Source organism: Bufo bufo, chromosome 3, assembly GCF_905171765.1.
Source record: "Bufo bufo chromosome 3, aBufBuf1.1, whole genome shotgun sequence".
NCBI lineage: Eukaryota > Metazoa > Chordata > Amphibia > Anura > Bufonidae > Bufo > Bufo bufo.
In genome coordinates, this window is record NC_053391.1 from 96058751 (window position 1) to 96288393 (window position 229643).

The 229643-nt window shown below is 44.7% G+C and overlaps 2 protein-coding genes across 3 annotated transcripts; one reads left to right on the forward strand and one right to left on the reverse strand.

Moving 5' to 3' along the window:
- Positions 1-1252: 1252 nt before the first annotated feature.
- Positions 1253-33859, reverse strand: TTC19 (tetratricopeptide repeat domain 19). Its single transcript, XM_040423373.1, has 10 exons — positions 33626-33859; positions 30435-30526; positions 28661-28771; positions 26425-26463; positions 25529-25585; positions 21093-21154; positions 13684-13778; positions 8241-8395; positions 3104-3266; positions 1253-1563 (listed from the first exon to the last, which is right to left on the reverse strand). The coding sequence occupies exons 1-10, from the start codon at positions 33852-33854 to the stop codon at positions 1421-1423; spliced, it is 1146 nt and encodes a 381-aa protein (XP_040279307.1). The 5' UTR covers positions 33855-33859; the 3' UTR covers positions 1253-1420.
- A 64-nt stretch (positions 33860-33923) lies between these two features.
- Positions 33924-215243, forward strand: ZSWIM7 (zinc finger SWIM-type containing 7). Of its 2 annotated transcripts, none has more exons than XM_040423374.1 (6): positions 33924-34027; positions 58638-58777; positions 87656-87677; positions 94432-94534; positions 166831-166935; positions 214802-215243. In XM_040423374.1, exons 2-6 carry the CDS (start codon positions 58672-58674, stop codon positions 214907-214909), a joined length of 444 nt encoding a protein of 147 aa, XP_040279308.1. In that variant the 5' UTR covers positions 33924-34027; positions 58638-58671; the 3' UTR covers positions 214910-215243. The 2 variants fall into 2 exon arrangements, with proteins under 2 accessions (XP_040279308.1, XP_040279309.1); XM_040423375.1 differs by having other exon boundaries at positions 33956-34079.
- The last annotated feature ends 14400 nt before the right edge of the window (positions 215244-229643 follow it).

A 229643-nucleotide genomic window follows, 5' to 3' on the forward strand; every position in this document is an offset into this window, starting at 1 on the left:
AGCTCCATTGGGGACAGCGAGTGATATTAATGTCTGGAAAGCGTTGCGGGATGTTTCAGCGCTATATAAGTGCATGAAATAAATACATTTATGGACCTCACTTTATGCACTAAGGCACATCATGTTGGAACAAGAAAATGCCTTCCCTAAACTGTTCTGATAATTGTCCAAAATGTCTTTGTACCCTGTAGCATTAACATTAGTCTTCACTGAAAAGAAGGAGCCTACTCGAAACCCTGAAAAACAGCCCCATGCCATTATCCTGCCTGGATAGGCCATCAATATTGAACACCTGAAAAACCTTTAATAAATATATAGGGGGTCATTTATTAAACAGAAATATGGCTAAAGTAGGCGTATTTCTGTTGCAGATTGTGGTGCAAAGGTCCTTTGCGCCACAATCTGTGACGTCTCCCTGATCACACCAGGTCTAAAAAAGTGGATGGGGAAGGGGACAGGCCCGTATTATTCATAATTTTCTACCCATGGTTTAGGTGGAGAAAATGGTCTACATGTAAGACAGCAAGGAAGCAGTCTTATATTTATCAGCGGCGGTGGATCCGACAAAGTTATGAAGAGGCCAGAGCCTCTTCATAACTCCGGCAGATCCACCGCCAGTGCAGGGCCTTATTATTTTAGACGCTGGTCTTAATAAATGTGCCCCATATTGTATACACAGAAGTAAAATTTATTGTTGTGAATTATTTTTATCAAACAATATATATTAAAAAAAATCAATAAATACCGTATTTTTCACTTTATAAGACGCATTATTTTCTCCCAAAAGTGGGAGGGAAATGGCCGTGCGTCTTATAAAGCGAATACTAGTGAGCTCTTTCATTATGGAAGCGCTCACTAGTATGCATTAGGTGCCAGGAGTTGGGAGCGAAGCGCCGCAAGCGCTTGTAGTACTCACCCTCCCCAGTCTTTCTTGCTGGGGCCGGTGCTGCACTGTCCTGACCGCGTACAGCGTCAGGACCTAGTGCACGCAGTATGACCTGACGCTGCACGCAGTCAGGTGACAGAGCAGTGCAAGCCGGGAAGACAGGGGAGCGCGACTTCTGCCTGAGGTGTAGAGGAGCCGCGGTGCAGGACAGTTAAGAGATGGTTTTAATTTTAATCTGATCTGAGGTCTGATGGGGTCTTACTATGTGGGCTGATATAAGGTCTGACATTGTGGGCTGATCGGAGGTCTGATGGGGTTCTGACATGAAGGGCTGATGTGATGTCCTGATAAGGGGGTCAGATGTGATGTCCTGATATTTATGGGGGTCTGATCTGAGGAAAAATATTTTTTATATTCTTATAAAGCAAAAAATACGGTAAATATATTTATTATATATATATTACATAAATCTCATATTTCCAAACATTGTGAACAGATAAAATAATGGAAGAATAATTTATAATTGTGTCCAAGTCACAGGTTCTGTTCCTGATTCTTCTTCCTCCTAGTTAGTTCTGAGAGCCCTTCCCGGATGTAGTAAATGGACCCCAGATCCTTCTTTTCTTCTGCTTTTGCTAATGCCTCATTAAAGAGCTTCTCTGCATCCACCAAGTTCTCTGTAGTGGGAGAACGTTACTTCTTTAGATGTACAATTAACAACAAAAGGTATAAATGGTGCAATATAGCAGAAAGGGTATGGCACAATAGGCTTGGCGCCACTTATGGGAGATACAAAGCAGTTTTTTCTCTGGATGTACTTTACATCTGCTCCTTACGGGCATAGCTATGACGAATGACCCAAGCTAGTCTGAAATCCACATTGTGTCTCATTATGAGCCTAAGGTGGCATATATCTTTCTGCAGTACCAGCTGACCATCTATTATGTGTATAGCAGTGTCCTGACGTCACCCATAAGAGAACCGCAGTTACAGGGGGACACAGTCTCACTGGCAGAACTGATCTAGGTCCACTATCACGCAGCAGCCCACCCATGCCAGCAGGGCACCTAATGATTAAGTCATCTCTGGGCCCAACAGAGGCAATGACATTGCTGCTGCCTTTATTCCCTATATAGTGCTCACTGAGCGCTATTTAGGCTGGAAAAGAGAAGACAGAAGTGGTTATAAGCTCTGATAGCTGGGCACCCTCCCTGCTCCTGCTAGGTTGCAGTAGCAGGGACATTAAACCCAAGCCGAATATTTACAATTGTGCAGATTTAGAGCCCAGGAAGACACACTCCCCTTTACTGGCGCATGGTTGCATGCTTCATCATACAAACGGATAACATATTAAGGGACATTTATCAAGACTGGTGTTCTCTTACCCCAGTCTTGATCTCCCTGTGTTGGTGCGAGATGCGCCTAATTTATTAAGAAGCAGATGCCCTGCTGTGCGCCAGAAACTGAAGACTTCAGCTATAACTTATGCCAGTTTGGCCACACAAGGCCTCAACCTCCCACTAAGAAGCCGCCCCCCCTCAACACTTTTTATTGCCACTTTGAAAAAAGCTGCAAATTATTTTACAAATACGGAGTGTGCCATAATTTGCGACTATTTTACACCACAGTAGTGCAGTAAACATTGTAGTAAATGTCCCTCATTGAGCAGTCAAATGATTATGGTTTGGCATGCGTGCGCCAACTAAACTAGTCAGTTTAAAAAGTTATTACCAACTCAAACATTTATGACATATCCACATATGGCTTAAAGGAGTTGTCCGAGATAAATCTTGGATAAGCTCCAGATTGGTCTTAAATAAAAAATCATGTTATACTTACCTCTTTCTTCAGCACCATTCTTGGCGCCACTGGTCCGATCCTGCAGCAGTGATGTAGGCAGACCACTGAGAACACTGATTGGCTGCAGCGGTCACTGGCCATATATACCGGCACAGTACCGCTGCTGTTTGCTAACAAGCAGAGGAAGGAGAACGGACTGGTGGCGTAGAGAACAACGTTGGGAGTAAGAGGTAAATACAAGATATTTTATTTTAGAGCATTAGGGCTTGTTCAAGATTTTTAATGACCTCGGACAGATAGATATGGACAGATATGCTATAAATGTCTCAACTGGGAATACCCCTTTAATCTGTGCATTAGAAGTGTTTTCACCAGCATCCAGTCTATACTATGAATACATTGTATAGTAACATATACCTTGATGTAACAGGATCGTTGCCATATTACCAAGTATCACATGCTGATTTGGGTGCTCAGTCTTTTCTGCTATTTCATGCGCTTGCTTTATATACGTATAAGCTTCATCAAAGCGGCCCTGAGCTTCCAGCACTGTAGCCAGGTCACTGAGTAAATTCACAGTCTGCATGAGACAGAACACATGATGAGAAGAACAGACTAGAAATAAATCATCATATTCATATGTTCCAGACAAGGATAGTTTTTTTTTTTACCCTATAGAAATTACAGTACTTGTGTTAATGTCTTAGGGCTCATGCACACGAGCGCGCCATGTTTTGCGGTCCGCAAACACGGATGCCAGCCGTTTGCGCTCCGCATTTTGCGGAACAGAACAGGCGGCCCATGATATTAATGCCTATTCTTGTCCGTTTTTAGGACATGTTCTATTTATTAATTTTTTTTGCAGGGACACGGAAAGGAGCAACGGATGCGGACAGCATCCTTTGCAGCCCCACTGAAGTGAATGGGTCCGCATTCAAACCGCAAAAATTGCGGCTCGGATACGGACCCAAACAACAGTCCCTTAGGCTATATTCACATCTGCGTTGTGCTGTCCGGTTTTCAGATCTGGCACAGGATCTCAAAACTGCAGTACAACGCTTCATCATGCATTCCGTTCCGGTTTGTTGCGTTCCCATGCCAGACACAAAATCACTGCAAGCAGCGTTTTTGTGTGCGGCATTGGAAATTGAACCAAAAACCATATAAGTCAATGGTGTGAGATGCTGTTTTTTAAAGACATGAAAAAACGAATCTGGCACTAAAACCAAAATGATTTGTCCGGTTTATTAATTTTCAATACAATACAACCGGATCAGTTCTGAACGGATGCAGACGGTTGTATTATTAAAATGGAAGCGTTTTACTGTGGTTTTCAGATCCCATGCCAGATCTCAAAACTGGACAGCAACATCGCAGATCTTAAATTGGCCTTAAACCAATACAGGAAAATAATTACAAGCTCATATAATGGGTTGTTAGGAGATAAAACACACTAGCTCATATTTATTAATGTGGTCTTAAAACTAGACAAGGTAAGCAGAAGATGTGCCAAATTTATCACAGTGATTCACGCAAGATCTGCTGCATCTTGCAAGACATGTTAGATACTGTTTTTCTTACACCATCTCTTGGTTATATCTCCCCTACAAAGTTCACAGTGACCCAGGCACCCGTTTTAAAAGAGTCTATGTAGGTCTCCACTATTCTCTTGAAGTTCCACTCATAAGATTCTATACCTTGCTTGCATTAAACTGGGGAGGAGCGTTACAAGGAAAGCCCTGTCCAATCCCAATGAAGCTGACCAGTTCAGGGACTGACAGACAGGGATAACCTTGTTATGCCCCTACCAAAAGTCCTTTAGGTCTCATGCACATGGCCTTGTCCCTATTGCAGTCCGCAAACCACAGATGCGTAAAATATGGACACCTTCCCTGTGCAATCTGCATTTTTCTCACTCCCATTACTAGAAATTACTATTCTTGTCCACAATATGGACAACCAATATTAGTTGGTTGCAGGATGTTATACAGCCCCTTATGCCAGTGGTACTTTATAATCAACATTATCTGATCTCTGGAGGCAATATTAATACATGCTTTAACAGAAAAGAATTCACAGACTAATACAGTCTCAAGTAAGTGATGAGGGTAAAGCCCCCTATTCCAGTAGGGAATGGTGTATTATCTGCCTCATCTCCCACTCTCTAATTATGAGATGACTCTGCTGACCCTGCCACAGTCTACAGCAGAGCTAAAAAGTAAACTACAAAACAAAAAGGCAAGGAATGTGGGCCTGATGTGTGCTCCAGTGGCCACTGTTAAGGCGTAAATATTTCATTTATTTTATACTAGCTGAAGTATATTTAATCTATTTCATTTAATGTTTGTGTGTCATTAAGGCCCCTTTTACACGGGCGAGTATTCCGCGCGGATGCGATGCGTGAGTTGAACGCATTGCACCCGCACTGAATACCGACCCATTCATTTCTATGGGGCTGTTCACATGAGCGGTGATTTTCACGCATCACTTGTGCGTTGCGTGAAAATCGCAGCATGTTCTATATTCTGCGTTTTTCACGCAACGCAGGCCCCATAGAAGTGAATGGGGTTGCGTGAAAATCGCAAGCATCCACAAGCAAGTGCGGATGTGGTGCGATTTTCACGCACGGTTGCTAGGAGACGATCGGGATGGAGACCCGATCATTATTATTTTCCCTTATAACATGGTTATAAGGGAAAATAATAGCATTCTGAATACAGAATGCATAGTAAAACATCGCTGGAGGGGTTAAAAAAAATAATAATAATAATTTAACTCACCTTAGTCCACTTGATCGCATAGCCCGGCATCTCCTTCTGTCTTCATCTGATCTCTGTGCAGCAATAGGACCTGTGGTGACGTCACTTCGGTCATCACATGATCTTTTACCATGGTGATGGATCATGTGATGACCGGAATGACGTCACCACAGGTCCTGTTGCTGCACAGAGATCAGATGAAGACAGAAGGAGATGCCGGGCTACGTGATCAAGTGGAGTAAGGTGAGTTAAATTATTTATATTTTTTTTTTTAACCCCTCCAGCGATGTTTTACTATGCATTCTGTATTCAGAATGCTATTATTTTCCTTTACAACCATGTTATAAGGGAAAATAATTCAATCTACAGAACATCGATCCCAAGCCCGAACTTCTGTGAAGAAGTTCGGGTTTGGGTACCAAACATGCGCGATTTTTCTCACGCGAGTGCAAAACGCATTACAATGTTTTGCACTCGCGCAGAAAAATCGCGGGTGTTCCCGTAACGCACCCGCACATTTTCCTGCAACGCCCGTGTGAAAGAGGCCTAAAAGATATCAACACTATCCACTATTACACTATCCACTAGTGACATCTACAGCACCCCACCCCCTTAACAGTGACCTCCACAGCCCCCACCCCTTAACACTGACCCCCCCCCAAAGTGCCCCGTCCCTTAAAATTGGACCTCCACAGCAGCCCACCCCCTTAACTTTGACCTTTAAAGCAGCCTTCCTCTTTAGCAGCGAGTTTCACAGCACGCCACCCCCTTGACAGTGACCTCCACAGGGGCCCGCCCCCTTAACAGTGGCCTTTACACTGACCTCCATAGCAGACCATCCCCTTAACTGTGACCTCCACAGCAGCCTGCCCCTAGGGTGGCCAGAGGTCCAGTTTTAGGCCGGACAGTCCAGCTTTCAGACTCCCTGTCCTCCGTCTGGCGCAGGGCCTGAACGGACACAAGGATGTCCTTTTAAACAGCTCACTTTCAGACAGCAGCACTGTGCTGTCTGAGTGTGAGCTGCAGGAAGAAAGTCACGCTCCCTCCCACCTCTGCAGCTGACAGAAGTAGATTTTTAACTTCATTTTTTCAAGGCGTGGGATGGGCGAGGCCTAACTGGATCAGGGGCGTGACTTAGCTGGACCTGGGGGCGGGGTTTCAAGTTCATCTTTTGAGGGTGGACACATTGTGGCAGGGGGCGTGTCTGGGCTCCTTCCTGCAAGAGTGACGCCCCTCTGGGCACCTTACTGGCTCATTTGCATACCAAATAAACTGGATTTTCAGAGGATAAAAACATCTATTGCTGGAACAAAGGCACATCTTGAAATAAGGTACTAAGTGCTATTAGGCCATGGCTTTACTTCAATAGCAATTACCCTGGTGACAGATTTCCTTTAAAGCTCTCCTACAGCAGTGAAGAAAAATGGCTGGGTTGTTATGGAAACCTGGAGTAAAACTGTGTATAAGCAGGCTAACGGCCTGTGAGCTTCTATTGGCTGATAAGGGTCATGTGACCAAGCTTCTATTGGCTAATGCATTTTTTGGGAATATCTGAGACCTGGTCAAAAACCTTCCCGGACACCTGATGTACCTGTGTGCCAAATTTAGTGATTGTAAATGCGACGGTGCGGATTCCTTTAGCGGACATACACACACATACACTCAGCTTTATATATTAGATAGATATTCACATTAAGAAAAATCACTGAAATTAGAAAGAAACAAACCCATAGTAGCTAAAGCCCCCAGGTTACTTCTCAAGATCTTCTCTTGTAATGTACCGTATACAGATACAAAAAGCTATGTATGCATAGTTCACATTCAGTTTAGCCATATTCACACTCACATATCGAAATACGGCTGAAATACAGGGATAACTATAGACACACAATATGGCATATTTGTCTTTATCTGGCTTCATATGTTAGAATTAATATCAACATAAAGATACATACAGAGTAAATAACTGAATTAACTAAAATTAGATCTCTAAGGGCTCAGTCATGTGGCGGATTTTGAGCATGAATTTTCGTAAAGAAAATCTGCACAGATTCCAACTCCCAGTGTTGTCAATGAGATCCACACTGCTGTTCATACGGCTGCGGATAATTTTGCATGGATTTCCAAACTGCACCAAGAAAGGAAACTGGCGGGCATCCACACACGGATTAATGCCACTGAATTGGGCTAAAACCTTGGGTGGATACACAGCATGCAAAAAGAAAAACTGCAGCAGTCACCCGAGGATCAGCCCCTGATTTTTGCTGCAGTTTTGGTTGAATTTTTTTCTGGTAGTAAAATCCACCATGTGAACATACTTAAAGGGGTTGAACCCGGACATCCCTCCATTTTCACCCCGGCAGCCCCCCTGGCATGAGCATCGGAGCAGTTGATGCTCCGATGCACTCCTTTGCCCTGCGCTAAATCGCACAGGGCAAAGCCATTTTTTGGAGATCCGGTGATGTACCGGGGCTCTCCATGGGGCTGCCAGGAACCCCGGTGATGTCACCGGCACTGATGGGCGGGATTTAGCACTGCCCTAGACAGTAAAACGGCTAGGGCAGCGCTAAAGCCCACCCATCAGAGCCGGTGACGTCACCGAACACACTGCTAGGCGGAAGTTTCCACCCGGCAGTGTGTTATTGAACACAAAAGAGCCCATGTCCTGTGCGATTTAGCGCAGGGCAAGGGAGCGCATCAGAGCATGAGATGCTACGATGCTAGCCTCAGGGGGGCTGCCTGGGTGAAAAGAAGGGTAGGTCCGGGTTCAGCTCTGACAGTGATTTTGTATTCACCTGTGGGTGCAGCTCTCCTTGTTCCTCTTTGCAGATCTGTAGGGCTCTCTCATACATGGTCTGGGCATGCAAGATCTGTGAGTTGGCTACTAGGTAACGTGCATAAGAATCCAGACTCAAGCCCAGAAGAAGCCGCGTGTTTGTCTTTTCTTCTGCTGTACAAGGAAATAAGATTATAATTTAATCAATTCTGGATTTATTAGAAAACCTAAAAGGGTAATGGAAAACCAAAGGGATAACACAAGTACTACATACTTCATACTATTCCTAGTAAATGGTCAATAAGCCGGTCATGGGCCTAACGATATTATAAGAGCTGCCTCAATGCATGGGCAGGTTGGGTCATGCAAACAGTAACGTATGCCTATGGTATGAAAGTAATGCGTTCTGGGAGATGCACCTGAGGGGTTGTACTGATTTAAAAAAAACAACATGAAGCACACCAGTCCACAAGTTCTGTGTGGTATTGCAGATCTGCCCTATTCACTTCAACGGAGGCTGAACGGAGGCAAACTGATGCATTCTGAACGGATCCTTATCCATTCAGAATGCATTGGGGCTGAACTGATCCGTTTTGGGCCGCTTGTGAGATCCTTGAAACGGATCTCGCAAGCGGACCCAGAAACGCCAGTGTGAAAGTAGCCTAATACTGTATAACCCCAATATAGCAAAAGTAGTATGATCAACTACTGCCCCAAGTAAACATATGTTCATCGGGGCAGTTATGATCTCTGGAGCGATGCCACTGTACCAACAGGGGAAAATACTAAAATGTTCATTTGACCTGGGGCCAGTCCTACTGCTAGCAGTCAACTTAAAGTGAGTGTCCACCCTTGCATTTAAATAGGATCAACCTCAGTGATAATTAATTTCTTAATATAGCTTTATAGCTGGAGATCCATTCTGGTACAGAGATCCAAGTCTTCATTAAAGACATACATTTAAGGCTGGGTTCACATCAAGTTTTTCCCATCCGTTTAACATATACAAAAAAAGTTATATGTTAAACGTCAGCCTCAGATAGATGCCAGAGAGTGGCATCCGTTCACTATAGAGTTCCATTGTAAAAAAAAGAACACGGTGTGCTGCGTTTTTGTATCCTTTTTTCTAGTGCATACATCAAACAGAGGCTTAAAACGTGATGTGAACCCACCCTAAAACATGATATGTTGGCTGTCTGCAGCCACCACTAGAGGGATCTCTGGAGCTAACTGCATACTGTTGGAGTGGAGGTCCCCAACCGGTTGTACTTTGTGAGCTACATTCAACTTTTAGTGATGGCCGGGGGCAGACATAATTCAAAAATAGAGGAGAGAATGTGGAGAAACAAAAATACCACAACATTGGAAACATTTGCTGCTAAGTATATTAGTGTGGAATGTGACAGTATCGAGACTGGTACTATTTGCTTTAGGATAGGTCTGCAATAATGTCAATTGCAATTAAATATGGTCATAACCCAGGACTCCCATGGCGAGCCACACAGTAGGGACTTGAGCCATAAGTAGTTCCAAAGTCACTTTTTGGGAACCATTACGTTGATATGCGTCGGATTTGCATATTGCAAATTGGACACATTTTACGGTAAGATTCATGGCACAAAACCAAGGCTTGCACCCTGATTTCTGCCACATATGGGCAGTTTGAAGTGAGAGGGCATTCAGCATCGTACCTGACGAGTAGAAGAGCACAGCGGCTGACATCACTGCATCAGGCCTGCTGGGTTGAGCCGAATGTGCTCTGTTCATAGGGAGAATGGGCAAGATGAATATTTATTTACACCTCAGGGCCTTCCTCACAGGTGGGCATGGAGAGAACTACTGTGTGGGGCACTAAGAGGGTATTCTACTACATAGGGACACTAAGGGGGCAATCTACTGTGAAGGGGCACTAAGGGGGGAGCATAACTATTGTTTGGAGACACTAAAGGGGCAATCTACTGTGTGTGGGCACTAAAGGGGCATAAGTACTGAGTGGGTGGGGGGTTCGATGGCAAGTGTGGGCAGTCTTGACTAGTTGTGGGTGAAGGAGGGGGGGGGGGGGGGAATGTTGGGGGGAAGTTGCTTGGAGGTGCCAGTCCCATTCTAGTTACGCCCCTGCTTAGCCTTATACATTTAACTCAATACTAAACTGAATGCAGTAAGCTGCTTAGCTCCCCTCTACTGGTGAGCTACTAGTATCCAGCATGTTTTTTTGTGTCTATGAAGCTCTGCATCAGAAAAACGAAGCTTGCAAGACTATAAAGATATATCAATCAACCAGCAAAGAATTTTCGATCTAAGAAAAGATGATAAAAGGTGGAGATTTACATGCCAGCTACTAAAATACATATAATTATAGATAGAGGTAAAAAACTAGATTTTTGTACTTACTGTCAAATCTGTTTCTCTTCCGTTCATTGGGGGGGGGGGGGGGGGGGGTATAGCTACTGCCACTAGGAGGCGACACTAAGCAAAAAAAAGTGTTAGCTCCTCCTCTCAGCTATATCCCTCCTGCAGAAACTGAGCTAATCAGTTTGTACAAAAGCAGTAGGAGCAGTCAGGAGAAGCCAACAGCAAATTAAAAAAAAGGAAGAAAACCGGGGATGGGTCATCCTGAAGAACCAGAAGGAACCATCTAGGAGAACCAGTAATGTACATACAGGGTGGGAGCTGTGTCCCCCAATGAACGGGAGAGAAACAGATTTTACGGTAAGTACAAAAATCTAGCTTTCTGATCCATATAATTGGGGAAAACGGTCTTGACCTTGGGACGTTCCAGAGCAGTCCCCAGAGTGAGTCATAAACGAAGAAGCCATCCTGCCAATCCAAGGACCGCTTTCTGCAAAACACTACGCCCCAGAGAAGTGTCAGAAGATGCAAAGGTGTACACTCTGTAAAACTTGGAAAAGTGTGCCCAGACGACCAGGCAGCCGCCCTGCATCCCTGAAGGGCCGAAGCCCCATGATGTACTGCCCAACCATTGCCCGAACAAAATGAGCAGTAACACGGAAGGGTGGAGCCCGTCCACTGATACGGTACGCGTCCATAATAACCAAACAAATCCATCGGAAATGGAAACTTTGGAGACAGCCAGCCTTCGTCTCGGTCCCTCCGGAATGACGAATAATGAATCCGTCCGTCGGAAAGAGGAACGTCTGAAATAGATAGATGCGAATCCAAACCAGATGCCCGCTGATGATGTAGGGCGACCGACAGGCAAGAGCCTCTAGATCCGACACCCTACGGATGGAAAAGACTGCCACCAAAAAGGCCACCTTGCAGGACAGGAAGCGAAGGGATACCTGCTGCAAAGGCTCAAACTGAGAGGACTGCAGAGCGCTGAGTACCAGATTAAGGTCCCAAGGATTCAATGGAAACCGGTAAGGGGGTGCAGCGTGCACCTTTCCCCCCTGCAGAAAGGTCCGAACCGCAGAAAGGAAAGCCAAATTCCGCTCAAAAAGAATGATGTCTAGATATCAAGGGCCAAAGAACTGCAGATGTGACAAAACTTGCCCCCTGTAACGGCATACAAGGGAATGCTCCAAACTCTGAACGGAACCTCACAAATAGCTGCTAGCAGAATAGGAAACGCACCCAAGCGGCTTACACTCCTAGCAATCAGTCTCTAACAGCATACAGTGAATCCCCCCAAGAACGAGACGAGGCTCTGTGTTGAGGGTCAAGCAGTGGTCACCCAGAGCTGTGTGTTTATTGTTCTTATATAACATTGTTACACACTAGTACCACCCACAGGGTTTTGTAAAAACAACCAATAAACAAGTACAATACAGTAAAACACTCCCACACAAAATCCTCCCCTCTGCCTGTGATACAATTACCTTACACAATGGGTTGATGTAATTATCACAGGCAGGAGAATACACAATGTCTTCTGTCCTGGAGACAACCGAGGAGTAATTCAATTATCTCTCAGGACAAAGGGAAATCGCCAATACCACGTGGAGACAATAGGACAGACATCACTACTCAAATATACAATGTCCCAACCATTACAGTAAACATAGACATTTAACATATCCCCAGATGGCTTGGATCTGAGCGCTCAATATATCCAAACAGCGCTCAGATGCCACAAACACAGTCAAATCGCCATGGGGTTTAAGTTTAGCATGGGCTGATGAGAGGGCCCATAATCCTGGGGCAAGAGGCAGGCAACCAGGCTTCTCCACCACCCAGTGGCGAGGTTGGTTTCGCCACACCCCCCATGGGGAAGGAAGTAGGGATAAGAAATTCTGCCTACAGAATGGCATGGGAACTATGTTCAGACAGACCAAATAGCTCCAAGGGTTAATAATATATAAACTTTTTTTTATTTTTATATACAGCTCAATTCTAACCAAGCAGACCTAAGGGAACTGCACCCACATCCATCTGTACTAATGACCAGCACTGTAAGCCTCAGCAGAGAGCCCAGAAGCACTTTCCTCAGCACAGTAGTACTGAGGCAAGAAAGGGATTAAGCAGAAGGCAGGGGCAGAGCTTATTGGCAGCTGGCGGGGCTAGAGAAAATACTACACCAGGTTGGACTCTCGACAACACATCCTGCTTAGCTTCCAAATGCACATGCAGGTTAATCACCAGATTACTAGGGCATTTCTCTTAGGAAACAACCTAATAACACACTGAGCCATTATAGAAAGTCTGGGAATAAGCAGAAGTCTCCCCCCCTTCCTGGGGAAGAGACACCTGCCAAAACTGAGGCCTCAGGTGGAGGTAAGTAGGCCTCAATGGGGGATATTCACATGAAAAAACCTGGAGCTGGAAGGAGGGAGGAGGAATGGGGGCCTTGGGGACTGAGAGAATACTCAGCTTGGTCGCCATCTTCGGTATGTTACCCCTTGGTGAGGGTAGCTACACCGGTAACAGAGGAGACTTTGGCGGAGACCAGACCTGGTGACCCGAAAGCTGGCGGGAGACAGAGGTTTTTACAGGAACCTCTGGTCCTCCTTGCCTTCTAGAGACTGGGAACGTGCAGCAGGCTTAGGGACCCCATGGACTCCTGTCTCGCGGGAACGCAGGCCGCTTGGAGACTGCCCTCAGCCCAGCTAAAGGAAAGAAAAAGAGAAAAATGTTAAAGAATGAAAATAAAAAATTCAGCAGACCTGCAAAGAAGGGAGGTCTACCTCCTACGGACACTAAGCTAAAACTGATCAGCTCAGTGTCTGCAGGAGGGATATAGCTGAGAGGAGGAGCCAACACTTTTTTTTGCTTAGTGTCCCCTCCTAGTGGCAGCATCTATATTCAAGGTCAGGACTGTGTCCCCCAATGAACGGAAGAGAAACAGATGATACGGATGAGAAAGGAACTTTCTTTCCTGGTGATACCAAAATAAATAAATAAATAAATAAATAATTTAGTCTATTCTCTATAACTACTGCTTGCAGCACTGAACACAATCTTGTAATACAAGCAGGTTCATATGTAAAATAAATTCCTCTCACCTGTCAGGATCTCCTCAGGCAAATCTTTTTCCTTCTCAATCTTTTCATTCAGGCTTATGATGCAGAACTGGAATCCTTCTAGCGCCAAATCTTTCCTATGGGAGATAATGCAATCTGTGAGATTTAATGTAAAGTGGACCTGTCAGAGAGGTCATCTGGGGTAGAGGAGTCTACTGTTCATCATACAGTCCGTGTCTGCACCTAGAGACATCACAGACATCAGGGAACAGTGGGTTCTGCTGTGTGATTTCCATGGATGGGGATGCTGCTGCTGTTGGGTCCACCCTCTTTTACCTTTATCATTGTTGTTCAGACACACAATAAATCATTTTTAATTTGACTTCTGGTACCCACATCAATTCTGAGAATGAGGAGGCTGCAGAGCTGGTTCAGTGCTGCATCCACTTCTGAGTTTAACCTGCACAAGGTGCCCCTGACCACCCAGCTGTTTTGGGAATTGCGGCCAGCTCATTTACTTGCCGCCATTTTCAGTTATAAATTTCATCATTCCTTCAGTTTACTTAAAGTCGGACAACCATTTACATTTGGAGGTTTATTTCAGTGCCAGAAAAAAAAAAAAAAGCTGTAAAAAAAAATATAACTGAATTTATACTCACCTGACCAATCCAATGCCGCTGTCTTTCTGATGGTGGCGGGGTCTCCGCTGCGCTCCACTTCCTGCTCCTGTTCTCAACATGGCAGGAAATGGCTGTGCATGCTGTTCAGTTAGTTACTGGCGGGCGGGTTATCACTGCAGACAGTGACTGGCTGAGGACAGTGGGGACCCTGACACTGTCAGAATGCAGCGGCAGGGGATCGGTGAAGTGAATATAAAATGTATTGCTTTACACAGCTTGTACAGCCCGTGGGACAGCTTTTTTATTGCGCTGAAATAAACTTTTTAAATGTAAATGGTTGTCCAACTTGAAGTAGACTATAGGCATGATGAAACTGCTGAAAATGACAGCAAGTAAAAGATTGGGCTGCAATTCCCGAAACAGCTGGGTGACCTGGAGCGCTGTTGTGCAGGGGAAACTTGGAAATGAACGCAGCACTGAACCAGCTCTGCAGCCTGCTCATTCTCAGGATTGATATAGGTACCCGAGGTCAGACCCCCCACAGATAACAGGTGGCATATCCTATCAATATAACATTATGAGATAGAAAAGCCCTTTAAAAGGGGCAGTCCCATAATCAACACTTATTCACAGTATCATTTTGTTATCTATGTGTGCAAAGGATTCCCGTTCTTGTGATCAGTGGTGTGATGTTGTGCTTTTTCATAAGAACACAGTATTATCTAATGATATTATAGCCAAAATGAATGCTCATTGCCTTTAAGAGGAAATCAGCTTGAACCAAAGTTCTGTTATGTGGCTGAAAAGACCAAGATGAGTTCATGGCAAGTTCAGTTTGTATAAGAGTTATAGTGAATATAAAGTAGGGCTGCACGATATGGGAATTTTGTGCGATTGCGATAACGATGTGCGATGCAATATTTTAAGGGAATTGTGCTAGAGGTCTATTTGCTTGGATTTTCCCATAAGAGCCGCTGACGCGGCTGGGTATGACATAGTTATGGGGGATCTGTGGATGGCGCTGTTATGTGGGGGATCTGTGGATGACGCTGTTATGTGGGGGATCTGTGGATGACGCTGTTATGTGGGGGATCTGTGGATGACGCTGTTATGTGGGGGATCTGTGGAGGACGCTGTTATGTGGGGGATCTGTGGATGACGCTGTTATGTGGGGGATCTGTGGAGGACGCTGTTATGTGGGAGACCTGTGGAGGACGCTGTTATGTGGGAGATCTGTGGAGGACGCTGTTATGTGGGAGATCTGCGGAGGACGCTGTTATGTGGGAGATCTGCGGAGGACGCTGTTATGTGGGAGATCTGCGGAGGACGCTGTTATGTGGGGGATCTGTGGAGGACGCTGTTATGTGGGGGACCTGCGGAGGACACTGTTATGGGGGACCTGCGGAGGACACTGTTATGGGGGACCTGCGGAGGACACTGTTATGGGGGACCTGCGGAGGACACTGTTATGGGGGACCTGCGGAGGACACTGTTATGGGGGACCTGCGGAGGACACTGTTATGGGGGACCTGCGGAGGACACTGTTATGGGGGACCTGCGGAGGACACTGTTATGGGGGACCTGCGGAGGACACTGTTATGGGGGACCTGCGGAGGACACTGTTATGGGGGACCTGCGGAGGACACTGTTATGGGGGACCTGCGGAGGACACTGTTATGGGGGACCTGCGGAGGACACTGTTATGGGGGACCTGCGGAGGGCACTGTTATGGGGGACCTGCGGAGGGCACTGTTATGGGGGACCTGCGGAGGGCACTGTTATGGGGGACCTGCGGAGGGCACTGTTATGGGGGACCTGCGGAGGGCACTGTTATGGGGGACCTGCGGAGGGCACTGTTATGGGGGGACCTGCGGAGGGCACTGTTATGGGGGGGACCTGCGGAGGGCACTGTTATGGGGGGGACCTGCGGAGGGCACTGTTATGGGGGACCTGCGGAGGGCACTGTTATGGGGGACCTGTGGAGGGCACTGTTATGGGGGACCTGTGGAGGGCACTGTTATAGGGGATGTGTGCTATGACACATGGGGCCACGAGGGGGGCCAGCATAAGACACACATATAGCATCTTATGCTGGTCCCCCTCATGGCCCCATGTGTCCCTTCATGTGTTAACTCTCCTATTCATAAAATGGCCAGCCTCTGTACTTTCACTATGAATGCACTCACACTGCAGAGAGCGGCAGAGAGCGAGCCGGCCGGCGCATGACTGACGTCACTGGCACGCTCCTCCCACTTAATTCAGGAAGCAGGAGCGTGACTAAGTGACGTCAGTCCCGCGCCGGCCGGCTGCCTCGCTCGCTCCCGCTCGTCGCTGCAGTGCATGCATTCATTGTGAAAGTAAGTACAGAGGCTGTAATAGGACAGAGGACTTTTTTTTATCAATAGGGGCCCCTTCATATATAATAATCGCGGCATTTTCGGCTCGGCCGAATCGCCAAACCGCATTTGCCGATTATCGCGATTCGATTACTTTTGCGATATATCGTGCAGCCCTAATATAAAGGACATTGTATTTTAAAAGTTATTGCTAAAAGATATGGGTTTATCTATGGGGAGTATACTAACTTCTCCAGACATGTCTGTCTGAAGGGAACAATGTTTGTTTCATGGCTGAGCCATGACAAGATAAGAATTTATATCCTTAAGACACATCTGGTGTGTGATGTCTATTCATATATTCATAAGTATTCATGTGTGCATTTATTTACCGTGTTTCTCCGAAAATAAGACATCCTCCGAAAATAAGACCTACTTCCAGTTTTGCCTCTCGCTGTAATATAAGGCATCCCCCCGAAAATAAGACCTCCCCGATAATAAGGCCCCCCCGGAATATAAGGCCCCCGGAGCTACTGTAAGGTGCCTGACTCCTCTGGACCGTAGCGGCGGCGCACAGTTCACTGATTGGCCGCAGCGCAGCCAGAGCTGTTCAGGCAGTGCGAGGGCTCTTTAAATCAGAGAGCCCGCGCCGCCGCCAGGACAAGCTGCCGCCTGCTGCTCGCTCTGCCCTGACGGAGTCTGGCTGACTCACAATTAGACAGTGAGTGAGTCGCTCAGGGCAGGAGTCGGGCACATTGTGTGGAATCTGGCCGGCACGGACAAACAGGGGTGATTGAGGGGGGGGGGGGGGAATGTCTGATAAAGTGGTGGGGGATGTCTGGTGAAGGTGGGAGGGGGGGAGAGACGAAATAATCCACTGTCCGCTGGCACAGGGGAGGGGGATCACTTAAAATGACACAGGGGAATCAAAATGACACAGGAGGATCAGAAGGGGGTACTAAAATGGTAATCCCCCCCTCTGATTCTCCTGTGCCATTTTGATTCCCCCCTCTGATCCCCCTGTGTCATGGAAAAATAAGACATCCCTGAAAATAAGACCTAGCGCATCTTTGGGAGCAACAATTAATATAAGACACGGTCTTATTTTTGGGGAAACAGGGTAGCTTTTTAGTATGAACATATCAATAATTCATGTATAATATGAAATATTGATATATATTATAACCAAGTATTAAAGGTATACTTTATGCTATCTATGGTTTTCTACAAATAGAAGTTTCTCAGAAGAAATAATGTTATTCCAGGCGTCGTTACTCAATAGCTTGGACAGTTAGATATACAAACCCACGGTGCAAGTGTAAGGCCCATTGTATTTCTTATCAAGCCCATAAATTCAGGAGTCTGGGAGAATCATGATGGTCCCAGTAAGTCTGGAAAGATTACTTTAGAGTGTCAAAGAAGCATCCCTCCTCTTTGAAATAGGTTGAGAAAGGTTATGTTACAACAGTGCCATCTGGAGGCAGATGGACAATTTTATATTATTTTACCATTTGTTTTATACCATGTCAAGGGTTAATATGACATCATTATGTTATTAGCATACGAATACACCCACCTTACCTGACTGGAAATCCCTAATCCAGAAGTGGATGATTCTTAGATAAGGTGGGGGATAATTACTCGTGATCAGGGCTCACAATCAAAACCAAAATAAACTCAAAAAGAAAACTCCCCACAAGAAAAATATACCAAAAGAAACTTGGATTATTTTTTTGACTACTAGGAAAGTTCTTGAGAACTGGTCCCATCTGAAACTCTGTCTACCTTTGACCCGGTAACGTATATTGTACTTATTGCTCGTGATATTAATAAGATATTTCTCTCGGTATATAGCCAAAAGTCCCCATACTCTGGGAATATATAGTGTTAGGCGCCTCCATAATGCTGATTATTCCCTTAGCAAAGATGCATATTGCTAATGGAAGATCTGATATTATTTGAAAAGAGGACTAATAAACCCTTGGAAGTTATTTTCCGTAGTCTGATTGCCGAGCTGAATATTTTATATTAATATCATATATTTTTGATTGGTCATAGGGAAACAGAGTCAAGGGATAACATTTATTCCTACTGTATAATCCGTGTTTTGTTATAGCCTGTCTGATAAACAGAAGATCCTAAGTTTCTCCTGGTATATAAATTATTGGACTGTTTGTTAAAAGTATAACATAAGCATGTTGTCATAAGTAACTTAAAGGGTTGTCTGAGTTATTTTTTTGTTCTATGTTCCTAACTGGGCAGGGGCGTAACTAGAAGTGACTGGGCCCCACAGCAATTTTTTGTATGGGGCCCCCCACCCCGCGCACTTTGCAACTCAGGTGCCAGGGGGGACTGTACACTGAGGTTGGGGGGGGGGGGGGGGGGGGGGGGGAGAGACCAACTCACTGTGAACTGGCTATATACTATTTCAGTTACATGTCCTACCTCAGGAGATGCGAGCAAAAGGACCTTTCATGATGTCAGGAGCACGTCATCAGCCACATGAGTGGGCGGAGTCAGGCTTCGGGCTGTGCTGGAGATTGTGTTGCTGCTCACATTTGGTCACACAGGGGGCGGTGTTTGGTGATGGACAGGCCAGGCCCCCAATAGTAGCTGCACTGTATATGAAGGGGCCTGGCCTGAAAAACTCACACTGCTGGGCGCCGGGCCCTTTGTCAGCCCGGGCCCCGAAGCAGCTGCTTCCCCTGTAGTTACGCCACTGTAACTGGGCAAATATAACAGCTTTCCAATTAACTCACTTTATCTCCAGTGGCTGGTTTCTCAGATTTCACTGAGGGTCACATGACCTGTGATGTCAGCTTCTCTCCCTGCTCTGATAAACTTTGTTTACAACTGTGCTGGGAAGAAGTCACTGTGCTGGCCACACCCCCTTCACTGCCGTCTTCTCTGTCCTAGGATTCTTAACCCCTTCGGCTGCACACACTGGGTATCTGCTGCAGCAGTGACAATTCTGGGCACAGGAGCTGAAGGACTAGAGAGAGCATTGCACAAGAAGGTAGGGGGAAGATCCTGTGTGTATTAGCAGTGTCATTATACAGCTGGGACTTGTAGTCCTACACATACAACATGCTGCAGAGTCTCCCAGCAGGCAGACATGTCACTCAGGGCAGCTCTTGTATTTACTCCCTTAGCAGTGCAGGGGGAGGGGCAGAGATCGTTTTTATTGCATGTAAAATAAGGGCCAGAAAAGAACCAGGGAAATGAGGAAATATATATATTTTTTTTGCATAAAACTTGCTTAGCTAAGGGCTCTTTCACACTTGCGTTGTCCGGATCCGGCGTGCACTCCATTTGCCGGAGGTGCCCGCCGGATCCGGAAAAACGCAAGTGAACTGAAAGCATTTGAAGACGGATCCGTCTTCAAAATGCGTTCAGTGTTACTATGGCAGCCAGGACGCTATTAAAGTCCTGGTTGCCATAGTAGTAGTGGGGAGCGGGGGAGCAGTATACTTACAGTCCGTGCGGCTCCCGGGGCGCTCCAGAATGACGTCAGAGCGCCCCATGCGCATGGATGACGTGTCTATGTGATCACGTGATCCATGCGCCTGGGGCGCCCTGACGTCACTCTGGAGCGCCCGGGGAGCCGCACGGACGGTAAGTATACTGCTCCCCCGCTCCCCACTACACTTTACCATGGCTAGTGTCTTTAGTGTCCCGGCAGCCCTGGTAACCACTCTGAAAAAGCTAAACGTCGGATCCGGCAATGCGCCGAAACGACGTTTAGCTTAAGGCCGGATCCGGATCAATGCCTTTCAATGGGCATTAATTCCGGATCCGGCCTTGCGGCAAGTGTTCAGGATTTTTGGCCGGAGCAAAAAGCGCAGCATGCTGCGGTATTTTCTCCGGCCAAAAAACGTTCCGTTCCGGAACTGAAGACATCCTGATGCATCCTGAACGGATTTCTCTCCATTCAGAATGCATTAGGATAAAACTGATCAGGATTCTTCCGGCATAGAGCCCCGACGACGGAACTCTATGCCGGAAGAAAAGAACGCAGGTGTGAAAGAGCCCTTAGTTATATATTGCTCCCCATCAGATTTTCAGTGCTATATTTGTTTTTTTCATAACTCGGACAACCCCTTTAAAGCATATATTGGGTATTATTTTACAGCTTCATTGTCTTTGCAATTGTATTGATTTTATATTCCTGTTTTTTATTGTGTATAATAAATTACATATATACTTTTGCATAGACAATTGTCCCTTTGTTTCACTGCTTGCACAAATCAAATTAAGATACTCGATAAAAGAACTTAGAGGCGATTATGTCCGCCTGAAGGATCATATCATTTTTTATATATATATATATATATATATTTTTTTTTATCCTCTCTTTTATATGAAGATTCTTTTTATATAGAAGATATTCGACAGTGAATAAGTGATAAGTGTTGATTATGGGCCAACCCCTACCCCATGTAAATGGTTACATTTTCCCCCCTGGCTGAAAATAAGTAAGCAAAGAGAGACTTACTGGTTGAGGGCAGCGTAGATACTGGCCAGTTTCAGTGAAATCTCAATAAATGAATTTTCATCCTGTGAGAACAACAAAAATGCTTCAATAATAATCTTTGGAACACTACAAGAAAAAAAAAAAACATTTGATTTAAGATCTGTACTGAAAAGTTTCAGTTTTAAACAAAAGTAACTAAAAGCCATCAGGGGAACATTCAGCAAAATCATACAACTCTTCAGGGAAGAATACTGGACGAGAGGGCAGGTACAAGAGGAAAAGAAAAGAAGTCGACAGTAGAAAATGGTGCACATGGGAGCACGCCTAGTCATAAATAATTAAAGGGGTTGTCTCACTTCAGCATGTGGCATTTATGTAGAGAAGGGAAAAACCCCTGTCAGGCGGATGTCAATTACACCCTATAAGAGGAAAAACTCCTTCCCGACTCCAAATAATTCCCTGGATCCGCTCCCTTTCCCCAGAAATGTAGTTACCAACAACCTGTGCTATTTTTTTACATTCAAGAAAGGCATCCAGGCTCCCCTTGAACTTGTGCTATGTGTCATCCATCATAATATCTTGTGGCAGAGAGGACCATTGTCTCACTGCTCGTGCCGTAAAGAATCCTGTCTTTGCTGATGGTGAAACTTTCATTAGAAAGACATCTGTACTGCCCATTCATATATTGTAATCAGATCTCCTAAGCTGTCTTTTTTTCAAACTGAATACCAGAAGACATTTAGTAACCTGTCTTGGTATTGCAGTCTACCCGTTCCCTTAAAGGGGTTGTGTCACTTCAGAAAATAGCATTTGCAGCGTTTTGGTGTCCGCCTGACGATGCGGAGGCAAACGGATCCGTTTTGACTGACACAATGCAAAACGGATCCGCCCCCCATTGACTTTCAATGGTGTTCAAGACGGATCCGTTTGGCCAATGTTAAAGATAATACAAACGAATCCATTCTGAATGGATGCATGCGGTTGTATTATCGGTGCAGATCTGTATCTGCAGATACACGACGGATCCGTACCAAATGCAAGTGTGAAAGTAGCCTTATTGTTTCCATTCTGATTTTTTTTTTACACTAGGAATTTGTTCAGATTCTTTAGATTTAAAATAACCCTGTATGTTCCATCCAGCTTTTTTTTTTACCAAAAACAAAGGGCAATAGAACCCCTTGCCTCTCTCTGCTATGGGAAACTGGACAAACTACTTCCTTGAGTAAGAGGGAAAATACATCCGACTGTAAAATCTACCTTCTTTCCCTATTTTTGGGGCAGACTGGATGAAAAAATCTTTTGGACGAGAAAGGAACTCCAGTCAGAATTCGTCTTTTATTACACTTAAAATCTATTTGTTCTGGGAAACAGATTCCCAGGCTGGAAGGAAGCGAGGCAATCTTCCTCCCACTTGACTTCTAGCGTCATTGGGGTTTGTCTTTTGGTCTGTTGTCCTGAGTCTTAAACAGAAAACCCCCAGGCTTCTTAGAGAATCTGTCTCTTTCGCTTCTAGTACTTTGCCTACTTCTCTGCCTTTTAAAAGTGGCCTGACGTTTACGAAAAAAGGATTCTTCTGGGGAACCGGAAACTTCTTGTTGCCCAAAGCTCTCTCTAAAGATGTCATCAATAGAGGAGCCAAACAGTCTAGAACCTTCACATGGGAGAGAGCAAAGTGTAGACTTTGAGCCCTGATCCCCTTTCCAAGACCTGAGCCAGACAGCCCGCATAGCTGCATTTGACATGCCCGCAGCTCTGGCGGAAAAACGCACTACGTCAGTGGAGGCGTCTGCCAAAAATCTGCCGCCTTGTGGAAGGTTCGGAGGGAGGCAAGTAAATCTTCTCTTGGTGTCTTATCTCTAACATGAGATTCTTACTGACCCAGCCATAACCTTAATGGCCTAGAGACCCACGAGGCTGCAATGGCAGGCCCGAGACTTGTCGTGGCACATTCCCAAGACCGTCTAAGGTAAACGTCCGCCTTTTTGTCTAAAGGATCTGCTAAACAGCCTAAGTTATCGAAGGGAAGATCTGCTCTTTTGGCAATCTTGGCTACTGGAGCGTCTACGGAAGGATCTCTGTCCCATACGCTAGATACTGATTCCTCAAACGGGTATTTTCTCTTGACAGAATTTGGAATAAAAAAAATTCTGTCCAGATTTTTCCATTCTTTCTTAATTAATGCTTCAATGTTCTTATAAATAGAAAAAAAACTCTGACGTTTTGGGCCCAGACCCTCAAAGGCCTGGTCAGCGATAGTTTTGGGCTCTTTAACGTCTTCCAATTGCATAGTAGTGTTTACGGCTTTTAGCAAGGGTTCAACATCCTCAGGTGGAAATAGAGACTTCCCTGCTGTATCCTCATCAGAAGACATATAATCAGAGGACAAATCCTGGCCTGATTCTAGATCTTCCTCTACTCCAGAAGGCTCAGCATCAGAGTCCTAGTAATAGGCCTGTCTCTCTGGCGATTTTGTCCTGCCCCACCGGAAGGATTTTATGGAAGACTTGACTTCCGAACGTACTATGGCAGGGATGGCCAACCAGTGGCTCTCCAGCTGTTGCAAAACTACAACTCCCAGCATGCCCAGTCTGCCTACAGCATAGCATGGTGGGAGTTGTAGTTTTACAACAGCTGGAGAGCCGCAGGTTGGCCAGCCCTGTACTATGGCCTTAATGGATTTAGATAAGCTATGGGATTCCTCTATAACTAACTTATCAATAAACGCTTGACATAGCGATTTAACATATGTAGAAGACAGAGACACTCTACATCCTCCACATTCTTTATGTTTGGTTTTGCCAGAAGCTTTTTTAGGTACTTTAGCAACCTACAAAAAAGCAAAAAAAAACACCCCAAAACAATAAAAAGGATTAGTAGAGGATCAATCTCACCAAAGTGTAGCGTCAAGATTTCCCACTCCTCAGGTCCAATACCAGGCTTGTGGGCCTCGAGGGTTCCACGGGATCGGCGCGTCCGGTGTCACCTGGCTCCGACATGATACGCGGCGGCTCCAGCTCCTGCACAGCAGTGTGTGAGTCCATGGCTGGCTGCCTTCTCCTGCTGCCGAATTTATAACGTGCCTCGGCTCCTTTTAACACAGGGCCCAAAAGAGTGGCTAATCCACGGCAGATGAAACCCAGGCCTCAGGTCCAAGCCACCGGAAATGACATCTGTGCACCGGATGAAGCCGCCCCGAGTTCGCGCATGCGCCGAGCGTCCTGAAGCCCGATCCGCCATCTTGGAAATGGGACGCTGGCGCAGCAACTATCGTGGACGGGATCTGCCTGAACACGGCCACAGCGGCTCCCCGGAGAGGATTGGGAGGATGCAGGATGAAGGACAGACTTGGGCAACCGCTCCAATGGAAGACTTATGCCGCCAGGGATGGGTCCTGTTACGGTATAGTAGACCCGGCCCTTCCCCAGCCATCGAGGTGAGAACCATAATCAGGTACTCCTGAGGTATCTCCTATCCGGAGGACAGGAAACCTGAACTGAGGTGTGGTCAGGGTGTGAACCTTTTTATCTCGTCAGGTTTCCTGTCCTGGATGGGAGGTCCTGGTCGCATGGGTGAGGGGAAAATTAATAAAGCCAGCAAAGAAGGCAACATGGACAATCACAATACATTAGTAAGTGCCTTGTATTAACTTTCTCTACATGATAAATGCTATTTTCTGAAGTGAGACAACCTCTTTAAGGGAACGGGTAGACTGCAATACCAAGACAGGTTACTAAATGTCTTCTGGTATTCAGTTTGAAAAAAAGACAGCTTAGGAGATCTGATTACAATATATGAATGGGCAGTACAGATGTCTTTCTAATGAAAGTTTCACCATCAGCAAAGACAGGATTCTTTACGGCACGAGCAGTGAGACAATGGACCTCTCTGCCACAAGATATTATGATGGATGACACATAGCACAAGTTCAAGGGGAGCCTGGATGCCTTTCTTGAATGTAAAAAAATAGTACAGGTTGTTGGTACTACATTTCTGGGGAAAGGTAGTGGATCCAGGGAATTATTTGGAGTCGGGAAGGAGTTTTTCCTCTTATAGGGTGTAATTGACATCCGCCTCACAGCGGTTTTTCCCTTCCTTTGGATGAACACAGTAGGATTACAGGTTGGGCTAGATGGACCTGTGTCTTTTCTTCAACCTTATTGACTATGTAACTATGTAAAGGTGTTTTCCCACTATAGGAAGTGATGGTATTAGAGAGGAGCCTCTGTTCACTACTCAGATCATCAGGGCTGGGTGACATGTTCAGCCATGTTGATCAAGCGGCAGGGGCAGCCTCTTGAGCAGCAGGGGCAGCTGCTTTTTGATGAACTAATCGATTCGCGCATTTCTAGATGACATATCACTAGAAATCAGTGGATATCATATTAAAGTGGCAAATTCTTCCATTTGTATTGCAAATAATAAAATCATGAAGCGACAATAAATTAAAGAGCATTTACCTGTTTCGCTCCTCCATCCATCATGTAAACCAAGGTGGTCTTAAATAACTTTTCTGCCTGTTTTTAAAAAAAAATATGTTACTCAGTAGCTTTAAAGTGGATTTGTCTCAAGACTATAGCGTCCTCTCTAAGAGCAGCATATTATAATGAGATATTGTGCAGATTGGTTAAAGAGCTTATTCCCTACCCCCGCCAATCACAAGAATTTAGGCCCTGTCCCCTCTTATCCAGTATGAATGGAGCAGTGGGCTGAGACTGCTGGACATACCTGAGGGCAGCCTCTTTAGTTGCATTTAAGCAAGAAAATAGCAGATGCTTAGTTATGATTCTAACACCGGAGCTAAAATCTGTCATTTTAGCCTAAACCAACACTCCTACACCAACACTATTTTTCTTACTTTTTTAAAATTAATCAGTATGTGAGCTGTTAAAGGGCCTGTTAAGGCCATACATATTGATAACCTATCGTCAGGATAGGTAATCAATAACTGATCCACGGGGGTCTGACACCCTGCACCCCCGCCGATCAGCTGTTTGAAGAGGCGGCGGCCCTCCATGCGAGCACTGCATGTTATCTCCCTTGTAGCGGTGGCGCTGTGTAATGGAGCGAGTACTTGTATTACACTGCACTTCAGAGACACTGTAGTATAATGAACAGGAAGCAGAGCTCGCATGGAGCGCCTCCGCCTCTTCAAACAGCTGATCGGCAGGGGTGCTGGGAATCAGACCCCCGTGGGTCAGATATTGATTACCTATCCTGGCGATATGTATGACCTGCGCAACCCCTTTAACATAATGTCAACTAACAAGCCACAGTGACTATTGTTAGTCATACAGAAATAAAAGTAATGTAAAGTATGTATATGTCAAAAAAGGATGATGGAGGTTATACTCACATTGTCATACTGTCCTCTCAGGAACGCCAGGTTTGCCATCTAAAAAGAAAGGCAAAACAAGTCATTGATTCATACAGCAGGGCTGGCAAATCCCAATAGCAATTTTATGTTTCTCCTATTGATGCGTATAGGAGTTCTTACTGTCAAACTGGTTCATAAATCTACATCCATTTGCTCATCCTTGTACTATAGATATGACCATCTTTAACGAGTTGTCCACTCCATTTATTCTGATGGTCTATCCTCAGGGTAGGTCATCAATATTGCCTATCAGTTCTTCCTCAGCGCTGGAATTCCACATTGAAGTGAATGGGAGCAGTGCCACAGTAACCAGCTCTGTCCACTACGCAAAGTCTCAATGCCTTATCCATTCCTGAACAGCTGATCAGCCGGTGTGCAGGGCACTTGACCCCCGTTGAACAGATATCGATGGCCTATCCTGAGAAAGAAAGTCAATATAAAAGAACTTGACAGCCCCTTCAACGGTTTTTGCACAATTTATAATGAAGCCATATCACTAGGATATTCTATCATTGTCTTATCAGTGAACGTCTGACTGCTAGGACCCTCACTAATCCCAAGGAAGTAAGGAGCTGGACACATCCAGGTTCTGGGTCTTCAGTCTAAGTATCATACGGGTTCCAGCAGTCAGACACCCTGCTCATCAGACAATGATGGAAGATCTTTGTAATCGTCTAAGACTGGAAAGCCTTTGTAAGGCAACTTAACCTCTCAATACCTGGAGATGTAATAGCCAGAAAACAAGAACATTTTAGTGAGCGAGACGTATATTAGGGAACTGCTGAAAGGGGTTTTCTGGGTTGCATCAACATCCTTTAAAATAATGATTTATGAAGGTAGATGTAATTTTGCAATGTATTTCTTGTACTTGTATTGCTCCTATCTCCCTCCCGTTCTGGGTTGTGGTCACATGACCATGTCCATGCAGCTCTCTCTTACTTCCTGTGATGTAATGTCCATACAGGACAGTGATAGGGGAGTGTCTATGTAACTAGCTGGGTGGGAGGAGCTATAAACTAGCTGGGCGGTGTTAGGGGCAGGGTTGGAGGTGTGGTAGAGAAAGGAGAAGTGCATCATGGGTTTGGTTGGATACAACAACAGGAAGTGGCACATACAGGATCAGAAGAGTCCAAATTGTAAAGAAAAAAAAGGAATGGGGAATATGTATATGAGGTAAGCAACTACATGAACATATCTGTTAAAAAAAAAAAAAAACAGTAATCCCAGAAAGCTCTTTTAACAGAAATGCTTAAAGCGTGTATTCCCATCATGTCAAGTGGCTTTCAAGTTGTTCTGCTCTGCATAATATTTAACTTCCCCTATAGCTTCCTTCTCTCAATATGGCGGATTCCTCCTTTTTATTGTTTAGGGCTTGTTGTCAGGGGTTATAGCCACCACTGTAGCGGTAGCCGTGCTTTCGCAGTCTTTTCTCTTCCAGGGGTCTGGTGGCCAGGGATCCTGGAAGCGTGCATACATGAACATGCGCAGTAGCCCAGGTGCTGTTAAGTACAGTGACGCTGAGATTGAGCAGGGCTTTGGCAGTGCTCCTGCACAGACACGCTTGTCTATACCCGTAAATGTAGAGAGAACAGTTTTGAGATCCTGCTTTGCCGATGCAGTTAATGGAAAGATCTACTGGCTACATCGGGAGCACACAAGTGGCGCGATGATGTCGCCAGAGCTCCGCCTGCACCCCTGGCAGATACAGGAAATGGGGACCTGCAACGGTGGAAGGTTAGTGAAGGGTAGTGTCTAAACTCCATGCGCCGTATGGACCTTCCGACATCACAGAGTCATGTGGCATCGGAAGCCTCAATCCCAAAGGGACCACAAGCCTCACGGTTAACACCATTGTTAGGGTTAGTTATTATTTTATATTACTAATCTTTATTACCAGCACACGGGATGTAGATATTTCCCTGCTGACGCATCCCACGGGACTTTAGTATGTCATGTGGCCCTGTGACACGTATGGAGTTTAGACACAATCATTAAGAGCGCAGATGGGATAAACCCTTTAATGTCATTGTAAGAATGCATTTTTTTTAGCAACAGAAGAATTCTGATAATGACACAATATCGGAAAATTGCTATAAATGCAAACGACAAACCTCTATTAAAAACCTCCATTCATCCGCGAAGACAGCAGGATGTTAATCTACAAGACCAGAATGTGCTTTCTGCAAACAGAAGTAGAAACAAAGAGGTCACCTACCAGATCATAAGTGTAAATTATGGCCCGTTTGCTTTTACATTCATGTGCCAGACGAAGAGTCTTGTGTAAAATCTCCTCCGCTTCTTCCATTTCACCTTTCATAATATTAAGCTAAGGTAGAAGCAGTAATAACAACCATGTTAAAGTGAGGCCAAAAACCAATGATCTCTCTCTGGATGTAAAGAAACTGCAAACAATAAAGTGCATCATTTTTTTTTTTTTATGTTTAAAAAAAATGCAGTAAAATAAATTTTTAAAAAAATCAACGAGACCATATGATTCTGAATTATGAGATTTCTGGAAACAGGTGTTTAAAATGTTGACAATTATTGAACCTAATATGTTATCCTTCATTAAAGGGGTGTTCACAATGTAAAATGTTATGGGGTAATACTAGGGTAAGCCATAACATAATGACTGGTGGGGGTTCAACCAATGGAGCCCTTGCTAATCTCAAAACCCAAGGGACAGAGGTGCATTCTGCATTTACCCTGCACCCCTCTGGCACCTGCTGTGCAGAGGACTCCAAAACAGCCCCATTCAAGAGGTTCTCTGTGTGGAGAAAAACTTCATGTAGGTATGTTTGCGTTCCTCCTAAGGGCTCATGCACACGACCGTATGTATTTTGCAGTCCGCAAAATGCAGATCCCCGAAAATGACGGTGTCGCATCCATCTTTTTTGTGGACCCATTGTAACAATGCATATTCGTGTCCGCAAAACGGATCTTCTTTGCAGGACTGTGGAACGGACATACATCTTGTCCGCATTATTTGCAGCCCCATTGAAATGAATGGGTCCCCATCCAATGTGCAAAGAAATGCTTGTCGGATGCAGACCAAAAATACGGCTGTGTGAATGGGGTCTTAGTAGCACATAATACTTTGCTAGTAATGTCAGAGAGATAATGGTGAACACGGTGTCCTCGCATGTAACTAAAAAACTTGAATCATCCATACAATTTAGTGGGGCAGCCCTGGAGCCAAGAAAATATTGAGGATCTGTTTCTAAAACAGAAAGCGCTGGGGAATGGTTTTCCCTTTGGTGGTCCCCCCCCAGTGGTGGGGTGGAGGGCAACACATGAGAATCTGATTGCTTCTAATGTCATTTTTTAATATAATCTTTAAGGCTTCTCCTAGGATAAAGCTTTATTTATGGCGCTGCACGAAGAAATCCATAAGTATCGATAGAAAACATAACCACTTCAGTACCGGAGGGTTCATCCCTGCTTTATTTGCGAGCCTATTTGGGTAGAATCTTTCCGTTTTTTACCTTGCTGCATTCAGAGAGCCATACATTTTTCCATCGAAGTAGCTATATTGGGGTTGTTTCTTGCATAGCTAGTAATATATTTTAAAATAAAAACTATTTGGGGTGCATATAAGTAATTTATTGACTTAACATTTTTTTTTTTTAATAAACAAGGAGAAGTCGTATCCGCTCTTTATACTTTCTCTCCTTTTATGATCCACTCCTGATTTGGGCTTTCAAAACTGTATCAGGAAACCTGACCGCGTGTCCGTACCCTTACAGCCCCACTGATCAGCTGTTTCGGGCAGCCACCGGTGCCAGAAACTATACAGTGAATGGAACAGAAGCACAAGGCTGTGCCGGGTACTACAGCTCTGCTCCCATTATAGTGCACGGTGGACAAAGACTCTCATCCCCTGTATAGTTTCTGGCGCCGGCGGTTCTCCGAAATAGCTGATCCCCAGAAAATAAATCATTAAGATAAATAAATAAGACAATGTGAAAGGCATTTTGCTTACATCTCACCTTGGCTTTCTTCAAATGATAAATGATATTTTCCTCTGCTGGTGTCAGTCCTTCATCATTGTCCTCCACGAGTTTAGAGAAGAGAGAAAATGCTGAAAAGCAATGCAAATGGTAAAGCTGCTGCAATGCTAAAAGTACACAACAACTTGGTCATAGAAACTGGAACTTGGAAACACCAGATCGGCCTGATATAGACTGGACATGCTCTGTCAGAGGCAGTAGCAGATGTTCATTTAGGTGTAATTCTAAATGCGAGGGAAATTATTTTTGTCCTTTTTTATTTTATTTATTTTTTTACTTTTCCTAGGGAAATAGGCATCTGAAGTTCAGGTGTTTATCGCACTTTTTAATCCATGCTACAGCGCTGTGTACTGGAGTATGGATTGCCCTGTTGCCGCACTGAGCGCTGTACAGACCAGAGCATCGCCGCCCCTGCCTGTACCAGCACTGCCTCTACTCAAGACTGGCATAGATGTGTCTGGCATCTGAACCCATCTGTGCCTCCGCCAGAAAAAAAACAAGGCAGAGACTGGGAGCTCATGGAACAGAGCCAGTGAGCATGGCCAGAGTGGTGGAAAACAAAGCCAGGGTGCAAGGCCAAAGTGGAGGAGAACAGAGCAAGGGTGCAGGACCAAAGCGGCAGAGAACAGAGCAAGGGTGCAGGACCAAAGCGGCAGAGAACAGAGCAAGGGTGCAGGACCAAAGCGGCAGAGAACAGAGCAAGGGTGCAGGACCAAAGCGGCAGAGAACAGAGCAAGGGTGCAGGACCAAAGTGGCAGAGAACAAAGCCAGGGTGCAGGACCACAGTGGCATAGAACAAAGCCAGGGTGCAGGACCACAGTGGCATAGAACAGAGTCAAAGTGCAGAACCAGAGTGACAGTACAGAGCCAGGGTGCAGAACCAGAGTGGTGGAGAACAGAGCCAGGGTGCAGGACCAGAGTGGAGGAGAACAGAGCCATGGTGCAGGACCAGAGTGGAGGAGAACAGAGCCAGGGTGCAGGAGAACAGAGGCTGGGTGCAGGACCAGAGTGGAGGAGAACAGAGGCTGGGTGCAGGACCAGAGTGGAGGAGAACAGAGGCTGGGTGCAGGACCAGAGTGGAGGAGAACAGAGCCAGGGTGCAGGACCAGAGTGGAGGAGAACAGAGCCAGGGTGCAGGACCAGAGTGGAGGAGAACAGAGCCAGGGTGCAGGACCAGAGTGGAGGAGAACAGAGCCAGGGTGCAGGACCAGAGTGGAGGAGAACAGAGCCAGGGTGCAGGACCAGAGTGGAGGAGAACAGAGCCAGGGTGCAGGACCAGAGTGGAGGAGAACAGAGCCAGGGTGCAGGACCAGAGTGGAGGAGAACAGAGCCAGGGTGCAGGACCAGAGTGGAGGAGAACAGAGCCAGGGTGCAGGACCAGAGTGGAGGAGAACAGAGCCAGGGTGCAGGACCAGAGTGGAGGAGAACAGAGCCAGGGTGCAGGACCAGAGTGGAGGAGAACAGAGCCAGGGTGCAGGATCAGAGTGGAGGAGAACAGAGCCAGGGTGCAGGACCAGAGTGGAGGAGAACAGAGCCAGGGTGCAGGATCAGAGTGGAGGAGAACAGAGCCAGGGTGCAGGACCAGAGTGGAGGAGAACAGAGCCAGGGTGCAGGACCAGAGTGGAGGAGAACAGAGCCAGGGTGCAGGACCAGAGTGGAGGAGAACAGAGCCAGGGTGCAGGACCAGAGTGGAGGAGAACAGAGGCAGGGTGCAGGACCAGAGTGGAGGAGAACAGAGCCAGGGTGCAGTACCAGAGTGGAGGAGAACAGAGCCAGGGTGCAGGACCAGAGTGGAGGAGAACAGAGCCAGGGTGCAGGACCAGAGTGGAGGAGAACAGAGCCAGGGTGCAGGACCAGAGTGGAGGAGAACAAAGCCAGGGTGCAGGACCAGAGTGGAGGAGAACAGAGCCAGAGTGGAGGAGAACAGAGGCAGGACCAGAGTGGAGGAGAACAGAGCCAGGGTGCAGGACCAGAGTGGAGAACAGAGCCAGGGTGCAGGACCAGAGTGGAGGAGAACAAAGCCAGGGTGCAGGACCAGAGTGGAGGAGAACAAAGCCAGGGTGCAGGACCAGAGTGGAGGAGAAGAGAGGCAGGGTGCAGGACCAGAGTGGAGGAGAACAGAGCCAGGGTGCAGGACCAGAGTGGAGGAGAACAGAGCCAGGGTGCAGGACCAGAGTGGAGGAGAACAGAGCCAGGGTGCAGGACCAAAGCAGCGGAGAACAGAGCAAGGGTGCAGGACCAGAGTGGCGGAGAACAGAGCAAGGGTGCAGGACCAAAGTGGCAGAGAACAGAGCAAGGGTGCAGGACCAGAGTGGAGAAGAACAGAGGCAGGGTGCAGGACCAGAATGAAGAACATAGGCAGGGTGCAGGACCAGAGTCCCAGAGATCAGAGTCAGTGTACAGAACCAGAGTGGAGAAGAACAGAGCAGCTGAGGACAGAGGCAGGGTGCAGGACCAGAGTGGAGAAGAAGAGAGCCTGGGTGCAGGACCAGAGTGGCCTAGAACAGAGCCAGGGTGTAGGATCAAAGCAGCAGAGAACAGAGACAGGGTGCAGGACCAGAGTGGAGAAGAACAGAGGCAGGGTGCAGGACCAGAGTGGAGAAGAACAGAGGCAGGGTGCAGGACCAGAGTGGAGAAGAACAGAGGCAGGGTGCAGGACCAAAGTGGAGAAGAAGAGAGCCAGGGTGCAGGACCTGGGAGGTGGAGAGCAGGAGAGTATGAATTTTTACCTTGCTATGGGAGCCTAAGTTTATTTCAAAAAAAAAAAAAAAGGCAAATCCTGAAAAACTCTTTTAAAGGTTTTTCATGAATGTTTACCGCCCCCCTTTCTCCACCAGTGATGTCATGTACATTATTCACGTGACCCCACAGCCAATCACTAACCTCACTGCTCCCGTGCCACTGCTGAGGCCAATGTGAACACGTACATAATATCAGGGCTGGGGCGAGGACGATCCATGTTATACTGTGTCCTCCTCTTAGGCAGCCTTCTGAAAGCCGCGGACAACCCCTGTACCTGTGTCCTATGTCAGAGGTAGGTACTGCTGGGGGTCACCCTCTAAAGCTGCTGGACAGTGAGAGGACTTGGAGCAGCCATGTATAACATGCACATGAAGTGGCCCTCAGCTCGGGGCCCCGTCACCTACATGCACATATTAGGGTGGGCTCACCTGCTGCGCTCAGGACCAGGAAGGGAGGACGTGCGCTGCTCTTATAGGACCCATCCCTCCACCCTGAGGTCAGCACACATACATGGCACATACCAGGGGGGCCCAGCCTTCGATGAGCAGGGACCCCCCTGTCGGCAGCCTGATATGCCGCCCCTCGGGCGCCCAGCCGGTACACACCACCCGCACATGCCCGCTGCACGGCCCTCAGAAACATCGTCCTGTGTGTCATGTGACCGCCACTATCAGTCATGTGATCGGCAGTCGCCACTACCAGTCATGTGACAACACACAGCCAATGAAAGATTCATGACGGGATTCCAGAGCGCCCATGTACAATGAGGGAAGTACTGGAAGAACCAGGGTACGTCTCTTCCTTTGAATGGACTCTAATGCCCCCTGCAGGTGAGATCACGAAGTGGGTTAGTCACCTTGTTTTTGCCTGGTTCTTGACATGGTGAGTCTGTGCTACCACCCTACATGGGTTATATTGTAGCATTTAGGCTTGAACCATCGATCTGTGCCTCACATGACAACCTGTGCCCTCCATGCAGGGGTAGACTGACCATGATTTGGGAATGACGGAACTAGTGGGCTCCTGACTGAGGGCGCTCACGGCCCAAGAAATAAACGCAGCTCGGCTACCCCTTGCACAGTTTCTGCCCTACATGTTACCCCCGTCCTCTCCATGTCTGTACTGCCCCCATGCCTCTGTACCCCGCTCTCCATACAGATGCCAGCCTGCTATTCCATCTCCTGGTATCTGCTGCCACCTAGTGGAGACATATGAGAATACACACCACTTCTTTCTCCACGTAGTACAGTAGCAAGATGCGTGTATAATACAGTATAACCCGGCGGTCACGTCACATATTACATATGTATTTGTTGCGATCATTACTACACATCATAAACTTCTTCTAGCACATTCCATAGCGATGATTCGGCCGTTCTGCAGCCACCTAGCTTGTCCTTGCAGTCAGCATGCTGGGATTTGTAGTCACACAACAGTATACTGGGAGATAATGGTCCTCCGGACTACAAATAACAAGATTCCTTGCGGTGCAACAGGTCACAGGACACAGCTGTCTATAGAGTCAAGGATGCATGTGAGTGCCCTGAGCTCAGTCACTGCGGGCCAGTGAACTACAACTCCCAGAGGTCACTGCGCAGGCTGATTAGTGGGAAAGGAAGTACCTACCTGATGTGTATGTAAGATCTGCTCATCAGAGGGGGAGGCGGCTCCCAATATGTAGGACCCTGCCCTGCAACCTGTTGTGGGACTAAAACTCCCAGCATTTCTTGGTAGGCAAAGAATGTTGGGAGCTGTAGCTTCAGGATTCTTGAAGTGGGTGTATGGAGTCACAGCTAGTTACAAGGGGCATTCAGAAACTGTAAAATGGCCTTGTGAGGATGGGCCCAAGGGGAATATCCTGTATTTGGTGATCCACAGGAGTTTTATTTCAGGCTGTGACGGTAGTTGACGGCTTTTGCAGCAGAGCCATACTGAACCGGTGCATAACCGTCCCCTACAAAATCAATCTCAGGACTGCAGGACAGACACCACTACTCCAACCAGGGATTGAGGGTGGTGATTGATATGTTCAGGAAAAAAATTGATATTATAACGGTTCCTGCCCGTCTGTGTGCAACCAACAAGTTTTGTGCCTTTACATGAGTGTAACCAACAAGAGTGTGCCTCCTAAGAGAAAATAAAGACTGGTGTTAAAGGCTATGTACACCTATGGGGGGGATTTTTATTATTATTATTATTATTGCATTATTCCTTTTTTGAGCTAAAAACAATTTTTTTAATTGGTCTTTATTAACAACATGGAGTCCTTTTTTGTGTACAGAGCTGAGATGCTCTACTAGCTGCCTGTGGATTTTCTGTCTTTTCCATCATCTGGGGAGCAGACAGACTCCATATCTCTGCTCTCTCACATTATAAACACTCATTATAGCTGAGTAATTATCTTACTGATAAGAATGTGGCTTAAATAAGTGTTTATGACCTCTCAGTAGTTTAGAGGCACAAAGTGAAAGTACCAGTCACACGGCAAAAAAAACAACAGAAGTAGTAAGAGGGTATATGTTTCGTCAAACTAAAAGTAACAGGTACCACGCCCCCTTTTATACAGATAACCCCGCCCCTTTTATATTGATTGATATTGTTTGATATAAAATTTATAGTGTTTGATATAAAGTTCATATCGCTTGATATTAATTTTATATCGCTTGATATTGCTTGATATAAAGTTTATATCGCTTGATATTAATTTTATATCGCTTGATATTGCTTGATATTAAGTTTTTATCGTTTGATATTGTTTGATATATAGAGTATTCGTCCATTAAGGTCTTACCACTTCTGACAGCTTCTTACTACAGAGGGCAACATCCTCCAAGACATTCTTCTCAGATTACTGTTAGTGATAAAACAGGATGTTGAGCTTTTTGAGAGATGCATGACAGCTTACTACAGATGGTGAAAGCTAATGTCCTGCAGTTACAAATTAAAAAATAAATTTGATGTTAAATTTATATTGATTCTTATCTATCTATCTATCTATCTATCTGTCTAACAATGTAACCATTTATATGTCTTTCTATCTATAGTCTATCTTTCTATCAATTTTTCTATCTATCCAGCTATCTAACAATTTATCCATTTATCTATCTATGATCAATTTATCCATATATCTGTAGCTTTCCAGCTATCTATATTTATAGTGTTTGATATTAAATGTTATATTGCTTGATATTAAATTTATATTGCTTGATATAAAATGTATATACTGTTGTGCACTGTCACAGATGTCCTAAGACATATCCTACACAACCAACCCCCCCAACACTCTGTGTCAATACACACCTTAGCAGGGCTTTTTTTCTGGCGGAACGCACCGGAACGGCGTTCCGCCACCTTTTGACATCGCAGCCTGCCATGCTCCAGCATCGCAGGCTGCAATGTATCAGCGGGGAGGGACTGGGAGGAGGAGCTGGGCGGTGCGTTCACTGTGCTCCGGCCCCCAGCTCCAGTACAGTTATAGAATGTGTAAAATTAATAATGATTCTATTCATGAGGCCCCCTCTGTAGTAGAACATTCAATATATCCATCCTACTCACAGGGCTGTTATCGTAATCCAGGCCGGCCGGGCAGACGAGCGGCAGCGTCACTGACTGACGTCACGTGCCTGCCCGGCCTACTTTATGAATGAAGCAGGCGGCGCAGGCACGTGACATCAGTCAGTGACGCTGCCACTCGTCTGCCCGGCCGGCCTGGATTACGATAACGGCCCTGTGAGTAGGATGGATATATTGAATGTTCTACTACAGAGGGGGCCTCATGAATAGAATCATTATTAATTTTACACATTTTATAACTGTACTGGAGCGGCAATGGGGGGGTCTGTGGATGGCAGTGTTATGGGGGGGTCTGTGGATGGCACTGTTATGGGGTGGGGGGGCTGTGGATGGCACTGTTAAGGGGGGGTCTGTGGATGGCACTGTTATGGGGTAGAAGGGTGTCTGTGGATGGCACTGTTATGGGGTGGGGGGGTGTCTGTGGATGGCACTGTTATGGGGTGGGGGGGTGTCTGTGGATGGCACTGTTAAGGGGTGGGGGGGGTCTGTGGATGGCACTGTTATGGGGTGGGGGGTCTGTGAATGGCACTGTTGTGGGGGGGGGGTCTGTGGATAGCACTGTTAAGGGGGGGTCTGTGAATGGCACTGTTAAGCGGGGGTCTGTGGATGGCACTGTTATGGGGTGGGGGGGTCTGTGGATGGCACTGTTATGGGGTGGGGGGGTCTGTGGATGGCACTGTTATGGAGTGGGGGGGGTCTGTGGATGGCACTGTTATGGGGTGGGGGGGTCTGTGGATAGCACTGTTAAGGGGGGGTCTGTGGATGGCACTGTTAAGGGGGGGTCTGTGGATGGCACTGTTATGGGGTGGGGGGGTCTGTGGATGGCACTGTTATGGGGTGGGGGGGCTGTGGATGGCACTGTTAAGGGGGGGGTCTGTGGATGGCACTGTTATGGGGTGGGGGGGTCTGTGGAGGGCACTGTTAAGCGGGGGTCTGTGGATGGCACTGTTATGGGGTGGGGGGTCTGTGGATGGCACTGTTATGGGGTGGGGGGGTGTATGTGGATGGCACTGTTATGGGGTGGGGGGGGTCTGTGGATGGCACTGTTATGGTGTGGGGGGGGTCTGTGGATAGCACTGTTAAGGGGGGGGTCTGTGGATGGCACTGTTAAGGGGGGGGTCTGTGGATGGCACTGTTATGGGGTGGGGGGGTCTGTGGATGGCACTGTTATGGGGTGGGGGGTCTGTGGATTGCACTGTTATATGATGGGGGGGTCTGTGGATGGCACTGTTATGGGGTGGGGGGGGTCTGTGGATTGCACTGTTATAGGATGGGGGGGTCTGTGGATGGCACTGTTATAGGATGGGGGATCTGCGGATGCCATCCCCAGATCCCCCATTAACAGTGCCATCCCCAGATCCCCCATTAACAGGGCCATCCCCAGATCCCCCATTAACAGTGCCATCCCCATCTGGGGGGTTTCTTTGCTGGGCTGGACTTTTATAGCCCCCCCAAATTTTACTTGCATCCCTGTTCTCTATAGGGGCGGTTTTAGGGGGTGGGTAGGGGCGTGGCCAGGGGAGGGGGGCTGAGTTCCACCACCTTTTCTCTGAGAAAAAAAGCCCTGCACCTTAGTATTTCTCTGTGCCAACCATCCCCAACACTCTGGTGCAATACACAACGCAATGTTGCAAAGTTGTATTCATTTCATCTATCCTTCTAGCTATCTATGAACTATCTCTATCTCTATCTATCTATCTACCTATCTATAGTCTATCTATCCTTCTATCTGTTATCTATCTATCTTTCCATTTATCTAGCTATCTATGTATCTATACAGACATATACCCCATCTATCTAAATTCTATCTAACCTTCTATCTATCTATCTATCTATCAACTACCTATCTATCTATCTATCTTTCTATCTACCTATCTTTCTATCTACCTATCTATAGTCTATCTATCCATCTACCTGTTTTCTAGCTATCAATTATCTATCTATCTACTTATCTGTAGTCTAGCTTTCCAGCTATCTATATTTATAGTGCTTGATATTAAATGTTATATTGCTTGATATTAAATTTATATTGCTTGATATTAAATTGATATACTGTTGTGCACTGTCGCAGATGTCCTAAGACATATCCTACACAACCAACCCCCAACACTCTGTGTCAATACAAACCTTAGTATTTCTCTGGGCCAACCATCACCACCACTCTGTGGCAATACACACCACAATGTTGCAAAGTTGTATTCATTTAAAATGTTTACACAATACAAAATTTCAAAAATGTTGTACAATATGCTGTAAAATGATCAATTTATCCGTATATCTATCTATCACAATCTAACGTTTCAATAGATAAATATTTTATCTATTTATCTATCAATCTATCTAACAATTTTATCCATTTATCTATCTATCTTTCTATCTATTTCTAACCATCTAGCTACTATAACATGGCTATCTATCAAACATCTATTTACCTTTCTATCAAACATCTATTTATATTAAATTCTATCTATCCTTCTATCCAGGGCTTTTTTTCTCAGAGAAAAGGTGGTGGAACTCAGCCCCCCGCCCCTTAAAACCGCCCCTTTAGAGAACAGGGATGCAAGTAAAATTTGGGGGGGGGCTATAAAAGTCCAGCCCGGCAAAGAAACCCCCCAGATGGGGATGGCACTGTTAATGGGGGATCTGGGGATGACACTGTTAATGGGGGATCTGGGGATGGCATCCGCAGATCCCCCATCCTATAACAGTGCCATCCACAGACCCCGCCATCCTATAACAGTGCAATCCACAGACCCCCCCACCCCATAACAGTGCCATCCACAGACCCCCCCCCATCCTATAACAGTGCAATCCACAGACCCCCCACCCCATAACAGTGCCATCCACAGACCCCCCCACCCCATAACAGTGCCATCCACAGACCCCCCCTTAACAGTGCCATCCACAGACCCCCCCTTAACAGTGCCATCCACAGACCCCCCCTTAACAGTGCTATCCACAGACCCCCCCACCCCATAACAGTGCCATCCACAGACCCCCCCACCCCATAACAGTGCCATCCACAGACACCCCCCACCCCATAACAGTGCCATCCACAGACCCCCCACCCAATAACAGTGCCATCCACAGACCCCCCCACCCCATAACAGTGCCATCCACAGACCCCCCCACCCCATAACAGTGCCATCCACAGACTCCCCCCACCCCTTAACAGTGCCATCCACAGACCCCCCTTAACAGTGCCATCCACAGACCCCCCCACCCCATAACAGTGCCATCCACAGTCCCCCCCACCCCATAACAGTGCCATCCACAGACCCCACCACCCCATAACAGTGCCATCCACAGACCCCCCCCCTTAATAGTGCCATCCACAGCCCCCCCACCCCATAACAGTGCAATCCACAGACCCCCCCACCCCATAACAGTGCCATCCACAGACCCCCCCTTAACAGTGCCATCCACAGACCCCCCCTTAACAGTGCTATCCACAGAGCCCCCCACCCCATAACAGTGCCATCCACAGACCCCCCCCCCCACCCCATAACAGTGCCATCCACAGACCCCCCACCCCATAACAGTGCCATCCACAGACCCCCCACCCCATAACAGTGCCATCCACAGACCCCCCCCTTAACAGTGCCATCCACAGACCCCCCCTTAACAGTGCCATCCACAGACCCCCCACCCCATAACAGTGCCATCCACAGACCCCCCCCCCCCCTTAACAGTGCCATCCACAGACCCCCCCCCTTAACAGTGCCATCCACAGCCCCCCCACCCCATAACAGTGCCATCCACAGACCCCCCACCCCATAACAGTGCCATCCACTGACCCCCTCTTAACAGTGCCATCCACAGACCCCCCCACCCCATAACAGTGCCATCCACAGACCCCCCACCCAATAACAGTGCCATCCACAGACCCCCCCTTAACAGTGCCATCCACAGACCCCCCACCCCATAAGAGTGCCATCCACAGACCCCCCCTTAATAGTGCCATCCACAGACCCCCCCTTAACAGTGCTATCCACAGACCCCCCCACCCCATAACAGTGCCATCCACAGTCCCCCCCACCCCATAACAGTGCCATCCACAGACCCCCCCACCCCATAACAGTGCCATCCACAGACCCCCCCCCTTAATAGTGCCATCCACAGCCCCCCCACCCCATAACAGTGCAATCCACAGACCCCCCCACCCCATAACAGTGCCATCCACAGACCCCCCCTTAACAGTGCCATCCACAGACCCCCCCTTAACAGTGCTATCCACAGAGCCCCCCCTTAACAGTGCCATCCACAGACCCCCCCACCCCATAACAGTGCCATCCACAGACCCCCCCACCCCATAACAGTGCCATCCACAGCCCCCCCCCACCCCATAACAGTGCCATCCACAGACCCCCCACCCCATAACAGTGCCATCCACAGACCCCCCCTTAACAGTGCTATCCACAGACCCCCCCCACCCCATAACAGTGCCATCCACAGACCCCCCCCCCCACCGGATAACAGTGCCATCCACAGACCCCCCCACCCCATAACAGTGCCATCCACAGACCCCCCCACCCCATAACAGTGCCATCCGAAGACACCCACCCACACCATAACAGTGCCATCCACAGACACCCCCCACCCCATAACAGTGCCATCCACAGACACCCCCCACCCCATAACAGTGTCATCCACAGACCCCCCCTTAACAGTGCCATCCACAACCCCCCCACCCCATAACAGTGCCATCCACAGACCCCCCCACCCCATAACAGTGCCATCCACAGACCCCCCACCATAACACTGCCATCCACAGACCCCCCCCCATAACACTGCCATCCACAGACCCCCCCCATTGCCGCTCCAGTACAGTTATAAAATGTGTAAAATTAATAATGATTCTATTCATGAGGCCCCCTCTGTAGTAGAACATTCAATATATCCATCCTACTCACAGGGCTGTTATCGTAATCCAGGCCGGCCGGGCAGACGAGCGGCAGCGTCACTGACTGACGTCACGTGCCTGCGCCGTCTGCTTCATTCATAAAGTAGGCCGGGCAGGCACGTGACGTCAGTCAGTGCCGCTGCCGCTCGTCTGCCCGGCCGGCCTGGATTACGATAACAGCCCTGTGAGTAGGATGGATATATTGAATGTTCTACTACAGAGGGGGCCTCATGAATAGAATCATTATTAATTTTACACATTCTATAACTGTACTGGAGCTGGGGGCCGGAGCACAGTGAACGCACCGCCCAGCTCCTCCTCCCAGTCCCTCCCCGCTGATACATCGCAGCCTGCGATGCTGGAGCATGGCAGGCTGCGATGTCAAAAGGTGGCGGAACGCCGTTCCGGTGCGTTCCGCCAGAAAAAAAGCCCTGCTTCTATCTATCTATCAACTATCTATCTAGCTATCTATCTTTCTAGCTACCTATCTATAGTCTAGCTGTCCATCTACCTGTTTTCTAGCTATCAATTATCTATCTATCTACTTATCTGTAGTCTAGCTTTCCAGCTATCTATATTTATAGTGCTTGATATTAAATGTTACTATCTATAGTCTATCTATCAAGCTATCTGTTATCTATCTATCTTTCCATTTATCTATCTATCTATCTATGTATCTATACAGCCATATACCCCATCTATCTAAATGCTATCTAGCCATCTATCTATCTATCTATCTATCTTTCTAGCTACCTATCTATAGTCTATCTATCCATTTATCTATCCAACTATCAATCTATCCATCTATCTGTTATCTATCTATGTATCTAGGCATCCATATACCCCATCTATCTAAATTCTATCTATCCTTCTATCTATCTATCTATCTATCTATCTATCAAATATCTATCTATCTTTCTATCTACCTATCTATAGTCTATTTATCCATCTAAATGTTTTCTAGCTACCAATTATCTATCTATCTACTTAACTGTAGTCTAGCTTTCCAGCTATCTATATTTATAGTGTTTGATATTAAATGTTATATTGCTTGATATAAATTTATATACTGTTGTGCACTGTCACAGATGTCCTAAGACATATCCTACACAACCAACCCCCCCAACACTCTGTGTCAATACAAACCTTAGTATTTCTCTGGGCCAACCATCACCACCACTCTGTGGCAATACACACCGCAATGTTGCAAAGTTGTATTCATTTAAAATGTTTACACAATACAAAATTTCAAAAATGTTGTACAATATGCTGTAAAAATGTCAAAATGATCAATTTATCCGTATATCTATCTATCACAATCTAACGTTTCAATAGATAAATATTTTATCTATTTATCTATCAATCTATCTAACAATTTATCCATTTATCTATCTATCTTTCTATCTATTTCTAACCATCTAGCTACTATAACATGAATAGCTATCAAACATCTATTTTACCTTTCTATCAAACATCTATTTACCTTTCTACCTATCTAACTGGCTGTCTATCTATTTTCCTATCAATCTATCCATTTATCTAACAATGTAACCATTTATATGTCTTTCTATCTTTCTATCTATCTTTCTATCAATTTTTCTATCTATCCAGCTATCTAACAATTTATCCATTTATCTATCTATGATCAATTTATCCGTATATCTGCGCCAATATAGACAGACAAACCCCACCACTCTGTCAATACACACAGCAATGTTGCAAAGTTGTATTCATTTGAAATGTATACACAATTCAAAATTTCAAAGTGTGGTACAATATGCTGTAAAAAATGTCAAAATGATCAATTTATCCATATAGCTAGCTATCTTTCTATCCTTTTATCAATCTATCTATTTATCTTTCTATCTAACCGTCTATCTTGCCACGATCTTTCTAGCTATCACATATCTATTTATCTATCAATTTATATATCAATTTATCTATCTATTCATTTATTTGCCTATTTATCTAACAATTTATCTAGACATCTATCTATCTATCTATCAATTTATCTAGGAACAATCTAACTATCTACCAATCTATCTATTTTATCTATCTATCCATTCTGTCTTTCTATCTATCTTTCTAGCTATTATCTATCTTTCCATTATCTTTACATCTATAACATATCTATTTATCTATCTATCAATTTATCAATCAACAACCTATCTATCTATACAACTATTTATCTAGCTTCCAACAGCTAGCAATTTATCTATCTATCTATTTATGCATATATCTATGTATACGTATATCTATTTATAAAGCTTCTAATATCTTTCTAACAACATATCTTTCTATCTAGCGATCTATCTATAACACGGCTATCTATCAAACATCTATTTATCTTTCTATCTATCAAACATCTATTTATCTTTCTATCTATCAAACATCTATTTATCTTTCTATCTAACTGTCTAGCTTTCCACTATCTTTCTATCTATCACATATCTATTTATCTAAGGCTACTTTCACACTAGCGTTCGGAGCGGATCCGTCTGATGTTTCATCAGACGGATCCGCTCCGATAATGCAGACGTTTGCATCCGTTCAGAACGGATCCGTCTGCATTATTACTTAGAAAATTTTCTAAGTCTGAAAGTAGCCTGAGCGGATCCATTCAGACTTTACATTGAAAGTCAATGGGGAACGGATCCGCTTGAAGATTGAGCCATATAGTGTCATCTTCAAGCGGATCCGTCCCCATTGACTTACATTGTAAGTGTGGACGGATCCGCTCGCCTCCGCACGGCCAGGCGGACACCCGAACGCTGCAAGCAGCGTTCAGGTGTCCGCTCACTGAGCGGAACGGAGGCTGAACGCTTTCTATCAAGCTATCTATATATCGACCTATCTATTTTAGCTGTCTTTCTATCTATCTTTCTATTATCTATCTTTCCATTATTTTTCTATCACATATCTATTTATCTATCTATCAATTTATCTATCCATTTATCTTTATATCTATATTGCCATTAAGCTGTCTATATATCTACCTATCTTGCCACTTTCTATCTATCCATAGATAAGATTTTACGGGACGCCGATCCGGGTGATTTCATACACTTGCGTTTGAACGGTCTTACAAAGTCTCATATTTCACTAACTTGTGACAAAAAATAAAAAATTCTAGGAACTCGCTATGCCCATCACGAAATACCTTGGGGTGTCTTCTTTCCAAAATGGGGTCACTTGTGGGGTAGTTATACTGTTCTGGCATTTTAGGGGCCATAATGCGTGAGAAGTAGTTTGAAATCAAAATGTGTAAAAAATGCCCTGTGAAATCCTAAAGAGCAGCGACACCGCCCAAACGTGTTCTGGCCCCACCACGGCGACACCTGACAATGATGACAACTAGTTTAAGTGTATTACCGGCTATGCACTCTGTGTTATTCTGTAAAGCGTTAGCGATATTGTCCAAAAATGTTTCGGCTCTAAATCGATCTCTAGAATACCTATTAGAAAAAATCGAATCAAACGTTTCGCCGCCGTCTAAACGCAAGTGTATGAAATCACCTTATCTATGGATAGATAGAAAGTGGCAAGATAGGTAGATATATAGACAGCTTAATGGCAATATAGATATAAAAATAAATGGATAGATAAATTGATAGATAGATAAATAGATATGTGATAGAAAAATAATGGAAAGATAGATAATAGAAAGATAGATAGAAAGACAGCTAAAATAGATAGGTCGATATATAGATAGCTTGATAGATAGAAAGATAGCTAGAAAGATAGGCTGTTAGATAGCTATTAGAAGCTAGATAAATAAATTGGCAGATATTTAGATAGATTGTTGATAGATAAATTGTTAGATAAATAGATATGTGATAGATAGAAAGATAGTGGAAAGCTAGACAGTTAGATAGAAAGATAAATAGATGTTTGATAGATAGAAAGATAAATAGATGTTTGATAGATAGCCGTGTTATAGATAGATCGCTAGATAGAAAGATATGTTGTTAGAAAGATATTATAAGCTTTATAAATAGATATACGTATACATAGATATATGCATAAATAGATAGATAGATAAATTGCTAGCTGTTGGAAGCTAGATAAATAGTTGTATAGATAGATAGGTTGTTGAATTGATAGATAGATAAATAGATATGTTATAGATGTAAAGATAATGGAAACTTAGATAATAGCTAGAAAGATAGATAGAAAGACAGAATGGATAGATAGATAGATAAAATAGATAGATTGGTAGATAGTTAGATTGTTCCTAGATAAATTGATAGATAGATAGATGTCTAGATAAATTGTTAGATAAATAGGCAAATAGATGAATAGATAGATAAATTGATAGATAAATAGATATGTGATAGCTAGAAAGATCGTGGCAAGATAGACGGTTAGATAGAAAGATAAATAGATGTTTGATAGAAAGATAAATAGATAGAAGGATAGAAAGATAGCTAGCTATATGGATAAATTGATCATTTTGACATTTTTTACAGCATATTGTACCACACTTTGAAATTTTGAATTGTGTATACATTTCAAATGAATACAACTTTGCAACATTGCTGTGTGTATTGACAGAGTGGTGGGGTTTGTCTGTCTATATTGGCGCAGATATACGGATAAATTGATCATAGATAGATAAATGGATAAATTGTTAGATAGCTGGATAGATAGAAAAATTGATAGAAAGATAGATAGAAAGACATATAAATGGTTACATTGTTAGATAAATGGATAGATTGATAGAAAAATAGATAGAAAGAAAGAAAGATAGAAAGACAGCCAGTTAGATAGGTAGAAAGATAAATAGATGTTTGATAGAAAGGTAAAATAGATGTTTCCTAGCTATCCATGTTATAGTAGCTAGATGGTTAGAAAAAGATAGAAAGATAGATAGATAAATGGATAAATTGTTAGATAGATTGATAGATAAATAGATAAAATATTTATCTATTGAAACGTTAGATTGTGATAGATATACGGATAAATTGATCATTTTGACATTTTTACAGCATATTGTACAACATTTTTGAAATTTTGTATTGTGTAAACATTTTAAATGAATACAACTTTGCAACATTGCGGTGTGTATTGCCTCAGAGTGGTGGGGATGGTTGGCACAGAGAAATACTAAGGTGTGTATTGACCCAGAGTGTTGGGGGTTGGTTGTGTAGGATATGTCTTAGGACATCTGTGACAGTGCACAACAGTATATAAATTTATATCAAGCAATATAAATTTAATATCAAGCAATATAACATTTAATATCAAACACTATAAATATAGATAGCTGGAAAGCTAGACTACAGATAAGTAGATAGATAGATAATTGATAGCTAGAAAACAGGTAGATGGATAGATAGACTATAGATAGGTAGATAGAAAGATAGATAGATATTTGATAGATAGATAGATAGATAGATAGAAGGATAGATAGAATTTAGATAGATGGGGTATATGGATGTCTAGATACATAGATAGATAACAGATAGATTGATAGTTGGATAGATAAATGGATAGATAGACTATAGATAGGTAGATAGAAAGATAGATAGATAGTTGATAGATAGACGGCTAGATAGCATTTAGATAGATGGGGTATATGGCTGTATAGATACATAGATAGATAAATGGAAAGATAGATAGATAACAGATAGCTTGATAGATAGACTATAGATAGTAACATTTAATATCAAGCACTATAAATATAGATAGCTGGAAAGCTAGACTACAGATAAGTAGATAGATAGATAATTGATAGCTAGAAAACAGGTAGATGAACAGATAGACTATAGATAGGTAGCTAGAAAGATAGATAGCTAGATAGATAGAAGGATAGATAGAATTTAATATCAAAGAATCGAATGAGTCACTAACTGATCGGATCTTTAGATTCTTTTAACCTGAGACTCATTCGATTCTTTCTTACTTAGACTCCCTCCTGTACTTGTGTCAGTCACTCAGAGCTGCTAGTGCTTGCCTTGCCTCAGCTCTGATTGGTTGGTGGGCGAGGAGAGGAGGGGCTGGCAGAAGCAGCTTCCACTCTAGGATCAGATTACACTCCTCCCGAGTCCCTCCCCTCCCTGCTGCCAGCGTCTCTGCTATTGTGTGCTGTGACGGAGCTGTTTCAAACGGTGCTGCCTCCGGACAGAACGGCAGCTCCGCACCCATCGCCCGGGCACCTTTGAAAACGGGCTGACAAATACCCAAGTGCCAGGACTAAATTCCTGGTCGCCATGGCGACCTGGCGCCTGGGATTTGTCGAGCCCTGAGATAGTAGATAGATAGAAGGTTAGATAGAATTTAGATAGATGGGGTATATGGATGTCTAGATACATAGATAGCTAACAGATGGATAGATTGATAGTTGGATAGATAAATGGATAGATAGACTATAGATAGGTAGATAGATAGTTGATAGATAGATAGATAGATAGATAGAATTTAGATAGATGGGGTATATGTCTGTATAGATACATAGATAGCTAGATAAATGGAAAGATAGATAGATAACAGATAGATGGATAGATAGACTATAGATAGATAGATAGAGCTATAGATAGATAGATAGATATGAGATAGATAGATAGATAATTGATAGATAGATAGATAAATTGACAGATACATTTTAGATAGATTCGGTGTCACGGAACCATGAACCAGACGTACAACAAGAGATAAGTGAAAATAAGAAGGCTTTATTGAAAATAAAGCTGTAAAGCAAAAGTCCAAACGGATGGTGAAACCGAGCAGAGTCTTTGCGAAGCCAGAGGTCAGGAACCAGAAGGGTAGTCAGACGAAGCCAGGATCAGGAACCAGCAGGGTAGTCAGACGAAGCCAGGATCAGGAACCAGCAGGGTAGTCAGACGAAGCCAGGATCAGGAACCAGAAGCAGCAGCAGTCTTAGAAGCATGTGAACACAAGAGGACCAAGCAAGGAACTGAAGCCACAGACCTCCTATATATATGAGCTAGGCATCCAGCTCCTCCCAGTGGGAAGGAGGAGCCGCAGGGTGGAAGGCTACAAGAAACCCAGAAACCAAGATGGCCGCCAGCACATGTCAAACGAAGGAGAACAGCAGGAAGGTAAGACCATGACATTCGGGGTATATGGTTGTTTAGCTACATAGATAGATAACAGATAGATGGATAGATAGACTATAGATAGGTAGGTAGATAGATAGATATAGATAGTTGATAGATAGCTAGAAGGATATCTAGAATTTAGATAGATGGGGTATATGGATGTCTAGATACATAGATAGCTAACAGATAGATGGATAGATATATGTATAGACTTTATATTAGGCCATGTCCTGATAGTTGGATAGATAAATGGATAGATAGCCTATAGAGATAGGTAGAAAGAAAGATAGATAGATAGTTGATAGATAGATAGAAGGATAGATAGAATTTAGATAGATAGGGTATATGGTTGTTTAGCTACATAGATAGATAACAGATAGATGGATAGATAGACTATAGATAGGTAGGTAGATAGATAGATAGATAGACTATAGATAGGTAGGTAGATAGATTGATAGAGATATAGATAGATAGATAGATAGATAGATAGATATATGTATAGACTTTATATTAGGCCATGTCCTGACATGTCTGTAGATAGATAGACAGAATAGATAGCTAGATAGGTAATTGATACATAGATATGTAGATAGAAATATAGATAGATAAATTGATAGAATTTAGATAGATGAGGTATATGGATGTATAAAAACATAGATAGATATATAGATAACGGGATAGATATTTTGAAATGTGTATTGACACAGAGTGTTGGCGGGGTTGGTTGTGTAGGATATGTCTTAGGACATCTGTGACAGTGCACAACAGTATATAAATTTTCAAGCAATATAAATTTAATATCAAGCAATATAACATTTAATATCAAGCACTATAAATATAGATAGCTGGAAAGCTACAGATATACGGATAAATTGATCATAGATAGATAAATGGATAAATTGTTAGATAGCTGGATAGATAGAAAAATTGATAGAAAGATAGACTATAGATAGAAAGACATATAAATGGTTACACTGTTAGATAGATAGATAAGAATCAATATAAATTTAACATCAAATTTATTTTTTAATTTGTAACTGCAGGACATTAGCTTTCACCATCTGTAGTAAGCTGTCATGCGTCTCAAAAAGCTCAACATCCTGTTTTATCACTAATAGTAATCTGAGAAGAATGTCTTGGAGGATGTTGCCCTCTGTAGTAAGAAGCTGTCAGAAGTGGTAAGACCTTAATGGACGAATACTCTATATATCAAGCAATATCAAGCGATATAAACTTTATATCAAGCAATATCAAGCGATATAAAATTAATATCATAAATCATAAACAAAAATTGCCTCCGAAGGTGTACATAGCCTTTAACTCATCAGAAAATAGTGTTTTGACATTCCTGTCACCCCTGCACCCCACACCCGTCTCTGTCCCCTCACCCCACATTCGTCATTTACCCCCTGCTTTTTAATTATCTCCTGTTTATTTCAGTGGATAATGGCTATGAATGAGGAGGACAGGATCATGATTGTACTGGGACTGATGAGGGTCCCAGCACCAGTCACAATAGACATGTCCTAAAGGTGAACATACCTCGGTGTGGTGTGACAGTCTCAATACCCCCACTGCTGAGAAGTATTTCCAGACATTTACATTTTCTTTTTCTCAAAAGGACCATTTTTCCCCTCCCCCACGACAGCACCTTAGAGAGAGATGGCTCCGCCCCAGGACAGGAAACCTGCAGCATAAAAAGGTGGAGCCGCTCTCCCACCTCAGTGAGGTTTCCTGTCCTGGTACGGGAGCCTGCAGTTGTCGTCCTGACCTGGAAGTCCCGGTAGATGCCGGAGGGTTGGAGGCGGCTTGTTTACCTGTCCGATCATCCCCACAGGCGTCGGGGGCAGGATACCGGTGAGAAGATCCCGGGTCACAAGGGCAGAAGGTGCTGGTCCCTCAGACGAGGAGGACCGCACCAACGGATCTAGGGTGGCCAGAAGGCCCCAGTATTGCTGCAAACCAGCCAGGACGCCACCGGATGTAGACGCTGGTGGGTGGCGTCTGGACAGGAAGTGCCATGCGTTCCACGGCCGTGCGCTTCCGGTCAGGTGACCGGAAGTTCGGCTGCCCGGCAGTTTTAAAACCAACTACATACAGGTATGAGGGTGCTGGAGTTATTGGACGCCGTTGTCTGTTTTCGGTGTGCCTGAAGTGGACCAAGTTCCTGGGCTATCTTGGCGTGGAGAGGTTTGCAGTAACTATGTATCTCTCAGGTGAGAGGAATTCTTGGTGGCAGTAGATAACCTGGGCAATATTTTTGCAGGTTACCTTTCATTATGGATGAAGAAGGGAGATCTGAATGTGCAGATATTGAAATCTTGCCGCCGGTATTGTGAGTCCTATTCTCGCTCCTTTCAGGGTCTAGGCTGTTACTTAGATTGGGTATATTCCATTTTTCTTAGACGGTGCCTAAGAAGGTGGCGACAAAGAAAAAGAACAAGGAATGCCCTATCTGCAAGTGCTCGCTGTCTTCTACTTATGCTAAGAAGCTCTGTCAGCAGTGCATTGAGAAGACAGTGGCCGAGGAGACTCCGAGTCTTCTGAAAGACATTAAGTCTATTATGTCCGAAGTCAAAAATTCCTTGAAAGCCGGTAGGAAGAGAAGAAGAGAAGTGAGACAGGAGTCCGACGTGGAATCGGAAGATAGTGGCTCTCTCTCCGGGGATGAGGACTCTAATGATTCCTTCTCTTCGGAGGATGACACCAAAGAAGGAAAGTTCCTTTTTCCGGCAGAAGATACGGACAAATTGTTAAAGGTTATCCGATCTACCCTGGAATTGGAAGATACCAGAGAAAATAGATCTGTAGAGGATGTTGTGTTTGGGGGACTTAGGGAAAAGAAGCGTAGGTGTTTCCCTGTCCATAAATCGGTCTCAGCTGTGATAGAAAAAGAATGGAAAAAACCGGATAAAAAACCGTTTATTTCTAAAACCTTTAAGCGGAAGTACCCCTTTGAGGAAGAGGCATCTACATCTTGGGACAGGGCCCCGAAGCTGGATGTAGCCATTTCCAAGATTTCTAAAAAATCCTCTCTGCCCTTTGAGGACATGGGTTTCTTGAGGGATCCCTTAGATAAAAGAATAGATTCTGCCCTTAAGAATTCATGGGAATCTTCTGCGGCGGCTTTCAGGCCTAGTATAGCCGCCACAGTGGTTGCGAGATCTATGTCACTGTGGTTGGATAGGCTACAGGGGCAGATTAGGGATAAATGCCCTAGAGAGCAATTGTTGGCATCTATGCCCACTTTCCAGAAGGCCGCGGACTTTATTGCAGATGCCGCAGTGGACTCGGTGAGGCTGGAAGCGAGAGCCGCATCCCTTTCCAATTCCGCGCGACGTGCTTTGTGGCTTAAGAATTGGAAAGGGGGGGATATGCCGTCCAAGCTGAGATTGTGTAGCATTCCCTGTGATGGCCAGTTCCTTTTTGGGTCTGAACTTGACTCCTTACTCGAAAAAGCGGCAGATAGAAAGAAAAAGTTTCCCCAAGAATCTTTCACTCAATTTAAGCAATATAGACGGCCCTTTCGGAACCCGAGTGGATTTCAGAATAAAAAGCAGACGGGGGACAGAGAGCAGGGAGCAAGGCCTAGATCAGGAAGTAAGGGCTTTTTGTTTAGATCAGCCGCAGCTCGTGGGGGAAAACAAGGAAAGCAATGACGCCATGATCCCAGTAGGAGGAAGATTAAGATTCTTTCTTCCTGCTTGGGAAAAGATGGCGGGCAGATGGTTGATAGGTCTTCTGCGGGAAGGTCTAAGGTTAGAATTTTTGAGATACCCCGCGGAAAAATTTGTGATTTCAAAGTTTTCTATCATTATGCTGCAAGAAATAAAAAAACTAATAAACAAAAAAGTGTTACTTCCTGTCCCAGAGTCAGAGATAGGGAGAGGTTTTTATTCCACCCTGTTTCTAGTGAAGAAACCAGATGGGTCATACCGGACTATAATAAACCTCAAATACCTGAACAAATTCCTGAAAGCCAGGAAATTCAAGATGGAAACCATCAGGTCAGCAATATTTCTTTTATCTCCGGGTTGTCATATGGCGGTTCTGGATTTAAAAGATGCGTACCATCATATTCCGATTCATCCAGATCACCAGAGATTCCTCCGGGTGGCTGTAAGAACCGAGACTGGGCTTCTTCATTACCAGTTCCAGGCACTCCCCTTTGGCCTTTCCATGGCACCTCGAATCTTTACGAAGGTAGTGGCGGAGATGGCCTCCTTCATCAGGAAGGAGAACATCACATTTCTGCCTTACTTGGACGACTTTCTGGTGGTGGCCCAAACTCAAGCGGAGTGTGTCTGGGCTCTGAATCGGGTGATGGAGGTACTTCAGTCCCTGGGGTGGCTTTTGAATACCCAGAAGTCCAGGATGGAGCCATCATCAAGCCAGGTTTTCTTGGGTCTGGTTTTAAATTCCAGGCTGGAGAAAACTTTCCTCACAGAGGAGAAGGTAGCCAGGATTCAGGGAGTAGTTCGGCGGGTTCAGTCAGGAGGAACCCTGTCTATAAGGAAAGCTATGTCCCTGTTAGGAGTCTTAACATCCTGCATGCCAGCAGTCCAGTGGGCGCAGCGACACTCTCGCCAGTTACAGGGAGAGATTTTGGCTGCCGCAAGGCGAGCAGGGACGTCTCTGGAGTCAGTTATAAGTTTGTCCGACGTAACTCTTTCATCCCTAAATTGGTGGAAAGAAGAAGAGAATCTGACTCAGGGACTTCCCTGGTCCTTTCCGGTACCGGTAGTTGTGACTACGGACGCCAGCCCCTGGGGATGGGGGGCTCACGTGGAGGATCAGATCTTTCAGGGAGAGTGGTCCCAGGGTCAGAAGCTGTTCTCGTCAAATCGAAAGGAGCTGAGAGCTGTTTTGTTGGCCTTGAGGGCAGTTCTTCCTATGATACAGAACAGACATGTGAGGGTGATGTCCGACAATCGGACAGTGGTCTCATATCTCAATCGTCAGGGAGGAACCAGGTCAGATTCCTTACAGAAGGAGACAAGATGGATTTTCGAGGAAATAGAGGAGAAAGTGCTTCATCTCTCGGCCATTCATATTCGAGGGGTCGAGAATTTTCAGGCAGACTTCCTGAGTCGCCACAGGCTACGTCAGGGGGAGTGGTCACTAAGTCCAAAGATATTCTCCCAGATAGTAGATTTATGGGGTCTGCCTTCGGTAGACATGTTTGCCACAAGGGAGAACAGAAAGGTGCCGGAGTTCTTCTGCCTCAGTCCAAAAGAGTGCCCATCTGGGGTGGACGCCTTCCTCCAGAGATGGGACTTCCCGCTAGGTTATGCCTTTCCCCCGCTACAAATGATTCCGTTAGTGATAAGGAAGATCAGATACGAAAGGGCGAGAGTGATTCTGATAGCTCCCTTCTGGCCGAAAAGGGCGTGGTTTTCCCTGTTGAGGGCCATGTCGGTTTCGGATCCATGGATCCTGCCGGGAATTCCGGACCTATTGTCACAGGGTCCAGTATTCCACCCGGAGGTAGAGTCTCTGCATCTTTCGGCGTGGAATTTGAGAGGTCATTTTTAGCCAGTCAGGGATTCTCTAAGGAGGTCATTTCCACTCTGATGAAAAGTAGAATGGAGGTGACGAATATTATTTATGCACGGGTATGGAGGAAGTTCCTATCCTTTATAGGCACAGAAAGTGTTTCCTGGCCATTAGAATTTTCAGTGGTTCAGGTGTTGGATTTTCTACAGAGGGGATTGTCCCTAGGGTTGGCAAAAAGTACATTAAAAGTGCAGGTGTCAGCTTTATCGGTCTTAGGGAGAAGGAGTTTAGCCATGGACCCTTGGATTGTTAGGTTTTTTAAGGCAGTAGATAGGATTACGCCAGTAGCAGGCCCTAGATTTCCTCCTTGGGACCTTAACTTGGTGTTAAATGCCCTAACTAAACATCCCTTTGAACCTCTAGTCTCTTGCTCAATTAAAGTGCTTTCCCTTAAACTAGTTTTGCTGGTAGCCTTAACGTCAGCCAGAAGGGTTGGGGAGATTCAGGCCCTCTCCATTAACCCCCCTTTCATGTCCATCAGAGAAGACAGGGTAGTTCTCAGACCAGATCCCGCCTTTATGCCGAAGGTTCCTTCTAGGACTAATAGGGCTCAGGAGGTAGCTCTTCCAGCTTTCTTTTCAGAACCAAAAGATGACAGAGAGAAGGAGATGCATTCCCTCGATGTCAGGAGGTGTATTTTGCAGTACCTGGAGGTGACTAATGACTGGAGGAAGTCTTCTGCCTTATTTGTTCTGTTCGGCGGGGCTAGGAAAGGTAATACTGCCTCTAAGGCATCTATTGCCCGCTGGATCAGAGAAGCTATATCCTTGGCGTATTCAGTATCCGGTGTGTCTCCCCCTATTTCTGTGAGGGCTCACTCCACGAGGGCGGTATCCACTTCTTGGGCTGAGAGGGCCAGCGTATCCATTGAACAGATCTGTCGGGCTGCCACCTGGTCTTCTCCGTCCACTTTCTATAAACACTATAGGCTTCAACTTGACTCTATTTCTGACCTTCTCTTTGGTACAAAAGTCTTGAGTACTGTTTCCCACCCTGAGGCTGATCTCTGAAATCTCTCTCTAAGGTGCTGTCGTGGGGGAGGGGAAAAATGATGATTACACTTACCGGTAATCGGATTTTCCTGACCCCACGACAGCACCTCTTTATTCCCTCCCTGTTGGTGTAAGTCTGTGTGTTCACGGGTGTTGCAAAAAAAAAAAAAAAAAAAAGAAGAATGTTAAACTGAACTAACGTAAGGGGGAGTCCCTCTCATGCTCTGGAAACTCACTGAGGTGGGAGAGCGGCTCCACCTTTTTATGCTGCAGGTTTCCTGTCCTGGGGCGGAGCCATCTCTCTCTAAGGTGCTGTCGTGGGGTCAGGAAAATCCGATTACCGGTAAGTGTAATCATCATTTTTTGACCCGCACGCCTGGTTGTTCACCACCAGGAGACCTCCCAGAATCAGCTTTTAAAAATGTGGGACATGAAAAAAAAAAAAAATTATCTATTGCATTGCAGGTTGTTAACAAAAATTTTGGTCCAAAGCCACACCTGGTGATGTCCCGGCCTAATAAGCAGATATCTGGAGAAGGACGGAATTAGATCGGCATACTGCACAGAATTCTCTTTTTCCCAGTCAGGAGGGGTACCAGTAGTTAGAACCCTAGGTGCCATTTTAGGACAAAATTTGCAACTTTTTAGCCTTTTCTTGCCCCTTTTCTGAGGCGGTGGACCGTGGGTGGAAGCTCGACTCATTCAGCAACGTGCACCATTTACTTCAGTAGGACTTCCAGTGCACTTGGCTATTATCAGAAGTACTGTGGAGGAGCTGTACGTGCTTGGCCACCTCTCCTTTCCTGGCCTTACGTGAAGGGGGCCCATTCTTGAGATAGTAGTAGAGAGGTGGGACTCGCATTGAACGACACTTATGGAATATCCTGTGGATATGCCATAAATGCCTCAAATGGGACAACCCCTATAAAGGGATTTTCCACTAATTACCTTTATCACCTATATTTGCCCCACTTAAAGACCCTTACATCCACTAGAACGGGGTATCCTAGGTTGCCTGTTCTGCCTGGCTTCACTCCTGCAGTGGGGTAGTGGCCCCCAGCAATCATATATTTATCAAATGTCATCTATGGGAACATTTAAAAGAGAGCGTCCCCTGACATGGCGGATTTGGTAAATATCTGACTTCCCCATTTGATAACAATTCAAAAGCAGTTTTTCATATAACTCTACATTATGCTGTTCCTCTGTTATTCCTCCAGAATAAACTGACAACTGGGAGTTACCATTTTCCTTGTCAGATCGATGTGTCTGGGGCTTTCAGCAGTGATAGGACAATGTTAGGCTCTGTAGGGACACGACTCCAAATAGTAAGTACCAAAATGTATTACATAGTTTCTAGGAGGAATAACAGAGGAACATTACATTACACAAAATAAAACATGCTCCAGAATTGGTACCTAACGGAGAATACACGTATTTACTAAAATAGACATGTCAGGACAGCAGACTGATCCTCTTTAAAGCAACCCTCCAGTCCAAAGTAAATTTGCTTTTATCACCAAATGGTCGCCACAGCCTTAGGCCCCTTTCACACGGGTGAGTATTCCGCGCGGGTGCAATGCGTAAGGTGAACGCATGGCACCCGCACTGAATACCGACCAATTCATTTCTATGGGGCTGTGCACATGAGCGGTGATTTTCACGCATCACTTCTGCGTTGCGTGTAAATCGCAGCATGCTCTATATTGTGCGATTTCCACGCAACGCAGGCCCCATAGAAGTGAATGGGGTTGCGTGAAAATCGCAAGCAAGTGCGGATGCGGTGCGATTTTCACGCACGGTTGCTAGGAGACGATCGGGATGGAGACCCGATCATTTTATTTTTTTCCCTTGTAACATGGTTATAAGGGAAAATAATAGCATTCTGAATACAGACTGCATAGTACAATAGGGCTGGAGGGGTTAATTTTTTTTTTTTTTAACTCGCCTTAATCCACTTGATCGCGCAGCCCGGCTTCTCTTCTGTCTCCTTCTTTGCTGATTGCAGGAAAAGGACCTGTGGTGACGTCACTCCGGTCATCACATGATCTGTCACATGATCCATCACCATGGTAAAAGATCATGTGATGGACCATGTGATGACCGGAGTGACGTCACCACAGGTCCTTTTCCTGCAATCAGCAAAAAAGAAGACAGAAGAGATGCCGGGCTGCGCGATCAAGTGGACTAAGGTGAGTTAATTTTTTATTTTTATTTTTTAACCCCTCCAGCGCTGTTTTACTATGCATTCTGTATTCAGAATGCTATTATTTTCCCTTATAACCATGTTATAAGGGAAAATAATACAATCTACAGAACACCGATCCCAAACCTGAACTTCTGTGAAGAAGTTCGGGTTTGGGTACCAAACATGCGCGATTTTTCTCACGCGAGTGCAAAACGCATTACAATGTTTTGCACTCGCTTGGAAAAATCGCGCATGTTCCCGCAACGCCCGTGTGAAAGAGGCCTTAGACTGTGCTGTCGGAGAGTATCCATGCACTTTGATGGAACAGTACTGGTAGATGCTGTAATTTGGCACTGGGACATCCGAAGGTGAGGGAGGGTGTGGTGTGTATGTGTGGGAAAGGGGGGGGTGGAGGTGGCGATTTTGTTCCAGAGAGTTGTTCGCATAGTCAGACAGCGGCGGCCATGTTGAGATGATGGCAACAGGGGAGTAGAACTGAGAAGCGAAGACAGAATGAATGTGTCATGCGGAGGGCAGGAGGTATGTTGACTGTTCATGGGCAATGTATAGTCACATTTTCAGTTCGCTTTAAAGAGGTTGTCACGTAAAGACAACTTATTCCCTGTTCACAGGCTATGATGGGTGATGAGAATTTGGGGGCGTTCTCCCCAGTTTGTATGGAACAGCAGTCATGCACGTACACTGCTGCACTATTCAGTTCTATGGGGCTGCTGGAGGAAGCCGAGCGCTTGTGCTTGATATCTCTGTCAGCCCCAGAGAGTTGTCTGCTACCCCATTCAATGGAGGGAAATGGGTACTTGTGATCAGCGGACCACTGATCATACACATATACCCTATCCTGTTGTCAGGGGATGTGTTGCCTTCATGGGACAACCCCTTTAAGTAACGCCTCATTCACACGTCAGTGTTCGGTCAGTGATTTCCATCAGTGATTTTGAGCCAAAACCAGGTGCGGATCTTTCCCTTATACCTTATGTCTGTGGAGGCTCCTGGTTTTGGCTTAGAATCGCTGATGGAAAACACTGACGTGTGAATGAGGCTTTACTTTTTTGTGGTGCTTGTGCAGTTTTTCAGGAAGATTTTTAATTTTCAATTTTTTTCAGCCAAAGTTTTTCTGCAGTCATTTTTAAATGTTTTGTTTTCTAGGACCACCGTGTGCCACCATAATCTGTGAGCTCTGATGGTCCTTGGGACCCCAAGTTCCAAAAACATGGACCTTACATTGCCATCAGTAGCAGAAGAGCTTCTGCGAGAAATAAAGTGCAGTTACTGCGAGACCTCACAAAGTAAGTAGAGACTTCACCTTTAGTTCTCATTCAGACGGCCGTATGCTGTCCGCAAAAATGCGGATCCGTTTTTTTGCGGACAGTTCAGCATGTCCGCAAAAAAAAATGGATTGCATTCCATTTTTTTTGCTGATCCATAGACTTCAATAGGGCCATGTCCTGATTTTCATTGACAAGTATAGGACATGTTTCATTTTTTTGCTGAGCCGTGCAATGGAAGAAAAGGGCCCCATAGAAGTGAATGGGACAGCATCTAATCCGCAAAAAAACGGATCTACATTTTTGCGGACAGCATACGGCCGTCTGACTGAGCCCTTATACTGAGGAGATGATTTGGTTTTCTACCAGGGGGTAGCATGCCCTGGAGGAGATTTATAAAAACTGGTGTAAAGTAGAACTGGCTTAGTTGCCCATAGCAACCAATCAGATTCCACCTTTAATTTTTCCCAGCTCCTTTGGAAATTGAAAGGTGGAATATGATTGGTTCCTAGGGGCAACTAAGCCAGTTCTACTTTACAAATCTGACACATTGGGCCAGATTTATCATTACTCTGACGGCTCACTCCACTTTCACATATGGCTAAAGTCAGTTTTAGCCAAGTCAGATTTATGATCGGCCCTTTAAGACTGTAATAAATGTGGTTTGACGGTAGCAGTTTATCCCTCAGTAAGCAGCTTTACAAAAGTCGCACGTCTTTACGAAAAAGTCGCATGTTCTATTAAAAAGTCTCATAAGATAAGCATGGTCCTCACTGGAGTGAAATTGCGCATTTTTTTGCGACTTTTTTTGCGACTTTTTAAATAGTTCCGCAAACCCCCCAAAAAACAACAACAAAAAACAGATGCAGCACAGAAGTCATCAGTATTTAGCGGATCCGCGTTTTTTGCGGATTTCAAAATACATACGGTCATGTGCATGAGTCCTAACGCAGAGGACTCCTGAGCATGAGTTCATGAGTCCTCTCAATGTAATCCAGAAGGAAGGAGAATGAGAGTAAAAAGTAGTGGATCTAGACCTCATGTAGTACTGCAGTTCTTAGGGCTGAATGTCTTCCTGTACTTTTGCAAAACTTTGGATTTGTCATCGTAACTTATCAAAGGTTTGATCGGTGGGGGTCTGAATGCTGATACCCCCACCACTTTCTAAAAGGAGGGGAAAGAACACTCAGACACAGAGCTGTCTCGTTCTAGATGTAAACCTCACTATGACATAGCAATAGCTTAGTAAAAGTACAGGGACACTTAAAGGGGTTGTCTCATCTCAGACAATGGGGGCATATATCGCTAGGGTGTGCCCCCATTGTCTTATAGGTGCAGGTCCCACCGCTGGGACTTGCACCTGCTCCTAAACAGAGCCCCGCAAAGTGCTGGCTGGAGGACTCCGGTCCGGGCACCACCAAGCGATCTCCCCAAAGAAGTGAATGAGAGCGCTCCCATAACCAGTGCTCGGCTATTTTCGGCGGTCACATATGTGCATACGCAGTTCGCCCTCGGCCACTTTCAGGGCTCCGTTCCTGATATGTTTGGGGGTCCCAGCGATATGTCCCCATTGTTTGAAATGAGACAACCCCTTTAATACAGACAACAGACTCTCTTTAGCCCCTTTCTGTAATGACGCCGGCTTGCTGACCAGCTGATTGCCGCTGGATCTGCTTCATATGCTATGAATGTTGGGGTTAGTTGGCCATAGATATGTAGTACTGCATGAGGACCATTCAGATGAATGGCCGGCCATACAACGTGCCAGTGTCTGAGCTGCTCTTTGTTAGTAGTTTTTCAAGTTTGCTAATACTGGGGGGTCCCAAGGGAGGGAGGCCCTGTGTGAAGGGGTGTCTCAGCGAGTCAACCATTTTAGAAGATTTGGGAGCCTTGTGAGGAAATGGCTGGCATACTTCTGTCTTGGGTAAATATTTCACGTGGCTGATCTCCTTATTTCCCCGTGTGCTCCTCCAGCAGTCTGCTGCTCTCATTCTCTTCATTGGCGGATTGCCGGCAGCCTTTTTTATTTCCTGCCAAAATGAAGATTTCCATGTGAAAAGTTGCCAAATCGTCATCGACAGAAGAAAACATATTTTTTAAAAGTATAGTATAAAGTATAAAGATTTTTTTTTTTTTTTACCGTACATGAGACGAATGCTGCTTGACGTCAGTTTGCTGTGACATTCAGTGGAAATTGGAGTATTTTTGTCTTCCTGACCATTTTACGGGACAGATCGTGTCTGTTTCCTCGTGTCTGCTGTGATGTGACATGTTCTGATCTCGGTACATGTTGATATGGAGATAAGAGCAGCAGATGTTAACTTATTTAATGAACGTAATCCAAAAGATCTACGGAGTGGCGCTCTTTAGATGTTGATACAACTGGCCTTCTACTAGACGACATGACGCCTTGCTCTAAGAAAAGATTTTAAAGGGGTTGGCTCATTTCAGACATTAAAATTGCTGGCATATCCTAGTGATGTGCAATCGGATAAGTGCGGGTCCCACCTCTGGGACCCGCTCCTATCACCAGAACTGGGCCCCAAACTGAATAGAGGGCAGCAGTGCATGCTTGGCCACCCTGCATTTACCGCCGTGTGAGTTCTGAACATAGCCAAGCGTCGGCTCTGATATTTCTAGCAGTCTCTTAGTGGTGAATGGAAAGGTGGCCATACTTGTGCGGTGCGCTCTCCATTGACTGTCAAACACTCGGCTATTTTCAGAACGCTCATAGCAATGAATGCGCGGTGCGCTCTACTTCTTCCATTGTGGAGATAGCAGTGGGTCCCATAGGTGGGACCCTGCACCTACCTGACATTGATGGCATATCCTAGCCCCCCATTCATTGCCCCGATTACCCTGCTCGATTTATTTCAGTCTGGCAGTTCAGTGGACGTGTTCTTTTTTAAGGGAGCCTGTCCTTTCTGCTTCCATTCATCACCCTGTAACTGTCATAGCTCCCAAGAGTAGATACAGCTGGTGGTAGTTGAAGGATGGAACGGAGCATGTGCGACCACCTCAGTAGGGGGACATGCATATTACTATACAGATTGAACAACAGGTGGCACCATTATGATGAAGTTATCTCATAACTGGAACATGTTTGTAAATGAAAGTAAATTACCAAAGTAAATAGTTTTTCATTTTGAATCATATTCAAATAACATTTGATGGTGGCACGACTTTCAATTCAGGAGCGTCCTCTAATGGTTCTAAAGAATTTTGCGCCTAGTTTAGGTTCCTTTTTAGAACATGGGGGGGGGGGAACTAACTTAAAGGGTTTTCTCACTTCAGCAAGTGACATTTATCATGTAGATGCAGTTAATACAAAGCACTTACTAATGCATTGTGATTGTCCATATTGCCTCCTTTGCTGGCTGGATTCATTTTTCATCACATTATACGCTGCTTGTTTCCATGGTTACGACCACCCTGCAATCCGTCAGCAGTGGCCGTGCTTGCACAATTTAGGCTGGTGATTTTTCCTACCACCACTGCTAGATACCCTTTTAATCAAGCATATAGAGATTCTGCAAAAACACATAAATGTGATGGCAGTAGCATAGTGTGGCACATTGACCCGGTGTGACACCGAGCCTTAGTCATGATGGCCAACGTGCATGTAGCCATCACCCACAATGAGCACTGAACCAGCAATTTGAAAATCACTCCATAGTCTAACTTTGTCCATTTTTCCCTCAAGGCTCATTCATTCAAATTAATGGTTCTGCCAGAATGAACATGCTTAAAGGGACACTGACAGGCCCTATAAACATATTTTTTTAATTTATTTTTTTATGTATTTTTTTTTTAATTTATATTTATTTTTATTTTAGAAATCATAATATTAATACATAAACCAATATTGATCACATCGGTGTACATAGTATGACAATCATAAACATCATTATAAACAAATTATACAAATCATCCTACGTTCACACCTAAGATAGTAGAAAGTCTAAGTATATCCCCCCCCCTCCTCCATTGGCTGTCATCCACTCCATTCAATTAAATATAAAATAGTATCATTAGGTATAGCTACGTAGTTCTGCGTGCAACTCTCCGTTTCCTTTCAATATCCTCATATATTCTAATTTGTTGAAGGTATAAACCCCACTCCCTTGTCGAGGGCGGGGAGACAGAACCCCAATACTTGATCAATATAGCTTTAGCCACCATCAATCCCCTCATCCAAATCCGTCTGACCTGGTGCGGGACTTCCATTTCTGAGCCATAATCAACAAAGATCACTATCAAGATCCCCGGATTATAGTTCATTGAAGACTCCTTTTGTAGGGTAGAGAAGACCTCATCCCAATATTTTCTTATTTTACTGCAGCTCCAAAGCAAATGGACATAGTTCGCATTAACATATCCACATTTAGGGCAGCAACAATCCCGGTCTTTATTTTGGGGAAATTTTCCAGAAAGTGGCCAACCCCTTTAACCACCTCCCGACCGCCTAACGCACGGATGCGTCCGGAAGGTGGTTGATTCATTCCTCCTGGACGCATCCGTGCGTCATCTCGCGAGACGCGAGATTTCCTGTGAACGCGCGCTCACAGGAACGGAAGGTAAGAGAGTGGATCTCCGGCCTGCCAGCGGAGATCGTTCGAGGCAGGCTGGAGATGTGATTTTTTTTAACCCCTAACAGGTATATTAGACGCTGTTATGATAACAGCGTCTAATATACCTGCTACCTGGTCCTCTGGTGGTCCCCTTTGTTTGGATCGACCACCAGAGGACACAGGTAGCTCAGTAAAGTAGCACCAACCACCACTACACTACACTACACCCCCCCCCGTCACTTATTAACCCCTTATTCACCCCAGATCACCCCATATAGACTCCCTGATCACCCCCCTGTCATTGATAACCCCCTGTAGGGCTCCATTCAGAGGTCCGTATGAATTTTACGGATCCACTGATAGATGGATCGGATCCGCAAAACACATACGGACATCTGAATGGAGCCTTACAGAGGAGTGATCAATGACGGAGGTGATCACCCCATATAGACTCCCTGATCACCCCCCTGTCATTGATCACCCCCCTGTCATTGATCACCCCCCTGTAAGGCTGCATTCAGATGTCCGTATGATTTTTACGGATCCACTGATACATGGATCGGATCCGCAAAACACATACGGACATCTGAATGGAGCCTTACAGGGGGGTGATCACCCCATATAGACTCCCTGATCACCCCCCTGTCATTGATCACCCCCCTGTAAGGCTGCATTCAGATGTCCGTATGATTTTTACGGATCCACTGATACATGGATCGGATCCGCAAAACACATACGGACATCTGAATGGAGCCTTACAGGGGGGTGATCACCCCATATAGACTCCTTGATCACCCCCCTGTCATTGATCACCCCCCTGTCAGGCTGCATTCAGATGTCCGTATGATTTTTACGGATCCACTGATACATGGATCGGATCCGCAAAACACATACGGACATCTGAATGGAGCCTTATAGGGGGGTGATCAATGACAGTGAGGTGATCACCCCAAATAGACTCCCTGATCACCCCCCTGTCATTGATCACCCCCCTGTCATTGATCACCCCCCTGTCAGGCTGCATTCAGATGTCCGTATGATTTTTACGGATCCACTGATACATGGATCGGATCCGCAAAACACATACGGACATCTGAATGGAGCCTTATAGGGGGGTGATCAATGACAGGGGGGTGATCACCCCATATAGACTCCCTGATCACCCCCCTGTCATTGATCACCCCCCTGTCATTGATCACCCCCCTGTCAGGCTGCATTCAGATGTCCGTATGATTTTTACGGATCCACTGATACATGGATCGGATCCGCAAAACACATACGGACATCTGAATGGAGCCTTATAGGGGGGTGATCAATGACAGGGGGGTGATCAATGACAGGGGGGTGATCACCCCATATAGACTCCCTGTTCACCCCCCTGTCATTGATCACCCCCCTGTCATTGATCACCCCCCTGTAAGGCTCCATTCAGACATTTTTTTTGGCCCAAGTTAGCGGAAATTATTATTTTCTTTCTTACAAAATCTCATATTCCACTAAGGCTACTTTCACACTAGCGTTCTGCTGTCCGCTCGTGAGCTCCGTTTGAAGGGGCTCACGAGCGGAGCAGAACGCTTCCGTCCAGCCCTGATGCAGTCTGAATGGATGCGGATCCGCTCAGACTGCATCAGTCTGGCGGCGTTCAGCCTCCGCTCCGCTCGCCTCCGCACGGCCAGGCGGACAGTTGAACGCTGCTTGCAGCGTTCGGGTGTCCGCCTGGCCGTGCGGAGGCGTGCGGATCCGTCCAGACTTACAATGTAAGTCAATAGGAACGGATCCGCTTGAAGATGACACCATATGGCTCAATCTTCAAGCGGATCCGTCCCCCATTGACTTTACATTGAAAGTCTGAACGGATCCGCTCAGGCTACTTTCGCACTTAGAAATTTTTCTAAGTTATTAATGCAGACGGATCCGTACTGAACAGAGCCTCCGTCTGCATTAATATGATCGGATCCGTTCAGAACGGATCCGATCAAGCGCAAGTGTGAAAGTAGCCTTACTTGTGTCAAAAAATAAAATCTCACATGAACTCACCATACCCCTCACGGAATCCAAATGCGTAAAATATTTTAGACATTTATATTCCAGACTTCTTCTCACGCTTTAGGGCCCCTAGAATGCCAGGGCAGTATAAATACCCCACATGTGACCCCATTTCGGAAAGAAGACACCCCCAGGTATTCCGTGAGGGGCATATTGAGTCCATGAAAGATTGAAATTTTTGTCCCAAGTTAGCGGAAAGGGAGACTTTGTGAGAAAAAATATATATATATCAATTTCCGCTAACTTGTGCCCAAAAAAATAAATTTCTATGATTTCGCCATGCCCCTCATTGAATACCTTGGGGTGTCTTCTTTCCAAAATGGGGTCACATGTGGGGTATTTATACTGCCCTGGCATTTTAGGGGCCCCAAAGCGTGAGAAGAAGTCTGGTATCCAAATGTCTAAAAATGCCCTCCTAAAAGGAATTTGGGCACCTTTGCGCATCTAGGCTGCAAAAAAGTGTCACACATCTGGTATCGCCGTACTGTCATTTTACATATACCCATGCTGGGTGAGAGAAATATCTTGGTCAAATGCCAACTTTGTATAAAAAAATGGGAAAAGTTGTCTTTTGCCAAGATATTTCTCTCACCCAGCATGGGTATATGTAAAATGACACCCCAAAACACATTCCCCAACTTCTCCTGAATACGGAGATACCACATGTGTGACACTTTTTTGCAGCCTAGGTGGGCAAAGGGGCCCACATTCCAAAGAGCACCTTTAGGATTTCACAGGTCATTTACCTACTTACCACACATTAGGGCCCCTGGAAAATGCCAGGGCAGTATAACTACCCCACAAGTGACCCCATTTTGGAAAGAAGACACCCCAAGGTATTCCGTGAGGGGCATAGCGAGTTCATAGAATTTTATATTTTTTGTCACAAGTTAGTGGAAAATGATGATGATTTTATTTTATTTTTTTCTTACAAAGTCTCATATTCCACTAACTTGTGACAAAAAATAAAAACTTCCATGAACTCACTATGCCCATCAGCGAATACCTTGGGGTGTCGTCTTTCCAAAATGGGGTCACTTGTGGGGTAGTTATACTGCCCTGGCATTCTAGGGGCCCAAATGTGTGGTAAGGAGTTTGAAATCAAATTCTGTAAAAAATGGCCGGTGAAATCCGAAAGGTGCTCTTTGGAATGTGGGCCCCTTTGCCCACCTAGGCTGCAAAAAAGTGTCACACATCTGGTATCCCCGTATTCAGGAGAAGTTGGGGAATGTGTTTTGGGGTGTCATTTTACATATACCCATGCTGGGTGAGAGAAATATCTTGGCAAAAGACAACTTTGTATAAAAAAATGGGAAAAGTTGTCTTTTGCCAAGATATTTCTCTCACCCAGCATGGGTATATGTAAAATGACACCCCAAAACACATTCCCCAACTTCTCCTGAATACGGAGATACCACATGTGTGACACTTTTTTGCAGCCTAGGTGGGCAAAGGGGCCCATATTCCAAAGAGCACCTTTCGGATTTCACCAGCCATTTTTTACAGAATTTGATTTCAAACTCCTTACCACACATTTGGGCCCCTAGAATGCCAGGGCAGTATAACTACCCCACAAGTGACCCCATTTTGGAAAGAAGACACCCCAAGGTATTCGCTGATGGGCATAGTGAGTTCATGGAAGTTTTTATTTTTTGTCACAAGTTAGTGGAATATGAGACTTTGTAAGAAAAAAAAATAAAAAATCATCATTTTCCGCTAACTTGTGACAAAAAATAAAAAGTTCTATGAACTCACTATGCCCATCAGCAAATACCTTAGGGTGTCTACTTTCCGAAATGGGGTCATTTGTGGGGTGTTTGTACTGTCTGGGCATTGTAGAACCTCAGGAAACATGACAGGTGCTCAGAAAGTCAGAGCTGCTTCAGAAAGCGGAAATTCACATTTTCGTACCATAGTTTGTAAACGCTATAACTTTTACCCAAACCATTTTTTTTTTTTACCCAAACATTTTTTTTTTATCAAAGACATGTAGAACAATAAATTTAGAGCAAAATTTATATATGGATGTCGTTTTTTTTTGCTAAATTTTACAACTGAAAGTGAAAAATGTCATTTTTTTGCCAAAAAATCGTTAAATTTCGATTAATAACAAAAAAAGTTAAAATGTCAGCAGCAATGAAATACCACCAAATGAAAGCTCTATTAGTGAGAAGAAAAGGAGGTAAAATTCATTTGGGTGGTAAGTTGCATGATCGAGCAATAAACGGTGAAAGTAGTGTAGGTCAGAAGTGTAAAAAGTGGCCTGGTCTTTCAGGGTGTTTAAGCTATGGGGGCTGAGGTGGTTAAAGGGACACTGACAGGCCCTATAAACATATTTAGTTATTCCTATGCAGTCATAGATCTATTTAAGTGTATTCCAATGATATAAGAGTACCCCCTGTCCGCATTGTAAACCATGTAAAAACAACTTTATATTGATCTGTCAATCACATTACTTTATGCCCAAGGGGCGTTCTTTCTCCTACCTTCGTGCCCAGCCGCGCCTCAATTGTCGATTCCTAGCGCCGCCCAGCTCATTATTATTCACTGCGCTGGGCGGCTCTCACATTCCCCGATCCTGTCAGTTCCTGCGCATGCCCGATAGATACTTATGGGCATTGGCCTCAATCGGACCATCTGCGCATGCGCCGGCACCCTCCCAACCTTGTAATTGAATCCAGCGCTCTTCTCTCGGGTGACAGGATCGGGGAATGTAAGAGCCGCCCAGCGCAGTGAATAATAATGAGTTGGGCGGCGCTAGGAATCGACAGTTGAGGCGCGGCTGGGCACGAAGGTAGGAGAAAAAACGCCCCTTGGGCATAAAGAAATGTGATTGACAGATCAATATAAAGTTGTTTTTACATGGTTTACAATGCGGACAGGGGGTACTCTTATATCATTGGAATACACTTTAATAGATCTATGACTGCATAGGAATAACTAAATATGTTTATAGGGCCTGTCAGTGTCCCTTTAAAGGGGTTGGCCACTTTCTGGCTAAGGCTACTTTCACATTAGCGTTTTTTGCGGATCCGTCATGGATCTGCAAAAACGCTTCTGTTGCAATAATACAACCGCATGCATCCGTCATGAACGGATCCGGTTGTATTATGTCCCAAAATTATCCTAACATGAAGTAGACATATGGGAAATGTAAAGTAATAACTATTTTTGTAGGTATTAATATGTATTATAGAAGTAGAGAAATTGAAATTTGGAAATTTTTCAGAATTTTTGGCAAATTTGGTATTTTTTTAATAAATAAAATGAAATTTTTTTACTCTATTTTACCAGTGTCATAAAGTACAATATGTGACGAAAAAACATTCTCAGAATGGCCTGGATAAGTCAAAGCGTTTTAAAGTTATCACCACATAAAGTGACACTGTTCAGATTTGCAAAAAATGGCCTGGTCCTGAAGGTGAAAATGAGCCCGGTCCTTAAGGAGTTAAACCATCCTTTGGCATACGATAAGGAGCATTCAGATGACAACCAGTTTTTATCACCCCATTATTATTTTAGTATAGCTGGGATATACAGCTGCTGGACACCTTGTGCTACTTATCTGCATATTAAAGTCAGTCATCTGCCTCGCTAGATCTGCGCTTGTCACCAGTTTCTAATGCTGTTTGTTGCTTATCAATACGTGCTCCCAGTTCAGAGAAATAAGAATTTTTATGTCATTTTGATGTTTTAAATTAGCCTCTTGGTGCAGCAACGGTGTTGCCGTTGCACCCTGAGGGTTTGCCGTGGCGGCAGAAGACGACCACGGAGCGATGAGTACAGCCACCATAAGGAGCACTGTATTCACCGCTCCCTGATCCTACTGTGGGCTTGGAGAAGACCAGGGAGGGGTTAATACAGGCAGCACTAGCAGCGCTTCACTCGCCGCGACTCCTACATACTACTGGTATTCGCTACATAAGACACCCTGCCATTTCCCCCCACTTATGGTGGAAAAAAGTACATCTTATGGTGCGGGAAATACAGTAAGTGGTGCATGTGAATTGACTTTTTGTTATAGATACTAATAGAAGGTAACCCACATAGTTATGTACCGGCTATACATGTATTTTCCAATGAACTTCTCTTGCATGACATGATTTCTGGAATTTCTTTTCCCAGGATAAATTTCCTGTTTACTTAAAATATTCAGCCAGGATTTAATTTAAAAAAAATCGGATCCACTCTTTTTCTTTTTCTTTTTTTTTTGTTTCTTTAAAGAGGTCAGACACAATAATGAAGTGAATAATGACGTAAATTAACTTAATAATATGCAAAATTAAATGGTACATAAATGATGAGAGGAATTTATTAAAGGGCTTAGGCCAAGACTGATGTAATAAATGAAAATCAGACATCATACGTACATGACAATCTTCTCCAGCTTCATTATCCAGCTCCTCTCTTTCCTTCTTGATTGACAGGGCCGGGCAAGATGACTATGCAGGAACCTGGTCATGCCATTCAGGAAGATGAGGGAGGGGCTGGCAGAGGAAGCAGGAGGAGCAAGGGTGCACAGCAGGGTGCACTTAGCTGTTAATTTGCATATGAATGAATGCATATGTCAGTCATGTGATTGACCACACACATGTGGTGTGACCCCTGGTCTTCAGTTAACACTGTCCAGGTACCTAGCAGGTGGTTAGAAAGGCACTGATGAGCAGAACCTAGCATCTCATTATGTCTGTCAGTGTCTGTGTAGAAGCAGCTCTTACCTTCTCTCTATTTCCTCTGTTTGCTTGAGTGTTTGAAGGTGGGACTTCCATGGATTGGATGTGTTTTTCCAGTACATCCCACGTGATTGTATTGAGAGCTGGAGAATATGGAGGCCAATCCATCCTGTGAACTCATTATCATGTTCCTCATTCCTGAACAATGTTTGCAGTGTGGCCGTGTGAATTGTCCTGCAGAAAGAGGCCACTGCCTTTAGGGCAGACCGCTGCCATGAAGGGATGTTCTTGGCCTGTGCAATGTTTAGGGGGAGGTTGTATGTGTCACAGTAAGGCCTCATGCACACGACCGTATTTTTTCACAGTCCGCAAAACGGGGTTCCGTTGGTCCGTTATCCGTGATCGTTTTTCGTCCGTGGGTCTTCCTTGATTTTTGGAGGATCCACGGACATGAAAAAAAAGTAGTTTTGGTGTCCGCCTGGCCGTGCGGAGCCAAACGGATCCGTCATGAATTACAATGCAAGTCAATGGGGACGGATCCGTTTGACGTTGACACAATATGGTGCAATTTCAAACGGATCCGTTCCCCATTGACTTTCAATGTAAAGTCAGGAGTTAATATACCATAGGATCTGAGTTTTCTCCAATCCGATGGTATATTTTAACTTGAAGCGTCCCCATCACCATGGGAACGCCTCTATGTTAGAATATACTGTCGGATATGAGTTAGATCGTGAAACTCATATCCGACAGTATATTCTAACACAGAGGCGTTCCCATAGTGATGGGGACGCTTCTAGTTAGAATATACTACGAACTGTGTACATGACTGCCCCCTGCTGCCTGGCAGCACCCGATCTCTTACAGGGGGCTGTTATCCGCACAATTAACCCCTCAGGTGCTGCACCTGAGGGGTTAATTGTGCATATCATAGCCCCCTTTAAGAGATCAGGGGCTGCCAGGCAGCAGGAGGCAGACCCCCCTCCCTCCCCAGTTTTAATTTCATTGGTGGCCAGTCCGGCCCCCCCTCCCTCTATTGTAATATCAATGGTGGCCAGTGTGCGGCCTCCCCCGCCCCCCCCTCCCTCCCTCCCTTTATTGTATTATCATTGGTGGCCAGTGTGCGGCCCCCCTCCCTCCCTCTATTGTATTATCATTGGTGGCCAGTGTGCGGCCTCCCCCGGCCCCCCCCTCCCTCCCTCTATTGTATTATCATTGGTGGCCAGTGTGCGGCCTCCCCCGGCCCCCCCTCCCTCCCTCTATTGTATTATCATTGGTGGCCAATGTGCGGCCTCCCCCCCCCCCCGATCATTGGTGGCAGCGGAGAGTTCCGATCGGAGTCCCAGTTTAATCGCTCTGGGGCTCCGATCGGTAACCATGGCAACCAGGACGCTACTGCAGGCCTGGTTGTCATGGTTACTTAGCAATATTACAATATTAGAAGCATCATAAAGAAATAGAAGTGGGGCACTCTCTAAAAGTAAAGAGATCTTTAATAAACGTAAAATACAATAAATTGACAATATAATATACAATAAAATTCAATAATGTTTAAAACAGCAGAGGATAAATCGTTAATAACAGTGGTGAGAGTTCAGCGAGGAATAAAACTTAAAATGATAAGATCAACATAAATATAGTTCCCAATAGATAAATATTTTAAAACAATAAATTTGAATATATAAAAATAATCGGAAAAATATTCGAATAAATAATCGTAAGAATTTTATTTTCCACTGGTGGTAAGTAAATGCGTTTTCCACATACGAAATATAAATGGATAAATAAATAATCGTTTGTATCCGATGATGATGAACTTATGACCAGTCTCTTGTACACATAAATAAATAGTCAGTGCGAAATTTTCGTGATATAAATGGTCGCTGACTGCCGAATATTATAATCGATTTGCGGCCAGTCTTTTAATACATGTGCATAGTAGTGGCCAAAGTTCCAAGCATATATGGCTTTCGATAATTTAGGCAGACAATATTACAGCTGCTTGCTAGCACAGCGGCGTCCCGCTATATTTAGTTGAAAAGCGATCGCTTATATCGGATATGCGTAGTCTTACCAGAAGGTCTTTACACTGGACAATAAGCCCTCGACTCGGAGTACTTTTTCTTTAGGGTTCCGGTCTCAAGGGCTGTTTGTTCAGATTCGAATTTTCGCGCCAATCGAATTGTTTGCTGCACGTGGTTTTGGTCTCTTCCATATAGTAGTGCTTTCTTTGGCAATTCGTTATTCTTATGATAAAGTCCAGGCCTCCTGAATGTCGCAATATCCTTACTTTCCTTAGTGGGGGGATTAACACCAGACGCGTTTCGGGGATTTAAGGCAATGACCCCTTCCTCAGTGGTTGACATCCCCTTGCTAATGTTCCACTTTTATAGTGAATAAAGAGTGTAAGAAAGACTGGTCTGGAATACGGACTTTTTAGGGATTGGGATCTATAAATGTTATTTCTACCTAAAAATACATATTAATAATATTACTATTACATGCATTAGTTGTCTTATATTGTTAAACAAAGGAAAATATTGTATATAAATAAAATAAAAATTAAAAGATGTATATTTAAAAAACATTAAAAAGTCATGATGGCAATGAGTTACATAGGAAATCTTTCATACAATTGTTCACCATCTCCTTTGGGGTCACATGGTAGAAAAAACGCATCGGTATCGCATGCGGTTTTAATGCGTTACCGGTTCGTTTTTTCTGGAAATTTGATATTTCCAAAAGGTTTCTCAAAGGAATTCATTTTCAAGCCTCTTACAGTGATTAAGAGAAATGAGAACATTAAGAACATTGTAAAAACATTGTGTGGATATTTCTCTAGATGGCAATAAGTTACATAAAAAGTCTTTCATACAGTTATTTACCATCCCCTTTGGAATCACATAATGTAAAAAACGCACCGGTATCGCATGCGGTTTTAATGCGTTTCCGGTGCGTTTTTCTAGAAATTTAGTATTTCAAAAAGAGGATTCATTTTCAAGCTTCTTTACAATAATTTGGAAACATAGAAACATTGTGGGTATTTCTTCATAACTAGTGTATTTCTTCATAACTAGTGTATTTCTTCATAACTAGGGTATTTCTTCATAATGTTTCTATGTTTCCAAATTATTGTAAGAAGCTTGAAAATGAATCCTCTTTTTGAAATACAAAATTTCTAGAAAAAACGCACTGGAAACGCATTAAAACCGCATGCGATACCAGTGCGTTTTTTACATTATGTGATTCCAAAGGGGATGGTGAATAACTGTATGAAAGACTTTTTATGTAACTTATTGCCATCTAGAGAAATATCCACACAATGTTTTTACAATGTTCTTAATGTTCTCATTTCTCTTAATCACTGTAAGAGGCTTGAAAATGAATTCCTTTGAGAAACCTTTTGGAAATATCAAATTTCCAGAAAAAACGCACCGGTAACGCATTAAAACCGCATGCGATACCGGTGCGTTTTTTCTACCATGTGACCCCAAAGGAGATGGTGAACAATTGTATGAAAGATTTCCTATGTAACTCATTGCCATCATGACTTTTTAATGTTTTTTAAATATATATCTTTTAATTTTTATTTTATTTATATACAATAATTTCTTTTGTTTAACAATATAAGACAACTAATGCATGTAATAGTAATATTATTAATATGTATTTTTAGGTAGAAATAACATTTATAGATCCCAATCCCTAAAAAGTCCGTATTCCAGACCAGTCTTTCTTACACTCTTTATTCACTATAAAAGTGGAACATTAGCAAGGGGATGTCAACCACTGAGGAAGGGGTCATTGCCTTAAATCCCCGAAATGCGTCTGGTGTTAATCCCCCCACTAAGGAAAGTAAGGATATTGCGACATTCAGGAGGCCTGGACTTTATCATAAGAATAACGAATTGCCAAAGAAAGCACTACTATATGGAAGAGACCAAAACCACGTGCAGCAAACAATTCGATTGGCGCGAAAATTCGAATCTGAACAAACAGCCCTTGAGACCGGAACCCTAAAGAAAAAGTACGCCGAGTCGAGGGCTTATTGTCCAGTGTAAAGACCTTCTGGTAAGACTACGCATATCCGATATAAGCGATCGCCTTTCAACTAAATACAGCGGGACGCCGCTGTGCTAGCAAGCAGCTGTAATATTGTCTGCCCAAATTATCGAAAGCCATATATGCTTGGAACTTTGGCCACTAACTATGCACATGTATTAAAAGACTGGCCGCAAATCGATTATAATATTCGGCAGTCAGCGACCATTTATATCACGAAAATTTTGCACTGACTATTTATTTATGTGTACAAGAGACTGGTCATAAGTTCATCATCATCGGATACAAACGATTATTTATTTATCCATTTATATTTCGTATGTGGAAAACGCATTTACTTACCACCAGTGGAAAATAATATTCTTACGATTATTTATTCGAATATTTTTCCGATTATTTTTATATATTCAAATTTATAGTTTTAAAATATTTATCTATTGGGATCTATATTTATGTTGATCTTATCATTTTAGGTTTTATTCATCGCTGAACTCTCACCACTGTTATTAACGATTTATCCTCTGCTGTTTTAAACATTATTGAATTTTATTGTATATTATATTGTAAATTTATTGTATTTTACGTTTATTAAAGATCCCTTTACTTTTAGAGTGCCCCACTTCTATTTCTTTATTATACTTACTCTTATCCGACTGGGTGCTGTCTGTTAGTGGGAGCACTTCTGTTGGATCTCCCCCTCATTCGAGTGCGACATTACTTTATATTCATCTATTAGAAGCATCATACTTACCTGCTGCGCTGTCTGTGACCGGCCGGGAGCTCCTCCTACTGGTAAGTGACAGATCATTAAGCAATGCGCCGCACAGACCTGTCACTTACCAGTAGGAGGAGCTCCCGGCCGATCACAGACAGCGCAGCAGGTAAGTATGATGCTTCTAATATTGTAATATTGCTAAGTAACCATGGCAACCGGGCCTGCAGTAGCGTCCTGGTTGCCATGGTTACCGATCGGAGCCCCAGCGATTAAACTGGGACTACCTTCTTCCATTGCTCTATGGTGGTCCAGTTCTGATTCCCATTGTAGGCGCTTTTTACCAGTGGACAAGGTCAGAATTGGCACTCTGACCAGTATACAACTTCCCAACCACATGAACACACCTATTAGAAAGGCCGGGCAATTATATACATGTGTAATAATGTCGGGAGGACAAAATACTTAGTCACTAAACCAAACAGACATTGGACACCTCCACACATAGATATTTTACAAAATTTGTAATTTATTGAAGATGATATCATAAAAAATAACTGCAACAGCAGACTGTGGTACACAGAGCAAATATCTAAGCAAAATTATTATTAAAGAATTATATCATACATATAGAGCAGCATAATTAAATACTAGAGTACTAGCAGCAGATAAAAACAAACAGTAAAGGACTGATGGACCCAGGGGAGGGCCGAGGGGTCGGCCACAGCAAAGATTCTGGCTGAAAAAAAAGTGAAAATAATAATAGTAATGAACAAGACTGCCAGCAAGAGGCAAGAAAACCAAGTTTAAGTAAACCTGTTTAAAAGAAACTAGGTACAAGGATCCACAAGCTGGCAGTCAAAAGTAAACTGACAAAAGAGAATAAAAGTGTATTACCAGATGTGGGCCCCTCGGTCAAACCCTGCCCAACGCCTTTTTGCCTGTGAAGGCTTCTTCCAGGGACAGAAAGCTGCATTTTGTATTTTGATACCTTTCTCTCATGACCAGTATCATTTTTCCATAAAGTTGTGCTACAGTCATTCTCCTGGGGAATCATACCCAACAGGCTAGCCTGCACATCCTACATCACACATCCTGGTCGAAACGCGTCAACTTGGAGGAGCAAGTGTGCTGTGGGGTCCACTATATGTTATCTTGAATTTAACCAATAAAGATGGAGCTTTTATATTCCTCTCTGAAGTGCTGGACTATCTTTCCTACTGTTACTGATTGAAGAACTTACCTGGTTCGGTCCGTGCACAGGAGATTTGACATGCAGGGTGAGCTGGATTTGTTTTCTACTGCACATCCTACATGCATCCCTGATCCTTGAACACCAATAAACCTCCGTCAGTTCATCAGTTGTTGTTCCTTGGACCACTTTTGGTAGGTACTAACCATGGGAGTAGCTATAGGGGGTGCAGAGGTAGCAGTCACTACTGGGCCCAGGAGCCTGAGGGGGCCCAAAGACCCTTGTGCCACATAAGTACTGAGGGAAGGGGGGCCCAAGCTGAACTCTTGTACCAGGGCCCATGAGCCTTTATCTATGCCCCTGGTACTAACCCCACAGGACCTGATGTTTTGGAGATGCTCTGACCCAGTCATCCAGCCATCACGATTTGTCCTTTGGCAAAGTCACTCAGATCCTTACACTTCCCAATTTTTGCCGTTTTTAACTTCAAGAATTGACAGATCACTTTCTGCCTAATATCTCTCACCCCTTAGCAGGTGCTGTTGTAACAATTTAAAGGATGACTGTCATTTTTTCATCAAAAAAATCTATTTTAGCATATACAGTATGTTACTGCTGCAGCAGCATTATGCATAATCAATCTTTAGTTTCTTCACTTACCACTCTTTTCCTTGAGTTTTCCCCTTAGTTACGGCTGTTTTGAATCCTACATTATGAGGATTTTCTCAAGATGGCTCCTCTGCCAGGTCTCTGAGGCCAAAACTGCATTCCCTCAGGTCACATACAAACTTGCTGTAGCCAGTAGAGTTGAGCGAACACCTGGATGTTCGGGTTCGAGAAGTTCGGCCGAACTTCCCGGAAATGTTCGGGTTCGGGATCCGAACCCGAACCGAACTTCGTCCCGAACCCCATTGAAGTCAATGGGGACCCGAACTTTTGGGCACTAAAAAGGCTGTAAAACAGCCCAGGAAAGAGCTAGAGGGCTGCAAAAGGCAGCAACGTGTAGGTAAATCCCCTGCAAACAAATGTGGATAGGGAAATGAATTAAAATAAAAATAAAAAAAATAAAAATGAACCAATATCAATTGGACAGAGGTCCCATAGCAGAGAATCTGGCTTCACGTCAGCAGAGAATCAGTCTCTTCATGCCATAGCAAAGAATCTGGCTTCATGTCAGCAGAGAATCAGTCTCTTCATGCCATAGCAGAGAATCTGGCTTCATGTCACCCACCACTGGAACAGGCCACTGTCACATATTTAGGCCCCGGCACCCAGACAGAGGAGAGAGGTCCCGTAACAGAGAATCTGGCCTTATGTCAGCACAGAATCTGTCTTCATGTCATAGCAGAGAATCAGGCTTCACGTCACCCACCACTGGAACAGGCCACTGTCACACATTTAGGCCCCGGCACCCAGACAGAGGAGAGGTTCATTCAACTTTGGGTTGCCCCTCTATATAATGGTAAAATGAAATTAAAAATAGTATTGAATGAGGAAGTGCCCTGGAGTAGAATAATATATTGTTAAGGGGAGGTAGTTAATATCTAATCTGCACAAGGGATGGACAGGTCCTGTGGGATCCATGCCTGGTTCATTTTTATGAACGTCAGCTTGTCCACATTGGCTGTAGACAGGCGGCTGCGTTTGTCTGTAATGACGCCCCCTGCCGTGCTGAATACACGTTCAGACAAAACGCTGGCCGCCGGGCAGGCCAGCACCTCCAAGGCATAAAAGGCTAGCTCTGGCCACGTGGACAATTTGGAGACCCAGAAGTTGAATGGGGCCGAACCATCAGTCAGTACGTGGAGGGGTGTGCACAGGTACTGTTCCACCATGTTAGTGAAATGTTGCCTCCTGCTAACACGTTCCGTATCAGGTGGTGGTGCAGTTAGCTGTGGCGTGGTGACAAAACTTTTCCACATCTCTGCCATGCTAACCCTGCCCTCAGAGGAGCTGGCCGTGACACAGCTGCGTTGGCGACCTCTTGCTCCTCCTCTGCCTTCGCCTTGGGCTTCCACTGGTTCCCCTGTGACATTTGGGAATGCTCTCAGTAGCGCGTCTACCAACGTGCGCTTGTACTCGCGCATCTTCCTATCACGCTCCAGTGTAGGAAGTAAGGTGGGCACATTGTCTTTGTACCGGGGATCCAGCAGGGTGTCAACCCAGTAGTCCTCACACGTTACAATGTGGGCAACTCTGCTGTCGTTGCGCAGGCACTGCAGCATGTAGTCGCTCATGTGTGCCAGGCTGCCCAGAGGTAAGGACAAGCTGTCCTCTGTGGGAGGCGTATCGTCATCGTCCTGTGTTTCCCCCCAGCCACGCACCAGTGATGGGCCCGAGCTGCTTTGGGTGCCACCCCGCTGTGAACATGCTTCATCCTCATCCTCCTCCATTTCCTCCTCATCCTCGTCCTCCAGTAGTGGGCCCTGTCTGGCCACATTTGTACCTGGCCTCTGCTGTTGCAAAAAACCTCCCTCTGAGTCACTTCGAAGAGACTGGCCTGAAAGTGCTAAAAATGACCCCTCTTCCTCCTCGGCCACCTCCTCTTCCATCATCGCCCTAAGTGTTTTCTCAAGGAGACATAGAAGTGGTATTGTAACGCTGATAACGGCGTCATCGCCACTGGCCATGTTGGTGGAGTACTCGAAACAACGCAACAGGGCACACAGGTCTCGCATGGAGGCCCAGTCATTGGTGGTGAAGTGTGTCTGATCCGCAGTGCGACTGACCCGTGCGTGCTGCAGCTGAAACTCCACTATGGCCTGCTGCTGCTCGCACAGTCTGTCCAGCATATGCAAGGTGGAGTTCCACCTGGTGGGTACGTCGCATATGAGGCGGTGAGCGGGAAGGCCAAAGTTACGCTGTAGCGCAGACAGGCGAGCAGCGGCAGGGTGTGAACGCCGGAAGCGCAAACAGACGGCCTGCACTTTATGCAGCAGCTCTGACATGTCGGGGTAGTTGCGAATGAACTTCTGCACCACCAAATTCAGCACATGCGCCAGGCAAGGGATGTGCGTCAAACCGGCTAGTCCCAGAGCTGCAACGAGATTTCACCCATTATCGCACACCACCAGGCCGGGCTTGAGGCTCACCGGCAGCAACCACTCGTCGGTCTGTTGTTCTATACCCCGCCACAACTCCTGTGCGGTGTGGGGCCTGTCCCCCAAACATATGAGTTTCAGAATGGCCTGCTGATGTTTACCCCGGGCTGTGCTGAAGTTGGTGGTGAAGGTGTGTGGCTGACTGGATGAGCAGGTGGAAGAAGAGGAGGAGGAAGCTGAGTAGGAGGAGGAGGAGACAGGAGGCAAAGAATGTTGCCCTGCGATCCTTGGCGGCGGAAGGACGTGCGCCAAACAGCTCTCTGCCTGGGGCCCAGCCGCCACTACATTTACCCAGTGTGCAGTTAGGGAGATATAGCGTCCCTGGCCGTGCTTACTGGTCCACGTATCTGTGGTTAGGTGGACCTTGCCACAGATGGCGTTGCGCAGTGCACACTTGATTTTATCGGACACTTGTTTGTGCAGGGAAGGCACGGCTCTCTTGGAGAAGTAGTGGCAGCTGGGAACAACATACTGTGGGACAGCAAGTGACATGAGCTGTTTGAAGCTGTGTGTGTCCACCAGCCTAAATGACAGCATTTCATAGGCCAGTAGTTTAGAAATGCTGGCATTCAGGGCCAGGGATCGAGGGTGGCTAGGTGGGAATTTACGCTTTCTCTCAAATGTTTGTGAGATGGAGAGCTGAACGCTGCCGTGTGACATAGTTGAGATGCTTGGTGACGCAGGTGGTGGTGTTGGTGGTACATCCCATGTTTGCTGGGCGGCAGGTGCCAACGTTCCTCCAGAGGCAGAGGAAGAGGCCGAGGCGGCGGCAGCAGCAGCAGAAGAGGCCGAGGCGGCAGCAGCAAAAGAGGTAGCAGGGGGAGCCTGAGTGACTTCCTTGTTTTTAAGGTGTTTACTCCACTGCAGTTCATGCTTTGCATGCAGGTGCCTGGTCATGCAGGTTGTGCTAAGGTTCAGAACGTTAATGCCTCGCTTCAGGCTCTGATGGCACAGCGTGCAAACCACTCGGGTCTTGTCGTCAGCACATTGTTTGAAGAAGTGCCATGCCAGGGAACTCCTTGAAGCTGCCTTTGGGGTGCTCGGTCCCAGATGGCGGCGGTCAGTAGCAGGCGGAGTCTCTTGGCGGCGGGTGTTCTGATTTTGCCCACTGCTCCCTCTTTTGCTACGCTGTTGGCTCGGTCTCACCACTGCCTCTTCCTCCGAACTGTGAAAGTCAGTGGCACGACCTTCATTCCATGTGGGGTCTAGGACCTCATCGTCCCCTGCATCGTCTTCCACCCAGTCTTGATCCCTGACCTCCTGTTCAGTCTGCACACTGCAGAAAGACGCAGCAGTTGGCACCTGTGTTTCGTCATCATCAGAGACGTGCTGAGGTGGTATTCCCATGTCCTCATCATCAGGAAACATAAGTGGTTGTGCGTTAGTGCATTCTATCTCTTCCACCCCTGGGGAAGAGCTAGGTGGATGCCCTTGGGAAACCCTGGCAGCAGAGTCTTCAAACAGCATAAGAGACTGCTGCATAACTTGAGGCTCAGACAGTTTCCCTGATATGCATGGGGGTGATGTGACAGACTGATGGGCTTGGTTTTCATGCGCCATCTGTGCGCTTTCTGCAGAAGACTGGGTGGGAGATAATGTGAATGTGCTGGATGCACTGTCGGCCACCCAATTGACTAATGCCTGTACCTGCTCAGGCCTTACCATCCTTAGAACGGCATTGGGCCCCACCAAATATGGCTGTAAATTCTGGCGGCTACTGGGACCTGAGGTAGTTGGTACACTAGGACGTGTGGCTGTGGCAGAACGGCCACGTCCTCTCCCAGCACCAGAGGGTCCACTAACACCACCACGACCATGTCCACGTCCGCGTCCGCGTCCCTTATTAGATGTTTTCCTCATTGTTCCCGTTCACCACAATTTTGAGAATGGCAAATTTGGGAATAGTTTTTCAACCCAGAACAAAAAATGTGCTTTTACGGTCACTACAAATAACTTGACCAGCTAAAACAGTACAGATTTGGTTGAATAGAAATGTGAGGCCTTTTTTTTTTTGCGCTGTGTGACAGGTATAGGTTTAATCACAGAATTAGACTTCTATCTGCACGGTAGCGTGTCTTAGGTTTTTCTGAATGACACTATCAGCACCTTTAATGTAAGATATCCTTTTTGGGATAGATTTCAAGTAGGCCTCATATAGCAGAAACTAGTTATTTTGAGAATGGCAAATTTGGGAATAGTTTTTCAACCCAGAACAAAAACTGTGCTTTTACGGTCACTACAAATAACTTGACCAGCTAAAACAGTACAAATTTGGTTGAATAGAAATGTCAGGTCTATTTTTTAGGTGCTGGGTGACAGGCTCAACTTGCCCCTGATGTAGTATATGGCCAAAAAATAACCACACTATTGATGGTTAAATGCACTTGGGTGACACAGGCTCAGCCTGCACCAGATGTATATGGCCAAAAAATAACCACACTATCGATGGTTAAATACACTTGGGTGACACAGGCTCAGCCTGCAGCTGATGTAGTATATGGCCAAAAAATAATCAGACTGTTGATGGTTAAATGCACTTCGGTGACACAGGCTCAGCCTGCAGCTGATGTAGGATATAGCACAAAATAACCACTCTATTGATGGTTAAATACACTTGGTGATAGCTTGTGCTGGCGCACCACAAGTCACAAAATGGCCGCCGATCACCCCAGAAAAAAGTGATCTAAAAACGCTCTGGGCAGCCTCAAAAAAGTGAGCAAGTCGATATTAGCACTTCAATGATCCACAGCTGCAGATCGATCACAGAATGAAGTCTTTTGGAGGAGTTAATCTGCCTAATCTCGCCCTAACGTCGCAGCTGCAACCTCTCCCTATGCTTGTATCAGCAGAGTGATGTGCAGCGCTACGTGACCCACGCTTATATAGAGGCTGGGTCACATGCTGCACTGGCCAATCACAGCCATGCCAATAGTAGGCAAGGCTGTGATGGCCTCTTGGGGCAAGTAGTATGACGCTTGTTGATTGGCTGCTTTGCAGCCTTTCAAAGAGCGCCAAGAAAGCGCCGAACACCGAACCCGGACTTTTACGAAAATGTTCGGGTTCGGGTCCGTGTCACGGACACCCCAAAATTCGGTACGAACCCGAACTATACAGTTCGGGTTCGCTCATCCCTAGTAGCCAGCAGCTTCCTGCCAGCCAATCAGATTGGATTACTGAGAGACACGCCTCCTCACTCTGAAGCCTAATGCAGGCATGCAGTGTGAAGGACCGCCCCCTGTCTTCCTAGCCGGAGACAGATGAGCCATAGCAACAGTCTTTTAAGGAAGCAGTGGAAAGGGACAGGAGACATTAATAAAAGCTGTTATTATAAGGTAATTACCGATCTTTTGACAATCATTGACAGACTAACTCAGGTATGCATGCCTAGCTCTAATAAACTAGCAAATAAATAAAAATATGACAGTTATCCTTTAAACAGTGTTATTCTCTTTGCCGCAACAACTAAGGTTGTCCATACACATTAGATATATTGTATGTCAGACAAACCTGCCAATTTTGGCGTTAGCGGTCAACCATCTAATGTCAAACACGCAGCTCCTGAGGCAGTTACCTGTGCTCCTTGAGTGTTCCCCTAAACTGCGCTGTTGTGCAGCTTCTATAGCGCGCTGTTAACTAATGAGCTCTTCTATTGTGGAAGCGCTTACTAGTACAGGACAGGAGGTGCAGGGAGTGGTGAGTGGGTCACTGCTCCCTGGTCCTCTTCACCCAGCAACAGCGCTGCACTAGGTCCTGATAGTGTACAGCTGCAGGACATAATGCACATAGGCACGCTCTATGACCTGATGCTGTGCAACATCAGGAGGCAGTGCAGTTCTGGCACCAGGGCACAATGCTGTGCTGAAGAGTCAGAGTGGTGGCAGCGCCACTAGGAGGAGGAGAGGAAAAGTATATATTTTTTTGTCTGCTCTGAGCTCTGCATTTAGGGGATGGAACAGTTGGGTGGGGGGTTATAGTGGATGACAGCGGTCTGATCTGGGTTCTGTATACACTTGGGGTTTAGGGGTCTGTAAACATTGGGGTCTGATCTGGTGTCTGCATAAATTTACCATCTGATCTGGAGTCTGTGTAAATTTGGCATCTGATCTGGGTTCTGTGTAAATTTGGGGTCTGATCTGGGGTCTTATCTGAGGTGTGTGTAAATTTGGGGGCTGATTTGGGGTTTCTACGAATTTGGGGGCTGATCTAGGGTCTTTATGAATTGGGGGGCTGATCTAGGGTCTTTATGAATTGGGGGGCTGATATGGGGTCTGTATGAATTGGTCGTATTTAAACTGTCAAGTGAAAATCTTTTCTATGTAGATAAAGATTGAGCATGTTGGATTTCAACTGCCCATTTGTTTTGTTCTGAGGGAGGTAAGTCGCTGCCAGACACCTTCCTCTCCCTCTTCATGCTAATAACACGTTTTCGCTTGGCCAAGCTGAACAGACATGCATTGGTGGATACGAGCTTGAGATCTTTAAAAATGTTCATATCGCAAGAATTGCCGAGAGCAGTTAAATATTTGTAATATATATATATATTTTTTTTTTTTTAAAGGGGGTTCAGTCTTTTATTTTGATGGCCAAGCCTCAGGATCAGCTGTTTCATAGAAGCTCTGCACAGCTCCATCCACGGTTGGAGGATTGCCGCTCTGCTCTCTTTCGCTTCAATGGGAGCAGTGCTGCAGTAACCATCTTCATACACTGCACACAATGGACGAAGATGTGCGTTTTCGGAGCTGGATCTACTGCAGAGCAGCTGAATGGTGGGGGTGGTGGGTGTCGGACCCCTGCTTAACAGATATTGACGGGATAGGCCATCAGTATTAATGGATCAGAAAACCCCTTTAGGTGTTTTTTAAATTTTTTTTCAATGTTTGAGTCATTAAAGTTTATCCCATAAAAATGATGGCGATCCCGAGAATGAGGATTCCCTGAGACCCCTTTCTGAATGTGCGCACGTTGGTCCAATGCTCCATTCATTTCTATGGGAGTGTCACATTGCTGCCTACTTAAGTACCATAGAAATAAATGTAGAGTGGGACCAAAATGCGCACATTGCTTAGTTCCACCTAGTTGTTCCATTAATCTTCGTATTTGTAACACCACTCTCAGCTTAGCAGTGCACTTTTGGTACTTCTACTTCTGCTCTACGGCTTGGAAGAGCATTTGCTTGGTTTGCTTGCTAGTAAAGTAGGTTATTGGTCCTAGTGGCCAGACCCCTCACAATCCTTAGATGTTCCTTGGCTTTTGTCAGCAGACACCTTTATTTTTGCTTTTAGGGCACTCAAATTATACTAGAGAAAATAGTGTAATAGCTCCAATAATAATACTAATGTTACGCTGCAAAATGTAATCCAGTCCTTTCTAATATCTGAAGGGCCTTGGATGACTTTCTGGTGAACATTCAGTATAATATTTTGTAATGTTGGAGAATGCCTCCGTAATTATCGTTCGCTTTATTTCTGTTAGTATTGCTGCCATGAAGAACATCAGATATTACGAGCTTCATCCACTTCAGACTACAGCGACACATCCCAATTTCATAATGGAAAATAATACTTTCACGCTTAGCAAAGCATATGTTTAACTTCTCACGTTTCGTGTTCATCCTCGAGCATCTCATCATTTCACAGCTCGGTATGGAGCCACGCTATTTCAAGAAGATTAGCACAATAATAATTTCTGTGTATCTGTTCCATAGTCTATGTCATAGTTATTTGTTTTCTAGCTGAATCAATGTTCCCTTTGTCTTTCTCCTGTGGAAATCACTTTTGTTAGACTGTACATGTGGACACTGTATTCCTTGTCTTTAGTTTTCAAGACCATATATTTATTTTCTTACAGAAGCATAGCGATGGCTTAATATCGACTTTCCCTGTCCATGTTCAATAGGGTGTTATGTCTGGAGTGAAGTATCGCACAACATGGGGTGACAAAGGCAGGAAAGTTACCTGTGATCACCATTGTGCTGGAGAACATCCCTGGAGTTAAAGGGGAAGTCTCATCTGTGCAGAATTATTCTCAGTAGTCTTCCAGGAATTCACGTTCTTGGGGCAAGAAAACCCCTGGGTCTAAGTACAATGACGCCAAGACCTTTGAAAGTCCCTTTTTTTAATTTTTTATTTCCTATACATTCGAGTGTTTATGAGGACACTGCATACATAGCAATTCTCTAATATATAGAAAACCACACTTGTATTATTATATTTCAATTTGAGTGATGTAACTCAATCATACTATGATTTATTTTGATATTGTTTGCATATATTATTATAAATAAACAAAATTTGCAAGAAAACCACGGGTGTAACTACCAGGGTAGCAGCTGCTCTGGTGATCAACAACTAAGGGGGCCCATCTCCACTCAAAAGGTGCAGTTAGAGTTAAAATGCCTGTAAGGTGGCATAGAAAATGTGATGTGTCCCTATTCTAAATGTTACCATCAATTCCCATGATTAACATGGCTGTGTGCACTATTCCTGTGCTGACATGACTGTGTGCATTTCTCAAAGCATACATCAAAAGTTGAAATATTATACCAAGCAAAAAGTAAAACAAGGTCAAAGTGATCTATAAAACATGGCATGCTTGTTAACATCCTGTTTGAAGTAGGTCACCTAGCCACTGCAGCCAGGGGCATGCATAGAAATCATTGGGCCCCATAGCAAGAATCTGAATTGGGCCCCCTACCTCTGCCCACTAACCACCCTGGCTCATCCCACCACCTCCCCTGGCTCCTCCCCTGCCGTTGTATTCCTACTGACCCAGAGAATGAAGGGGACAGGTCAGTTTTACCACAAAGGGAACACCGTAGGAACAAAACCCGTAAAAGTTATGGCTCAAGGAAAATAGGGAAGAAAAATGAAAAAACCTCTGGTATCTTAATGGTTAAAAGGTTTATCCAACCCCTATTATGCCCCCCAAAATGCAACAGTTCTTCACCCTTATAGCCCCAGAATACGCCACATGCCCCCTCCCCTCACAGCAATGAGTTCCCCTCACTCACAGCATCTGAGAGTGTTAAAAACCGAAAGTGTGGAATTCCTATTCAGGCGCGCTTTCCCCCAGCAGAGACCGGGAAAAGCACCCTTTTCTATAAATAAGCCACAGCCTGTACTAGGCTTCCAGGCTCATTGTTAGTATATCCCAGTTTAGGCCACTAGGTGGCAGCACTGAATTCTGATTGTGATATAGTGATTTCTATACAGACTAACGGAGCAATTTACATCTGATGATTATAAGTTGTGGTCCACTTGGGGGACCTAACAAAAAGTTTAAAAAAAGTTTTGAAAAAAAAAATTCAAATTTTATTCCCCAAAATAAAAAGAAACAAAAAAAATAGCATTATGGGCATCATCGCATGAGAAAACGCCCATACTATTAAAATATTTTAAAAAGTTAGCCCATATGGTGAATGGCGTTACAGAAAAATATTTTAAAAAATCGCCAAAGAAAATTGAATGAAAAGTGATCAAGTCATACACACCCCAAAATGGTATTGTCAAAAATGACAGATCGTCCCACAAAAAATGAGCCCCCATAACTCTCCGTAAACATAACTATAAAAAAGTTATGAGGGTCCTGTGTATTTAAGTTTTATTTAGACTCTATTTTTAAAATGTTTTTTTTTTGTGGGGATTTGAACTCACAACCATCTACATTAACATATACATTAAGAACCTTAACCATTGGGCTATAGAACTTACCGTAATGCTAAGTCATTGCTGAAAAATCTCATAGAAGTTTCTCTTGTATTAAAAACCTCATAGAAGTTTCTCTTCTATACCACAAGAGAAACTTCTAATGAGGTTTTTCAGTAATGACTTCGCACTGAGCTCTATACCCCAGTGGTTAAAGGGATTCTGTCACCAGAATTAACGATATGGAGATATTTATATGTGCCCACTAGTCTTCATGCAGTGTTTACAATGATCCCTCTTTTTATGCTCTGTGTGCCTTATATTCTTATAAAAATCGATCTTATTCATATGTCAGTCACCTCTGTCAGGAGCCCAAGAGGTTGTCCCACGATCTCCTGGAGCCCGGCCGCTCCCATCGATCCGGCGCCCAGCACCGCCTACTACTTTATATTCACTGCTCTATCCTGACGTCATGTTATCTCTGCGCCGTAGTCTCGCGCAGGCGCAGTGGACACTGTAGTCTGCGCCCGTGCGGACTACTGGCATCAGCTTCCACTCTTCCACTGCGCATGTAAGAAAGGCCACCTGAAGATAAACAACAATTTGAAACTTTTTTTCTGGACCTGCATTTTCTGCATACTGTGATTTTATTCATTTATTGGTTTAATAATAAATTCAATGTTGGTTCCAGTATTTGAGAGTGCCCAGTTCTCTTTGTATTTACTGTAACCCTTTTGAGTAGACTGGGTGAGCTTACTCTACTGTGTGCACCCCATTTGGTCCTCCGTTGCTCCAGTGCGCCACATTTGCATTATTGTTATTTATAAGTTTTTAAATTTGGGATATAATGTATGTATGTCGCTTTGGTGATTTTAATACTTTTTTATTTTTATTTTCAGTTTCTGATGAACATTTACTGGGGTGAGTATTTTACCTAATGTGTTAGGCAAATTAGAATTTTAGGAAATTAGACAGAGCACGCCTGTTAAAGGGGCTGTCTGCTGATGAACTAAGGCTACTTTAACATTAGCGTTTTTTGCGGATCCGTCCTGGATCTGCAAAAACGCTTCCGTTACAATAATACAACTGAATGCATCCGTCATGAACGAAACCGGTTGTATTATGTCTTATATACATCTACCTGTGGGAGCCGCACCTATCAGACATTGGGGCATATCCTAGCGATATGCCCCAATGTACAAGATGGGCCAGCCCCTTTATAAGGATGTTTAGAGAGGGTTTCAATAGAACACCAGGCGCACCATATCAAGTGTGTAACAGTGATATCTACACGAAGGAACATTTTTTTCAAATAATAAAAACTGAAAATTGGATCTCATAGGATCTCAATAATGGAAGAAAATGCTTAAATTTTGTCCCCATTCATTGTCAATGGGGACAGAACTGAACTGAACGAAACGGAGTGCACCAAAATGCATTCTGTTCAGTTTGGTTGCGTCCCCATCGCGGACAGAAAAACACTGCAAAAAAAGTTTTTCTGTCCGCGATGCGGTGCGGAGCAAGACGGATCCATCCTGACACACAATGTAAGTCAATGGGGACGCATCCATTTTCTCTGACACAATAGAAAACGGATCTGTCCTGAACACCATTGAAAGTCAAGGGGGACGGATCCGTTTTCTATTGTGTCAGAGAAAATGGATCCGTCCCCATTGACTTACAGTGTTTTTCTGTCCACGATGGGGATGCAACCAAACTGAACAGAATGCATTTTGGTGCACTCCGTTTCGTTCAGTTCAGTTCTGTTCCCATTGACAATGAATGGGGACAAAATTTAAGCATTTTCTTCCATTATTGAGATCCTATGAGATCCATTTTTCAGTTTTTATTATTTGAAAAAAATGTTCCTTCGTGTAGATATCACTGTTACACACTTGATATGGTGCCCCTGGTGTTCTATTGAAACCCTCTCTAAACATCCTTATAAAGGGGCTGGCCCATCTTGTACATTGGGGCATATCGCTAAGATATGTCCCAATGTCTGATAGGTGCGGCTCCCACAGGTAGATCTTTAGAACTGAGCCCGCAAAGTGAAGGAGGGTGCACCACACATGCGTTGCTGCCCTCCATTCATTTCTATGGGAGTCGCGATAATAGCCGAGCAGTGGGCTCACAAGCGCGGCCTCTGCTCCTTTCACTTCTATGGGGCTGATAGAAATAGCTGAGCCAGCTCTATTTTCGGCAGTTCCATAGACATAAATGGAGGGAGGCCGTGCGTACCTGGTGCGCCCTCCTTCACTTTGCAGGCTCTGTTCTAAAGATAGATGTAGGTCCCACCTCTGGGACCTGCAACTATCAGACATTAGGGACATATGCCCCCAATGTACAAGAAGGGCCAACCCCTTTTTAATGTTTCTAGTTCTGGTCACACATTCTCATTGGCACTATCCCTATCAGATCCTATTATATGCACTGGTGGAGTGATTCCTGTTATTGTGCAGGCTCTGCACTAGAAGAAGCTGCTTCTCACCAGTGCTGAATACATTCAGTAGAAGTTAAAGGGGTTTTCTGGACTCCTAATATTGATGAAATCTAGCTCATCAGCATCTGAATGCTGGGGTCCCCCACTGATCAGCTGTTTCCTACGGCCCCTAGTGCTGGAACTACCACTTTGAAGGGAACCGGTCACCTGGATTTTGGGTATAGAGCTGAGGACATGGGCTGCTAGATGGCCACTAGCACATCCGCAATACCCAGTCCCCATAGCTCTGTGTGCTTTTATTGTGTCCAAAAAACGATTTTATATATATATATATATGTAAATGAACCTTAGATGAGTCCTGTGTCACGGATGATATAGCAGATAGCTGGAAGTTATGGATAAATATCCGACTGGCTTGATCCCAAACTAAGGAGCATAAAGGTGACCCCTGTAAAACCCTAAGAGCTCACCCTGACTGCTAAGCACATACAAAAGGTCTAAGAGGTAGACGATTGCATGCCCTCGTACCTAGGCTGTATGACACTTGAAAACCCTATAATAGTGAGGGGACACGACCACCGACTCCCTGCACTTAATACGGAGGGAGTCAGGGTCACCTAGAATCAAGCCAGCAAAGAAACACAATACAAGAAAGGACTTATCTGAACAAGCAGTAACAGAAGTCTCCAGCAGTGATCACTTCAATCCAGGAAGTAGTATAAACCGCAAAGTGAGGCAGTATAGGAGGGAATATAAAGGGAGGCAATTAGTGTGAATAGGTGACAGCTGGGAGAAGGAAAAGAGATGACAAAGTGAAACCAAAACAAAGAACATCATGCAAGAGATATAGAGGAACGTCTACCAGACCTTCTCAGAGTGCTGGTGGTGACATCCTGTCTCCTCCATGCTTCAGAGATGAGTCCAGCGTTCTCTGACTGAGCCCAGCCACGCCCACTGTGAAGGAGCCAAGCACCGCCCGCATCCTCCGATTCTCCTCCTTACTCCCCGACGTCACAAAGCTAGAGCGCCGTAATCTCGCAATGCGCGAGCTAGCGCATGCGCAGTTCGTTCTCTGATGCTGATGCCAGCACAGGGAAGGAACACTATGCAGATACTGCGCATGCGCTAGCTCGTGCATCCCGAGATTACGGCGCTCTAGCTTTGTGATGTCAGGGAGCAAGGAGGAGATTCAGAGTATGCGGGGCGGTGCTGGGCTCCTTCACAGTGGCCGTGGCTGGGCTCCGGAAACGTTAGTAACAGCTCCTTGGGCTCCTTACTTGCCTCATTTACATATCTATAAAATCGTTATTGACACAATAAAAGCACACAGAGCTATGGGGACTGGGTATTGCGGATGTGCTAGCGGCCATCTAGCAGCCCATGTCCTTAGCTCTATACCCAAAGTCCAGGTGACAGGTTCCCTTTAAAAGGAGTTGGAAGCACGACTCTATTCAAACTGTAGTGGCCCGTCAGGTTACTGCAGCTCAGCTCCCATTCACTTAAATTAAGTCACTGAGTAAAGTTGGCTGTCCTCTTCTAAAGCTCTTAAAAATTGTGTTCAGACATTTCTGGAAACGCTTGGCGTCAACGAATATGGATGCTATTACAGCTCCCAAATGGAAGCGGTACCCAGCTTTCCTGAAAGTCTGTTTAGTAGAAGAGACAAATACTCTGGGGATACATCTCCACTCCCATATTGCTTCATTACTAGACTGATCTGAAGCTTGGCACTTTATACCAGTCCTGCGGAAGCACTAATGCTGGCCATACTAGTTGTCAAACTAATTTCCCAGGCTGAAGGGAATTTTTACCAAGTTGTCAGAAGAGGTCAACACAAGGGCTTAGATTAACAGCATGCAGTTATATGTTAGGAAATAGCTTTCAGTAATGTATTTGGTGGGCTTTGATCTTGGAATTTATGTACCATATGTAAAATTATGTACTCTTACAAAATGTCATATTTTGGAACAAAAATGAACTTTTCGGGCCCCGTTCACATTTATGTTGGAGGCTGTGTTGCAAATTCTGTCAGTTGCAACTAGGGCTGAAACGATCACTCGATTCAACACAAAAAAATCCTCTGCAAATTTTTTGTATCAAGGATTTGTTTGTGCCATGTGACCACGGAGCGTGAGTGAAGCGCCTGCTTTACTCCATGGTCTCCCGAGGGCTGGCATCGCGCTGCACTGTATCCTGACGAACACACATGGGCCGGATGTAGTGCATGTAAGGGCGCTCGTTGACCTGACGCTGGGTGACATCATGAGAACAGTGCAGCGCGTGAAGGAGAGGCTAGAAGAGCAGTGGAGTGTCGGTGGCACCCCTAACAGGACAGGTAAGTATTTCACTGGCGCTGGGGACTGATGGCTAGGAGAGGGAGTAACTGATGGCACTGGGGGGAACCTGATGGCACTGGAGGGAACCTGATCGCACTGGAGGGATGCTGATGGCATGGGGGGGACCTGATGGCACTGGGGGGAACCTGATGGCATGGGGGGGACTGATGATTTGGAGGGGGCTGATGTAGCTGAGGACTGATGGCAGGGGAGGCTGATGAGTTTTTATAAAACGTTCTTTTAATAAATTTTATTCTGATTAGAGTGCTCGATTAATCGTTGGATTAATCGGTAGAAAACTTGATTACTAAAATAATTCATATCAGCAACCCTACTTGTAACCAGACTGGTTGCGCTGCATGCAGCACTGTTCTTCCTGTCAAAATACAAGACAACACAACAGAACCCCAAAAGACCCCCATTCTAAGTCGATGTAACTAGCATATGATGGATTGGGGACTGTGTTAGAACTTCCATTATAAACATGCCTAATACACAAATGAATCGTTCCACTTACTGCAAAACTTTTTGGGTCTGCATAGGTTAGGGGTTGTCTGAATGAGGCTAAAAGACTGCAATTTTCATGTGGGAACCACTTCAGGATGTGATGTGTTGCTTTTGATGCACATTCCAAATCATTGATGCATTGCTGTCCATATGGCTGTGCATTTCCATTGGAAACAATGGTGTGCGGTTTCAGTGTGGAATATGCCATGAAATGTGCATGAAATTTCCTCTGTGTCTACTCTGGATTTGGAACTGTCTTGGAACAAGTTTTCTGTGATTCCTTTACAATATGCAGTGCTATGAAACAAACCAAAAAATGAAAATGTTATCTATTTATGTAAAGTTGCTGAATCGGTAGTTGGGTAACATCCAACTCTACAGCTCCCACAGTGTCACCTTTTTTTTGGAGACTTCAGATTGATCTACCAGGCAGGATTCTTGGAAACATGTCACCCAGCTTTCCATGTTTTAGGCAGGTGTGGGAAAAATGATGCAAACTAAAAAGGCTTTAAAAATAGTAGACTAAGAAATACAGGCAGATACTTTTCCATCATGCAATAGCATCAGGGTGGTGTCTGTTTGGCTTCACATTGATTTTGCAGCAGAACAACAACCCCAAACATATAGCCAATGTCATTAAGAACTATCTTCTGTGTAAAGAAGAACAAGGTGTCGTGGAAGTGAGGATGTCGCACCACTGATCCTTGATCTCAACATCATCAAGTCTGTCTGGGATTCGGGGGCAGGTTGGCCATAGACTTTACGGGGAAACTTCCTGGTGGGCCGATGCCCAGGGGGCCACCAGCCGGATAAGTAATGTTCTGACGCTTCCCTCCTGACTCCTGAATTCAACTGTATTGCCATCCTGAGGTAACTGGAGTAGAAGGACAGAACATGGCAGCTGGTGCTGGCCACCACAAAGGGGCAGATACTGGGGAGGTATATTGTGTTGCTCAGGCATTATATTGTGCTGCGCCGTGGTATTTGGCTCTACTGAGGTGGTATTATGTCCCGCAATTTAGTAATGTTGGCTCCGTCTACTTGTATGGGTCCTGCCTTCTGTCAGTTTGGACCTGCCTACAACATGGGGCCACTTTTAGTTCCCAGTCCACCCCTGCTGGGATTACATGAATAGATACAAAGATTGGAGCAAGCTTACATCCACAGAAGATCTGTGCTTAGTTTTCCAAGGTGTTGGAACAACATCCCTTCCAAGTTCCCCCAGAAACTATGTGTGCAAGTGTACCTAGAAGAACTGATGCTGTTGTTAACTGATAAACCATTATTAACACTTCTATTTTCAAAGCATTCTTAGTTTGAAGCATTTTTTCTACAACTGCCTAAAACTTTTGCACAATAATATGGAACAGACATACGGATGTGGAAAACACAAAAAGAACATGGCCTATACTTGGCTGCAAGTATGCATGGACCATGGGCCCATTGAAGTCATGCAACACAGACGGTGTCCATATTTTGTGGATCTGCAAAATACATATGGCCATCTCCATGAGGCCTAATGAAGAGGCTGGATTTTAGCTCTACTGGGAACAGGGTCTTTTGTGAGTTGTAATGTACAGTGCTGCAAAGTAGATGGTGCCAGGTAATGGACCCTGAGTCCAAAAGCTTGTAGACTTTGCTTAGGGAAGATTGAGGAGCAGCCTCCTTAAGGTAAGCCAACAGTGGGTGGGGGTTCAAACCCTTGGACCCTCACTGATCATGGAGATAAAGGGAATGGGGCTAAGCTGCAGTGCCAGACACAGCCTCATGTATTGATGCCCCACTGTGACCAGATAAACATTGGACAATGTGAGCACCACAGCTCTTTCATTCTCCTGATCAATGCGGGTCCCGAGAATAGGCCTGAAAAAAATTTCGAATGTTGATTTTCAGAGATATTTATAAGATTGGTATCCCAGGACAGGCCATGTATCCAAAATTATGGTACAGAATTTTGAAGCAAAATTGGCAGGCTGAGAAGACTTAGTCAAAGAACAAGGCTGAAGTCAAGGCCAGTGAAAACCAAGCTAGGTTGTAATGTGAGACCAAGTGTAAGGAGGCATCAGAATATTGTAATTGGAGACAAAATCAAACAAAACATTTCAGCTTTAAGCACTGTCTAAATGCTATGAAAATACGAGGTAGCTTGGGCACTGCAGAACTGCATGGACATGTGGTCATGAGAACATCAATCATAGTTTGTGGAGAAGCAGCCAGGCTTCTGATATCTCACACTGAGGGATTCCATATGCCACACATACAGGTGCCAGTTACTGTGACCCTGCGATGGTGATATTATAATGTTCTTAAGAACCTAACGTAATTACAGACTTTGTAGAATGCTATACGCTGGGTTATATTTTATATTTTTTCTGTACATTTTTTTTAGATTGAAGTTTATTTTTGGGCCCACAGCTCTTTATGCCTTGGATTTAGTTGATCAGCGTTCCGTAACACATGTCACAAGTCCCAGTGGGAGAAGCACTTTCCAGGTAATTTTTTGTGATGTTCTAATACAGATCCTTTTTAATTTTTTTGGTTTGTTTGTTTAATGCCATTTATTGGGATTGTTCTTGTACATTTTAATTCATGATTTACTCATACATTAATTTAAGTACAGACTATCCTTACGGAAAACCAGCTGGAAGGTAATGAGACGTTGCCATTTCTTTTTAGGAAAAATCTTCAGCTGACATTGCTATTGTAAAGGGAGTCTATCAACAGTTTTAGGGCAGTTTCACACGAGTGTGTGCAGTCCGGAAATCAGGCTCTGTGTGTGAGATTGATCCTCCATTCTGAACACTGCTCACCTTGCAGGAGCGCACAGCATTATACTGATTTATAATGCTATGTGCGTCTGCATGACCTTATTGCTACAGAATCATAGTGACAGCTTTAGGTCAGTGTAATTCTGTAGCAGTAAGTTCATGCACAGGAACACCGCATTATAAATCAGTATAATGCCACGCGCTCCTGCAAGTCCAGAACGGAGGATCACGCTCACACACGGAGCATGATTTCTGCACTGCACACACTCGTGTGAAATAGCCCTTAATCGTGAAAAATTGGTAACAACACTAAGTAAGGGCCAGGGAGAGAAGTACAAACATACCTTTTGTCAAGCTTTTCTCACCAGGAGTCATGTGAATTTGAAGTTTTATTCTGTCAGGTTCTGATCCTGCAAGTACTCAAGAGGCGGGGCCTCACTGTGAAGCTCTTTCTGCATTAAGCCGTTTCACAGCCCCTCCCTCTGAGTGGCAGCTGTAGTGATCTCCTGGTTTGATGCTACAGCTGTAATTCAATGCAGAGAGAGCTTTTCATAGTGAAGTTCCGCATCCTTGTTAAAAGTATTGACATTTTGTTAGTAGCCTTTTTTTAATTCATAGTGTGGATTGACACCACCAGCTTGTGGCTCTTAAAAGGAATCTCCAACCATGACAGAACCCTTTCTTATAAGGTATCTAATAAACCCCACCCCTTAAAAAGAGTCTGCCAGTTCCTTTTTGACCATTTAATTACGGTAGTTTCAGCACTGGAAAGTGGGATGAAACAGATACCTTTTTTTTTTTTGGGGCTACAGAGAGGACTATTTGCTAAGAAAATAAACTATCACATATGCAAATGAGATTGCAAGTTCTCATTGGGCAGTCCTGAGTCCTCCAAGTGGTCAGGATCTCCTCAGTAAACCCTGTCACATGTCTCCCCCTTTGTCTTAATTGGCAGTTCCAGTGTTCTCTGTGCAGAAGACAGTGACATAGGACAACTCTGGAGCCATCAATCAAGACCAAAGGGGAGGCACAGGGCACAATGTACTTGACAGTTGCCAGCAGCCTGCCTCCCATACTGAAAGGATCATACTTACCTGCTCCCCACCGCTCCAGTCCTCTGCTCTGGCTCTCGTGTCTCCATCTTCCGGTGGAGAGTTTGAGGGTCATTTACTATACTGAAATGCACTTAAATTAGGCATATTTGAGGCGCAGATGGCGCAATGGTTAGTTGCACCACTATCTGCAACTTCGCCCCGCTCACGCCAGGTCTAAAATTGTGGGCAGGGAAAGGGGCGGGCCGGCAGGCCCTTTTCATTCCTTATTTTCTATGCCTGTTTTAGGCGTAGAAAATGGTCTTAATGTAAGGCAAGTCGGAAGCATTTAGAACTGGCACTGGATGCGCCAAAGTTATAGAGAGGCTGGCGCCTCTACATAAAGCAGTGTTTCTCAAATAGTGGGGCGCGCCCCCCAGGGTGGGCGCCAGGCTCCGTAAAGGGGGGCTCGTTCAGGGCCGGCCTTTGGGGTGTGCGAATTTCTTCTGTATAATGCCGGCAGGCAGGCCGGGCGGCCGGCACATCCCTCAGTGATGTCACATGTCTGCGCCGCCTGCTTTATGAATGAAGCAGGCGACGCAGACAAGTGACGTCACTGAGGGATGCGCCGGCCGCCCGGCCCGCCTGCCGGCATTATACAGAAGATATACGGTACTATTAGGAGTGAGGGGGGCATGTTTAATAACTTTAAACGGCGGCGGGCACACGGAATCGGTGGATGGCACAGTTAAGGGGTGGGGGTCTGTGGATGGGCGAGTGATCTTTGTTGCTTAGATGATGTCCAATTTGCGCAGAGAGACCACTGAAGAGCACTTCCCCTTGGAAAATGAGTGTTGGGGGCCACCCCCTTAGCTAACCGCTGCCTTCTTAGCATATAGAGCACCTGAAAGGAGGGAAGTGAGGGCTACAAAGAAAATAGCCACAGAGGAATGAGGGGAGTGACACCAATTGTTGGAGGTATGTGGATTTAAACGTTTCCATGGGTGACAGGCCCTTTTTAATCATCTTTTTGTATCTAAGGGGGATGGCTGCTTTTATGAACTGGCCTGCAGGGTCAACAAACAAGATACATGAAGTCTTTCCACCAATGAGTGGGACTATCATTGTATTGTCAAGGTGGACTATATTTCATCAATACCAAGCGGCCAGCTGAATAGAGTGCATATATCCAGGGTACAGTTGACATTGTGAAAGCTCAAATGTCAGGTGTCCTACATCCCATGGTTTCCATTCATTTAGTGTCCTCCAAGGTTGGTACCACATAGCATTTCAGGATGAATTGAAAGGAAAATCCTTTCCTAAAAAATCCCTTGAAGCACTGGTAGTGCCTGTGGTTTGGAAATCTTTACTCTACCGGTTAACCTTCTTCTCTGTCATGGATATACTTGACCGTATTGCACTCGACAAATCAACACCCTCATTTTTTAGACCTTAAACTTACTGTGCACAAATTCATAGTGGAGCTCTTCTGTCATCTGGTAATAGAAGGCAGACTATAAAGTGCACAGCGTCAGTCACTTTGTATCTGGGGAATGTGCTTATGTGGTGACTTTCACATTTCCACATCGTTCAGCTCAAGTGTTCATCCTCTTCACCAGCCTAGACGTATTGCTGTGCATAATACCATTAATTGGCAATGTCTCCCCCGCTTTGTCGTCTGTCTGGATGTGCATCCCTATATTAGCATTACCATCTGTTCTCCGTTTAAGAAACGGTCGTTAATATATAGGAATGTTGTCAGTGCCTACATGTATGTCATTATAAGGTTTCTAGCCATTCATCGTGACACTTCGGATACAGACATGAAAGACAATGTTTGCCAATACATGAGCAAAATGATAATAATCTAATCTGAACTATCATGAGACAGGCTTGATAGGCCAAAGGGTCCTCTACAAGTGATTGATTCTGGTGATAGTCATACATAATTAGTATATTAGCATTCATAGAATATATCTACAAAACTTCCTCCTGCTGTAGCCCTCTGTCATTGGCATTGACATGTGTGGCCATATATTGACTCTGATAAACGCAGTTGATATAGATGTCTGCTCTCCCCCTTACTAAAAGCCCAGTTCTAATATAGCTGCATGGTTGTCTTCGACAGAACAGTTTTGACTGACCTCTTAAAGGGGTTGTCCGGGTTCAGAGCTGAACCCGGAAATACCTCCATTTTCACCCAGGCAGCCCCCCTGACTTGAGCAGGGCAAAGGCATTTTCAAGAGTTCCGGTGACGTACTGGGCTCTCCATGGGGCTGCCAGGAAGCCCGGTGACATCACCGGCACTGATGGACGGGCTTTAGCCCTGCCCTAGCCAGTAAAATGGCTAGGGCAGCGCTAAAGCACGCCCATCTGAGCCAGTGATGTCACCGAACACACTGTTGGGCGGAAGTTATTGTAAACTGTTGGGCAGTGTTATTGTAAACAAAAGAGCCCGTGCCCTGCGCGATCTAGCGCAGGGCAAGGGAGCGCATCGGAGCATGAGGTGCTCTGTTTCCAACATCAGGGGTGCTGCCTGGGTGAAAATGTGGGTATGTCCGGGTTCACTGTGTGCTGTCCGCATCCATTGTTCTGTTCCACAGCACCGCAAAAAAATATAGAGCATGTCCTATTCTTGTCCGCATTTGCGGACAAGAATAGGCATTTTCTATGAGAGTGATGTCCATGTGCGGTCCACAAATTTCGGAAGGCACACTGGCCGGTATCCGTGTTTTGCGGATTTGCAATTTGCGGACCGCAAAACACATACGGCCGTCTGAATGAGCCCTAACTGTGTTCATTCCTTTATCCACACCACATTACTCAATTTCTGGAATATACTTACTGATAATATCAGAACGTAGAGAAATCAGGGTATTCAAGTATGCAAATATTTCACCTCTATGACCCAGTATTGAGCACCTGATAAGCAGCTCTGTAACGCATAAATTGTGGACCCACTGTGTCACTGAACGGATTTGACTTAGGGCTACTCCCAAGGGTGCCATTTAAGTGGCCCACCCTGAATTTTATCCTTCAACCCCCTATACAGGGATATGAACTCTGCTGCTGGGGAACCACCAGGTCACTACCTCTTGAAGCAGTTTGTGTTCACTGACAGCTGACCCAGGCAGGTCAAAACACACTGGTGTGTGGCACCAAGGGGACAGGCGAGAGTATGGTCAGTGAACAAGCCGACGTCAGGGCAGGGAGAGTTTGTTCTATTCAATAAACAGGTTGTAGGTCAGGGCAGGTGGCTCATGGTCAAAACAGACATCAGGCAGGAGTCAGGACAGGCAGCACTGGGTCCATCTGGTAAACAGGCAGAGATCAAGACAGTACTGTAGCACACCTTCGCTGACATCTAAGAACCTGTTGCTCAGGCACGTTCCCGTAGGTGAACCTGTTGCTCAGGCACCTTCTTGTAGGGGAAGGTGCCTTAGGGTACTTTCACACTAGCGTTTTTGCTGGATCCAGCAGGGTTCAGCAAAAAAGTTTCCGTTACTGATAATACAACCATCTGCATCCTTTATGAACGGATCCGGTTGTATTATCTTTAACATAGCCAAGACGGATCCGTTTTCTATTGTGTCAGATCCGCATCCCATGACAGAAAGAAAACCGCAGTATGCTGTGTTTTGCTCTCTGGTATAAGAACGCAACCAAATGAAACGGAATGCATTTTGAAGCATTCCATTCTGTTCAGTTACGTTTTGTCCTTATTGACAATGAATGGGGACAAAACGGAAGCGTTTTTGTCCGGTATTCAGACCCTATGAGGGATCTCAATACTGGAAAATAAAAATGCTAGTGTGAAAGTAGCCTAAAGGGGTATTCCCATCTTAGACAATAGGGGCATATTGCTAGGATATGCCCCCATTGTCTGATAGGTGCGGGTCCCACCGCTGGGACCCGCACCTATTTCGAGAACGGAGCGGGGAGCGCTGTGGCTGGAGGACCCCAGATTTCCCGGGGTCCGTCCACCACCAAGCGCTAATCCCCGTCTCTCCCATAGAAGTGAATGGGAGTGTGCCGCGCATGCTGGCCCCCTGTATATCACAATCTTATGGTGGTGGATCACTAAGTATTTGGGCCTCATTATCAACAAAGACCCTGCAATGTCCCACCAGCTTAACATTGTTCCCATTGAATCTTATGCTGTAGACAAATTTAAAACTTGGACCACCTTGCCTTTATCCATAATGGGCAGATTGAATCTTGTCAAGATGGTCCTCCTACCGAAGGCAGTATACTTACTGGAACACGCCTGTGCCCCAGTTCTGAGATGTTTTTTTGAGCGCCTGCACTCTACAATTGCAAATTTTGTGTGGGGGAAAGAAAGGAGGAAGCTGTCTTTGGCTAATTTGCACTGTTATTCTCAATAAAACGAGTAAAAAAAAAAAAAGGGGTTTTCTAATCTCAGACAATGGGGGCATATCACTAGGATATGCCCCCATTGTCTTATAGGTGCGGGTCCCACCGCTGGGACCCGCAACTATATCGATAACGGAGCCCCGAAAGTGAAGGAGAGTGCACTGCGCATACGCAGCCGCCCTCCATTCATTTCTATGGGGCCGCTGAAAAATAGCCGAGTGCTGGCTCGGCTATTGCCCTCTGCCCCATAGAAATGAATGGGAGCATGGGCCGCGCATGTGCGGCACGCTCCCATTCACTTCTATGGGAGAGACGGGGATTAGCGCTTGGTGGTGGACGGACCCCGGGAAATCTGGGGTCCTCCAGCCACAGCGCTCCCCGCTCCGTTCTCGATATAGGTGCGGGTCCCAGCGGTGGGACCCGCACCTATAAGACAATGGGGGCATATCCTAGTGATATGCCCCCATTGTCTGAGATTAGAAAACCCTCTTTTTTTTTTTTTACTCGTTTTATTGAGAATAACAGTGCAAATTGGTGCATGATCACATATTTCAACATTCCAGTACATAAAATTACACACTTGTACATTGCAATAGCATCTTCCAGTACTGGCAAAATAAAGCTAGTTTTTCAGTAATATCAGTATATAACTTCACCTAGTAGTATACAAAGCTCTACATAACCCAGTATTACATACATCATCACAACAGAAAGGGTACAATGACATGTATATTAAGCAGAGTGCATATGAGATGGAAGCGCCGTGATCGGAGAGGAGCACCAGGATCCCCATATCTTCTCAAATTTTTGAGGGCATTTCCTATTGCCATACATTATTTTTTCAAAAGGTAGTATCTGATTGACCAACGCCTTCCACTGACCTATGGTCGGTGGCCTGTCCCCATCCATCGAAGTGCTATTGCCTTTCTGGCCAGGAATAAGGTCTCTCTCAGGAAGGTGCATACGTACAGAGTGCGGTTATCACTTTCCACTATACCCAAAAGACACAACTTGGGACAACAGGATATCACCTCTGCAACCAAAGAAGACAAAATGTCCACTACCCCTTTCTAAAAGGACTGTACATACTGACAATCCCACAGAAGATGCCAGAAATCCACATTGATTTGAGCGCATCTGTGACATCTAGTGTGATCTATTCTGCCCATCTTGTACAACCTGGTGGGTGTTAAATAGCTCCTATGAAGTATAAAAAGCTGAATCAGCCTATTATTAAGGAAGGGCGAAACATTAGACGGGGCACTCAGAGCCTCTGACCATTCCTCATCAGTGAGTTGCGGTATCCGCTCCTTCCACCTGGTTTCCACTAGCAGGGGCTTGGATCGTATTTTAAGATCAAGGAGGTGTGTATATAAGGTCGAAATCATACCTTCCGGCCCTTGGGTCTTGAGTACACCAATCAAAGGGTATTTGAAGATGGCTCGTGTGTCTTTATGAAATTGCGCATTTAGGGCATGTCGCAACTGTAGGAATCTGTAAAAATGAGAGCGTACGACCCCTGCCTTCTCCTGAAGCTGAGTGAAAGAGAATAGGACACCTTTCTCGTATAACTCCCCCAGGGTGAGTATGCAATACCGCACCTCTACCATTTGCCTGAGTAGTGGAGCCGTCTATTCTACTTGTCTCCCGGTGAGTGTGCCATAGTTTTCCCATACAGCTCTACCCTCACAATGTAACAAGTGTGGGAACATAGGGTTATCCCACAGTACAACAGCATCAGGGAGGTCATGATATTGTTGGGAGTTTTGCAGCCCTCCAAACCTGATGAGCCAGCCTGTGTACTGGCAGTGTTCGGCCGCTGATAGCCTGTAGATTTTCCAGAACCGGCCACAGGGTGGAGAGTCGCAAATGGTGTCTTAAATAGAATTCTGAATTCGGGAGAGGTGATTGTGAGACCCAAGTGGTCAGATATCTCAGCTGACCTGCTAAAAAGTATAAGAATAGATCGGGCAGAGCTGCCCCTCCCTGCTGCCAACCTCTCTGTAAATAAGCCAAAGCCAGCTTCCTCCTTTTTTTTTCCCCACACAAAATTTGCAATTGTAGAGTGCAGGCGCTCAAAAAAACATCTCGGACCTGGGGTACAGGCGTGTTCCAGTAAGTATACTGCCTTGGGTAGGAGGACCATCTTGACAAGATTCAATCTGCCCATTATGGATAAAGCAAGGTGGTCCAAGTTTTAAATTTGTCTACAGCATAAGATTCAATGGGAACAATGTTAAGCCGGTGGGACATTGCAGGGTCTTTGGTGATAATGAGGCCCAAATACTTAAAGTGATCCACCACCATAAGATTGTGATATACAGGGGGCCAACTCGGGGACCATAAGGGCATGAGGGCAGATTTGGACCAATTGATGCGCAGGCCCGAAAAATGACCAAAGAGATTAATGAGTTCAATTGCCCTTGGCAGAGATGTCTCCACTGCATCCATAAACAAGATGAGGTCGTCCGCATACAGCCCCAATCTATCCTCCCTATTCCCAAGGATATCCCCTTAAAGATGGCATCTTGGCATACCCTAATGGCTAGATATTCTTTTGCCACTGCAAATAACAGGGGGGATAAAGGACACCCCTGCCGGGTTCCCCGATTTAATGGGAAGGTAGTAGATAGGGAGCCATTGGTCAAAATATTAGCTGTGGGCCGACGATATAATACCCGGATCCAATTGACAAAGGTTGGACCGAAGCCAAAGCATTCTAGGACCTGCAACAAGAATGGCCATTCAACTGAATCAAATGCCTTGGCCGTATCCAGTGCGGCCAAGGCCCATTGACTGCCAGCCGCGCAGCCCACCTGTGCGATTACCTGGGTCCTCCTGATGTTACTAGAGGTAGAGTGACCCGGTATGAAGCCGGATTGGTCCTCGTGTACAATGGAGGTGATCACCTTGTTCAACCTGTTTGCTAAAATCTTGGTTAATATTTTATAGTCGAGGTTTAAAAGTGATATTGTACGGTAAGATCCACATTCTAAGGGGTTTTTATCAGGCTTCAAACAGGGCCGGACTGGCCTGCTGGGATACCGCGGTCCTGGTGACAAGTGGGGGCGGCCGGCGGCAGGGCACTGCAGGAGATGAGCGCTTCCATTGTGGAAGCACTCATCTCCATAGTCATCTGTATCACCGTCCTCAGGACGGCGATACAGATGTCTATGCTGCGGCAGGGGAGGGAGAGGTGTGTCCCCTCCTTTTCCTCTGATAGGCTGCCGGCCTAGTGCTGGCAGCCTATCAGAGGCCGATGCAGGCGGCGCGATGACGTCATCGCGCCACCTGACTGAGCCGTATAGCGAGGGACACAGACCGGAAGAGGCCTGCATCGCATCGCTGGAGGTAAGTCTAAGTTTTTTTTTTTTTTTTTGTATAGGTACAATACTGGATCATGATGGGGGGGCTACTGGAACATGATAAGGGGGGGCTACTGGCACATAAGGAGGGCTACTGGCACATGATGGGGGGGCTACTGGCACATGATAAGGGGGGCTGCTACACATAGGGGGCTATTGGCACATGATAAGGGGGCTACTGGCACATAAGGGGGGCTACTGACACATAAGGGGGGCTACTGGCACATGATAAGGGGGGGCTACTGGCACATGATAAGGGGGGCTACTGGCACATAAGGGGGGCTACTGGCACATGAGGGGGGCTACTGGCACATGATAGGGGGGCTACTGGCACGTGATAGGAGGGCACTCTGGCTACTGGCACATGATATGGGGGGGCTCTGGCTGCTGGCACATGATGGTGGGGGGGCTCTTATTACTGGCACATGATTGGGGGGCATCTATGGGGGCACATCTTACTGGCACATGATTGGGGGCATCTATGGGGGCACATCTTACTGGCACATGATTGGGGGCATCTATTGGGGCACTTGTTACTGGCAGATTATTGGGTGGCACTATAGGGGCATCTACTGAGGCTAAAAAGAGGTATTTTATATGGGGGGCTCTGTATAGGGGCATTTTATACTGGGACACATTATGGTGGGTACTATGGGGAAGGTTGGGGGAGCACTATGGGTCATCTACAGGGGGCACTGAGAAGGGGTATTTTATATTGGCACATTATGGGAACATTAGCTCAACTGGGGGCATTACAAAGGGGTATGTTTTGCACATTATAAGGAGAATTATTACTACTGGGGGGGGGGGGGGGCATTATGGTGGGCTTTATTACTCCCCCATGGTATGACCCCCTAGTAGCAGCACCAGCCTCTCCCTGCTCTGCTATCCCTCTGCCCCTTCTCCAAATCCTTATTATGAAATCTCTCATTAGGATAAAACACAACATCAGCTCCTCCGAGCCCCCGGCCAAAGTGTTGAAGTGGTGTCCGAGATCCCCAAGGGCCAAGTAATTGTAAGTTTATGTGAAATATGTTTGTTTGTAGTTGATCTTTATTATCGATTTTACATTTTTTTTTGCAGCATATGGGTGAGATTTTATAAATATTTTTATTATTTGGTCGAAAGGCTCATTGGGAGGGAGGGGGGATTGTAACAGGACTGCCGTAGAATATCTAAAATAGCTGGTCAAGTAAAATGTTGCATGCAACAATCATTAAATAGGTGGCCACACGTGTTTTAAAATGAATGCTTTCTCCTATTATAAACAAGTAAATAATGACGCAATGCTGTGGGGCTGGTATGCAACTTTTTCCAGGGCTGGTTTTTATCCCCAGTCTGGCCCTGGCTTCAAAAGTATCACAATAGAAGCGTCATATAATGAATCAGGGAGATGACCTCTTTCTAAGGAAGCAGCATACATCAGGAGCAGCTGAGGTCCCAGGACACCCTCATATTTAGAATATACTTCAAGAGGTATGCTGTCTGGGCCCGGGGACTTCCCTAGATTCAGACCTTTGATGGCTGCAGTTACCTCTTCCATCGTAATCTCTTCGTCAAGAAGCCCCCTGTTCAAGGGGGATAATTGAGGATGAGACACCTCCCCAAGATATGTTCGGAGTTCAAATGGGGTATAATGGGAGCGCGAGGTGTACAGTTCGCTGTAAAATTCTTTAAATCTATTCAAAATCCCACTAAGGTCCTCAACCACAGCACCCCCTGCATCCTGTATGCGGATAATAGGGGTGGCCATAGTATTACGTCTTACAACCTGGGCCAGGACCTTCCCTGTTTTGTTACCATGCTCAAATGCCTGTTGTCTGAGGAAAAAGAGCTTACGGTCACTATTTTCCTGTAAACATAACAAATATTGTCTACCTTTTATCATCCAATCTAATCTGTTCTCCTCAGTGGGGTCAGAGACATATTTATAATGCAGCCTCGTAAAAAAGCTTTGAAGGTATCACACAGGGTAAGGACATCACTATCCCCTTCTTTGTTCAGGTCCGGAAACATTTGCAATTGATCCGGTATACGGTCATTCATGGTCATCAGGGAGAGCCAGAACGAATGAATGTGGAGACTGTGGCCTCGCGTCCCCCCGCCAGGCGGAGTTAGCGTCCCCACAATAGGCGCATGATCAGACGGTCCCTGAGGCCCTTACTTTACATCAGAGATAATTGAATAGGCCTGCACATCACATAGCAAATAGTCAATGCGGGACAGCACCCCCCTGGAAGGCGTGAAGCAAGAGAACTCCCCACTGGAGGGATTCCTCTCCCTCCACAAGTCTAACCACCCCTGCTCCGAGTTTAAGCCGCGAATCACTCGTGCGAATAGTGTCGTCGCGGGGAGTGGCCTGGAACCTATCCATTGACTTATCCACCACTAAATTAAAGTCTCCCATACATAATACCTTAGGCTAGATAACGGAAATTGAGCTGCAAAACCCGCCGCAGCTTGTAGGACAGAGAGGTTGGCAGGAGGAGGTATATATAAGTTTAGTATAACATAGGGAATACCGTTCAAATGTGCAAACACAAAAATGTATTTGCCCTCAGGATCGATCATTTCCTGATGTAGCTCCCACCTAACCGAGCGGTGAACAAGTATAGACACCCCTCTGGAATAAGAATTACCATATGCACTAACTGCCCACTGCACCCACAGTTTATGTAGTCTACTCTCCGTTTCAGCTGTGAGATGGGTTTCCTGGAGACATAGTATATGCGGATTATATCTGCAGACTTGTGCGAACACTGCCATACGCTTCCTGGGACCTCCCAGACCGTGTACGTTCCAGGACATAATTGTTACAGACATCATGAGTACCGGAGGTATATAAATGAAAGGAAGTGTCCAGGAAACTTATAATCACATAATTTAAAACTACCACAGCGATGTATACCACTGTAATAAATGATACACCAATTAACAAAAACATAGTTAGACCGGTAACTCAACATGAAAGCCCAGTGTAGTGGGTAGTGAACATAGGTGGAACACGTAACTTCAGTGGCCATGAAGGTGGGGGACCTGCACAGTGTAGAGGTAGAACAAACTAGTGCAAGTGAGAGAACTGGCTCCCCAGATAAGTGAGCAGCAAGGCCAGTAACCTATTTCGGCTGAGACAGTACCTGTAATATGGTCCAGTGGAATCCACGGGCCTCTCACACCCGCTGGTTCACAGGGATATCATACACATGGAAGTCCAGTATAACACACATAGCCCTTAATGGAAATAAAGAGAGGTAGGCATGTCCGGTCCCGGACAACAAAATAGAACTTCCCTTGGATAGGTATTGCCTCATGTCTGGGGCGAATTCCGGGGTCTCACCGAGAGCCAGTCCTCGGCCTCCCTGGGATTATTGAAGAAATGTGACTTCCCTCCACCTAGGACTCTCAGGCGGGCAGGGTAGGCCATAGAGTGATGCAAGTCGAGGTCTCGCAGGCGCTTCTTAATAGATGTAAATGTGGCTCTCTTCTTCTGTAACTCCTCTGAGAAATCCGGGTACAGGGATATGTTAGCTGATCCAAGGGTGATGGTTTGCTTCACTCTCGCCTTAGACAGAATGAGGTCGCGATCCCGCCAATTGAGCATACGGGCGAGAAGCGGTCTTGAAGGGGCCCCAGGTGGGGGCATCCGAGCAGGAACACGATGAGCCCTCTCTACTGCGAAGGCCGTGGAAAAGGACGCGTCTGGGAACGTCGATTTGAACCATCCTTCCAAAAATGTAGAAGGATCGGATCCCTCGGTTCTCTCAGGTATGCTAAGTATGCGAATATTGTTTCTCCTCGCACGGTTTTCAAGGTCATCGCATTTCTGGCGCCACATTTGAACCGCACTTTCTACAGCAAATATTCTAGCCGTTAGAGGTCTGGTTGAATCTTCCAGCTCAGACACTCTTTCCTCGGTGAGCCGGACCCGCTCCCGTAGCTGCTGAACATCATGGCGCAGGAGGCCTAGGTCTACTCTGACCTCCTCTATCTTGCCTGTCAGAGACGACTGGCATCCCATGATAGCTGCCATTAACTGGCTGTGGGAGGATTGCAAGGTTAGTTCTGGTTCCCCCTCCGTCGATGGAAGTTGCACGGATTGCCCTCTGGTTTGTGGCACACGAGGGGAAGAGGTGGCGGCGGCGCCATGTTGTGCCTCCTGATGGGTGAACTCTTTTAGGCGGTCCGCCGCTTGTTGCGCCTTGCTAGGATCCATATTCAGAATGTTCGGCCTCTTGGGGCTCCTGGGCACCGGTTCTGGGTGAAAGGTCTGGGTTACAAGCAACAGGATTAGTCAGGATCAATGATGGGAGCCGGAGCATGTTGGCAGTTGGCGACGCCCCCTGAAAAAACCCCTTTAAAGGAGTTCTTTAAGCTTTTATTAAAATTCTGGGAGCTGTGTATTCAGCTGAATAGGAAAGCTTGGGACCTGAGAGAAAGAGCCTGCAGCCAGCTTGAACACTGCATCAGCGGTGCTGTTGCTGGTTAGTACTGAGCAAACTGGCTTTTCTACACCGGACCGGAGATGCCAGGATTTTATGAAAGCTCGAAGAACATCTTTCAATAACCTAGGGACTGGCTGGGGACCAATTAGGCCATGTGTGATGGTCCCTTAAAAGCTGGGGAGAGCGTGTATCTTTTGGGAGCAGAAAATAAGTGTCCAAAAGAGGTCTACAGCATTAAGCAGGCAGAACTACAGACACTTCAACAGCTGAGCCCATCGGACGACAGCAGAGAGATGCTGGTGGTCCGTGACCACCTGCAACACAATACTGCAGGATAGGAGAGTATTCTGGAGCGGACTGCTGGCATTGCAGCTTCCTCTCAAAATAGCCAATAATTGTGTCTTAAGTCAATTTTCCTAAGATGAGGACTATTAGTTGCTGTGGTTGTTCTGGGGAAGAATATAGTCGTAATTTGACATCCAGTAAAAATAAAAAAAAAGGCACAAAGTTGAAATCAGAGGCATATAGGTAAAGTATGGCCACATACACGTCTACGAGTGCTCCAATATGGTCTACAACTTAGAATTTGTACAGAGCCATAGTAATGCCACATTCATGAGCCCTTGTGCTTTCGTGGTATTTTACCTTTCATCTGAGATTAAAATCCCTAAACATATACATTTTTCGTGTTTAGTGCAATTGCCTAAAACCTGGTCTGGAGCTATACACTTGTACATTATCTTGGCTTTAGTGTAAAACCTCCCCACATCCTTGTAAGACTCCGCTTATTATCTTTGACACATCCACTTTCCATGTGCATTTCCCTATACCAGTGACACAGAGGCACTTGTGTTGTGTCATTTAGCAGTATCTGAATAAACACATGTTTTCATTTGGTGCATTCAGCTGGCGGGCAACATTTGTGACCTTTCTCATGTACATTTGCGCGACTGTGCAGAAGAACGCTTTGTAGTGTAGTGACGGACAGGCTATAATTGTAGCGCTTCTCCATCCAGCTGTTCGCTTCCACATCTGATTATTATACCGCAATGAAGGCAGCTTTGTCTCTTTACAATTAGCTTTGCTTTTTACTACTGCAATCCATATCATATTCTTGGAAATAAAACCAGAGCATTTTCAGCCTCCCAGCTGCATTCTTTTCTCCATGTATTCTGTAAATAGAAGCGACTTGGGCTACTGTTCCAGTATCTTAACAATTTCTTGGATGGGTCCATGAAATTAATCTCTGCATACAGTGTAAGTAATACTGTATGTTTTTCACTGACATGTCAAGAATATTGTGATTTAATTTTTTTTAAGGGATCTGACCATTATCAACCCACCCAAGTAGCTGGGATCGGCATTGCAGGTGTTGGTGATGGATCCGATGATTCACTCCTTTGTTGCTGTGGGCCTGAACATATTTGGGCTGCACAATAGAATACATTCCAGCAGAAAAACAATTGTGGGAAACACTGGGGCAGATTTACTAAGTCTGTAGATGGTGTATTTATTACAGGGGCTCAGGCTGAATGATACAACTGGTGACTGGATAGACATTTTTGTCTAATTGTGTCCTAATTATTGACTGTCTTGCACCAAAAATTCTGATGCAGTTTTGCTCAAAGTGATACATCTTGGGCCATCTTGGGCATGCCCCTTCCCGCTAATCCCTGTCCTATTTTTGAGCAAGTTGATAAAATTGGAGACAACTTACTTGGGCAAAATTGCACCAATTTACATCACATTTAACACAGATTCTAGCCTCACTATAGTTGGATGGTTCTCCCAGCATAAGAGGGCAGATCTTCTATAACAATGAACAAAGATGAAGATTAGTTGAGAAGAGAGGAGAAGAGAAAATTAAAAAATTAAAAAATGCTGAAAAATTGGGATGTATGAGGGATGGTTCCTGTGTGGTGGTGAAGACTTCAACCAAACTTCATAAGATTACTATATTTAAAGAGATTTTCTCATCAGAATTTTGATCAGAGAGACCAAGAAAAGGGGTTATCCCATGATTAATGTAAAACGTGAAAATCAGACATCATATAATATGTGACAATCTCTTCCTAACAAAGCTAGAACCAGCCCTGTACCTCACATGGATCCAGAGATCTCCCCATTCATTGCTCTGCTAGATTTATATCAAGCTGACCGCTCAAGGGGAGTGTCTTTTCTGCTGCAACTCAGGGGGCGTTTCCCTGCTCTCCCTATCACAGCTCAGGGGGCGTGTCTCAGCTCTCCCTATCACAGCTCAGGGGGCAGTTGAAAGATGAAAATGAGCATGTGCGGCCATCTCAGTGAGCAGGACAAAGAAATAAGAAAAAGAACAAACAGCAGGTGGCGCTATACAGATACATTTTATTGAATAACTTGCTTTCTATACTAAATTTTTAATTACAAAAGTATTCAGATCCAGGTGCTGGTTTGAAAACTGTAGAATATTTTTCGTGGGACAATTCATATAAGAATATCTAGGATACATAATCCATTCCAGAAACACTCATAGATAACAATTACAATGCTTTATGTACAGTCGTGGCCAAAAGTTTTGAGAATTACATAAATATTGGAAATTGGAAATTGGAAAAGTTGCTGCTTAAGTTTTTATAATAGCAATCTGCATATACTCCAGAATGTTATGAAGAGTGATCAGATGAATTGCATAGTCCTTCTTTGCCATGAAAATTAACTTAATTCCAAAAAAAACTTTCCACTGCATTTCATTGCTGTCATTAAAGGACCTGCTGAGATCATTTCAGTAATCGTCTTGTTAACTCAGGTGAGAATGTTGACGAGCACAAGGCTGGAGATCATTATGTCAGGCTGATTGGGTTAAAATGGCAGACTTGACATGTTACAAGGAGGGTGATGCTTGAAATCATTGTTCTTCCATTGTTAACCATGGTGACCTGCAAAGAAACGCGTGAAGCCATCATTGCGTTGCATGAAAATGGCTTCACAGGCAAGGATATTGTGGCTACTAAGATTGTACCTCAATCAACAATTTATAGGATAATCAAGAACTTCAAGGAAAGAGGTTCAATTCTTGTTAAGAAGGCTTCAGGGCGTCCAAGAAAGTCCCGCAAGCGCCAGGATCGTCTCCTAAAGAGGATTCAGCTGCGGGATCGGAGTGACACCAGTGCAGAGCTTGCTCAGGAATGGCAGCAGGCAGGTGTGAGCGCATCTGCACGCACAGTGAGGCGAAGACTTTTGGAAGATGGCCTGGTGTCAAGAAGGGCAGCAAAGAAGCCACTTCTCTCCAAAAAAAACATCAGGGACAGATTATCTTCTGCAGAAAGTATGGTGAATGGACTGCTGAGGACTGGGGCAAAGTCATATTCTCCGATGAAGCCTCGTTCCGATTGTTTGGGGCATCTGGAAAAAGGCTTGTCCGGAGAAGAAAAGGTGAGCGCTACCATCAGTCCTGTGTCATGCCAACAGTAAAGCATCCTCAGACCATTCATGTGTGGGGTTGCTTCTCATCCAAGGGAGTGGGCTCACTCACAATTTTGCCCAAAAACACAGCCATGAATAAAGAATGGTACCAAAACACCCTCCAACAGCAACTTCTTCCAACAATCCAACAACAGTTTGGTGAAGAACAATGCGTTTTCCAGCACGATGGAGCACCGTGCCATAAGGCAAAAGTGATAACTAAGTAGCTCGGGGACCAAAACGTTGACATTTTGGTTCCGTGGCCTGGAAACTCCCCAGATCTTAATCCCATTGAGAACTTGTGGTCAATCCTCAAGAGGCGGGTGGACAAACAAAAACTCACTAATTCTGACAAACTCCAAGAAGTGATTATGAAAGAATGGGTTGCTATCAGTCAAGAATTGGCCCAGAAGTTGATTGAGAGCATGCCCAGTAGAATTGCAGAGGTCCTGAAAAAGAAGGACCAACACTGCAAATACTGACTCTTTGCATAAATGTCATGTAATTGTCGATAAAAGCCTTTGAAACGTATGAAGTGCGTGTAATTATATTTCACTACATCACAGAAACAACTGAAACAAAGATCTAAAAGCAGTTTAGCAGCAAACTTTGTGAAAACAAATATTTGTCTCATTCTCAAAACTTTTGGCCACGACTGTACTAGTGTGATATTGCAAGTGTTCTCCATAGTGAACTTGCCCTCATTAACTGTTTTACTTTGGAGAAGCTTTTTTGCCTGTAGAGTCGTGAGATTTTTGCTCTCTTGAAACTTTTGCCCGGCCATTTCAATAGATTTATACTAAGTGAGGTTCAAAACAACTAGAGTCCATCACAAGATGATTTTAAAGGGGTTCTCCGGACTTTACCGAAATTCTGTGTATCAGCTAACCTGTGGAGAAGAGAAGGTTTCAGCTGTACTTATCCTTCCTGTACACCGCCTGTTCAACGGCATAATATACATTCAGCTGAACAAGAAGAAACAGGGCAAACTTAGGAAACATTTGTTGAAAGATCGTTACGGTCTGTGCTATTTTCCTGTGATTATGGTAGGGTTGAGACAAGCTCTCTTGATATCCAAGGCAGAATCTTCTTCACCATTGATTTCTTGATTTTATTTTTTTTCTGTGCCTAGGGTTTTTTATTTATAATGCATGCTTCCAATTGCCTTCTAGATCCAGCATTTCCATATATGTGGTGCTCTCCATGCTTTCTATCCACCCTACCAGACATCTATATTATTGTCCTCTTATTCCTTCATCCTCATCTTCAGATGTACATACATTGCCTTCCAAAACACACTCTACTCTTACTTTACAGGGGGAGCCTGAAGTGTTAATTTCAACTGCTCTCCTATTAGGGGGTATGGATGTCATAGAAGGAGGTCCTCTACTCAGCACCCCTCTATGTTCATGAGCTACAAGTCTGGTGGACTTGAGCCATGCATGTATTATACCATGTATTACCGTGTAATTCTACATTATGCTGCCGGCAGAATGTCTGACCAGAAAGGATCCCCCCTCCTTTCTGTCTGTTTTTGATGAGAAAGATCCTCTTCCTTGAATTTACAGTTCATTGCATCCCCTCTCCTTCATTGGTGCCCTGGGAGGCTGCCTATATGTTGGTCCTGGACCAAAGCTATGAATACTTTTTCTGTCCCTCATCACTCAAGGATATAGGTCACAAACCAAAATTTAGCTTGCTTTGTTTCCCCCCTGGAGCATGCTTTTTCACAGGCCGTGTGAAGTAACCATTTTTATGAACAGCTTCAGCATCATTAATCCCTGTAGGCGCATGTTTCCTTCCATGCTGACCACTTGACCTTCTGCTCGGCCACCCATGTCTCATATAGAATGATGAGTCGTGCATGACTGATGGCTGCCGGTTTGATGTGGAACTTTGGCTGCCTTCCTTACATGATCTTCTATATAATGTAACATCTGAACTTTTTGTTGGTCTGTCCTGTTCATAAGAGACTCTCTGTCCAAGATACACACATCTGGTACATGCAACTTGAAATCTGAAGACTTGGACAATATTATCTTTGGATGAGGGTCAGAAGACTTTCAGTTTTTTTTTTTCAGCGCTTAACATTTTTCTCATGGTCTCTTAACCTAAAATAAAATGTATATTTCAGCTTAACATATACAGTATAAACATACATTTGAAGATGCTTCAAAATATATTCGAATAAATCATAAAATCTTACAACTAATGCAGGAAAGTTTATCTGTAATGCTCATAAGACATGGTTTATTGTAACAATTCAGAATATATGTTAATCATCCTTGTAATCAATTAAAGGGGTTCCCTCACTTCAGCAAATAGCAGTTATCATGTAGACAAAGTTAATACAAGGCACTTACTAATGTATTGTGATTGTCCATATTGCCTCCTTTTCTGCCTTGATTCATTTTTCCATCACATGGCCGTGCTTGCACATTATGTAAAAAGGCGGTGGCACAACTCACGCTTTTTACTATAATGTGCAAGCACAACCACTGCTGCTGGATTGCAGGGTGGTCCTAACCATGGAAAACGAGCAGTGTATAACGTGTCGAAAAAATGAATTCAGCTAAGGCTACTTTCACACTACCGTTCAGAGCGGATCCGTCTGGGGTCTCCCTAGACGGATCCGCTCATATAATGCAGACTTTGGATCCGTTCACAACGGATCCGTCTGCATTATATTGTCTGAATAAGTCTGAAAGTAGCTTCAAACGGATCCGTCCAGACTTTACATTGAAAGTCAATGGGGGACGGATCCGTTTGAAAATTGAGCCATACTGTGTCAACTTCAAACGGATCCGTCCCCATTGACTTACATTGTAAGTCTGGACGGATCCGTTTGCCTCCGCACGGCCAGGCGGACACCCGAACGCTGCAAGCAGCGTTCAGGTGTCCGCTTGCTGAGCGGAGCGGAGGCTGAACGCTGCCAGACTGATGCATTCTGAGCGGATCCGCCTCCACTGAGAATGCATTAGGGCAGTACGGATGTGTTCGGGGCCGCTTCTGAGCCCCTTCAAACGGAGCTCACAAGCGGAACCCCGAACGCTAGTGTGAAAGTAGCCTAACAAAGGAAGCAATATAGAAAATCACAATACATTAGTTTTAACTTCCTCTACATAATATATGCAATTTGCTAAAGTGAGATGACCCCTTTAATAACTTTTTTAGGATGATGGTCATTTCACACATAGCATTTTTTATGTATTTCACAGCATTTAGTGCTTTTTAAGGGTAGATTTACACTGAGTTGTTTTTTTTTTTTTAAGGAAGTTTTGGGGCAGATTTTCCTGAAAGCTAGAAGTGGATTCAAAAGAAATTGCAAATATAAGGGAAAGACTTGTATTTCTCCTTGCTGGATCTACTTCTGGATTTGGCTGAAAACCCTACCTAAAAACCTCCTCTAAAAAACTCTGTGTGAACCTACCCTAAGGATTCTTTCACACATAGGTTTTTGATGGCTTTTTTAGGGCTTTTTTTTTTTTTTTTTTACATTTTCTTTGCAGCGATTTTTGTTCCAGATGTTAGGTGATTTCTGGTGTTTTGACAACCCCTTCTCTATAGGTGAAAACACCATGAGGAAAGTGCTAGTGGTAAAACACACTGCTTGCAAAAACCACGACAAAATATGCATTAAAAACAGGAGGCCAAACACCATGCTGGTCGTTCTTAAGGTTTCTAGTGCTAAATTCAAATGGGTAGTGTGAGGATTTTCTCTGGTAGGCAGGATAAGCGGACGCAGTACAGAGGCAAAACAAGTTCGTAAATCAAAATGTCAGTGTTTATTCACACAAAAGGCAAAATAAAAATGACTTACTACAGTCTTGGTGTTAATTCACACAATAAAAAGTCCATAGAACAGACACGTCACCTTTCTAGCCGTTTTATCTCCGGCAGTCCACAGCAGGCTTTAGGGGCCTGTTTCCCAGCGTGCAGCCCTCATGCGGCTCTGAACCTTCCAGCAGACCACCATGCTTCAGATCCCAAAACAGAGATTCAAATTCTGAGCCCAACTGCCTATTTAAAGGACAGCCAGGTGCTGCCAAAACCCGAACCGGCACTTAAACTCTGGTCTAGTATTTGATCTCACCTGGCTGGAAATCAGCCCAGCCGCCCATGTTGGAAGGAAAATACCTGCCTTCCCAAACAAATCCCCTTGCTATGTCACAGTAGGGAATCTTTGTGTGTTTTGAGCGATTTTATGCGCCCAGATGTTTTTTTTTAAAGATTTAAATGCAAAAAAAAAATTCAAAGTGTAGCATATTGTAGATATGGTATTTTTCAGGTGTTTTTTTCCATAGACTTCTCTATAGAACTTAAAAAACTCCATTACGAATGCATGGTTTAAAAAATAATTAAAAACCAATAGAAACCCTTGTCAATTTTTACAAGCATTAAAAAATGTGACGAAAAGGTGTATGAAGGAAGACAGAGTCAACTTTTCATTTTCTTTTTGTAGATAAAAAAATATTAAAGTGTACCTGTTGCTATAACTATATTTTTTTTTTAAATCAGCAGCCCATGTAAATCAATAAAACTTTTTAATATGTTTTGAAGGGAATACATTGCGAAGCCGCATCAGCTGCATGTTCTCTTTACCTTTTGAAGGCTCATAAATGTTCAGAAACCACAATATAAAAACAATAATTCAAAGTAAACGTCAATTAGTCTTAAAAAAAAAAAAAGATTAAAGTGTACCTGAGTTTTCAAAAAAGTTTGCATAATGGCTGCACTTCTTTGTTCATTTATATCTGTGAAGGAATAGTTCTTTTTTTGAGCTTCCCTAATGTCTCTTTTAGCCATATTATTCCCTATTTCAGCTGCACAGCTAGATGCATTTCAGTCAGAAGCAGGGGGTGTATCCCTTCTGTGAAATCTGCCAGCACTGTACGATTAGTGACGTTCTTTCCCTTAATTTCCACTATGTTTGTTTTCAGTTCTGGAGCTTACAGAACAGATAAGGAGGGACAAATCACACTTACAGACACACAGGAGGCTCATATAATCTTCAGAAGCTGTGTAGAAGCAGTTCTTTTATGAGGCTCAAGATCTCAGCTATCTCTGATATGCCCCCACTCCCTCTCAACCATCTTCTGAGTCTCTGTTACCAAGTATAGAGCTTTCCTGACAACAGGCAGTAGACTGCACATCAGGTGGAAGTTTAGACCCCTAGTGGCCATGACTTTACAGGCTTTTTTAAGAGTGATGCAGACATATTTTTTAAATGAAGTGATTTAGAAACTTGCTAGTTACATCATTCTCTATTAAATTAAATGAAATTGTATGGAAGTACAGTGACTCTGTAATAGTTGCAAAATTCAGTAAAAGTTTTTTAAAAAGTAACAAAGCCCAAAAAACATTCATTCTGCTAAACAAAATAACATACATGAATCTTCCCTTTATGCACTCCAAAATAATGTTGCCTCTTGGAAAAATAAAAAAAAGCCAACATACATTTACATATAGAGTGGTTCAGAACAGTAAATGGGATCCAAGAAGGCAGACTGTCTGAACTTTGTGAACAGTATGGACTCTGTGCTCATATTCTGTATGGACTGGATATCATTAGATACAGTGCACGTGAAGTAATTGCTGTAATGTGGATGCTCCAGTATAAATTTAGCATTCCGGCTGAAAACATTCAATCTACGCTTTTGGCCAGGGGGCATTGACACCGGCGATTCCTGCAGTCAGGGATTTCCCATGCCATGCTCTGGTCGGGAATTAGTATTCCTCGCACTTTTTATGTTTTTACATGTGACATATTAGTAAATATATTAATATTCTCACACAGGATATGCGCTCTGAGGTTACCCTGGAGCGGATGTTAGCGACAGTTTAAAAATGCATTAGTTTATATTAATCTTAATGGATGGCAATGCTCCATCGGTTGTGTTGCCTCACGTCTCTTCCTGGTTTTGCAATCTTTGAAGTAATGTGTGATCTTTCATACAGCGTCACTGGATATCCGTCCAGTCCATTCGCGTCTTGTCGTGTTGCCATGAATTACTTTACAGAGCATGTAGGGCACTTATTAATGATAGAGGTTATTCACTGACTGCCGTCCATGAACTGTGAATCAGTGCATGTTTCCTGCTTGTTATGTAATCTGCTTCCCATACTTGCCACGGTTAGAGGAGAGGAGTGGAATGAGTACAGCATTAGGGCTCATGCACACAAACGTATTTTCTTTCCGTGTCCGTTACGTTTTTATTGCGAACTGTACGCCGAACCATTCATTTCAATGGGTCAGCAAAAAAAAAAAAACGGAAGTTACTCCGTGTCCATTCCGTGTCCGTATGTCCATTCTGCATATATGGAATGCACACGGACGTCATCTGTAATTTTTTGCGGACCGCAAAATACATACAGTTGTGTGCATGAGCCCTAAGGAATACTGGCTTTGATTTCTGATTTTCAGAACGGTAGGACCAGGGATGGGATTCAAATTTTTAACAACAGGTTCCCCACTCAACGGCCGACACGCAGCATCACGACACATGTTAACATATACATACACCATATACACTCACCTTAAGAATTATTAGGAACACCTGTTCTATTTCTCATTAATGCAATTATCTAGTCAACCAATCACATGGCAGTTGCTTCGATGCATTTAGGGGGGTGGTCCTGGTCAAGACAATCTCCTGAACTCCAAACTGAATGTCAGAATGGGAAAGAAAGGTGATTTAAGCAATTTTGAGCGTGACATGGTTGTTGGTGCCAGATGGGCCGGTCTGAGTATTTCACAATCTGCTCAGTTACTGGGATTTTCACGCACAACCATTTCTAGGGTTTACAAAGAATGGTGTGAAAAGGGAAAAACATCCAGTATGCGGCAGTCCTGTGGGCAAAAATGCCTTGTGGATGCTAGAGGTCAGAGGACAATGGGCCGACTGATTCAAGCTGATAGAAGAGCAACGTTGACTGAAATAACCACTCGTTATAACCGAGGTATGCAGCAAAGCATTTGTGAAGCCACAACACGCACAACCTTGAGGCGGATGGGCTACAACAGCAGAAGACCCCACCGGGTACCACTCATCTCCACTACAAATAGGAAAAAGAGGCTACAATTTGCACGAGCTCACCAAAATTGGACTGTTGAAGACTGGAAAAATGTTGCCTGGTCTGATGAGTCTCGATTTCTGTTGAGACATGAGTCCGAATTTGGCGTAAACAGAATGAGAACATGTATCCATCCTCTGATGGCTACTTCCAGCAGGATAATGCACCATGTCACAAAGCTCGAATCATTTCAAATTGGTTTCTTGAACATGACAATGAGTTCACTGTACTAGAATGGCCCCCACAGTCACCAGATCTCAACCCAATAGAGCATCTTTGGGATGTGGTGGAACGGGAGCTTTGTGCCCTGGATGTGCATCCCTCAAATCTCCATCAACTGCAAGATGCTATCCTATCAATATGGGCCAACATTTCTAAAGAATGCTATCAGCACCTTGTTGAATCAATGCCACGTAGAATTAAGGCAGTTTTGAAGGCAAAAGGGGGTCCAACACCGTATTAGTATAGTGTTCCTAATAATTCTTTAGGTGAGTGTATATGCAACACACATACAAATAAATACACCATATATACACTGCACACACATACCACCCAACTTTTAAAATGCCTAAGGAGCTAAACTATGGAATGAAAGCGCTCATCTCCAGCTGCCGCTGCCAGAGCACCGGATCGGGATTCAGGCTGAAACACGGTTCTCCGATTCGGCTGTAATTCGGCTGAACCTGATTCCCATGCCTGGGTAGGACACAGTGGCAAGGCTGGTTTTAGACCAAAATGTGGCCCATGTCAAAATTAAAAGCGGGGCCCCAAATTCTGAAGTACTGTATCAACAGTCGCGTTTATTCACTTGACGCAAGGGGAGAAGTCACCACCATGGCTCACGATTCGTTGCAGGCAGTTTCAAAATGGATGATGACATCCAGGCACCTGAGCAGAGGTTGGAGAGCACTGGAGCCGAGAGCCAGTGTCAGGAAGCAGGTAAGGCCTAGTTCACACTTCAGTTGTTTGGTCAGTTATTTCCATCAGTTATTGTGAGCCCAAACCAGTAGTGAAGGCTACTCAGAGATAAGGTATAATGGAAAGATTTCCTCCTGTTCTGTGTTTTTGACCTGCATCTGGTTCTGGCTTACAATCATTGATGGAAATAACTAAGGGCCTAAGGGTCCATTCCTACGTCCGTACTGTTTTGCGGATCCGCAAAACACCGGGCCGGCACCTATGCCTATTCTTGTCCGGAGCCATGGACCGGAAATGCAGATGCGGACAGCACACTGTGTGCTGTCCGCATCTTTTCCGTTCCCATTGAAAATGAATGGGTCCGCACCCGTTCCGCATAATTGCGGAACGGATCCGGACCATTCATAAGGACGTGCGAATGGACCCTTAGGGCTCATGCAGACGACCATTACTCGTCTGCAATATGCGGGCACCGACTGTGTGCCCCCCCCATCACAGATACGGATCCATTCACTTGAATGGGTCTGTAATCCAAAAGGAGCAGTGTGGAATGGAGGCAAGGGGTTTCTCTTTGTGCCTCTGCACCACAAAAGAAAGAACACCTTCAAGTTGAATGGGTCTGTTTCCGTCTGCGGCCATCACACGGGTGGTGCCCGTGCATTGGGGATTGTGTGCATGAGCCCTAAGTGTGCTTCCTTTAGCAAGTTTGCCAGGAGACTTGCTTAACTCTCTTAAAGATTCAGAAAACGCCTGAAAATAGTCACTGTTACCAGTGCTCTGTATGTAGAGACACCAGGGACATGCAGATAATGTGTTCTCAGCATTCAAAGTAAAAAAGTAAATAAATAGAAAGAAATGTGAAAAAAATGGATTTCTTTATTTAATGGATTTCTTTATTTACCGGAACACTCAATGGCATTGAGGGTTGGGTGAATAAAGGAATCCACTTGTTTTACTGTATGCTGCCTTTCTTCCATAATTATAGATAGACAGATAGGGGATAGTTAGATAGATATACAGTAGATATGAGATAGATAAATATTAGATAGATATGTAATAGATAGAAAGATAGATTATAGATAGATATGAGATAGATCACATAATTTTTTAGACAACTGTGTTCCAAATAGTAAAAAAAAACAGCTACAGTAGGGAGGGGGGTGTCCTGTATATTCTCTGCAGGCTGCCTCCCCTCCTGTTAGTCCGGGGTCTGGACTGTCCAGCTACACCTATCAGGTTATGTCTGCCAACAAGCAGCCCTTGTCATTTACTGCAGCAAATATGTCAGGTCATTAGAGGGTGACATTGTAAACCCCAGGAGCAGAGGAGGCCATTACATTCACAGTGCAGGGCCTCCGGTGAGTGAGAGGAAGGGGGCGGGGCCAAGGTCTGTGGAGCCGGGAGACCAGCGCTCCCTGCTGTGCTGTCTGTGCTCTTCTCAGGTGCAGCCACCAGCTCTCTTCCACATCTGTCTGGGAAGCTCAGCAGGGGGCCCTATTTAGGGATGGGGGCCCTGGGCAATTGCCCTGTTTGCCCCCCCTAATGCCGGCCCTGCACGGTGGGGAGTGTATGAAGAAGCACAGGTTCCCTGCCACTATTCCATGCAGGCCGTGGCATCCAACCTGTGGCTCTCCAGTCATTTGGAAACTTCAGCTCCCACAAAGCCACAATATGCTGTTGCATGCTGGGAGTTGTGGTTTTCAACATCCACAGGCCAGTGACCAAGGCTTTATGGCATTGTTTCATGAAGGCTTCATACTGTTTTCTGTAAGAGAAGGATACATTTTTGCTTTATTATCAGATAACTTTAGCGTTCCACTTGAAATGTAATGGCTGTTAAAATTCTCACCAGTACGACAGAAGGAAGTACGATATATGGCCAGTACAGGTGCTTCCTGCCATGTGGTTTGTGTAGTCCCAGGCCACTTGCTGAGAATAGATCGGTCTCTTCCTTTTCACAACGCTTTCTTCTTTACAATGTGTGGGGTGTTATATAATATTACTATGTATTTGTCTTATGTTAATTATAGCAAGCATTGAAAAGTGTGTTTTGTTTTTTTAGTTTTTGTATTGTGGTTTTACATGTTTCTTGGTTCCCAGCCTATTTCATGTTACGTAGCAAAGTATCTCAACTTTCATTTTAATATATCTGAGTTCTGGGGAATTCCTCACAGTTTGTGAGCTGCCGGTCACCTGCTACCAAAAACATGACTGTGTTGGACCATATCATGTTCATACATGCAAAAACAATTTCTATTGTTCCATATTTCTGTATTTATTATGAAATACATTCATTACTGTTTCCGGTGTATTATTTTCATTGTCCTACACCACATTGTAAAAACCGTCAAATATATTGTCATTTTCTAGAATGTTTTTGTTGTTTTAACTAGTTGAAAAATAAACATATTGGGGCATATTTACTAAAAGACTGGCGACACTTTTGGAAGTAAAAAGTGACGAAAGTCCCCTTTTCTGTCCGGCCGTGCAACAATATTGTGTCGCACGGTTGGTTTTGCATTGCGTATGCCCATTGGGCACGTCAGGGGCCATTCCAGGGCTGGGACTCCAGCCCCAGCAAATTGACTTAACATTTGCGGCTGTTTCTAGGTGAAAATGTATCTAAAAACTTCGCCAGTCACACAAACTGCCACAGATGCCCCTAATTTATGATGAGGCACATGCCTTGTAATAAATTAGACATATCTAACGGCAGCGCAGGGGGGGGAACTAAGATGAGCCTAAAAAGATCATCTTCGTAAATGTACCCTATTGGCTCACAGTTACTAATCCTAGACAAAGAAACATTGACAGACAGCCTGAAAATGCACCAAATTTATCATAGTGGCTGATGCTGGGTGATAAACCTGGTACATCTTTAGACTGCCTAGTCTAGTTTCTAACACCTATTTGTCGGCTTAACTTACTCCAAAAAATTTGTCTGAATGCCCTAAAACTTCTGTCTCAAAGTCAAAAATGTCTTATTGTGCCAAAATCTATCTCCCTGAGTCAAAAATCTGTCCCAATGAACTGAAATTTCATCTCTGCATTAAAAACTGTGTCCCAGTGTGCCAAAATTCTGTCTCCATAGTCAGAATCCTTTTTTAATGCTCCAAATTTCTGTCTCAGACAAAAATGTGTCCCAATGCACCAAAATTCTGTCCACATGCACCAGAATCTCAGATTTTGTAGCTTCGGGAATGTATCTAAAAGGTAGACAAAAGTTGGCCACAACACTGTACTAGTTTTCCTCTGGCAGGGATTGTAGGCACCAGGCGATCTGGGTGATCGGGCAAAAAAGCCTCCATACCCCAAATCTCTTGGTGCCTGCAATCGCTGACAAAGGAAAACGGATTATTTTCTGAACCGCATTGGATTTTCGGTCCTTACAGCCCTCTGTAGCCTGCAGTGATGTCACTCAAAGCTCTGAGCAGAGCGCCGGGTTTTGATTTACGGACTGGTTCCATTTGCCAGGGCACACTGCGATTAGCTGTATCAGTCACTGACCACCCCATCCTTTCCATTAATTGGACCAAGAAGATCAACCGAGAACAAGACACCAAGAGAGTAAGTGGAACCAAGGTGCATGTGGAAAATAAGTGAGTGGATGATTTGTGTATTTTTATGGTATCCACTGTTGACACTCGGGAGCTTATGTTCTACCCTGTAGGTGCAGTTGAGAGTTGTACACTGCGTGCAGAATTATTAGGCAAATGAGTATTTTGACCACATCATCCTCTTTATGCATGTTGTCTTACTCCAAGCTGTATAGGCTCGAAAGCCTACTACCAATTAAGCATATTAGGTGATGTGCATCTCTGTAATGAGAAGGGGTGTGGTCTAATGACATCAACACCCTATATTAGGTGTGCATAATTATTAGGCAACTTCCTTTCCTTTGGAAAAATGGGTCAAAAGAAGGACTTGACAGGCTCCGAAAAGTCAAAAATAGTGAGATATCTTGCAGAGGGATGCAGCACTCTTAAAATTGCAAAGCTTCTGAAGCGTGATCATCGAACAATCAAGCGTTTCATTCAAAATAGTCAACAGGGTCGCAAGAAGCGTGTGGAAAAACCAAGGCGCAAAATAACTGCCCATGAACTGAGAAAAGTCAAGCGTGCAGCTGCCAAGATGCCACTTGCCACCAGTTTGGCCATATTTCAGAGCTGCAAGGTGTGCAATACTCAGAGACATGGCCAAGGTAAGAAAGGCTGAAAGACGACCACCACTGAACAAGACACACAAGCTGAAACGTCAAGACTGGGCCAAGAAATATCTCAATTTCTAAGGTTTTATGGACTGATGAAATGAGAGTGAGTCTTGATGGGCCAGATGGATGGGCCCGTGGCTGGATTGGTAAAGGGCAGAGAGCTCCAGTCCGACTAAGACACCAGCAAGGTGGAGGTGGAGTACTGGTTTGGGCTGGTATCATCAAAGATGAGCTTGTGGGGCCTTTTCGGGTTGAGGATGGAGTCAAGCTCAACTCCCAGTCCTACTGCCAGTTTCTGGAAGACACCTTCTTCAAGCAGTGGTACAGGAAGAAGTCTGCATCCTTCAAGAAAAACATGATTTTCATGCAGGACAATGCTCCATCACACGCGTCCAAGTACTCCACAGCGTGGCTGGCAAGAAAGGGTATAAAAGAAGAAAATCTAATGACATGGCCTCCTTGTTCACCTGATCTGAACCCCATTGAGAACCTGTGGTCCATCATCAAATGTGAGATTTACAAGGAGGGAAAACAGTACACCTCTCTGAACAGTGTCTGGGAGGCTGTGGTTGCTGCTGCACGCAATGTTGATGGTGAACAGATCAAAACACTGACAGAATCCATGGATGGCAGGCTTTTGAGTGTCCTTGCAAAGAAAGGTGGCTATATTGGTCACTGATTTGTTTTTGTTTTGTTTTTGAATGTCAGAAATGTATATTTGTGAATGTTGAGATGTTATATTGGTTTCACTGGTAAAAATAAATAATTGAAATGGGTATATATCTGTTTTTTGTTAAGTTGCCTAATAATTATGCACAGTAATAGTCACCTGCACACACAGATATCCCCCTAAAATAGCTAAAACTAAAAACAAACTAAAAACTACTTCCAAAAATATTCAGCTTTAATATTAATGAGTTTTTTGGGTTCATTGAGAACATGGTTGTTGTTCAATAATAAAATTAATCCTCAAAAATACAACTTGCCTAATAATTCTGCACTCCCTGTATATTGCACCAGGTTTGGGACTTTTTGCAATAGCAGTTCAAGAGCTGTTGGGCTGTGTTGGTCGGAACTAGTGTTGAGCGAAGTTGTGTTTTAAGTTCGGCGTCTAAAGTTCGGGTTTGGGTTATCGAAGTATCCCATTATGGATTCGGCTACCACGGACCATAACGGAATTTAGAATCCATAACGGAGTACTTCGATAACCCGAACTTTAAACGCCGAACTTAAAACACAAGTTCGCTCAACACTAGTCAGAACCAGTTTTTTTTTTGTATTGTCATTTTGTATCTTAAATATTGAATAAATTGTGTCTGGCAGTCTAGGTATATAACTACTGTAGTGTCATCAAGAAATCGTGTTGCCGGAGGACAACTCCCCCCAATCACCACAGTGTATTTTTTAAAATTTTGTCTATCCTTACTCAAAAAGTTTTCTAAATATGTATGGTTTTGTCTTCTAATGATGAGACACCACTTCTACTCCACCAAACTGCCTAACTAGGCAGAATGGAAGCACTCCCTCATCTAGATTTGTGTTGAATACAAACTGATTTAGCACTACTGCTTTGCTTTTTGTGGAAATGCTATGTGCTATGAGCATAAGTGGACTGATCCTCCCAATTATATAATTTTCAAGCTAGGCCCATTTGTTTTGACAAGAATGTACTTCAACTCTGTTTCTCTTTTACCTATGTGTAACATGGAATACTTGTTAGGTGCCTATGCACATTAGATGCACAGTGGCCAAACCTGCTGATTGTTGTGGGTCTTCAACGTGTCCAACCCTTTGTTCACCATTTCTTGGAGTGCTAGTGTTCCCGTGAACCAAGGGTTTAAAGGGCATTTGTACCTATGAAACTGGCTACCCTGTTCCGTGTGCGCTTCAGAGCTGAAGGCATCTGTGTTGGTCTCATGTTCATATATGGTTTCATCCTCCCTGTCTGCCCACTCTTTTTCCAAGACACCTCGTCTCATGTAGTCCTTATAATTAACTTTTGGTTTAACATTCATGTACTATGAGTGAAGGCCATGCTTCAGGCCAGAAACGCTTAAGGATTTTTGTTTGTCATTTTTACAGAGTTGCGAACATCCTGTTTTTAATATGATGAAATAGAATGGACTCCTTTTTTCTACCTTTACATGGATGCTGGAGTTAGGCTACTTTCACACTAGCGTTAATGTTTTCTGGTATTGAGATCCGTTATAGGGTCTCAATACCGGAAAAAAAACACTTCCATTTTGTCACCATTCATTATCAATGTGGACAAAACTGAACTTTTATTCCTTGTGGGTAATACGCCATGACCAGAGGTGTCTGGGAGTGACTTTTTCCATCCAAGTGCTGAAATACAATACAACACAGACATAAATGTATAGAAGACAATTGTCCTAACTACACAACCATATGTCAAAGAAATAAGTATGCAGTTTAGGATGGAAGCCAACACTTGTACAGTTCTGAAGACCCAAGGGGTGAGCTGTCCTCCTTTATATCTGGCTTCACAGTGGCTAAGCATGCAGTGACGGACATTAACAGCTCTGTTTGTTTTCACTGAGAAAACGAAGCATCTTAAACAGCGGAAATCTATCACGAGAGAGACTCTGTCCCTGAAATCTCATGGCATACAACCAGCCCATCTGCTGACCCCGTGTCCTTCATTTTCTGCAAGTCTAAACACAAATCAATGGTTTCCCTTTTATCCATAACTGCTTTGTGGAAGTAAGCGCTCCACACATTAGCTGGATTTTCACGTGCTGTGCCTAAGAAGGACACATATGTATCGTGATCAGAAGGATGAGGCAGAATTTTTTTGCATGTGATTATGGTATACATCTAGAGGCTTTCTTGCTAGCAATGGGTAGACAGATTGTTTTGGGTCAAATTCATGGTGCTGGAGTCTATACTTTAGAAGTAGATAATAAAGATAACCAAAATCAAATAAATGAGTCAAATATTAGACTTTATCATTTATTTATTGAGGAATATAATGCAATATTGCATGTCTGTAAGTGGCAAAAGTATGTGAACCCTTAGGATTAGCAGATAATTGAAGTTACAATCAGGTATTTTAAATCAATTGGATGACAATTAGGTGTGAGTGGGCGACCTGTTTTATTTAAAGAACATGGATCTATCAAAGTCTAATCTTCACAACACATTTGTGGAAGTGTATCATGGCACGAACAAAGATTTCTGATGACCTTAGAAGAAGAGTTGTTGATGCTCATCCGGCTGGATAAGGTTTCAAAACCATCACTAAAGAATTTGGACTCTACCAATAAGTTAATCTCTATGCAACTAAAGGCCTTTCGTACATTAGCTAATGTTAATGTTCATGGGTCCGTCAACAGTATACTGAACAACAATGCTGTTCATGCCAAGATTGCAAGGAGAAAGCTGTTGCTCTGCAGAAATAACATTGCTGCCCATCTGCAGTTTGTTAAAGATCATCTAGACTAGCCAGAAGACTACTGGAACAATATTTTGAATACAGATGAGACCAAAATAGAACTTAAATAAGAAGCGTTATATTTAGAGACAGGAAAATACTGCATTCCAGCATAAAAACCTAATCCTATCTGTGAAACATGGTGGTATCATTATTTGGGCCTGTTTTGCTACATCTGGGCCAGGACAGCTTGCCATCATTGAAGAAACAATACATTCTGAATTATACCAGCAAATTCTACAGGAAAATGGCAGGACATCTGTGAGCTGAATCTCAAGAAAACCAGGGTACACAAGTCGTTCTACCAAAGAATGGTTAAAAAATAATAAAGTTTTGGATTGGCCAAGTCAAAGTCCTGATTTGAATCCAATACAAATATTGTGGAAGGACCTGAAGTGAGCAGTTCATGGGAGAAAACTCACATGTGATATTGGAACATTTTCCCTCAATAAATTAATGACGAAGTCTGATATCTTCCACCCATTGTTAAGATTTTGTTATCTTTATCTTTTAGGATTTATGTAAAAATCTGATGTAGTTTTAGGTGAATCTTATGCAGAAATATAGAAAATTCTACATTACATTGTTTCAATAAACTATACTATATATAACTTTTATATACTGTATTTTTCGCCCCATAAGACGCACTTTTTCCCCCCAAAAGTGGGGGGGAAATGCCCCTGCGTCTTATGGGGAGAATGCTTCCATTTTACATTGCAGACTGCGATGTATGAGCCGGGAGAGAGGAGGGACTGGAGTCCGGAACTAGGGGCGGGGCCCGATGCAGTCACTGTACTCTTACACCGGGCCCCGCCGCTCATCGAAGTATTTATAAACATGAATCCTTATCCTGTTATTAAGTTTAACTAACGCTGCGCTCTCCCATGTTCCCCTGTATCCCCACAGCACTTACGAACAAGCTTCAATAGCAGGCAGAGCGAACGGCAGCAGTAACGTCACTCACTGACGTCGCGCGTCTGCTCCGCCTGCTTCATTCATAAAGTGGGCGGAGCAGGCGCTCAACGTCAGTGAGTGACGTTACTGCTGCCGTCCGCTCTGCCTGCTATTGAAGCTTGTTTGTAAGTTCTGTGGGGATACAGGGGAACTAGGAACATGGGAGAGCGCAGCGTTAGTTCAACTTAATAACAGGATAAGGATTCATATTTATAAATACTTCGGTGAGCAGAGGGCCGGTGTATTGGGGACACTGTTATGAGGGGGATCTGTGGATGACATATAGCAGTGTCATCCACAGATCCCCCCATAACAGCTCCATCCAAAGATCCCCCACCCCATAACAATGCCATCCACAGATCCCCCACCCCATAACAATGCCATCCACAGATCTCCCACCCCATAGCAGTACCATCCACAGATCCCCCATAACAGTGCCATCCACAGATCCCCCATAACAGTGCCATCCACAGATCCCCCATAACAGTGCCATCCACAGATCCCCCATAACAGTGCCATCCACAGGTCCCCCATAACAGTGCCATCCACAGACCCCCCACATCACAGTGCGTCATCCACAAATCCCCCATAATAGTGTCATGCACAGACCACCATTAATTCAAAACCCACCAAAAGCACACCTTTTGGTTAAAAATATATTTTTTCTTATTTTCTATTTTCCTCCTCAAAAACCTAGGTGCGTCTTATAGGCCAGTGCGTCTTATATGGCGAAAAATACGGTAACTATAAATAAAAATGTAAGGGTGTTCACGCAGATTCTCAACCTTTTAATTTTCTACATACATTTCGATTTTTTTTTATATGTATTCATATTTATTTTTCATCTCCCTTTAACTTTAATGCGTTGAAAAGTGGCATGTCTCTTTTCACACTATGGGGGACATTTACTAAGACCAGTGATTTGAACGCTGGTCTTAGTACATGCCCACTACCGCTTGATGTGCCGTACGACTTGCTTAAATCTATGCCATCTCCCTTCCTAGCGTAGATTTTAGTCATTTTCTATGCCAAAACAGGCGTAGAAAATGATGAATCAGACAGGCATGCCCCCTTCCCAGCCCACACCACACCCCCTTTTTCCGCTACCTCAGAAAAGTGTGAGCTTGGAAAAGTTGCAGATTTGGATGTCAGTATGTCAAAAAGTGACGTACTTCCCATAATAAATGACCCCCTATGTATATTTGAAACCAGCAAATGGTATGCTGCTTGTGGCCTCATTTCATGTGTATGAAAGTTGTATAACATTTTATGTATAGAGTAAGGGTCCATTCACAAGTCCGCAAAATGGGTCCGCATCCGTTCCGCAATTTTGCGGAACAGGTGCGGACCCATTCATTTTCCTTGGGGCCGGAATGTGCTGTCCGCATCCGCATTTGCGGATCTGCACTTCCGTTCCGCATAAAAATAGAACATGTCCTATTGCGGACAAGAAAAGGCATTTTCTATGAGAGTGTCGGCGATGTGCGGTCCGCAAGATGCGGAACGCACATTGCCGGTGTCTGTGTTTTGCGGATCCGCAAATACGGATGTGTGAATGGACCCTAAGTAAACTTTAGGGCTCATGCACACAAACGTATTTTTCCGTTCCGTTTTTTTGTGTCCCGTATGCGGAACCATTCACTTCAATGAGCCACAAAAAAACGGAAATTACTCCATGTGCATTCCCTTTTCGTATGTCCATATGTCCTTTCCGCAAAAAAAATAGAACATGTCTTATTATTGTACACATTACGGACAAGGATAGGACTGTTCTATTAGGGGCCAGCTGTTCCGTTCCGAAAAATATGGCACACACACGGCTGGTATCTGTGTTTTGTGGATCCGCAATTTACGGACTGCAATACATCCAACGGTCGTGTGCATGAGCCCTTATTTGCATGAAGTTTAAAACTTTGAGAACTACTTTTGTATCTGAAGATGAAGTCTACTGAACCTGAACCTTGTTTTCCTATTTCTTCTGTTTTCTGTATCTCTTGCCTGAGCTCATGTTCTCTGTACAGTTTGAGGTGCATTTCACATCCTGATTTTATTCTGCAAAGGGTAAATGCTGTTTTGTTAGCCGATCCCACCGAAAAAGACAGGTTCAGCTGACAGTCTAATGTTTATGGGGAGCTCACAACTCTCACCTAACAGATGATTCTGGGGAGAGAAGGATCAGGAGAAATGGATAATATTTTGACCTCTTCTGACTATTTTCCGACACCCCCAACTACTTGGTTCGGCTGAGCATACGTATATTGGCAGTGGTGGAGAGGAGAAGACTGCTGGCAGAAACCTTGCAGTGGGTTATCTCTGGGAAGAATAAAAGGATCAGTTAAAAAAATAATTCAGTTCTCGGCATGTTCGGCCAACAGTACACTAACTTGTATGGGGCCTGTATACACGTGTGCAGATAAGGCTACTTTCACACTAGCGTTTTCAATTCTGCTATTAAGATCCGTCATAGGATCTCAATAGCGGAAGAAAACTCTTCCGTTTTGTCCCAATTCATTGTCAATGGGGACGAAACTGAACTTAAGAAACGGAATGCACCAAAACTCATTCCGTTCCGTTTGGTTCCGTCCCCATTGCGGACAGAAAAACGCTGCAAGCAGTGTTTTTTAGTCCGCGATGTGGTGCGGAGCAAGACGCACAATGACTGGCACACAATGTAAGTCAATAGGGACGGATCAGTTTTCTCTGACACAATAGAAAACTGATCCGTCCCTTATTGACTTTCAAAGGTGCTTTAAAGGCATGATACAATTGGATCCGTTCATGACGGATGCATGCGGTTGTATTATTGTAACGGAAGCGTTTTTGCAGATCCATGATGTAACATAGTAACATAGTACATAAGGCCGAAAAAAGACATTTGTCCATCCAGTTCGGCCTGTCATCCTGCAAGTTGATCCAGAGGAAGGCAAAAAAAAAACCTGTGAGGTAGAAGCCAATTTTCCCCACTTTAGGGGAATAAAAAATTCCTTCCCGACTCCAATCAGGCAATCAGAATAACTCCCTGGATCAACAACCCCTCTCTAGTAGCTATAGCCTGTAATATTATTACACTCCAGAAATACATCCAGGCCCCTCTTGAATTCCTTTATTGTACTCACCATCACCACCTCCTCAGGCAGAGAGTTCCATAGTCTCACTGCTCTTACCGTAAAGAATCCTTTTCTATGTTTGTGTACAAACCTTCTTTCCTCCAGACGCAGAGGATGTCCCCTCGTCACAGTCCTGGGGATAAATAGATGATGGGAGAGATCTCTGTACTGACCCCTGATATATTTATACATAGTAATTAGATCTCCCCTCAGTCGTCTTTTTTCTAAAGTGAATAACCCTAATTTTGATAATCTTTCAGGGTACTGTAGTTGCCCCATTCCAGTTATTACTTTAGTTGCCCTCCTCTGGACCCTCTCCAGCTCTGCTATGTCTGCCTTGTTCACAGGAGCCCAGAACTATACATAGTACTCCATGTGTGGTCTGACTAGCGATTTGTAAAGTGGTAGGACTATGTTCTCATCACGGGCATCTATGCCCCTTTTGATGCAACCCATTATCTTATTGGCCTTGGCAGCAGCTGCCTGACTCTGTTTTTTTAGCTTAGTTTGCTGTTTATTAAAATTCCTAGATCCTTTTCCATGTCAGTGTTACCGAGTGTTTTACCATTTAGTATGTACGGATGACTTGCATTATTCCTTCCCATGTGCATAACTTTACATTTGTCAGTGTTAAACCTCATCTGCCACTTATCTGCCCAAGCCTCCAATCTATCCAGATCCCTCTGTAGTAGTATACTGTCCTCTTCAGTGTTAATTACTTTACACAGTTTAGTGTCACCTGCGAAAATTTATACTTTACTATGCAAGCCTTCTACAAGATCATTAATAAATATATTGAAGAAAATAGGGCCCAATACTGACCCCTGAGGTACTCCACTGGTGACAGTGACCCAATCTGAGTGTGTGCCGTTAATAACCACCCTCTGTTTTCTATCCCTCAGCCAGTTACTTACCCACATACAGACGTTTTCTCCCAGTCCGAGCATTCTCATTTTATATACTAACCTTTTATGTGGTACAGTGTCAAATGCTTTGGAGAAGTCCAGATATACGACATCCATTGATTCGCCGCTGTCAAGTCTAGAACTTACCTCCTCATAGAAACTGATTAAATTAGTTTGACATGACCGATCCCTCATGAAGCCATGCTGATATGGCGTTATTTGCTTATTTCCGTTAAGATGCTCTAACATAGCATCTCTCAGAAAACCTTCAAACAGTTTACCCACAACAGATGTTAAACTTACCGGCCTATAGTTTCCAGGCTCTGTTTTTGGACCCTTTTTGAATATATGCACCACATTTGCCATGCGCCAATCCTGTGGGACATTCCCTGTCAGTATAGAGTCCGCAAATATCAGAAATAAGGGTCTGGCTATGACATTACTTAATTCCCTTAGACAATTGCCTTCAGATGACCCCAAAGATAAAAGTCTAACGGGGTCAGATCAGGAGACCTTGGGGGCCATTTAACTGGCCCACGACGACCAATCCACTTTCCAGGAAACTGTTCATCTAGGAATGCTCGGACCTGACACCCATAATGTAGTGGTGGGTGCACCATCTTGCTGGAAAAACTCAGGGAACGTCCCAGCTTCAGTGCATAAAGAGGGAAACACATCATCATGTAGCAATTTTGCATATCCAGTGACCCCCTTAGACTTTTATCTTTGGGGTCATCTGAAGGCAAATCGTCTATGCTGTGAAGATACGAGATGTGCAGCACCTGAAACTACGGATACTGGAAGCCTGTGCTAGCATTTCTCCTGAGGTGTTGCTATCAGTGTGTGAAGAGTGGGAGAAGAGGGTTTCATTGACAATCCAACACAATGGGCAGCACATTGAACACATTTTATAAGTGGTCAGAAACTTGTAAATAACTCATGAAAGAATATAGTTACGTTAAAACCAAGCACACCATTGTTTTTCTTGTGAAATTCCCAATAAGTTTGATGTGTCACATGACCCTCTTCCTATTGAAAAAACTAAAGTTGGATTCAAAATGGCCGACTTCAAAATGGCTGCCATGGTCACCACCCATCTTGAAAAGTTTCCCCCCTCACATATACTAATGTGCCACAAACAGGAAGTTAATATCACCAACCATTCCCATTTTATTAAGGTGTATCCATATAAATGGCCCACCCTGTATTTTTTTCCTTATAGTTTTTCAGTGCTACCCTCCTGTTTTAGTGTTTTATATGCTTTCTTTTTGTCATTTATTGCTTTCTTTACAGTTCTGTTTATCCACATTGGTTTCTTTTTGTTCCTTAAACTTTTATTCCCATACGGTATGTACCTCTCACAATGAGATTTTAGGATGTTTTTGAAGATATCCCATTTTGTGGCTGTATTTTTATTTTTGAGGACTTTGTCCCAGTTAGTTAGGCCTATGGCCTCTCTTAGTTAGCTAAATTTAGCTTTTTTGAAGTTTGGTATTTTTGTTCCTCCGTGTAGAAACGCTCTTTTGAATGTTAATTGGAAGGTTATTACTTTATGGTCACTATTTCCCAGGTGTCCACCAACCTGCACATCTAGTATGGCCGTCCCTCTAGTCGGGTCCTGAACCAGTTGGGAGAGGTAATTGTCTTTGGTTATTGCCAAGAACCTGTTTCCTTTATGAGATATACAAGTTTCAGTTTCCCAGTCTATATCTGGGTAGTTGAAGTCCCCCATAATAACCACCTCATTATGATTTGCCGCCTCGTCTATCTCGTTTAGTAGTAGATTTTCTGTGGACTCTGGTATATTAGGTGCTTTATAGTAAACTCCTATTAGTAATTTATTGTTGTTTTTAGCTCCATGTATCTCTACCCACAGTGACTCCACATGTTCATGTCCCTCACTTATATCTTCACGGAATGTGGGCTTTAGACAGGACTTTACATAAAGGCAGACCCCTCCCCCTCTCTGGTTTTGACGATCCTTTCTAAACAGACTGTAACCCTGTACATTAACCCCCCAGTCATAGCTATCATCCAGCCATGTCTCAGTTATTCCCACTATGTCATAGTCCTCCTCACACATCACTAATTCCAGTTCACCAGTTTTATTTGTCAGGCTTCGGGCATTAGTATACATACATTTGAGAGGTTTAATGTATCCGCAAAAAAACTCTAGTGTGAAAGTACCCTTAGGCATTGATGACAATTTTGTCATGGCTTAAATTTAACAGGATCCAGGATCAGTTATTGGCGGTTCTTTATGATCCACCGACAAGTTTTTCTCAGATGTCTGCACTTTTCTTTTATTACTGGCTAAAAAAGTTATGCTATTTTGAGTCCAAAAGAATAAAAAAATAAATTTGATTGAAAATTAAAGGGCTTCTGTCACCCCACTAAAGTCATTTATTTTTGGCTACTTAAATTCCTTATACTGCGATATATCAATCTATAATGCTCTTACTGATTTTCGTTCAGTAGTTTAATAAAAAAAACGGACTTTTATAATATGTAAATTACCTCTCTACCAGCAAGTAGGGCGGCTACTTGCTGGTAGCAGCCGCATCCTCCTCTCATAAAGACGCCCCCTCCTCATGTTGATTGACAGGGCCAGTGAACGCGCTCGTCCTCTGACTTGCCCTGTCTGCAATTCAAATCCCGCGCCTGTCTTCATTCGGCGCAGGCGCTCTGAGAGAAGGACGCTCGCCTCCTCAGTGCGCCTGCGCCGATGACGTCTTCTCTTTCGGTGACGTCATCGGCACAGGCGCACTGAGGGAGTGCTGAGGAGGCGAGCGTCCTTCTCTCAGAGCGCCTGCGCCGAATGAAGACAGGCGCGGGATTTGAATTGCAGACAGGGCCAGTCAGAGGACGAGCACGTTCGCTGGCCCTGTCAATCAACATGAGGAGGGGGCGTCTTTATGAGAGGAGGATTTACGTATTATAAAAGTATTTTTTTTTTATTAAACTACTGAACGAAAATCAGTAAGAGCATTATAGATTGATATATCGCAGTATAAGGAATTTAAGTAGCCCAAAAAAAAATAATGACTTTAGTGGGGTGACAGAAGCCCTTTAAATAGCTTTTGTGAACAATGATTAAAGGGATTATCCCATTAAATGTAAAAAATGAAAATAATACATAATCCAGTACATGACCATCTCTAACAAAGCTAGAACCAGTCCTGAAGCTCCCATGGAACCAGAGATCACCCCATTAATTGCTCCAATTTTTCTGCTAGATTTATTTCAAGGGGTGTGTCCTTTCTCAGCGGGCATGCTCTTTCTGCTGCAGCTCGTGGCAGTTGAAGGATGAAAGCAGGACAGAGAAATTGTAAAAAGTGCAAACAGCAGGTGGCACTATACAAATAGATTTCTGTGAATAAATCAGTGGCTATGTAAAAAAAATTATTGCATGCAATTACAAAAGTATTCAGATCCAGGTGCTGGTTTGAAAACTGTATAATATTATTTGTGGGACAACCCCTTCAAAGTTTTTATTTTATTTTTTAGAATAATCATTGTAAAACACTTTTAAGGAATACTGAGTTGATAGGGTGGTCTGCCATTTGGTAGTCACATCTAATAACAAGAGCTACAGAGATAGTTTTTATTCTGGAGGACCCAACCTGTTTGTGCATTACCTGGGCAGCCCATTGATTGCAATGCTTACTTTGCTCTGAGGTGGCGCTAAAGGGGAATTAAACACTTGCTGCCAGTTTACCACTTGGATTACAGCTGGTCACTAAGGGCTCATGCACATGAACGTATTTTCTTTCCGTGTCCGTTCCATTTTTTAAAGTTTGTTTTTTGCTGCCTGTATGTGGAACCATTCACTTCAATGGAGCCTCAAAAAACGGAAATAACTCTGTGTGCATTCCGTTTCTGTATGTCCGTTATGCCAAAAAATAGAACATGTCTTATTATTGTCCACATTACGGACAAGTATAGGACTGTTCTATTAGGGGCCAGCTGTTCCATTCCTCAAAATACGGAATTCACACAGATGTCCTCCATATTTTATACGGACCGCAAAATGCATACGGTCGTATGCATGAGCCTTAGGGTCACAGCTGCTTTGATACCTTGTGGTCTGCTTATCATTCAAGGGGCTCTTTAGTTAAAAAAAAAAAAGATTGTCCAAAGTGAACAATCCCTTTAACGCAACTTAAAAACTGAGACCCCATGGCATGAGGAAGGCGGACTGAGATCTGGAGACTATCCCAGATTCTTGTTGATTTTCCCACCAGTTTACACATGCCACCCTGCAGTCATAGCAGAAATGCCATCTGCCTGTGACTGAAAAGGAAACAGTAGAAATGATTTACTTTTTTGATCTTCCTGTTGGCAGAACTTGTATGAATAATTGGCTTCCAGATAACAGAACCTGTAATCCAAATAATAACAAACCCTATCTACAGTGACCTTGTGTTCTCCAGATAAAATAATGTGTTGCCATTACATAATGGAGTGTCATTCTGCCGACAAAAGCGGTATCCATTATCCCCTTGTGTATAATGATTATATAAACAACAAAAGTTGCATACATTTCTAACCCTGTAAAATGATAAGTGCCTATAACCTGAGTCAACCATTCACATCTGCTCACCGTTTACACATCACATGAAGAATGGGATGATTTTATTGTATACAGCCAGATGAATTGGTCCTCTATGATAAAGACTAGCTTGTGTAAACAGAGCTTGTGTCTTGCTTTTATCAAACTGGCTGCTCTCATGCCAAGGGAACACGATCCCATGTACCAACAGAATTGTGTAGACATAATGTTTTCATTCCTTGAGTTATAGTGTACTTTTTATGGTTTACTATGTAGTGAACTCTCCATTATACATAAGTATTCAAAAGACACAGCCCCAAGAGGTAGTTTCTTCCTAGTATTTTGTCTGCTATTGGGACTGAGCAAAGACATACAGTACAGACCAAAAGTTTGGACACACCTTCTCATTCAAAGAGTTTTCTTTATTTTCATGACTATGAAGGCATCAAAACTATGAATTAACACATGTGGAATTATATACATAACAAACAAGTGTGAAACAACTGAAAATATGTCATATTCTAGGTTCTTCAAAGTAGCCACCTTTTGCTTTGATTACTGCTTTGCACACTCTTGGCATTCTCTTGATGAGCTTCAAGAGGTAGTCCCTCCCCTGAAATGGTCTTCCAACAGTCTTGAAGGAGTTCCCAGAGATGCTTAGCACTTGTTGGCCCTTTTGCCTTCACTCTGCGGTCCAGCTCACCCCAAACCATCTCGATTGGGTTCAGGTCCGGTGACTGTGGAGGCCAGGTCTTCTGGCGCAGCACCCCATCACTCTCCTACATGGTCAAATATCCCTTACTTTCAAAGTTTACCCAATTTTTCGGCTGACTTACTGACCTTCATTTCTTAAAGTAATGATGACCACTCGTTTTTCTTTACTTAGCTGCTTTTTTCTTGCCATAATACAAATTCTAACAGTCTATTCAGTAGGACAATCAGCTGTGTATCCACCTGACTTCTCCTCAACGCAACTGATGGTCCCAACCCCATTTATAAGGCAAGAAATCCCACTTATTAAACCTGACAGGGCACACCTGTGAAGTGAAAACCATTTCAGGGGACTACCTCTTGAAGCTCATCAAGAGAATGCCAAGAGTGTGCAAAGCAGTAATCAAAGCAAAAGGTGGCTACTTTGAAGAACCTAGAATATGACCTATTTTCAGTTGATTCACACTTATTTGTTATGTATATAATTCCACATGTGTTAATTCATAGTTTTGATGCCTTCAGTGTGAATCTACAATTTTCATAGTCATGAAAATAAAGAAAACTCTTTGAATGAGAAGGTGTGTCCAAACTTTTGGTCTGTACTGTATATGCAAAGGATTCCACCTCTGGGACCCACACCGATCCACAGAACGGGAATCCTTTGACCCCATCCTGCCACACAGAGACAGACTGGGAAGTTAAAGTAGCCATTGAAAAAAAAAAACTAAAAACTAAAAGTGGCCCCATGTTTTAGGAAAATCCAAACTGAAAGAAGGCAGTGCAACACAAGTAGGCAGGGACAACAGATGTAGGTGGGGGCCAGCAATACCATAGTGCAGAACAAACTACCTAATAATTGGTCTTTATTAACAATATGGAATCCTTATTTCTGTACAGAGCTGACATGCTCTACTAGCTGCATGTGGATTTTCTGTCTTTTCCGTCATCTGGGAGCAGACAGACTCCTTATCTCTACTCCCTGACCTTATAAACACTCATTAAAGTAATTTTTTGCCAAAAATAAGTTAAATGCAATCATAAAAAAAGTGTACATAGCCTTTAATTAATGCTGGTGGCTGAGGTGAGGAGAGCTCAGGTGGCCCCGTGGGCATCGCCCACTGGGAAATTTCCCTGTAGGGTCTATGGCCAGTCCACCCCTGCTGTCACTGTCTGGCTTTACTGTTTCCGTAACTTCCATATAAATGAATGGAGAGAGTCATGCACATACACATCCACCCCTCCATCCATTTCCACGCCCCCAGTACCTATTGTGGGGTGGTGCCCCAACATACTTGCCATCCCCAGAAAAAGGGGAGACTTCCAAAAGTGCTGTCACATCTTCCAGGTGCTGGTGAAATTTCCTGGAAAAGAGAGCTCTTCCCAAACCTTCCCTCTGCTCTTGTGCTGAGCGCTTCATCATCGGTGCATCCTCGGAACATGTACTGGGGTCATCACCACACTAGATTATGTATTTTGCCCACAGTGGTAGGGACATTCTTTCTAGCGGCTGCTGTGCTGCATTGTGTTACTAATTGCACAAGTTATTTAGCAGATTCGGGTAAAAAAAATTATGACACAGTAAAGATCTGCTTTCCAAAAGTTGATGTACGCACACCAGGCGGTCACCTACTCTCGTCTACCGTTCGTGCTGGTCTTGACGGGTACAAAATTCACCTTGGGATGATCTTTTCCTCTCTTACTATCCTCATATGGGGGTATCCTGATCTTTTCTCATGATTTATTTGAATTGTTTCATGATTTTCAAGCTCAAAGAGGTTGTAGTTAAAGAGATTGTCCACCTTTTCTTTCTTTTTTTTTTTTTTTACTCAATTCCCCCCAGCTGTACCTGTGGATAAATGGATACTCACCTGCTCCCTGCTGCACTGCTTCCGGCCTATCTTCACTGGACTTCTGGTCCCCATCTGTCAACTTATGCACAGATGGGGTCACATTTTCCAAAACAGGACACATAACCCTGCAGTGAAATGTCACTTGGGGACACATCATTGCTGAGACCAGTCATTGGCTGCAGTGGCACATGTGACCGCTTTTGTGCAAAAGCTGTCAGGGACCGGAAGTCCAGTGACGAGAGGCAGGGAGCAGGTGAGTATGGATTTCTCTACTGGTATAGCTGGCTGGGGAGGGATAAAAAAAAAAAAAACTGGGCAACCCCATTAGTAATTTTAACTAACTGCAAATGTTTTCTGTGTGCTGATTTACAGCTGTCCATCTGTCTTTTGGTTGTGTAAATCTCATATTTATACCCCAGGAATAACAAGTTAATATCTGCATGGATGCAGATTATTTGCTTCCATTTAATCATGTTTGCTTCCATGTGTTTTTAAAAAGTACTAAAAAGCAGCACCCTTCAGGTACATTTATTCACATGTGACCATTTTGTTACAGATATTTCTGCAACTGATAATCGATTCCATTCATCCGAATGGGCTTTATTCTGTAGCTGGTACACTGATTTCTGCAACCCCCAAATCAGATGAGTGGGACAGTTACTGAAATATCTGCAACAGGTCTACCTTGTGTGTGAATATAACCGAATAGGAATGACGCATCTGTGGCAAAATGGTAAATAATTCACCTAATGTTTTTGTGGCACATTTGAAACATGGTAGAGTATGCCTGGTCTATTTTTTTATGATTGTTTTTTGCTAATACCAGTTGACTTTATGTGTCCATGCTTTTGTCAACAAGCAAGACATGTTTTCTGGAAAGCAGATCATTTGGAATTTAGATTAAGTTTCACTCTATAAGACGCACCTAGGTTTTAGAGGATGAACAATAGAAAAAATATTTTTCATTAGACCCCAAATCTTCATCAGACCTCAAATCAGACCCCCAATCCTCATCAGACCTCAGATCAGACCCCTAATATTCATCAGACCCCTAATATTCATCAGACCTCAGATCAGACCCCTAATATTCATCAGACCTCAGATCTGATCTAAAAACTTACCTCTCCTGCTCCAGTTGGTGCCACCACTTTGGAGATCCTGCACACTCTTACTGCAGCACTGCACTGTGACCTGACGTTGCACAGTATTAGGACATATGTGGGGTAACTTATTCTATATAACTCTTCTAAACCTTGTATTACTTTCTTTGACATTGAGGACTCCTTTGGTGCATATGTGCTGTACAGGATCCTGATTGTACTGATATAACAACTTAAAGGGGTTCTCCGGGAATAATGATATTTTAGCATACTTCATACACTCTGCTGCTTCAGTCCTCCGCGCAGCCTCCGGTTGTTATCTTCTGGCTGCATCTGCATGAAAATTGGATGTTTTCTAGAAGAGAAGGAGTTTAGCATAGGGCTGAAACGATTGATCGATGAAATCGAGGCAAAAAAATCCCCGATGCAGTTTCCCTGCATCGAGGAATCGTTTGAATCACATGACCACGGAGCGGGAGTGAAATGAAGCTTCTCACTCACCGCTCCGTGGCCTCCCGACTCGGCACCGCGCTGCAGGGCCTTGCGTACACACATAGCGTGCCGGCTGACTATGTGTGTGACGTCAGGTCCCAGTGCATGCTGGGATGAAGACGCGTCTCCTGCGGACTCCATGTGCCAAAGCGCGCCGCACTGCCATTAAAGGTAAGTATAAAGTCAGCAGCATCAGCGGCGGGCCAGGGGGGAAACGGGGGCACCTGTGAATTTGGAACTGACATGTTATTGGCGACAGGGGGGGGATACAGATAAATTGGGGCACCAGGCTGTGATTTGGCATGTATAAAGAGATATGAGAGGGAGGTGGGGGGATGGAGAGGGGTTAATGGGGGCACCTGTGATTTGGCATGTATAAAGAGATGAGCGGGAGGTGGGGGGATGGAGAGGGGTTACTTGGAGGCACCTGTGATTTGGCATGTATAAAGTTATTGGTTTGGAGAGGGGTTAATAGGGGCACCTGTGATTTGGCATGTATAAAGTTATTGGCGGGGGGAGGGGTTAATGGGGGCACCTGTGATTTGACATGGAGGGGCTGATCTGGGGGGTTGGGGGACATGGTGGATGACATTGGAGGCACTGGGGAAGGGGGACATCATGGCAATCTGGATGGCATGGAGAGACTGATGGCAGTGCCATCATGGGGACACTGGGGGACATGGCATGGAGGGGCTGCTGATCTGATGGCAGTGGGAGTCGGGGGACATGATGGATGGCATTGGAGGCACTGGGGAAGGAAGACATCATGGCAATCTGGAGGGCATTGAGGGGCTGATGGCAATTATTTGCTATACCACTGTAAGAAATAAAAATATTGTTTTTAAAAAGTAATACGTTATTAGATTACTTGATTAAAAGTAAAAAATTATCGATAGGCGGTGGGAAGACTGCTATATGTGGCCAGAAACTTGGTGGCACAGCGGTGGATCCAGGGGAGTCCGCCAACAGTGGGTGAATTCGTGCAGAAAGTGAATGACATGTTGAATATGGAAAGAAGTGTGTTTGTGTTTAAAAAATCGCATACCCATATTGTGATATAGGATAGGACAGAGGTATTTGTGCTCCTGTTAATAGGGGGGAGGGGGTTGGGAGGAGTGGGGAGGGGGGAGTGGGGGGTTAGGCCTATGGTTTGTGTCTACAATTTGTAGTATCTGCTCTTGATTGCGTACATTATATACTGCTAAGATTGCTTTGTCATTTGATGATGTTGTCTTCTGATAATGTATCTTTTTACATTTAGTATAATTATAGAAGAGACAATGTACTGTCAGAAAAGTTTATTATACTTGATTAATAAAAACGATTTGAGTAAAAAAAAATTATCGATAGAATACTCGATTGCTAAAATATTAGTTTACTGCAGCCCTAGTTTAACACCCACGCTGTCTGATTGCATATCCCACTATTCCCTTGTATGGGGTGGAGGGGCTATTGTAGCCGTCTCTTCCTGGATGGTATTAGGCCTCATGCACACGGCCGTTGCCCGGCTGTGTTCGTATTACGGTCCGCAAACAGCGGGTCTCGGCCATGTGCTCCCCGCATCACTGATGCAGACCCATTTACTTGAATGGGTCCACAATTCGGAGCTGCGGTGCGGAACAGAGGCACGGAACCACATGGATGCTCTACGGAGTGCTTCCGTGGTGTTTCTGTCCGTGCCTCCGCACAGCAAAAAAAAAATAGAACATGTTCTATTTTTTTTCAAGTTGAATGGGTCTCGATCCGTCCTGGCCACCGCACGGATGTTGCTCATGCATTGGGGACCGCAAATTGTGGTCCCCAATGCACACAACAGCCGTGTGCATGAGGCCTTAGTCTGAAGATACTTTTCTGTCCATTACCTCCTATTCAGTGTGGCTGTCATAAAGTGTGTACATAAATTGCTGCATTGCCTATACATGCAGTATACAGGAAGGATGTGGGTGGCTGCTAAAAAATGGCTACAGTATTTAAATATGTGTTCTATGGACGTACATGTTCACAGCTAAATAAAATTACATAGACTTTCCATTTTAAAATCCATACAAACATACACATACTTCTGCGGGGAGGTGAATACTAGACAGTGAGGACTGACATAGTTGAGCTGGTGCATACGGTATATCCAGTGTAATATTGGGTACAGCTGATAAATTACTGTGATGTCCTTTTCTGATAACTTTTTTGTTAGAGGTCTACTCTGAAACTTCTGGATGACTAAGGCCCCATTCACATGACCATATCCATTTTTGCGGACTGAAAATTGCGGATACCGGCTGCGTGCACCGCGCTTTTTGCGGATTGTTTGCAGACTGAAAGTACGGTAGTGTGAATAGGGGCTAAAATAGAGTCTTTTATAAAACTTGCATCCAGTACTTTGGGTATAGGAAGTGTCATCAGATTACAAAATTTGAGTATATAAGAAGCAGACTTATACAGTTGTGTTCAAAATAATAGTCAGACATCACTAACCTGATCAATCTCTGTTTTAGTAGAAATGATATTTCTACATGGCAAATAATTTACTAGCAGGTGTAGTAGAGTAATATAAATACAACAGACCCAACAGTAATGACATGCATGCTGATGATTCTGTGTAATTGAATCACTAATTGAAAGGGGCATGTTCAAAATAATAGCAGTGTGAAGTTCAATGTGTGAGGTCATTCATTCTTTGAAAAACAGGTGGCAATTATTGCCCTTATTTAAGGAAGGAAGGCAGCAAATGGTGTACATGCTGGTTACAGTGCATTTCTCTCTGAAATTCTGAGGAAAATGGGTTGTTCCAGACATTGTTCAGAAGAACAGCGTACCTTGATTAAAAAGTTGATTGGAGAGGGGAAAACATATAAAGAAGTGCAGAAAATGATAGGCTGCTCAGCTAAAATGATCGCAAATGTTTTAAAATGGCAAGCAAAACCTGAAAAACGTGGAAGAAAGCGAAAAACTACCATTCAAATGGATAGAAGAATAGCCAAAATGGCAAGGACTCAGCCAACAATCAGCTCCAGGAAGATCAAAGAAGGTGTAAAGTTACCTGTGAGTACTGTTACAATTAGAAGACGCCTATGTGAAGCCAAGCTATCTGCAAGAAGCCCCCGCAAAGTCCTACTGTTGAAAAATGTGCTGAAGAGGTTAGAATTTGCCAAAGAGCAAAATTGACTGGTCTAAAGAGACATTTTGTGGACTGATTAAGGAAAGATTGTTTTTTTTGGGTCTAGTGGCCGGAGACAATTTGTCAGACGACCCCCAAACACTGAATTCAGCCACAGTACATTGTGAAGACAGTGAAGCATGGTGGCGCAAGCATCATGATATGGGGATGTTTCTCATACTACGGTGTTGGGCCTATTTACCGCATACCAGGGATCATGGATCAGTTTGAATACATCAGAATACTTGAAGAGGTCATGCTGCCTTATGCCGAAGAGGAAATGCCCTTGAAATGGGTGTTCCAACAAGACAACGACCCCAAACACACCAGGAAACGTGCAACATCTTGGTTCCAGACCAACAAGATTGACGTTATGGAGTGGTCAGCCCAATCCCTGGATCCTAATCCAATACAAAACTTGTGGGGTGACATCAAAAATGCAGTTTCTGAATAGGAATATCCCTAATGTTTGCTGGAGATGCTCAGCCAACAGGGCTTCCATATATCACATATTCTGGACATGTCCCCAGGTAATACCCTTTTGAAGGATGGTAGCTTCTGTACTGCTTGACGTTTTAGGGCATTTAGTGAGGTTGGATCCCCTTTCATACTTGTTGAATGTCCCACCTAGGGATATGAGGGGTCGCAACTCCGGGCTGCTCCTGCATCTTCTCACTGCAGCGAAGGGTTTGATAGCCCTCTTTTGGAAAAGAACCACTCCCCCGCCTAAGGCGGATTATTACTCCCGTATCCAGGATATTCGTTTTTTAGAATATTATACGGCCTTGTCGCGGGGAACTGTGGACAAGTTCCTACAGACTTGGTCCTGTTGGGATCTCCACCACGAAGAGCTCCGCTTATAACGAGGGAGAGAACTCCTAGCTTCTTATCCCCCACCACCTTCCCTTCTTTGGTCTCCCCCTTTCTCTTTGTTTCTACCCTTATCTACATAGACTATGGATCGACTCTATCCATTTTTTATAACAGCTGTTATTATGTAATCTTATATTTTGGCTATATTACCATAGTCATGTTGTCTGTGGAAGATTTTGCTTTATATTTTGATACTTGGAAAGTGAAAAATGTTTAATAAACATAAAGTTGAAAAAATAATTGCAGTTTCTGAGGGAAAAGCAAGAAATAGAGAAGAACTGTGGAATGTAGTCCAATCATCCTGGGCTGGATTACCTGTTCACAGGGGCCAGAAGTTGGTTGACTCCATGAAACACAGATGTACAGCAGTTCCCAGAAACAGGGGTTATACAACTAGATATTAGTGAAGTGATTCAAAGGAAAGCAACATCTTCAAACATTTTTCCGTTTATTTAATGAATGTTTGAGTTTGTAAAGAAGAATACAAAGACTGCTATTCTTTTGAACAGTCTAATATTCACTTTTCTTCAATTTTTTTAGAGGAACAACACAAATTTTGATATATTTTTCTTTATGTTTTGATTTGGAATACAATGTGTAGTGTCCCCAATGCATTTGTGTGTATGGAAATAGAAGCTATTAGAAGGATTTTGAGCTTTATTTACTTTTTTAAACACACTGCTATTATTTTGAACACAACTGTATATAAAGGACATATATCTAACATTAGTGGGGTCATTTATCAAACTGGTGGAAAGGAAAACTGGCTTAATTGTCCATAGCAACCAATCAGATTCCGCCTTTCATTTCTCAGAGCTCCTTTGGAAAATGAAAGGTGGAATATGATTGGTTGCTATGGGCAAGTCAGCCAGTTCTACTTTACACCAGTTTGGTAAATGACCCCCTAGGTTTTTAATTGTATTAATGGGGTTGTCCCATGAAATATTTCTCATGAAAAACCTCTTTTTTAATTGGAACCATTGGGAATTATTCACCGACTGTTCTTACGTCAGTTTTAGACATAAAAAAGTAGCAAGACCCCGTTTGGAAACTTTTTATCTCCCACGCGACAGTATTTTGGGGAGTGGTGGGGCAGTGTGGGGTTGTTAATTTATGCCAGGAAGCTGGCATAAATGACACTTGAAATCTACTCCAGTCAGGGTCTGTAACTGATGGAGGATGCACCAAATTTATGTCATAAATGAGGCGCATCCTCTGGCAGCGCAAGGGCTGTTAAACACCAGCGTAAAACACCGGTCTTTGATAAATGGCCCCCATGGTGTCTGTTAGTATCTCTGTTAGTGTTACATACTTGTTAGGCTGTCCCCCGATGTTCTGATTCATTCTTAAAACGTCCACCTAATGTATCCAGTACTGGTGGTCACACGTGCCCAGTAGCTTAGTCCTAAGCACCAGATCTTCAGGCACACAAGCAGTGGAGTGATTCCTATTGTGTATGCCAGCAAGTGAGAATCAGTGCACTAGAAGCAGCTTCTTCTCCAGCAATGGACACATTAGGTGGACGTTCTGAAAGGTAATTAAAAAGGGTAGCATGAGGCACCATAACAAACATGTAATAGCATTGTATAGACAAGGCCCTTACTAATGTATTGTGATTGTCCATATTGCCTTTGATTCATATTTCCATCACATTGTCCACTGCCTGTTTCCATGGTTACGCCCACCAGGCAATCCAGCAGCGGTGGTTGTGCTTGAACACAACTGGACTGGACTATGCACACTCCCATGGTCCCAGCAACCAGCAAGCACGTCCACCTCTGCTGAATTACAGGGTGGTCATGACCGTGGAAACGAGCAGTGTATAATGTGATGGAAAAATGAATCAAGCCAGCAAAGAAGGCAATATGGACAATCACAATACATTAGTAAGTGCCTTGTATTAACTTTCTCTACAGGATAAATGCCTGGTAGTGCTGCAAGGAAATTGAACACTTGTGCAAAGCTCCTCCAAAGATATCAGCCAATACACCAGGATCAGCTTATTTTTGGGAACCCCTTCAAAGAAAAAGGGATTTTTCAATGCAGGAAACACCTAACAGTTGAGGAGGCTAATCTTGTAAATCTGCCTAAAGTGTTCTCTTATTTCAACACCGACCTCTTGGGAAATTCTAATGAAGACAGACTGCTTTTAAATACATTTCTGGGGAAAAATGTGCAACTTAAGTTTCTGGCTGAGAAATACCAGGAGCCCTATGTATATTGTGTATGTTAGTCGGTGAACTGATTCATAAATTTCTGGAATTGCTGGGAAGTAAATTGACGTTGTAAAGACATCTCACACTGTAGACATGGAAATGTTCCCACATGGTGAGCACGGTATCCTCCAGAATTGGGCACCAGTAGAAAATCTCATCATTACAGAAGCTTCTTAGAGTCCGTCCGCACAGGAGGAATACGCTTCAGATTTGCCACCGTTGATTTGCGTGCAACAGTAGCAGGAAAATTGATCTGTCGTGTGGATTTTAAATACACTGCTCAAAAAAATAAAGGGAACACAAAAATAACACATCCTAGATCTGAGTTAATTAAATATTCTTCTGAAATACTTTGTTCTTTACATAGTTGAATGTGCTGACAACAAAATCACACAAAAATAAAAAAATGGAAATCAAATTTTTCAACCCATGGAGGTCTGGAATCTGGATTTGGAGTCACACTTAAAAATAAAGTGGAAAAACACACTACAGGCTGATCCAACTTTGATGTAATGTCCTTAAAACAAGTCAAAATGAGGCTCAGTAGTGTGTGTGGCCTCCACGTGACTGTATGACCTCCCTACAACGCCTGTGCATGCTCCTGATGAGGTGGCGGACGGTCTCCTGAGGGATCTCCTCCCAGACCTGGACTAAAGCATCTGCCAACTCCTGGACAGTCTGTGGTGCAACATGACGTTGGTGGATAGAGCGAGACATGATGTCCCAGATGTGCTCAATTGGATTCAGGTCTGGGGAACGGGCGGGCCAGTCCATAGCATCAATGCCTTTGTCTTGCAGGAACTGCTGACACACTTCAGCCACATGAGGTCTAGCATTGTCTTGCGTTAGGAGGAACCCAGGGCCAACCGCACCAGCATATGGTCTCACAAGGGGTCTGAGGATCTCATCTCGGTACCTAATGGCAGTCAGGCTACCTCTGGCGAGCACATGGAGGGCTGTGCGGCCCTCCAAAGAAATGCCACCCCACACCATTACTGACCCAATGCCAAACCGGTCATGCTGGAGGATGTTGCAGGCAGCAGAACGTTCTCCACGGCGTCTCCAGACTCTGTCACGTCTGTCACATGTGCTCAGTGTGAACCTGCTTTCATCTGTGAAGAGCACAGGGCGCCAGTGTGGAATTTGCCAATCTTGGTGTTCTCTGGCAAATGCCAAACGTCCTGCACGGTGTTGGGCTGTAAGCACAACCCCCACCTGTGGACGTCGGGCCCTCATATCACCCTCATGGAGTCTGTTTCTGACCGTTTGAGCAGACACATGCACATTTGTGGCCTGCTGGAGGTCATTTTGCAGGGCTCTGGCAGTGCTCCTCCTGTTCCTCCTTGCACAAAGGCGGAGGTAGCTGTCCTGCTGCTGGGTTGTTGCCCTCCTACGGCCTCCTCCACGTCTCCTGATGTACTGGCCTGTCTCCTGGTAGCGCCTCCATGCTCTGGACACTACGCTGACAGACACAGCAAACCTTCTTGCCACAGCTCGCATTGATGTGCCATCCTGGATAAGCTGCACTACCTGAGCCACTTGTGCGGGTTGTAGACTCCGTCTCATGCTACCACTAGAGTGAAAGCACCGACAGCATTCAAAAGTGACCAAAACATCAGCCAGGAAGCATAGGAACTGAGAAGTGGTCTGTGGTCACCACCTGCAGAACCACTCCTTTATTGGGGGTGTCTTTCTAATTGCCTATAATTTCCACCTGTTGTCTATCCCATTTGCTCAACAGCATGTGAAATTGATTGTCACTCAGTGTTGCTTCCTAAGTGGACAGTTTGATTTCACAGAAGTGTGATTGACTTGGAGTTACATTGTGTTGTTTAAGTGTTCGCTTTAATTTTTTGAGCAGTGTATCTTTTGTGGATTTCACCCTTTATAACACATGGTCTGAAATCCGTTACGAATCTACATGTAACACATTCCACTGCGGAAATTCTGCCCCATGTGTCTGTACAGGATAGGGAATATGGGGGTCAGTTATTAAGAAATATACACTACCTTTCGGCGTTTAAGGTGCAGATTTTGTCGCAGAGGAGTTTTGCGGCAAAATCTGCGCCTTTTTTCTGCTCACTCCACTTTTCTGAGGTGTCATGGGACGGGAAGAGGGCGGGCCAGCTGGCCCTTCCCATTTACTTTTGTCTACGCCAGTTTATTGCGTGGAAAATGGTCTAAAACTACGCCCGCTGATGTAGTTTAAAACATGTCGCATATGCCTCTACATAACTTTGGCGCATCCGCTGCCAGCGCTTGGGGATTAAGACCGGCGTATAAATGGCCGGTCTTGCTAAATTACCCCCTATGTTTCTAATTGGCAGTGGTCTGACCACTAGGGCTCCCACCAATCACCAGAGCATGGAGTGGCAAACACACATGTCCAACCCTCCATTCAATTCTATAGGGCTGCCATAGATAGCCATGCGCTTGTACTCTATTATCTCCAGCAGTCCCATAGAATGAACGGAGTGGCGGAAACACATGCAAACGGCTCAACCCAGCCCCTGTTCTGGTGATCAGAGGGGGCCCCAGTGGTCGCAGCCGCACCGTTCAGACACATCTCCTATGCTGTGGGTAAGTTGTTGTCGTGGGACGACCCCTTTAAAGTGGTTTTCTCCCCTCTCCTCTGGATAGGTGATGTCTGGGTTTCCACCAGGTGGCGCCAAGCTTGCACCAATCACTATATAAAGTTACTAGCGCCATTTATATTTTGCATTAATAGTTCTATTTCCCGTAATCCCCTGCAATAGCTCACACAATTCTGAATTTGCGGATCCAGGAACAATATAGATGATGTGGCCTCTGTGTATCTGCAGCCTTATACGTTACCTTATTCTCCTTGTATTCATTACAGGAAGCAAACACGTTGATGTTTTAGTGAGTGGATTTACTGCGCATCCTGCAGCCATGCTTCCTGTAATAAGCATTTATTTAGTAAAAATAGGCAGATTTACTAATCCTGCAAACCTAGACCAGACGGTCCAAAAATCTGCCAGGTTTATCACAGATGCTAATGCTAGGTGCCAAGGCAAAGTTTATACCACCCATTGGTTGGAAATTTTGTGCCAAAATTTGGGTGCAACTTTTTTTTTTTTTTTTCATATCAAGCAACCTCATAACACCACATAGTGAATTTTAGCCTTCCTTGATGAAAGAGGCAGTGGCTTACTTCCTTCATAAATATGACCAAATTGCGGCATCAATCCTTTATTCATGCGCATCCGCAATACTAAATGTGGGCCAGTGTTCATGATGGATTGTCTTATCATGGCAATTAGTTTTGGGATGTCTCACTGGATCTCTTTCACTTTAAGCCTATTAGGGGTTCCAGAGAAAGCCAAGCAAGCGCACAACTGTTCCCGGACGAGCACCTTTCGGCCATGTATGGGGTATCCTGTGGACCTGCACATGTGTGGCTAGTTTTAGATCGGGGAAAAAAGATGCAAATGAGCCCTTAACAAGCTCTGCCCTTAATACCGCCAGATATGAGGCAACTATATTCTATAAGTCAATGTTCGACCCTTTAAGTAGGCCTTGAGACATGACTCTGATATTAACTAAGCCAGCAACTCATCTGCAGACAGCTGTTTCGGTGTGATTGCCCCTCATCAGTGCAGAGCAGAGAGTACTGGCTTACCTAGGTGAGAGGCCAAGTCAGGATTTGGGGTGTACAATCTCTCCTAAGTCAATGTGAGGAGACATATAGGCCATACATGATCCTCTGAAATTTTGAGAAGAAAGGGATGCAAATGAGCTCTTAACAAACTCTGCCTCTAATGCCACCAGATGTAAGGCAGCTTGTTTTCTCATTTGCATCCCTTTCTTTCCAGAGGAGCATATATGCCCTATAAGTCTACTCGCGCCGACTAAGGCAAATCCTAACTTAGACCTCTCTCCCAGATAAGCCAGTACTTTCTGCTCTGCACTGATGAGGGGCAATCACCCCGAAACAGCTGTCTGCAGATGAGGTGCTGGCTTATTTAATATCAGACTCATGTCTCAAGGCCTATTTAAAGGGTCAAACATTGACTTATCGGATAGCTGCCTTACATCCGGTGGCGTTAGAGGCAGAGCTTGTTAAAAGCTAATTTGCATCCCTTTCTTACCAGAGTTCCACAGGAGCATGTATGGCCTATAAGTCTCCTCAAGCCGACTAAGGCACTCTCTCCCCAAGGAGAGATAGTACCCCCCAAATAGTTTTAAATCCACACAGTATCTGATGCTTGTCCAATAGCAGCTCCCATTAGGTTACATTTATAAGGCTACAATTCTAGTAAAGTGAAGGGGTGATCCATTTAACCTTTTATATACTGTAGAAGAGTTTTTGAGGTTTGGCATTGTGCATTTCAGTGCTGACATCCCCTGATATGCCGTTAGCCTGGATTTACACATTATGCCTGGGTTGTTTTTTTTTAAAAACACTTTTATTTCGGGAAACATTAATATGCATTATACAGAGGCAATATTGACACTCAATATACAAGGATATCAATTCAACCATGTTTACAGTAAGGTGCCATATCAGACATAATACAAGCGAATTTCCCTTTTTTAAATTTTCTCCCCCCCCCCTCCCACAAACCATTTATTACCCCAAATTATTGCCAAACCGTCAGTCAAGAAAAGAAATCTCCATAAAGGATGTCTTACACCAAAAACATCACAATGTTTAATTTCACCGCCTCTAATCAGAAAGTATTCAGCTTTAACCTGGTCTAAATACCTACAAGCGCATTACTCCCCCAGCTTACCTAATGTCCCCTTTATCTGCTCTTCCAGGTACCATTTAGTATAACGGAAAGGTTTCATTACTTCTTGAATTTCAATAGGAGTCAGAATATGACTAATGTATTTCCTCCACTTTCCAAAGAAAAGTTTTGCAGATTTTTCTTTATTGTTTTCTGCTTCCAACTTCTCCATGTAAAGAATACGACTCATAATTCCTATAGCTTCGTCAAGTGTGGGGATAGAAGGAAATATCCAATGTCTCAGTATTGTTTTTTTTACAGCCAATAAAAATAAATGGATACCTTTAACAAACGTGGAATGAGTTATTTCTCCTCTAGAATCCCAAGGAATGTAATGAAATACACAGTGTAGAGGATTTAGTTGTACCTCAACTTCCCAGACCTGCTTAATGAGTTCTAATGCTCCCTTCCATAGGGGGATTAGAGAGGGGCACTCCAGCAGCCCGTGTAATAGATTAGCTTTTTGTAATTTGCACTTTGGGCACCATCTAAGATAATGTGCTGGGGCATCTCTGTATGATAAATCAAATGCATATGTTGCCTTGTGCAAAATCCTAAAGTGCATCTCCCTCCATATCTCGTTACCGGTCGCCTGCCTCACACACTCCATTCCCTCTCTTAGCTTTGGAGCTATTGTCACATCATCAAGTTCACTTTCCCATTTCTGGAATACTTTTGCTTCTAAAGGAATCGAGTGAGTATTCTGGATTTTGCGATACATGTCTGACAGAGAGCAGTTTTGACTTCCCATCAGAGAATCAAACCAAACTCTTCTTTCCTGATCTCCCATATTTAATGATTGAGATTGACAAAATGATCTTAATTGATTATAGGGGAGAAAGTGCGAGGGAGGCAACCGGAACTGAGACTGGATAATTGACCATGGTAGTAATTCACTTCCTGCGGGATTAAGTAGCTGCTTCAGGAAGACAATGCCTTTCTCTTTCCATAATGTAAACATTACTGACTGTCTCCCTGCTGAAAAAGCCGGAAGGGTCCATAATGGCATATATGGCGAGAGATACATAGGTAATCTGTATAATTTACGTACCCCTTTCCACGTTGCTAGAGTATCTTTTAGTAGTGTATATTTTCTCAGCGTGAGAGGAATATCTCAAAGTTTAGTGTGTAATATAGCCCCCAAATCCCATGGAGCGGATAATTCCTTCTCCAACGGGGTATTGGAGAAATTTGAGGTATCCTTCAGCCAGTCTTTAATATGTCTCCAGAGGGATGCCAAATTATAGTTCCTAATATTAGGCATTTGTAAGCCACCCTCCCATTTCAGCAGGCATAATTTCGCATAAGCAATCCTTGGTCTCCTGCCACGCCAAAGAAAGCGCGAGAAGGCTTTTTGGATCCTAGCAATGTCTACATGTTTTAAGACTAGGGGAATGGTCTGCATAGGATATAATAACCTGGCAAAGCTAACCATCTTCAATAGATGAGCTCTCCCAAATAGTGACAACGGCAGATTCAGACACTTTTCTAATTCTTCCACTATTTTTTTTTAATCAACGGCTCGTAGTTTAATTTGTATAGAGATAATGGACTCCTACCTACTTTAATACCCAGGTATGTCAGATATTGAGGGACCACCTCCACATCCTGAAGCTCAATTGGCGCATTACGGTCTCTGGTATAACCTTTTAAAAATAACAATTGGCTCTTATTTACGTTAATTCGATAACCTGTCATATCCCCAAAGTACTGCAAGGAGTTTAGAACGATTCTTAATTCTGTCTCCGGGGATTTAAGAAAGAGTAGTATGTCATCTGCAAAACAGGTGAGTTTAACTTCTCTAGTCCCTACTTTAATCCCCTGAAACAAGTCTGATTGTATCAGGAATCTAACTAGGGGTTCAAGGGCCAAATTAAAAAGGGGCAGAGATAGAGGGCATCCCTGTCTCGTACCTCTGTGGAGGGGGAAAGGCGTCGACAAAAAAACAGGCAAATGGATCTGTGCCATTGGACTAGCGTATAAGGTATTAAGAAACGTCCGGAAAGGCCCTACAAAGCCAAAAGCCTTCAAGGATTTTCCCAACCAATTCCAATTCACATTGTCGAAAGCTTTCTCCGCATCCACAGATAGCAGAGCAGGGCAACCAAATGGGTCTTGATTATGAAACAAATAATCCTGTACTGTTAGAACCGTTCTAATGTTTGTGACCGCTGCCCTTCCCTTAACAAACCCTACCTGATGGGGGCCTATCAAAGTTGGCATGAGTTCGGCTAACCTATTTGTCATTAGCTTTGTCATAATTTTTAAGTCCTGATTTATCAATGAGATTGGGCGATACGAGCCCATCTGAGCAATATCCTTGCCCGGCTTGGGGATAAGTTTAATGTGCACTAGTTTTCCTGTTGACATAATGTCACCTCCTTGTAGACAGGAGTTGAATAAGTTTCGGATTTGTGTGCTTCTTTCCTGTGTCATCTAATATAGATCTAATGGCAGGACTATAGCGTTGTGTGTTAATCAAATTGGCCAACATTTTACCCGCTTTATTGCCATATTTAAACAACTTAGCTGAATGATAATCCATATGCAGTTTAATTTGCTGTTCTAGCTTATCAGTGCCTCTGGGAGTGGCTTCAGCAATAGTAATGCACACCGGGGCGTGGTCAGACACCACCATGTCAGTGATCTCCGCTATTAGAACCTTTTTTGAGAGCTGTGATGAGGTCAGGGCATAATCAATCCTAGACCACGACCGGTGTACATGAGAAAAGTGTGTGAACTCCCTTTCCACTGGATTCAGAAACCTCCATATATCTACCATGTCTGTGGATTTAATAAAAGATTCCAGGGAATATCCCCCCCCTCTAGCAGGCTGCACGGGCTGATGAGTGGGCTGAGTTTGCTTTCGATCTTCCACTGGATTATGTACCGCGTTAAGGTCTCCCATGACTAATATCTGATTCCCAGCCTCTTGAGAAATCCTGCACTCCAGATTTCTAAAAAAGGAGGACTGACCAGCATTAGGGCCATATACATTGAATATGTCTATAGGACCTGCAGCAGTGGATATTTTGAGATGTATAATCCTACCCTCTGCATCACATTCAGTCAATACCAAATCATGGCTTAGTCGTTTGTGAATTAGAACAATTACCCCTGCTTTCCTATTTCTTGATGGTGAACCCAAGACACTACCTACCCAGAGACGTTTCATACGCCAAAAGTCAACCTCCTCCAGGTGCGTCTCCTGAAGCAGTGCAATATCTGCATTCAATTTCCTGAGGTGTTTAAGAACCATTAATCTTTTTTGCGGGGCTCTAAGGCCTTTTACATTCCAGGATACTATTTTCATAAAATGAGTAGTAACATGGATATATAGAGAGCGGCACCCGGAGGAGGCCTCCCCCAGACATGAACATCAAATGTAGCCTGTGCAAAACATCCATGGAGCATGACCGTATAAATGGCAAAAAACATTTCCCCCAACCTAAAAACAATAACAATAACATATTGCTTTACATATAAAGGCTTCAACAATCCGCCAAAGGACACTTTAGACTTCTCTTTTTTCGCACTGAACTGGCGAGTACATACGGACTCTGTCTCGCCAGATTCCCACCAACATATACGCATCTTGCTAATCTCTCCATTACCCATGAACCTTCAGCACAGGTTTCTCTCCACTTCTGCTTATCTACCCTTCCCCATCCTGTTAAAGAACTATCACTGAACTTCCCCACAGTGTCACTATAGGGTTAAACATCATACTACCATCAATACGATTGGCATCAGATAAGTTCCATGAACGCAACTTCCAATTTTTGCCATTTTACGCTGCAGAGATCAGTCCCAGTCCTGATTAGATACTCGACTGGCAACTTCTCCGGACCCACGTGGGTAAGTATCACTAGGCCTGGGATCCAAATGGCCGCTTGAACGGCCTCCTCTGGGTGAAGAACGTCCCCTAGACGCTGAGCCTGATCTCGGACTTTCAGAAGAGTCACCACATTCTAAGGCCTCTGTCGCTTCCCTAGGTGATAAAAACGTGTCTGTCTCTCCATTCTGCTTGAAAACACGCAGGACAGCCGGATAAACTAGTGCAAAGCGGATTTTCTTCTGCACTAGCTGTGTGCAAATCTGAGAAAAGGCTCTCCTTCTTTTAGCAACCTCCATCCAATAGTCGCCAAACAATAAAAGCTTGCTTTCCCTTACCCTGAGGGGTTGATTCAGGCGTCTGTATTTCAGCAAAATAGCTTCCTTATCTGCATAGTTAAGAAACTTGGCTATAACTGGTCTCGGTCTGGAAGCTTGGCCCTCAAGGCGCGGTTCTCTGGGGGGGCCTATTCTATGAGCTCTTTCAACCGTGAGTGGCATTTCAAAACCCATCGCCCTAGGAAGTTCTGAGGAACAGAATCGCGCCAATTGATGTGCTGGAATGTCCTCAGGGAGACCTATAATACGAATATTGCTCCTCCTAGAACAGTTCTCCAGGTCCTCTACTTTGTCTTGCAGAGCCTGGTTAATGCATACTATTTCTCTAACTTGTGTCTGGGTTCTACTCAATTCATCTTCCAGAACTCCTGTTCTTTGCTCCAGTTCTCGTATATGGGATGAATTCTGCGCAATGTCTTGCTGCAGTTGCTTCATTGTCCCCGCAATAGTAGATTCTAGCGTGGCCTTAATATCAGGAGCCAGTATCTGCGCTACCGCCATCGCTATTTCTTTACTGGGGAGCTCTAATTCCTGAAGCTGCAGCATCTGCTGCGAATGTGGAGGTGTTTCTCCCCCAGAATTGTCTGCCTCGGATAGCAAGGGGGGCTGTGAGGAGGAGCAGGTATTTCTCCGCTTACCCTCCGCCATCTTGTCCAGTCGTGGCTGTGCTGAATGCCGCTTCGGTAGTGGAGAGTTCGTCTGCGGGGGGGCGGTACGTATTAAGTATTTGTCCATGTGTCTCCCGACTCACATTTGGAGACACCGATCCTGCTTCTGACCCCGGTAAACCCCCGATATGTGGCAGGGTATGCGGAGCTCCTCCACCTCGCGTCCTCACATGTGCGCGCCGGAACCGGAAGTCATGCCTGGGTTTTTATTGGAATTGCATTTTTTACAGGTCAACCTTGTTGAATGTAAATTTCTGTCACATTAAAAACCTCATGAGCAATTACTACATCACAGAACATGGCAATCTCGGTTAAAAAGTGTGCAATAGAAAAATATCTGCTCAAGATTTGGGAGCATTTCAACGTCGTCTCATAACCGTCTGACATATCTTTACAATTGTAAGGAGATCAGTGTGGATCCAGCTTTAGAAATAGTTTACCTGCAGCTGTATTCCAAGTTGTTTGAAATTGGTTAAAGAGGTTGTCCACTCTTTTAAAAGTAATAGTGTATCCACAAGTAAGGCCATCACTATATGATCGTTGGGGGTATCTCCGGTGCCAGAACTACACGGTTCCGTCCATTGTGCAGTGGACGGCGCTGGTTACTTTAGCATTCAATTCAGACAGATCTGTGCAGTTCAGGGGTAGGCAACCTCCGACACTCCAGCTGTTGTTTAACTACAACTCCCAGCATGCCTACTTGCACTGCTTTACTCAGAACTGTCCTTGATTGACAAAGTAGACCGTAGAGTGATACATCGTGTAATGGAATATGCTGAAATGACAATATAATAAGGTGCTAATACCTGTGTATCAGATTAGAGCATAGGTTACTCATTACATAATATAATCAGGAAGAGCAGTGGCAAGGTGGCTGGATAGCCAGCGTAACCAGTGGTTGTGAGTACCAATCCTGGATCGTAAGGTGGGGTCAAAGACCAACTCACAGTGCATATGAAAATGAACCAATTGCATAACTTCAGCAGCTGAGGGGTTCCGTGCCAGCTTCCATTGACGGGATATGATGTTGCAAGCTGTACTTAGGATATGAGCAAGAACCCAACATGAAGAGAAGAGACTGTTCCGGGGTAAGAGTTAAGCTCTCTGCTGTAACCTCCCTAATAATATTAGTGATTTCGATCCAGAAATTATCTACGGATGGGCATGACCACCACATATGCATTGGAGTCCCTACCTCTCCACATCCCCTCCAACATAAGGGGGAATAGTTGGGAACCAAGTAAGCCAATCTGTTAGGGGTCAGGTACCAACGAAGTTGGATTTTCCTTGCCTGTTCTACATGGTTAACACATTTGGAGCTCTTGAAGGACCAGTAAAGGGCGTTTCACCACTGAGCTATTGGGAAGGATTTCCCCAGCTCCTGCTCCCATTTTAACATGAATGGCTGCTTGCTCTCCACTTCAGGTAGTAATAGGCAAGAGTAAAAAGTAGATAACTTGAGTCGCAGTGCTGTACGATTAAAAATCAATAAACGCACAACGGATTACTGTTGGAAAAGCAGGGGCGGTAAAGAGTTCAGCAGATGACGGACCTGTAGATATTGGTAAAATAGCTTGTGTGGGAGTAGATAAATATTATGCAGCGTTGCAAAATCTACAAAGGAGGACTTGTCATATAGACACCCAATCGTGTGAATGCCTTTAGACACCCAAGTCGAGAGAGATATAGTAGGAATGTGATATTCCAGAGCAGTTATGGGGAAGTTGAGAATCGGTATATGTAAGTGCGTCCTAGAATCTACAAAGCGAGACCAAATAAACATTTGCCATGAAGCAAAGGCGTTTGCGATCTCCTGCGAGCGGGTGACCACCGAATTATCATAGTGGAGTTTCTCTATTCCAGCCTCTGCTGCTCTGCGTCTAAGTCGACGTGCTGCTGCCCTGTCGCCCATGTAATAAAAGTTCGTTTTTATTCCCCTCAATGTCCATTCATGTTGGTACAGGAGGAGAGATCTCAGGTGCAACCTGAGGGACTGAACCTCCACCAAAAAAGACGGAGAAGGCTGAGGCTTATAGAGTCAATTTGCCTCTTCAAGTTTTAATAATGCCTGAGAGAGCTGACGTTCTCTCTCTTTTTTTTTTTTTTTTACAAGCAGCTAATTGCAACAGCGACCCCCTCATATATACCTTATGTGCAAGCCACAAGGATGTTACAGATACCTCTGGAGTTTCATTAAAGCTAAAAAAAACTCTCGAAGGTGAGCACGGTATTCCTCTACCCGCTTACTCTTAAGTAGGTAAGGATTAAGTCTCCAATGTGGGGGTAGGGGGCCTGGTAGACCAATGTTAATCTCTAGGTTAATAGGCGCATGGTCAGACCAAGTAGCGCACCCAATGTCCGACCTGACTACCTTGTGTATTACATCTCTCGAGACTAAAAAATAGTCAATGTGGGATTGTGATGAAAGGGTGGATGAAATATAAGTAAAGTCACGTTCACCATTATCTTGGTATACCAAAGTTTTGTGAAATGGTGTATCTTTAAGAGTATTTTTTAAATCCGCGCAGTGTGTGCCTGATACAGTGTGACAGTCTAAGTCTACATTTACCAGGATGTTAAAGTAAGTCACCACCTATGACCACAGCCCCTTTTGCCACCTTCTGAATCTTCATTAAGAGTCTGTAAAATAAGGCTATCTGCCGGACATTCGGCACGTATACAGACACAATAGTATGTTGGACTCCCTCCAATAGACATATTAAAATAACATAACGCCCCGCAGAGTCTGTAATACATTGTTGTGAGGTGAATGCCACAGAAGATGTTGCTTATAAAGGTCCCTGCTTTCCGCTTCTTGACAGCTGGTGAATTAAAGATATGTGGAAAGCGGCGGTGCACACACCTATGTAGGTCTGATTCGACTAAATGAGATTCTTGAATCAGAGCAACATCGCATTTGGATTTAAGAATATCAGAACAAAGCTGAGAGCGCCTGAACGGTGAATTCAGGCCTCTCGCATTATTAGAGTAGACTTTTAACCCCATAGTAGGAGAGAAGGTAAGATGTTATACACATGCACCTGTGGGCATACGAGACATATCGACATACAGGTATATACATGCTCAGGGTAAATTGCTGGGCCCAGAGCCTCAAGGACAAGTAAAGAAAGGAAAAAATAAAATAAAGAGTCCAAAACTAACAAGAAACAAAAAACTGTCTTGTTAAGTAAAACTAGTGCGGCTAGAAGCCAACATAGGGAAAACAGGTAGGAAAAATTGCTGTCCAAGGGATCTGCTCAGAGGAAAGAATATCTCCCCCATGGAACAGAGCAGGCAGACAGTGTGGGGGATATTACAAGCAGTAGTCACTTACATGTCCCGTCCCCCAGGCAGGAGCATAGCAGAGATCCAGTGATCTTTGAAGTGACTTCCCATTCGGGGGCCTGTCTGGTTTGGAGGAAACTTCTTTGAGCGGTTGTGGTATGTTGGAAAGTAAGGCTACTTTCACACTAGCGTTTTTTGCAGATCAGTCATGGATCTGCAAAAACGACTCCGTTACAATAATACAACCGCATGCATCCGTCATGAATGGATCCGGTTGTGTTATGTCTTCTAAAGCCATGACGGATCCGTCTTGAACACCATTAAAAGTCAATAGGGGCGGATCCGTTTTCTATTGTGCCAGATTGTGTCAGAGAAAACTGATCCGTCCCCCTTGACTTACATTGTGTGCCAGGACGGATCCATTTGGCTCCGCTTCGTCAGGCGGAAAGCCAAAACGCTAGTGTGAAAGTAGCCTAACCCCCAGCTGTGAAGACTGTGTGCTGCATCTTGTGGGGTGAGGCAGACATGTTGATTTCCATCATAAGAAATCAGGAGCTTGACGGGGAAACCCCAGTGGTATCGAATATGCTGGTCCCTCAGAATTTTTGTAATTGGGGCAAACTCCTTCCTTTTGGCCATTGTGACCACAGATAGATCGGGGAACACAGAGATACCTTGAAATAGATCAGTGGGAGTGGGGTTCTGCCACAGGGCCTTCAGAAACATCTCCTTAACTTGGTAGAAGTGGATTCGTGCCACGATGTCACACGGCAGCGAGGAGTCCAAACCTTTGGGCTTCGGAATCCGGTGAATGCGATCAATAGTTAAGTCCACGTCGGACACAGATGGTATGGCCGCTTTGAGAAGGCTTTTGAGGTGCGGCTCCAGGGCCTCAGTTTCCATCGACTCAGGGACTCCACTTAACCCCACGTTATTACGGCAGTAGCGGTCCTCCATGTCTTGCACCTTGCACTTGAGGGCAGCCAAATCCTCGTCAAGCGCTTTGTGATCAAGGCATTATGGGAGGTGGTGAACTTCGCCATCTTCCCTTCAACATGTGAAGTGCGCTCTCCTAAGCTCTGAAGTTTGCGCCTAAACTCCCTCATGAGGCCCATCATGTCTTCTTTGACGGAGGAGCGGAGGCTTTCCAGCATGGATCGCCAATGGCGCCTTCCATTAGTGGGTGAGAAGGCAACCCTGAGAGCAATGGCTCCTCCTTGCTAGGAGAAGTTCCGGACGACGAAGCGGGGGAAGCTGGGGCGGAGTGTGCAGCCGGTGGTGACCTGGAGGGGCCCGGACTTGCAGTCGTCGGTATGGCAAAAAACTCTGAGTTTTTTCGGACCTTGCCATTTTCTACGTTTCCACATCTTGTGGGACGCTTCTGCTTGTTCTGGGCACACTGGATCTTCATTTGGATAGCCGATATGAGCCGCTTTTTGGGTGTCTGGTGCGGAGCTAGCAAGTAAGGCAGCCGGCGCCATTAGTGTGCAGACCCATAATCCATGGAGTTCTATATTACACTCAGGGGCAGAGAAAAATGCCATGTAATTTGTGGTTTGACTCCAGCTACAGAAAATATGATGATTGACAAAGGAAGCCCAAGAGCAGCTCCATCTGTCAGATCAGGGTTTTATGCTTATTTCCACGCTCAGCGGTGATCTGTATGGGAGCTGGCCTGAGTACTGAAATCTCTCTCAACGCAGAGCAGCCTAATACTTCTAGCATGCATCCCCGGATACGGTATATTGCTCCTGAGACTGTGAATTACTTCTCTTATGAATCCATCTTGTGAGGTTGCATGCAAAATTTGGGGCTTTGGAAAATGTAGTCCTCTAGGCAAGCTAAAATGTTTACGTGCATGTACAGAGCTGCACAGTAGATATACAGTGACACACAGCAAAACGTGGCTCTCCAATGTAGAAATTTCCAGGGTTCTCCTATGATGTATCCTCAATTAGGTCTCTGTTCGATGAAGATTGTTTTTTTTCCTTCCGGTTAAAAGTAATTGCCCCTGGAAGGAATTGAGATTCATCTGGAGTAATTTCCCTTCCTTTTTAGCCGTCCTGATGACATTTTTCTGTCTGTGTGGTGGTTCTGGTTCTTCACTTGTACCAAACTAGACACAGTATTATAGGTTCTCCAGGAGGTTCCCACCAACTGGGCGGCCGCTGCTGCTTAGTGTGTTCGGGTCGTACAGACCAGTTTGCGTGTAAACATTTTACAGCCATAGTCATATACAGACGGAGACTTGACTTCCTGCCAGGGGTCAGAATTAGAACTTGGCAGCTGGAAAGAGTCAGACATTTCCTTGACAGGTCTCTTGGGGGTGGTAAATGGGAAAGAAGAGTTTCATGAGATGTGAGTAGCAGCCAAACCTGTCGTTAATGGACTTTGTAGAACTAGGGATGCATCTCCCAAAGACCAATAATCTAAAAAAACAGGCTGTGTCTTTAAAACATTAACCCCTGCTTGTCAGTGGAACAGCTCTTACACATCTGTAGTTGGCATTAACCACTTTGCATTGTCACTCCGCTGCATGGATATTAAGAAAATGCCATCTGTCGCTGACAGGCGAGGTAGACGGCTTTTATGTCCAGTTAGACATTGTATTTTTTTTAGTTAGTGTCCACGTAATGAAAGCGGTGAAACTGATCAGCTGCTCTGAACGACCCCTCCCGTTTTTGTGTAGTCTGAATACAGAATTTTCGGAACCTTTATAGTGGCAAACTTGCGACTTGTTTTTCTGCACAGAACCTGTGAAAACAGGTGTGGCACTCAAATCTCGCTAGTAGTATTTGCTTACATAAGCATGACCCTTTTACTGGGCCACACACCCTTATTTCATAAACTACACCCTTTTGTGTGACACCCCACCTCTTCCATGCATGTTTGGGCGCCTGGATCTGGCACCCTCGTAGAGGAGAAAGCAGCCCTCCATGTGGTGCCCAGGAGATTTGGGCACTACAGTGAGTTTACCAGACGTTGCAGGAGAGCATATATTGATATGAATGCAGAATCATGAAAGTCAAAAGGTCTGTTAGCTAATCATCATTTATAAAGGGGTTTTCCCGGAGTTAAAGGGATATTTCATCACAAAAAAAATCGGATGACTCTTAAATGGTTAAAAACATAAAAATAAACAAGCTTATACTCACCTGGCCGATCCCCACCACCGTTGTTCCAACAGTGTCGGGCACCACTTCCTGCTGATGTTTTATTGGAGCAGGAAATAGCTGGGAACGCCACTCAGCCAGTCAGTAGATGAGGGGAGTCATCGCTGCAGCCAGCCAGTAATAGAAGCAGGACATGGAGTGCAGTAGGGACCATGGCACTGTTGGAACAGCAGCAATGGGGGTTCGATGAGGTTGATGACCATCCAAACGCCTTTTTTTTTGTATTGGAATACGCCTTTAAATTTTGATGACCTATCTCCCGGCCTCTTTATTGTATACCAAGCAACGTGTCTTACATTGTATAGCAGCCCAATCACATTCACTTTAAAAAGGCCTTGTGACCGACAGAACGTGATGTCAAAGCCTGTGGAAGAGACTGCAGCGAGTCAGACCCGCACCAATGTAATATTGATGAGATATCCACAGGATGGGTCATCACTATTTATATCCGAGTCCCAGCACCCCCGCCGATCAGCTGTTTCAGCGAGCCACGGCACTTGCTGGAGCCCCTCGTGAACGCGGCAGGCAACCGTCAGCTTACCAAGCACAGCGCTGTATATCATATAGTGGCTGTGCTTGGTGTTGCAACTCAGCCCTATTGACCTGAATAGGGCTGATCTGCAACTAGACCATGTGACTGATGTACGGTGATGTCACATGGCCTAGTGCAGTACGCAGCCCTGCAGGGTGAGCGAATGTGAGGTCACAGGGGTAGTTAACAAACCGAGGGTTGCTCTTGGTACTCACAGTTTTTATATACCCTGGGCAGGTGTACAGCAGTGATGGAGAGGCTGGCACATGGATCCTCTGGGGCACTCTCTGTGTATAGGGACCAGGCCAGGTGGTAGGTGAGGTGCCCTGGGTGTTGTAGGTTTAGTGTGCCTGTGGCAAGATCCCTTATAGTTCGTGACGCCAGTGCCGGCAACGGTGGCACACCGATTTGTTGCAGGAATAATTGAGATACACACAGTTGCAGTGAACCAGAACTTATTTTTACTGAACAGTTCAACTATATACAATCTTCAGTTAGTTCCATATGTATATTGTTGAATACAGGCAGGCTTCATGCAAATGGCAGGCAAAGTCTTTGCAAGATACTCAGAGGGAATAACACTTACAGATCAGGCTGTACTTTCCTCAGATCCTGTCTGGCTTTCACCAAGGCCCGTATGCCCTATTGCTGGCTTTATCCTTGTGTAGAGAAACCTTCCTCTGGTAATAATCCTCTTGCTGTAAATATCTTTCTGCCCTTCAGCTCTCTACTTAGCTGGATAAAAGTGGCTCTGCTCTGTACTTTGTAAGGTGCTATATATCCTCAGGAGGTAACTTCTTCTCCTGGTGGCAAGCTAGGAGCCTGGGCTATCTAGCTGCATGTCAGAAGCTGCTCCCCAGCTATCTTCTGTTTAAAGTGCACACTGGCTTCTGACCACACTCTCCCTCTCTGGTCTAGACCTGTCTATATATACTATGGGGTTCCCTAGCTCCCTCTACTGCCTAGGAGGAGGAACTACACCCCTAACAGGCCTGGTACACAGGAAATAACATTAAATTATACATTACAATGCAATATAAAATACCATAACCTTTTGGCTGCCCCCTAACTCCCTATGCAACCTCCCGCATGCCCAATCTGATATGCTCCTCCCTACTTTAGCCGCCTCATGGATAAAGTTTGCACCTAAACTAAATTTGGATAAGATCCCAGGTCCCCTCTCAATGCTCACTGATCATCCAGATTTACCTATGGGACTAAGGCAGGTGCCCGCCTTTCGAACTAACCACACATCTACTGTCAGACTGAGAGACGTCTGTTCTTCTACTGGGATACACCCTCTCGAGGACCTATCGCACATACTCCCACCATCTCCTGGAAGATGGTTCCTCTATTTTCAGCTCAGGGGATTTGTTGGTTCTCTGATGTCTGGTTTGCAGTCCCACACATCTCTAACGGATTTTGAAAAGCTATGTGTTGCTCAGGCGGCCCCTGGCCATGCTATTTCCTTACTTTATACCATGCTGAACGCCGAGGTGACTGAGGGCAGCCAATCTGGAGATTCCTACCCCAAACTTAAGTTTATGCTTGATTGGGAGACGGAATTGGGTGAAACATTTACTGGGGATCAATGGAAACGTTCTTTGCTTCTTACGCATAAGATCTCTATATCGTGTAATTTACAAGAACTCAATTATAAAATACTTACCAGATGGTATCGGACACGGGAGAAATTGCATTGGTTCTACCCCTCGGTTTCTGAACTATGTTGTCGATGCCATGGTGCTAGGGGGACCATGACCCATATATGGTGGGAATGTCCGAGGCGTAACCCATTATGGATAGATGTCTTCAAGCTTTATAATTTTCTATTCCGGGCCTGCATAGCATTTTCCCCTTCCATCGCTCTGCTATCTATTTTCCCGGGGCGGATCTCACATGTTAAAAAAGGTTCATTGCGGCTCTTTATGCTGGCCATGAGGCAAATTATCCCACGCAATTGGAAGTCAACCGAGAGTTTGAAAAGGATCACTTGGGCCTCTGCACTGGATGCGCTGATACACAGGGAAGAGATGTGTGCCTCTGATCACAACAAGATTCCGGCGTTTCTTAGGAGTTGGGAGCCATGGTCCAGGTTTAGAGCATCTACTTCGTTCTCGGTTTGGGTGGCATCTGGGGTACTCCCTTATTCTCCTCCTTAATAGTACCTAGCTATTCTCTAGTTATGCCCTATGATGTCTCCCCTCCCCTCCTCTTGTGTGTCATCCTGTCTCCCCCCTTTTATGTCAAGTTTGTCTAGAATTATTGGCCCATACATCATTTGTTTGAGGCCTTATTAAGCCCTTCAGGGCCTTTTGTTTCCGCTGACTTTATGTCAGCTGATTGTTTGTTATTCAGATACAGATACATGCTTATACCTTGTCCTTGATGCTGTACTGCTGTTCATGATTGCATGTCGCAATGTATCCTTGTATGCGGTATGTATACTGCAATTTGTGATGTTCTTTTATGATTGTAAAAGATAATAATAATAAAATCTTATTGAACCATAAAATACCATAACCATGTTCCACAGGAGGTGGAGAACAACGTGACCCAATTGATTCTTGTGTAGTGCCCACCCTTACGTAGTAGGACACTACACTAGGAAGAGGCCACAGAGTGCCCGGCATTTTCTAACAACTGATCGTTGGGTGTCAGACCCTCGCAAAACTGATATTAATGACCCATCCTGAGGATAGGTAATATTAATTACCAGATATCCCCTAAGGATCAGCAGCTACCATATGATTTGTGGCCACTTTTTATATTTTTATACCCTTGCCCTCATGCACATTGTGTAGCATATATTCATGCTGTAAAGATCCATAATACGTTGTCTATGATATGGGCCCCTACTGCATGTCCATCTGCCTTTATACAGAAGCTGATTAAAAAATAACGCCATGCAGGACTATATGCGGTACTTTGGAGGCATTTGGTATGGTGCTTCTTGCAGCTCTGTAGTACTAACCCATAGGGACGCTGTGTCACCATACCGGATGGTATGTGCCTTGTGTATGAGCCTTTACTGTGCACTTTTGGATATTTTATGTTGCCATTGTTTCCAGATGTGATTGAGCACTGTGGTTGTGTACAAAATGAATCACTTCATGTAAAAATGCTGAACATGCCTGGGCGTAAAGCCCTGCAGTATGAGCAGTCTATGGAATAAGAGATTAATGCACTGTGTTATTACTCCTTTTGCTTAGGTTACTGGAAGTTCAGGCAAGGTCTACACCTGCTACAAGGCCTGTCACTACTGTTCCTGCCCTGCCTTCTCTTTCTCTGTACTCAGAAGAAATGACAGCTTGATGGTAAGTAATATGCCTAGGACAGCTAGATATATCACCACTGAAAAATGTTCCGAACACAAGATGGTAACACTTGTACCCCTGTCTCTGACCAGTTTACCCGTATTTTGCTTCTTTTATGCCTAATGCATGCAGAGATCTTATTTTTATTTGTTATATGCACATTAGTATCACACTGTCCCCAATGGAGCTCACAATCTAAGATCCCTATCAGTATGTCTTTGGAGTGTGGGAGGAAATCGGAGAACCCGGAGGAAACCCCCGCAAACACAGGGAGAACATACAAACTTCATGCAGATGTTGGCCTTGGTTGGATTCGAACCTAGAACCCCAGCATTGCAAGGCACCAGTGCGAACCACTGAGCCAGTATATTTATGTATAGTATTCTACTTATGCGGTTCTGGCACTGGCCCTTCCCATCTTTTTTGCAATGAATGAATCCAATAAAACTGCAGCATTCCCAGGTCCTCAATCCATGCTGGTTTATTCACCAAAAAATTGCGACCTTTCGACTTAATCGGTCTTTCTCAAGCAAAAACACCAGTTAGGTCAAAACGTCGCAAATTTTCTGGTGATTAAACCAGCATGGATTGAGGACCTGGGAATTCTGCGGTTTTATTGGATTCATTCGGAAGATTTGGGGGTACCCAACACCGCAGGCACCACCACCATAGAGACCTAATACACAGATTCGTTAGTGCTGCTACTTCTTTTTCTTCCTTTGAGTCATCTCTCTTGCAAGCCGTACAGAATGATGTGATGCCCAACCCAATGGCAGTGTCCACTTGAGGCCCGCGGCAATGATGGTTTGTCATGTGGCTGTAATAGAGTGTCATGGAAGTCAAACCAATATGTACAGTTAATAGAGATGGAGGATAAGGAATAGTGCTACAAGAAAGCCACAGACACTATAAATTAAAAAGGTTTTCCATATTCAGGATATTCATGGTCTGTCCTAGCAATATCAGATTCATGGGGGTCCGACTCTCATCACTCCACTGATCAGCTGTTTGAAAGTGCCCCCTTTTCATTGTTTGCATGGGTCTATCTACCTGCAGGCCATCTGCTTAGTATTGGTGGTGCAGAAAATTGCACCTTCATCCTATTCAAGTGAATGTAGAGAAGCTGCACTACCCTGCATCTCCACTAGATGGTGGTAGATTGACTCATGTAAACAAGAAGACCACAACGCTCACATTTCCACCAAGGCCTCTTCAAACATCTTATTGCTAAGGGGTGCAGAGAGTGGGAACCCCACCGATTTTTAAAAAAAAATATAATTCCTTAGGATAGACCATCAATATCCCAAACCCATAACACCCCATTAAAGTGCATCTGTCAGCAGATTTGTACCTATGACACTGGCTGACCTGTTGCATGTGCTCTTGGCAGCTGAAGACATCTGTGTTGGTCCCATGTTCATATGTGCCCGCATTGCTGAGAAAAATGAATTTTTAATATATGCAAATGAGCCTCTAGGAGCAACGGGGGAGTCACCGTTACACCTAGAGGCTCCTCTTACCCTACAACTGCCGCACCCTATGCAGTTTGATTGACAGGGCTATTCATTATGATGTTTTTGCTGCGTGGCCCTGTCAAGTGCAGAGGACACACATGTAACAGGTCAGCCAGTTCCAAGGTACAAATCTGCGGATGCCCTTAGTAACTACTTGCACCCCCCCTTGTCATACCAGTTCTGGGGTATCTATTTTTATGACTGATAATCCTTTATTATTTCTGCTAGAAGTTATGAATGAATTGCTAGCAGTCTGCAGTGAAGGTCTATATGGGTGTTACCAGTTGGGATGTGTCCTTACACAGTCTGACACTGGCAGCACTGATTGGATCTCATGCTCCGATGCGCTCCCTTGCCCTGCGCGAGATCGCTGAGGGCACGGGCTCTTTTGTTTACAATAACACCGGCAGTGTGTTCGGTGACGTCACCGGCTCTGATGGGCGTGCTTTAGTGCTGCCATAGTGTCACGGCTGAGGATGGGGAAAACCCTCAGCCGTGCGGTATCAGCAGATGAATGGTCAGTGCAAGGCCAGGACAGGAATCCGGGAGCAGGTCACCTCCTATCAATCCCTAATTCTGACCCTGTCTCCTAGCCGTATGAGCCGACCCTGATGGTGGGAGGGCTCATACTCCAGAACCTTGGAGTCCCTTCTAGCCCTCAGGGTGGCCCTAGACTAGGAGCAGGGTAAGACAACCACAAGTGAGGCAACATACGAGCGGCCCTCACCTGTGGTTGAACAACCAAACCAGACCGCAGGCAACAGCATGCGGATACAGGAGTCACAACCATGACCATGGCCGTGACACCTAGCCGTTTTACTGGCTAGGACAGTGCTAAAGCCCGCCCATCAGTGCCTTCGTCACCGGAACTCCTGAAAATGCCTTTGCCCTGCGCGATTTAGCGCAGGGCAAAGGAGAGCATCGGAGCATGAACTCTGATGCTCAAGTCAGGGGGGCTGCCTGGATGAAAATGGAGGTATGTCCGGGTTTAATGACCAAGCAAGATTTTTGGAAACCTGGTATGTGTACCTTTAGCAGAGAATAACTACTTAAAAGTTTTGCACATCCAAGTAATTCTAACAAAAATTCACCGTAATTATTGATGGATATTCACAATTACGTCACCAATGGTTCTGAGTCACAGTTATGGTTGGGACGCTAAAATATAAATAACAAACCAACTTTATTCTGTTACTTGACTTAAAATTGGGGAAACTACACTTAGAATATACTATAAACATACAGTACCATACTAAGGAGCTATCGTGGTACTATTTACTGATCTGAGTGCATATGTGTATACACAGGCAAATTCGTTCCTATATATTCAACTGGGAGCGGCCTGTAGTGTACACTCTATGTGCGATCCAGTTCTGTTTTCTCCCTCTTTGTCAGAGTAGGTCCCACTCAAAGAGGCGACCTTGGCGTGGTGGGTGGGCTTATGCCTTTTGATCAAAATGTACACTAATGCCTCTTGTACAGCATGTAGTATGGGGGGCTGTACACTTTAATATAGCGCTGAGAAGCGAGTTGAATTAGATCAAAGCATAGCATTGTGGATGTGCGATCCAGTTCTGTTTTCTCCCCCTGATAATTGTACACTGTAGATCTTACTAAGTACCTATGATATTAGACTCTATGGCCCCTGTATAATATCTATAGTGAGGAGGCGGGATTCAGGTCCAGGATGTGACTGATAACTAGTGGTGAACACTGCTCTTGCCCTCAGCGTATTACCTAAACAGCCTACCCATCCTCCAACACCCATACCGCAATGCTGCACTCACTCACTGCTGGCTCACATAAAAATGTAACTGACACTGCCTAATACATATTCAATTCATCTGCTAACTCTGGCTAAGGATCAACGCTGGCTCGACGCGTTTCTGGTGTAGCCACCTCATCAGGAGCCTAAATGTTGTTGATACCAGATTAATGTGATTATAACCACCTCAGCCCCCAGTGCTTAAACACCCTGAAAGACCAGGCCACTTTTTACACTTCTGACCTACACTACTTTCACCGTTTATTGCTCGGTCATGCAACTTACCACCCAAATGAATTTTACCTCCTTTTCTTATCACTAATAGAGCTTTCATTTGGTGGTATTTCATTGCTGCTGACATTTTTTGTTATTAATAGAAATTTACAGATTTTTTTTTAAAAAAATGACATTTTTCACTTTCAGTTGTAAAATTTTGCAAAAAAAAACGACATCCATATATAAATTTTGCTCTAAATTTATTGTTCTACATGTCTTTGATAAAAAAAAAATGTTTGGGTAAAAAAAAATGGTTTGGGTAAAAGTTATAGCGTTTACAAACTATGGTACAAAAATGTGAATTTCCGCTTTTTGAAGCAGCTCTGACTTTCTGAGCACCTGTCATGTTTCCTGAGGTTCTACAATGCCCAGACAGTACAAACACCCCACAAATGACCCCATTTCGGAAAGTAGACACCCTAAGGTATTCGCTGATGGGCATAGTGAGTTCATAGAACTTTTTATTTTTTGTCACAAGTTAGCGGAAAATGATGATTTTTTTTTTTTTTTCTTACAAAGTCTCATATTCCACTAACTTGTGACAAAAAATAAAAACTTCCATGAACTCACTATGCCCATCAGCGAATACCTTGGGATGTCTTCTTTCCAAAATGGGGTCACTTGTGGGGTAGTTATACTGCCCTGGCATTCTAGGGGCCCAAATGTGTGGTAAGGAGTTTGAAATCAAATTCTGTAAAAAATGGCTGGTGAAATCCGAAAGGTGCTCTTTGGAATGTGGGCCCCTTTGCCCACCTAGGCTGCAAAAAAGTGTCACACATGTGGTATCTCCGTATTCAGGAGAAGTTGGGGAATGTGTTTTGGGGTGTCATTTTACATATACCCATGCTGGGTGAGAGAAATATCTTGGCAAAAGACAACTTTGTATAAAAAAATGGTAAAAGTTGTCTTTTGCCAAGATATTTCTCTCACCCAGCATGAGTATATGTAAAATGACACCCCAAAACACATTCCCCAACTTCTCCTGAATACGGAGATACCAGATGTGTGACACTTTTTTGCAGCCTAGGTGGGCAAAGGGGCCCATATTCCAAAGAGCACCTTTCGGATTTCACTGGTCATTTTTTACAGAATTTGATTTCAAACTCCGTACCACACATTTGGGCCCCTAGAATGCCAGGGCAGTATAACTACCCCACAAGTGACCCCATTTTGGAAAGAAGACACCCCCAGGTATTCGCTGATGGGCATAGTGAGTTCATGGAAGTTTTTATTTTTTGTCACAAGTTAGTGAAATATGAGACTTTGTAAGAAAAAAAAAAACAACATAATTTTCCACTAACTTGTGACAAAAAATAAAAAATTCTAGGAACTCGCCATGCCCCTCACGGAATACCTTGGGGTGTCTTCTTTCAAAAATGGGGTCACTTGTGGGGTAGTTATACTGCCCTGGCATTTTCCAGGGGCCCTAATGTGTGGTAAGTAGGTAAATGACCTGTGAAATCCTAAAGGTGTTCTTTGGAATGTGGGCCCCTTTGCCCACCTAGGCTGCAAAAAAGTGTCACACATGTGGTATCTCCGTACTCAGGAGAAGTTGGGGAATGTGTTTTGGGGTGTCATTTTACATATACCCATGCTGGGTAAGAGAAATATCTTGGCAAAAGACAACTTTTACCATTTTTTTATACAAAGATGTCTTTTGCCAAGATATTTCTCTCACCCAGCATGGGTATATGTAAAATGACACCCCAAAACACATTCCCCAACTTCTCCTGAATACGGAGATACCACATGTGTGACACTTTTTTGCAGCCTAGGTGGGCAAAGGGGCCCACATTCCTTTTAGGAGGGCATTTTTAGACATTTGGATCCCAGACTTCTTCTCACGCTTTGGGGCCCCTAGAATGCCAGGGCAGTATAAATACCCCACATGTGACCCCATTTTGGAAAGAAGACACCCCAAGGTATTCAATAAGGGGCATGGCGAGTTCATATAAAAAAAAAATTTTGGGCACAAGTTAGCGGAAATTGATATTTTTTATTTTTTTCTCACAAAAACTCCCTTTCCGCTAACTTGGGACAAAAATTTCAATCTTTCATGGACTCAATATGCCCCTCACGGAATACCTTGGGGTGTCTTCTTTCCGAAATGGGGTCACATGTGGGGTATTTATACTGCCCTGGCATTCTAGGGGCCCTAAAGCGTGAGAAGAAGTCTGGAATATAAATGTCTAAAAAAATTTACGCATTTGGATTCCGTGAGGGGTATGGTGAGTTCATGTGAGATTTTATTTTTTGACACAAGTTAGTGGAATATGAGACTTTGTAAGAAAAAATAATAATAATTCCGCTAACTTGGGCCAAAAAAATGTCTGAATGGAGCCTTACAGAGGGGTGATCAATGACAGGGGGGTGATCAATGACAGGGGGGGTGATCAGAGAGTCTATATGGGGTGATCACCCCCCTGTCATTGATCACCCCCCTGTAAGGCTCCATTCAGATGTCCGTATGTGTTTTGCGGATCCGATCCATGTATCCGTGGATCCGTAAAAATCATACGGACATCTGAATGCAGCCTGACAGGGGGGTGATCAATGACAGGGGGGGTGATCAATGACAGGGGGGTGATCAGGGAGTCTATATGGGGTGATCACCCCCCCTGGAAGGCTCCAGGGAGACGCCTGTATGTGTTTTGCGGATCCGATCCATCTATCAGTGGATCCGTAAAAATCATGCGGACATCTGAATGGAGCTTTACAGGGGGTTGATCAATGACAAGGGGGTAATCAATGACAGGGGGGTGATCAGGGAGTCTATATGGGGTGATCACCACAGTCATTGATCACGCCCCTGTAAGGCTCCATTCAGAAGTCCGTATGCGTTTTGTGGATCCGATCCATCTATCAGTGGATCCGTAAAAATCATGCGGACATCTGAATGAAGCTTTACAGGGGGTTGATCAATGACAGGGGGGTAATCAATGACAGGGGGGTGATCAGGGAGTCTATATGGGGTGATCACCACAGTCATTGATCGCGCCCCTGTAAGGCTCCATTCAGACGTCCGTATGCGTTTTGCGGATCCGATCCATCTATCAGTGGATCCGTAAAAATCATGCGGACATCTGAATGGAGCTTTACAGGGGGTTGATCAATGACAGGGGGGTAATCAATGACAGGGGGGTTATCAGGGAGTCTATATGGGGTGATCAAGGGTGAATAAGGGGTTAATAAGTGACAGGGGGGGGTGTAGTGTAGTGGTGCTTGGTGCAACATATTACTGAGCTACCTGTGTCCTCTGGTGGTCGATCCAAACAAAGGGGACCACCAGAGGACCAGGTAGCAGGTATATTAGACGCTGTTATCAAAACAGCGTCTAATATACCTGTTAGGGGTTAAAAAAAACACATCTCCAGCCTGCCAGCGAACGATCGCCGCTGGCAGGCTGGAGATCCACTCTCTTACCTTCCGTTCCTGTGAACGCGCGCGCCTGTGTGCGCGCGTCCACAGGAAATCTCGGCTCGCGCGAGATGACGCATATATGCTTAACTCTGCGCAGGGCTGCCACCTCCGGAACGCGAATCTGCGTTAGGCGGTCCGGAGGTGGATAACAGACAGACAGACATGAAGAGAGCACGCCACCTCTCACACGTGGCAGAGCACCCGGCACTTGTGTGGCTGTGAAGCGGCCGCTGAAACCAGGGTACTTTAACCAAGTGGCTCCGCCCACTGATGGCCGGCGCAGCCAATCAGCTGAACGCTACTGGGGAGGCAGGAGCGCTCACTGAGACACTCCCCCGGGCAGACGTCAGCTGCACTATATGGAGGTCAGCCCTGTGTACACAGGTACAAAACCTTTCTATTACAGGGATCTAGTATGGCGGATTTATTAACATATCAGGTAATCCCACAACTGGAGGCAATACAAAACCAAATTCCCTATTGAATATATAGGAACGAACGTGCCTGTGTATACACATATGTACTCAGTCAGATCAGTAAATAGTACCACGATAGCTCCTTAGTATGGTATTGTATGTTTATAGTATATTCTAAGTGTAGTTTCCCCAATTTTAAGTCAAGTAACAGAATAAAGTTGGTTTGTTATTTTTATTTTAGCGTCCCTACAATAACTGTGACTCACATCCAAGTAATTCTGACAGATTTTTTATCACATGTTGTACTTTACTTAGGTGGTAAAATTTTACCAATACAATCTGCGTATACTTATAAAAAAAAAAAAAAAGAGAAAATAAATTACAATTTTTAAAAGTTGTCATTTTTTCCTATTTTTAATTGCAATATTTCACATATATACATAAATATTATTCTATATTTTTATCAGAAGTATATTTCCACATCTTTACTTTATTTTGGCTGCACTTACAAACCAAGCCGAGTTTACAGAGGCTCATAAGTGTCAGAATAATAGAACCCCACAAAAGTAACCCTGTTTTGAAAACTAGACCCCTTAATGTATTCATCTAGGGACCCCCAGTTTTTTAAAGAAATTGCTACTAAGGCTACTTTCACACTAGCGCTCGGAGCGGGTCCGTCTGATGTTTCATCAGACGGATCCGCTCCTATAATGCAGACGTTTGCATCCGTTCAGAACGGATCCGTCTGCATTATAACTTAGAAAAATTTCTAAGTCTGAAAGTAGCCTGAGCGGATCCGTCCAGACTTTACATTGAAAGTCAATGGGGGCGGATCCGTTTGAAGATTGAGCCATATAGTGTCATCTTCAAACGGATCCGTCCCCATTGACTTACATTGTAAGTCTGGACGGATCCGCTCGCCTCCGTACGGCCAGGCGGACACCCGAACGCTGCAAGCAGAGCGGAGGCTGAGCGCTGGCAGACGGATGCATTCTGAGCGGATCCGCCTCCACTGAGAATGCATTAGGGCTGGACGGCTGCGTTCAGGGCCGCTTGTGAGCCCCTTCAAACGGAGCTCACGAGCGGACACCTGAACGCAGGTGTGAAAGTAGCCTAAGAAGGTGAAAAAAAAATCACATTTTCATTTTTTACACAAAAACATTGTTTTGAAGATAATTTTTTCCATTTCGTCCACCATGACGGCTCTACTATGAGATTGACCCTTAACCTCTGTAGGGGCAGGAACACAGAGAGTTTAAAAGGCCACCACCCACTCTCACCCTCAGTGTTTCCTGTCCCTACGGGGGCACCTCACAGAGAGGCCTCCTGATGGAGATGAAGACTTTTATTATTTTAAATACCTTGGGATCTGTGTCCCTTCCCCCTGCCCTCCTGCGGTTGAGTCCAAAGCTGGGCAGAGGATACCAATGGAGCTGATCTCGTTCCTGTCTGCAGGGGCCTGTATCTCTCCTCACAGCGTCGGTCCCCCTTCCTTACATTGGACAGCTGATCACGCGTCGCAGAGACACGCTGCACGCCGACTCCTGGTTGAAGCCTCAGCGATGCACTCTGCTTCGGACCGGCAGGAGGCTGAAGGGGCGGAGCTTGGACCGGACGCGCACGCGTTCTGGGTATTAGAAGCGGCAAGTTTGAATATGCGGTGGAACACAACCTGGTCTTCCTCTTAGTGCTCCAAACTACAGATGTCTGTCCCTGACGCCCCTGACGCTCCTGCAGTCCAGATGGAATCTTCTGAAGCCCCCTCGGCTACTCCAACTATGAGTTCCCCTGTGAGGAGAAAGAAATTATGTATCATATCGACCTGCTATACCTATCATGTCTACTGATACCTGGTTACTCTTCTCTTATAGGGAGTAAAAGAGCCCAGAACCAAAACTAAAATTCATAGGTGTGCGACTTGTAGCAAGAGACTTCCAGAAAATCACAAAAAGAAACTATGCCAAGTTTGCATCAATGATCTTGTAAAAGAGGAGCAACCATCCATACTGATGGAGGTCAAATCCTTAATTCAGAGCGAAATAAAGTCCTCCCTGGCCTCTCTCAGATCTGTCCCTCCTACACCACCGGCGAAAAAACCTAGGGTCTCTGTTCCATCCTCCTCTGATTCAGAGGACAGGGACGAGGAGGCCTCCACCTCTAGACAAAACGTTGATATTGACGCTCTATCGGAGGGAGAAATTGTGGAGGATAGTAAGAAATATTTTTTCTCATCCGAGGACATGGAGGAATTATTGGGCGCTGTCAGAGCAACCATGGGCATTGAGGAGGTGAAAAAAACACGATCTGTCCTGGATGAGATGTTTGGGGGACTCAGAGCCAAAAAACGAAAAGTATTTCCAGTGAACGAAAACATAAAAGCTATGATCCTGGATGAATGGATGGATCCTGAGAGAAGACTGGGGGTATCCAGGGAATTCAGGAATAGGCTATTATTCGATCCGGCTGATGTTAAATTGTTTAATGAGACCCCAAAAATTGACGTCCAGGTGGCCAAGGTAGTCAAAAAGACCTCCCTCCCATTCGAGGACTCGTCACAACTGCAGGACCCAATGGAGAGGAAGGCCGACTCACTTCTAAAAAAATCCTGGGAGGCGTCCATGTTTGGTATTAAAACAAACATAGCTGCGACGTCGGTAGCTAGGTCCATGTGTTTTCTGGCTCAATGAGTTGGAAAACCATATTAAAAATAAAACCCCAAGAAAGGAAATATAAAATTCTATTCCACTACTTAGATCAGCCACCGCATTCTTGGCGGATGCCTCAGCTGAGTCTGTGAGGTTCGCCGCCAAGGATGCTGCTCTCACCAATTCAGCTAGAAGGGCATTGTGGATGAAAGCATGGGGAGGGGATAGAACCTCAAAAGCCAAGCTATGTTCTATAGCTTTTTCTGGGGAATACGTTTTTGGACCCGTGTTAGTCTCCATCCTTGAGAAGGCTGCAGACAAAAAGAAAGGTTTTCCGAAGGAAAGTAAAAAGAAGCCCTTTCGTTCCTTTAATTCCCAGACTAGATCCTATAGGGGCAAAGGGAAGTCAGATAGGTGGAGTTATCAGAAAGGGGGGAAAGGCAGAGGATTCCTTCTCAACCCCCAGAATAAACAATCAGATAAACAATGACGCCAGAGTAGGGGGGAGACTGAGGAATTTTCTGTCCCGGTGGGAATCAGTCACCAAAAATCTGTGGGCCTTAGACATCTTACGAAATGGCTACCGGATAGAATTTTCCTCAGTCCCTCCAAAAAAGTTCAGAATAACATCTCACAGCCCAAAAACTCTAGAAAAAAATCTGGCATGGGGTCCTTCAGCTTATAGATTCAGGAGTGGTAGCAGAAGTCCCCAGCGTGGAAAGAGGAAGAGGTTACTATTCCAATTTATTCCTGGTTCAGAAACCAGACGGTGCCTTCCGCACTATTATAAATATAAAGGGACTAAACAAAGCTATCACATACAGAAAGTACAAGATGGAATCCATAACATCCATCATTCTTTTGATCAAAGCTGGAGATTTCATGACTTAAAGGAGGCTTACTATCACGTCCCCATAAACAAAACATCTCAGAAATACCTCAGATTCGCCCTAGTAGACAACTCGGGAGAAGTAAAACACTTCCAGTTCACCGTGTTACCCTTTGGAATTTCCTCTGCCCCAAGGGTATTCACGAAGCCCGTAGTGGAAATGATATCCCCCCTCAGAGCAGAAGGAATAAAAGTATTTCCGTACCTAGACGATTTTCTAGTTCTAGGGTCCTCTGAACTGGAAACAACCAGCCTTACCAACGACCTAATACGCAGGTTCTTTGACCTAGGCTGGATAATAAACCTAAAGAAATCGTGCATAATTCCATCAACTAGAATGAAATTTTTGGGAGTGATCCTGGACTCCTGTATAACGGCAGTATCTTGGTCCCAGGCTCATACCAGGATAGTCCAGTCTTGGATCCTGAAGAATTGGGACAAGAGGCAGTGCTCTCTAGAAAAAAGAATCTCCACCCCAAACCGCGTAAGATCAGATTTAAACTGGTGGACAGAAAACAGAAACTTGCTAAGAGGTGTACCCTGGATAAAGAATCCAGAAATACAAATATATACAGATGCAAGTGGCAAAGGTAGGCTCACTAAGCTACCAGGGCACTTGGTCGGACATCATAAGAATAAAGTCATCGAACCACAGAGAACTGAGGGCGATCTGGGAGGTTCTGAAGGCGTCACAGGACAAGGTATCCGGAAGACACCTGAAAAACCTTTCAGACAATGTAACAGCAGTCGCATATTTCAAGCATCAGGGGGGCACAAGATCCGCAAGCTTAAAAAATCTGGCAGAAAAAATATTCTTCTGGGCAGAAAGAAATGTTTCCTCCATCACAGCTATCCATTTAAAGGGTACAGAAAATATACAGGCGGACTTCCACAGCAGGAAGACCATAGATCCAGGAGAATGGGCCCTAGACTCAGAGGTATTCCATCAGATCACCAGGAGATGGGGGACCCCCCAGATAGACCTGTTTGCGTCAGGAAAAAACGCAAAAGTCCATCCTTTCTGCTCCCTAAACCCCAGGGACAACCCTTGGGCAGTGGACGCATTCTCAATCAGGTGGACTTGGGGTCTAGCCTATGCCTTTCCCCCTTAAGCGCTAATACCCAGAGTACTGCAAAAGATAAAATCGGACCCAGTAACAGTAATACTGGTTGTTCCATACTGGACAAAAAGAAATTGGTTCCCAGTACTAAGGGAACTAGCTCTGGAAGAACCCTGGAGAATTCCCCCACAGGGGAACATCCTTTCTCAGGGTCCAATCTTTCATCAGAATCCAGGACTATTCAAGTTATCAGCATGGATCCTGAGCGCGAGGTCCTAAAAAGCAGAGGGCTATCTGAAAAGGTTATAAATACCCTCAAATCCAGCAGGAAAGAAGTCACCTCTGCGATTTACCTTAAAATCTAGAAGAAGTATTGTAGCTGGCTAGGCCAGAACCCTCCGGTAGATTCTGCTCCAAATATTGAGAAAGTACTTGATTTTCTTCAAAAAGGATTAGATCTGGGCCTGAGACCAAGTACTCTTAAAGTACAGGTCTCGGCCTTGGGGGCTTGCTATGATACAGACTTAGTCAGTCATAGGTGGATAAGGAGGTTTATAAGAGCCGCCTCAAGGTTAAGACCATCCTTAACCTCTAGGACGCCTCAATGGGACTTGAACTTGGTCCTGAGAGGTCTTACAAAGTCACAATTTTTTCCTATTCAGGATATTTCACTCAAACACTTGTCATTAAAAGCGGCCTTCCTAGTAGCCCTAACTTCAGCCAGACGATTGGGCGAGATCCAGGCGCTGTCCTGCCGGGAACCATACCTCACTATCTTTCCAGACAGAATAGTATTACGTTTGGATCCTGGTTTCCTGCCGAAGGTCGTGTCGGACTTTCACAGAGATCAGGAAATTGTCCTTTCATCTTTTCCCAAGGATTGTCCATCACACGATCAGTTTCAGCTCCTGGATGTTCGGGATACTATCATACAGTATCTAGCTTCAACAAAGGAGTTTAGAAAGGATGATAATCTTCTTGTTCAATACGCAGGTCCAAACAAGGGGAAAAAGGCATCCAAAGGCTCCATTGGACGATGGATTAGATCTACCATTGCCTGTTGCTCTCAAAAGTCAGGTCTAAACAGCCCCACAAATATAAAAGCCCACTCTACAAGAGCTATGTCTTCTTCGTGGGCAGAAAAGGGGGTGGCTCCTTAGACAAGCTATGTAGAGCGGCCACCTGGTCAAGTATAAATACTTTTATCAAACATTACCGCATTAATGTTTCGGCTTCTGCTGACTTGGCCTTCGGTCAGAAGGTTCTGCAAGCAGTTGCCCACCCTATTTAGTAATCTGGTAGCTCTCATAGTAGAGCCGTCATGGTGGACGAAATGCAAAAACCGTAATTAGACTTACCGGTAATTCTGTTTCCTTGAGTCCACCATGACGGCCCAGATATTCCCCCCTGAGAATTAGGAGGGGTTGAGTATGAATTAATACTCAAAAAAAATAAATATATATATATATATATATATATATATATATATTTTGCCTAAATTAAGGCTTGGTAATTTGGAAAGCACTGAGGGTGAGAGTGGGTGGTGGCCTTTTAAACTCTCTGTGTGTTCCTGCCCCCTACAGAGGTCAAGGGGTCAATCTCATAGTAGAGCCGTCATGGTGGACTCAAGGAAACAGAATTACCGGTAAGTCTAATTACGTTTTTTTTTTTACAGAGCACATAAAAATGAAGGAGTACACCCCAACATGTATCATTCCTTTGTCCTGTCTGTCAGAAATATCCCCATTGTGGCCCTAAACTTATGGTTTGACACACGGCAGGGCCCAAACTTGGCTTTCATAACACAAATTTTGCTTGAAAATGTTACAGGTCCCATTGCACACATGTAATGGTGTTGAGCTGCCAAAACAATAGAAAGCCCCGATAAAATTACCCCATTTTGAAAACTAGACCCTTAAGGTATTCATCTAGCGGTATGGTGAGTTTTTTGACACCCTAGTTTTTTGCAGAAATGAATGCTAAGTAGGAGAACATTTTGTAATTTTTTACACAAGTGTCAATTTAAAAGTTTTTTTTTTGTATATAGCACGTAATATTAAGAAGTCCCCCCCCCCAAATGTATCACCCCGTTTCTCCTGTCTTCAGAAATATCCCCATTGCGGCCCTGATCTTATGTCTTGACACACGGCAGGGCCCAAACCTGAGGAAGCACCCAGTGGCTTTCAGAAAATAAATTGAAAATGTTTTCAGGCCTCATTGCACACTTGTAATGGTGTTGACCTGCCAAAATGATAGAAAATCCCCATAAATGATCCTGTTTTGAAATCTATACCCCTTAAGGTATTTATCTAGGGGTATAGTGAGTTTTTTGACCACTCACTTTTTGAAGAAATGAATGCGAAGCAGGTGAATTTATTTTTATTATTTCATTTTTTACACATGTCAATTTAAATACTTATTTTTTTTGTATATAGCACATGAAATGAAGAAGTGCAACTCAAAATGTATCACCAAATTACAGAGTTATCCCCATTGTGGCCCTAATCGTATGTCTTGACACACGGCAGGGCCCAAACATGAAGGAGCACCCAGTGGCTTTAAGAAAATAAATTGAAAATGGTTCAGGCCTCATTGCACACATGTAATGGCGTTGAGCTGCCAAAATGATAGAAAACCCCCATAAATGACCCATTTTAAAAACTAGATCCCTTTAGGCATGTATCTAGTGGTGTAGTGAGCATTCTGAGTGCAAAATTATTATAGGATGAAATAATGGGTAAACGTGGTTTCCTTCAAATTGTTAATTAATTTTCACATAAATTTGGAGAAAAAAATATTTTTAGAAGGGTTACTGTCTTAGAAATACCCCACATTCTTATCTTTGTGGTGCCTACAGATGTGCAGATATCTAAAAAGACTGTCGCTCTAACAAAGCAGTTTCCCCGCATTTCTGTCATTCTGATGCTGTTGTGAGTGGTCTGAAAAGCTGACATTCAAGGACAGTGACTGGTCGTACAACGTCTCTTTAGCCCCATCAATCCCTATCTGAGAGATGAATGTGCCAAGTGACGCAGTGCACCATAACGGGTTCCTGCCCGGCAAGGTAGAGAACGCTATGCACACAATCAACCAGTCCCCTACAGAATATATAAAAGGACAGTGTCCAGAACCATCTGTAGAAACAGGATTTCTAGACGTGTTGTGGGTTGTAAGAGGTCCACCAAAAACTAATTCTTAATAAAGCCCTTAGTGTATTGGTGAGGAACAACTCAATCATTAGATATGCTCCAAATAAAAAAACATCATATCATGCCAATATCATGATACAGTAATGTAAATTGAAGTAACAACTTTGTGTGGCAGGACATAAAAAATGAAATTAGGAAAATTAGGAAAACTAATCAGAAAAGGTAAAATTTGTTCTAGTGTCTGAAAAAAATAGTTCCACAGCCCATCCCAGAAGGATCCCTGCCTCCCTGAAAAGCCCACAAACTAAACAGAAAAGAGCCCCCTGCCCACCCTTTTTGTTATTAAATAAAATTAGTAATTAGCAACCATATGGTATGTTTCAAAATAGGGATAATTGCAGAGGCCTGGGCAGTAAAATCGGGTATCCCTTCTCCTTCCATGTTTGCTACAGATCGGGCATCGTTTTTGAGGATATGTCTTGCTGGCATTGGCAGGGACGGGGTGAGGGAAGTGGCATTCTGAAAGCCTTCGAACGTCTTTAGATTTGAAGGCTTGTCCAAGTGTGGGGGACTCAAACAGGAGACTCTCAACACCTTCTCCTGGAACTCGAGGAAGCTGAGGGTTCCTTGGGCCTTTTTAAATAAAACAAAGCCATTTTAGGTATTAATCTGAATGAGGTAGATTGCTACCTTTTTATACCAAGTCCTGTTTTTTTGCTTCACCAGGTAGGGTTAATGCGCCTGGTCTGAGAGGTCTACACCTCCCATAAATTTATTGTAGTCTCTCACACAGACTGGTTTGTACAGTAGTTTGGCAGTGTACTCCGAGTCACTTTTATAACCTTTTCCAGCTTTATGCAAGTCAACAATTCTTAATAGTAGGTCTTCTGAGAGCTCTTTTGTGCGAGGCATCATTCACATCAGGTAATGCTTCTTGTGAAAAGAAAACCCAGAACTGGTGTGTGTTTTTTATAGGGCAGGGCAGGTGTAACCAACACCTCCAATCTCATCTCATTGATTGGACTCCAGTTGGCTGACACCTCACTCCAATTAGCTCTTGGAGATGTCATTAGTCTAGGGGTTCACATACTTTTTGCAACTGTATATGCTTATGGATATGCCTGTGGTCCAGTACCACTGGGCATGCTAAAGTGCTAATGTGCACAGTTGTGGTGTATGTATATATTTTTGTACGGTGGACGCATATATATTTTTACGTATATATGTATACATTGAGCCTGTTAAGATGGAAAGGGGTATATGAAGCGTTTGTTGATGTCAGTGATATTATCACTATGTACTAGATCTTTATATTCTTTCATGTATTTACATGGTGACAGTCATGTTTAACGACGACTGACAGGGTGTCCCTTTTTAACGTTAAAGGACTCAATGTATTTACCTCGAAAGGAAAGGAAGAGAAAGAAAAAGAAAAGGAAAAAAAAGGGGGGGGCTATTAATCCGTGCCTACTGATTAAATTACAATATGGTTTCACTAATCTCATTTAATCCATATGGGGCCAAGGTGTCCAGTTGGTAAATCCAGTAGACTTCTCTCCTCTGTAGTTTACTGAATCTATTATATGGATTATCCGGTATCAAGTCAATTGGAGTAATTGTTAGGGCATGTTTGTTCTTTTCTGGTGTATTCGCACAATGTCTGGAGATGCTGTGCTTCGGACACTGTTTTTGTACATTATATCGGTGTTGATTGACTCTACAATGTAGTGGTTGTGTTGTGCGGCCCACGTATTGGAGGCGGCACTCACATTCGATTAAGTATATGACATACAGTTGCAAGAAAAAGTATGTGAACCCTTTGGAATGATATGGATTTCTGCACACATTGGTCATAAAATGTGATCTGATCTTAATCTAAGTCACAACAATAGACGATCACAGTCTGCTTAAACTAATAACACACAAAGAATTAAATGTTACCATGTTTTTATTGAACACACCATGTAAACATTCACAGTGCAGGTGGAGAAAGTATGTGAACCCCTAGACTAATGACATCTCCAAGAGCTAATTGGAGTGAGGTGTCAGCCATCTGGAGTCCAATCAATGAGATGAGATTGGAGGTGTTTGTTACAGCTGCCCTGCCCTATAAAAAACACACACCAGTTCTGGGTTTGCTTTTCACAAGAAGCATTGCCTGATGTGAATGATGCCTCGCACAAAAGAGCTCTCAGAAGACCTACGATTAAGAATTATTGAATTGCATAAAGCTGGAAAGGGTTATAAAAGTATCTCCAAAACCCTTGCTGTTCATCAGTCCACGGTAAGACAAATTGTCTATAAATGGAGAAAGTTAAGCACTGCTGCTACTCTCCCTAGGAGAGGCCGTCCTGTAAAGATGACTGCAAGGGCACAGCGCAGACTGCTCAATGAGGTGAAGAAGAATCCTAGAGTGTCAGATAAAGACTTACAAAAGTCTCTGGCATATGCTAACATCCCTGTTAGCGATTCTACGATACGTAAAACACTGAACAAGAATGGATTTCATGGGAGTATACCACAGAGGAAGCCACTGCTGTCCAAAAAAAAACATTGCTGCACGTTTACAGTTTGCACAAGAGCACCTGGATGTTCCACAGCAGTACTGGCAAAATATTCTGTGGACAGATGAAACCAAAGTTGAGTTGTTTGGAAGAAACACACAACACTATGTGTGGGGAAAAAAGAGGCACAGGACACCAACATCAAAACCTCATCCCAACTGTGAAGTACGGTGGTGGGGGCATCATGGTTTGGGGCTGCATTGCTGCGTCAGGGCCTGGACGGATTGCTATCATCGAAGAAAAAATGAATTGCCAAGTTTATCAAGACATTTTGCAGGAGAACTTAAGGCCATCTGTCCACCAGCTGAAGCTCAACAGAAGATGGGTGTTGCAACAGGACAACGACCCAAAGCATAGAAGTAAATCAACAACAGAATGGCTTAAACAGAAGAAAATACGCCTTCTGGAGTGGCCCAGTCAGAGTCCTGACCTCAACCCGATTGAGATGCTGTGGCATGACCTCAAGAAAGCGATTCACACCAGACATCCCAAGAATATTGCTGAACTGAAACAGTTCTGTAAAGAGGAATGGTCAAGAATTACTCCTGACCGTTGTGCACGTCTGATCTGCAACTACAGGAAACGTTTGGTTGAAGTTTTTGCTGCCAAAGGAGGTTAAACCATGTATTAAATCCAAGGGTTCACATACTTTTTCTACCTGCACTGTGAATGTTTACATGGTGTGTTCAATAAAAACATGGTAACATTTAATTCTTTGTGGGTTATTAGTTTAAGCAGACTGTGATTGTCTATTGTTGTGACTTAGATGAAGATCAGATCACATTTTATGACCAATTTGTGCAGAAATCCATATCATTCCAAAGGGTTCACATACTTTTTATTGCAACTGTAGTTACTCTGGCATGTTTAGTGGTGTTTGATCGCAAACGTAGCACCATTTTTTGTTGAGCTGAAGGTTGTTCGGTTATATATGATCATATGGCAACATAGGCACCTTTTTATTTCGCATTTAAAACTGCCCGCTGGTTCGGTATCCATGTGTCTTAGTGTGTTGTTTGGGTTTACTTGGTGCCAAAGTGCTCTTAATTGTAGGGGCCCTCCTATAGATGATTACGGGTTGTTTTGGGAGGTATTTTTCGAGTTAAGGGTCTTGTCTTAATATATGCCCGTGTTTTGTTAATATTGCGCGGATTGATTTATTAGATGTATTATATTGTGTGATAAGATTTAAATGTCTTTCTAGTTGTGTTTTTCTTTCTTGGTTGTGTTTTTCAGGCATTCTTTTTGTGTGTTGTTCATACTTCTCCTATATGCATTTTTGTTCTATTTTTTTGAGGAACGGAAGTGCGGATCCGCAAATGCGGATGGGGACAGCACATTCTGGCCCCATTGAAAATAAATGGGTCCACACCTGTTCAGCAAAATTTCGGAATGGATGCGGACCCATTTTGCGGACGTGTGAATGGATCCTAAGGGTAAGGCACAACATTTTTTTTATTTCAGGGACACTTGTGAGGGTCCACCTTCTTATATAAAAAGGTGTGGGCTTTTGTACAGCAAACTGTGTGATGTACAGATTAGGCTACTTCCATACTAGTGTTTTTTGCGGATCCGTCATGGATCTGCAAAAACGCTTCTGTTACAATAATACAACCGCATGCATCCGTCATGAACGGATCCAGTTGTATTATGTCTTCTATAGCCAAGACGGATCCGTCATGAACTCCACTGAAGGTCAATGGGGGACGGATCCGTTTTCTATTGTGTCAGATTGTGTGTCGGGACAGATCCGTCTCGCTCCGCATCCCAGGATGGACAGAAAAACGCTGCAGGCAGCGTTTTGGTGTCCACCTCCAGAGCGGAATGGTGACTGAACGGAGGCAAACTGATGCATTCTGAGCGGATCCTTTTCCATTCAGAATCCATTAGGGCAAAAACGTATCCGTTTTGGACCGCTTGTGAGAGCCCTGAACGGATCTCACAAACAGAAAGCCAAAACGCCAGTGTGAAAAAATCGTAAGGGGTAAAATTTGTGACTTCCACATTAATTTCAGGAGTAGCTAAAAATTTCGGTACTTGGGGAAAATTAAGTTGCAGGAACCCACGTGGTGGATGGGACGGGAACGCTGGGTGGTGAGTGTGATAGGCCCCTTTCACACGGGCGAGTATTCCGCGCGGGTGCAATGCGTGAGGTGAACGCATTGCACCCGCACTAAATCCTGACCCATTAATTTCTATGGGGCTGTGCACATGAGCTGTGATTTTCACGCATCACTTGTGCGTAGCGTGAAAATCGCAGCATGCTCTATATTCTGCGTTTTTCACGCAACGCAGGCCCCATAGAAGTGAATGGGGCTGCGTGAAAATCGCAAGCATCTGCAAGCAAGTGCGGATGCGGTGCGATTTTCACGCATGGTTGCTAGGTGACGATCGGGCTGGGGACCCGATCTGTATTATTTTTCCTTATAACATGGTTATAAGGGAAAATAATAAAAAAAAAAAAGTAAAATAGTGATGGAGGGGTTAAAAATAAACAATAATTAACTCACCGAGTCCACTTGATCGCGTAGTTGCAGATCTCTGTCTTCTTCTGTAATGTTGAGCTGCCGGCTAAGGACCTGTGGTGACGTCACATCATATGGTCCAATCACATGGTCCCTCACCATGGTGATGGACCATGTGATTGGACCATGTGATGAGCACAGTGACGTCATCAAAGGTCCTATTACTGCACACAGCAAAGAAGAAGACAGAAGAGATGCCTGCTGCGCGATCAAGTGGATTAAGGTGAGTTAAATTATATATTTTTTTTTTTTACCCCTCCAGCCTTATTGTACTAAGCATTCTGTATTAAGAATGCTATTATTTTCCCTTATAACCATGTTATAAGGGAAAATAATACAATCTACAGAACACCTAACCCAATCCCGAACTTCAATGTTTTGTACTCGCGCGGAAAAATTGTGCATTTTCCCGCAACGCACCCGCATCTTATCCGGGCAAAAAATATGACACCCGTGTGAAAGAGGCCATAAGGTGGCGACTTCTACCACCATAGGAGCCAGAGTCCTCGCTATCTGAATAAATTCCCGCCTCTGAAGCGGTGACAAATTCAGAACTGTCGGAGCATAAAAATTCATATGCCTGCTCCACACTATATGATCTTCCAGCCAATTTTTAATTATAAAGCTCAGTAGATTTTTTTTTTTATATATATATATATATCCCACCATAAAATAATAAAGTAAATGTTCAGTAGCAGTGCGATGGACAATAAAGGAGGGACCCAGTTATAGACGGACCCTTTGATCGCCGTGATACACTGTATCAGTAGTCAGTTAACTACTGACTACTGTATATTAATCTGTACTTTTACTTGTCGATAAATAAAACCCTATAAAGAAAGCCTATGTCAACAAAAGCCTGCCAGAGGGCATTCACATAGGTGATCTGCTTTAAATCTCTGCTTAGCAGTCCATTATATTTAGCGCTCTTTAGCGGTGTATGCCCTAAGCACTATTACGCTGTGGTCTTTGTGTCATAATTTGCTATAATTTTGCATTATGCTTTTCCTGGTTGTTGTCATTAGGATAATGAAATCGTTTCTGTCCACGTGGTGCAGTGAGCAAGTCATGCTGGAGGGCCCGATCAATACACAATTAGCGGGATGTATGATCCTGGCACTGTGCTCTCTTGAGGGTACGACCACACAGTCAGGTTTCTTGATGCAGTTTTGGAAGCCAAAACCAGGAGTGGATTGTTAAAGGGAACCTGTCACCCGATTGACCCCCCCCCCAACCAAATCCAAAACCAAATTATAGTTATCATTATTTAGTTGATGAGCCCCAAATTGCCCTTGTCAGTGGATGAAGCTGTACAGCGTGCTATTCGGGAACAGCTGATCAGTGAGGGTGTCGGACCTGATGGCCTCTTCACACATGCACGCTGCTGCTTCTTTCAGTTTCTATGAGACTAAGGCCTCTTTCACACGGGCGTTGCGGGAAAATGTGTGGGTGCGTTACGGGAACACCCGCGATTTTTCCGCGCGAGTGCAAAACATTGTAATGCGTTTTGCACTCGCGTGAGAAAAATCGTGCATGTTTGGTACCCAAACCCGAACCGCTTCACAGAAGTTCGGGCTTGGGATCGGTAATCTGTAAGATTGTATTATTTCCCCTGATAACATAGTTATAAGGGAAAATAATAGCATTCTGAATACAGACTGCCTAGTAAACTAGCGCTGGAGGGGTTAAAATAAATAAATAAATAATTTAACTCACCTTAGTCCACTTGATCGCGGCCCGGCATCTCCTTCTGTCTCCTTTGTTGAATAGGACCTGTGGTGAGCATTAATTACAGGAACAGGACCTTTGATGATGTCACTCCGGTCATCACATGGTACGTTTGAGTGACGTCATCAAAGGTCCTGTTCCTGTAATTAATGCTCACCACAGGTCCTATTCAACAAAGGAGACAGAAGGAGATGCCGGGCCGCGATCAAGTGGACTAAGGTGAGTTAAATTATTTTTTTTAAAAATTTAACCCCTCCAGCGCTGTTTTACTATGCATTCTGTATTCAGAATGCTATTATTTTCCCTTATAACCATGTTATAAGGGAAAATAATAATGATCGGGTCTGCATCCCGATCGTCTCCTAGCAACCGTGCGTGAAAATCGCACCGCATCCGCACTTGCTTGCAGATGCTTGCGATTTTCACGCAACCCCATTCACTTCTATGGGGCCTGCATTGCGTGAAAAACGCAGAATATAGAACATGCTGCGATTTTCACGCAACGCACAAGTGATGCGTGAAAATCACCGCTCATGTGCACAGCCCCATAGAAATGAATGGGTCGGTATTCAGTGCGGGTGCAATGCATTCGCCTCACGCATCGCATCCGCGCAGAATACTCGCCCGTGTGAAAGGGGCCTAAGGCCTCATGCACATGACCGTTGTGTGCATCCGTGGCCGTTGTGCCATTTTCCGTTTTTTTTCGCGGACCCATTGACTTTCAATGGGTCCGTGGAAAATCGGAAAATGCACCGTTTTGCAGCCGCATCCATGATCCGTGTTTCCTGTCCGTCAAAAAAATATGACCTGTCCTATTTTTTTGACGGACAACGGTTCACGGACCCATTCAAGTGAATGGGTCCGTGAAAAAACACGGATGCACACAAGATTGACATCCGCGTCCGTGGCCGTAGGCTACTTTCACACAGACGGATCCGCAGATCCGTCTGCATAAAAGCTTTTTCAGAGCTGAGTTTTCACTTCGTGAAAACTCAAATCCGACAGTATATTCTAACACAGAGGCGTTCCCATAGTGATGGGGACGCTTCTAGTTAGAATATACTTTGAACTGTGTACATGACTGCCCCCTGCTGCCTGGCAGCACCCGATCTCTTACAGGGGGCTGTGATCCGCACAATTAACCCCTCAGGTGCTGGACCTGAGAGGTTAATTGTGCGTATCATAGCCCCCTGTAAGAGATCATGTGCTGCCAGGCAGGAGGGGGCACCCCCCCCTCCCTCCCCAGTTTTAAATTCATTGGTGGCCAGTGGGCCCCCCTCCCTCCCTTGTAGTTAACACATTTGTGGCCAGTGCGGCCGGCCCCCCCTCCCTCCCCTGTAGTTAACACATTGGTGGCCAGTGCGGCCGGCCCCCCCTCCCTCCCCTGTAGTTAACACATTGGTGGCCAGTGCGGCCGGCCCCCCCTCCCTCCCCTGTAGTACTGTAGATTCATTGGTGGCCAGTGGGCCTCCCCCTCCTAATTAAAATCTCCCCCCCTATCATTGGTGGCAGCGGAGAGTAGCTCCTCCTACTGGCAATGCGCCGCACAGACCTTTCACTTACCAGTAGGAGGAGCGCCCGGCCGGTCACAGACATCGCAGCTCGCAGGTAAGTTTAATGCCTCTAAAAATTGCTAAGTAACCATGGCAACCAGGACTGCAGTAGCGTCCTGGTTGCCATGGTTACCGATCGGAGCCCCAGCGATTAAACTGGGACTCCGATCGGTACTCTCCGCTGCCACCAATGATAGGGGGGGAGATTTTAATTAGTTGGGGAGGCCCACTGGCCATCAATGAATCTACAGTACTACAGGGGAGGGAGGGGGGGTCGGCCGCACTGGCCACCAATGTGTTAACCACAGGGGAGGGAGGGGGGGCCGGCCGCACTGGCCACCAATGAGTTAAATACAGGGGGGGAGGGGGGGGTCTGCCCCCTGCTGCCTGGCAGCACCTGCCAGGCAGCAGGGAGCAGTCATGTACGGTCGTGGCCAAAAGTTTTGAGAATTACATAAATATTGGAAATTGGAAAAGTTGCTGCTTAAGTTTTTATAATAGCAATTTGCATATGCTCCAGAATGTTATGAAGAGTTGTCAGATGAATTGCATAGTCCTTCTTTGCCATGAAAATTAACTTAATCCCAAAAAAAACTTTCCACTGCATTTCATTGCTGTCATTAAAGGACCTGCTGAGATCATTTCAGTAATCGTCTTGTTAACTCAGGTGAGAATGTTGACGAGCACAAGGCTGGAGATCATTATGTCAGGCTGATTGGGTTAAAATGGCAGACTTGACATGTTAAAAGGAGGGTGATGCTTGAAATCATTGTTCTTCCATTGTTAACCATGGTGACCTGCAAAGAAACGTGTGCAGCCATCATTGCGTTGCATAAAAATGGCTTCACAAGCAAGGATATTGTGGCTACTAAAATTGCACCTCAATCAACAATTTATAGGATCATCAAGAACTTCAAGGAAAGAGGTTCAATTCTTGTTAAGAAGGCTTCAGGGCATCCAAGAAAGTCCAGCAAGCGCCAGGATCGTCTCCTAAAGAGGATTCAGCTGCGGGATCGGAGTGCCACCAGTGCAGAGCTTGCTCAGGAATGGCAGCAGGCAGGTGTGAGCGCATCTGCACGCACAGTGAGGCGAAGACTTTTGGAAGATGGCCTGGTGTCAAGAAGGGTAGCAAAGAAGCCACTTCTCTCCAAAAAAAACATCACGGACAGATTGATCTTCTGCAGAAAGTATGGTGAATGGACTGCTGAGGACTGGGGCAAAGTCATATTCTCCGATGAAGCCTCTTTCCGATTGTTTGGGGCATATTGAAAAAGGCTTGTCAGGAGAAGAAAAGGTGAGCGCTACCATCAGTCCTGTGTCATGCCAACAGCAAAGCATCCTGAGACCATTCATGTGTGGGGTTGCTTCTCATCCAAGGGAGTGGGCTCACTCACAATTTTGCCCAAAAACACAACCATGAATAAAGAATGGTACCAAAACACCCTCCAACAGCAACTTTTTCCAACAATCCAACAACAGTTTGGTGAAGAACAATGCATTTTCCAGCACGATGGAGCACCGTGCCATAAGGCAAAAGTGATAACTAAGTGGCTCGGGGACCAAAACGTTGACATTTTGGGTCTATGGCCTGGAAACTCCCCAGATCTTAATCCCATTGAGAACTTGTGGTCAATCCTCAAGAGGCGGGTGGACAAGAAAAAAAACAACTAATTCTGACAAACTCCAAGAAGTGATTATGAAAGAATGGGTTGCTATCAGTCAGGAATTGGCCCAGAAGTTGATTGAGAGCATGCCCAGTCGAATTGCAGAGGTCCTGAAAAAGAAGGGCCAACACTGCAAATACTGACTCTTTGCATAAATGTCATGTAATTGTCGATAAAAGCTTTTGAAACGTATGAAGTGCGTGTAATTATATTTCACTACATCACAGAAACAACTGAAACAAAGATCTAAAAGCAGTTTAGCAGCAAACTTTGTGAAAACTAATATTTGTGTCATTCTCAAAACTTTTGGCCACGACTGTACACAGTTCTTTTAGTATATTCTAACCTGAAGCGTCCCCATCACCATGGGAGCGCCTCTGTGTTAGAATATACTGTCGGATCTGAGTTTCACGATCTAACTCAAATCCGATGGTATATTCTAACATAGAGACGTTCCCATGGTGATGGGGACGCTTCAAGTTAAAATATATCATCGGATTGGAGAAAACTCTGATCCGATGGTATAAAAGGGACTCCTGACTTTACATTGAAAGTCAATGGTGGGCGGATCCGTTTGCAATTGCACCATATTGTGTCAACGTCAAACGGATCCGTCCCCATTGACTTGCATTGTAATTCAGGACGGATCCGTTTGGCTCCGCACGGCCAGGCGGACACCAAAACGACTTTTTTTTCATGTCCGTGGATCCTCCAAAAATCAAGGAAGACCCACGGAAGAAAAAACTGTCACGGATCACGGAACAACGGAAATCCGTTTTGCGGACTGCAGAAAAAAACGTCGTGTGCATGAGGCCTAATTGAAATAATCAAGTAGAGAGTTTGACCCTCTTTCGCCAGGCACATAGGGAGAGATTTATCAAACCTGGTGTGAAGGAAAACTGGCTTAGCTGCCCATAGCAACCAATCAGATTCCATCTTTCATTTTTCAGAGCTCCTTTGGGAAATGAAAGGTGGAAACTGATTGGTTGCTATGGGCAGCTAAGCCAGTTTTCCTTCACACCAGTTTTGATAAATCTCCCCCATAGACTTTGAATGGTGCAGCAGTGCGCATGTTGACCACAACTCCATTCAAATGGGACACGGCACTTTCATTCTTGTGATCGGTGGGGGTCCCAGTGGTGGGGCCACAAGTGGTCACATGCTTAACAATTATCCAGTGGATAGGTGATATGTGATATAAATGATAGGTGTATAAGAGAAGAGAACTGTGTTTGTCATGGGATGATAACCCAAGCATAGTTTTCACATTTAGGCGTCATTATAGTTTTTTTTTCTTTTGCATATTTTTCAAGACACTTTAAAAATACCACAGATAATCTTATTGCAAAAAAAGAGAGGATTTCAAGGCCTACAGGACCAGGCAGCCCTCCACCTCTTCATGAACATTCCCAACGCTTTACAATGAGCTTTCAGCCATCTTGAGTCATGTCCATACGTGTACCACCTGGGGGTGTACTAGAGAGGAAGCTGGGCAGCAGCAGTCATTCTATACTTGGGTCATTTATCAAACAGAAATATGCCAAAATTAGGCTACTTTCACACTGGCGTTTCTGGGTCCGCTTGTGAGATCCGTTTCAGGGCTCTCACAAGCGGCCCAAAACGGATCAGTTTAGCCCCAATGCATTCTGAATTGATAAGGATCCGCTCAGAGTGCATCAGTTTGCCTCTGTTCAGCCTCCATTCCGCTCTGGAGGCGGACACCAAAACGCTGCTTGCAGCGAAACTAAGCCAAACGGAACCGTCCTGACTTACAATTTAAGTCAATGGGGACGGATCTGTTTTTACTGACACAATATGGTGCAATTGAAAACGGATCCGCCTCCGATTGACTTTCAGTGTAAGTCAAAACGGATCCGTTTGCATTATCATGAAAAAAATAATAATATTTTTTTTTTGTTCATGATAATGCAAACGGATCCGTTCTGAACAGATACAAGCGTTTGCATTATAGGTGCAAATCCGTCTGTGCAGATACCAGACGAATCCGCGCCTAACGCAGGTGTGAAAGTAGCCTTAGGCGTATTTCTGGCGCAGATTGCAGCGCAAAGGTCCTTTGCACCACAATCTGCAACTTGCAACTCCCTGCTCATGCCAGGTCTAAAAAAATGGGCGGGGAAGGGCTGGCAGGCCCATCTCATTTACCATTTTCTACGCCTGTTTTAGGCGTAAAAAATGGTCTAAATGTAAGACAGCAAGGAAGCTGGCTTACATATACAGGTGAAACTCGAAAAATTAGAATATGCAAAGTTCATTTATTTCAGTAATGCAAATTAAAATGTGAAACTAACATATGAGATAGGCCTCATGCACACGACCGTATTTTTTCACGGTCCGCAAAACGGGGCTCCGTTGGTCCATGATCCGTGACCGTTTTTTCGTCCGTGGGTGTTCCTTGATTTTTGGAGGATCCACGGACATGAAAAAAAAGTCGTTTTGGTGTCCGCCTGGCCGTGCGGAGCCAAACGGATCCGTCCTGAATTACAATGCAAGTCAATGGGGACGGATCCGTTTGACGTTGACACAATATGGTGCAATTTCAAACGGATCTGTCCCCCATTGACTTTCAATGTAAAGTCAGGAGTTAATATACCATAGGATCGGAGTTTTCTCCAATACGATGGTATATTTTAACTTGAAGCGTCCCCATCACCATGGGAACGCCTCTATGTTAGAATATACTGTCGGATATGAGTTAGATCGTGAAACTCATATCCGACAGTATATTCTAACACAGAGGCGTTCCCATAGTGATGGGGACGCTTCTAGTTAGAATATACTACGAACTGTGTACATGACTGCCCCCTGCTGTCTGGCAGCACCCGATCTCTTACAGGGGGCTGTGATCCGCACAATTAACCCCTCAGGTGCTGCACCTGAGGGGTTAATTGTGCATATCATAGCCCCCTATAAGAGATCAGGGGCTGCCAGGCAGCAGGGGGCAGACCCCCCTCCCTCCCCAGTTTTAATTTCATTGGTGGCCAGTGCGCCCCCCCCCCCGGCCCCCCCCCCTCTATTGTAATATCATTGGTGGCCAGTGTGCGGCCCCCCTGGCCCCCCCTCTATTGTATTATCATTGGTGGCCAGTGTGCAGCCCCCCCCCCCCCGTCCCCCCTCTATTGTAGTAATATCATTGGTGGCCAGTGTGCGGCCTCCCCTCTTCCCCCAAAAGCCCCCCCAGCCCGATCATTGGTGGCATCGGAGAGTTCCGATCGGAGTCCCAGTTTAATCGCTCTGAGGCTCCGATCGGTATCCATGGCAACCAGGACGCTACTGCAGGCCTGGTTCCCATGGTTACTTAGCAATATTACAATATTAGAAGCATCATACTTACCTGCTGCGCTGTCTGTGACCGGCCGGGAGCTCCTCCTACTGGTAAGTGACAGATCATTAAGCAATGCGCCGCACAGACCTGTCACTTACCAGTAGGAGGAGCTCCCGGCCGGTCACAGACAGCTCAGCAGGTAAGTATGATGCTTCTAATATTGTAATATTGCTAGGTAACCATGGCAACCAGGCCTGCAGTAGCGTCCTTGCCATGGTTACCGATCGTAGCCCCAGCGATTAAACTGGGACTCCGATTGGAACTCTCCCCTGCTGCCTGGCAGCACCCGATCTCTTACAGGGGGCTGTGATCCGCACAATTAACCCCTCAGGCGCTGCACCTGAGGGGTTAATTGTGCATATCATAGCCCCCTGTAAGAGATCAGTGGCTGCCAGGCAGCAGGGGGCAGACCCCCCTCCCTCGCCAGTTTGAATATCATTGGTGGCCAGTGTGCGGCGCTCACCCACGGCCCCCCCTCCCTCCCTCTTTTGTATTATCATTGGTGGCCAGTGTGTGGCCTCCCCCGGCCCCCCCTCCCTCTATTGTAATATCATTGGTGGCCAGTGTGCGGCCTCCCCCGGCCCCCCCTCCCTCCCTTTATTGTATTATCATTGTTGGCCAGTGTGCGGCCCCCGCTCTATTGTATTATGATTGGTGGTCAGTGTGCGCCCCCCCTCCCTCTATTGTAATATCATTGGTGGCCAGTGTGTGGCCTCCCCTCTCTCCTCCCCCCCTTCCCCGATCATTGGTGGCAGCGGAGAGTTCCGATCGGAGTCCCAGTTTAATCGCTGGGGCTACGATCGGTAACCATGGCAACCAGGACGCTACTGCAGGCCTGGTTGCCATGGTTACTTAGCAATATTACAATATTAGAAGCATCATACTTACCTGCTGAGCTGTCTGTGACCGGCCGGGAGCTCCTCCTACTGGTAAGTGACAGGTCTGTGCGGCGCATTGCTTAATGATCTGTCACTTACCAGTAGGAGGAGCTCCCGGCCGGTCACAGACCGCGCAGCAGGTAAGTATGATGCTTCTAATATTGTAATATTGCTAAGTAACCATGGGAACCAGGCCTGCAGTAGCGTCCTGGTTGCCATGGATACCGATCGGAGCCCCAGAGCGATTAAACTGGGACTCCGATCGGAAACTCTCCGCTGCCACCAATGATCGGGGGGGGGGGGGGGGCGGAGGCCGCACACTGGCCACCAATGATATTAATACAATAGAGGGGGGGCCGGGGGGGTCCGCACACTGGCCACCAATGATAATACAATAGAGGGGGGGCCGCACTGGCCACCAATGTGTTAACTACAGGGGAGGGAGGGGGGGCCGCACACTGGCCACCAATGATATTACAATAGAGGGAGGGGGGGCCGGGGGAGGCCGCACTGGCCACCAATGAAATTAAAACTGGGGAGGGAGGGGGGTCTGTCCCCTGCTGCCTGGCAGCCCCTGATATCTTATAGGGGGCTATGATATGCACAATTAACCCCTCAGGTGCAGCACCTGAGGGGTTAATTGTGCGGATCACAGCCCCCTGTAAGAGATCGGGTGCTGCCAGGCAGCAGGGGGCAGTCATATACACAGTTCGTAGTATATTCTAACTAGAAGCGTCCCCATCACTATGGGAACGCCTCTGTGTTAGAATATACTGTCGGATATGAGTTTTCACGAAGTGAAAACTCATCTCTGAAAAAGCTTTTATGCAGACGGATCTTCGGATCCGTCTGTATGAAAGTAACCTACGGCCACGGATCACGGACGCGGATGCCAATCTTGTGTTCTTGTTCTTTCACGGACCCATTGACTTGAATGGGTCCGTGAACCGTTGTCCGTCAAAAAAATAGGACAGGTATTTTTTGGACGGACAGGAAACACAGATCACGGATCACGGAGACTCATTACATGCAAAGCTAGACATTTCAAGCCTTTATTTGGTATAATTTGGATGATTATGGCTTACAGCTTATGAAACCCCAAAGTCACAATCTCGGGTACCCTTTGCTCAGGGGGTATGGACTAATTAGCTGACTAGAGTGTGACACTTTGAGCCTAGAATATTGAACCTTTTCACAAAATTCTAATTTTAAGCTGCATTAATGCAATTCATTTTAATTTGCATTACTGAAATAAATGGACTTTTGCACGATATTCAAATTTTTCGAGTTTCACCTGTAGAAGCGGAGGAGGATCTGCTGAAGTTACAGCGCCTTGCAAAAGTATTCACCCCCCTTGACTTTTTTTGTATTTTGGTGCCTCACAACCTGGAATTAACATGGATTGTTTGAGGATTTGCATCAGTTAATTTACGTTACATGCCCACAACTTTGAAGATGTTTTTTTATTTATTGTGAAGCAAACAACAAATAGGACAAAATGACGGAAAAACTCAATGTGCATAACTATTCGCCCCCCTAAAGTCAATACTTTGTAGAGCCACCTTTTGCGGCAATCACAGCTCCAAGTCGCTTTGGATAAGTCTCTATGAGCTCGCCACATCTTACCACTGGGATTTTTGCCCATTCCTCCTTTCAAAACTGCTCCAGCTCCATTAAGTTGGATGGTTTGCGCTTGTGAACAGCAATCTTTAAGTCTGACCACAGATTTTCTATTGGATTGAGATCTGGGCTGTGACTAGGCCATTCCAACATTTACATGTTTCCCCTTAAACCACTCTAGTGTTGCTTTAGCCGTGTGTTTGGGATCATTGTCCTGCTGGAAGGTGAACCTCCGTCCTAGCCTCAAATCACAGGTTTTGCTCAAGAATATCCCTGTATTTAGCACCATCCATCTTTCCCTCAACTCTGACCAGTTTCCCAGTCCCGACTGCTGAAAAACATCCCCACAGCATGATGCTGCCACTACCATGTTTCACTGTGGGGATGGTGTTCTTTGGGTGATGTGATGTGTTGGGTTTGTGCCAGACAGTGTTTTCTTTGATGGCCGACAAGTTAAATTTTAGTCTCATCAGACCGAAGCACCTTCCTCCATACATTTTGTGAGTCTCCCACATACCTTTTCGTAAACTCACAACGTGCCTTTTTGTTTTTTGCTGAAAGTAATGGCTTTCTTCTGCCCACTCTGCCATAAAGCCCAACTCTATGGAGCGTACGGCTTATTGTTGTCCTATGTACAGATACTCCAGTCTCTGCTGTGGAACTCTGCAGCTCCTCCAGGGTTACCTTAGGTCTCCTTGCTGCCCCTCTGATTAATGCCCTCCTTGCCCGGGCTGTGAGTTTTGGTGGGCGGCCTTCTCTTGGCAGGTTTGCTGTTGTGCCATGTTCTTTCCATTTGGTTATGATAGATTTGATATTGATCCTGGGGGATCATCAAAGATTTGGATATTTTTTTATTACGTAACCCTGACTTGTACTTCTCAACAACATTGTCCCTTACTTGTTTGGAGAGTTCCTTGGTCTTCATGGCAGTGTTTGGTTAGTGATGCCTCTTGCTTAGGTGTTGCAGCCTCTGGGGCCTTTCAAAAAAAAGTGTGTATATGTAATGACAGATCATGTGACACTTAGATTGCACACAGGTGGACATTATTTCACTAATTATGTGACTTCTGAAAGCAATTGGTTGCACCAGAGCTTTTTATAGGCTTCCTAACAAAGGGGGTGAATACATACACACATGCCAATTTTCTGTTTTCTATTTGTAAATAGTTTTATTTATATATTTTTCTCATTTCACTTCACCAACTTAGACTATTGTGTTCTGATCCATCACATAAAATTCAGATTAACTACCTCCCGTCCGCCCATAGACTATAAACGTCCGGGAGGTGGTTCTCTATTTCTGAATGGATGTTCCAGAACGTCTATTCAGAAACTGCAGCTGCACGCTAATCGTGCAGCTGCTGATCGGGTTGCCCGCTGTCAGTGACAGCAGGGCAACCCAGAGAGAAGGCAGGGACAGTGCCCAGGTGTCCCTGCCTTCTGGATCGCTGCATACACAGCGCTCGCCGAGCGCTGTGTATGCAGAGCAGGAAGCGCTATGCGCATGTGTATGCCGGGCAATTCAGAGAGAAGGCAGGGACAGTGCCCAGGTGTCCCTGCCTTCTGGATCGCTGCATACACAGCGCTCGCTATGCGCTTCCTGTTCCGGACTGGCGGTCATGTGATCGCCCGGACCGGACAGTGCAGGAGCTGTGTGATGTCTTTCAGTGACCTCGATCAGCCCTGCACTGAGGCTGTACAGCGCTGTATTGCGCTGTACAGCCTCTCTGGTGGGGTGTATTTCCCCTGTAACTGGGGTACTATGTCAGCCCCAGTTACACGAGAAATCAACAGTGCAAAAAAAAAAAGAAGTGAAGTAAATGTCCCCCAGATGTCTTGTATGACCTTATGGGGGACGAAAAGTGTAAAATAAATTTTTTTTAAATAAAGTGTTAAAAAAAATCCCCAAGTAAGGAATAAAAAAAAAAATTGAGAAAAGAAAATACATGTAGACATATTTGGTATTGCCGCGTCCGTGACGGTCGGCTCTATAAATATATCACATGATCGACCCAGTCCGATAAACACCATAAATTTTTTTTTTAAAACTGTCGAAAAAAGCCATTTTTGGTATCAAAAATGCAATTATTGTGTTAAAGTGAAATTAATTTAAAAAAAGTATACATATTAGGTATTGCCGCGTCCGTAACAACCAGCTCTATAAAATCATCACATGACCTAACCCCTCGGGTGAACACCGTAAAAAAAAAAAAAAAAAAAAACGGTGTCAAAACAAGCAGTTTTTGTCACCTTACATCACAAAAAGTGCAACACCAAGTGATCAAAAAGGCGTATGTCCCACAAAATGGTACCAATAAAACCGTCACCTCATCCCGCAAAAAATGAGCCCCTACATTAGAAAATCTCTCAAAAAATTAAAAAAAACATAGCTCTCAGAACATGGACACATTAAAACATAATTTTTTTGTTTCAAAAATGCAATTATTGTGTAAAACTTTAATAAATAAGAAAAAGTATACATATTAGGTATCGCCACATCCGTAACGATCTGCTTTATAAAATTGTCACTTGTCCGAACCTTTCAGGTGAACGCTGTAAAAATAAATAAATAAAAACTGTGCTAAAGCAACCATTTTTTGGTCACCTTGCCCCATAAAGTGTTATAATGAATGATCAAAAAATCATATGTACCCAAAAATAGTACCAATAAAACTGGCACCTTATCCCCTAGTTTCCAAAATGGGGTCACTTCTTGGGAGTTTCTACTGTAAGGGTGCATCAGGGGGGCTTCAAATGGGACATGGCATCTAAAAACCATGTGGAGTTCCTTTTCTTCTGCGCCCTGCCGTGTGCCCATACAGGGGTTTATGACCACATGTGGGGTGTTTCTGTAAACCGCAGAATCTGGGTAATAAATATTGAGTTTTGTTTGGCTGTTAACCATCGATGTGTTAAAGAAAAAATTAAAAGTTAAATTTGATCTCCATTTTCCTTTAATTCTTGTGGAACGCCTAAAAGGTTAACAAAGTTTGTAAAATCGGTTTTAAGTAACTTGAGGGGTGTAGTTTCTACAATGGGGTCATTTATGGGGGTATCCACTATGTAGGCCCCACAAAGTGACTTCAGACCTGAACTGGTCCTTAAAAAGTGGGTTTTGTCAATTTTCTTAAAAATTTGAAGAATTGCTTCTAAACCTCTAAGCCTTCTAACGTCCTAAAAAAATTAAATGACATTTCCAACATGATGCCAATATAAAGTAGACATATGGGGAATGTTAAGTAATAAATATTTTATGAGGTATCACTTTCTGTTTTAAAAGCAGAGAAATTGACATTTCAAAAATTGCAAATTTTTCAAAATTTTTGGTAAATTTGGGATTTTTTCATAAATAAAGGTGAAATATATTGACTCAAATTTATGACTATCATGAAGTACAATGTGTCACGAGAAAACAGTCTCTGAATGACTTGGATAAGTAAAGGCGTTCCAAAGTTATTACCACATAAAGTGAGATATGTCAGATTAGCAAACTTAGGCCTGGTCAGGAAGGGGGCAAATGGCCCAGATGGGAAGTGGTTAACTAAACACTGAACTTAAGGCGCTGTAATGTAACAAAATCGGAAAAAAGTCAAGGGGGTGAATACTTTTGAAAGGCACTGTGTGTAGCGGCCAATGCCTCTTCATAACTTCGGCGGATCCACCGCCAGGTATAGGGGTCTAAAACGCCGGTCTTAATAAATGTGCCCCTTAGTTATTATCCTACAATACTGTTGTTTCCACTTCATTAGCTAAAAATTGCAATGTGTCAGGTTCTCTTCAATGTTTGGCTTTTACATTAGCACCGTAACAAGGAGAATTTCACCAGCAAGCTGGATTAGTCACCAGGTAATCAGACCATGTCAGAACACACAAGAGAGGAAGTACACTGACAGTCATGGAATTGCCATGTGTTGAGTAGTTTGAGCACAGCGCTAGGTAGTTTTTCATCATCACCCTTTCCTTGGCCCTGCTTCTGTCTTTTGTAGTTTTGCATGTCTGCCAATTTAGTGAAACATTCCTTTAGCAAGGCCTCTGCTTCTATTAGACTTGGCAATAGTGTGATCACAGAGTACCCCCCACCATGAAGGACATGGATCAGCTCTGCCAGTGACCATTGTCACCGCAAGGGGCTTGTTTCTCCTTTTCTACTGTGACTTGATGCCTCACTTAGGCCCCTTTCACACGAGCGAGTATTCCGCGCGGATGCGATGCGGGAGGTGAACGCATTGCACCCGCACTGAATACCGACCCATTCATTTCTATGGGGCTGTGCACACGAGCGGTGATTTTCACGCATCACTTTTGCGTTGCGTGAAAATCGCAGCATGCTCCTCTTTGTGCGTTTTTCACGTAACGCAGGCCCCATAGAAATGAATGGGGTTGCGTGAAAATCGCAAGCATCCGCAAGCAAGTGCGGATGCGGTGCGATTTTCACGCACGGTTGCTAGGAGACGATCGGGATGGAGACCCGATCATTATTATTTTCCCTTATAACATGGTTATAAGGGAAAATAATAGCATTCTGAATACAGAATACATAGTAAAACAGCGCTGGAGGGGTTAAAAAAAAATAAAAAATCATTTAACTCACCTTAGTCCACTTGATCGCGTAGCCCGGCATCTCCGTCTGTCTCTTTTACTGTATAGGACCTGTGGTGAGCATTAACTATAGTTCAAGGACCTGGGATGACGTCACTCCGGTCATCACATGGTACGTCACATGATCTTTTACCATGGTGATGGGGACGCTTCAGGTTAGAATATACTAAAAGAACTGTGTACATGACTGCCCCCTGCTGTCACGGATGCCAATCTTGTGTGCATCCGTGTTCCTTCACGGACCCATTGACTTGAATGGGTCCGTGAACCGTTGGCCGTGAAAAAAATAGGACAGGTCATATTTTTTTCACGGCCAGGAAACACGGATCACGGATGCGACTGCAAAACGGTGCATTTTCCGATTTTTCCACAGACCCATTGAAAGTCAATGGGTCCGCGAAAAAAAAAGGAAAACGGCACAACGGCCACGGGTGCACACAACGGTCGTGTGCAGGAGGCCTAAGGTTGAAATCTGCAGCAGAAATCTACATTTACATCCCACAGGTTTGTCATGCATGTGCGTATTTTGCTATAAAATATGTGGATTTTGTGCATGCAGTTCCACTTCAGAAAATTTGGCACATGTGGCCGTGCTCTTTTGAATACTCATCAGGCAATGAATCATCGACGCCAGTGATTCCCAGTACATTGGCTCAAGATTCAGAATCTGATCTTTTCCTACTTGTCTTTTTTATATTGATGTGAAGTTTTTGTTCTCATCTTTTGATACTTGCTGTTCTTTCCTTTGCTGTATGGTTTCTTGTTGTTTGTGACATTCTTCAATATCCAGATAAGCCCAGAATTTGAGAAGACGTTACTAAGAAATTTCGGAGTGATTAACATTGCATAATACACAAAGAGGGAAAAACTCTGGCAGGTTGTCCCATTGCTTCACAGCTGGAAGATCTAAAGGGTTGGAACCAACACCACAATCTGGACTCTTCTGCGAGAATACACTGCGTGCAGAATTATTAGGCAAATGAGTATTTTGACCACATCATCCTCTTTATGCATGTTGTCTTACTCCAAGCTGTATAGGCTCGAAAGCCTACTACCAATTAAGCATATTAGGTGATGTGCATCTCTGTAATGAGAAGGGGTGTGGTCTAATGACATCAACACCCTATATTAGGTGTGCATAATTATTAGGCAACTTCCTTTCCTTTGGCAAAATGGGTCAAAAGAAGGACTTGACAGGCTCAGAAAAGTCAAAAATAGTGAGATATCTTGCAGAGGGATGCAGCACTCTTAAAATTGCAAAGCTTCTGAAGCGTGATCATCGAACAATCAAGCGTTTCATTCAAAATAGTCAACAGGGTCGCAAGAAGCGTGTGGAAAAACCAAGGCGCAAAATAACTGCCCATGAACTGAGAAAAGTCAAGCGTGCAGCTGCCAAGATGCCACTTGCCACCAGTTTGGCCATATTTCAGAGCTGCAACATCACTGGAGTGTCCAAAAGCACAAGGTGTGCAATACTCAGAGACATGGCCAAGGTAAGAAAGGCTGAAAGACGACCACCACTGAACAAGACACACAAGCTGAAACGTCAAGACTGGGCCAAGAAATATCTCAAGACTGATTTTTCTAAGGTTTTATGGACTGATGAAATGAGAGTGAGTCTTGATGGGCCAGATGGATGGGCCCATGGCTGGATTGGTAAAGGGCAGAGAGCTCCAGTCAGACTCAGACGCCAGCAAGGTGGAGGTGGAGTACTGGTTTGGGCTGGTATCATCAAAGATGAGCTTGTGGGGCCTTTTCGGGTTGAGGATGGAGTCAAGCTAAACTCCCAGTCCTACTGCCAGTTTCTGGAAGACACCTTCTCAAAGCAGTGGTACAGGAAGAAGTCTGCATCCTTCAAGAAAAACATGATTTTCATGCAGGACAATGCTCCATCACACGCGTCCAAGTACTCCACAGCGTGGCAGGCAAGAAAGGGTATAAAAGAAGAAAATCTAATGACATGGCCTTGTTCACCTGATCTAAACCCCCTTGAGAACCTGTGGTCCATCATCAAATGGGAGATTTACAAGGAGGGAAAACAGTACACCTCTCTGAACAGTGTCTGGGAGGCTGTGGTTGCTGCTGCACGCAATGTTGATGGTGAACAGATCAAAACACTGACAGAATCCATGGATGGCAGGCTTTTGAGTGTCCTTGCAAAGAAAGGTGGCTATATTGGTCACTGATTTGTTTTTGTTTTGTTTTTGAATGTCAGAAATGTATATTTGTGAATGTTGAGATGTTATATTGGTTTCACTGGTAAAAATAAATAATTGAAATGGGTATATATTTGTTTTTTGTTAAGTTGCCTAATAATTATGCACAGTAATAGTCACCTGCACACACAGATATCCCCCTAAAATAGCTAAAACTAAAAACAAACTAAAAACTACTTCCAAAAATATTCAGCTTTGATATTAATGAGTTTTTTTGGGTTCATTGAGAACATGGTTGTTGTTCAATAATAAAATGAATCCTCAAAAATACAACTTGCCTAATAATTCTGCACTCCCTGTAGTAGCCACTATCGCAGGACAGAAAACTCCTATTGCTCTGTTGGAGTCGGGTATACTAGGTTTAAATGACCCACAGATCCCTACAATCAGCCTTAGGGTTCGTGTACATATGTTTGATCCACATCTGATCCGCATTTTTTGCTGTTGGATGCGGACTTATTCATTTCAGTGGTGTCGCAAAAGATGTGTGCTGTTCGCATCCATATGTCTGTTCCGCAAAAAAGATGGTACATGTCCTATTCTTGTGCAGAAATGGACATAGTCATGTGCATGAGTCGTTATGTGTAAGGTGTGGAATAAATTTAGAGAATTGGACACCATGTAGCGCAATCCCATATTACTGGAAATGTTTCAATTGGAGGGCTTCTCCCTATGGGACGGGGATTTTAATCTTTTGAGCAACTCAGGTCCAAGTTTGAATGACTACATACTACATTTTACTAGTTCTTACAACTATGCACAATTTAGAGAGGGTCCTGTGGTGTGTTTCTGTCCCTTTCCTGCAGCACTTTCTGATTCAGGGCGGCACCAAAGGGCTCATCTCCTAAGGCTACTTTCACACTTGCGTTGTTAATTCCGGTATTAAGATCCGGCAGAGGATCTCAATACCGGAATTAAATGGATCCATTTTGATTTTGCACATCAGGATGCATCCGTTCTGTTAGGATGCGGTTGTGTGAAATCAAAACGGAGAAAAACGGATCTGTCACTAAATACATTGAAAGTCAATGGGTGACGGATCCGTTTTTTAAGGCTCCTAAAAAATCTGATCTATCACCATTGACTTACATTGTTTTCAGTGCCGGATCCTTTTTTTTTTTTTTATGACCGGACACAAAACGCAGTTTGCTGCAGTTTTGTGTCTGGTCACAAAACGGAATGCTGCCGGAATAGAAGACATCCTGATGCATCCTGAACAACGCAAGTGTGAAAGTAGCCTTATCTAATAAGCAATGGACCGACATACAGTTGCAAGAAAAAGTATGTGAACCCTTTGGAATGATATGGATTTCTGCACAAATTGGTCATAAAATGTGATCTGATCTTCATCTAAGTCACAACAATAGACAATCACAGTCTGCTTAAACAATTAACACACAAATAATTACTGTAAATGTTACCATGTTTTTATTGAACACACCTTGTAAACATTCACAGTGCAGGTGGAAAAAGTATGTGAACCCTTGGATTTAATAACTGGTTGAACCTCCTTTGGCAGCAATAACTTCAACCAAACGTTTCCTGTAGTTGCAGATCAAACGTGCACAACGGTCAGGAGTAATTCTTGACCATTCCTCTTTACAGAACTGTTTCAGTTCAGCAATATTCTTGTGATGTCTGGTGTGAATCGCTTTCTTGAGGTCATGCCACAGCATCTCAATCGGGTTGAGGTCAGGACTCTGACTGGGCCACTCCAGATGGCGTATTTTCTTCTGTTTAAGCCATTCTGTTGTTGATTTACTTCTATGCTTTGAGTTGTTGTCCTGTTGCAACACCCATCTTCTGTTGAGCTTCAGCTGGTAGACAGATGGCCTTAAGTTCTCCTGCAAAATGTCTTGATAAACTTGGAAATTAATTTTTCCTTCGATGATAGCAATCCATTCAGGCCCTGACGCAGAAAAGCAGCCCCAAACCATGACGCCCCCACCACCATACTTCACAGTTAGGATGAGGTTTTGATGTTGGTGTGCTGTGCTTTTTTTTCTCCACACATAGTGTTGCGTGTTTCTTCCAAACAACTCAACTTTGGTTTCATCTGTCCACAGAATATTTTGCCAGTACTGCTGTGGAACATCCAGGTGCTCTTGTGCAAACTGTAAACGTGCAGCAATGTTTTTTTGGACAGCAGTGGCTTCCTCTGTGGTATTCTCCCATGAAATCCATTCTTGTTTAGAGTTTTACGTATCGTAGATTCGCTAACAGGGATGTTAGCATATGCCAGAGACTTTTGTAAGTCTTTAGCTGACACTCTAGGATTCTTCTTCACCTCATTGAGCAGTCTGCGTGGGCTCTTGCAGTCATCTTTACAGGACGGCCACTCCTAGGGGGAGTAGCAGCAGTGCTGAACTTTCTCCATTTATAGACAATTTGTCTTACCGTGGACTGATGAACAGCAAGGCTTTTGGAGTGTCACGGAACCATGAACCAGACGTACAACAAGAGATAAGTGAAAATAGAAGACTTTATTGAAAATAAAGCTGTAAAGCAAAAGTCCAAACGGATGGTGAAACCGAGCAGAGTCTTTGCGAAGCCAGAGGTCAGGAACCAGAAGGGTAGTCAGACGAAGCCAGGATCAGGAACCAGCAGGGTAGTCAGACGAAGCCAGGATCAGGAACCAGCAGGGTAGTCAGACGAAGCCAGGATCAGGAACCAGCAGGGTAGTCAGACGAAGCCAGGATCAGGAACCAGCAGGGTAGTCAGACGAAGCCAGGATCAGGAACCAGAAGCAGCAGCAGTCTTAGAAGCATGTGAACACAAGAGGACCAAGCAAGGAACTGAAGCCACAGACCTCCTATATATATGAGCTAGGCATCCAGCTCCTCCCAGGGGAAGGAGGAGCCGCAGGGTGAAAGGCTACAAGAAACCCAGGACCCAAGATGGCCGCCAGCACATGTCAAACGAAGGAGAGCAGCAAGCAGGTAAGACCATGACAGTACCTCCCCCTCAAGGGCCCCTCCTCCGCGGAGCACAAAACGGTTTCTGAGGGAAGCGTGCGTGGAAGGCTCGGAGCAAGGCAGGAGCATGGACATCTGCGGAGGGAACCCAGGAACGCTCCTCTGGACCATAACCACGCCAATGGACCAAAAACTGCAACCGACCGCGGACCAGGCGTGAGTCCAGGATATTGCTCACCTCATATTCCTCACGATTGCCCACTTGGACCGGACGAGGCCGAGGAACCGAGGAAGTGAAACGATTACACACCAGTGGCTTCAACAGGGAGACATGAAACACGTTGGAGATCCGCATGCCAGGAGGAAGCGCAAGGGCATAGGCTACCGGGTTTACCCTGCGAAGCACTCGGAAGGGACCAACAAAGCGAGGCGCCAGCTTGGGAGTGGGCACTCGAAGGTTGAGGTTGCGGGTGGACAACCATACACGGTCTCCGACCTGGTAGGAAGGAGCAGGCGCTCGTCTGCGATCAGCCTGGAATCTCTGGCGCTGCGCAGAGACCTCAAGGGACTTCTGGATCTGTACCCAAGAAGCACGTAGGACGGAAAGGTGATCCTCCACAGCCGGAATATCCTGGGGAGAGAATACCTCCGGTAACACGGCAGGTTGGAACCCATAATTGGCCATGAAGGGAGACGTCCCAGAGGAAGAGTTCACCGCCGTGTTCCTGGCAAACTCAGCCCAAGGCAGGAGGTCAACCCAATTGTCTTGGTGATCGGAGACATAGCAACGAAGGAATTGCTCCAAGGCCTGATTGGATCGTTCTGCGGCCCCATTGGACTGAGGGTGGTAGGCCGAGGAGAAGGAGAGATGAATCCCCAACTGGGAGCAAAAGGCGCGCCAGAACCTGGACACAAACTGACTCCCCCGATCCGACACAATCTCCTTAGGCAAACCGTGCAACCGGAAGATCTCCCTGGCAAAAATCGTGGCCAACTCTTGTGCAGAGGGTAACTTCTTGAGAGGAACACAGTGGCACATTTTGGAAAACCGATCCACAATCATGAGAATGACCGTATGGCCTCGGGATGCAGGGAGGTCCACAATGAAATCCATCCCCAGGTGTGACCATGGGCGCTCCCCGGTGGCTATGGGTTGCAGAAGGCCCAACGGAAGGTGCCGAGGGGACTTACTCTGGGCACAAACGGAGCATGCCGCTACATATGCGGCGATGTCGGAACGTAGGGAAGGCCACCAGAACAGACGTGAAACAGCCCAGGACAGCTGATTCTTTCCAGGATGCCCCGCGGTCTTGGAGTTATGGTAGGTTCGCAACAACCGAGTGCGCAACTCCTCAGGCACAAAACATCTGCCGTTGGGTCTCCCAGAGGGAGCACCAGATTGAGCCGCCAAAATCTGCTCACCCAGGGGAGAGGTCAGGCTGGTGCGAATGGCGGCCAGGATCTGATTCGGAGGTATGACCGAAGTCGGAATCGACTCCTCCCTGGACAGCTCGGAGTACTGCCGTGATAAGGCATCCGCCCTGATGTTCTTGGAACCGGGTAGGTAGGAGACCACGTAATTAAAACGTGACAAGAACAGAGCCCATCTGGCCTGACGTGGTGTCAATCTCTTGGCCTCAGAAAGGTAGGTCAGATTCTTGTGGTCCGTCAGGATGAGAACCGGAACCACCGAACCCTCGAGCAAGTGCCTCCATTCTTTAAGGGCCTGCACGATGGCCAATAACTCCCTGTCACCAATCTGATAGTTGCACTCCGCGGAAGACAGTTTCCGGGAGTAAAACCCACAAGGAAGCAGAGGACCCTCTGGTGTTCTACGCTGAGACAGAAGGGCGCCTACTCCCGTCTCAGACGCGTCCACCTCGAGGACAAAGGGCAACCCAGGGTTGGGATGCGACAGAATCGGAGCCGACACAAAGGCGGACCTTAGGGCCTCAAAAGCTCGGATGGCCTCGAGCGGCCAGACCTGGGAATTACTGCCCTTCCTGGTCAGATCCGTGAGAGACTTGGCCAGCATGGAAAAGTCCCTGATGAACTTCCGATAATAATTGGCGAAGCCCAAAAAGCGCTGCAGGGAACGAAGACCACTGGGCTGGGGCCACTGTAAGACAGCCGAAACCTACTCAGGATCCATGGAGAACCCCTCAGCGGAAATGATGTAACCTAAGAAGGTTACCTGGGATCGGTGAAATTCGCATTTCTCAAGCTTACCGAACAGCTTGTTCTCTCGTAACCGTTGCAACACTCGTCTGACATCCAGAATGTGGGCCTCCATGGATTCAGAATATACCAAGATGTCATCCAAATAGACTACCACACACTGCTGCAACAGGTCACGGAAAACATCGTTGATGAATTCCTGAAAGACTGCGGGCGCATTGCACAACCCAAAGGGCATAACCAAGGATTCGTAATGACCGGTCCTGGTGTTAAACGCGGTCTTCCACTCATCGCCCGCCTTGATCCTTACCAGGTTATATGCCGCCCTCAGGTCGAGTTTGGTAAAGACCGTGGCCCCTTTAAGGCGATCGAACAGCTCGGAAATCAAGGGTATCGGGTAAGCGTTCTTGATCGTGATGCGATTGAGACCCCTGTAATCGATGCAAGGCCTCAACTCACCGCCCTTCTTTTTCACAAAGAAAAATCCAGCCCCTGCCGGGGACGAAGATTTGCGAATGTGTCCGCGTGAAAGCGCCTCCCTCACGTACTCCTCCATGGCCTCATTCTCCGCTACCGACAGTGGATAGACTTTGCCACGAGGAGGAACGGCACCAGATTGTAACTCTATGGCACAATCGTATGGGCGGTGCGGAGGTAGGGCAACCGCGCGCACCTTATCGAATACATCCCGGTACTCCTCGTATTCAGGAGGCAACAGAGAGTCCGAGGAAGTACACAGCAACTTGACAGACCCATGGATGCAACTAGCCCCACACTGCGGTGACCACGAGAGGATCTCGACCGATCTCCAATCGAAAGTCGGATTATGCTTCTGGAGCCAGGGGTACCCCAAGACCACCGAGTAGTGTGGAGACGAAATAACCTGGAGGCAGACCGACTCTCTGTGAACGGCACCAATGGCTATCCCCACTGGAAGGGTCTCATGAGTCACGTGTGGCGGCAGAAGGGGTCTGCCGTCTATCGCCTCAAGAGCCAGTGGGGAACCTCGAGCCTGCAGAGGAATGGAATTGGCGGCAGCGAACACACTATCAATGAACAAACCACCAGCACCAGAGTCCACCAACGCCTGGGTCGTCACCGAGCCCCCGACCCAGGAGAGGACAACAGTGATCAGTGGTTTGTCAACACGGGAAACCGGGGACGAGGAGACTCCACCCAAGATCTGCCCCCGACAGGATCTCAGGGTACGAGCGTTTCCCGGACGGTTCGGACATGCCAACCGAAAATGCCCACCGAGACCACAGTACATGCATCGGCCCTCGCGTCTCCGGAGTGCCCTCTCCCCCTCGGACAGGCGAGCAAACCCCAGCTGCATGGGTTCACCCCCAGACAAGTCATCCCCAGGAGGCGTGGGAGGAGAGGGAGGCACGGGTGGGACAGCAAACGTAGGCACCAATCTGTTAGAAGACCTCCGCAGGTTCTCCTTAAAGGAAGGTCTCTCCCTGAGTCTGGTGTCAATCAAAATCAGGAAAGAAATAAGAGACTCGAGCTCAACTGGTAGGTCCTTAGCTGCAACCTCATCCTTCAAGGCATCCGAGAGACCATGAGAGAAAGCAGCGACCAGAGCCTCATTATTCCAGCCCACCTCTGCTGCCAGGGTACGAAACTCAATGGCGTATTCAGCTACGGATCGTGAACCCTGTCTGATGGACATAAGGAGCTTCGCAGCAGAGGCAGCACGAGCCGGCACATCGAATACCTTCCGAAGAGAAGCAACAAAACCGGAAAACTCGGCAACCACCGGATTGTTGTTCTCCCATAAAGGGCTGGCCCAGGCCAAGGCCTTGTCCGAGAGCAGCGAGATCAAGAAGCCCACCTTTGATCTCTCAGTAGGAAAGGCATGTGGCAGCAACTCGAAATAAATGCCCACCTGGTTAAGGAAACCTCGGCACTGAGTTGGCTCTCCCCCAAAGCGCTGTGGAAGAGGGGCAGAACCGGTCATACCCCGAAACACCGCAGGCGCAACAACAGGTGTCGGGGTAGACTCTGGCGCAACAACCGGAGCGGCAGTAGGAGCGAGCCCAGGAGCGACAACCGACCCATCGGCAACGGGAGCGAAATGAGCCGTGCGTTCAAGCAGGGTTTGCAACGCCACAGCGAACCGACCCAACAGGTGATCCTGCTGATCAAGTCTGGCAACCAGCGTGGGTAGCGAGGATGGCCCTGTACCGTCAGAATTCATGGCTTGGTCCTAATGTCACGGAACCATGAACCAGACGTACAACAAGAGATAAGTGAAAATAGAAGACTTTATTGAAAATAAAGCTGTAAAGCAAAAGTCCAAACGGATGGTGAAACCGAGCAGAGTCTTTGCGAAGCCAGAGGTCAGGAACCAGAAGGGTAGTCAGACGAAGCCAGGATCAGGAACCAGCAGGGTAGTCAGACGAAGCCAGGATCAGGAACCAGCAGGGTAGTCAGACGAAGCCAGGATCAGGAACCAGCAGGGTAGTCAGACGAAGCCAGGATCAGGAACCAGCAGGGTAGTCAGACGAAGCCAGGATCAGGAACCAGAAGCAGCAGCAGTCTTAGAAGCATGTGAACACAAGAGGACCAAGCAAGGAACTGAAGCCACAGACCTCCTATATATATGAGCTAGGCATCCAGCTCCTCCCAGGGGAAGGAGGAGCCGCAGGGTGGAAGGCTACAAGAAACCCAGGACCCAAGATGGCCGCCAGCACATGTCAAACGAAGGAGAGCAGCAAGCAGGTAAGACCATGACATGGAGATACTTTTATAACCCTTTCCAGCTTTATGCAAGTTAACAATTCTTAATCGTAGGTCTTCTGAGAGCTCTTTTGTGCAAGGCATCATTCACATCAGGCAATGCTTCTTGTGAAAAGAAAACCCAGAACTGGTGTGTGTTTTTTATAGGGCAGGGCAGCTGTAACCAACACCTCCAATCTCATCTCATTGATTGGACTCCAATTGGCTGACACCTCACTCCAATTAGCTCTTGGAGATGTCGTTAGTCTAAGGGTTCACATACTTTTTCCACCTGCACTGTGAATTTTTACCTGGTGTGTTCAATAAAAGCATGGTAACATTTAATTCTTTGTGTGTTATTAGTTTAAGCAGACTGTGATTGTCTATTGTTGTGACTTAGATGAAGATCAGATCACATTTTATGACCAATTTGTGCAGAAATTCATATCATTCCAAAGGGTTCACATACTTTTTCTTGCAACTCTACTTACCTTAAGGCTACATTCACACGTCAGTATTTTTCTATAATCCGATTTTCTGTCCGTTTTTTGCGGATCCGTTGTTCCTGAAAATGTTTCCGTATGTCATCCGTTTTTTGCGGATCCGCAAAAAACGGAAACATGTATAAATTTCAATAAGCAAATAAAGTTGTTTGGATTTCTTTAAAAAAAAAATTAAAAAAAATTTAAATGTAATTTCCAGGAACGGATTCCGTATAAAACGGATGACATACAGAATGACATCCGTATGTCATCCGTATTTTGCGGATCCATTGACTGTATTGTACCAGGATCCGATTTTTCAGGAAAAGAATAGGACATGTTTTATATTTAAACGGACATGCGGAACGGAACAACGGAAACGGACAGCACACATTGTGCTGTCCGTTTTTTTCCAGGATCCATTGAAAATGAATGGGTCCAGATCTGGTCCAGATCTGTTCCAGAACAAACGGAACAGATCAGGAAAGAAAAAACGGACGTGTGAATGGACCCTAAAAGTGTTTTCCAAGACTTTAGAATTGATGACCTATCCTCTGGATAGGTCCTCAGTATCTATCAGTAGGGTTCCGACACCCGGGACTCCCACCAATCAGCAGTTTGAGAAGGCATCAGCACTCCTGTGAGTGCCGTGTCCTTCTCTGTGCTCACCAAGTACAGCGCCGTACATAGTATAGCAGTTCCACTTGGTATCACAACTCATCCCCATTCACTTCTGAATGGGGCTGAGTTGTGCCTAGGACATGTGACCGATGAATGTTTTGTCACTGGCCTAGGAAAAGCTGAGGGAAGCCTGCGGTGCTACTGCGAGAGCCACTGCCTTCTCAAACAGCTGATTGGCAGGGGTCTGGGGTGACAGTCCCCCACCGAGGATAAGTCATCCCCCTATCCTGAGGATAGGTCATCAGTTCTAAATCTCATAAAAATCCTGTAACTCCTCAGTTATCAGTGTGTGAGACTCAATGAATGTCATAACTCTTACTCATTCACAGGGTTTTTAGGACACTTCTATTCCTGTGTAGAACTGAGATTAGAAACAGCTCCTTCTGTCCGTGCTGTGGTTTGGATTGTGCTCCTCTACTACATATCCTTTAGGAGTACACAAAACTGAAAATGTATTGGAAAGGGGTTTTGGACGTTATTTGGGAAGCATTCTGTATATTTCATTTGATCTTATAGCAAAGAACATTGTTCCAGGCTTGTAAACTGATAGCTTGTTACAGGATTCAGCCTAATCCACCCACTAAACATGAATTCATCAACTCAGGTTAGAGAAAGGAGTCTATTTGAAGAGGAAATGCCTCTCTAAATACGAAGCCCTCTGTGATAGACGGCTAGCGGCTCCAGGTCTATAATCTCGAACTCTGCCAAATCTGACTTCCTAATGGTCATAGCCTTTAACTCTGATACTGAAGAACTGCCTTGAATCAAACGCACGTGATCACCTCTGTCCTCCCAGTCCATGGGGAATATTCCTTGAACCGGATGTTCCTGTGGTGCCTCACTTATAAAGCATTTTTTAGAATGTGGCATACGGTTTGCAGTATGTTTTTGGGAAATTGGGGGGGTTCAATATAAGTTCTATGTTTTGAAAGTTGTCAATACTTTGCTTGTATTGTCTCTTTATACATTTTTCAAGAAAAATTATCTAGTAAAAAAAAAAATGCATGATACAATATGGTATTTGCATCTTGATTAAACCAGGCTCTTATTGTTATTTTCAGTGCAAACATATTCTTGCGGTCTACCTAAGTCAAGCCATAGGGTGCTGCCAAGATCTGTCTGTGTCTGATAAGCAGATGAGCGAAATTCTGCTGGCCAAAGAAGACTAATTCCACAGGATGAACTACAGGGAAGAGTGGAGCTGCTGTGGGATTTGGAAACCCAGGACTGTTAACCAAAAAAATATTTTATGTAAGATTCCTTGCTGGAAGACATGTCTCCAAAAAATGTTAACTCCTTCTAGCCTTCAATCATGTGAGATGTTTTTTCAAGGTTTGTGTTCTCTTTTTATACAAAAGTTGTGAAACGAGAGCCAATTCCATATATTTTTAAGGAATAGAGTTAAGAGTTTTCCAACATTTTAATACTGATGATCTATCCTCCGGATAGGTCATCGGTATCTGATCGGTGGGGGTCTGACACCCGGGACCCCCACCAATCAGGCCTTTAAGAAGGCACCGGCGCTCCTGTGAACGCTGTGGCCTTCTTGCAGCTTACCAAGCACAGCGCCATACATAGTACAGTGGCTGTGCCTGGTATCGTGCTCACCCCATTCACTTTTATGGGGCTGAGCTGCGCCTAGGCCACATGACCGATGAATGTGTCGTCACTCGGCCTAGGGAAAGCAGCGAGAAGGCTGGGGCGCTATTGTGAGTGCGGTTGCCTTCTCGAATAGCTGATTAGAGGGGGTCCCGGGTGTCAGACCTCCACCTATTAGATACTGATGATCTATCCAGAGGATAGGTCATCAGTATTAAAATCTCAGAAAACCCCTTTAAGCTTATTCTTTTTTTCCTATTTATCTATTTTGTCTATTTATACAGCGAATATGACAGAATTGTATCCACTTAGAGTTTTTATGTAAATTGCACAAGAGTTTCTGTCAAACACATTTGATGGAACTATAATGAGTTTTCCCAAAACTATTTTCAGCAAAGTTTGATTTAAGGTTATTATAGGGGTTAGCCCACAAATGTCAAACTTATCTGGAGCACTTTATTCCCTTTCTGTGGGTGGGCAGCAGCTTGCTACATGAGACAGTCAGGCACTTGCATCTTCCAGAATATTCTACAATTAACCCCATCCTTCCTGCATTGAAAATAGTCCCTTACATATAGCCCCAGACATACAGTACAGACCAAAAGTTTGGACACACCTTCTCATTCAAAGAGTTTTCTTTATTTTCATGACTATGAAAATTGTAGATTCACACTGAAGGCATCAAAACTATGAATTAACACATGTGGAATTATATACATAACAAACAAGTGTGAAACAACTGAAAATATGTCATATTCTAGGTTCTTCAAAGTAGCCACCTTTTGCTTTGATTACTGCTTTGCACACTCTTGGCATTCTCTTGATGAGCTTCAAGAGGTAGTCCCCTGAAATGGTTTTCACTTCACAGGTGTGCCCTGTCAGGTTTAATAAGTGGGATTTCTTGCCTTATAAATGGGGTTGGGACCATCAGTTGCGTTGAGGAGAAGTCAGGTGGATACACAGCTGATAGTCCTACTGAATAAACTGTTAGAATTTGTATTATGGCAAGAAAAAAGCAGCTAAGTAAAGAAAAACGAGTGGCCATCATTACTTTAAGAAATTAAGGTCAGTCAGTCAGCCGAAAAATTGGGAAAACTTTGAAAGTAAGGGCTATTTGACCATGAAGGAGAGTGATGGGGTGCTGCGCCAGATGACCTGGCCTCCACAGTCACCGGACCTGAACCCAATCGAGATGGTTTGGGGTGAGCTGGACCGCAGAGTGAAGGCAAAAGGGCCAACAAGTGCTAAGCATCTCTGGGAACTCCTTCAAGACTGTTGGAAGACCATTTCAGGAGACTACCTCTTGAAGCTCATCAAGAGAATGCCAAGAGTGTGCAAAGCAGTAATCAAAGCAAAAGGTGGCTACTTTGAAGAACCTAGAATATGACATATTTTCAGTTGTTTCACACTTGTTTGTTATGTATATAATTCCACATGTGTTAATTCATAGTTTTGATGCCTTCATAGTCATGAAAATAAAGAAAACTCTTTGAATGAGAAGGTGTGTCCAAACTTTTGGTCTGTACTGTACATATGGTATATAATGTCCTCACAATGTCCTTCTCCACTGTCTAGAGAGATATACACCTATGTATTTCTATGAATGTAGAAGTAAGGATGAACGCATGAAAGAGATCACTTTGCAGGGACTGAGAGGAGGGGAAGGGAGTAGGTAAGCTACTGAGAATGTTTGCCCACCTTTAAATGCAGGAGAAGGTGGACCAGAAAGATAAACAGCAGGGGGCGCTACCAGAGAGAAAAAATGTAATGCATGAAAAAAAAAAAAAAAAATTCTTTTTATGGCATGTATCTTGCAGTAATATTTTATTTCCAATGCTCTATTTATTGCATAGTAATAATTTTCGTGGAATAAACTCTTTAATAAAGCAATAAACCTGCATCGGCCCCCGTGAATGACTCATTTACCATTACTTGGGCAAGTTTTCTAGTTTTAGATTTCAGATTCAGGCACTCAGACCTAACCTTATGTGCCAAAATTATTAAGAAGCCTGCACCTTCAATATTTTTGGTGCATCTCATGCCACCACTAAGTAGATCAAGACTAGAAATCCCCCCCAAGGTCTCTTTAAACATACCAGGAAGGGTATAACAAGAAGATGACAAGAACAGCATGGTCTGGCTGTCCAGGAGCAGCACATCACTACTGAGGCCAGTTATTGGCTGCAGCAGAGCATTTCACCTTACCATACATGGACATGTGGGAACCAGCACAAAGGACGGGAGCAGCGGGGAGCAGGTAAGTATGACTCTTCTATTTACGGAGGCACACTGCAGGCATTATTCTTGGAGAACAGTGATGGCCAGTTCGCCAGCGAACACATGCGAGCTGCCATCTTAACTCACAAGTCCGGCGATGCAGAGGTAAGTCCTTACCTGTGCCTGTGCGCGAGCCGGTCTGAAACAAATGCGGTCACCAGGAGCAGGCAGTTCCGAGAACAGCCACCGGGGGCCTTCATTGGGCTGTTTTCCGGAACTGCCTGCTCCCGCTGACCGCATTTGTTTCAGACCGGCTCGCGGCGCAGGCACAGGTAAGCGCTTACCTGTGCTTCGCCGGACTTGTGAGTTAAGATGGCAGCCCGCATGTGTTCGTTCGCTGGCCATCACGGCTGGAGAACCCCTTTAATTGTTGTATCTGGAATGCATGACTAGTTGGAATGGAATTCTGGGCATACTTGAAACTATTACAACCCCTGTTTCATGTTATTCCTTTTGTCACTGGCTACCAGGGCATGCTGGAAGTTGTAGTTCTCCAACAGCTGGAGTTTCATTGGTTGTGGACTGTTGTACCAAGCAAAACAATTTTAAATTCTTCTACATCTCTCTTTAACTCACAGTCAATGTAGCTGAAAACCCCTGCCTCACATTATGTAACATATCCCACTGTATATTATAGAGACTGTATACAGGGCTGCACATGAAATGCTCTGACTAGACTCAAATTACTTGTAAGATCATGTCTGCAGCTCATTACAATAGTATCATTCAGTATTGCTTGTTTAAAGAGGACCTTTCACCGATTCTTACCCTATGAACTAAGTATACAGACATGTGGAGCGGCGCCCGGGGATCTCACTGCACTTACTATTATCCCCGGGCGCCGCTCCGTTCTCCTGCTATGTCCTCCGGTATCTCCGTTCCCTAAGTTATGGTAGGCGGAGTCTGCCCTAGCGCTGGCCAATCGCATTGCAGAGCTCACAGCCTGGGAGAAAATAACCTCCCAGGCTGTGAGCTCTGCGCTGCGATTGGCCAGCGCTAGGGCAGACTCCGCCTACCATAATTCAGGGACTGGTATCTCCGCCTACTATAACTTAGTGAGCGGAGATACCGGAGGGCATAGCAGGAGAACGGAGCGGCGCCCGGGGATAATAGTAAGTGCAGTGAGATCCCCGGGCGCCGCTGTACATATCTGTATAGTTAGTTCATAGGGTAAGAATCGGTGAAAGGTCCTCTTTAATTAAGGTGGAGCATTATTTTTTTATCAAATATCTCTTGGCACAAATCTCCAGGAATTTGACCAATGCAGCAATATTCCCTGTGTCCCCTAGGAATACCGGTTCATAATCAGTTCATTATGTCTCCTCCTTTTTAGAGCAATAGTAGCTGTATTACACTGAATACAGATTGCTCCCTCTAGTGGTGAAAGCAGCCGTTGTAAATTTTAATGTAGAGGTGAGAACAAAGCATTGGCACTCCGTATGTCCAATAGAATCTGTAGAATAGATATGTATGTAGTATATTCCTGAAGAGTCCTGCCACCTGTTCATAACTGGAGTTGTTGGTTTTTTTTTGAAGCATGAGCTGCCAACATCACCAATAGTATCATTACAAACCTATCATCTGTACAGTTGCAAAGGTGGAAAGCATCCAGCACTCGGGAATAAAAAACTTTGTTTAGGACACATAAAAAAAAATTAAAATCCGAGTCGCCTTTTTCATGTCTCCTTAATAAAGTTTTTGGATTTTTTTTCCGAGTGCTGGACGCTTTCCACTTTTATCAGGGAGCTGACCCTGTTTGTCTGTGCGTGCACTGAGAGAAGTTTTTCTCACTCCAAGAAGGACTAGTAAGGGTCCATTCACACGTCCGTATGTGTTTTGCGGATCCGCAAAACACGGACACCGGCAATGTGCGTTCCGCATTTTGCGGACCACACATCGCCGGCACTCTCATAGAAAATGCCTTTTCTTGTCCACAATTGCGGACAAGAATAGGACATGTTCTATTTTTCTGCGGATCCGCAAATGCGGACAGCACATTCCGGCCCCGTTGGAAATGAATGGGTCCACACCTATTCCACAGAATTGCGGAACGGATGCGGACCCATTTTGCGGACGTGTGAATGGACCCTCAAGCTGATCTACACATTTTATTTTGCTTATCTTATTATTAACATCTGTACAGAAGGAGTGAGGGTCAAAAACCCAAGCTCAAGGAACTTCAGTCTGATCCTGGAAGGAATATACATACGTTAAAGCAACACTAAGCTTAAAGGGGTGTCTCACTTCTGGATTCATTTTCCCATCACATTATACACTGCTCATTTCCAGGGGTTACAACCACCCTGTAATCCAGCAGCAGTGGCCGTGCTTGCACACTATAGGAAAAAGCACCAGCCTATCTGTCCTGGCCATCAGAGAGGCTTGCACCTTTTTAATAGTGTGCAAGCACAACCACTGCTGCTGAATTGCAGAGTGGTCATAACCCTTGGATACAAGCCGTGTATAATGTGATGGAAAAATGAATCCAACCAGCAAAGGAGGCAGTATGGACAGGGGTGCACCTAGCCTTTCTGCTGCCTGAGGCGAAAAACTGAAACGGCGCCCCCTCCCCCCAATGCCAATTTCTTAACCTTAAACCTTTCCCACAATGAAAGCACTCACTGCCCATGGCCCTTCCGCTGCCCCCCCCCCCCCCCTCTTGCCCCAACCTGGTGCTACCTGAGGCAATCGCTTCATTGGTGGTGCACCCCTGAGTATGGACAATCACAATACATTAGTAAGTGCATTGTATTCACTTTCTCTACATGATAAATGCCATTTGTTGAATGGAGACAAACCCTTTAAATGATAAAAGTAAACAGGAAATATTTTTGTCCCCACTGTTTGTCTGCAAAATATTTTTTTTGCATGTTCTTGAAAGTTTTGTAGAAATCAGAAAGAGAACAGTGGTTCATTTCCTGCTGAACTCTTCCATTTGCAGCTGGTAAACCACTGAGGAATGGGGCTTAGATAAGGGGCGGAGCTAAACTATCTCTGTCCTACTGCAGACAGGGCAGGGGGGGTCAGGAGGGAGAGGCTCCCGCTGCTGCCATTTGCCTTATAGCCAGCAGACACAGGACAGAAAGGAGGGGGTGTCGTTGATATATTGGCACAGATTTCTTAATAGATTTCTCATCTTTTAAGGAGTTCTGTACCTTTTGATTATTGATGATCTATCCTTTGAATAGATCATCAGCATCTGATCAGCAGAAGTCCAACACCCAGGACCCCTGTGATCAGCAGTTTGAGAAGGCAGTGGCACTTGCAGTAGCACCACAGCCTTCTCACTGTTTCCCGCAGGCCAGTGATGTCATGCCCGTTAGCACTGGCCTGGGCGTGGCTCAGCCCCCCCCCCCCCCTTCCCCGTTCACTTCAATGGGCCTGAACCGCACCCAGGCCAGTGATGATAGTCGTGACGTCACTGAGCTTCTGGGAAACAGCGAGAAGGCCTCAGCGCTACTGCAATTGCCACTGCCTTCTCAAACAGCTGATCGGCGGGAGGGTCCCAGGTGTCGGATCCCACCAATCAGATGCTGATTATCCAAAGCATAGATCATCAGTAATCAAAAGGTACAGAACCCCTTGAAATTGCAATATAAGAGACAAAATGGGATCAAAGGGAAGGAGCAGACTGATGAATTGAATAGATTTTTTCCCTTCACCCAAGACCAGGGGCATTGCTAGGTTAAAACATCGGGGCCTGGGCCCCTGGTGTTTTGTCCCAGGCCCCGAATTTACTGCCTTCCTGTTAGATACAACTGTATTGCTATCCTCAGGATGGCAATACAATTGAATCCAATGCCCTGCAAGAGCTGAAGGACCTGTGATGACTGTATGTTAGGGCTGAAGGAAGGGAAGTTATTTACATGGGACAGTGGTGTGGAGTGATGTTATTTACATGGGACTGAAAGTTGAGGGAGTGATGTTATTTACATGGGAATGCATGTTGGAGGTGGCTGGGGCAGGGTGATGTTATTTACATGGCACTATATGTTGAAGGCGGCTGTGGGAGGGAGTGATATTATTTACATGGAACTGAATGTTGAGGGGTAATGTGATTTACATGGGACTGCATGTTGGAGGTGGCTGAGGAGGGTGATTTTATTTACATGGGACTGTATGTTGAAAGTGACTGGGGGAGGAAGTGATGTTATTTACATGGGACTGAATACTGAGGGGGTAATGTTATTTACATGGGACTGTATTTTGAAGGCGGCTGGGGAGGGGGTTATGTTCTTTTCATGAGACTGTATGTTGAAAACGGTTGGGGAGGGGGTAATGTTATTTACGTGGGACTGTATATTTAGGGGGGCAGGAGAGATGGTGTGATGTTATTTATATGGCACTCTATGGTGGAGAAGGGAAATAATGTTATTTACATAGGACTGTATGGTGGAGGGGCTGAGGAATTCTAATTTTTGAGGACAGTAAACAGAGGAATATAACTACAGGGGGCATTATAAATACTGGGGCACTTCAGGGTGAGCATTATAACAGTAGGGGGCATTATAAATACTGGGGGCACTGTGGGGGCATTTTAAATCCAGGAGGCATTAGGCGTTCTCATTACTACTGGGGGCTCTATAGGAGGGACTTATAGATCCACATTATTTCTACTAAGAGCACTGTGGGGGTCTTATTACTACTGAGGGGTCAGTGGATAGCTTTATTACAACTGGGGGAACAATAGGGGGGCCTTATTTCTACTAGGGGCTTTGTAAGGGCATTATTAATACTGGAGGGCTCTTCAACTAATGGGGGCACTCTTGGGGAGCATTATAACAGTTGGGGGCACTGTAGGGGCAGTATTACTAATGAGGGCATTCTAGAAGGGAATTACTATTGGTTGGACTATGAGGAGCACAATTACTATGGGGGGAACTAATTTTTCTTCAGGATAGTATTTGGGGGTACAGAAAAGAGAGGAAGCTAAGATGTCTGTGTGTCACACTCTTTAGAGACGAGGCTCGGCTGAGAGAAGTTGTCCGGGCGGAATGGAGAAGATGATGACAGAGAAGATCTACATCAGAAGAGATATCACCTGGGAGGAACTGGATATGAGAGGTACGTGCTGCTGTATAGCTATAGCGGGCTTAGAGGTTGGTTTGTCGGCTTAGAGAATTGGGCCATATGCATTGGGGCTTGGGCCCCGGATCTTTTGAGACCCTAGCAATGCCCCTGCCCATGACAGCACCAAAGAGAGAGATGGCTCTGCCCCCACAATTGGACAGGAAGCCTCAGAGCAATCAAAAACGGAACACCCACTTCCTCCCTCAGTGTGGCATGCAGCCTCCAGGGTTGTGAAACAAGGAACACCTTATGATGGATTGAACTTAGGTTATACAGCGAATATTTGTGTTATGTGGTTGGTATGAATCTGGTTGACTGCCTCCTGGCTTCGGGGCCTGGTTAACTGCCTCCTGGCTTCGGGGCCTGGCTGGCTGCCTCATGGCTTCGGGGCCCGGCTGTCTGCCTCTTGGCTTTGGGGCCTGGCTGTCTGCCTCTTGGCTTTGGGGCCTGGCTGTCTGCCTCTTGGCTTCAGGCCTGGCTGTCTGCCTCTTGGCTTCGGGGCCTGGCTGGTTGGCTGACTCTTGGCTTCGGGGCGTGGCTGGTTGGCTGACTCTTGGCTTCAGGGCCTGGCTGGTTGGCTGACTCTTGGTTTCGGGGCGTGGCTGGTTGGCTGACTCTTGGCTTCGGGGCCTGGCTGGTTGGCTGACTCTTGGCTTCGGGGCTTGGCTGGCTGCCTGCCTCTTGGCTTCGGGGCCTGGCTGGCTGCCTGCCTCTTGGCTTCGGGGCCTGGCTGGCTGCCTGCCTCTTGGCTTCGGGGCCTGGCTGCCTGCCTCTTGGCTTCGGGGCCTGGCTGGCTGCCTGCCTCTTGGCTTCGGGGCCTGGCTGCCTGCCTCTTGGCTTCGGGGCCTGGCTGGCTGCCTCTTGCCTTCGGGGCCTGGATGACTGACTTCAGGCCTTCCTGGCTGTATGCCTTTGATTTTATGTTGGTTTGGCTGAATTCTGATGCCTGTCTGGCTGAACGCCTTTGCATCTATGCCTGCTTGGTTAAATGTCTTGCATCTATACCTCAGTCGGCTGAACGCCTGTAGCATCTATGCCCTGTCAGCTGAACGCCTGTAGCGTCTATGCCTGGTCGGCTAAACGCCTGTAGCGTCTATGCCTGTCTGGCTGGCTGCCTTTGAGTCTGTGCCTGGCTGGCTGCCTTTGAGTCTGTGCCTGGCTGGCTGGCTGCCTTTTAGTATATGTCTGGATTGCCTCATGTACCTATGGAGCTGATTGCTTCTGTATTTATGCTTGCTGGGATAACTACTCCTGCAGCCTTGCATAGTAGCTGTCTGCTTCTGCTGTTGGGCTTATCTAGTACAGTTGTGTTTGATCGGCTGGCGGCTTCTGCGGCTGTGTCTGCATGGCTGACGGCTTCTGCGGCCGTGTCTGCCTGGCCCGCGGCTTCTGCGGCCATGTCTGCATGGCCGACGGCTTCTGCGGCCGTGTCTGCATGGCTATACTTGACTCTGAGTGGGTGTCTATGTGACCAGCTGTGACTGAGGTGTTGCCATGTCTCGGTGGCGGTCTACCTTGGTGGCCATGCATGCAGGGTGAACTAATTCGGTGGCTTTGTCTGATTGTCAATTTGTAGTTTAATGGTCTAAAATAAGCATAGCACTCCAACAAAGCCCTATAATGCTCCTGGTGGGGAGTAAGAAGATGGGTTGGACCATATTGCTTGGATGGCCTACAGGATGTATGGCATACCAGCAAAGCCCTATAAGCCTCCTAGTTGCGAATAAGGATATGGGCTGGACCATATTGTTTGGATGGCCTACAGGACATATGGTGTACCAACAAAGCCCTGTATGGCTCCTGGTTGGGAGTAAGAAGATGGGCTGGAACATTTAGTCTGGATGGCCTACAAGATGGTATGGCGCACCAGCAAAACCATATAAATACAGTACTTGCCGCCGATCTAGAACTTTCCAGGGAGGCCCTGGAGGGTCGGTTATCTGCTGGGGTCCTTCGTGTGGTAGTTCGGGCGGTGGAGACCCTAGGAGGTCTGAAGGGTCCAAGGGGCTCTTTGGACCTCTTGTGGCAGATCCGTTAGCTCCTCAAGGAGATGGATGCCACGGTAGGGTTCCATCATGGATGCCAGATTGCGAGGAAATTGGAGATTTTGACTTCTGAAGCTCTTCTGGTAACTGTAAAAAAGGGCCTCCAGTGGATCTTGGATCAAAGCATCTGTCTCACAATATATTCTGCACCAAAGGAATCAGTGTTCAGCAATCATCTTCAGTTTGATCATTCTGTGTCAAGATAAGTACTTCTTTCGCCGGGCCGCCGCTCCGTCCCCATTGACTATAATGGGGACGGGGCGGAGCTCCGGCGCAGCACGGCAGTTCGCGGTGAGGGGCCGCCGGACTAAAAAGTCGGACATGCAGTACTTTTAGTCCGGCGGCCTTTCGCTGTGCACTGCCGTGCTGCACCGGAGCTCCGTCCCCGTCCCCATTATAGTCAATGGGGACGGAGCGGCGGTCCGGCGGCACGGCAAAATAGCGGCAGGAAGGATCCGACAGGGTGAACAGCCTGTCGGATTCGTCCTGCCGCTAGTGTGAAAGTAGCCTTAGATCTGTTATGATTATTTTGATAAACACTTGAGAAACCCAAATGAGATTTCTTTTATAAGATTATGCTGGGTTTTAAGTATAATGTCTAGTATAAAAATTTCCTAGGTTTTGGGATGTTTATTGATCCGACTTTTTTTAGTTTGGACCTCTTGTTAGCATTTGGGTTCCCTATGCTTCCATCTGGGTATTCTTAGCTTAGATTACTTTTCAAGCACAGTCCTGCCCGAGGGGTGTTTTTATATTTCTGCTATTCGGTCTCTCTATGGTGCTGTCATGGGTGAAGGGAAAAATGATAATTACACTTACCGGTAATTGGATTTTCCAGAACTCATGACAGCACCCCTCTAATTCCCTCCCTGGTGCTTATGGTTAATAAAAATTGTTTCTGTCTTTTAAGTAAAAAAAAAGAAGAAAGGGAGAATGAAGTAATAGGAATTCTATTTGTACAGCTCCTACTGATCTACTCTGGAATCAACACTGAGGGAGGAAGTGGGTGTTCCCTTTTTGATTGCTCTGAGGCTTCCTGTCCAATTGTGGGGGAGGATCCATCTCTTTCTATGGTGCTATCATGGGTTCTGGAAAATCCAATTACCGGTAAGAGTAATTATCATTTTTGTGTAATTCTAGGTTGTGTTCCTTCAAAGGTCTTCACAGTGTATTGTCGGCCAAACTCAATAGGAACGGCAAGTTTAACGACAATCTATTGTGTATGAGGACTTATCATAGGTATTCATTCTGTGGGATATTCTCAAATCCAGACCAACAGGTGGGCCCGGAGGACTGAAGTTAACGCTGTTCCAGGAGATAAACTTCCACCAGAGGTGTCTGGCAGCGGCGTTCTTGTCTCCCTCGTTTGACAACACACACACTTGGCCAAACCGAACATGGATGTGTATGGGCGAGTCAGGAGAAATTGTGTGTATGTGTGTGGCCACCTTAAAGGGGTTCCCTCACTTCAGCAAATGGCATTTATCATGTAGACAAAGTTAATACAAGGCACTTACTGATGTATTGTGATTGTCCATATTGCCTCCTTTGCTGCCTTGATTCATTTTTCCATCACATGATACACTGCTCGTTTCCATGGTTACGACCACCCTGCACTCCATCAGTGATGGCCGTGCTTGCACACTATGGGAAAAGGCGGTGGCACAACTCACGCTTTTTCCTATAATGTGCAAGCACAACCACTGCTGCTGGATTGCAGGGTGGTCGTAACCATGGAAATAAGCAGTGTATCATGTAATGGAAAAATGAATCAAGCCAGCAATGGAGGCAATATGGACAATCACAATACATTAGTAAGTGCCTTGTATTAACCTTCTCTACATGATAAATGACATTTGCTGAAGTGAGACAATGTCTTTGACAGGGCAATAGTTACGGTAGCTCCTTACCCCACATGTGATTTTCTTGCTGCTGTTTTTCAATATCGAAGTAAATGGAGAAAAGGCAAAGCTAAGTATACCCCTTGTGAAAACGAGGGGGTAGATTTATCAAAACTGGTGTAAAGGAAAACTGGCTTAGTTGCCCATAGCAACCAATCAGAGTTCAGCTTACGTTTTTCAGAGCTCCTTTGGAAAATAAAAGGTGGAATCTGATTGGTCGTTATGGGCAACTAAGCCAGTTTTGCTTTACACCAGTTTTGATAAATCTACCCCAATGTCATTTATGGTTTGTCACAGAGACACTTTCATGTTCTGCGCGTCACCTTTGTGCTATATACACATCATATCACAGTAAACAGGTAATTTTCTGAGAAATCACTTACTAATGACCATGTTAGTGCTTTTTATTTATACATGAAAAAAGGCTAAAAGCAAAGTGCTGAACTATGGAGAACATTGTAACATATCGTTCAGCCTAAACCAAATAATTCAAGGCAAGGCGGCTTTTTGTTAAATTAAAAAAAATAATAAAGTCTCATTGATCTGAGGCGTCATGAATCATCCGAAAAATATCACCGCATCTTGTACGTGGAAAACCTTGACAACAACGATGACATCACGCGATGAGAAATGGAGCTGTGCACCAAAAATGCAGTCACATTGATATTCCAGGTGGTCCTTTGACCCCATCCATTCAACAGGGCCCGCAGGTTACGGAGGAGGCCAGCAAGAAGATGCGTCAGTCCATACTGTATGTTCCACTGAAAAATCACATTACAAGGGCCGTTCTCTATGTGAATAAACGTCTTTGCTGAAACAATTATCAGTATATTGTTTTTTTTTTATATCTTTTTAGATTTTATGTAAAATAAAGCTATACTTAAAAACAGCAAAAAAAATCTGCATTTTCATGAATTTCCTGGGAATGTAGATAACTAAAAATAACATGTTCTCTATAAATATTGTAAAATTCTGCATTTTCCCAATAAAGTGCAAAACAGTACATTATAAAAAAAAAAATCACAGTATTCAAATAAATGTACTTTATCAAAACGGTAACATGACATCACGTGAACTGGTGTTTATAGGGATAGACTGCACCGAAGGGGGTACTGTACTTTCCAGCCTGAGATGTGCTGGATTTAGGATGTTCTAGAGAGGGCGTGGTCCCTTCTAGGACAATGCTATAAGAATAAGGCTTCGTATTTATTTGCTCCTGTCCGTAGAATTATTTGTAGTTTGCACTGATGATGTGGTATAAAGTATATTATGTGAGGAGCCGTAATATTCATTGCATCCTCAAGCAGCAGCATTTGACGTTTTTGTATGACCAGAAATTTGCAAGAAATGTGTCATAGATACTTCTGCCAAATTTATTCATCTCTTCAGTCATCTGTTAGTTATGTCTAGGGCATCAACACATGACTATAACATGACACACATGCAGTAAGGCTGGGTTCACACCTAAGCGTTTTACAGCGCGTTCCTACGCGCTGTAAAACGCTCAACAGGCAAAAAACAATGATCCCCTATGGGCATGGTCCTCACCTGAGCGTTTTACAGCGCGTACGAACGCGCTGTAAAACACCTTACGCCCCAAGAAGTACAGGAGCTTCTTTGGGGAGTATGGTCGCGCGTTCCCGCACATAGACTTCCAGGAACGCGCGACAATGGGCGTTTGCTTGTTTCCCTCCCGCGTATGTAAACGCCCGATAAAATCGCGCATACAGAGTACGCTCAGGTTCCTTCCATCACTGCAGCAGAAAACTGACAATGGACTACTTATATGTGTTAGACCTCTTGTACACGACTGTGTGCCCCGTGGCCGTATTGCGGCATACGGCAGGTCCGCAATGCACGGGGCACCGGCCATGTGCATTCCGCATCACGGATGCGGACCCATTCACTTAAATGGGTCCGCAAATCCGGAGATGTAGAACGGAAGCACGGAACGGAACACTACGGAGTGCTTTCGTGGAGTTCCGTGATTCCGTTCCGCAAAAAGTTATAAATTGTCCTATCTTTTTGCGGGACGGACGGTCGCGATCCGCATGCAGCATCCCCACGGTCGGTGCCCGTGCATTGCGGACCACATTTTGTGTGCAAGAGGCCTTAGAGGTTTTTGTCTGTGCTGACTGCTATGGAAGGACAAGATTTTGTACTTACTTTTCACTGGGGCATATTTGATAATGTGATTTTGCCTAGACCTTGTCATAAAATGTGACAATTGTGGTGCATTAGCTGCTCATGAAGCAAATGTGCTGAAAAGAGTAATCTAGTCAATAAGGAAGGGAGTGACTTAGCGGAAATTATCATGGCTTAAAGAGCATCTGTCACCATGTAGCTCTGAATGACAGGGCCAGGTGGTGGCAATGTCATCCCGTCTGGCCCTGGGTTCTAGCCCGTGTGCCAGCAGTACAGCACTGCTGCTTGCTTGGGCTGGCAAAGCATCAGGGTTGTTCTGCACGTACGCCTATTCATGAAGCGTTGGCACATAGGCGAGAACGCAGGGCCAAGCAAGATTACATTGCCACTGTCTGGCCCTGTCACTCAGCTGGGGTGCGGAGCTAAAACAATAGGAAAGGGAGCTGTTGGTGCGATGAGGTGCAATGGCAACACCCTTGTTGCACCAAACAGCTCATTTGCATAATACAAAAAGGCTTAATTTCTCAGCAACATAGGCACTGATCTGCATGGGAACAACAGTAACTGGAGCAGAAGACCATGATGAAGCTACCAATTAATTTGACTTATTACTCAGGTACATGGTGACAGATGCTCTTTAAGATGCTAAGATTGCGCCAAACTGGCACAAAGCTTTAGTGCAAAGTAAGCCAACCAGATAAATCAGATAAACGTCTAGCCATGCACCAAATTTATCATCTAGCCTGAGCCACTGTGATAAATTCGGCAGATCTTTAACCCAGTCATACACATTCAATAGCTGTCGGCCAAACAATCGTTCGGCCGATAGCTATCTCTCCAGACTCCCCCATACACATGGGGTACAG

Coding starts and splice junctions, on each gene's coding strand:
- TTC19 (XM_040423373.1), bottom strand. CDS start 33,854: ATGACACACAGGACGATGTTTCTGAGGGCCGTGCAGCGGGCATGTGCG. Junction 13,779..21,092: donor ATCTACGCTGCCCTCAACCA/GTAAGTCTCTCT, acceptor TATCTCCCATAG/GAAAGATTTGGCGCTAGAAG. Junction 3,267..8,240: donor AAGGAGAGCTGCACCCACAG/GTGAATACAAAA, acceptor TGTCTCATGCAG/ACTGTGAATTTACTCAGTGA.
- ZSWIM7 (XM_040423374.1), top strand. CDS start 58,672: ATGGTCCTTGGGACCCCAAGTTCCAAAAACATGGACCTTACATTGCCA. Junction 58,778..87,655: donor TTACTGCGAGACCTCACAAA/GTAAGTAGAGAC, acceptor TTTTATTTTCAG/TTTCTGATGAACATTTACTG. Junction 166,936..214,801: donor GAAGAAATGACAGCTTGATG/GTAAGTAATATG, acceptor TGTTATTTTCAG/TGCAAACATATTCTTGCGGT.